General features: G+C 48.0%; 5 protein-coding genes, 2 long non-coding RNA genes and 1 other non-coding gene across 30 annotated transcripts; 4 read left to right on the forward strand and 4 right to left on the reverse strand.

Annotated features, from left to right (window-relative positions):
* Window positions 1-37,466: 37,466 nt before the first annotated feature.
* On the reverse strand, window positions 37,467-39,242 carry LOC110348383 (uncharacterized). The gene is made up of 2 exons (XR_002393588.2): window positions 38,396-39,242; window positions 37,467-37,903 (listed from the first exon to the last, which is right to left on the reverse strand). It is a non-coding gene; the product is annotated as an uncharacterized LOC110348383 (long non-coding RNA).
* A 154-nt stretch (window positions 39,243-39,396) lies between these two features.
* Foxd3 (forkhead box D3) lies at window positions 39,397-40,871 on the forward strand. Its single transcript, XM_087212833.1, has one exon. It carries the CDS (start codon window positions 39,437-39,439, stop codon window positions 40,784-40,786), a length of 1,350 nt encoding a protein of 449 aa, XP_087068959.1. The 5' UTR covers window positions 39,397-39,436; the 3' UTR covers window positions 40,787-40,871.
* Window positions 40,872-66,947: 26,076 nt separating this feature from the next.
* On the forward strand, window positions 66,948-90,076 carry Alg6 (ALG6 alpha-1,3-glucosyltransferase). 9 transcript variants are annotated; one of them, XM_021255612.2, is made up of 16 exons: window positions 66,948-67,081; window positions 68,500-68,712; window positions 72,725-72,809; window positions 74,854-74,943; window positions 75,868-75,956; window positions 77,439-77,521; window positions 78,428-78,492; window positions 81,388-81,573; window positions 82,079-82,214; window positions 83,647-83,732; window positions 84,355-84,439; window positions 86,743-86,813; window positions 87,681-87,803; window positions 88,385-88,453; window positions 88,579-88,783; window positions 89,039-90,076. In XM_021255612.2, exons 2-16 carry the CDS (start codon window positions 68,631-68,633, stop codon window positions 89,234-89,236), a joined length of 1,653 nt encoding a protein of 550 aa, XP_021111271.1. In that variant the 5' UTR covers window positions 66,948-67,081; window positions 68,500-68,630; the 3' UTR covers window positions 89,237-90,076. The 9 variants fall into 9 exon arrangements, 8 of the variants coding, with proteins under 8 accessions (XP_021111271.1, XP_012926460.1, XP_087068961.1 ...); XM_087212835.1 differs by having other exon boundaries at window positions 66,966-67,075; XM_013071006.3 differs by lacking the exon at window positions 87,681-87,803.
* Window positions 90,077-90,556: 480 nt separating this feature from the next.
* Itgb3bp (integrin subunit beta 3 binding protein) lies at window positions 90,557-146,163 on the reverse strand. Of its 6 annotated transcripts, XM_087212839.1 has the most exons (10): window positions 145,638-145,741; window positions 136,797-138,046; window positions 131,465-131,507; window positions 121,839-121,974; window positions 113,538-113,604; window positions 100,302-100,380; window positions 99,679-99,772; window positions 98,659-98,718; window positions 93,646-93,696; window positions 90,557-91,627 (listed from the first exon to the last, which is right to left on the reverse strand). In XM_087212839.1, the coding sequence occupies exons 4-10, from the start codon at window positions 121,900-121,902 to the stop codon at window positions 91,620-91,622; spliced, it is 423 nt and encodes a 140-aa protein (XP_087068965.1). In that variant the 5' UTR covers window positions 121,903-121,974; window positions 131,465-131,507; window positions 136,797-138,046; window positions 145,638-145,741; the 3' UTR covers window positions 90,557-91,619. The 6 variants fall into 6 exon arrangements, with proteins under 6 accessions (XP_087068965.1, XP_021111282.2, XP_004841581.2 ...); XM_021255623.2 differs by lacking the exons at window positions 136,797-138,046; window positions 145,638-145,741 and adding an exon at window positions 146,033-146,163; XM_004841524.4 differs by lacking the exon at window positions 136,797-138,046 and having other exon boundaries at window positions 145,638-145,800.
* On the forward strand, window positions 145,958-179,025 carry Efcab7 (EF-hand calcium binding domain 7). Of its 4 annotated transcripts, none has more exons than XM_021255605.2 (15): window positions 145,958-146,142; window positions 147,617-147,804; window positions 148,429-148,506; window positions 151,514-151,725; window positions 152,447-152,533; window positions 153,953-154,148; window positions 154,585-154,703; window positions 162,867-163,008; window positions 164,579-164,688; window positions 167,462-167,619; window positions 168,753-168,886; window positions 171,177-171,325; window positions 173,505-173,714; window positions 175,528-175,635; window positions 176,747-179,025. In XM_021255605.2, the coding sequence occupies exons 2-15, from the start codon at window positions 147,618-147,620 to the stop codon at window positions 176,819-176,821; spliced, it is 1,965 nt and encodes a 654-aa protein (XP_021111264.2). In that variant the 5' UTR covers window positions 145,958-146,142; window position 147,617; the 3' UTR covers window positions 176,822-179,025. The 4 variants fall into 4 exon arrangements, with proteins under 4 accessions (XP_021111264.2, XP_004841582.2, XP_087068960.1 ...); XM_087212834.1 differs by lacking the exon at window positions 148,429-148,506 and adding an exon at window positions 149,896-150,068 and having other exon boundaries at window positions 146,087-146,142; XM_004841525.3 differs by lacking the exon at window positions 148,429-148,506.
* Window positions 154,699-192,911, reverse strand: LOC110348453 (uncharacterized). Of its 7 annotated transcripts, none has more exons than XR_002393713.2 (5): window positions 189,244-192,911; window positions 176,369-176,591; window positions 172,599-172,692; window positions 162,196-168,238; window positions 154,699-160,437 (listed from the first exon to the last, which is right to left on the reverse strand). It is a non-coding gene; the product is annotated as an uncharacterized LOC110348453 (long non-coding RNA). The 7 variants fall into 7 exon arrangements; XR_015451900.1 differs by lacking the exon at window positions 154,699-160,437 and adding an exon at window positions 175,914-176,015 and having other exon boundaries at window positions 165,502-168,238; window positions 189,244-192,865; XR_015451902.1 differs by lacking the exon at window positions 154,699-160,437 and having other exon boundaries at window positions 165,502-166,276; window positions 168,123-168,238; window positions 189,244-192,864.
* A 45-nt stretch (window positions 192,912-192,956) lies between these two features.
* On the forward strand, window positions 192,957-241,697 carry Pgm1 (phosphoglucomutase 1). The gene is made up of 11 exons (XM_004841523.4): window positions 192,957-193,278; window positions 216,583-216,745; window positions 216,898-217,044; window positions 218,615-218,740; window positions 220,499-220,689; window positions 221,855-222,009; window positions 224,142-224,257; window positions 235,407-235,542; window positions 237,175-237,358; window positions 238,605-238,739; window positions 241,176-241,697. The coding sequence occupies exons 1-11, from the start codon at window positions 193,033-193,035 to the stop codon at window positions 241,263-241,265; spliced, it is 1,689 nt and encodes a 562-aa protein (XP_004841580.2). The 5' UTR covers window positions 192,957-193,032; the 3' UTR covers window positions 241,266-241,697.
* Window positions 213,444-213,516, reverse strand: Trnap-agg (transfer RNA proline (anticodon AGG)). The gene has a single exon. It is a non-coding gene; the product is annotated as a tRNA-Pro (tRNA).
* Window positions 241,698-243,793: the final 2,096 nt, after the last annotated feature.

Below are 243,793 nucleotides of genomic sequence, written 5' to 3' on the forward strand. Positions count from 1 at the left end.
GGAATGGGGCTTTGACTCTGAACCACATCAGGTGCATCAGACAGCAACTCTCACTTCTAGGCAGGAAACGAGGCGAACCCCTGCCTGGGATACGCTGAGCTCCCCAAGGGCTGAACGGTTCCTCCTACCTCACCACACTCACATGTCGAAGCCCCTCTGCACCCGGGTTTGGAGACAGCACAGGGAGCTAACATGCTGCTGAGGTCATGAGGCTGGGCCCTGGCCTGGAGGAATTAGTGTCCTCAGAAGGGGCGACACCGAGCATCTGCTGTCTCCACACCTGCACCCGAAAAGAGGTCTGTGGGACGCAGCGACCTGGGCTGCCTGCGGCCTGGAGGATGACTCTCCGGAACTGACTATGTTGGGGCCACTCCTGGCCCCCAGCTCCAGAGCTGTGAGGAGGTAAACGTCGCTGCGTGAGCCCCCTGAGTGTGGTGCACTGTTACTGCAGCCAAGCCACTGAGGCAGAGCTATGATCATGAAACTTCTCCGGAAATAAGGCTCTTGACTTTCATTTTGATCTGTATCCCTGTAATATAATGGCACACAGAACCACTGACAGATTGCTTAAATTTGAAGCCGTTTTTCCTAAACCTTCATTATGGCTCTCCTAGAAGCTGCTGTCTCTTTATCTTTCCTCAAACAATGGAAGTGTTGCCGTGGCAGAATCCAGTAAACAGCCTGCAATAATAATATTCAACGTCAGAGGTCTTAACTTCCCAGCACTCCGGAAGCCAAGGCAGAGGGTCACTGTGAATTTGCGGTCAGCTCAAACTACATAGTCAGACCTGTCTCAAAAAAGCAAAGTACAACCATCAGCTGCCTACAGGAGACATACCTTACCCAAGAGGAAGCTCATAGACTAAAAGCAAAGAGTAGAAAACGATGCCCCATGCAACCAGAGCCCAGAAGCAAGCAGGGGTAGCTGTCTTATCATCAGACACAGCTGACTTTCAGCCAAAATTTGTCATAAGACATAAAGATGGTCACTGCATGCTGGTGAATGGAAAAATTCAACAGGAAGGAATAAAAATCACAAATATCTATGCACTGACTGTTGGTACACAGGACAGATGGACACCAATACAGTCAGGGTGGGGGGACTTCAACCCCTCCCTCACAATTAAGGCAACCAGACAAAAATTAACAGAGAAACATCAGAGTCAAACCACACCATGGAACAAGTAGACTTAACAGATCTCTACCATATCTTCGGGCATAAAGCATGCCTAAATAACTACAAAACAATAGAAATAATTCACTGCATACTCTCAGATCATAGTGGAATAAAGCTAGAAATCAGCAGCAGGGCACCAGGGATTTAGTTCAGTGGTTCCGCTGCCTGCCTCACAAGTGCAAGGTCCCAAGTTCAGTACCAAAAACAAAAAAATCAACAGCAAAAGAAATTACACAAATACACAGAAATTAAACAATACATTAATGGATACTCAATGGGTTACAGAAATCACAGAAAAAAAAAAACAGTTTCTAGAATCAAATGACAACAGAAGCACAAATGCCAAACATCTAGGACACAAGGGAAGAAGTTCCAAGTGGGAGTTAACAGCTGTGAATGCTCACATGGAAAGGACAGAGTGATCTCAAATAAGTGACCTCATGATGCTTCTCAGGGTCCTGGAAAGACAAGAACAAGGTAAATCTTAAATTAATAGATGGTAAGAAATTATAAAAAGCAGAGCAGAAATTAATAAAAATGAGACTGAAAAATACAAAGGACCAATGAATCAAAGATTTATTTTTTTGAAAGAATAAACAATTAATTGAATCCTTAACCAAACTTACTTTAAAAAGGAAAGAAAAACCCGTACCAATGCAATTGAAAATAAAAAAGGGGAAAGCAACAAACACTGCTGAAATATAGAGGATTATAATAAACTACTTTAGAAATTTATTTTTCAATAAATTGGAGAACCTGAAAGAAATGGAGAAATTCCTGCACACATATGAATTACTAAAATTGAACCAAGAAGATATAAAACCTTTAACTAGACCACTATCAGGCAATAAAATAGAGACAATAATAAAAACCCTACCAACAAAGAGAAGCCCAGGACCTGATGGATTCACCACAGAATTCTACCAGAACTTCAGGGAATTTGGACTCTTCAAAGAAACTGAAAGGGAAGAGGTCCACCAAAGTCATTCCTGGAAGTTAGCATTGCCCTGATTCCAAAACCGAGCAAGGATTTAACAAAAAAAGAGAATGACAGGCCAATTCCCTTAATGAACATAGACGCAAAAAGCCTCAAGAAGATACTGACAAACAGAATTCAACAAATCATCAAAAAGATCAAGCATCATGACCAAGTAGGCTTCATCCCAGGGATGCAAGGATGGCTCAATCTACACAAATCAGAAAATATAACCCATACATCAACAGAACCAGGGAAAAAAACGACATGATCATCCCCATAGACTCAGAAAAACCCTCTGACAAAACTCAACATGCCATCATGAAAAAAATACTGACAACAGGGGTCGGGGATTTAGCTGAGTGGTTCTACCACCTGCCTAGAAAGCACAAGGTTTCAAGTTCAATCCCTGGTACCAAAAAACCCCACAAAAAACAAAAAACTGACAAACATAAGCATATCTCAAACTAACAAAAGCCATTTAAGCAAACCCACTGCCATTATTACACTAAATGGGGAAAAATTGAAGCTTCTCCTTTAAAATGAGGAACAAGACAAGGGTGACTGCTACCACCATTCCTTCTCAATATAGTGCTCAAAACATTAGCCAGAGGGCTGAGGATCTAGCTCAGCGGTTTTGCTGCTTGCCTGCTGCGCAAGCCCAAGAACCCAAGTTCAATCCCCAGTACCAAAAAACAAAAACAAAAACAAATAAAGTGCTTGCTAATGTAATTTGGGGCCAGGGATTTACCTCAGTGGTTCCGCTGCCTGCCTCGAAAGCGCAAGGGCCAGAGTTTGATCCCTGGTACCAAAAAAAAAAACATTAGCCAGAGCAATCAGGCAAGAGGAAGAAATAAAAGGGTTATGTATAGGAAAGTAAGAAGCCCAATTATCCTTATTCACAGGTGACACAATCCTTACACTGAAGACCCAAAAAACTCCTAGAACTATTAAATACAGCAGAGTAGCAGGATGCAAAACCAACACACAAAAATCAATACTGTTCCTGTACACCAACAATGAACCCACCAAGAAAGAAGTTGGAAAAACAATCCCATTCTCAACAGCTTTGTAAAAACCGAAATACTCAGGAATTAACCTAATCAAGGAAGTGAAGAACTTTAAATGAAAACTATACTGTTCTGAAAAAGGTTATTGAAGAAAACATTAGAAAATGGAAAGACATCCCCTACTCCTGTACAGGCAGAACTAACATGGTCAAAATGGCCATACTACCAAAAATAACATATAGATTTAATGCAATCCCCATTAAAATATCATTATCTTTTCTCTCAGAACTAGAAAAATAATTCTACAATGTATATGGAAATGGAAGTGATGGAGAAGAGCCAAAGAAATCTGGGGGAACAAGTGCAAGGCAGGAGGCATCATAATCCCAGACTTCAAGTTGCACTACAAAGCCACAATGGTAAACACAGCATGATACTCCACAAAACAGACATGTTGACCGGTGGAATGGCACACAGGATGCAGGAGCAACGCTGAGCACCTACTGCCAGCTGATTTTTGACCAAGGGTCCAATAACATACAATGGAGCAAAGACAGCCTATTTACTCAAGGGTGCTTATGCACATGCAGAAGAATGAATCTAGACCCATATCTCTCAACCTGTCCTAAAATGAAGTGGATTAAAGACTTAGACATTAAAACAGAAACACTGAATCTTCTAGAAAATAAACTGGGTAAAATTTTTGAAGACATAGGTGTAGACGAGGACTTTCTGAACAGAACCCCAATGGCACAAGAAATAATACCAAGAATCAACAAATGGGATCGCATTAAATTAAAAAGCCTCTGCAGAGCAAAAGAAACAGCCAACAGAGTGAACAGGCAGCCTATAGAATGGGAAAATGTTTTCCAGCTATTCCTCAGAGAGAAGACTAATACCTAAAATATACAAAGAACTCACAAAAATTAGACCCCCCCAAAGTAATAATAAAGAAAATGAGCAACTGAAATGAATATGATAGAAACTTCTCAGAATAAAATCTACACATGGCCAATAAGTAAATGAAAAAGTGTTCAGGATTTTTGGCTTTTAGAGAAATGCAAATCAAAACAACATTGAGATTCCATCATACTCCAGAAAGAATGGCCATCACCAAGTACTCAAAAAACTACAAATGCCAGAAGGACTGCAGGGACAAAGGAGCCCTCTGTATTGTTGGTGGAAATGTAAACCAGTGCAACCACCATGGAAATCAGTGCAGAGTCCTCAAGGAACTAAAGATACAAACTCCATTTGACTCAGCTATACTTCTGAGTATCTCCCCCAAAGAGTCAAAGACATCAGGTTACAGCACGCCATGCACACCCATGCTTATAGTAGCACAACTCACAATAACTAATCTTGGGAGCAGCCTACATGTCCATCGACAGATGAATGGATGAAGAAAATGTGGTATGGATACACAACAGAGGACCACTCAGCCATAAAGAAGCATAAACTTGAGTCATTTGTAGGAAAATAGTTCCACCTTCAGACCATTATGCTAAATGAGATAAGTCTGACACAAAAGGTTAAACACTGCATGGTTTCTCTTATATGAGAAACCCAAAGTATAAATAATTTAAAGAGCAAAAGGAAAGACAGAACTAGGAAACAGGGGAGTCTTACTTTTCTCATTGCTGGGACAAAATGCCTGACACCCAAAGTTAAAGGAGGAAAGGTTTATTCAGCTCACAGTGTGTACAGGTTTCAGCCCATAGTCGGCTGGCTCCAAGGCAGGGTGACATTGAAGAGGAGAAACAGTCCATGGTGGGCAGAAGGCAGCAAAGCAAGCAAGGGACAACCACAGCTCTTTCTATCCCTTATATCTTACCCAGACTACTTAGGGAGGATAACACTCACACCCTTAATCCCGGTGCCCTTGATCCTAGCACTGCACCATGAATTAATTCCAGCATCATGCCCTAGATCCAGCCACCTCTGAAAAAGCCCACCTATGACCACATGAGACTTTGGGGGACATCTAGACACAAGCCATAAGAGGGAAGTAGATCTTTTGCAGATGGGAAGGGGATCCAAGGATGGAGGGAGAGGGTAGAGAGGGGAAGAGAATGAGAAATAAAAAAGAACTAAGATGAGATGTACCGACTGCTTACAGTGACCGTATTCATTATGTATTGCAAATATGTACTAACAAAAAACTAAACAGTAAATAAATACCTGTCTCACAAGCATTTCTTCAGAGAATAAAAGAAGTACTGCCACGATGGATACTCATCTCAGAGGGGAAAAGAGAAAGCGTCATGCTAAATGGTTAACAAATCTCGTGGGTTTCTCTTGAGTAATAAACTGGGAACTAATTTCTTTCTTTCTTTCCTTTTTTTTTTGTACTAGAGATTAAACCCAGGGTCTCTCAGTGAGCTACATCCTCAGATCTTGTGTTTTGTTTTGTTTTGTTGTATTTGGAGACAAGATCCCACTAAGTCACTAAGTTGCCCAACCTGGGCTCCAACTTGGAATCCTTCTGCTTCAGCCTCCCAAAGTGCTGGATTTCAGGCCTGGGTCACCCAGCTACTAATTGCTTTTAAACAAAACCCATTTGTTTTCGAGGAAAGAGTTTCCCAGTTGTGCCTAACATTTCCTCCCAGGAGGAGAACCCTGGCATCTCCCCTTCCCTTACTCATCTGGCTTGGTGGTCACTTCTGTGGTGAGTGATGTGTCCCGCCTTGCCCGAGCACAGGACACAGGAAGCCTGTGCCCACACTGCAGACTTCCATGCCAGAAAGCCAGGACCCTGTGCTTCGTGAGCCTTGGGCCAGGATCCTGCTACCATGCCTGCTCGACTCCTGCAGTCTGTTCCTCACATCTCCGCAACAAGGGGACAGCCCGAGTGTCACGCTCTTCTTTGCATTTCTGGAATTACTCAGAAAGAAGAAAAGCGTGGTGTTATTTTGCATGGTCCTTCCGGAGCCCCTAGCCAGCCCGAAGGACCATCTCTTTATTTGATTATCCCCTGGCGGGGTGGAGGAGCCGGGAGAAAACACAAGCTTAACAGGGGTGGAATCATCCTCGCAACCAAAGCAGTCAGTGTTTGTTGAAGGAGAAAAAAATGGAAAGGGAAGATGTAGCATCTACACACAGCTCTAATGGAAAGCCTGTTTCTGCCATCTACATGAGAGAAATTGTGCGAGAACATTCACCCGCGTGAAAATATTAGCACTGTATGCCTGCCAAGGTCGGCAAGACCTAGTGATCTGCTGAGAAATCGCCTGCATCCTCCGGGTAGATAAAGGCTCCTTCCCAAGTGTCCAAGCTGGGGCTGCTACGCCTGAGTTATGGACGAGGTGCACATGTCTGAGCCGTATCATTTACAGCGGGCCGGGCACAGGCAGAGCGGCTCGGAAGCAGCGCGGCGCCATTCACAAAATGCATTTAAACAGCATAATTTAGCTCATTAAATCCAGTCATTTACAGTAAATCAAAATCATCACAGGAACTGCAGAGTACACAGTTGTTTGTTTGAATAGTTAAACTAGGGAAGTCAGGTGCTTTCTGAAGGTCAAGGACAGACTTGTTTCCATTTTCGGTTATAAAAAAGATACCACTGGTGTCAAAAGATAATTTAATGTCGTCTCAGAATGATGAACCCTCCTCTCTCTCTCTCTCTCTCTCTGCCAGGGTGAAATGCAACTTGCTCCTCACAAACATCTCAGCGCTGCTAACTAGAAAGGGTACGCAGATTCACAAGACCTCAGTGGGCGCCTCCTCCACATCTTTAACCGAGCGAAGCTTTACTCCTGAGCTGGCTCCCGACAGTCTCGGTGCAGCCTTCTTCCCTCTCTGTCCATGGCTTACCCCAGCTGGAAGCCCACTGTGGGTGGCACCCAGCCGGCCCCATTCACAGCACGGTGTTTGTTCATTGCAGATTCCTAGGCCTTTCGGGTATTTATTTTTATCCCTCCGGCCGGGTCACTCCCAGTCTTCACGCAGCAGGTGTTTGTTGGTGTAAACACCTCGCCCTTGGAGTGTGTTTCACATGCACACGACATCAGAATATTATACTTTTCATCATCTTAAGATAAACCAGTGCCTACAACAGGCGGGGCAGAGGGGAGAGAAGAGACCTCAGGGTTAGCGTTTGCGCTGGTGGGCCGGTGCCAGGCGTGTGGTGACCCAGCGGTATTTACACCTCCCAGGGTCCTGCTCCAAGCCTGCACCTGAGAACTCAGCCACAATCAAGGGGAGGGAAGAACTGAACTCCAGGCCGGTTGCTTTGCTTTTCAGACAGGGTCTTGCTATGCAGCCAGGCTGGCCTCGAACTCCTGTCGGTCCTCCTGCCTCAGCCTCCTGAGTGCTGGGATTACAGGACAGCGCCTCCACAGTCAGCTTTTGCCCAGCTGCTCTGAGACAGGCGCTGACCCTCTGGGCATCTCACCCAGACCCAGGGTGACTGCAGGGACACAGACTCCCCGCCTTCGAGCTGCCCTGCACCCCAAGGAGCGTGGTGAAAGCTCCAGATTGAGCTCAGTGCCCGAAGTGGGCACAGCATCCTCGGATGCCCAGAGAGGGCCTCTGCCCGCACCTGTCGGGAGCAATGCTACATAATTTTAGGGAAAAATCATTTGGTTAGCTTAGTTCTCCTGCCTACAGCCCAGCTGTGGAATTCTGAGACATAATTCCATTTTGGCCTCCAGTCACAACTGAGACCTCAATGATCCGGTGATGCTGTGATTCTCCAGTTGAAGACATCCTGGGAGGAACAAACATCTACTCAGTTTCTCATTGTTTGGGATTGTTACCATCTTGTTTACCTGGATGTACTGAACTCTCTGGAAGTCATTTGTTACATTTGTTTCTCCCGATGGACTGGGGGCTTTCTTCTTTGCTGCCCAGAGCAGCACTAATCATACCCAAAGCTGAGCTTCTTCTCAGTCTCATTTTTCTACCTTTCCTGTAACTCACCTTGAGCTGCCGTGGCTGGCAGGAGACTAGGACTTACTGCAGAGGTTCTAGTCACGTCCCCTTCCCCTGTTCCCTACACCTGAGCAGCAGCAGAGCCAGGCCCTCTGCCTGCATGGCTGGGCCTCGTGGAGCCCAGGTGGCCGTGCTCAGCACAATGCTGAGACCACCAAGCCAGAGCCAGAGCCGGAGGGATAGGCAGGGGACAGGGCTACCTCCCCTGGCTCCCACTAACCCCGCCAGGGCCCTTCTGGAAAGAGGACAGGCGGGCAAGGGAAATGCTGGACTCTTTGAAAGGAAAATAACTTTTTTTGCTACCTGGGATCAAACTCAGACTTTGAGCTTGCGAGGCAGGTGCAGTGGCACTGAGCTAAATCCCCAGCCCAGAAAATAACTTTCTAAAGGCTGCAAGTCACAGTTCCTGTCCCTGCCTATGCATGTCTGGCCTGAGGCTTCCACGTGGGGACCGAATGAGACAGAGACACAAAAACAGAGAGACAGAGAGACAGAGAGAGACAAAGGGAGACATAAAATGACACCGAGGGACATTGCGCTGTGTCCTCCAGGAACCCTGGCCACCGGCAGGCTGTGTGGCACGCATGTGTGCAGTGCACTCGGCCTCGAGCCCTCAAGGCCGTATCCCCCCACCCTGCCCATCCTGCCACCCTAGCACCTCCAGATGCCCCGACCTGGGGCCCAAGCCCACCCTTGGTAGAGATGCAGTGACCCGGCCTCTCGTGTCACAGGCACCGTGGCTCCTCCCACCCAGGAGACCCCTGGGAGGAGGAGGCTGTGGCCAAGCTGCCTGCCCTCACCAGTGTCGTGGCAAAGCGGAGCAGCTCAGTGCTACAGCCAAGTGGCACAGCTCTGAGGTGCAACTGAGCATTACAGCTCAGTGTCGCAGCTCCGGGTCATGGCTCTTGCAATTTGAAGACTCAAGAATCCAAAGGGCACTCCCAAGAGGTGGAGAAAAACCTTTATTACACAGGCGGGCTCAGAGGAGATCATACTCGTAAGTTTGAGTGCTTCACCAGAAATGGAAGCCTCCTTATATAGGGGTCCAGGGGTAGGGGGCGCATGCTCACTGAAGGGGGAGGCCCTAACAGCACTCCTGAGGGGCGGGGCTAACAACATTCCTGAGAGGGGCGGAGCCAACAGAGCACTGCCGAGGTCCCGAAGTTCAGACAGCTACAAAATGTTGGGCAGGGTGCTGCCCGGCAGCACAAATTTACATTTCTGGAACAAAATATTCTGTGGAAATAAAACATGGACGCAAGGCAAGGGCCTGGCTTACTGTGTGTATCATTGCTCTGTCACCAAGACGTCACGAGTGGCCCCGAGAGAGCACGGCCCAGGGAAACTGGCAGAGAGAGGGAAGACAGGCACGGTGACCCGGACTCGGGGTCCCCTCAGGCAGCCTCTGCTCAGCTCCCACCACACTGAGCGCAGGGCACACAGCTGAACTCGACATCACCAAGACACCAGTGTCAAGGTCCCGGGCGCGCTGTTTGCACCAAGACTTCACCAGGTCCCAAGGCCAGAGGTTGCTGGTATTCTATTCACTTTCTGGGGGAAGTGGTCAAGGCCCAGAGTGTTTACACACCCTGCCCTCTGCAGGACTGTCCCCAGAGCAATACCAGCCTAGGCCTGAGACATCCAGACTGTGTGTGTGTGTCTTCTCACCAGCACACAAAAGACAGTGCACTCAACAATCACAGGACCTGGGAGGCTGAGGTAGGAGGATCACTGCAAGTTCAAGGCCAGCCTGGGCTCCATAGCAAGATCTTGTCTCAAAAAATAAATTAAAAAGATTTTTGTGTCCAAACAGAGCCCACAGTGCAGGACTGGCCTCTGTCTGACACAGTGAGCATCCCTGAGGTCTTAGCGAGTTGTTCAAAGTAGTTATCTTCAAAGTAGATACTCAGTATGAGACACAAACCAAAAAGATTCTTGCAAAAAAAGAAACATAATAATGAAGCTTTCTTTTCAATGAACTAAGATAAACCATTAGCGGAAGTGAAACAGATGAGCATATATAATGAAATATAGTGGAAGTAGCAGAGTATGTCATTTGGGGAAGTATTTGAACTTCTCCCCACTTCCTGTTTATCTTTTTCTATTTTGCTCTTTATTTGTGTATATCTTCCCTAAGGATATCACGTGTGAGCAGTCCCATCCAGGACGATCAAATTCCGCTTCACTGAGCAAGGTTTCCCCAGGAAAACGCTGCTCTTGGCCCAAACACAAGTCACCTTCTCAGCACGAACTTCGCCTGAAGAGCGCAAGGGCTGCTCCTCTCGCCCAAGCCTCCTGCTCACCACACTGTGACCAAACTGCAGGCCCTGCAGCTCTGTTCATGGGAAAGTGAAGAGATCTGGGGGATCTGCATATATTTAAATCTATAAAGTTTTTTTTTAAAACACAAATCTTCATGCAGGTGGAAAACAGAAATAACAATTGATAGCACAGATACTCTATGTCTTCAAGTTTCCAGTTTCTTGGTTTGTTTTTGGTTTTGTTTGAGACAGGGTCCTGCTGTATAACCCAGGCTGGCCTTGAACTCATGGTGATCCTCCTGCCTCATCCTCTTGAATGCTGGGATCACAGGTGTGCACCACCACACCTGGCTCCGGGCTTCTAATTTCTAATCTTTGGTATCACAGTGGAGGACAGGATAAAAGAGGGACTGTAGAACTCTAAAGTTCTAAGTCGGAGCCCTGTCCCCTCCCCGGCCGCTGCGCAGCCTGTGCCCTTACTGCGGGTGCTCAGGGCTTCTCTCCGCTCGGTAGCGAGCTGAGGACGAGCGTCCAAGTCGGCCGCGGGTAGCCTCGTCCATCCTCGGGATGAAGGGCTGGTTCACGAGACTGACATTTGCACCCTGCCGGGCCTGGAAACATCGGTACTGTGTCTTCAGGTTCCAAGCGAGAAAACCTAGCTCAAAGCAGCGGAGTGCGAGGCGCTCGCTCCGCAGCTGGGAAGCCAGCTTCTCCCACGTGGGGACGCAGGCGCATGCACCCTCCGGCGCCTCCGCCTGGCCCTCCACCACCCGGCCGCCCTCTCCTGGCTCCCTCTGGGTCCCAGGAGCCCCTGGGCCTGCGGATTCTCGGGGACCAGGGCCACAGCCCCGGATCGGGCAGACGGTGAAATAATTCTGTTCGTGCCAATTAACAGCAAAACACCGAACAAGGAACAGGCGCTTTCAGGTATGATTATATATTATTTTAAGTGGACAATTTGACAGTATTTATTAAAAAATTCAAATACAGACTTTTTACCCCATTACCCTTCAAGAAATGGATCCGACAGATGCAATGCGTGTGTACCAATTCCCCGCGACGAAAGCATAGTTTATCTACCACCAACTACTAATAGAAAATAAATTTATCCACCAGGAAGTCACACCATCATGCCAAGCACTGACCAAAATAACAAAATACTGATACGAAAGTTTTTAAATTATGACAAATGCAAAGAGAAAAATATTATAAAAATTTTTCTGGTACTGGGGACTGAATCTAGGGGCCCTGTGCCAAGGAGATACATCCTCAGGCCTTCGTATTTTTATTTTGAGACAGGTCTCGGCGAGTTGCCCCGGCTGGCCTAGAACTCGTGATCCTCCTGCCTCAGCCTCCAGAGAGGCTGGAATTAAAGGCTTGTGCCACCACGTCCAGCAGTGCAGTTATTTTTAATGAAGTAAATCTGTATGTTCTGACATGGAAAGAAGTCTACAGTGTGTTACTAAAAGGGGGAAGCACATTACAATAAAATAAGTAAATATGGTTGTGTTTGTATGAATATATTTTTTAAAAATCTGGAAGACTATTCCAAAACTGTTTAATAATGTCCAGTCCTGGACATACTGGAGAGTCAGGATAGCAAGATATTTACTTTTCACTGTATATACCGTGAGGTATAGATTTGTTTACCTGAGAACACATTGCTTTGAAAAGCTAGCTGGGGGCTGGGGATTCAGCTCACTTGTTCCACCACCTGCCTCGCAAGCTCAAAGTCCTGAGTTCGATCCCCGGTACAAAAAAAAAAAAAAGCTAGCTGGGGCGGTGCAAAGCTGTAATCCCAACACTCTGGAAGGCTGAGGCGGGAGGACTGCAAGTTCAAGGCCAGCATGGGAAACTCAACTTAGAGAGACCCTGCCTCAAAGTCAAAAAACAGAAAGCGGCTGGGGATGCAGCTCAGTAGGAAGGCCCTGGGTTCCATCCCCAGTGCTGCAACACAAGGGGAAAGACAAGACAGTCCAAAAAATATCCTTTCCTTGATTTTGTTTTGTTCTGCATTGGGAGACTGGGTCTCACTATATACCCCTGGCTGGCCTCAAACTCGGGGAGATGCTCCTGCCTTGGCCTCCCGAGTGCTGGGATTACAGGCACCATGTCTGGCTTGGTTGTTTATTAACATGACTCACAATTCATATTTCTGTCCCTCAAGGGGGCCAAAATATTTTTGTATGTACTGAAGAAACTTACGAAAGTACTGAAAATACAAAAGTTACTGAAATTTCATTATGAAACGCCATACATTTCCAAAAGGCATATAGACTTAAGCAGCAGCACTCTGCTTTTACACTACTCTTCAAGTCACCGGCCTGCAGCAACAGGGTTGGTTACTGGCTTTGTGATGGTCAGCCAGGCCCATCCAGGACACTGCGCTGTAAATGGGCCGGCCAGGCCCCGCCATATGGCGGCCACCATTCATTATGCGATGCATATGGTGCGGCCCTGCAGGGCTGCATCCGTGCTGGCTCACGGCTCAACAGATTTATGAACTTCAGATCTGAGTGGACAAAGAAAAGTGAGGATGCATGGGTACGCTTAGGCCGACACTTCCGCACTGGGAAAGAAAAACTAAACTGAGGCAAGATTCGCCATTGACAATAAAATTCATGACAGAAAAATCATAGCAGACACCATCTGAAAAGAGACACCTATGGAGCCGAGGGTGTGGCACACGCTGGTGATCCCAGCACTCAGGAGGCTGAGGCAGGAGGACTGAGAGTTCAAGACCAGCTTGGGCTGCATTTTGAGAACACATTTTTTAAAAATGCCAATATACATATATAATCATATATATGTAGGCACACACATATATAGACACATATATGTGCTAAGATTTACTTATGGTTGAACTGTCCTGTTAAATCTGTCCCTAAAGCGTGTAATAGTCACTTCTCTAATAAGTGAGCACATATATTCTTTCAATGCTCATGGCTGTGTGGTGCAGGCCGCGCTACTATTCCTGCCCCACAGAGGAGAACTCGGGCCCCGGAGGTGGAAGTAATTTGCCCGAGTTAACTGACAGCCCTGGCTTCACGCGACCGGACCCGACCCAAATCTCTGTCCCGAGTGTGCGATGTGGAGACTCTGGTTGTCACCGTGCCCCTGTCTGTCAGGAGGAAGGAAAGGGGCTGAGGATGCAACTTCTCCTGCGTCCTGGACTCCTCGCTTCCTCTGGGCTCTCGCCCTGTGCCCTGCATGTACTAAGTGCTCAGTAAATCCTGCCCTGCAAGTGCGTCCGGCAGCTGGCGTTAGGGATCGGCTCCCCTGCATGCCTGGCTCCCAATGCCCGATCTTTTCCTAGGGTTCTGGTAGAGGGGGGCATCCTTCTTCCAGAGGTCCATCCGGGCAGGGCAGGGTGTGACCAACGTGGCCCAGGACGTGAGCACAGCTGGCCGGGGCACTGGTCTGGGAGCTCCTGACCCCCAGGGAAGAATGCGGCCAGAGGGGAGGGGTCCCGTCTGTGCTAGGAGGGAAGAAGGAGGCACTCGGGACCAGCTGGGACCTCTGATTTCCAGCACAGCTCTCCTAAACCAGGCCTGGCACCGCACACCTGTGGCCCCAGCACTAGGGAGGCCAAGGCAGGAGGATGACTAAGAGTTCAAGGCCAGCTTGGGCTACATAGTGAGACCCTGTCACGTCGCAAAAAACCCTAAAGAGTAGCTAGCTCCCCCGGGATGTGCCTTCCACATAGGTCTGTGAGGGTTTTTTTGCATAAAGCAACTTGCGGTTTACAAAGTTGGACCGCCTCTAGATTTGATCAAACACTAGGCTGTGTCCAGCTGTCCCCTCAAAGCCTCGTGTGGTCACAGCCAGGGCTTTCAGAGGTGGCTGGAGTCAAGGATGTGACGCTGGGATTGAGTCACAGTGCGAGGCTAGGACCGGGGCTGAGATGGGTACAAGGCACAGGAAGAGGGTCGCTGCTGCTTGCTTGCCTGCCGCTTGCTGCCCCTCTGCCAGGCCGCTCTGCCTTGGAGCCAGCCGACCATGGACTGAACCCTCTTCAAACCGGGAACTGAATAAACCTCTCCTCCTTAGACCTTGGGCATTCGGTATTTAGTCTCAGCAGCCAGGAAAGTAACTAAAACACCAACTTTCCACCCCTCTTTGTCTGCTGGACACATTGTTCCCAGTTTGCCTGAATTCCAAGGGTTCCAGGGCCGTTTTAACTAAATCTAGGTTCTTCCTTCCATCATCAGCATTCCAGACCTGTCCTTTCAAGAAAAGGAGTTCCCTGCTCACGTTTCTTAGCCCAGCCTCTGCCGCATCCCGAGTGAGGGACAGAAGAAGGCACTGGGCCCTGACCAAAGGCGCCTGGGCTTGGAGCTTCCTAATCCTGGCACAGGGTTTTCATTGTGAGCAGCACCTTCCTCTACCCAGTGCCGAGGCCCTGGACCCAGGGAAGGAGATCAAAGGGCCTCAGTACCCCAGGCTGCACCCCAACAAGAGCGTCTGAAAGAACCGCAGACTCATGTAAGAAAGCCAAGTACTCAGCGAAACTGGAAGGGAAACCGTGCATCCAGCACTGCCCACTGCCAGGTGCTGCCGGCCCTCGTGTTCCTCAGGGAGCAGAGGGGCTGCTCCCAACCAGCCCGCACAGTGGCTCTCCCAGTCCCTCTGTGGGCTCCGGGAGCACTGTGCGGCACAGGCCTCGGAGGGGCTTTTCCATCTAAATTCCACTGAGGAGATCCTGAACACGGTTTCTCATTTCAGCGCGGTGACGGCCACCGGGTTAATTAAATATGGCAGCGACTTCGGCGACCGCACGCAGACAGCCGGGCACCGAGCCCAGCCCCGCCCTCTCTTCTGCCGCGGCCGCACTCGCGCTCATGGATGAGCGGCCGGGCAGCAACTCGGCCTCCGTGTGCAGGGCAGGCAGCGCCGGGCCCTGAGCGATCAGTGGGGCTCCTGCTCTGAAGCAGAGAAAAACGCACAGACTCAGACTCTCCAGTAAAAGAGGTGTTTGGGGTTTCTGAGCCAGGGTCTCAATGTGAGGTCCAGGCTGGCTTTGAACTACGGCGATCCGCCTGCCTCAGCCTCCTGAGAGCTGGGATCACAGGCGTGGCCCCCACACAGCGGCCTTACCAGAGGGTATCTTTAACCCAGAGAGAAACAGTCCCAGGGGAACGGACGCCCGTGGTGACCGCAGTCCCCCGCTGGGACCTCTCCCGGGCGCTGACCGAGAGTCGCTCTGCCCCTGCGGCCTGCGCGTTTGGACGCCAAGTGCGTGGTGCGCACCGCAGTTCAATCCGCAGCCCGGGATTAAGAGCGAACGCGCGGCCTCCGCAGGGAGGCCTGGCCTTGTCTCGTGTGGGCTCCCATCGCAGTGGGTCACCCGCACCTAGCGGCTCCTCAGCGGCTGCCGGGCACAGCGGTCACCTCCGCCCCATCCAAAGGCGCACGCCTGTCATCCCAGCACTCCGGGAGGCTGAGGCAGGCGAGTGCCGTGAGTTCGAGGCCAGCCTGAACTACTAGAGAGATCCTGTCTCATGGAAACAAAATACAAATAGAATGGGGGTCACGTTGCCCAGGGCTGTTGTTAACAGGGGAAGTACTGGCTACAGGGCGTTCGCTCAGTAAATGGTAGCTGTGGTTCTCAATTATTCTTCCTCAACAGCTGCGCCCCCCCCCCCGCCGTCAGTCACAAACTCCCCCGCGTGTGCCCGCCCCGCCGTGTCCTCTGCTAGTGGGGCGAGGACTCCGCTTGGGTCCCGGCCCGGCGTGAACATCCATGCCGCCAGCCCGGCCTCGGGTGCAAACACTCTCCATGGACACGGACCCAGCGAAACTCCCTCATGCGAGGCCGTGTCTAACACGCAGGAGCTGTGCAAATAACCCCCGTTGTCATGTCTGTGTGACACACAGGAGGCAGTCGGTAAACACTCGCTGAATGAATTTACCACGGAAATACCCACGTCAGTGTTTCCAGTACTTATCCACTTGCAAAATTTACATTTAAATAAGAACATGCTGGAATAGCACACCTTTCACCTGGTCTAAGTTAGACCAGCAACTGCATAGGCAGTGCTAAGCTGCACGGAAAAACAAATACGGTTTTTACAATGTTCTCTCGGTTAAGATAACGATTCTGATGAATTTTATTACAAGTGATACCTTCTTACCACAGCAATAAATAATATATAAAATATTTATCGTGAAGAAACTATAGCCATGTATAAAACATGTAGATATGCCAAGGATGCTGTCACATTTGTGGCAAATGTTAGGTTTTTGCAAGAAAATGGACACTCTCAGCATTTAATTTAACGCAGGGGATGGCAGGCTCTCCGGCCAGACCCGAAAGGTCCTCACTTCTCACCAGAAGCCTCCAGAACATCGGTTCCAGGCTGCTGGGACATTTGGGCTTCCAGGGAGATTTCAGAGCTTCGCTTACTCAGGCTGGCTGGGGAGACTTCAAGTCTGAATTTTAATGTTTCATTATCATAATTTTTTCTGTGATAATCTGGATAGATTAAAAATTTTCCACAAAACAAATGCTTAACAAGGGAATAAACCTGAGGAATAAATCGTCAGGCAAGTCACACCCCGATCTCGTGCCTTCTGATTATGCTTATATTACAATGTCACTGCAAGACCCCGTACTGACTACAAATTTAAGCAATTAGTGATCTTATTTCTTAGGAAGAACTGCTTGCTCTCGTATATTAATACAGATCTCGCTCAATTAAAATTGCTCACACTCAGCAAAAATAATTTCTGCACTGTAATGAAATAATGAAATAATTATATGCAAGGGAGGACTTGTGATCTTTTTAATTATTCTATTCTTCATTTTTAAAAGGGCTATTTGAAAACGTACTCTTGTAATTGATTGCTATAAATCAGTCAAACTCATTCGAAGGATCATAAATATTCTAACTTTTAAAAGACAAAGAAATGCTAAATAGTCAAAGGAATACTTCAATATTCAGAAAATTTAATCTTGGGGGGAAGAGTGAGGCTGCTCTTTGGAAAATAAAAAAGTAAATTTGTTGTCCCGTGAAAAATGAAAGATCTTGAATGTCAGTAGCAGAGATGGAATTAACAAGAGCTCTTTTTATTGGTTTTTAAGGTCATTAGGCTGTGAATTCTATAATTATGGAAATCGTCCGGCCACTTCTGCGGGAAAGTTTGCGGCCGCTGCAGCTCCTCTCCCGTGGGAAAGTTAGGGCAGAACTGTGAGTGTCCCCGCAGAATTGAATTAAGCAAAGAGATTTCATTAGGGTTTATAGCCAGAAGGCATCTGCAGAAGTACAGAGCGGAAGTTATGAGGAGTCAGGGGAGGAAAGGCGATGGCTTTCCGTGACAGAGGCGACCCCACGCGTGTCCCCCTCTGCCGTCCTTGCCCTGCAGCATTTGTTGCGGAAGATTAGAAAGCAGATGTGAAATTAACCCAACTCTGAGGAACGCGTCGGAGGATTTTCATGAGCAGCTCAGGAGCGCGGTTAATGAGGAAAAGCGCTTCCAACAGCGCGAGCCCCACTGACAAGCAGGTTGTTTCCGGAGAAGTCTTGGTAACATTTCAGCTCCTCTGCCTCCTCCTTTTACTGAAGATTCTTTTTGTTTTGTTTTGTTTTTGTTTTGGTGCCGGGGAATGAACTCTGGTCCTTGGGTTTGCACAGCAGGTGGCGAAACCACTGAGCTAAATCCGTGGCCCATTACTGAAGATTCTTAAACTGGATATCTAACCTTGAAAGTACAGGTAAAACTGCTTTATATTTTCAGTATGATTATAATGAATTTAATTATTACAAAACTGTTAAGAAAAATCTGATATTAATTAACACTTTAAAGGAAATATTTCAAATAATATTTTTTTCTGGTACCGGGAATCGAACTCAGAACCCTGCATTTGCCAGGTAGGCGCAATGCCACTGAGCTAAATCCCTGACCCTTTCCTATAATATTTTCACCACTAAAGCTCCAGAAAGAAAACTTACACTTTTAAAAAATCTGTACATGCAACTATTTGAATTATAAAATTGCAAACTTGAAAAAATGAATAATCAGGCTAGTACAGTCATTAGATAAACAAAGTACTTTTATAGGTCTTGATGGTTATTTTTCTCTGAAGTATTTACGTCTTTTCTGGGTGCTGCTTTGAGACAGGGCCTCACTGTGAAGCCCAGCCTGGCCCCGCCTCCCAAGGATGCACCACGCCTGACCAAGGCTTAAAGAGTATTAGCTGTTACGATACTTTCTTTCAAATAGCAGATTTATTTTTTTCATTATTTCCTTATTTTATATCAGTTATTCGTTAGCTGGAATCATATTTACAAATATTACCTTGTTATCCAGGCATGACGATGCACACCTATAATTCCAGTACTTGGGAGGCTGAGGCAGGATGACCACTGCAAGTTCAAGGTCAGCCTGAACTACATATCAAGAACCTGTTTCTAAAAACCATTAAAAAAATTACCTTGTTCGCTTTCCTACCTTAGTAAAACTCTTCAGGTAGATTTCATTGCCCTTCAAACCAGTCACTGGGGGCCGGGGATTTAGCTCAGTGGTGCCGTGCCTGCCTGGCATGTGCAGGTCCTGAGTTTGATCCCTGGTACCACAAAAAAAAAAAAACAAAAACAAAAAACCCCCACAGACTACAAAATTAAAAGTTAAAAAAAGCTGGGTATGGTGGTGCATATTTATAATCCCAGCTCTCAGGAGGCTGAGGCAGGAGGGCCTCTCGAGTCCAAGGCCAGTTAGAGAGCTCAAGGCCAGCCTGAACTACATAGCAAAATCCTGTCTCCAAATACAAAAGAAAAAGCAGAAAGAGAAAAGACGGTTTAAAAAACAAACAGTATGAAATGTTTCAGAGACCAGCACAGGACAGAGGTACAAAAAGGGACCAGCATAACATACTCTATTCAGATTTCATATTTAGTAGCAGTGTGAGCTGGGGAACATGTGACACCCACATTGGCCTGTGCTTCGGAGGCCTGTGAAGGAAGGCAGCAGCCCCGAGCTCCGGGTCCACACTTGGGGAGCACAGTGGGCCCTGCTGTGCCCAGCACTCCGCACCCCAGCCTGACCTCAGCAACCCACCCAGCCCAGGGCCAATGCTCTGACTTTTGGGGCCTCCCCTCCCAGCTGCAGGGGTGCCAGGGAGACACGGCCTTGCCTCCGTGGGGACAGCAAGGACAGGTGGCCAGGGGAGTGGGGCGCACCTGGGACAGAGCTGGGTCCCCAAGCCAACCCTGAGCTGTGCATTAGGAGGGCCCCTCCCATCCAGTGGGTGTGTCACCCTCTGTCCTAGTGGAGCCAATGAGGCTGCAAGTTCTGGAAGTCTGTCTCCAGGCCTGGGTTTTCTCTAGCAACACCTAGGAGGCTGAGGCAGGAGGATTGCAAGTTCCAGTCCAGCCTGGGCAACTTAGCAAGTTAGCAAGACCTTGCCTCAAAAGAAAAAACAGATGTAGCTCAGTGCAAAGGCCCTGGGTTCAGTCCAAGAAAAGAAAGAAAGAAAGAAAGAGAGAGAGAGAGAGAGAAAGAAAAAAGGAGAGAGAAAGATAGAGAGAGAGAGATGTGGTGGGCATGCCTGTAATCCCAGCACTTGGGAGGCCGAAGCAGGAGGATTCCTTTAAGTTCAAGGCCAGCCTGGGTTACATAGTGAGACCTTGTCTAAAAAAAAAAAAAAAGGAGTGGGGGGGGAGGAAGAAGAGGAAGAAGAAGAAGAAGAAGAGGAAGAGGAAGAGGAAGAAGGGAAGGCAGGCAGGCAGGCAGGCAGGAAGCGCTGGTGTGATGACAGGTGTGTCCCCAAACCCGAGGCTTCCCTCCCCGCCGTGTGGAGACAGACCTGTCACCGGCCAGCGAGACCAGAAATCAAATGCTGTGAGTCCTGACAGGGTGTTAAATAGGAACCCTTGAAAGTGAATTTAATTTCCTGTGATGTTACAGATATTTATGCATCGATAGGCAAGTGCAGATTGAGTTCAGAGGTCGGCTCTGGTATTTGAAAAATAAAAGCAGGGATGAGACAAAAGGTGACAGATGCGTCCGAGGGGAGCCCGGGCCCTTAGACCAGAGTGGGGGCTCCCCTTGTCTGGGGCTCCCGCAGCAGGGATGCGGTGTGCAGGACCGAGCAGCGAGCAAATCCCACGAAGACTCGGCCACAAATTCAGAAAAAAATCCCAGCCAGATGTGGTACGCGCATTGTGATCCCAGCACTCGGGAGGCTGAGGCAGGAGGATCACTGCGAGTTCAAGGCCAGCCTGGGCTCCACAGTGAAACCCGGTCCCAAAACACAAAAGAAAACAAAAGCCATCTGGGGTTGCTGGGAAGAGCCAGGCCCCGGCTGTGGTCACCCCGTCTGCGGATGGACGCTGTCCTCGGCCTTGGTGCCGCGGGGCTGTGTAGCCCCGGCTTCCTGAGCACCCAAAGCCTGTGAAGCACTCAGCACCTAGCACCCCGGCTGGCCGAGCCCAGGCAGTGGTGCCCTCCGAGCCCTCGGCCTCTGCCCTTGCCCCTGCCCGCCCGAAGTAGAAGTGGTACTGGGCAGACTCCTCACCTGGGCAGCTGGACTCCAGGAACCATTCCACACCCCTGTTTCAGTCTCCTAATTCGCATTTGCCCACTGCTTTACTTCCTGAGCATTTTTTGCTTGTTTTGAGGCAGGGTCTCATGACGCCGCCCAGGCTGGGCTTGAACTTACAACCCTCCTGCCTCAGCCTCCCACAGTGGTGGGGTCACAGATATGCACCAGCGAGCCTAGCCCGAGGTCCCTTTCCTAAAGGTGTGCAAGTGTCTCAGGTCCCAGGACAGGTCCTCCTCAGAGAGCGCAGAGCTCCGAAGCAGGGGAGGAAGGAGGAGTGGGGCACGGCTCTCCCCTCCAGGGACAGCCCGGACGGAGCCAGGCACAGAGCAGGGCCTCCCCAAGGCACGCCGGGCCGGGTGACCCCTTGCTGCTGTGTCCTGGCTCCCGGTGGGATCTGAACCAGGCTGCGGCATGGGTTGGAAGTGAGTTCGGACCTCCCTGAAAGCCAGTGTGAGGGCATCGCTGTCATCCCAGCACTTGGGAGGCTGAGGCAGGAGGGTGCAAAATTAATGAGGCAATTTAGAGACTCGGTAAGATCCTGCCTCAAAGTCAAAAGGGGCGGGGCTGTAGCTCAGTGTGAAAGGCCTGGGTGCAACAGTCGCCAGCACCACAAATATACAGTAGTTCAATATCTAAAGAGAAACGCTTCCTGCCTTAAGGACCCCGGGTTCCTTTGTCTCGCTATGTGGTTCAGGCTGATCTTGAACTCACTGTGTTGCCCAGGCTGGCCTCAAACTCACAGCGATCCTCCTGCCTCAGCTTCCTGAGTGCTGGGATGACAGGAATGTGCCACCACCAAGCCTGGCTGCTTTCTTCTTTCTTTGGTGTTTTAATAATCTGGCTGCCAGCAGGTAGAGCCTGCACTTAACATTTGGGAGGCCCTAGGTTCAATTCCCAGCACCAAGAAAATGAGAAGAATTTTTCAATTAAATGCCTCATAAATATTTTAAGATCTTCTGTTCACAAAGAAATGACAACTTTACTTAAAACCAGTTCAAATGAGTTTCACAGAAAAGAAACGAAGAGCTGGTGGCTATCACCTGTCCTCCCAGCACTCGTAGGCTGAGGCAGGAGGCAGCCTGGGCTACATAGTGAGACTCTGCCTAAAGGAAGGAAGGAAAGAAGGGAGGGAGGGAGGAAAAAGGAAGTCCAGAGGAGAGCAGTCTGCTGGGGAGGAAGTCTGGCAGTTTTTCAGGGTTTGGGGAGACACGGGTGGGACGGCTACAGGGCCCAGGGTTTCTTCTCGAGCAATAAAACCACTCAGGAATTGACTGCGGTGAGGGCTGCCCGGATCTGGGCAGAGACCAAAACACCGGATTACACAGGGCAGGGCAAGTGCAGGTGGGCGCATCGCAGTTCCACATAGCTGCTTTTTAAAAATGAAGATAACCGGGCATAATCCCAGCACTCTGGGAGGCTGAGGCAGGAGGATCACAAGGTGGAACCCAGCCTGGGCAGCTTAGCGACTCAGAGACCCTGTCTCAAAATAAAAAATGGGAAAGGGCGGGGGATGCAGCTCGGTGCAAAGGCCTTGGGCTCCATCGCAGGGCCACACACACAGAGAAGATGACCTAGAAGTTTCTTCAGACAAAAAAGCTGAAAGAATCCATCACCAGCAGACCCGAAGCCAACAAAATGCTAGCGAATGTCCTTCCAGCAGAAGGACAACAACACCAGTTAGAAATATCGACGGGAAAGCGCGGCTGCACCATCATAAGGTATTTATCCATGTGTGGCATGATACAGTGTCATCTGAATGCAAGTGTGATAAAGATCTATGATTCCAAAGCAAACCCCAGAAGAAAGAGTTACAACTAACAGTGCTAACAAAGGAAATGAAATATAATCATAGCCGGGCACAGTGGCCCACAGCTATAATCCCAGCTACTCTGGAGGCTGAAGCAGGAAAATCACAAGTTCAAGCCCTGGCTGGACAATTTAGAGACACCCGGTCTCAAAACAAGAATTATGTAGCTCGGCAGTAAAGGGTTCCTGACTTCCATCTCCAGTTCTGGAAAGAAAGGTAACTGAAAAAGTACCCAGTCCAACAGGGCCCGGGGGAAAACTAACTGGACTAAAAGCAGATAAATCCACACTGGTAGCCAGAGTTAAATGTTCCTCTATTAAAACTGATAGAGCAACTACATAAAGACTCAGAAAAAACACTATCAGCAAAAAGTACAGTACTGTATAAACAGGGTGTGCTGTACAGAAGGACGCTGAGGCTCTACAACAAGATGTGCAGAACTGGACACACAAAAAAAGATGGGTCGTAAGTCTGAACAGCACACCTTGGTCATAAGTCCGAGCAATTGTTTTGTTTTGGGTTTTTTAGTACCTTGGTACTGGGGATAGAACTCAGGTCCTTGCGCTTGCGCAGCAGGCGGCGAAACCACTGAGCTAAATCCCCGGCCCAGTCCGAGCAGTTGTTAGGCAGGCAGGTCGCCAGGCTAGGAGCCTCTGAATTATTAATAAGCCCCCGTTTAGAGAATTCCGCAGGGTGCAGGACTCTTAGTAGTGTGCATTCTTCCAAGTCTTGCCTCAGAGGTTACCAGCTCCAGACCCAGTTTAACACCGCAAAACCTGGCTTCCATTCCCAGCCCTGAGAAACGGAAAAAGCAGCCAGGCATAGCGATGCACTCCTGTAATCCCAGCACCCTGGGAGGCTGAGGCAGGAGGATGGAGCGTTTAAGGCCAGAGTGGCATGTACCAAAACCCCCCCTCAGCCAAAAAATGTTGGATTAATTATCTGAAAGCAGAATACACTTACAGTAAGGTGTATCGCCAATGATGGTGGATATAAACCTGGCTTTCAAGATTTCCTTCCAATACTGTTGAGTTGTAGCCAATTTCTTGTCAGATCTAACTCGGTCACACAACGCTGTTTTTATTTTGTAACGGGAAGAGGACCACACATTCAATCACCACGACGACGCATACTTTGTGGAGTGGCCAAGAGGAGGTCCGGGAGGGGCGGAAGATCCTGCGTTTCCCTGAAGGCCGGCACTGGGACTGGCTTCATATGGAGATTTCCGTGCAGCAACCAACCTTGAGAATCCGCACAGGATTATAGCAGACTGAAAAGCTTCTGTCCAGCAAAAGAATCCATCAGCAGTGAAGAGACGACTCGCAGAATGGGAAAAGGTTTTGCCAGCTCCCCTCAGACAGAGGACTAACATCTAGAATATACAAAGAACTCAAATTAGAAATCCCTACAGCCCAGCGACCCCCAGCCAGGGGCCTTCCCCAAAGAGCTCCAGGCCTCAGGGACCGTGGCACTCGAACACCCGGGTTTACGGCAGCACAATTCACAGGCCCTGGAAGCAGCCTGTGTACCCATCAACAGATGACTGAATTAATGTCAATTTTTTTTTTCTTTGGTACCAGGGATCGAACTCGGGTCCTTGTGCTTGCAAGGCAGGAGACAGAACCACTGAGCTAAATCCCTGGCCCTACAGATGATTGAATTAAGAAATTGTGGGGGCCGGGGATTTAGCTCAGGGGTGCCATCGCCTGCCTCGCAAGCACAAGGTCCTGAGTTCGATCCTGGGTACAAAAAAAAGAAAGAAAGAAAAAAAGAAATTGTGGTGTGTACTGGAAATAGGAACCAAAACATCTAATAGATATTGGGAAATGGGAAGAAAAGTTTCAAATGAGAAGGGGAATGAGGGGAAAAGGGTGGAAGGGAGAAGAAAAGAAAGTGAAAATAGAAGGACAGATGGAAACAAAGCTTTTGTACCTAGGAAGGGAGGTGACTTAAGGGGAGGAGGAAGGGGAAAGGGGCGGAGGTACCGTGTAGAGGTGCAAATTCCCTACGATGAGCGAGCGAGCCTATGCATCATGTACGGCTGAAAAAAAAGTATACGGATGCCTAGAATGCGCCAATGATGTTTTGCTATTAAACAAAGAAATTGTGCCAGGGATGTAGCTCAGCAGGACAGCGCTGCCTGGCAAGTGTGAGGTCCTGAGTTTGATCCTCAGTACCAAAAAAACCCCAGACAAATTGGAGGCCTCCGTCAGAAATGGCTGCCAGACACACAAGCTTACATACCTTCTGGTGGCTCTCACTTGAGTGAGGCAAAGTGCAGCCAGAGAATGATGGAGGAGGGATGGAGGGGAGAGGGTTCTCTGCAGGGGCAAGTGGCCAAGGGAGCAGGGCAGGGGAGAGGAGGAGAGGAAGGGGAAACGCAGAATAAAGATGCGCCATGCCTGGGGGCCCAATAACCTCAGCTAATGTGAACGTGATATGCCAAAACCAAAAACCAAAGTTTCTGTGCAGTCATCTTTCCTTTGTTTGTGTCTTTGAGACAGGATCTGGCCACGAAGCCCAGGCTGGCCTTGAACTTGCAGCGATCCCCCTGCCTCAGCCTCCCAGGTGGTGGGATCACAGGTGTGCGTCACTGTGCTCGGTGTGTAGCAGTCCTTTCGAGTGTCACCTGTACACTCTGTGAGTGCTGTTTTAATTTAACTCAGCGTCGTGCTTTAGGAGGCTGAGGCAGGAGGGTCACAAGTTCAGTCCAGCTTCACAACTTAGTGACTTAGCCAGACTCTCACTCAGAGTGGAGTTTTGTTTCTTAAATTTATTTTGAGACAGGGTCTCACTAAATTACCCAGGTGGAATTTGAACTTTCTGTCCTCCTGCCTCAGCCACCCTGAGTGTTGGGATTGAAAGTGTGCACCACCACACCCAGTTGAAAAAAATCTAATGCCTTCCTTGTGCAAAGCCTGGGTCATTGTAAAGACATTTTTTAAATCATCAAATTACATACAGAACAAGCACATGGTGGATGGTATTGCTCTGATTTGAAAAGAGGTCAAAACGTATTCAAAGTGGTTTGGGGGGACTCTTGTTTTGAGAAAGCATCTTATTTAAACTTCGAGGGCCGGGGATTTAGCTCAGTGGTTGTGCTGCTTGCCTTGCAAATGGAAGGTCCTGAGTTCAATCCCCGGTACAAAAAAAAAACAAACAAAACCAATAAACTTTCGAGGAAGCCAAGACTGCCCTCCAACTCTTCCTCCTCCCTCTTGCCTCAGCCTCCTGAGAGCTGGGATCACAGGTGTGCACCCCCCCCCCAAATGGAAATAAATGCATTCTTGAAGAGGTGTTAAAATGCTAAATGGAGACACAGTAGTTAACACTTTCTAATTAATTGAATATTTCATTTTATTTGATGTGTAGTTTAAGGAAGAGCCTCTCATTATCAGTGAAGGGCCACAGTGTCTTTATTTTATCTTTTGTAAAACAGGATCTTGCTATGAGGTTCAGGCTGGCCTCGAACTCACTATGTAGCCCCAGATGGCCTAGACCTCAAGGCGATCCTCCTGCCTCAGCCTCCTGAGCGCTGGGATCACAAGCCTATGCCACGCCTGGCTCCTCCTTCAAGGGCTCCGTCTAGGAATGTCAACTGCTATCTGTGACAGAATCCAGTCTCCTCTCCATGGTCTGTGACCCTGTAGGATCAGGCCCTGTCCTCTGCCCCCCGGGCCTCCTGTCAGCAGGCCCTGTCTGTCCCCAGCTGGTGCAGAGGCCTCAGCGCCCTAACCTGGCCTCTTCCTCCCCAGTCAGGACTGCGCCACCCGGCCCGCCGTTGGCCGTTATTCTCTGTCGCAGCTCCCGCCTTCCTTCACCGTGGTCATGTGCTTTGTGCTGGGGCGCCTCTCCCAGCTGCTTCGGGAGCAGGGCCACAAGGCCGCGTTCCCTCGGGCTCTGCTGGGTCCTTGAGGAGGAAGAGCAGCAGGACGCCGTCCCCAGGGTGCTTCGGGCCCCGTGCGGGCCCAGGGTCACGGCGCCCCTGCGGGGTCGCCAAGCGGCTCCGGACGCCCGGTCTCTGCCTGGCTCCTCACAACGGGGCTCAGGATGTCACCTCCGCCTCGCGGCCGGGAAGGCAAACCCAGGCCTCCCGCTCCTCCTCTGCAAGCCCGAGATTATCATTCAGATTAGAATCCGGGTCTCCCGCCGTTTATTTGTTCTTCCTTTCCGGGCATCAATTGCTTCACTTAAGGAAACGATTCTAAGCTAACGGGTGATTTGGGGACTGTGGCCTTGGCTTGGGTGTGACCTACGTGTGGGACCCGTCGGCTGTCCCCAGCCCGGGCTCCCTGCTTCCCTCAGCGGACGCCTAGGACTGCGTGCTGCAGAGCAGAAGGGTGAATTGTGGAAAACTTCGTGAACTTCTTGCAGATAGCCACGACTGTTGAGAAAGCCAGACCCGGGCAAACATGCGATGCCGCCCGCGTTTTAGGACTGCACTCTCATCAGTGTGGCACGCAAGCGTGCCAACGCCCCGCCTGGCACACGCACACAGGACTCCCCTGCGGGAACCGACCCCTACAATACGCAGGAAGTGCACGCAGACCCACCGCCCTTCTAGAGTTCCACTGCCGCACTCCCTCGGGTGGGTTATTTATCCTTGGAGCACTTCCTTCCTGCCAGCGGCTTCCTCTCCTCTTAGAGCCAGCAGTGACAAAAGTCCCCTTTCCAGACTGGCAGGGCGGACCACGCCTCTAATCCCAGCTCTCTCTCTCTCTCACTGGGAGGCTGAGGCAGGAGGATTGCACGATTGAGCCCAGCCTGGGCAACTTAGTGACTTGGTGAGACTGCCTCAGATTAAAACCAGGAAATAAGAAGGGAAGGGCGTGGGCCGCGCTCCAGGCCTCAGGTTCAGTCCCGCGTGGGACTTTCCAGACAGAGCCATGGAGAGAGTGCATGACTGTGGCGTCACGAGGGAGCGAGGTCTAATGAAACCCGGGACTCTGGGTGATAACAATGTGTGGACACGTGGCCGCCAATTGTGACAGACGTGCCCCGGGAGCAATGTGTGTCTAACCAGGGTGCCCGGCGTGTGTGGGGACAGCGCTGCAGAACTGCTCCAGAAAGCAAAGTCTTCACAAAGATTGCCTTCCCCGGGGCGCGGTGGCACAGGCCTGTGAGCCCAGCACTCAGGAGGCTGAGGCAGGAGGATCGCTGTGAGTTCCAGGCCAGCGGGGACTACAGAGTAAGAGCCTGTCTCAGTAACAAACCAAAAAGCCTTTCTGTCTTTCAAGCCAAAAAATGCCATCTGAATATAATGTAAGGAGGCAATAAATGCTTAGGTAAGAACAGAGGGACCAGACACAGGAAGCGGGCAGCTTTCCCTGGAAGTCGGCCAGACCCGCTCGCTCCGCTCAGGGCTTCCTCAGGTCCAGGTAGGGTTTTATCAAACTGTTGGGCCTAACTCAGGAGTGAGCCGTGAAATCATTTTGAGATTGAGGCAAGGGTTTTTTTTATCTTTTGCTAGAATACGAAAAAGTCCTAAGGGCTGAAGATGTAGCTCAAAGGCCCTTGGTTAGATCCCCAGCATCAAATATAACAATAACAATAATAATAATACACACATACACGCACACAGTGTGAGTCTGGTTCCGTGAAACGTGGGTCTCATATGTACACAGTTACATGTATTTTATACAGTGGCTCCCAATAGAAAACGTATTTCTTATCCTGGGTCACGGCCACAGTTACAAATGAATACCACAGAACCTGCCGGAGCAATTGCTCCTAGGTAGACAAGTGAAAAGCTCAATATTAAAACTTATCCAAAATGGTGATCAGCTTATGGATTTTTTTAACTCTGAAAAGAGAGAAAATTATAACCAGATATATTCACTTTTAATCCAGAAAGTTTATGCTCATTAACAAGAAACTTTTTCTTAACCTCTCTGCAAGACATAAAGTGTCCTGTTCAGAAACAAAAGCACGCCGTGTCAGCTCGCCTTCAGTCTCAGTCTCAAGGCCTGGTCACCACCATCGGGGCCACAGTCGGACCCCCCAGGACTCTCCGGCCCATCCTGGTCCCTCCTGCGAAGCACAGGTGGACCTGCAGGGCGACCATCACCTCAGGAAACAAAACCAACCCGAAGGCACCACCCTGGGTAGTTGGTCAGTCCCAGCCCAGGGATTCTTGAGCCTGGGCTGAAAATTATTTGCAGCGCCTTATAAATATTACTTGAAATAGGAGCCCTTGGATCAGGGAAGTCATTTTCTTGGGATATTAATTCACATCCTTTGAGTGTTATTTATTTACATGGCTTTAAAAGCAATTAAGACATTTAGGGAACACATTAAACCACAGATTAATGGCATTTTTCTCTTGGACTATCATTCAAAGGTTTACCCCGACCCTTTCCCACTCAGGGAGATAAATGTTTCAGAACCAGAGAGGCATATTTCCTTTCTGTCTGGCTTTTTAGAATTCATTTAAGCATGCTTAGTGAAATTTCCTGTCATGTAATATTTTAGCAAGATTCCCTAAATATATACTGCTGGCAGACTGTAAATATTCCATGACAAGATTGGTAACGTGTTTTCTTCCTTAGGCAAACAATACCCCAGCCAAAATAGCCTGGACAAACAATTCCAGCGGTATGTAAATGAGATCAGCATAACAAAAGAGCAGTTATCGCTGTTTTCCTCACGCTTTTTAAATGACTGGAGTGAATATGCAGACTGGAAGCCTTGGACCCCAGGCTGCGGGGGTTCAGCTAAGCTCCCTGTTCTGCCGGAGGGATGGGGTCACCTCCCCTGAACTCCACTTTCTCCAAACAGTACCGATCTGCTCACAAAGAAAATGTTTCCCTCTTTAAAGTGCTGTATTAAAAAAAAATTTTTTTAATTCTTAAAGAGGCCCAAAGAGTTTCAGACTGATGAGCTCAAGGGAGACAGAAGATTCCTTGGGAGCTTTTGAGACAAATTTCCTATTCCTACTAAGGCCAGATTCGCATCAAAACTAAATAAATCTCCTGGTCCAAAGCAAGGCACCCAAGACCCTGGGAATAAGTCATTGAGGAGACTGCAGGTTCCTTTCCGGTCTTGACCGTGGCTTATGGTAAAATATTCTAGAGAGAAGAGGATAAAAATTAAGAGCGACTGCCACCCTCTTAGCAGCTGATTGTTGGTGGGGGTGGGTAAGAGGACCCGAGCTAACTTCGCTCCTGTTTGGCCACCTAACTGGGGCAAAATAATCAGGTCTCTAGGGCACCGGCTAGGGCATAGGCTAAGAACTGGCAGAGAAATTAGAATCTTGATTTTGGTTTATTCTGGTTATTGTTTTGGTTTTGGGGGGTTTTGTTTTGTTTTTGCTTTTGAGACAGGATCTCGCTATGTAGCCCAGGCTGGCCTCAAACTCACTGCAATCCTCCTGCCTCAGCCTCCGGAGTGCTGGGACCACCAGGTGTGCACCACCACACCCGGTTTAATCCTACAGCCCTGAGCTACTTGGTAGCTGTTTGATCAGGAGAAAGTTGCTTAATCTGATCACCAACCACAGAAGGGGGTACACAGTGCTAGCCAGGTTGTTAGGATTAAATAAAAGTGCACGCAAATAAACAGTAGCCCAAAGAAGACTGGGGTTCAGGAAGCTTTGCAGGAGGAAGGGAGGGGTGCAGAAAAGCGAAGGAGAAAGAGGTGGGGGTGGGAGAAGCAGGAGCACTGTACTTAGCAAACACAGAATCACATTGCCTTTGGGGAGTTTTTGTTTGTTTCGGCTTTTTGAGACAGGGTCTCACTATGCAGCCCAGGCTGGCTTTGAAAACACTGTGTAGCCACAGTTGGCCTCAAATTCATGGAGAGCCTTGTGCCTCAGCCTCCAGAGTGCTGGGATTACAGGTGTGCACCTCCAAGCCAAGCTTAATGATGCAACCTTTCATAGCCCCAATATCTGCTTTGCCATCCTTCACCTGAGCGCCCCTAGAAGCAACAACAGAAGCACCCGGATCTGCTGGCTGGGTTGTACTCCAAATCTCTGCCCACAACTAGTAGCTGGCTTTAAAATAAAGAAAGCGTGGCCGGGGATTTAGCTCAGTGGTTCCGCCACCTGCTTCGCAAGCGCATGGACCCGAATTCGATCCCCGGTACCAAAAATAAAAAATTTAAAAAAATAAAGAAAGTGTGTTCTTCCAGCTTTGATTAACTCAGTTCCTCGCCTACACCGCAAGAGACCCAGGTGCTCTGTTTCCCCCTTTTCCTCTGCCAGGCTCGGGCTGCCGGGGATGTCCAGAACGAGAGGGGCCGCTGTCTTCCTGACTCTGCCCAGGGAGGAGCAGTGGTCCCAGAGCCCAGCAACCCTCGCCAGTCACCAGAGCCAGAAGGGGCACCCATGGCATGGCGGGGACCCATGTCACATGGTTACGCCCTGCAGGCTGGGTCCTCCCGAACCAGAGTGGGGTTCACTTCCATCAGCGGGGTTTGGCCCGGGAGGACAGGAACCAGGAGAGTCCCGAGGGCGGAATACCACATCGGAGGCCTGGTGGTACACGCCTGTGATCCCAGCACTCAGGAGGCAGGAGGATTGCCGTGAGTTCAAAGAGGAACTCAGACTCCAACCTGAGCTACATAGTGAGTTCAAAGCCAGCCTGGACTACATAGCAAAGATGGACAGACAGACAGACACACAGACAGACGACCTTGTAGCTCCTTCCTTGCTTTTTCTCTTCTATCCCTCACTCTGTGAGTCAGCTACAATGTCACAAGGACACCCGCACCATCCCATGGACCTCAGACGCCAAGGCCTCCTGCTGACAGCTGGCAGCCGCCGAGGGCCCCTGGCCAAGCCTCGGAGGATGCTGTTCCTGAGTCGTGAGCTGGAGCCGCCCAGCTGGGCCCCTCTGAGCTCCAGGTCCACAGAGACTGCAAGGAGGACGTGGGCTTCATCCTTCATGCTCTGCCACTGGGGTCCCCTGTGATGGACGACAGTGGGGAGCAGCAGCTCCCAGCCCCACACCCCTTTTCTCCTGATGCTGTTCAGAGCAGCTCCGGAAAGCGAGAGCACGTGGGCCACTGTCCACGCCCGGACCACAGACAGCCTGGTCCCCACGCCGCGACTGTGCTGCTCTGCTGCGGGCCGGGATCCACTGGGTCGGCCCGCCCACTGCGCGGGTTCAAGTCCCGGCTGAGCCTCGCCAGCCTAGTAACATGGGAATAACCCTCCTCCCTCCAAGACCAGCACACTCGTCCACCGCGCCTTCCGCGTCCGGGTGTGCAGGTGCAGCTGTCTTGGGGGTCACAGGGTCTGCTGACTCAGTTTCCCTTCTGGAATCCCAGGTCAGTGCAAAGGGGAGGCCATGGAAGCTCCGGCCTGAGGCCCGGCAGTTAGGCACCTGCAGCCTCCAGACCCGCCGGAGAGGGCCCGCCAGGAGGCCCCGCCTCGACCGCTTCTCCTTGGAGCTCTTGGGAGGGGGGCGGGCGGGGAGCGGCTCCCCCAGAGGCTCCGCGCGGGGACCCCCGTGGGCGGAGGACCACGGGCTGGGCACGCGCGGTCACCGAAGCTGGCCGGGCCGGGGGCGAGACTCTCAGATGTTACACCCTGCGCGCGGAAGGAAACGGCAATATGTGGAGGTCTGTGGAGGTAAATGAAACAGCCCATTAAAATCACTTCGTGTGTTTCTCTTTACTCTTCAACACGTGGCTATTAGAGATTTAAGAGGGGAAGAACAGGGAGGGAAGGAAAAAGCTGTATTATGTGTGTGCACGACTCCTCCATGGTGGAATGTGTTCATTATGCGTCGCAGCACGCGCTCAGCTGAAAAGAAAAGAAATTTAAAAGTGGGTCCAGCCTGGGCGTGGTGGCCCACGCCTGTCACCCCAACACTCAGGAGGCTGAGGCAGGAGAATCACTGCGAGTTCGAGGCCAGTCTGGGCTACCTAGCAAGTGAAGAGCACCTGAGCTACAAAGTGAGACCCTGCCTGAAATAAATACATAAGTAGTTAGAGAGATAAGAGGAGAAAAGATAGAGTCTAAAGAAGGCCTGGGCTCGGGCCAGGGTATCATTCTTCGTAGCCCACGCCCTCCCCTCTGGGACTCCCGGTCACACCCCTTCCCTGTTCAGAATTCTACAGTCACCTTTGGGGTAAAATCCTAATAATCGAAGCTTCTCCATGTCTGCCTTCAAGGGCTTCTGGCTCCCACCTCCCTCACTTTATGGTGAAATGAAGCTGCTGCTCGGCTTTTCAATCAGAAACAGGGAAAGGCACTGCAAAGACACGCTCCATTCTTTAAAAATTATTTTTTGAGTGAAAAAAAACGTGTCTGTGCCAGGGCCGGGTGGAAGAGTTTCTCCGTCCTTAGTGTTGTGAGTGCCCAAGGGGAGGCGCCGGGCCCCTCGGAGAGATCAGGGCCGGGACAGCGAGGGCCTGCTCGTGGCTGGGTCAGGAGTCGCGGCCAGGCCCTGGGCTGACGGGGGTTCATCCCCAGCACAGACAGACAGACAGGGCAGGAAGTAAGCTGGGGGTCAATCACAGCGCATCTGAAATGTCTAAATAATGTGGATTTGTACCTGGGCACAGCGGTGCCTGTCTGTAATCCCAGCCGTCCGGGAGGCTGAGGCAGGAGGACCCACTTTTGAGCCCAGCCTGAGCAACCCAGTGACTTAGCGAGGCACTGTTTTCAAATTTAAAAAGGACCGAGGGTGTTGCTCAGTACAAAGACCCTGGGTTCGATCCCCAGTACTGAAAAGAAAAAGAGAAACGGAGCTTGGATTTTCTTTTGCAAACAGTGAGGCGACATCAGAGGCTTCTGCTCAGGGAGGGGCTGGGCTCAGAGGCCAGAACAAGGGACTGGAGACTGCTGCCCAGCCCTCCGCTTTGCCAGGTTAATGACACCGAGTCTCCTCGGGACCGGTACTCTTGTCCGGGGACACTGAGCGGCCCCTTTACTGTGGCTAAGCTTGGCTGCCTCAGTTTCTCCTCCCGCCCTGAAGGAGCCTTCCAAACTTTCACTTATTTATTTATTCAGGTTCTTTGAGACAGGGTCGCACTATGTAGCCCAGTTCACCACGGCCCTCCTGCCTCGGCCTCCCAAGAGCTGGGATGACAGGTGTGCGCTTCCACGTCCGGCTCATTTTTCTGACCATGCCAATCAGAGATTGAAAACACTTCCCTGGTTCTTTTCCACACTGGGCCCTGTAGCTTCCCACACGGTTGGGGTCAGCTGTCTCCTGTGACCATCTAACGCCAGGACCCTGGGACCCGGACCCGTCAGAGTGTAGCTGGGTCACACGGGTCTCACCTGTGACCTGCAGGTGCTTGACTGGTGGCCAAGAGACACAATGGCAAACAGAACAGGACTCTGTGGGCTGGGCACGAGAAACACACCTGTAATCCCAGCATTCTGGGAGGCTGAAGCAGGAGGATCAAAAGGTAGTGATCTACCTAACTGCTACACATCACTCGAGATAGCAAAAGGGCTATTCCCTTTGGGAACCTTCTTACACACCTCTTAGAGTCCTGCCTGAACAGCTAAGCAATTTAGTGAGACTTTGTCTCAAGATTAAAAAAAAATTTTAAGGGCTGGGAACAGAAGTGTGCTGGTGCACGCCTGTAATCCTAGCGCTTGGGAGGCTGAGGCAGGAGTATCACTGTGAGTTTGAGACCAGCCTGGGCTACATAGCAAGAGCCTGTCTCAGAAAAAAAGAAAAGAGAGAGAGGAGGGGGTAGTTGGGGGGTGAGGATGCAGCTCTAGCTCAGTGTGAACCAGCTGTAGCTCTGGGTTTGAGTCCCAATACCGAGCAAAACAAAACAAACCACGAAAGTCAGCAAGGCAAAGATCCCCCCTGCTTCCGTTCCCTTATGCTGGTGCCGGCCTTCAGGGAGTAGGGCAAGTCTGGGAGATACTGGGTCCTGGCCTGGGCAGCTGCCTCCCTGCCCCTCACTTCCAGGGGACCTTGCCGTCCCTCCCCGACCGTGGGCCACAGGCTCTCAGGTCTAAGGGGTCGCCCTGAGTCCAGACAGTTTCTCCCAGTCTCACTTCCCACCTCTTCCGACCCAGCTGGCCTTCAGTTTCCACCCACACTCCTGTTGCTCCCTAAAGCCAAGGATCCTTGCTGGGCATGGTAGCGCACACCTGTGATCCTAGCACGAAGGAGGCTGAGGCAGGAGGATCGTTTTGAGTTCAAGAACACCCTGGGCTACACAGTGAGACTGCCTCAATATATATAGCTCCTCTCCCCCTGAATTCAGCTGTGGAAAAATTTCTGTATTGCAGGGAGACATACAAAAAAAGAGGCTGCCAGAAATACTCATTTTGGGACCAGGGAAAAAAGTCATTTCTTTTAAAATGTAAGAAGAACTCAGATTTTCAAGCCGGGATTCACCGCCCCTGGCCATGGCCCGTGTGGGGTGAGCCTTTATTATATGGCTTGTGCGTGGCGTTTGGACCCGCTCTGGCCTTTGTGGATGCGGCGTATCCAACATGTTTCTGTGCCCTACCTCTCCCAGCCTTTTTGAGGTTTTGTCCGGTGAAGACTGGGCTGGAATCAAGAAGCCAAGGGATTATTGGGGATTTTTTGTGCTCCTGTCAGGTGTGTAGGGGAAGGAGGGAGAAGGAATTCCGGCATGACAACAAACAAAATCAACACCTTCCTCCCTTGTGGTATTGAAGATTAAGCTGAGTTACCTCCTTGAACCCTTTTTTATTTATTTTGAAACAGGGTCTCCCAGAGTCACTCAATTGTCAGGCTGGGCTTGAACCTGGGCTCCTCCTGCCTCAGCCTCCCAGACGGCTCGGATTACTATGCCCAGCTGAAAATCATAAACGTTTTGCAGGTTGAAACCGTCTTTTGCAGACTTGACATCATAAACAGGCTTGTAAGAGGCGCTCCAGGTGGCCCAGGCGCCCCAGGCCTCGCGCGAGCAGGAAAGCGCCTCTCCTCCCACCAGGGCGGACCCGAGGTGCCCGCTGCTGCCTGGCCCGGGTCCCCTAGTCCAAAGCAGCTCCGGGATGGCCTGGATTCCCGCGCACGGATTTTCCAGGCCGCCGCCGCCGAGGACCTGGCCCGGGCAGGATTCGGGGAATTCGGTGTCCGCGCGACCTCCTCGCAGGAGCGGACCGAGTTAAATATAACCGCGCGCAGGGGTGCAGCTAAAAATAAGGCAGCAGCTGGCGGCGAACAGCTCGGCCGGGAAGGGAGACGGCCCGGGCAGGAGGCCGGGGAGCGGGGGGGTGGGGGGGATCCCAGTCGGCCCGGGAACCCGTCCCGGTGCGGAGAGCCGGGCGGGGTCGGGATCCGGGCGCGCGCCCACGATTGAAACGTCTCCAAAGGGGCCCTTTCTTGGCTCCTAATACATCGATCGGCGGTGATTAAAGCATCGACGCGGCCCGAGCGTCGCCTGCGGCCCGAGACGCTGGAGCCTGACAGGGCTCCCTCGGGCCGCGCAGTGCGGACCCGGCCCGGCGCGCAGTCGCGTCCAGGCTGGCTCTGCCCGACCTTTCTCCTCGCGATGGAAAGAACAGTTTTCGAGAGAAAGGCTCGTTTTGATTGAATCTGACGTGCTGCTGCTAACTCCGTGCTAATGTGAAATAATTAACGTAATAGCCATAATTAAAAGCACGCTAACAATGCCATAAATTTATCACAATTTTACTAGCTTTCTGCCCCTAACTGCTCTCCCACCGTTAATTAAACGTGTTGCCTTTTACAGAATGGATGTTTATACATTTCCAATACAAATAAATTCGGAACCGACCCCCCCCCCCCGTTCCCGCCATCGCCGGGGCCTCGGTGCGGGCTCTGCGTGGCGCACACGGGAACAAACGAAGTCGAAGACGCAAACCCAGACGGGGACGAGGAGTTGGCCCTTCCCCGCCCGGAAGGGACGGGAGGGGAGCCGAGGCTGCGGAGTGGAAACCCCTCCCACAGGGCAGGGGTCGCCGGGTGCGCCAGGGCCCGGGCGCGCGCCCTGCCCGCTCCCAGGTGGCAGCCGCGGACCGAGGCGGAGGTCCTGGACGGGCGGCTGCGGGGAGGCGGCTCCTCCGCTGGCTCCACCCCCGCCGCCTTCCCGCGTCGTGAGAAATCTCGGGACGCGGGTTCTCCGCACAGGGCGGGTGGCCCGGTGTCGCCCGGCCTGGCTTTCAGGGAGAAGAGTGCGCGCCCGGACGGCCCGTGCCCGGTACTGGGCTCCTAGGATCCCGAGCTGCCGTCAGCGTCCAGCACCCGCCCCACCCCAGGCGCGCGCACCCAGGCTCCCCTCCCCTGAAGGCCTGGCCTCCTCCTACCTCGCAAACCGACTCCACCCTCCAGGCCTCCTGCTGCTGGGCCCCGGCGAGCCTGGAGGCGGCTCAAGCCTCAGCCAGGGTCACGCAGGTGACCGCGGGCGTCTTTCTGCGCCCTGAGCGCTGGCGACGCCGCTTTGAACGCGCCCAGCCTCCCCGGGCCCACCCCCCGCCCACCCTCATCTCAGTTCCCTCCTTCGCTTCCCCCGCTGCGCATCTTTTCCTCTCCTCCACGGCGGTGGTGGACGACTTGGCTTTCAGCGGCAGCCTCCGATTTCCCGCCCGGCGGGGCTCGCGGAGCCTGGAAGCCGGCGGCTTTCAGTCGGGCCCTTCCGCCCCCCCGGGAGGCGAGTGGGCCGCGGGAACCCGGCACGGTCCTCGGGCCGAAGCCCGGGTCTGCGCAGCCCCTCGTTCAGCTAAACGGGGCGAAAAGTCTCTGCCGGGGCGACCCGGCATCAGATGGTGACACTGATTGAACACGAGGTCGGCACAATAGCTCCCTCACCGAGGGGAAGCGTCGCTTTTCACGCTAGGAAACGTAATTAATGGTATGAATCAATTAATTTGACTTTTATTGTGTCGAAGGAGAAAAGCTCAACAAATGGAACCGGCAGCTGGGCGCTGGGCGCCACCCCGCTCCGGGGAGGCTCGGAACAGGGCGCAGACCCAGGGACCCAGGCGAGCTCGGCCGGAAGGGTTTCAAAGCGACCGGCGTGGCCGCCACCCGCACACGCACCCACACGCGTGCACGCACACACGCGGATCCTGCTAAGCGGGCCGGGCCTGCTGCGGGTGGTCACCCCAAACTAAACAAAGTTTCCAGATGTGCTAATTTCGGCTGTCTTTCCTTTTCCTTCCGACCTTCCGTGGGGCTGGCGGTTCAGGCAACCGGGACCCCTCAGCCGGGTCGGCGGGCGGCCGGCTCGGAGCTCGCGTGGGTTTCTCGGGAGGCGGTCAAGACGGGTTGGAGCCGGCGGGCCTACAAGAGGCAGCTGTGGAGATCAACTCAGACACGAGTTTGGGGCCGGGGTGACCCCGATACCGTTTGCAAACAGAAAAAGCGTGGAGGGTCGGGGACAGTCTCAAGACGTGGTCACTGCGCCCACCCTGTCCCCGCCCCAACCGGACACCGGCGGGAGGGACACCAAGGGCGGGTGCTGCTCGGGGGAACTGGAGAAAGGGCCAATCTTCGGGTCACGAAGCAGGCGGCAGGACCTCGAATTCTTATTCGGGGTGCCCGGTGGGGACAGGCTGAGAATCAGAAGCAGCGCTGTGCACTCTAATTCAGCCGTTTCCCAGCGCCTCCCTGATATCCTATGAACCCCTTCCCTGGGCCTCGGCGCCTGGCCAGCCTCCCAGGCCCACACCGCCCGCGGAGCGCTGGCCGCCACGAGCGGGAGCTTCCTCGAGGTGGGGCGAGGTCCCCAAGGCCCCCTCGCCGCGCCCCTCTGGGACCCCGGGTCTCTCTTACCGTCGCTGCCGCGCCCGAGGCTCCGGCCACGTCCCCGCCGCCTTTCCGGACGCACGTGCCCGGCCTCAGAGTTGGGTCTCGGGGTCCCCTGCGCTGACAGGAGCCGCGCCGGGGAGCAGCCAGGGGACCCCGGCTCCGCACGGCCGCCGCTCCGCCGCCCGCCGCCCCCGCCAGTGTTCGGGCCTCTCCCACGGAGCGCGACTCACCCTGCCGGGCCGCTCCGGCCCATTTCCGACTTTTTCATATGCTAAGTCGCTCAGCAACTCCAGGCTGCAGCCACCGCTGCCTTATTTATAGGCTCCCGGCTCTTTCACGTCGCTTTTATCTCTCGCGGCAACTGTTCTAATAGATTAATCGATAGCTATTTTCTGACCTGCGGGTCCCAGCTGATGCTGCGGCGGCCGCGCGGGAACCGCAGCCGTCTGGGAACCGCGGAGACGCGGCGGGGCCCGGTGGCCGAGGCGAGGGGCCCGCACCGCCCGCGCCCTTGGACGCGAAACGGTAAACACGAGGCCTTCGAGTTTGCCCCGAACCCGAGTGCTCCTCGCCATCCTCGGCCCGCCCGCGTCGGGGCGGAGAGCGGGCGTCCGACGCAGGGGGCGCAGGGTCCGAGGACGCGCTCGGCCGACGCCGCCCGCGCCCCTTTGTTGACAACCCCGCACCAACTTGAGTTCGGCCGCTTCGCGGCCGCCCTGACGTCACGCGCGGTCACGTGGCCCCGCCCCCGCCGGATCTTTAAGTAGAAAGTAATCTATCAGACCAGTCCTTAAAACGCGACTTTCCGCTACCGGGGCTCCGCGCCGACACCCCCCGGGGCGGCCCTGCCCGCGCCGCCCGAGCCGCCGCCGTTGCCCGCTCCGCGCTCCGGCGCCCCACGCGCGGCAGGCGAGCGGAGGCCGGCGGGCCGGGCCGGGTGCGGCGTCCGCGGGGCGCGATGTGGGGCCTCCGCGCGTGAGCCAACCGCGCGCCCCGCTCCGGCCCGCCCCGGCCCGCCCCCGGCCCGGCCTGGCCCCTGCCCCGCCGCCTCCCGAGCCCGGAGGGATGACCCTGTCCGGCGGCGGCGGCGCCCGCGACATGTCTGGCCAGACGGTGTTGGCGTCCGACGACGTGGACATCGATGTGGTGGGTGAGGGCGACGACGGCCTGGAGGACAAGGACAGCGACGCGGGCGGCGATAGTCCCGCGGGGCCGCCGGAGCCGCGCCTGGACGAGGCGGACGACGCGGGCCCGCGCCCCGGGCAGCCACAGCCGGGGCTCGCGCAGCCCTCGGCCGTGCCCGCTCCGAGTGCCCCGGGGGCCCCGGGCTCCGAGCCTGAGGCAGACGGCGGACGCGCGGGAGAGGACGGCGGCGCGGGCGCGGGCGCGGGCCCCGGGACAGCGGCGGCGGGGGGCGGCCTGGCGCCTGGCAAGCCCAAGAACAGCCTGGTGAAGCCGCCGTACTCGTACATCGCGCTCATCACCATGGCCATCCTGCAGAGCCCGCAGAAGAAGCTGACGTTGAGCGGCATCTGCGAGTTCATCAGCAACCGCTTCCCCTACTACCGCGAGAAGTTCCCCGCCTGGCAGAACAGCATCCGCCACAACCTGTCGCTCAACGACTGCTTCGTCAAGATCCCCCGCGAGCCGGGCAACCCGGGCAAGGGCAACTACTGGACGCTCGACCCGCAGTCCGAGGACATGTTCGACAACGGCAGTTTCCTGCGGCGCCGGAAGCGCTTCAAGCGCCACCAGCAGGAGCACCTGCGCGAGCAGACGGCGCTCATGATGCAGAGCTTCGGCGCCTACGGGCTGGCGGCCGGGCCCTACGCGCGCCCCTACGGGCTGCACCCCGCTCCCGGCGCCTACGCGCACCCGGCCGCTGTGCTGCAGTACCCGTACGCGCTCCCGCCCGTGCCCCCCGTGCTGCCGCCCGCCGTGCCGCTGCTGCCCTCGGGCGAGCTGGGCCGCAAGGCCGCGGCGTTCGGAGCGCAGCTCGGCGCCGGCCTGCAGCTGCAGCTCGGCGGGCTGGGCGCGGCGGCGGCGGCGGCGGCGGCCTCGGGCGCCACGGCGCTGGTCAAGTCGGAGCCCAGCGCGCGGCCGTCCTTCAGCATCGAGAACATCATCGGCGCGGGCCCGACGGGGGCGGGCGCGTCGGGCAGTGCAGCGGTGGCCGGGGGCGCGGGGAGCCCCGCGGGGGGCGCCGGGGCTGGATCGGCGGGGGGCGCCGCTCAGCCCTTCCTGCGGCCACCCGGGGCCGTGCAGTCCGCCGCGCTCGTGGCCGCGCACCAGCCGCTGTCGCTGAGCCGGACGACTGCCGCCATCGCGCCGCTCCTGAGCGTGCCGCTCTCCGGACAGTTCCTGCCGCCCGCTGCCTCGGCCGCCGCCGCGCAGGCCAAGTGGCCGGCGCAGTAGGGCCGCGCGCCCCGACCGGGTCGGGAGCAGGATCCCGCGCGAGCCGCGCCGCCGCCCAGCCCCGCAGCCGCGGCCTCCGTCCGGAGCGCACCGAGCCGCCTCGCCGCGCGCCCGCCGGGAGTAGCTTCCTGCACAGGTAAAACCATGCTCGAGCTTGGCCCCAAAATGCACCGACGGCGCCTGCTCTCAGTACCCTGGAGGGTGGGCAGGGGAAGGCCTTTGTACATACTTGTATAAAAATTACTGACTTTTCCTTTTGGGGTTTTTATTTTTTTAAGAAAAAAAAATTCAGTAGATTTAGAGCTCTGAACTTTCATTTTTTTTGAAGGTTCACTCTCCGCAGTTTTATCTGAGAAAAGAATGTATAAAGACATTGGGAGATTTTAAATACGAAAAAATTTTCGAAAAGGCGAAGTGTCACTATTATAAAAGTCTGTTTATATATGAATGAATCTATATGGTATTCTAAATGTTATTCCATCGTGTTGTACACAACTTTGTAAATAAATTTTTAAAATGGTCAGCCTACCGTTTTATTTAGGTGTCTGAAGTAAATGGAAAGATTTTTGAATGGAATCTGCATTAGAAAATCCAAATGATGGTCAAATAGTGACCATTTCAAACTTTGCCAATTCATAATCTGAATGTAAGGATAAGTTAATTGGAAAAAGGGCGTTTACCTAATTTAAATCGTGTATTTTCCCCTTAGCTTTCACTTAAAATCAGGATCAATCCATTAGATATAAATGACCAGACACTTCTGTAAAGCAAGCTGTCACTAAAAAAAAACCCTAAGTCTAAACAACAGTGCAGTTTTTAGAATTATTTTCCCTAATGAAAACTTCACCAGAGTTGTTGGTTATTTTAATTATCCTTTCAAAAGCAAGTAAATTCCAAACATCCCTTATTTTAGCATTTCAATCTTAGTTTTTGAAATTCTTTTTCGTCCCTCCTATGGAAGTGCTAAATAAACCCAATTGAGTGTTTAGACTTATGTGATGGCATTTTAAATTTTGCAGTGGGATGGTATCATCGTCATTAACCTGATAATACAGTTGTTTTATCTCTTCCTAATATTTTCAGATAAGTTATCTGTCTATGGGTGTGATCCCTCCACTTCAAGAAGGGATTTCTACAGGATTCCTGTAGATGTTTTCCCTCCCTCTAGCCCCAAGCCTTTCTGAAGGCCAAGGAATCTCAATTAATCCCCTTTTAAAAACAGGTGCCCACCACCCCGCCCCTCCCCGCCCCCTGCTTAGCTGGGTGAGTGCGAAATGCGAGATTTTCGGGCTGGTAGGGGTGACGTCCTCAGAGACAGTTTTAAGAGTCTATCCGAGCTGTTCCGACCTTTTCAAAGAAGTATCACGGTGGAAATGAAACGTTGACGCGGGAGGCCAGTTCCTCCTCCTATCCTCAGACCGCATCAGTTCTAATTATTTTGTAATTAATTTAGCTGTTGCAGTCACTTATGCGAAGTTGCTTTTCAAGCCAGAGCGGGAGCCGCGCGCCATGCGTCCGGCCCTGTGCTCCTCCCGCCGTGGACCCGGCTGCCCGCGCCGCCGCCCGCCCGGAGACGTCACCTCGCGGGTCCAGGCCTGCGCTCTGCGCGGTCGGCGTGGGCTCGGGTCGCTCTGGAAGCCGCTTCCTTGCGAACCCCCAGCCCGTTAGCCTTAAGTGTAAGCATCGCGTCCTGGGCGAACGTCAACCCGGCCTCGGGCTCGGGCTCGGGCTCGGGCTCGGGCTCGCGGCCTTAAGGTGACGCTAGGAGCTGAGCTGGCAGGGGCCCGGCCCGGCCCGGTGCCTCTAATCTCTTCTTACACCGAAAGCTAAACGGATCTAAATTTGTTTGTGTGTCGCAGCTATAAAAGTAACAAGTTGTTTCACAGTTGTGTCTGGCTAATCGGTTTTTACACAAACAGCAAATGGTACACGATTTGTGCAAACACGCAGAGGTTATTGCTAAATTTAGCTGGCACCGCTGGGGAAGAGAAAGGCAGGGCTTCTTGGATTCACTTTTAGCTTCAAGAAGCTGCTGATCCAAGGCTTCTAAATGACATCGGATAACAGGGCCTCATTCCATCCCTGACCCTTTGTTACTTATAAAATTACTCGCTCATATTTCCGTGCATAGCAGCCGTGCCGGCCGCGCCTGAGGCCCGAGGGACGCAGCCCCCGCACCCTGCGGGACCCGGCCCCGAGCTGCGTGTGGAGCTGGAGACCCGGCAGCTCTGCCTCACTGTGGCGGGGCTGGGGCTGGGCCGGGGCGCAGGCCCCACCACCGGGCAGCGGCTTCCTGAGGGCGAGGCCGGCTCAGGACCTGGAAGCTTCTTTTGGGTCCAGCTTTTTGAGGTGCGAGGATTGAAACAACGGGAAGGGCTGACATCCGGGTCGCAAAAACTAGCGCATAGTGGGGGGCGGAGGACCCATGTTTGGCGTCAAGGACGCGGCACCTGCGTGCAACAAAGGGCCCTGAAATCCGCCTCACCCTGAGATACCGGGCCACAGCACGAGGCCCGCTTTTTCTTCCACTTAAGAGAAATGAAAGGACGGAGGGAGATTTATTTGCAATGAAAGGAGGAAGTGGGTTGATCTTTATGGGTAGGGTTTTAGCTTTCGGCTCTCCACGAAGCTACTAAATGTTTCCACTCCTTCAGGCACCAATTCCTAGAGAATCGATCCCTTCCCGAGGCCCACGGCCCCGGGGTGGCGTTTCCGGGGGACCCCGCCGCTGTCCCGGGGGGAAGTGGCTCTGGACTGGCATTGGCGAGGGCAGGGCAGGTGCCCGCTCCCCCGCGATGGCGCGCTCGGCCTGCAGGGGGCGACGCGCAGGTGGCGACCTCCCCACGGTCCACAGGGCGCAGCCCCCAGCTCAGCCGGCCTTCCCCCAGTCCCGACCCCACACCCCGGGGCTCTGAGGCATGTAGGAGAAGCCGCCTGCCCGGCCCTTCGCCTGGAGCCTGTCCTGCGCCCTGGTGAAGCGCAGTGGGGAGGAGACACTGATGCGCGCAATTGAGTCGCGCTGGGTCACTTATTTCACACGGCTCCCAAGGTCCCGGTGAGGAGGGAGGAGGACGCGGAGGCCGTGTGCGAGGCCGGTGTTTCCCGGGTTCCGGGAGAAGCTGTCCCCAGAGAGGGGCTGAGGCCCGGGGCACCTGGCCTTCCAACCCATACTGCCGCCTTGTTTGCTTGTGTAAATCAATGTCCTTGACTCTACATAACAACGAATCTACATGCGGCCTGGGCTTCAGGATTAAGTGAGCTGGTGTCAGTGAAAAATGTTTGATAGCCAGGTGTGGTGCACGCCTGCGGTCGCAGCACTCTGAGAGGCTGAGGCAGGAGGATGGCAAGTTCCAATCCAGCCTGGGCAATTAAGTGATTTAGCGAGACTCTGTCCAAAATAAAAAATGAAAAAGAAAGAGAGAGGGAGAGAGAGAAAAGAAAGAGGTAAGGATGCAGCTCAGTATGAAGGCCCTGGGTTCAATCTCCAGTACTACCAAAAAGAAAGAGGAAAAAATAAATATTGTATACACTGTAAAATGCAGACGGCACGTGGAGAGTTGCTGCTGCTGCTGCTGCTGCTGCTTTCATGCTCCCTGGGCTGAGTCGACTCTGCCCAGCTCTGGCGTCGCCGGCTCTGGGGCGGCCCAGGTCACGTGGGCACAGGGAGCTTCTCTAGTTGGGGTCACGGGACCTGTCTGGGCGCCCAGGCCTGAAAGGGCGCAGCGGGCTCGGCCAGCTCCGCACCCGCTCGGTCCAGCGTCCTTTGCTTCCCCTCCATGCGCCCACGAGGCGGAGGGACCCATGCCGGGAGCGCAGGACGCGGCCTTTCGGGCGACTTGGAGGAAACCGGGCCCGCCCGTGGAGACCTCTCCCTTCCTCCGCGATCCAGGAGCGCGAGGAGCTCCGTGCCCACGGGGAGGCAGCCGAGCCGGACGTCAGCCAGGGCGCACAGAGAAAGCTGAAGCGTCTCCTTTTTATTTCCCGAGGTGGTGTCATTCTCTAAAGAATTAAAATTTCTAAAGAATTAAAAATTTCCCAAATTTTCTATAGAATGAAAGTAGCCCAGGGATGGCGGCACAGGCCTGTGGTCCCAGCCAGCACTCGGGAGGCTGAGGCAGGAGGATCAGGAGTTGGAGGCGGAGTTCAAGGGCAGCCTGGCTTGCATAGCGCAATCCCTTGTCCAAAAAGCCCCTTCTATTTTCCTATGAAACTTGTGCCGGCCCTGCTGTCCCCGACTCTGGCGTGGGGGGGCGCCCTTCCCCCGACGCGGATCTGGGGACCCGTCTTCCGCAGAGCCGACCCAGATGCCGCCTCGGAGGAGACCCCATGTAAGGGGCATTTCTGCGCACCGCCCGGGGCCGTGATCGTCCAGGGTTCCCGGCCGCCTGAGTTAGGGCCCCGCTCCTTTGGGGCGCAGACCCGGATGCGCAGCGACCCTGGCCGGGCACGAGGGAGCCCCCACACACACACACACGCACACGCACACCCGTCACCCGCGCGTCCCTCAGTGCGCACCGCCCGCGCCCGCCTCAGCCCACGAGGGTCTGCGCAGCCCTTGGCTCGGCGCGCTGGGACCGCGCTGGGACGCCGATGCCTTCCCCGCTCCTCTCCGCGGGTGCGGGCGAGACCCAGTGTCCCCGGAAGGACGCTCTGCCCGGGTCGCCAGGGCCCGAGCTCCGGCGCCCAAACCCACTCTGCTCTCCGCTATCGCGGTCCCCTCTGGGGCTCCCGGCCGGTGGTGGCTTCTCCTGGGCCCAGCGCAGGCTGACAAGCGCTTCTTCGGGACACTGCCCGGCAGGGGACCCGGGTCAGCCCTCACCACGCCCTTTTCGAGAATTTGAGACACTGCTTTGCAGTCCTTTTCCGCAGTCTCCTTTATTACAGATGCCTTTATAAATTAGTGAATTTTAAAACCGTTTATTAGAGATCTAAAAGTACAAGACCCTTCAGCTGTTCATAATAGAACTGGGCTCTCTGAAGGTTTTCTCTGTCACTGGGATGCAAGTTGGAAACTCCTAAATACAACCCCCTGCCCCAGCACCCGTGTCCAGCCAGCTGCCAGGGAACCCAGCACGGAAAGAAACCGCCCCAGGTGGTGCCTTTGGGTCAGGTGCTGTTCTCATCACCATAGGTGGAGGCCTTCTCCAGGACCACACAATTCAAACTCCCCGTTGTGGGACCCTCCAGTGCCCGGGCTCTTTTTCTACCCTAGGGCTGCCTTAGATTGCGGTCTTTGAAATGGTGGCTAGAATTTTGTGGGGGGTTTTCCCCTCCAACCAAACAAAAAAGATTTTTAAAAATTAAACAAATCATTTGATTTCTCTTTCATGGTTGTCCCTGGGCATACAAGTTCTCCTATGTGTCAGTCATCTGAACTACTCGTAAACTAGGAATTTGGATGTCATCTTTGAATGCTATTCACGCAAATTTCACCATTTCATAGAATAAGAAGGAAGGAAATTTCAGATTATTTGACCATTGCCTTCTAATTGGGATCAAAACAATGTGCTCTTTTGTGTTCATTTCATGTGCGCATTTCATTGTGTACATTTAATGCACTTTTTGGCAAATGTAGACCTCAGTTTGTGCGGGCTCCAGTGGCTCAGCCTCTGGCTGGCTGTTAGCTTTTTCCGTGCATTGTTCCGAAGCTCGCTGGTCTACCTGTTCTCCAACCTACCATGTTGCAAAGGTAAATATTGGCCACAGAGTCAGGTAGAATCCAGATCAGCAGGAATCAATCATGATTGCAGAGAAACAGCCTCTTTATTGATGTCAGGAATTATGGTTTTATGATCAGTCGCTCTTCCTGCTGGAGGGAATCGAATGAGACTTAATAGATTGGATTAAAAGACAAGACTAATTCCCAGCCCTATCCTGACATTGAACTTGGAAGTATCAGATAGAAGACATGTGGCCATGTAGAGACCTCTATCGAGAATTTAGCTAGAAGAGAGGGATTATAGCGTAATAACTATCATTTCATAATTTTAACTTTTTGAGTAACTGTTAAAAAATTTAGAGATTTTTTTTTAAAAAGCTTTGATTTTGCTTTTGTCTTGATTTAAGATCTCTGTCATTCCAAGGTGCCTGCCATTCACATCTCCGCAGCTTGAGGGTGTCTTTCCTCTCATGCTGTGAGCGGTAGGGGATGGATTCACCCCCTCTCCCACTACCTCCCGGCCCACAGGGGACCTAAGGGACCTCTGGGGGCACCAGGAGCAAAACCACCTTCCACTTCACCAAGCATTGTTCTAGTGCGGTCGCCTCTATCATTCTGCTGCTGTAAACCATCCTTACATTAAGTGAGATGAGGTTTGCAAATGCACTTTAATAATTATGAGAGCTAAACAATTATTTGGTCGGGGTACAAGGTGTGATCACAAAATACAATGAATATTTACATTTTTTAAAACATTTTTTTCCAGCGTGGTGGTGCACGCCTGTAATCACAGCACTAAGGAGGCTGAGGCAGGAGGATCGCTGAGAGTTCAAGGCCAGCCTGAGCTACACAGCAAAACCCTGTCTCAAAAAACAACAACAAAAAATGTATTCCAGTAAAAGACACATTGCCTTTAACCCCCCTCAAACTCCTCCCCCTCACTTTGAGCACACTCATCCCATCATCCTGGCTACTTCCTGCAGCAGCTCTGGAGTCCTCCTCTCTCCTCAGTGTCTTTAGTTGAGCTGTCCTGGCTGCTTTGATGTCCTGAATACATTCAGTGTCTCCCTCTCATGGTCATCCTGACTTTGGGGAAGAGCCGGGAGTCACATGGTGCCAGATCTGGTGAATGAGGTGGGTGAGGACACAGCAGCAGGTTTTGTTTTGTTTGGTACAGGGGATCAAGCTTAGGACCTTGTGCTTTCGAGGCAGGCAGGCAGGCGACAGCGGCACTGAGCTAAATCCCCAGCCCTACAGCATCATGTTTTTACCTGACAGAATTTGTTATAAATATTTTGAATCAATTAAGGACACAGAGGGAGCTAGGACAGCACAATTAAAGACCCTTAGGAGAGAGGACTCCAGAGCTGCTGCAGGATGTGGCCAGGATGACAGGAAGATGTGTGTTCAAAGCCAGGGGAGGATGGAGGGCTTATGGCACTACCTCTCTCACTGTACTACATTTTAGAATTTTTGTTTAAACATTACTGTATATGTTTCATTGTCCAAGTTGTTTCCTTTGCTAATGAGGGTTTATTATTTAAGCCACCAAATGATATTCTAGAAAGAGCCTGGGCTTAGAATTCGGCAGTCACAGGGTCTGGCTCTGCCCTTTCGTTCCCGTGAGCTGTGGGTGAGCCTAACCAACCACTCCACCCTCGGTTTTCTCACCTGTGAAATGGTGTCAAAACATAAACACCTGCGACACATTCACACATGGGCCTGCCCGACGGTGGGGGCTGCTGTTATGCAGTTGGGCTGATTGGATCCCGCCCTAGTTTATGGAGCGGCCTTTGTCTTTCCTCTGATACACACCAGGTTGTTGCTACATTTTGTGTTCTAAGGTGAAGTCTCCAGGTGGCTGGGCCCTGCCGTTCGAGTGCAGTATCATTTTGTGTCCTGGAAACTTAACAAATGGGAAGCAGTTTACTCTGCAGTGCAGCTTGGTAAATCGCCTCTTTGCTTTGGGGTATTTTTCAGTCTTTTAGATGAGTGGTCCCGACAGAAGTCTTCAGCAAGAATTCAGGCGTTGCGTCTCTGTTGAGCTGGGCCTGGGGACTCATTTTGACATTTTTCTGGATCCATACCAAAATCTCACTAGGAGAGGTTGCCGTCTGCCTCCACTAGGTCTGGTCAGCCCAGAACCAAATTCTGAGCTTGTAGAGACCACCTCGGTTGTTCTGCCTGGTTAATGGGAGAATATAATGCTAATAAAGATAATGACAGAAGGCAGCCAACTTGAGCTGGGTGTGTTAGTGTGTGCCTGTAATCCATGCACCCAGGAGGCTGAGGCAGGAGGATCGCCATGAGTTTGAGGCCAGTGTCAACTACATAGCTAGATCCAGTCTCAAAAAGCCAAACCAAAACAAAGCAAGCTCAGGAGCTATATGCGGTGGCACTTGCCTGTCAGCCCAGCGCTCTGAGGGTGAGGCGGGAAGATCATAAGTTCAAGCCCCACCTGGGCAACTTAGTGAGACTCTGAATTAAATTAAACAACAGAAAACACCGGAGAAATTCCTCACCCAGATATCCTGAGGTTATGGTGAACCTGCAGGTCCCTCAGCCTCAGCCTTCCCAGCCCCAGAAGTGCAGGACGCAGCCTCCTCCCCAGATGTTTGTCCACTCAGCTCAGGGCACCAGGTGGGGCCTCTGGGACGTGGTTCAGTCTCCCCCGCCTTCCCTCTGCTTGCCAATCTGCACAGCAGGCCAGACTCTGGGGAGGCCTGGGCCTGCCTCCCGCTCCCCGGGGCGATCCCTGGGCTCTGAGCCCTGTGTTCCATGCCTACCCTGCAGCTTGGTGGTCCAGGGTGTGCACTGACCGGAGTGGGTGCAGGATGGCCAGGCTGAAAAACAGGAGAGGAGTCTCCTGAGTCACTCTTGGGGGTAAAAGTAATGCCGTAATATTTGGGGATAAATAGTGTTTGTTGTTTTCTTGGCTTTTGTTTGTTTCTTTGAGGCAGGGTCTCACTATATAGCCCAGGATAGCCTCAAACTCATGGCGGTCCGCCTGCCTCAGCCTCCTGGGTGCTCAGATGATAGGCGTGCATCACTATGTTTGGTGTCGGGATGAATATTTTATTGTGGAGAATTTTAGACACAGGAAGGGAAGAGAACCTGTGCACTCACCATTCCCGCTTGAATGCTCTTGCTTGACGGCCCATTTTGTCCCTCCAAGTGCTCCTTCATTCATCCCTCCCTCCAGCTTGCTTGCCTGCTGCATCACGAAGGCTACAGCACTTGACTAAAGTCGGGATTCGAAGTGGGTTGTGGAGAGAATAGTGGGAAAGAAAGCAGGCTTTTGAAAATACCAGGATTCGTCACCTGTTGAAAGCCTCAGTTCTCCTGGAAAAAGTTTATGTCATTAACAATTTTTTTTTTGAGACAGGGTCTCTCTAAGATGCCCAAGCTGGCCTCAAGCCCTGGTCCTCCTGCCTCAGCCTCCCTGGTAGCTGGGATTACAGATGCCCTTGATACCATGCTCGGTTTAACAATTAATCTGAAACAACAGAGTCAGAATTCCCTGAGCAAAATTTTGTTTTGTTTTGCTTTCTTTGCTTTTTGAAACAGGGTCTCGCTATATAGTTCAGCTGCCCTCAAATTCACAGTGATCCTCCTACCTCAGCCTCCCAAGCTCTAGGATTACAGGGGTGTGCCACCATGCCTGGCCCCCTGAGAAAACTGTAAAGATGCAGAGCCCTGGGGAGGAGAGGGGGAAGCTAGGAAGAAATCCACCTGGGCACCCGGACTGGGCTCTTGGGTCCGGTTTCAAAGTTGGGATCAAAGCTTCCAGAGGAGGTGGGAGGGGGCAGCAGGGACCTGTGCTTCCCCAGTCCGTTTAGGTGGGGGTCAGAAAGGGCTCCCCTTGCTATATTTTTGGTATTTTCTTAATCTCATTTCTTTCTCAGACTAAACCTAGGACTTGTCATCATTGCCTCAGAAAAGAAGCCACAAGAAAGAGATAAGCACTAAAAATGAAAGAAAGAAAGAAAGAAAGAAAGAAAGAAAGAAAGAAAGAAAGAAAGAAAGAGAAAAAAAGAAAGGAAAGAAGGAAGAAAGAAGGAAAGAAAGGTCTGGTCCAAAACCAAATAAACAAAAGGCATGTTTCAAACAGTACAGTTGTTTCTGGTTTCAGAGAAGATAGAAACCCTCCAGACCATCAGGCCTGGTGGTGCACACCTGTGATCCCAGCATTCAGGAGGCTGAGGCAGGAGGATCACCGTGACTTTGAGGCCAGCCTGGACTATACAGTGAGTTCAAGACCAGCCTGAACTACAGAGCAAGACCCTGTCTCAAAAAACCAAAACCAAACAAATAAAAAGAAATGCTACAGACTGGAAGAGAGCAACCGTCCCAGGAAACCTGGGCTCCTAGTTGGGGCAGGGTGGTTTCTTGCTTACACTTGATACTTAGAAAATAATTGGTGGTGTTGTGGTTTCCTGAGGGCTCAATTCTTCATTTTACTAAGAAATGCTCTGTACGCCAACTTTTCAGTGTTCTCACAATGTCCAATGTAAATAGTTGAAACTCCCCAAATTTGGGGAGCAGTGTTTATTTGTTCACTCCCCTCATAGCCCTGGGGGTGGAGCGGGCCTGGCACCTTCGAGCTGTCCGCACCGCACACACCCTGCTCTCAGTCCTGGGAGGAACGGCTGCACTGCGGACCGAGCTGAGTACAGTTTTCAGTCGTTTTCCTTTGTGCTTTTTAACTTCAGTTTATTGCTCTGCACACTCTCCGGGGGTGAACTGCAGAAAGGTGGTTCCTAGGCAGGGAGGGCTCGGCAGGGTACTTGCCTGGCATGCTCTGGCCTGGGTTCATCCCCAAGATGACCAAAAGGGCCCCAAAATGATCTGTTTCAAAGGTGGCCATGGGGACAGCACAGGTCACACGTGTGAGGGGCTTAGACACTGCATCCTGCCCTCGGGAATGTTACCGGCTGGAAGTCATTTTGTTTTACAAATGAACCCTGACAGTTTACCCGTAATTGTGTGTGTGTGTGTGTGTGTGTGTGTGTGTGTGTGTGTGTGTGGTACTGGGGATTGGATCCAGGGCCTTCCTCTTCTCACTGAGCTCCATCCCCGGTCCTTCTTTCTTTCTTTTTTTGAGACAGGGTCTTGCTAAAGTCGCTAAGTTGCCCAGCCTGGGCTCGTACTTGCAATCCTCCTGCTTCAGCCTCTCGGAGTCCAGGGATTAATGGTGTGTGCACCACCACACCCGGCATCTCCACCTGCACTTCATCTTCATTTCACCCCGATTTGGGGGCCTTCTCTGGGCAGTCAGTGCTCCCCAAGACACTCCCGGCCCTGGAGGCCCCTGGAGCCCCACCTGGCTCGGTCTTCTCCCTACACCCTGGGGGTGCACTTAGAGGGGGCCAGGCTGGGAAAACCCCAGCCGTGGTTCTGCAGCCCCTGCCCCGTGCCTTTCGTAGAGCAAGCTACTTGCTACATGCTGTTTTATTTATTTTTATTTTTTGTGGTGAGAGGACCAAACCCAGGGCCTGCACGCTCACCCTGCATCTCTCTGCCACGGAGCCACACCCAGCCCTCAGTAACTGGCGTGGGGGGGGGGTGAGCCAGTGTCTCACTTTGCAGTTCAGGCTGGCCTTGATCTTACTATGTAGCCCAGGGTGGCCTGAACTAGCAGTGAGCCTCCTGCCTCGGCCTCTAGAGCACTGGGATGACAGGTGTGCACCACCACGCCCAGCAGTAACTTTTTTATTTTTGGTACCAGGGATCGAACTCGGGACCTTTCGATTGTGACGCAGGCAGCAGAACCACTGAGCTAAATCCCCGGCCAGGGGTAACTTTTTTGAATGAACTAACACGTCTTCACCTGGCCTCTGGAAGTTTGTGCGTAGGAAGAGGGGCCCCTTCTCTAGCCACCCTGTTTCTCCCGCCTGGCCAGCACCTGCTGTCTAGTTTTGAGTTTCGAAACCTGTTTTCCTTTGCAAATTTCTCCCCTCCACTCTCCTCCCCTCCCTTGCCTGCCCGCCTTGGAGTCCAGCGAGACGCGGGCCAGGGCTTTTTCTGCACTGGGTGGGAGAGAGACGCCTGCTTCCACCGAGGCTGCCAAGTCGGGGACAGGTCGGACCCTCGCTGCCACATCTGCCCAGGACGAGCCGAGCCGCCCGTGGCACCTGAGGCTCTGTAACACCTGGATCCGCCGGAAGATGGGCAGGAAGGTGCGGGCTGCAGGTGACCCGCGCGGGCTCGGCTCGGCAGGTGAGAGGGGAGAAGGCGAAAAGCCCACAGCGGAGACCACAGCTCGCCAGCACCGCAGCCCCAGCTGCCGGAGAGCTCGGGATGAGCGCAGCGCCCTCCGCGCGTGCCCCCAGACCTGACCGCGGGCGGGCGCCTCAGAAGCGCCTAGGACAAGAGCGGCGCTGGAGCCGGGGTGGCGCGCACGCCTGTCGTTCCCCACATGCGGGAGGCTGAGGCAGCACAATAGCTGCGAGTTCAAGGCCAGTCTGAGCTAAAAAGTGAGACTCTGTCTCAAAAAAACAAAAAAATGAAACGCAATAGAACGTCGTGTCCGTCAGAACGCGTTCGCTGCAAGGCGAATCCAGGGACAGGGACAGAAGGATTCAGAGCCTGGCTCTCCGGGGTGGACGTGGCTCTGAGCCTGGCCAGTAAAGGGCCGGGCTCTGCCTGTCTCTGTCCCGCTGTCCTCGCCGTCCTCCTCAGGCCCATCACAGGGAGGACAGAGCCACGGCCCCGAAGATGTCCCCGCCGCGATCCCCAGCCCGGGGAACTGTCCCCCTGCACGGCCGGACTCAGCGGGTGGGGACGGCCGCCTGGACGTCTGCAGGGCCCCGGCTGCGGTGCGGTCCTCGGCACCGGGGCGGAGGAGACCGAGAAAGGCCAGGAGGGGACCGGACAGAGTCCCGCCACCCTGCAGTGCTCAGAGGCCCGGCGCTGTCCTCCGTGTCTCCACGGCGTGCTCAGGCGACTCCAGTGCCAGGGCGGGGACCCTGATGCCACGTCTCATAGCTGGGGCCACGGAAGACCGTGGGACTACTACGCGCACATATCGCTCTTATTCAAGGTCCCTCCTAACTTAAACAAAAACAATGAATGCTCTTTGTAAGAAATTCAAAGGATTTTGAGAACTGGATAGGACTTTGGGATTATTTGGTATGAAACCTTTTAATTTTATGGGAGAAAACTGAGTCCATAAGGCTAAAGCATTTGGAATAAGGTAAGTCAGTGAGTAGCAATGTCAGGATTCGAACCCAGTGCTCTGGTTTCCAGCTTGCGCTTTTAATTTTATGGCAGGCTTTCCTTTCCACACAAGACAGGTGAGTGATCGCTGATTGAGAAACTCCACCACTTTCGCCCTTCTATCCCTCTAGTTTACAGGTTCTGTTTCAACCCAGCAAAGAAAAAGAAATAGTTCAGACCATTTCGAGAAGAGCAGAACAGAGCGGGGGTGTGGTGCACATGCCCGTGATCCCAACACTCAGGGAGCTGAGGCAGGAGGACCACAACTTGGAGCCCAGTCCGGGTCACTTAGTGATTTAGCAAGAAGGCCTGGCGGTGCAGCTGAGAATGAAGGTCTTGGCTCAGCCTCAGTGCCTCCGAACAAAGCGAAACCCTAAGATCTAGCTGCAGAGGAGCACGTGCTCCCAACTGAATACAGGGCGCGGGAGGTGCTGTGGGGGAAGGCGTCAGCAAGCACAAAGTGAGCGCGCCGGGAGGGCTGCAGCCATGCGGACGGGGCACACCGGGAAGACAACACCAGGACTTCTCATTTGAGACCTGGCCTCACCATGCTGCCTTGGCTGGTTCACACTTCCGGGATAGAGCAATCCTCCTGCCTCAGCCTTCCGAGTAGCCAGGACTGCAGGTGTGTGCACCACAGCCCCGGGCTATTTTTACCATTATTTGTGGCAGGAAGGAGGAAGAACCCAAAGAGCCCTGGTCTGCGTTTAGCTGGCCTGGAAGTTGCAGGAAGTCGGGGAGAGGGAAGGGGCCTCCGTGGCCTCAGTGCCAGGTGCATGGCAGCGGGGCTGTTCGGCCTCAGCGCTGAGACGCCTCCCCCTGCCGCCCCAAGGAGCCTCTTTTGCCCCAGTGGTTTCTGATTTGAAGGCCCCTTCTGTGGCCACCACGTGTGGCGATCGGAATTCCTCGGAGACTTCACTGAACAACCAAGAATCAGTTCTGGAACGCAGAGGACTCCAGACTCTGCTGGGGCCTCGTCCCCGGTGACAAGCAGTGCTCTCCAGTGGGAGTGGGGGTCGCAGGCACAGGACCGCCTGACTGCACCAGCGCCACTGGCTTCTACCTGTGTCATCCGCTGCAATGCTGAACCAGAGGTCAAGCGGCTAAGTAGACAGTGTTTATTTTTTCAGTTTTAGGAATTTTAAGCTTTTATTGTTTTGTTTGTTGTTTTTTTGGGTTTGTTTTTTTTTTCTTTTGAGGCAGGGTCTCACTATGTAGTTCAGGACGTCCTGGAACTCACTGCAATCCTCCTGCCTCAGCCACCTGAGTGCTGGGATTACAGGTATGTGCCAGCATGCCCAGCTTGGCCCACATTTTAGTAAGAATGAAGGATAAAATACCAATTTTCTTCAGTTTCAGGTTAGGCCATCAGTGACTCCTCCCCCCGCCTTGAGACCCTGGGAACAGACTGAGCGTGGGTGGGTGGCCCAGAGGAGCCCTTGGGCGCTAGTGGAGCAGAAGGTGGATTCCGTGGGATAAGAGCAAACACTATTTTCTGAGGGGCAACACATATTCTGGGGACTTTTATGAGTTATGTTTTATTCATCCTAAAATGTTTAGAGTTATGTGCTTAAAAGATACAGAGCATAGGCATTCCATCCACAGGAAGTACTTCAGTCAGTGAGTGTTCAATGTAGCAGGTAGAGATGAACTTAACACGTCTCGTAGACCGAGTGGGAACAGGTCCCTCAGCCATAAAATGCACTTAACAGTCTATTTAATAGTGGCAAGGTCCTTGGAGATGCACTATCCTTGCTAACTCGCCTTTTTCTAAGTCGCAGATGGAACATAGGTTAGTCATCGAGAGGTCCTCTTGCTAGTGTCAGTGTGACATTTTACCCATTTCAACAGCTACCAAAACTTTATTAATTCAGTGCAGGATGAGCATATGGAGAAAGGAGGGGACACAAGGTTTCAGCTGGGCCTGGTGGCCCATACCTGTCACCCCAGCACTCGGGAGGCTGAGGCAGGAGGATCACCATGAGTTCAAGGCCAGCTAGTGCGACATAGTGAGTTCAAAACCAGCCTGGACTACATAGCAAGACCCTGTCTCAAAACAAAACAACAAAGCAAAAAAACAGAAACAAGGCTTTCAAAAATTTGACCTGGATGCCCGGGGTCTTACTCAATAAAAATCTCCACGTAGGGGGTCGATCAAGTCAGCGGCAGCGAGGAAGGACCAACGAAAGGCAGAGTAACAAACCTCCCTCGGTGAGATGGGCCGGAGGGACGGTGGGTCCACCAAGGAGGGAGACAAGCGGGAACCTCGGTGAGGGCCAGGGCTCCGGGGGGAGGAGGAGCCGGGGCGGGGGGCGCCGGGCCGTGCGAGCCGAGCCGCCCTTGGGGCTCAGAGAGGGGCGCGGCCGAGCCGAACTGCGGCCCAGAGCCTGCTCCGCTCGGAGCGGCTGCTGCTCTGCTTCTCTCCGCCTCTGCCCTCCTCCCGGGAGGATGTAGGCCCTGGGCCCCACCCTGGCAATCAGCCCGGTGACAGCGAGCTCCGGGCTCCCCAAGGCCGCCGCACTAGCTCTGTGCTGATCCGCAGCAGCCTTCGCGGGGCCCTGAGAACTCGGTTTTGCTTTTTATTTCTCCTTGTCATGCACTGTCTTGGTGTAGATTTGGGTGCTGTAAAGGAAGAGAGATGCTCTCCTGCTCTGGGCCCTGTTTGAATCCAAGAAGGAATCCTGGAAAAGAAAGAGCACCCTCGGGCTACTTCTGCTTAGCTGGTAGTGAGGATTCAAACACCGTTTAGTTGAGCCGGGTGTGGAGGCTCACACCTGCGATCCTAGCACTTGGGAGGCTGAGGCAGGAGGATCGCCTTGAGACTTCCAGGCCAGTCTGGGCTACACAGTGAGACCCTGTCTCAAAACAACAACAAAAATGTTGAGTTCAGTTTCACTCTTATTCCAGGCCCCACTCCAGCCATTATAGACAATAACTTTTTATGGATTGAGTTTTTCCAAACCTGTCTTCACTGTACACCCTGGAAGGGTCGTTTTCCTTTATGCCATCAGAGCACCCAGCTTCCGCTTCATTTTCTGAGGCTCATTCCGGTGCTGCCATTACGGGACGAGTGTTCTCAGATGCACACTTCCGCTCTGGACACTACCTGCCCTCTGCTGCCGCTTGCAACCGGACCAGAACCCACTGCCCAACAGAGGGCGACACAAAAACCGGCCTGTGCTCAGCTCCCCTTCCTTCTGCGGTCTTCTAAAAGCACGGGTGAACAGAAGCAAAATACCAAGTAGGAGGAAAGCATTTGTTTTGAGCCTTACCCAATTTCTGTGGTATGGACTTGGATCCTTTGCTATAAATAAAATTACTCCACAATCTGGATGTATTTACTATCAATTTTACGAGTCGGGATCCCCCTGCTATCTGGATTTAGTAGATTTTAAAATGGAAGCCTTACCCCTTCCCTGGGGGAGACGTTTTGGTTTGAATAGTTCTTCCTGGCAGGTTGCCTCCTTTACACTTAGCCCAAATTTTCATTTTCCAGACCATTGTAGACAAGTACCTGGATGGCTGTAAGGCGATGGATGTGTGTGCCTCATGATAGAGTGTGACAATCCACTCGCTCGTGAGAGACACGGGAGATAAAGCAATAAAGTGGCCTACATGTGTCACATGGGCTTCACGATCCGCTTAAACTGACCTCGCAGCATTGCTCCTGACTGGGAACCGCAGATGTTTAGGGTTCTCCAGAATATGTCGGGCTCAATTACACCATATATCATACGTTCACATTTAAATTCAACATCCTGGGCCGAGAGAGATGTAGATTTGTGATGGTCCTGGGAGGTTTGGGGTCCATGAGCCAATGAATACATTATATTGCCAGATTAAAGGGCTCTATCTGTAAAGATATAAGCCCCAGCCCATATTTTTAAATAACTTCAGAAAACAGAGTATTAAAGTCTTATGATTTTTATAGAACTTAGACTTCTGCACCAAATTGTATCTGTGAATCGTCATAGATTTATATTTCTTCTGCCTTATTGATATCTTCTTAGACATAAGAATATGATTGTATGCTGTCAGAATTTGTCCTGGATTATGTTACAGTAACACTGCACTCTGTCAGGAATGTGTATGACTTTACAGTTCACATCAACACAACTGTTCTTCTGTGTGTGCTTATATAATGTATACAGTTGACAAATCTGTTTATGGAGGAGAATAACCTCAGCTAACATCTGAAACTAACAGGAAAAAGAATCCTAATTGCACTTTCCTGGGAGGTACATAGTATTAGTTTGCGAACTCCTTATGGACAGGGTATTTATTTAGTAAACATTTGTTAAATAAATGAGTATATTCATTTAGTGATTATAAATTAACTTCATTGGCTTCATTTAAACCTTCAAGAAATCAAAATCAAAGGCTGGGGTGTAGCTCAGTGGGAGAGCACTTGCCTACCATGTGTGAGTCCCTGGGTTTGATCCCTAGCACTGCAAAAATGTAAGTAAATAAATAAATCTATTCACAGTGGACAACAGTTCAGTTTTAGGTTGATGTCACTTTGGTGCCATCCAAATATGAGGTTAGTTTCTATTCTTTTCACCTACAAAGCTGTTATGTGATTTGAAACAAGGGTGACTCTGTGTGTGTGTGTGTGTGTGTGTATAAAAAGGAAAAAGGCTGGGTGTGCTGGTGGTGCACACCTGTAGTCTTAGCACACTGGGAGGCTGAGACTGGAGGACTGCAAGTTCGAGCCCAGCCTGGGCAGTTTAGCAACTGTCTGCTCAAATGGAGCCTGTTGCCACTCTAGTTTTAACCATCGTGGCCAGGGAGTTCTGTTTCACAGTGCCTAGTATAATTCTCAGTATCTTTCAGAACTTATCTCTGTGGGTTGTGGTGGTTACACACAACCTGAGTTAATCTCAGCTACTCGGGAGGCAGAGGCAGGAGGACCCCATGTTTGGGGCTGACCCTGGCAACTTGGAGAGAGCTTGTCTCAAAGTTAAAAAAAATGAAATAAAATAGAAAAGGGCCAGGTATGTAGCTCAGAGCTAGCGCACCTGCCTAGTGTGCATGAAGCCTGGTACCCAATGTCCCCGAGCAGAATTTCTGCCCGTGTCTTACGCACTGCTCAGCAGGGTGGGCAGTAGGAGGCAGTGGTTGTGGAGACGAGATCTGTGCACCAAAGAAGTCTGACACTTCGCATTGAAAAGGCTGCATCCCTAGCCCCCTCTTTACTTTGGAGGCAGCATCTTGCTAAATTGCCCAAGCTGAGATTGAACGTGCAGGTTTTTTGCCTCAGCCTCCCAGAGTGCTGGAGTCTCAGGTACACGGCTCAAGGGTACGTGGCTCGGCTGGGAATCTTAGATTTGAGTAACTCTGGGCTCTCGGGTTTATTGTCTGCATTGAGACCATCTTCACATTATTTTTATTTTTTAAAGAAATTTTTGATTTTCTGCTGTAGTTGTTCTTTTGAGACACATTCTCCTATGTAGTTCAGGCAGGCCTCGAGCTCACAGTGACCCTCCTGCCCCAGCCAATAGCACAATTCCGGGGCAAAAGCTTTAACTGGAAAATAAGAGATGAGGAGGGCTTCATTCTGAGAAGAGAAGCTGAGGCAATGCAGCTGTGACAAAGGTCCTGCTGCCCCAGGGAGGGAGGCGTCACAGGGTAGCCTGGGTCACAGCCAGGGAGACGGCACCTGGACACCGTGCAGTTTAGAGTGAGACAAAAGGAAAGTTCGTGGCAGAAGAGAAACCAACGCGCTGTCCCACAGACGGCCCAGGAAAGAGAAGCAGTCAGCCACTCCAGACACAGCCGCCCCTAGCAAAGGATAACTTCCATTTGTACGGGGTCTCCAAAGAATGTCACTTATTACTCATGGCTTTTTTTCCCCAGAAAGAACGGGGGTCTCTGCACAGGGTGGAATTCAGTTACTGGGCGGATGTGAGTTTGTACATGGCCCCACATGTGCTTAGGGATGTGTTTTGTCCACTCTGTGGGTGGAGATTTGACTCTGGAAATGCAGTTGAAGGTCAGTTCTCATCAGACAGTGTTATGCTTTGTATCTAGATGGCCCCCAAAGCCTCAGGTGCTTATAGGTAGGGCTTTTGAAAGGTGACTGGGTTATGGGGTATGGTACCAGATTTGCTGTTAGCAAGTGGGGTCTGGTAGAAAGAGGCAGTCGCTAGGTGTGGCCTGGAAGGGTTTATCTGCTTCCCTGACTCCTCAGTTGATCTCTTTCAACTTCCTGTCCACCATGCCATGAGCTGCTCTCCTCTGCCATGGTGCCCTGCCTTGGAGCCAGCTAACTATAGGCTGAAATCTCTACAAACTGTGAGCCCAGGGCCAGGGATTTAGCTCAGTGGCACCATGCCTGCCTCTTAAGCGCAAGGACCTGAGTTCAATCCCTGGTACCGGAAAAAACCCCAAAAAACCAAAAACCAAAACCAAAAACAAACTGTGAGCCCAAATAAATCTTTACTCCTTTAAGTTGTGGATATGGGGTATCATGTCCCAGCAAAGAAAAAAAAGTGACTAAGACCATTGTGGAACCATCTTTGCTTCCACACGTGTCATCTAGTTTGCCCACCAATCCCACCTCTCATCTCAAGGACTAGTTTTCATTGTCACTGAAGCAAGGAGCCACATTAGCTGGTGACAAAACCATGAGCCAAAATGAACCTTTCCTTCTTAAAAAAAATTTTTTTTGGTACTACTAGAGGCCTTGCCCTTGCAGGGCAGGCAGCAGAACCACTGAGCTAAATCCGTGGCCCTCTACTTTTAAGTTCATTATCCCAGGTATTTTGTCACAGGGATGGAACGACAACACACCAGCCATGTTGGGTTAGAGGCTAACCTAATGACCTCATTTAAATTTAATTCCTTCTTTAAAATACCTATCTCCTCCAGGTGTGGTGGGGCATGCCTATACTCCTAGCACTCCAGAGGCTGAGGCAGGAGGATCACTGTGAATTTGAGGCCAGCCTGGGCTACACAGAGTTCAAGGCCAGCCTGAACAACATAGTGAGACTCTATCTGAAAAAAAAAAATCCCCATCCCTATCTGCAAATAAAGTCACATTCTATGGTACAAGGGTTAGGACTTCAAACAGAAGTTTTGGGGATATAATTCAGCCTCAAATTAAGGATATGCAATTTGTACATAAAATGGTAACCAGAGAGTTTGTTTTAAAGACACAGTAGAAAGACAGGAAATTGAGGATTTGAACTCCAGTTTCCTAGCTGGTGAGAAGCAAAATGATTAGGACAGGTAGTTGGGTTCTTTCCCATTTACAGTTTCACTCCAGCCTTTCTGTAAGTGGATTAGAGATGGCTACAAATTCTTTCCAATTCTTCCCACTGAGAAGTGAAATATATTTCCCTCTCCTGGAATTGGTGCTAAGGGAGTGATTCTGTGTTGCATCCAAAGGCAAGATGAGAACAACTTTAATTTAAAGATCTTAATTGACTTGGGGCTAGGGATTTAGCTCAATGGTTCCGCCGCCTGCCTTGCAAGCACAAGGTCCCAAGTTCGATTCCCTGGTACCAAAAAAATCTTAATTGACTTTTTTTTTTTTTGGTACCAGGGATCGAACTCCGGTCCTTGCGCTTGCGAGGCAGGCAATGGAACCACTGAGCTAAATCCCTGGCCCTCTTAATTGACTTTTATTTCAGATTCTAGAATTGTGTTGCATCATAGGAACTCAGAACCATGAACCCTATAAATATTATTGAACACTCTTATAGTTGGGCAGGTAAGAGAGCTGCAACTTTTCTGCCTTTGACATTCAGCATGTTTTGTCTGGGAAGCAGGCTGCCATGTGAGAGGCTGACCTAACCTGCTGGAGAAAAGCTTTGTGGAGAGAGGAATAGAATGGTCCTTGATGTCCTAATCCCAGCTGACCTCAGCCCTGAGTGACCCAAGTCAATGCCAGTGGGACAGAAGAACCACCCAGCAGAGCTAAGCCTGGATTCCAGAGTTGCAGCATAATGAGAAAGTATAATTTCTCTGTTTATCTGCTACATTTTGGAGTATTTTGTTACACAGCAGTAGATAATTGAAGCCACCATTTACTGGCCAAACTGGCTTCAGGGATTACCATTGGTCCTCCCGTTTCTTCTTCCTTAAAAATGCAGCAACTTCTGTGAAGGATTACAAATTAAATTGGTCTTAAAGAAAATTTTCAAATAATGGGAAAATTAGGATTTTTGATGGAGTTGGGAATATATGTATGTATGAGCTGTTTTTCAGTAGAGAAAAAGGGGGAAGCTATCAAAATGTGAGAACATGTTAAAGTGAGGTTATAATAGCTATTATTCATTAATTGCATTCTTTGTGGTTGCAATATGTTCAAACCTTTACATGCATGATTTCATTTTACTCTCATTCTAAAGGAAATGGTACAGTAAAATTATTTTTTATAGATGAAGCAATTATATCATAGAGACTTTGTCAAGGTCACACAGAAAGTATAAGAATTGACATATCTAAACCTATTTGTCTCTAGATTTAGACACTACTTTTTTGTTTTTATTTTTCCCAGCACTACGGGTTGAACCCAGGGCCTTCACACTGAACTATAGCGCCAGCCCATTTATTATTTTTATTTTGAGATAGCATCTTGCTAAGTTCCTAAATTGTTCAGGATGGGCTCCAACTTGCAATCCTCCTGCTTCAGCCTCTCAAAGAGCTGGGATTATAGGCATGTGCCATGGTGCCTGGTTCCTAACTCCTTTTTGAGACAAGATCTTGCTAGGCTGCCCAGGCTGGCCTTGAACTTGTGATGCTCTTGCCTCAGCCTGCTGAGTAACTGGGATCACAGGTGTGAGCCACCACACCCCGCTGGTTCCATCAAAATACATTGACTGTGTTATTTATAAGCACTGGACATGCAGGTTTAGTGCCTGGATTGATGTTTATAAATTGCTTATGGCAAGTAGCTTTATTGCTAGAACTTAGAACACTTGGGAAATGACTACTTCTCAGAGGTGTCTTCCTGGTGTAAGTGGCTTTTGGGTTTTGAGTCTATTGCAAGATTCTACCACTTCAACTTACTGGGGATAAGTTGCTGCCTACTTGGGCCAGCCCCTGGTTCATTGGCACTGGCCTATAGTATTTTTTAATTTTTATTTTATTTTTGAGACACGGTCTCCCTTTGTGTTCAGGCTGGCCCTGAACTCACTTTGTAGCCCAGGCTGGCCTGGAACTCGTGGCGATCCTCCTGCCTCTGCCTTCTGAGTGCTGGGATTACAGGCGTGCACCACCATGCCCAGCAGGCCTATAGTATTTTTTAAGACCTTTAGGCAATCTCATCTTGGTATACCAGGAATAACTGCTTAGCACAGTTATGCCACCTTGGCTAAAGTAGTACAATCAGCAATAATAATAGCATCAAACACAGCCTAGAAAAATGAGAAACTGTGGTGACTGTTAATTTGCTACCTTCAACTGTATGAACTAGATTTGTGGTTATATAACAAAATCTGAACCAAACCAGAAAATTGTATGCAGTAAATAAGCCCTCAATATGGTGATTTTACCCTTAAGGGAGAAGATTTACAAGAGGTAGGGAGTTTTGGGGGGAACAGAAAAATAGAAGAAGAGGAAGAGATTAGAAATAAGGCTGGAAGACAAAGGAAGATCATGCAAACTTTGGGAAACTCGTTTAGAAGAGAGGAAGGAAAGAGAAGGAAGAAATAAAAATAAGAACAGAACAACAACAAAAACTAGAATAGTTTTTATGTGTCTGCATTCACATAAAAACAAGAAAACCCAAAAACCAGAATAGAGAAAAAAAAAGAAAATAAGAAAAGAATGTCCAATTTAAGGCATGTCTCTGTCACTGGTAGACAACATGGACAGAGTCCAGATGTGAGTTGATTAATCCCAGCAGGTAGTGGATAATCCCAGCAAACCGCACCTTTGGTTCCACTGAAGCTCAGGCTGGTTTCTGGCTATGAGGCTGGAACCAGATTTGTTGAGCCTGTAACAGTCCATGTGCCGCTTGCCAGCTTGAACTCAGCTCCCTGACCTCCTGCCCACTTGAATTTGGCACCCTCACCCCAACACAGGGAAGAACCACTAGATGGAGCCTGCCTGCAGCTGTTCTGAGTTCTGCGCTCAGTGGCTCCTCTCCTAGATGGCTACCGGATAGTCACCCTCTCCTGAGGGACATCTGAACCTGAATAATTCATCAGCCACTGTGGTCTGCTGCATCCACTGCTCCATTCCACTGGTGTATTTCTCCACAGAGGCCTCTGGGGTTGCTAGTAGTCATTGTGTGTCTGCAGGTTCAAGCTGCCCTTCCCACACAGTGAGTCCAGGCTCAGGGAGAAAGCACCTTCATTGAAGACTCTCTCTTTGCTCTCCCCATGGGCTTTAATTCTCGCTTCAGATCCTTCTTGCATCCCTCTTCCCTCCTTTTTCTCCTCCTCACTAAGCTATATTCCAGTTTCATGACACCAAATCTCAGAGAGGATCTTTCTCTGCTGCTCACTGCTCTGCCATCTTCTGGGAAGTCAGGGAAAGGAGTAGAACACAAGTGACACTGGTGAGCAGTCCAGCTATGAATTATAGACTTTGAGGTCCCTTAAATGATTTATTCAGTGAATGTATTGTGATCACCTAGTTTGCACTAACTACAGTACTGGGTTAGAAGCCATTCAGGCTGTGACATCAGAAGCAGAGACTAATACTCTTTCATCAGTTTAAGATATATATTTGTCACATAATTGTGAATTATGTGGTTTGCAGTCATTACTAGTTTCAATAATAGCATTTTGATGTTTGTTCTTTGTGTTACACAAAATGGTGGTGCTGCTCCTTACAAGTGACAGACCTTTAGATCAGTAAGACATGACTTGTTCTGCCAACATGACTGTTGTTTATGAGATGTGTCGTATATATAATCCTGTAATGTAGGGGGTTACTCCCTATGTTTCTAACCACTTAATATTGGGAGGCTGAGGCAGGAAGATTGCAAGCTCAAGATCAGCCTGGGCAACTTAGACCCTGTTTCAAAATAAAAAGAAAAAAATGTATCTAGTTCACCGGCTCACCCTCCTCCTGTTGGCCTTAGACAAGTGTTTATTCAAGTACAGTTGTCTATTTTCTTTCTACACTCCCTCCTCCCATTCTTCAGCAGATGGGAAGCTTTCACTTCCGGTCCCAGCTTTCTTCCTGGGCTCTGGGTTATAACTAGCACCTGAGTATCACTATGTGCTGCCTTGATATCATCATGAGCAGAACACAATGCACTATCTCTCCCTCTGAGCCGGTTAAATCCTCTCCAGGCTTCCCAAGATCTGTCAGCTCTTCTAACTCACACCTGAAGCCCCAGAAGCCATCCGTAGTTCTTCCCTCTCCCTTGTTGTACTTCTGCATAGAGTGGGCCCTTGACTTACGAGTCTTGTTTTTTTTTTTTTGGTACCGGGGATAGAACTCGGGTCCTTGTGCTTGCGAAGCAGGTGGTGAAACCACTGAGCTAAATCCCTGGCCCGACTTATGAACTCAGTCTGTTCCCAAGGGCTGGTTGTAATTCAGGCTGGTCAGTTGAAGGCTCAGGCTCCTCTACACAGCCTTCAAAGTCTCTGTCCTATGTACAGGCAGAAGTCAGTGTCCTTAGAGAGACACTGGCCCAGGATTTCTCAATTAACCCCATATAGGAAAGGATGTTGTCATGTTTCTTCCAGAACTCTTTTAAGGGTTAAATCTGTATCTGAGGCCATCTGGAAGCACAAGTGGCTGCCATTTAGGTCATAATTGAAGACTTTGTTCGTAAGTAAAAACTAAAATTCCAGTTGTAAGCCAAGTTGTATGTCAGGCCAGTCATAACTCAAGAGTCCACTGTATTTACTCTGTTAACAAGACTTGTGCATTTTCCTTCTTGCCTTGATCCCTCCTTTCCAGTTCCACCATGACCATCTCAGTCTTGTTTGTGGGATCTATCATCACTACTTTATATTTCCTCTAACACTGATTCCCTGCTAAAGGCCTTCAGGCTTTTTCTGAGTCTTTGGATTACCTCAAGCCCAGTCTTCTCCTAACTTCCGTGGAGCTTCGTGGGTACACCAATAACCTGACACTCCTTCTTCAATTCCTTGAGGGCTGGGATTTGGCCATCTTTGTCCATTTTTCCAGGCAGACAGTCACTGAAACATAATAAACTAGGATTCTAGTTCTGGAATCCACCCAGTTTGGCCCTCAGGGCAAGCAGCAACTCCAGTGGTGCAGAGGACCTTAATATTGATTATGCCCAAAGCAGGCTGTGAGGAGCTAACCCCAGAATTGGCTTGTTTATTCACTGTCTTTTTTTTTTTTTGGTACCAGGGATCGAACTTGGGACCTTGTGCTTGGGAGGCAGGCGGCAGAACCACTGAGCTAAATTCCCGGCCACAATTGGCTTGTTTACAGGAATGAGTCTGGCTGAAGCCTACGTGCAGAGGTCAGAGTAACTTGCACCCAAATTCCGTTCCCACAACTAAAACCTTCAGACTAGAAGGACAGTGTTCTAATTACAATTACAGATTATGTCTATTCTGTTCCTAATCCGAGAATGCTTTGTCTTGTCCTTCATGAGCCTTGTTTACCTGAATTTCCATAGAAACCGCACATAGCTCGCCTTTACCCCAATTGATTGCCAGTAAGTCAGTGTCTGGGTCCGCCGGGCTTCTCTTGGTTGCACCAGCACTGGCTGTCCCGGCGCCCCGCTTTCTGTCTCCTGGTTCTGTGTCCCGGTTTTATTTCTCAGGCCTGCGCCTGGGCTGGGGAGGGTGCCGAGACCTGACTGCAGGGGTCTCCAGGCTAGTGGCCTTGGGTCGGCGTGGGGGGTGGGTGGGGCACACTGGTGGCTGTGTCTGGCAGTCTCAGGTGTCTCCTCGGGGTCGCTGCTCCCTGCTCAGCTCCTGGCCCCCCCTCCCCCCGCCGCGGTGCCCGGTTGTGGACCGAGCTCTTCAGACGTGCGTCTTCAGCCTCCCTGGAGCTGTGGGTCGGGATGGCGTCGGGCAGCAGGAAAGCGGACGGCGCCCAGCCCGGAGCCCCTCACGCCTGACTGAGCCCGGGCCTGGAGAGTTCGTCCACGGAGCCAGAGCTCTCTCGGGCCTCCCGGGCCTTGGGAAGGGGCCCGAGACGAGGGCGAGCTGGCCGCGGAGTACAGGCCGAGCTGAGAGGGCCAGGACCCGCCCTGACAGGAAGGTGCCGGCCACGCAGCGTACCTGGCTTGGCCGCCAGCCTGGGCACCCGAGCACAGGGCTTTCCGCCGGGCCCGCCCACTGCCCCGCCCCTCACGCCCGACGGGCTCGCTCCCGCGCCGGGTTGCCAAGGCGGCGCGCGCGTTCGCTGAGGCCCAGGCGCGTGGGCGCCCCTCCGCGGGGGCTCCTCCGCGGGGGCCAGTGCGCAGGCGCGGTGGGCCGCTGTACATGCGGATCCCGGCGGCGGAGGCGGCGGCGGCGGCGGCGGCGGTAAGGGCCGGGCCGGGCCGGGCGGCGCGGACCTGTGGGACGGGGCCAGGCGGGCGCGGGCTCCTCTGTGACCTGAGCGGCCCCGCGGCCGACACCCGTGTCCCGCGTGGAGGCTGCGGGGACCCGGTCCGGCCGGCGACCCTGCCTCAGGATGAGAGCGGAAGCGGCTACGGCGCGTAGGCGCCCAGGCCGGGGAGGAGGAGGCGGGGAACGCGGGTCCTGCCCGGGAGCGGACTGAGGCCGAGGCCGTCACTGTGTCGCTGAGTCACGCGCTTCCCAGTGCGCGACACGGCCGCACCCGGGCCTTGCTGGATTTTGAGACAGGGCTAAGTTCCCAGGCTGGCCTCGAACTCTGCATCCTCCTGCCTCAGCCTCCCAGAGCGCTGGTTCCAGGCGTGCACCGTGCATCGCCGCGCCCACTCCAGACTCCTGTTCCGTTTAAATTGCAATGTGACACGTTGAGAACAGAACCGCGGGTTGTCACTTGTTGGGTTATCACACTGAAAAGGCATCTCTTAGCCACCACTCAAGGCAAGAAACAGCCTCCCTGGAGCCCGCGTGGTGGTGAACACCTGAAATCCCAGCAGTAGGGAGGGCGAGGCAGGAGGATCACTGAGTTAGAGGCCAGCCTGGACTACACAGGGAGACCCTGTCTCAAAAAAAAAAAAAGCATGCAGGAGGCTGAGTTTGAGCCCCATCACTGCCTAAAAGTAGAAATCAGGGAAGAGGTGATCTGTGGGAACTAAGACGGGATGGTGATGAAAAGGGATCCCCTGGGAGGTCCTTTCTGAGAGGCGTGGTATATCATCCAGGCTGTCCTCAACTCACAGCAATTCTCCTGCCTTGGCCTCCCCAGTGCTGGGATTACAGGTGTGCACCACCATGCCTGATCTTGCTACTTATTTTTAAACCCCTTCTAAGGAAAGAAAGGAAAAAGAACACATAAGGAAGTGAACAGTTGGCTTTTACTCTTTGTGTTTTCCTAAAATTTGGGCTCTGGGTGACTTTTGCAAAGCCTTATTTGCTGCGCTGTCTCCTTGCCTCCGTTGTTTTTTTTCTTCTCGGAAATACTTGTGAGGACAAACCTTTACTGTCTTTGGGCATACTGGGTCACATTTTATAGGGAGAGCTACTTTTTTTGCGTGCTGGGGATTAAAGCCAGGGCCTTCACACTTAGCAACATCCTCGGGCCTTTTTTCTTTTTAGACAAGGTTTCACTGAGTTGCACCAGCAGGGCTCAAACTTGAGACCCTCCTGCCTCAGCCTTCTAGAGTGCTGAAATTACAGGTGTTCGCCATGGCCTCCGGCTGAAGTACAGTTCCTAATTAGACGCACCCGCATTCTCCACCTTTTCCTGGGCTCCCTGGATTTGCTGTTGAGGTTTCTGCTCCGCTAAACCCTGGTATCCCTTCCTCCAGGTTCTTCTTCACAGCAAAAGCATCACGTAGAATCTCTCCAACTCCTAATTCTGGAGACAAGATACACTTCTCTGATCAAGAAAATAAGGACAGCTGCGTGGTAGAGACTTCTGCAGCGCAACCGAAGAGCTATGGAGAAATGGCACTGGCTGGCGCTGGTGGTCCTGATGGCACTAACGGTTCGGTGGGCTGTCTCTCTCCATTCCTACTCAGGTACTGAGTTTCACTGCTTCAAAAGCAGGTAAAATGCTGGGGTTGGTGCACACCTGTAATCCAGGACCAGGAGACTGCGGCCGAAGGATTGCTGCGAGCGTGAGGCCAGCCTGCCTGGAACACAGAGAGGCTCCATCTCAAACAAACAAACAAGTGTCTGGCAAGCGTGAGGCCCTGGGTTCGATTCCCAGTACCACACACACACACACACAAGCCCCCAAAAGTAGGTAAATATTCCTTTGAATTGGTGTTTTCTGTTTCTTTTGTTTTTTGGGTAACAGTTTTCTGACTGAGAAAGGAATTTCAGGCTTTATTTTTGTGGTCAAGAAAATACATTAGAAAAAGAAAAAAATATGTTTAAACAGTTAATTAAAGAAAGTGTACTTTGTGGTAGGAGAAAACAAATGTACTCTAACTGGAATCTGGCAGGCTGAGGTTGTGTCTTAGACACTGAAGAGCAGTAAGCTCACAGCTGGAGGTGGAAGTGTAGTTGCAGGCATGCTTGCGCGTGTGTGTGTAGGGTGGAGGGCGTTATCTGTAGGTTGAGAGGAAGTGACCGCTGCAGGACATGCCCGGGCCAGAGCCTGGGCTCTCGGGGCGGCCTGGGGCTGGACGGGGTGGCTTTGATCCCACCTGGCCTGGTGCGAGAGTCAGGACAGCGAGAGTGTCTGCAGCCAGATGTATTAGAGCTGGTGTGTAACTCAGTCTTCACAGATCTGAACTATCGACTACATTTTGGTTGTTGCTTTTAAACAATCTATGGGGAGTAGACAGATTCTGATTTTAGTGTTGTTTATAATTTCTTACAGAGATCCGTAATTCCTCTATGCTTGATCTGAATTGTTACCAATATCTCTAGATGTCAGAAGAATGCTTGAACTGACGAAGGCCATTTTATTTATTTATTTATTTTTTGGGTACCAGGGATTGAACTGAGGTCCTTGCCCTTATGCAGCAGGTGGTGAAACCACTGAGCTAAATCCCCTGCCCGAGGCCATTCTATTTTAATAATTAGTTGTATTGGGTGAATAGGAGGAGAAAGTCAGAGAATCAGTTTTTGTGAGATATCAAATCATTGTTAAATTATGACATTTTTTTTTTTTTTTTTTTTGGTACCGGGGATTGAACTTGAGTCCTTGCACTTGTGAGGCAGGCAGAGGAATCCCTGAGCTAAATCCCCAGCCGATTATGCCTTAATTTCTTTCAGCTGTTGCTGTTTGTGAGGATTTATTTATAAGTTCTCACCAGGCACATAGAAAAGCGAGATTTTATTATGGAAAATTTTAGCCAAGTTTTCTTCTTGTAAATGTTTACAATTTCAGTGCAAAAGCAATGTGGAATGTGTGTTGTTAGGAAAGAAAGCACTTGTCCCCGAGGTGGATGGAGGTGGATGGAGACTGAGCTTGGGCCCTGTTACACACAGCGTGTGAATGAGCTTGGGATTAATGGCGAGCTGGAGGAGTCCTCTTTGCTCTTCTGAGAGCAGCTCCCCCAGGCACCGTTGGGCTGCCTTTCTGGTTGCTTTAAGGGCACTTTTGCAGTTTTAAAAACTTACGTACTAATTTCATAGCCAGTGTCAGCTGAATTTATTGAAGTAGGTCAGACTCTGGATAAAAACTTGTTTCCCAGCCCTAAGAGAGTCATTACCCATTCTTCTATTTGTTAGGGATTGGTAATAAGTTCTTCCGTGTTGACCACACGCCCAGCGCAATTTCAGAAATCTGGATAGTTGGATTTTTTGAGGTGTAGGAAATTACTTCAGATCCTCTCTGACTTTTACTATCCCAGTGGTCCAAAACCAAAACCAAACACACAAAAAATAAAAATCAGCGCCTTCCTTCCCCTGAAAAAGCCACATTCAGTGGTTTATTTATGGAATAGAAACATACACACCCACCCACATGTACACATACACAGACATACAGACATGCGCAGTCATGTAGATACACATGGAAAATACAGTTAACTCACTGGGGAATTCTTTCTCTTTAAAAAAATATTGCAGGTTATTTTCCTTGTGTCGGAGTTAATGTTTTTGATTTTTTCATTTTAAAAAAAATTTTATTTTTTTCCATTTTTAATTTTATTGGTACGGTTTAGATTTACATAATGATCACATGCGTCATAGGGAATTTGTATCTTTACATGATATGTCTTTTTTTTTTGTACTGGGGATCGAACTCGTGATCTTGCACTTATGAGGCAGGCGTGGAACCCCTGAGCTAAATCCCTGGCCATACATGATATGTCTTGATTCCTTTTTAACCCCATTCCCCTCACCTCCCTTCATCCCCTCTTTGCTTTCCTTATTTACTAAAGACCCATTTCCATGTTTTTCTTCTTTTCTCATTTTTTTCTTTCTTCCTTCATTTCCCCCTCCCCCATCTCTAGTTCCCCTTCCTATTGAATGACTTTTTTCTTGCTTTACATTGTCTGTTATACATGTTGGTCCCTATTTACATTTTCACTTTCTTGTGTCAGAGAGACAATGGGATATTTACACGTGTGTCCAATTTATTTCACTTAAAGAGTCACTTCAAGATGCATCCATTTAGCTATGAATGTCTCAAGTTTATCCTTCTTTATGGCTGAGTAGTACTTCATTATATAGAAAAACCACATCTTTATCCGCTCATCGCTTGATGGACATTTGGGTTGTTTCCAAGATTTAGCTATTACAAACTGTGTCGCTATAAACATGGGTGCTGTTTCTGTTTTTATTTGGAGACAGTCTCACTATGCAGCCCAGGCTGGACTTGAACTCTAGGCTACCGTCCTGCCTCAGCCGAGGCCGGAATTCCAGGCACGTGCCACCACAGCGAGCTAGTTAAGCGGCTATTTAACATCCTGCATGCCCGGCAGGGTGCTTCCTTTGAACTCTAGACTAACTCCATCTTAGGAGCTGCAGTTCTCTTTGGGGCAGCGGTTAGGAAGTAGGACAGTTGTGGTACTGCAAGGACAAGTGTTAGAAGTTAGTAAGTAGTTAGCGTCAGTTCTGGAGGATTTGGGCTGGAAGCAGGCCCTCCACGCCCGGCCGCCCCCACCCCGGACTCCAGGCGGTGCTTAGGGCAGGGTGAGCCAGCAGCACCTGCAGGGTGTTTGGGCCGAGAACCAGCCCGAGTGAGCGCAGTCTCGTTACAAATTCCGGCGCGCACGGTGAGTGCAAAGTCGGGCGCACAGCCTCTGGTGTGGAGCCGGGAGGCTCTAAGTGGCTTGCTGCCGCCCGAGGGCGCTCGACTCCCGCCTGGGAAGCCGCTCCGGCTGGGGAGGGCTGTGTGGCCTGAGGAGCTGCTGTGGCCCCGCCTTAGAGCAGAGCCCCGCCCCGTGAGCCCCGAGCTGGGCACCCGGGCGATTCAGTGCAGCCGGGAGCGCGTTTCCCTGCATGTGGCTTCCACTCGGTTTGCTGATTTAACAACCTGGACCGCCGAGCCTCTCCGGGCTCTCGGGGGTCCGCAGTCCCGGCTGGTGGAGAGCGGGCGGTCCCTGCTCCCGTCAGGGTACATGCGCTGGGAAGAGCGCTGGTGACAGCGCCTCGGGTGGGGGTCAGCCGCACAGACACGGAACCGCCCGGCGCTCGCGGCGCTGTGGCAGTGGCCAGGGCTGGGCAGGGAGGCTCATTGTCCTTTCCTACAGTCCCGAATTTAAAGCCGAGCCGCAAACTGAGTTTCCATTAACTCCTCTGAAAGCGAAGCCAGTCTTGTCTGGGTGCTGTTCTTGACGGCATTTGGTCTGTAAAAGCCCCCGAGGAAATGCCCCAGGGGTCGCCCTGTTTCCTGGCCCTCCTGGGACAGACAGCTTGGCTGACAGCTGTTCCCAGGACGGGAGCATATCCCGCCTGCCTCACGGTGGCTTCTCCTTCCCGAGCTCCCTGCTTCTGAGGTGTGGGAGCTGGCGGGGGGAGATCGCAGCTCCTGGCCCCTCGTGGGCGGCTGCCTGTGATCAGGCCCCTCGGGAGGCTCAGCCTGACCCGGGCGCCCTAACCTCCTGCCTGTGTGCTCTCTTCTCGCCGCAGGTGCCGGGAAACCGCCGCTGTTCGGGGATTACGAAGCTCAGAGACACTGGCAGGAAGTCACTGTGAACTTGCCAGTGAGACAATGGTACGGCAGATGTGACTGGATTTTGTTGTTTATCACGGCCAGTTACTGTCTCGTTCTCTGAAGGGCCCTGCCTTTTAACGCTGAGCGTCCTCACCCGGACGCCTCCCCTCTGTTACCCTGGGTACTGTGTGCTCCAGCGTGCAGTAGCTGGGCTGCAAGTGCCCTTGTGGAGCTGGGAAGGGCACGGGAAGACGCCCGTGCTGTCAGGCCAGTGGAGCACTGCCCTGCACTGGGCACCTGGGGCAGCACCGACCTGGCCTCCCCAGCTTCCGCTGTGCGGCACGGAGGCTCGGGGGGCAGCATCTGTGGGACCTTCTGTTTCCAGAGCTCAGAGAGCACCATGGAACTTGGGGTGCAGTTGACACAGGGTCCTGCTGCTTAGACCAGCCTGGTGCCCTACTGAAGATCCTCCTACCTCAGCCTCCTGAGTGCTAGGATCACAGGTGTGCGCCACCAAGCCTGGTTCTGAATTTTTAATCTACTGCAAAAAACACATTAATCCAGAAGCTCTGAAGAGGATCATAGTTTTCCCTCACTCCTGTCAGAGCTTCGTCCTCAGCGTGTGTGGTTTCATGCTTGTGCTTTCTTACCATCAGTGCCTCTTTCTCATCTCCAGGGAATCACAAGGTTAAGTAAATGAAACTGGCATTTGCTTTCTAATGCAGAAAGCCAGATCAGGCTTTGTGTGTGAATGTGACCTTGGACCCCAGCGCAGCAGTCTGTGCCCAGCCACTTAGGGCCAACTGTGGCCCACGTCACGCAGTCTCGCGTCCCTTAGGTCTGACCTCGTGCTTGCCCGGGATGTGTGGCTGAGCCTGGGGCGGCGGGCCCTGGGCAGTGGCCCTGGCTGCTGTGGCTCCCAGACGCACGCTGTCAGGAGGCCGGCTGTGTCCTTGTCCCCGTTGCCCCTGGCTGGCTGCATGCCTTCCGCTTGCTATGCCCATCGCTTCTGCACACACCCACATCTCAAGGACCGATAAGAAGAGCCAGCTTCCTGGGTGTGAATGATGAATTACTTAACAGGATTGTGTTGAATGCTGACTTAATTTTTTTATGGTACTGGGGCCCGAATCTGGAGTGTGCCAGGTGACTATCCCCAGCCCTTTTGTCTTTTTTATCTTGAGGTAGGTCTCACTAAGTTGCCCAGGCTGGGCTTGAACTTGGATCCTCCTGCACCAGCCCCCTGAATGGCCAAGGGTACAGCCGTGCTCTGCCTGCTCCGTGGTCACTTTGTTAAACCCCAAGCAAGGCCTGGTGACACTGGGGAGTCAGGGCCCATGTGACAGGCTCATGAGTGACGGTGGCGGGGTATATAACAGAGTCATCCTCTGTGTCACAGTAGTTGCATGTTGTCCCTTTGCAGTTGAGCTAACTGGAGGAGCCTAGCAGTTTAGGAACATCAGGCCTAATTTTCTTCTTTCATTCACAGAAACTTGCACGGAGGAGGCTGTCATTACATGTTGGTTGAAACAGTCTTACTCAGAACCTACCTGTCCAAGCCAGTGTGGTGGTGCATGTCTGTAATCCCAGCACCCTGGGAGGCCGAGGCAGGAGGATCACAGTTCAAGCCCAGCCGGGGCAACTTGGCAACCTAGTGAGACCCTGTCTCAAAATAAGAAATAAAGAGCTGTGGACATAGCTTTGTGTGAAGGCCCTGGTTTCAGTCCCCAGAACAACACAGCAACCAAAACCAAAAACATAGAAACTGATTCATGAGCTATTTCTTTCTGTAAACCAAATCTTCATGTGTTCTTTGAAGTTGATTTCTTTGTTACATTATGGTTTTTTAAAAAAAGTCGCTTCTCTACTTTTGTAGATTATCAGATGCACACTGTCTTTTTTGTCGCATGCTTCTTGCTGTGTTAGCTGTGGGTGACGGCGGGCCTGTTTCTGGGGGAGTCCTGGCTTGTGTCTGCTGTCACGGCCTAGTTATTAGCCATTGCTGAAAGTACTACGCTTAACTTTAGTTAATTTAAATGCTGTGAGGTGCCACGTTATTCTGTGCCCCGAATACTGGTGAACGGCGTGCTCTCTCCCTTTGCAGGTATTTCAACAGCAGCGATAACGATCTGCAGTACTGGGGGCTGGACTACCCGCCGCTCACGGCGTACCACAGCCTGCTGTGCGCCTACGTGTGAGTCTGGCTTCTCTTGGTAACTGAGAGTTCACGCCTGGGCAGATGCAAAAGAGTGTTCCTCGCTGTACTGCGGTGTGGAGACTCGTGTAGCTACTGTCGCTTTGTTTATCACAAGTGGGTTTTTTGGGTACCGGGGATTTAACTCAGGACCTTGCACTTGCTGGGTAGGCGTGGCGCCACTGAGCTAAATCCCCAGCCCTATCTTAGTGGGTTTTAAGAACAGTAACTATCAGTTTGAGCTTTTATATAACTTCTCTGGAGGACATGAAATTTTGTTTTATTTTTTCATAGAAGAGTGGTTTTTATATTTTCTTTATTAATACCTACCTATACTACATTAAAATAAAAAATTTAAGCTTTAAGAAAAGAAATGCAAAACCATTGCTTCGTTTTGGTGCGGAAATGTTACCAATTGTACACAGACACGGAGAACGAGTCTGATAGGGGTTATCGAGCTTTTTCCTGGGATGACCCAGAGCAGGTGAAAGTAGAGGTCCGAATGGTGCTCACTCTGGTATCAGGTTAGACCCTGGAACTGCTGTGGTGTTTCACTTCTGACTTGAGATTGGACTGCATCGGAGTTCCTCTTCCAGCTGAAGAATATGTTATGGAAGATGAGGTTCTATTTTCATGCAAATCCCTGTATTCCAGTATTTCGTCTCAGGCTGGAGACTTTTGTCAGCAAAAATTTGAGGGACTTCTTCACAGTAGTATCTCTTGAACTCATTTTCCTTGTTTTATCATTTTAGTTTTTCTCTCTTTTTTTTTGGTGTGTGTTGAGGGGTGTCCACAGCGGCTTGGACCCGAGGCTCGTCACCCTGGAGTTAGACACCCAGGACGCTTTATTTTGAGGGCCTGTCCTCTGCGGTGCCTCCTGCTGAAGCGTGGTGGCTAAGCGAGCATTTGTGCTTTGGTTGTCAGGGCAGAGCGCATCAACCCCGCCTGGGTCGCCCTGCACACGTCTCGGGGCCACGAGAGTCAGGCGCACAAGCTCTTCATGCGCGCAACAGGTAAGAGCGTGGGAGGAAGGCTCAGGTTTGAGTTTTTGAACATTTTCGACAAGCAGATAAAAAGTACTATTCTTGTTCAGTCTTTTTTCCCTCTCTGCCTTCTTTAACTTTTTGTTGTGCTGGGGATTGAACACAGGATCTCGTGCATGCCAGGCAAGTGCTCGGCCACTGAGCTACACCCTGCCTTTTAAAATTTTTTGTTTTAACCCAGGATCTTGCTAAGTTGCCCAAACCTCAATCCTGTGATCCTCCTGCATCGGCCTCCCAAGTAGCTGGGGTTACAGCCAGGTGCCACGGTGCCCGGTTTCATTATTATTCTTAATGAGTTTGAAATTGTGTAAGTACATCAGGTGTGGTGGTGCACATCTGTGATCCCAGCGCTCTGGGAAGCTGAGGCACGAGGGCCATACGTTCCAGCCCAGCCCGGGCAACTTAGCAGCTTAGTGAGACCCTGTCTCAAATAAAAAAGGGGTGGGGATGCAGCTCATGCAGAGGCCCAAGTTCAATCCCCAGTATCACCAAAGAGGGAAAAATGTATAAGTGCACACACACATATGTAGGAACGAACATGTGTTACAAGGCCAAATATGTGCTTAAAAAGAGGAGAAAATAATTCTGGGTCCTTGTGCTTATGCTCTCCCTTCATTCCTTGCACACGCAAAGGAGAAACATTGTTTTTACCCTTGTTGGAAGCTGAGGCTCGCAGCTCATGTGAGGGCAGCCCCTGTGAGCCGAGGCTCCCCGAGCAGTCCCTGCCGCTGTCCTCTCAGTAGCCGCGGTTGTGCCTTGCGTGCTTGCTGCAGCGACGGACTCCACCAGCAGCGTCACTGGGTGAGGAGCAGGAGCCCGCGAGCCCAGAGTTTTAAACATGCTCTCCGTGACTGAGGTATCAGCACCAGCTGGTGGGCTTGCCGGCGTCCCCACGAGAGAGACGTCTCTGGCCCGTCTTGTCTCCCACCTGTGGTTCTGCAGCTCTGACAGTTCCCTCGCTTTCAGGGAGATCTCAGGCGTCTAGAGACAGAGCCCAGATCTTTCCTGCTTTTTAGACATGGTCTCACCGAGTCACCAAGTTGCCCTGGCTGAGCTCGGTCCTCCTGCCTCAGCCCTGAGGTTACAAGCGTGCACCACTGTGCCTGGCTGTGTTCTCTTTTTTTTCCTTTTTGGTACCGGGGATCGAACTCGGGTCCCTGTGGTTGCAAGACAGGCGGTGGAACCACTGAGCTAAATCCCCAGCCCTGTCTTCTCATTTTTAAGCCCAAGTCAGGACAGAGAGAGACGCTGCATACGAGCAGGGGTCTGTGATGCATGTGCAGTGTGTTAGAGGGGCTTGAGGAGAGAGCCCTGTCAGTGAGTGCCTGAGGTGAGGCATGCTGACAGCAGAGGGGCCCCGTGGAGCCCCAGTCAGGTTGGAGGAAGACAGGAGCTCCGGCTGCTGTGGATCCTGATGTGGGCATGCTCAAAGGTATTTGCTTGTCTTTTCAGTTTTAGTTGCTGATGTGGTGGTTTACATTCCTGCAGTGGTTGTGTACTGCTGCTGTTTAAAAGAAGTCTCAACTAAGAAGAAGGTGAGCTTTAAAGCAGTCAGACATTTCCTCCCCATAACTGTCCATCTGTTTGTTTGCAGTACTGGCTGTTGAACCTGGGGTCTTCATGCTGAGCTGCATCCCCAGCCCTTTTTCAAAACTTCGAGACAGAGTCTTGCTGAGTTGTCCAGGCTGGGCCCGAACTTGCAGTCCCCCTGCCTCAGCCTCCCAGAGAGCTGGGATGACAGGCCTGTGCCACCTCACCCAGCTTGTAGTGTTTCTTTTAAATCCGTGTAGTACTGATGTACCTTAAGGAAGTCAGGATTAGGGAATAGACAGAATAATGAGGAGCATTATATCTTCTGTCAGTTTTCATTTAGAAAACATCAACTTATTCTACACTAATTATTTTATTTATTTATTTTACTTTATTTATTTGTTTTGTTTTTGGTACCGGGGATTGAACTCAGGACCTTGTGCTTACAAGGCAGGCAGCGGAACCACTGAGTTAAATCCCCGGCCTACACTAATTATTTTAGAAATTACATACTGGTGAATTGCACACCATGCTGCATTTATTATTTAACTGGTAAATCTGAATTTTGGGCTGGTTTTTGAGGATCACTGAGCTGAAAAGCATTTTGAAAAGTTGCTTTTATCCTCTCTTAATCGCAGTTATCAAATATTCCTGGACCACTGTAGATAGGTTCATTTCTCTGATTTGTTTATCTGAAAGTACTTCTGAGAAATGCTCTTCAGTGATTTTCCCTTTGGCTGAAGTGCCCTGTGCTACCTCCATGCAGACTTGATTGTCTACAGTGTGCTAAACATGGGCCACGTGGACAAAAGGCCTCGCATCCCTGGGAGGCAGGGTCTTTGCCACTGTGTTCACCTGACCACATCCTCCTGGGTGGTGGCGGCTTCTCTTCACAGTGTCTTTTTTTACAGGTTGCCAATGCGCTCTGCATCCTGCTGTACCCAGGCCTTATTCTTATCGACCATGGTCATTTTCAGTATCCTTTACTGGCTGCGTAGCCTGAATTCCAGGCCAGTGTGTGTCGTCAGTGGTCACATCGCGCTTGCGAGGTGCTTGCTCGGTTGAGCTGTTGTGTTCCCCATGTTGGGAAAGAGCCTGCTCTCCAGGCTTGTGATGAGGAGAGCACAGTTTCCTAACAGCGGAGTTCCTTTGTCCCCCTCTGCTTGGCTTGGGAACAGGCAACTAGTGAGCTCTTTGGGAGTTGGAAAAGAATGCCGAGTGTGGTCACACGGTCCTGATCGTACAGAGGTGTGGCATGTCTTCTGTTATTTGTGTTTGACACTGAAGAAAAGGACAACAGTCTTAGAGTGTTTAAGACATGAAACAGCGTTTCTCTAACAGGAGTAGCTTGAAGCTTTAGGAAACTAAAACTAAATAAGTCTGTGTGGCTTTTCTGCATTTTATGATACAATAAGGAACATTGAGATAAATAAGTTTTAGAGGGTAAGTTAATAAAAATCTACATGTTTATCCAGCTTGTCTTCTGAGGTAGTAAAGGTTACAATCTCTGTCCATCTCTCTTAAAAGAAAAAAAAAATACACAGCAACATGACTGGTTAATTAACAGCTCTTCCTTTTGGTGCCAATCTCTTTTGGTTATAATAAAATTTAAAAGTACTCTATGTATCTTTAAAAAGAATTTGCAAAAGATTCTCAAATCTGTGATGGTTTTTACCACATATATTTACCTTGTTCATTTTTCCTAAGTTAGGGGACTTTTTGGGGGGGCGGATATTATTTGTAGGATCATGTCTATCTAATACATTGAAATCAAGAACAACGTCGGGCCAGGGATTTAGCTCAGTGGTGCCACCGCCTGCCTCACAAGTGCAAGGTCCCAAGTTCGATCCCCAGTGCCCCCCAAAAAAGAACAGTGTTACTTGCCAGGTTTTTAAAACCATAGCTACTTTGAGATAAGACATCCATACAGAAAACTATGAGAACATTAATGTGTGGATCAGTGAATTGGCAAACTCTGTGCCAAGAAACAGAACACTGCCAGAATCTGAAAAACTACTGTTGTGCACCTCTTTCCTCCTTTCTCACATTCTAACCTCGGCTCGGTTGCTTTCCCATCGCTGAGACACAGTACCCAACACCCACAGCCTAAAGGAGAGGTGCTTGGCTCACAGTTGTGGTGGGTTCAGTGCATGGTCCAGGGCCCCAAGGCAGGAAGGCCTGGTGGAGAGCAGGGTGGGAGGAGCCGAGGAGGGAGATGTATTCTTCCAGGCCACACCCCCAGCGATCCACCTCTAGTGACCAGGCCCCACCTCTGAAGTCAGCTATAAGACCCCATGATCGGGACTGAGGATTTAGCTCAGTGGTTCCGCGGCCTGCCTCGCAAGTGTAAGGTCTCGAGTTCTATCCGTGGTACCAAAAAACCCCACAAAAACCACCCCATGATCAATCATCTTCCAGAAGCCCCACCTCTGAACACATGGGGTGCTGGTGGAAATTTAGGCCTAAGCCACAGCAAACTGCCAGTACTCCTATAGGTCCCCACCTATACAAAAATGACAGCACAACAGGTATTTTTCTGTGTTGGGCGTTGTGGGCTTTCCATTTTGTGAGAGTTATGTAGTTGAGTATAGCTGTAGTTTGTTCTCTTTCATTCCTTACAGAATTTCATTGCACAGATAGACATAATTCTGTTAGCGGCATCTGGGTTATGTCCAGTGTTTGGACAGTTTTTTTTGGTGGTACTAGGGATTAGACCCAAGGTATAGGTATGCCAGTCTGCCACTGAGCTATGTCCTCATTATTTTAGTTTTGAGAAGGGGCTTCCTGAGTTTTACTGGCTGGCCTCAAACTTGGGATCCTGCTGCCTCAGCCTCCTGAGGAGGTGGGATTGAATATTCTTTTTTTTTTTTTTGGTACTGGGGATTGAACTCAGGACCTTGTGCTTGCGAGACAGGCACAGTGCCACTGAGCTAAATCCCCTGGCTGAGACTGAATATTCTTACAAATACCTCTTCATGCACGTGTATTTGTGATGGTTGGAGCTGTTGATTGTAGTATGTACCAGGCCTAGTTTTGGGTCACTTCCTGTCATTAGGGATGGTGTGTCAGTCAGCATTATCACAGGCAGTGGTGTGAGAGGCCCCAGGCTTCCCGTCCACACGGCTTCTATCCTTTCCTTTGGCCTTCTTTCTTTCTTGCTGCTTGCTTTGTAGCGGGACTGACTGCTACTCACACTACTGCTGCTGCTGTTATTGTTGTTGACCTTTTTGGGCCCTTACCTACTCCGGCGGTTTCTTTGCTCAAGTGAATGTGTTCTTCACGGTTGTTTTGGACGTTGGATCCACTTAGCGTGGTCTCATGTTTTGGCAGTTCTGTAAGATTCTCCTATGTCTTTGCTAATTTTCCCATTTTTTTCTTGAGCTTATTGGATGAATGTTAGCTCTTTAACCTCCACCTCAATGTCTCTTTGTCTTTTATGATTTAGAAGTTACCATCTTTACCTTTAACATGTCTATTAAATTTCATTTCCTTAAGCATGTTTTCAAGCTCTAATTAGTTGTTCCTTCCTCCTGTTTTTCTTTTGATCCTTTATTTTCTTGATTCACATTGTAAAGGAACTGTGGTGTCTGCAGTGAGTCTTTTCACCTTACTGTTGGAGCACTGTTGCATTTCTCCAGGTTTTGGTCTCTGTTATCGTAAACCGAGAAGTAGTCTGACAGAGACAAAGCTCTGTTTTAACCAGAGCTGGTTTAGCCCTCAGGATATCGGGTGCTGTTTCACTGCAGACGTGCTCTGTTGGAGGGGTCCGTGGATTCGGTTGTACTTGCCTAGGAGTGCTTTCACTGTGTGTGTATTACTCTGAAGTGTACTTTTCTGCATTACTGAGATGGCTTCCTTAACACCGACACATATATAACTCCGTGAGTCTCGGCTTTGCCCTGTGGGGTGTCCTTGGAGTGTCTTGTGACTGGGACCTGCTAGGGTCACTGGCCTTTTGTTTAGCTCTAAATTACAAACAGATGGAGCTTTACCACTCCTTGCCATTCTTTTGCTTTTTACTTGGCAAGTGTTTTCAAAAAGGCCTCAAAGGAAAGGGGTGAGTGACCTTTCAACAATTCAAAATTTACCTCAAAGCATGTATTTGGCAAACTTGTTTTTCCCTTTGCCTTTGGTGGTTTCTTAGAAATGTGTTGGCCATGAGTGAATGGGAAGAAAGCGAGGAAGTCACGTTCTGCGCCTTAAATCCTCCTGACCAGAGCAGTCTGCCGTGCCGACCTGCTGCTGCCTGGCAGGAAGGCGGACTGCTGCTCAGGGCGCTGCCCTGGGGTCCCCATCACGTCCGCAGTAGGAGGCCTTGCCCTGTAGTGCTTCTCTCCCCGCCCCGTCGCCCTAACCCTGCAGAAAAGGCCGTTAAGTGAGATGGAGGTGGGGCGGCGAAGGCCGTCTTGTCTTCCCGCAGAGGGAGAGCGAAAGCCCAGCTCCTTTGGGCTGACCCCGCCTCGGCTGTGGGCTGTGTGCTCGCTGTCCCCGTCCCGAGCCTCCTCCGGTGGTTGTGCGGGGCGCCAGCCTCCTGACTCACGGTGCACTCCCTTCCCTTCCAGGCTGGGCCTGCTGGTGAAGCTCGCGGGCACCGTGGCTGCTTCCTTCACCCTCTGCTGGCTGCCGTTCCTCTCCGGGAGGGAGCAGACTCTGCAGGTCCTGAGACGCCTCTTCCCGGTGGACCGGGGGTTATTCGAGGCATGTGGAGCCGTCCTTGTCACTGTCGTGGGCCTTCCCTCAGCTGGCCGTCCTCGCGGAGGGAGACAGGGACCGGCCACTGCGCCCCAGCGCCTGCCGCTCCCAGCCCCACGCCGAGTCTGTCTGCCAGGGAACGGCTGGCAGCACTGTCGTTTTTTGGTGTAGATTCTCGCTTCAGTCTTAGGAAAGTGGAAGTACTTTTTTTTTTTTTGGTACCGAGGCTCGAACTTGGGTGTGCTTGCAAGGCAGGCAGCGGAACCACTGAGCTAAATCCCCGGCCCCAGTCTTAGGAATGTATTTGTTAAACTGATCCTCGTGTTTGCTATAGAGCGATCTCATCACGCTGTTCCAGATATATAACCCTCAGCCACAGTGGTGTTTAATGAGAACCCTTCATTTCACTTAATGCTAGTTTAATCACTCGTTAAACTTTTATTACATGGATAATTTGATCATTTAGATTTAGTAATTAAATTAAAGAAACCATTTTTCTGAAACAAAAAGGCCTTTTAATAAAGTTAGAGACAACATATTTGTAGACCGTTTGCCTTTGAATAACATTTCTTTTCAAAGAGAATTTAAAGGGCCCATCTCTTTCTGACTTGCATGTATACATGTCTGTAGCGTGTCTCAGTGACCAGCATGAGACCTGCCAGGGCAGTGTCTTCCCGTGTCGGTCACCTGGCCCCTGCAGCAGCTCCACGAGCAGTGAGAAAGCCAGGCCAAGCCCGTCAGGGGCGCGGCAGAGCTGTCACCTGAGCCCTCTTGACCCCTCCGTTCCGTCGAGCACACGCAGACCTGGCTGTCACCCGCCTGGACCTGGCGGGGAAGGGCAGGCCAGCTGCCAGCTCTGATGCCTTAGTGCCAGCCCCACAGCCGAGAGGCAGCAGCTGTGTCGACAACGGCTGTACGAGCAGGAGCGTTGTAGTTGCTAATTTAATTTTGAAAACGATCCTAGCACAACTGCTAAGGTTTTTAAACGTCTTGATTTATGAGCAATTAGGTCTTGTCATTGCTGGTACCCAGTAGGTGACCCTAAATAAACAACTTCAGATATGTAATGAGAAAGGTCCAATGTAATGTGCCGTACGAAGCAGGGCATAGAAGGGTTCTTAGAAAAATTTCCAAAGGAATAAATTCAGTATTTAGGGATAGTGTACTGCTCTTTGAAAAATGCTCGTATGTCCTGGGACTGTCTGGGTTATGGCTGGGTGATGAACTCAGCACAGAAAAAGAAAAATGCTCAAGGAGTGTGGGGGCGCGCTTATTGCTTAAACAGCTTCATCTGCTTTGTCATGCACGTTTCACACGTCCTGAAAGCTTACTGAGAGGTCATGGCTGCATGCTTCATGGGCTGTCCTTTCTTGCAATTACACCAAAATGTAAAACCAACCAATCTCTTTTGTATTTTTTTCAACAAATCTCTTTTAAGGATAAAGTAGCCAATGTCTGGTGCAGCATCAACACCTTTGTGAAGATTAAGGACCTGCTGCCGCGTGACACCCAGATACTAATGAGGTGAGCGGGCAGGCGGCTGCTCTCAGTGTGGGGCCCTGTGCTACGGTTTTCTCTTTCCGAGTCTGCTCAGCTCGCTTTCCTGCTGCCCTGGGGTCGTGACTGGCAGTGTTGTCCAGCAAAGCGGGACAAGGTGGAGACGACTGTGTACGGTGTGTGTGCGCACACGTGTGTGAGCGTTACGCGGGATGGGCTGTGGCTGGGTGCTGGGCGGCCTCTGAGAGGTGGGGGCGAAGGTGACCCTGAGGGGCCATGCTGCAGGCCAGGGCGGGCAGAAGGTGACAGCCCAGGGCGTCCGTGGGCCCGGAGCTCTGTGCCTGGCTTACTATCCTCCTTTTGAGTGTTTGATCATGGACCTCCCTCCTTTTTGCAGCTTTTCTATGCTTGGCGTGAAATATAGAATACATAGTATTCGGTGTAGTATGCTTTACTTTTTCAGAATCACGTATAAAAGTTTGTGTATTTCATTGTATATATTAAATGTTATTTGGGCTTAAATTTAAAGTAAGTAAAATTTTAATTTGAAACAAACTGATAATGTGATCTTTACATTTTAAAAAATGTTTTAGCTGGATTTATACGTCTACAAAGCAAACGACATACTCTATTTCTGTTCCTTTTCTAGCTTTTGCCTCACGTTTTTGAGCTCGCTTCCCGCCTGTGTAAAATTAACACTCCGTCCCTCGCCCAGAGGGTTCAGACTTACTCTGGTAAGTTTCTCATCGCTTTCCATGGCTCACTCTTGCTGCAGCGGATCTCTAATCGCCCACATTTCCTTGCCCAGGACAGGGTTCTCGGGCTGGGAAGCGGCCCCACCTTATAGAGTGCTCCTGCCGGGGCTGCACGGCCCAGGCTGTGTGCGGCCCTACACCCGCGGTGGGTGTGCAGGTGCGGGGCTGGGGACATCTGGTTGCAGCCCCAGCGTGGCCTGGGCAGGCGGCTGCCGTCAGTCGGGAGCTGGCGAGGGCTGTTCATGCAGCGCAGGCTTTCTGAGCAGGCTTCTGGGTCCCACCCCGCCCCGCTTGTTTTCTGTGGTACAAAGGTTTTGTCCCTGTGCCTTGGTCTGTAAAGTGACGTTTAAAGTAGCTACTGAAGCATCGCGATGGCTTAGCTGATGAGCGCAGCACGCAGGGACTGGAAGAGGAGCACTGCGGAAGGAAGGAAAGGAAGGAAACTGCCGTGCCCGCCAGCGGAGTGGCCAGGGTGCGCCTTGGGCCACCACGCTGTCCAATGACCGTGTCCCTGAGCACACTGGGCCAGCTGCTCTTGGCTTGGCGAGGCAGAGCAGACTCTGGAAGCAGTGCGGACTGCAGGTGCACGTCAGAGGTGCCTGGGGCCCGGTGACCGCTTTAGGGCTGGAAGCCAGAAAAACGTTCTTGTTCTCCATTTCCTAATAGAAGACACTGTGTTAAAACAGTTTTGTTAGTGTCTGCTACTGGTTTGAATTCTGATTGTGTACTTCTCAGAGCTTTAGTTTATTGTTTTTGTTTTGAGTCAGGGTCTCACTATGTAGTTCAGGCTGGTCTTGAACTGTGTAGCGCAGGCTGGCCTCGAATTCAGCAATCCTCCTGCCTCAGCCTCCCGAGTGCTGGAATTACAAGTGTGTGGCACACCTGGCTCATGAGAGCTTTAAAAGCATTTGTCATTATGATGATCTCAGTGAATTTCCTTTCACTCCAGTTGGTGAATTCTCAGTATAAATGTGTGAGGGAGGTGATGCAGTCTGAGCACTGCTGTGTCTTTACAGCGAGAGGACTTGACTTGCTTTATTCAGGTACACGTTGCTGAGTGCCCTCTTGGTGCCAGCGCCTCGACAGCCCCACGTGCGGGAGTGACAGGCAGCGCTTCGGCTGCCCACTGGGGCCTCCTGTATAGTGCAGGGGAGGGAAGGTACCCTGAATCTGCCAGCAAGAACATGCGTGGAGTAGGAGGCACGGTGAAGAAACAGTGCGGGGTAGCCAGCTGGTGGGATGGGGTCAGGAACAGGACACCGTTATGCTCTGTTTATTGGGCTGGTCTTTATGAATGGGGCCCTGAACTCCTGGGCTCATGTGATCCTCCTGCCTCGGCCTCCTGAGTAGCTTGGACTACAGGCCTGACCACTGTGTCCAGTGAGGACACCTCTGTAGATTCTGAGAAGCTTCCTTGTGACGGAACATGTGAGCCCAGCAGGGAGTGACCACGTAGGAGCCAGTCACAGGGACACGGGCCCGGACTGGGTCCAGTCAGTGTGTCCTCGAGGCAGGGACTGGACCAGCCGAGAGCACAGAACTGCGAACGGGGGCTGGGCGGGCAGGACCAGGTCCACACGGTGGGTGCGCACGGCAGGCGTGCGCCACCATGGCGGGTGGAGCTGTGGGGACCCGCGGTGGGGACATGCAGGGCCCTCGGTTCTCAGCGTGGCTCACAGAGCTCACATCGCCTGCTGAACGCAGACTTCTGGAAAAGGATGGACGCGCCCAATAGCAGATGGGTTTATAAAACATGCAATAGAATTCACTGAAGTGAACATTTAAAGCGCACTGCAGTAGGTTTGTTCTGCTAGTTTTAGGTTTTGATGTTTGTCCTTCATGCTTTTTACTTTAAACTGTCAGATGCCAAGGGAGGATGAAGATAGGCATTCGCTAAGTTTATTAATGACAGAATTTTGAAGTCATGTGTGGTGGTGCGCACCTGTATTCCCCCATACTGGGAGGCTGAGACTGGACAGTCTCAATTCCGAGCCCATCCTGGGCAACTTGGCGGCTTCACAAGACCCTCCTCAATATTAAAAAATAAAAAGGGCTGGGAATGTAGCTCAGTGCAGAGGCCCTGGGTTCCACCTCCAGTACTGTAAAAATCAAATCGATTTTAAAATCTGACTAAAGTACTGTACATACCGTGTTTATATTTTACTTCTAATGAAGCTAAAGTAAATTAATTTATTTTAAAATTATTATTAATTTATTTTTAAAGTAAAATTTCCTTTAGATTCATCATGAAATTGATCTCATTTCCCCTTTTCCTTTTCAAGGTCAGCTGTGCGCTGTCATTCTTCTTATTTTCCTTCCAAGTACACGAAAAGTCCATTCTCTTAGTAGCGCTGTAAGTATAAACGTTGGGGGTGTGCCTTCATTGTCCTGTGTTCATAAATAAATTTATAATTTATGTAAAATTAATCTAACCCTAAATACAGCCACACCTTTCTTGCGTGCAATTATGACTTTACTTTATACAGTATATTTTAAACAGAAGACGGTAAGTCATGGACGACCTCTTCCTTCCTGGTTTCTCTGTGCTGAGAAGCAGGTGTGGCCTCCTTGGTGCCATTCTTTTCCTCCTCGGCTGCTGTGCAGAGGCGCTCCGGTGACCGAGACAGGCCAGGGCGCCTTGCTCGGTGAGGGTGAACTGGCCCTGAGCCGTGCACGGAGGGCCCTTGGCCGCTGCAGCCTGGGGTCTGCAGTCCGCAGTCTAGGGCTCCAGTCTCACATGCCAGGTGGAAAAGTCATTTTCAAACTCTTGCAGAGCATTTCTTTTTTTTCTTGGTACCGGGGATCAAACTCAGGTCCTTGCGCTGGCGCAGCAGGCGGCAAAACCACTGAGCTAAATCCCCGGCCCTGCGTTTCTTTTTCTTTTTTTTTTTTTAGAAAAGCACCAAGATAATAATAACAGTGGCAAAAATTATTGAACAGCTGTTGTCATTAGAAAGTTTTTGTTAAAAGTAAATACTAGCTGAGCGTGGTGGCGCACGCCTGTAATGCCATCACTGGGGAGGCTGAGGCAGGAGGATTGCCATGAGTTCAAGGCCAGCCTGAACCTCACAGCGAGACTCTGTCTCATACAAACAACAAAAATGTAAATACCAGACAGTGCTTACAGATGAGTGCTCTCAGCTGCTCGATGCCCAGTGCTACTGCCATCGACGTGGCAGAAAACACGGCAGATTCGTCACTGGCCCGGCCCCTCTGTCAGCGGCAGGTGGGACAAGGATACTGGGGCTCAGCACGCCTTCTCCTTGGGCCCTGCTGGGCTGAGGCAGTCCCGTCCGAGCTGTGACCCTCGCCCGTTGCTGTGCCTCCTCTGCTCCTCTCCGCTGTGAGTGAGGGCTCCTGCTGCCCTGGCTTGGGGCGTGGTGCGCTGTGATGGTCTCGGCCCTAACTTTAGTTTTCAGCTTAGCCCAGTAGTGCGAAAGTGGAGGATCATAAAACAGCAGTGTGAACACAACTCTCTTGGGCATGCACTTTCTGTTTCCCAGCCCCCCGATCCTTTTCTTGAGGCCGTTTGTATGGCAGGAGGAAAGTTCCATTAATGGCAGTTTTCCAGTTTCTGTGAAGAGCCGACACCTTCTCTATGTCTTGACTTAGTTTGTACAATTCCAAAAAAATGAATCAGAGCCAGGCATGGTGGCCAGCCACTTGGGAGGCTGAGGCAGGAGGCTCTGAAGTTTGAGACCAGCCTGGGCAGCTTAGTAAAAAGGGCGTGGTAAAGCGCTTGTCTGGCATGTGTGAGGTGCTGGGCCAACCCCCGGTATTGAAAAGGAAATATGAGCATCCCCAGTGGAGTCCTTCGTGGCTTGTGCCTCTAAGCTGGCCTTGCAAATGAGACGATAAGATGTGGTCGCGGGTTTCCCTAGTTACGTGCTGTAGCGTAATGCGAACCATTCCTTCTCCTCGTAGACCCGTCTGCCTAGTTCTCAATGAGGTCCCCTTTATGTCCACTTGGTTTTCCCTCGTGTCCACGTTCAGGTGAGTGGTGCCCAGTGCGGCCCGAGCGCTCGCGCGGTGCCCGGCGGCCTCACGCCCTGCCCTGCCCTGCCCTGCCCTGCCCTGTCCTGTCCTGCCCTGTCGTGTCCTGTCTGTCGTCCCCACAGCCTGCTGCCCCTGCTGCGCAAGGACGGGCTGCTGCTGCCGGCGCTGCTCACGGCTGCGGCCTTCTGCACGGCGTGCGCGGCCTTCCTCCCGCTGCGCGAGGCGGCTTCCGAGGAGGGGCTGCGGCTGCGGGCCTTCGCCGGCTCCCTGAGGCGGCGTCTGCGGCTGCCGGGCGCCGCGCTCCTTCCCCGGGCTACCTGGTGGCTGGTGAGTGGCGGGTGAGGGGCGGGCCGTGGTGAGCGAGGACGGACGGGACGAGGCTGCCGGCGCGCTCAGGGCCGGGGGGCGTCCGCTCCGTGGGTCACGGCAGCCGGCCTAGCACCAGCAGCGTCCCTGGGCCCCCGCGCCTGAGCCTGCTGCCGGGCAGTGTGGACCGCAGGCCCCCGCTGCACATCCCCTGGCGGGGCGCACCGAACCGTTCCTCACCTTCCCTCCTCTGCCTCGTGGCATCTCTCCCCTTAGTTCCTCGCCTCGGTGGCCGCTATGGTCCTTCTGACGCTCGCCACTGCCACCCTGCATCCTCCTCAGCGGCTGCCCGACTTATTTTCTGTGTTGGTGTGCTTCGTCTCCTGCTTGAACTTCCTGTTCTTCCTGGTCTACTTTAACATCATAATCATGTGGGACTCCAAAAGTGGAAGAAACCGGAAGAAAGTCAACTAGCTCTTCCAAAACAGATGCGAACTTTTGTTATGTGCAAGTGACTTTAGCGTTCTGGATCCAGTTCCCGGAAAGGAAGTGAAGCGTCATCACTGCCTACAGAATAAGTGTGTGGAGCCAGAGCACAGGGTAGTTTTATTAATGTTAACAGCTATCCAAGTGGAAAAATAAAAGGGGAATGCCCTTAATCCCAGTATTTACTTAGGGAATAGACTGTTAAAACATTGCAAATATACTGAACCTACTGGAAGTATTAAGCCCCTCTTTAAAGAAAATCACTGAGCCTGGGATCTAGCTCAGTGGTTCCGTTGCCTGCCTCGAAAGCGCAAGGTCCCAAGTTTGATCCCCGGTACAAAAAAAGAAAACATTCAGGAAATCACTAATGTTGGTGTTCACATTCATTTTCTTTGCAGTTCAGCCTGACAGTAACATGTGTTTCATTGTTTAGAAGTTATAGCTCAGGGAAGTAATCTGTGAAAATCATTATAAACTGCTTGAATTTGAATATGCCTTATTATGTATGCAGATTTACAGGCTAAACTGGTTTTTACTTCCAAGGATTCAGATTTACTTAAATCTATTTAAAACATGAGATTTCCTGAATTTCCCGTCTTAAATCTAAGTGAGGTCTTTTTAATCACCCGCGCTTTGGTTCTGAGCCTGCAGCAGCTTTGAGTCTGCCCCAGGCGGGGCTCCTTGCGGCCGGCCTCTGCCTCAGCCGCGCGGCCCTCGCTTGTCCCTCCAGGAGGCGGATGTCCATCTGGACGCTGAGGCATCACCACGTTGTGTCTCTCATCGGAGGATGTGCTCATCTCCACGGTGGAAATAAAACCATTGCTCACCGGCCTGTGTGAATCTGTGCCCTGGAAGGCAGCCGCGGGAGCGCTGAGCGCTGCAGGACTGGCACTCGGGGAGGAAGGCCCACACTGACACCCGCCCAGGGGCGCCCCTTCGGGCCTCTGCTGGGGCCGGGACCAGGATGGGAAGGGGCGGAGCCCGCGGGCAGGCCTGGGCGAGGAGCCTCGCAGCGGGACGGGAACGAGGGGCTCGCATCGGGTGGTCCGGCCAGCGGGACGGGCACAGGCCTCGCCCACGGCAGCCGCAGCATGGCGGCACCTCCGGGTGATGCGCGAGGCGGGACAGGCCGCTTGCTGACCGGACCGCGTACAGCAACTTCGGTACCTGGCACGTTACCAAGAGAACCTTAATGAAGGCGGACCAGGGCCACTAGTTCATCAGATTACTGTCTAGTACCTGTGTTACACGAATAGGTTAAAAAACATCGGAGTCTGAAATTTAATTGAAAATGAGTTACCTTCAATCTTAATTTGTTAAATTTTATTTCAGACTTTAATATAGTATTTTTCATGATACACTGAATCAAGTGACATGCTGATTTTGTCAAAATTTAAGGCAGCTACTGAGGGAGTAGCATTACCCCCTGCAGAAACTGTCAAGAAAGTACTGAATCTTTCAGCACACTCTGGTGAAGTTGTGACATTCTGTGATTCCCCGACACTGTTTCATGAGTGGCAACAGTGACCCTGATTCTATCACAGGTACTGAAGGTAACATGGAAGGGATTGGATTGTACACTCCCCATAACAAAGGTCTTGTCTTTAAATTTCTTGGCACCTGTGTAGCATAGTTTAGAAACAACTTCACTTTTTGGTCTTTTGGCAAAGTGTGAATGTACTGAAAAGTGGATTCTCCTATCTTATAAAAGGGGAAATTTTAAAACTTTGAAAATACTTTTCTCTATAAGCATAAGAAAGAACTAAAGTATAATAACAGCTCATCACTGACACAGTGGCTATGTAATAAACTTCTAAAAGTTAAAAAAAAAAATTAGCCCAGTGCAGGGGTGCACACCTGCAATCCTAGCATTTGGGAGGCTGAGGCAGGAGGATTGCCATGAGTTCAAGGGCTGCTTGGGCTGAATAATGAGTTTGAGGCCAGCCTGGACTACACAGCCAGACCCTGTCCCAACAAATAAGCAGCTGGGGCTTCCACTGGGAAAGATGGTACCGAGTTACACTGGCTGTTAGGTGGAATCTGAGTCCCAGGAAATGGAGAGTGCCATCAAAGCAGAGCTGTTCTGCACCCGTCCACACCACAACTGTGAAGCAGGCGACACGGAAGGGCAGCGGCCCCTCCCTTCTTGCTGACTTACATTAAAAGGTCAAGAAGAAATGTATTATTTACATTGAGATTACCCACTGCTGTGTGCCGAAAGTTTAAATTAGCTGCAAGAAACTTTATCTAGACCTGCAGCTGCCCGGCGCTCGGAGCTGGTATTTGCTGGCAGATTAAATACAGACATTTCTTCTGTTCCCTTAAATACGGTCAGGCGCATGCAGAAGCCGTGCCTAGCAGTGCCTTTCTCCTAAGTGCCTGTAGGATACAAAAGATGATTATTATATCACTGTGGATTCATTTCCAAATTAACATACATCTCACGCGTCACTTCAGACGTGATTTAAACACCCGTTTGGCGTGTGGTGCAGCGCCTCATGTGGACTGGCGGCCTCTCTTGCTTATTCTGAGTCCTCTAAGTGAGAGTGGCCTTCGTACACAACAGCACAGCAGCGCTGTGGCTTCCTGAGGAGATGCTGAGAAACTTGGGAACTGAATCCTCAGCACAACCCTCGGAAAACACCAGATTTACATGGTTCTGTGTCTTCTGAAGCCCTGATGGCCTTTTAGCAGGCGTTTCCTCCAACAGCTGACGAAAATTAAAAATAAATAAAAGCAGGGTTTAGGAGCAGCCCTCTCAGCGAGCTGCTCCCTCCGGGCGCCCTAGTGGTGGCAGAGGCTGCTGTCCTTGGGCCTTAGGAAACTGCAGGGGACAGAGCCTTGGTCTCTCCTCTCCTCCTGCCCAGAGGGGTGGCCCACGTGACAACCTGCTTCCGCCAAACACCTGTGCACTGTCCATTTCTGCGCGGGGCTCACTGCCTGTGCTCACAGGGCCAGAGCTGTGACAGCAGCGTAAGGCAGGGCTCAAGGAGGAGGGTGGCAGATTCTCGGCCGGCCCGAGGGGTCCCAGAGCGGACTGGGGAGCTGGTATCTGGGAAGTGCTACTCTACTCGATGAGCACACTTAAAATACGATGAGCTTTCCTAGAATCCACAGAAACAAAGCTGTTCTCAGTACCACGCTCCCTGTAAGTTCACTGAGACTATTATACACTAAAAGTGCATGTGTCTTTGTGAAATATGACTTGAAAATTATTTACGGACACCCCCAATGGAACGGTTCTCTTGGCTCTTCATGGGTCAGAATTTTATAAAGCGCTTACTGCTGCAGTGAATGAGCGTATGTGAGTGTGGCCTTGCTGAGCGGGGCTATCAGACCTGCCGTTCACAGTGACTGCGTGCGGTCGGGCAGTTGGGCGCTGGGTGAGACGTTTCCGGGATGTGACGGGGAAGCGCTCTGTGCCTCAGCCCCTCACCGACAGAAGGAATGGCCGCCTGTGCTGCAGCATGCTGGGACGACTAAGGGCATGCACGGTGTCTCTGACAGGGCTGACACGTCAGACGTGCTCAATGTTAGCCGCTGTTATCAACGATTACTTACTGCTTTTACAACAAAAAGAACATTTAATGACTGAAAATGACAGTTTTCCCCATGAGATGCTTTGCAGTATTTTGTTAGGTAAGAATGAATCACCGGAAATACCATTCCTAAAGAAATGAGTTTTCCAAATACAATGTCATTCTTTCAGTTTTTTTCTAAGAGATAGCAGGCAACATCTGGTTAGTGTCTAGGACTCCTAGCGCTGGTGCCCCCACGTCTATGCAAGGCCCGTTCCCAGGTGAACGCCGGGTTACAGGTGACTCCTGCTGCTCCCGGCTGATGTTACAATCAGCTGGCATAAACACATCACCTGATGCTGCTAAATCAATAGGAACTGTTTGAAGGAAAGATACGTAATACATAATTATTTACTTAACCAATTTAGTATGTTTCCAGGTTAACAGACCTGTGCTGTCTTGTTTGGCTGGATGTGTCCTACAGACTCATCTACTTGCCGCTCTCTATCCCGCTTTTACACCAAAGGTGTTGCATTGAGGGCCCTCTGTGTACTCGGTTAAAAACGTGCCTCTCTGTCTTTCACAGAGTGCTTTTCCTACCAGCCTCTGGCTCACCGCGCTTGTCAGGTTGCTTTGCTGTTTTTCATTTGTTTGGTTTTTGAGACAGGTTCTGGCTATGTAGTTCAAGCTGCCCTTGAACTCATGGGCAATCCTCCTGCCTCAGCTTCCCAAGTGCTGGGATGACAGGTGTGTGCCACCACACGGGGCTGCCTTGCTGTTCTGGTAAGACAGTCTGATAACATAGATAAAATGGTTCCACTTGGACAAGACACAGGGAAATTTAATACGGTTAAACTGAATAGAAAAATAAAACAGTACCTCGGTTTAAAATGGCTTCAAGGAGTCCATAGCTGTCAAGATGACATAACTCTGCATGAAAGAAGAAAAGATATTTTAAAAAAACACTTCAAAGTAACTTGTGACATTGTAAGATGCAGAATAAATACTGAATCAAACTTCACTTCTTCTCTGCACAGAATCGGGGCTGTTCTCGCCCCCACCCTGCAGCTGGCCTGGTTCAATTCCCGAGCACGTGGGAGGCCAAAGGCGGGCAGTGCCTGCCCTGTCGCTCTGCATAGCAGCCTCTCCGTGAGCCAGGCCCTCTTCCCCGAGAGCAGCCATCTTCGGCTGGTTCATTACGGCCTTCTCAGAGTTCTTATTTAATAAAACCTATCAAGACTACCATACAAAGCTCCCTACTTACGCTTTATCTTTTACCTGATCAATTTTGGTATTGCTGACACCCCTTCTTCGCCACTTGCTCATTTAAAAATTCATAGTGTGTGCGCTGTGTCTCCGGGGAAAATGTCCATAAAATTTGTCACAGCTGGCAAATGTGTATGAGGCAGCGCTCGCACATGACTAAATGCTTCACAGAAAATAAAATTTGTTTCTGTGGTAAGCAGAACTGTTTAAATGTTATTTATTTTTATGTTTCAAAGAAAATATATTGTGAAGTGCTGCATTGATTTAATACGCAGCGGTGTCTGTGTACACGCCGTGGAGGGGAATTTATGAAACCTTTGCACAACTCCTTTAATTGAATTTTCCAAATCTCTCACCACACACAAATAATCAATATCTCCTGCAGAGAAAACCAGTCAGAATTATCACCGTCTTTCTTTTCAATTCTGTTGTCATCAGCACAGACCAGTGCTGGGGTATCTGTAATGTCACCACCGAGTTATTTATGCGTCAGCACGCTACTGCCATTATGATTGAGTCCAAACGTAGTTTTAACTTTTACTTATTCAAAAAATTATCACAACCCTGGTAAAGTTATAAAATATGTAAATCGTGGAAGAAACTACTGAAAATTTAGGACTGAGGACCCGTTTGTCGCCCTTAAAGCCAGACGCACCTTCGGGGCTTCGGGGAGGTGGCGCCCGCGCCCATGCGCACGACCTCGGCCCGCAGCTCCCTCTCTGCAGAAGCACGGGGAGCCTCAGAGCAGAAAGGGATCCGATCATCGCGTCTGACCTGAGACCTCAGACTAGAAAGGGCATCGTCGTGTCTGAACTGAGACCTCAGTGCTTCTAAAACGGCAGTATCTGAAGAAAAGACACTGCTTAGGGCCTAACAGAAAGCACCAAAAGGCAGGCCATCCTGTGGGCGCAGAATTAGTTAGCTGATATGGTGACTACTTTCTCAAGACTAACTGAGGGTGAAGACAACGTATTTTTATGTTTAAAAAATACGTCAGTGGGTGGTTAGAATGAGAAGGCAGCATCAAACTATTTTATAGTCTTACGAGGGGTTTAACATTCATCCTGTAGTCTAAATTTGATAACTTTAAAATCCCATAACCAAGATGAATTTTATAGTGGAAGAACACAGTTAACGAAAACAAACAAACCGGGAACACTGTAATTATGATTTTTTAGAAAACACCAGAGCTAAAAATTCTGAAATATTTTCTATTAGAAACAGCTGAAACAATCCACTCTTTTGAACAAAGTAAAGTTCAGATGGTTATATTTCATTTAAAATATGCATACTGCAACCTACACAATTATTCTCAAAACAGATAAAATATGTTTTGGACCGAAGCTAACTGTCTAGATTTCATATCTTGCTTGGCAACTGCTCTACAGTTTGCTTACATTCTTTTCAAAAACATTTTGTTTACTGGAAGTACTAGGCATAGACGAACAATGATGGCATTTTTAAATATCTGCAGAAAAAATGAAAATGCTAAGGACTACAGAAAGCCATCTGTTGACTAAGGAATACTTGTACCAAGTTGTTCTAGAGGTTGACTGTGTAAAGCAAATAAACTCCATGCCTCCCATGTGATGACAATGTGACATTCCACAGCAGCAGCCCACTGAATGGTCCTATGTCTTCAATCCTCAGCATAACAAATTTAAAATAATTATGAAAATTCACATCCAAATCTCAGAAAAAGAACCTTTCATTTCATTATTTCCCCAATGGTCATAGAGCCAGTATTATTAAGCAGAGTGAAGTTAGGCCTAGCCCGAGGAAGGGGAGGAAGCCTTGCTTTGTCACAAACGCGATCCCGCAGCGGTCCCGCAGAGGAGACAGGAGACCGCGGGGTGTCCGTGGGTGGGGCCTGTCCTCAGGTGTGGCCTTGGCCACCAGGAAGCTTCAGGGAGCCTTTTCCCTGTTTACCGAAAAGGCCACAGTGCTATTTCACACTGTAACCTTCCCATAATAATGACTGCAAGTGACACTAAGTGAAGGGAGCTGGCACTGAAATAAAAAATAAATAGAACTGAAAGACGAATGAGGAGCCATGATAGCATAAACACTGCCACTCCTGGTGTTACCTACTTTGATTGCTCTGGGAAAACTGCAAGAGTCTGAAGGATGGGAAAAGAACCATTAAAGAATCATTATCAGCGTCATCAGCATCAGAGGGACACGCTTCTGGTGGCGAAATAAATCCAGGGCTTATTCTCATTTTCATAATTACTGAAACAAGTACAGTAATTACTGTACAGCAATTTTTCATATGATTTCTAATGTTATGAAGAACTGTAAAATGTTTAAAAATTTTAACAATTCTGGGTAATAGTATAGTAAAAGAAAAGCAGAAATATCTATAAAAAGTTGGAAGTCAAATCTCAAAATAAGGCAAACTGGTTTGAGATGTCAAAAAATAAAAACAGGGCCAGGGATTTAGCTCAGTGGTTCCACTGCCTACCCTGCAAGCGCAAGGACCCGAGTTCGATCCCCAGTACAGAAAAAAAAAAGAAAGAAAGAAATAAAAACAAAACACCAATAAGCAAAGTACTCTTAGAATGAATGGATAAGGCAGGGGATGTAGCTCAGGAGTGCAGTGCCTGCCTCACAGGTGTGAGGCCCTGGGTTCGATTTCTGGAACAACAACAACAACAAAAAGTGGATGAACAGGAAGGGGTGAAAGTTGTTAGCTTAGTACAAAAACGTGAGTGAGTGTGCACACGTGTGCTTGTACTTATGTGCTGACATCATCTTTAACAACTACAACAAACCCCAAACTCACTATACACACGTTAGGGACCAGAGAAAGAAGTGGGGCAAGCACTTGGTAAAGTCGGACCACTCCAACTCAAACTACAAAGAAAATAAGCTTGAATCTGTTCTTTAGACAGCAGTAATTTTCCAAAATTTGCTGAAAAGCTAATGCAGTTTTGAATATCTCCGAAAATAGAGCTAACGTAGTTCTTGCCAAGAAACAGAAATGGAAGATGATTAACATGTAATACATATCAATATATAACAAATACATGAAACTATATTCCTTGTGATATACTTTAAAATTCAGTTTTCATTTAAACCATGACAGGTGATCAAGCTCATTAGAAATGTAAAAACATGATCTAGTCGTACAACTTCCTGTAGGAATGAACAAAACTCAGCATTTTGGAAAATGCGCTGATGGCCCGTCAGTCCGACTAGAGCAGACCGCAGCCTTCAGGCCGATCTAACCCTGGACAGGCGGAGGCAGAGGCGTACAGAACCGCGGCGGAAGGGCAAAAGCACCCCATCTCGAATGCTAGCCGTTTTGGAAAAACTTCTTTACATTCATGGATTTGTTCTACAATTTCCTCTTCCTCATTTCTCAAAACCGTTGGTAAGGGCCGGGGATTTAGCTCAGTGGTTCCGGCGCCTGCCTCACAAGCACAAGGTTCCGAGTTCGATCCCCGGTACCAAAAAAAAAAAAAAAAAAAAAATCAAAACTATTGGTAAATGTCAACTATTTGGCGCCTAATTCTAGGGAGTTCTAGGAAACGACAAATTTAAAAACTCGAACTATTGGCACAGAACACAGAGTGCAGACATTTCTCCCCACTGGGAGATGAGCCGTGGACGTTTCGCACCCGCCCCTCCAGCCGGGTCAAGCGAGGAGAGCAGGCAGGCGACGCTGACTACGCAGTGCTGGGCGGGCTCGGGGAGGAGCGGCCGCCTTCCTCCCGCACCCGCAGCTGCCCTTACAGGCCCGGCCCGGCTCGCTGGGCTCAGAGCTGCCTGACAGGGCCACTTCCTGTACTTCAGGAAGCAGCAGCATAGCTCCGGGGTCACACTGGCCCTTGGTCGGAATCCGAGCTCCGTACCCAAGGGGTGGGCTCTCGGGCGAGTTGCTTACTTTGTGTCTTTGTTTCTCGCCTACGGTGACAATGCAAACAGCTGTCTGCGGCTCCTGCAGACACCCGCTGACCCTCGCACTGGGCATAGGGTCACTACAGGTCCCACGAGAGAGACCAAGGCGCGGGCGGCCAGCCGGGCGGACTCCGGCAGAGAGGCTGACGGCCGTGCCTGGGTCAGCAGCACCGAAACGATCGGCTCCGCAGGGCCTCGGTGTTGCTAGTTCGCGGTGCACGATGCTTTCGCTCCCTGAGGTGTGGACCTCTTTCTACCGGGAAAACTGCTCGCTTAGCTCCCCATGCCGCCAAATGCGCAGAGGCTAAGCTAGCAGTTCCTGCCGGCACCTCCTCAGTGACTGCAAAGTTTCCGAGACACTGCTTAGAAAGAAACTTTGAATGCTTTGTGCGTCCCGATCCACAATGAAAGCTGGTGTAGTAACGCACTGTGGTTATTTTTGTCTATACTCTGAAAAAGACAATTTAATAAAAAAGGCAAAACTTAAAATTATGTTAAAGATTTTAAAATGCAGTCATGGGGCCGGGGATTTAGCTCAGTGGTGCTGCCAACTGCCTCACAAGCACAGGGCCAAGTTCAATCCCCGGTACCAAAAGAAAAAAAAAATGCAGCCAAGAAGGACGTTATCTCATCAGACATAGTCTTCTGAGCTTAATGGAGATTGGTTTATTTGGTGACAGGAGACAAAAACATCTCTTTATGTAGCAAAATTCAATTCCTTACCGTTGTGAAGAAGTCCCGAAGTTTTCTTTTCAAACAGCTTTTGTTTTGTTACTTTTGTCACTGAAAGAAAAAAATCCCGTCAAGAATTAATATGCTCGGGCTGGGGATTTAGCTCAGTGGTTTCACCACCTGCCTTGAAAGTGCAAGGACCCGAGTTTGATCCCCGGTACCAAAAAAAAAAAAATAATAATAATAAAAGAATTAACATGCATGAGTAATTTCTCAGAACAATTTCATGAGAAAAAATTATTAAAAGTAACACATATCTATAGGTATCACATATAAAGTACAATGGTTTCTTAACTATTGCATTTTTTTTTTTTGTACTGGGGATCAAACTCAGAACCTTGTGCTTTCGAGGCAGGCACAGCACCACTGAGCTAAATCCCCGGCCCTTTGTTATTTTATTTTTAAAATGAGCTCTATAGCCAGATGTGGTAGTGTTCGCCTGTCATCCCAGCAGTCTGGGGATGTAACTCAGCTCGAAGGCTCTGGGTTCAGTTCACATAAAAACACACTAGCTGTCTCTAAGACATGATCTTTTCCTTCCTACCCAAAAGGCATCCTTGAAGTAACACATCCCGGCAAAGACACACAGCTTCTTACTTAAAGAAGACAGCGGTATTTCCAGCATGTGTTTTGTTTTTTTCTTTGTGGAACCGGGGATCAAACTCAGGACCTTGAACTTGCCAGGCAGGTGCTGCAGGGCTGAGCCACATCTCCGCCCCTCCAGCATGTGGTGATAATGGTGTGTATACAAAGAACTCTATCAAATTTAAATTGGAGAAAAACTAAGAGGCTTGTCTTTAAAATTACTGCCCAAGCCGGCCAAGGTGGTGCACGCCTGTGATCCCAGCACTTGGGAGGCTGAGGCAAGAGGATCGCTGTGAATTCAAGGCTAGTCTGGACTACATAGTGAGTTCAAGACCAGCCTGAATGACACAGCAAGACTCTGCCTCAAAAATAAATAAATAAATAAAATCAACTAACTACCCCTAAAACCGCATAAATTATTCTTACATAGTTCTTTGGTTTTCTTCACTTCTCTTTTTAAGAAACGTGATGTACAAGAGGTACCAATGAGATTTTCCAACTTCTTGTTGCCCTCTAAAGCCTGAAAGAAAGTAATCTGAAATGAATTAAATATGTCTCTGTAAGATTACTGACGAGAGAACACGTAATATGCTGATTCCTTCATTTGAAAAATTTAAGCTCCATGTTAGGAAGTGAACTGTGTCTGGTATGTCAACTACTGCAAGCCTTAGGATTCCTGAATGAAAATAATTTACTGATTAAAAAGATTAAACATAACCTACAAATTTACTTTCAGGTGTGAAAAAGCCAGCTATTATAGCACTAAAGTATTGTGGCTGAGCAGTATTCATATGAGCAAAGAGATCTGCAAGAACGATAAATGACACATGGGATCTGTGAACTCCTCCCAGGCCGGGGGGCTCGGGAGGGCTTCTTTCCTGTTCTCCTTCACAAATGGTAGCTCGGGGAGGAAAAGTTATGCAGAAACAATTTTAAAAAGCCAACCTGTGGCTGGGGATTTAGCTCAGTGGTTCTGCCGCCTGCCTTGCAGGCATAAGGACCTGAGTTCAATCCCTGGTACCAAAAAAAAATAATAATAATAAGCCAACCTGTACACTCCTTAAGTTCCACATTGTCTCCACGATTTCTTCCAATGATTTCTCAACTTTAGAGAATACCACCATGAATCTAGGAAGGAAAAGAGAGAAAGTGTAAGGACTCGGACGCTGCAAGTCATTTTCAGGGCTTTCATTCTACTTAAAGAGACTTCCACTCGCTTTTCTAGCCCTTTCTTCACACCTGTCCAAGTGGTAGACGATGCCTAAGCTCCCTTGTTCTTCACACAGTGCCTGTTCTCGCCTGTCCTCTGGAGTCCCACTGTCACTCCCACAGAGCCCGTGCTGGGCCCTCTCTGGGACACCCTGTCCACTTATTTGTCTTGGTCTGAGTCTGTGATGTGTCACTCTGATTTTTTAAAAATAAAAAGTTAAGTTTTTTTTTCCCCTGGTACTGGGGACCAAACTCAGGACCTTGTGCATGCTAAGCAGGTGTGGCACCACTGAGCTAAATCCCCAGCCCCAAATCAGTAAGTTTTTTTTTTTTTTTTTTGTTACCAGGGATCAAACTCGGGTCCTTATGCTTGCGGGGCAGGTGGTGGCACCACTGAGTTAAATAAATTCCCGGCCCTTTTTTATGGTACCGGGGATGGAACTAGGGACCTTGCGCTTTCGAGGCTGGCAGTGGAACCACTGAGCTAAATCCTCTGCCCCAAATCAGTAAGTTTTATGGCTTATGTATTTCATATACATAAGAGTTATAATCTTTTAAATTTGAAAATAAAAGATTTTTTTAAAACCCTAAATCCCACCTTCTGAACATATCTCCTAGATTTTATTTTTGGTACCAAGGATCGAACTCGGGACTTGTGTCTGTGGGGCAGGCAGCAGAACCACTGAGCTACATCCCGGCCCAGATCTCCTAGACTTAAAAAAATGGTAAGCTTAAGCCACGCTTTCTTTACTCATGCAACATCACACACTTGGGGGCCATGCGGTACAAACATCTGTGATTCTAGAGGCTGTGCAGCAAGCAGTCTACCTGACATAGCAAGAGAATTTGACCATTCCTTCTCGTTGCAATTTCAGTTCCTTGTCCAACTTTAAGATCCCATTACTGTATACAATAACCTGTATCAGCACAAAACAATAGAAGGCTGTGTGTGAAATTTAAAGATTTCAGTAGCCCCAAGAGGTGAACTTAAGTTTTAATAATGTGTCAGTGTGTCACCAGAGCACACATCCACACTCCCGATTTGAGAGAAATTAGAAAGGTTATCTACATGCTCCTCGGGGTCATGGCAGTGTTTCCCATTAAAATTTTGTGCTGTGTGCTTGCTTCGGCAGCACATATACTAAAGAAAAAAAAATTGTGCTGTTCACGACAAACCTGAGATCACAATTTTCACATCCAGTGGGGACAGCGTGAGGGAGCAGAGGCAAGCAAGGCCTAAGAATGCGAACAAGGCACCGAGGCTCGACAGCACGCATCCAGGGTGAAAAGCACGAGGAGTGGAGTTCCGGATCATTTTTCTTTAAAACTTTGCGGTATTTTAAAGGGTTCAATTAAAGTCGTCCATCTGAGGCCTCAGGTGCCTCACACCGGAAGCTCAGCTCCGCGGGTCCTGCGGGGATTCCTGTCCTCCACAGCCTGCAGAGCCCAGGGCTTGCGCCAGATGGGCGTGCACGGGCAGCCTGAGCTGCAGGCCCCCTCCGGCCGTCCTGCCATCCTGCCCTGCCTTAGCGAGCCGCTGCCCGCCGACCCTGGGGACGGTGGGGGCTGGGGTCGCAGGTCTGCCATCCTGGGGCCTCCGAGGGGCGCTGTCACCGGAGTGAGGCATCTGCGATACCCTGACGCTGTGCAGTGCTGCACCCCCAAAGCAAGCACCTCCTGGCAGCTGTCCCAGACAAAGCCGGTCCTGAGGAGCCATGACGGAGTGCAGTGACCGGGCGGGCTCTGCAGGTCTCGGCTGCGCTCAGCGCAAGGTGCCCTTCCCCGCAGAGGCCAGTGGGCGAGTGCACACCCCACGCTCCCCACATTTTCAAGGCCCTTTTCTCCTCCTCCTTCTTCCCAGATGAAATCAACTTCTCACGGAGTGGTTTCGTACCTGTACCTGCCACACCCGCTAAAGCCCGAGAGGGCGTGAGCCCCGGAGCGGCCCTCTCCCAGGCCTTCCCATTTCGCGCAGGGGCCTTCACAATGCTCGGTGAAAATCCGCTTGCTGGGCAAATCAGGGAAATAAGAGCTGCTATTCCACCCCAGCCAAGGCGACAATTTTTAAAAGCATTTTTAATGCCTTTGTGCCAGAAACTAGGTATTCACGGCCCACTGAGGCTTTCCATACTCCGGATGCAGTTAACTCCCCCGCACTGCGCTGTGACAGCACCGCTGCTTGCTTCCGTGTCCCTTGAGTATCGTCCTGCCTTGCCACACAGATTTATTTCTGAAAACCAACATCTCTGAAGCTATCTGCAGGCCGCATTCTCCAGTCCACTCTCGCACGAGCTGCGGTCCGTCTGGGGAGAGGCTCGCAGTACCACGGGCGGCCTCCTGCACCCCGCACGACCCGGCTGGACAGTGGCCCTGGCGCAGAGGGACGCTAGGCCGCCCAGATGCCGGTGGGCACTGCGTCCAGGCACCCTGCGCGTGCTGCAGGCGGCTCGCATCTGTACGTTTGATCACACTCTGCACACAGCCAGAGATACCGCACACAACTTGAGAAGCGAAGCACCGGAGCCCTGGTTAGTCAGTAAATCCCAGGCAACTCTTTTTTAGGAATCGGGCAGGTCCTCTAGGACGCCTTTAGAAAGAGACTGGCCCGCTTGGGCTGGCTCACTGAGAAGGTGTTCAGGAGTGGACACTTCTGTCAGGTTACCTCCGCTCAGGGCGACTCCTGCGGTCGTCAGCGCTGAGCATCTTCTATCTCTTGGGAAAGCCAGATGTCAGAAATTTAGGAGTTTTGGTGCATCTTTCCGACTTGCTTAAAAAGGTGGCACTGCGCAACCCGGAATTCCCTCATTTTCCTCAAAAAGGAAGTCCTTATCACTCTGAAGAACTGAAATTCAATTCTTCAGTCAAATAAAATCCAGGGGAGGCCCTGGATATATCCATAATTATACTTTTAGTTCCCGTAATGTTAATTATTTTGGTTTCAAACAAGTGATGTGAAACCTGACTTTTAAAACTGTCATTCTGCTCCATGAAGTGTGATAAATACAGTGAATATTTACACTAAAACTTTATTACAGTAAAAGACACTGCCACTCATCCCCTCAGAATCCTCCCCTTGTTTCCAACACATTTATGCTATCATTCTTGTCCCTTCCTGAAGCAGTTCTGAGAGCCCTGGGCCACACAGATGCCCGCACACGCATGCATGCAGACACATGTGCTCACACGCGTGTGTACACACGCAGTACGCACAATGATTCTACTCCTTTTACTTATTTTTATTTTGGTACCGGGGATCGAACTCAGGTCCTTGAACTTGCACAGCAAGCGGCGAAACCATTGAGCTAAATCCCCGGCCCCCCTTTTACTTACTTTAATGAATATTCCTTTCAGAAATTATTGAGCAAAGTAATACCCTAACCAGTCTCCATTTCCTTCATAGTAAACTTAAAGCTCTTATATTTCTACCTTATTCTGCTCTCTTAACACAATGCTTACTTTCTAAGGACACAAATCCTTAATTGATTTCATTACTAAAAATTGTTCTCCTAAGTTCTGACCTCTGAGAAACTGTATTTTTTATAACATCTTAAGACCCAAGAGTTACAGGTGGACGACCGGGATGAAACCCTCAAGTTTACCCTCGAAACACTATGACCCAGACAGAAAAAAGGGAGCAGTCTCCGGAGTTTACTGAGCTGTGTCTAAACTGACTGTTTTGGGTGATAACAGCTGGGTCTTGACAACAACCGGGCCAGGGATGTAGCTCAGGGGCATCGCACCTGGCTCCCAAGTGCAAGGTCCTGAGTTCGATCCCTGGGACCGAAAAAAAAATACAGGCTGTTAGCAGAGAAGTACTAATAGACTGAGGCAGACTGTTCAGAGAATACAGATAAAATAAGATAACAAAATACATCAAACACTTTTAAGTGGTAAGATCAGGGCATTGTATTTGTTACTTTACAAGCTATGCTTTAATTTTCAAAACTCTGGGCTAAGTATCTCAAATATATAAAAAGGCACAAAAATTACTTATCTAGGGTTATATAACTAGTTCCAGGCGTGTCTGACCCATGCTCTGACACCGTTTCACATTATCTCCAAAGGTGTGATCCACTCACTTAGCACCGCCACTGCCATTCACTTAGAATTCCTTGAGTGAAGTGCTAAAAATACACATTCCTGGGCTGTATCCACCCACTGCTCACTACCTGAGAAGATGGGAGCCAGAAATAACCATTTCCAGGTGCTTCTCCAGTATGGCAGAAGTAATTAGGTCCATTTTCTCTAAAGATTGGTCAAAATTTAAAAATCTGTGTTCAGTACAAAAACTGACACTTGTCAAAAAAACTTCACTTTGTGTTTAGGCCTGTTTATTATACTACACGTTGTAGCATGTGTTAGAACTTCATTCCTTTTAACAGTGATATTCCACTGATGAATATGTTACATTTTGTATATCTATTCATTGCTGATAAACATTTGGTTATTGTGAAATGCTGAAACTGACACAGTGTACAAATATCTGAGTCATAGTTTTCTGCTCTGAGCATGTATGCAGAAATGAAATTGGTCAGTCAATAATTCTATGTTTAAAGTTTTGGGTTTTTTTGAGACAGGGTCTCACTATGTAGATCAGGCTGGGCTTGAACTCACTGTGTAGCCCAGGATGGCCTCGAACTCAGAGTGATCCTCCTGCCTCAGCCTCCTGAGTGCTAGAATTACAGGTGTATGCTGCCACACCTGGCTTACCATTTTTGTATTCTCAATTCTATTTCATTTCTTTATGTGGCTACTCTTACACCAAAACCATACTGTTTGGTAGTTAAGTTTTGAAACTTGGTAATGTGAGTTCTCTGACTTTCTTCTTCCCTTTTAAGGCTGTTTGATGTGTTTGGAGTCTCTTGCAGCTTTATGTAAATTTGAGGATGGGCTTTTCCACTCCTGTTTCATTTTTATTTTTTTCCCCCATACCAGGAATCGAACTCAGGACCTTGTACTTGCTAGGCAGGTGTGGTGTCCAAGCTATATTCTTAAATTTTTTTTTTTTTTGGTACCAGGGATTAAACTCAGGACCTTGTACTTCCAAGGTAGACGCGGTGCTGCTGAGCTAAATCCCTGGCCCCTGGCTTTTTCATTTCTGTAAAAAAATGCTATTAAATCATACTGTACGTACTGATAGGGATTACACTGAATCTGTGCCTTGTTTTCGGTAGTAGTATTAGCACCTTAACAATGTTTTTTTTTTTGGTACTGGGGATTGAACTCGGGACCTTGCGCTTGTGAGGCAGGTGGTGGCACCACTGAGCTAAATCCCCAGCCCTATACCTTAACAGTGCTAACTCTTTTTGCCCTTGTATTCATGTCTTTCCATTTATTCTTGTTCTTTCATTTCTTTCACCATTGCTTTGTATTCTTCAGGGTGTAAGTCTTCACCAGGTATTTTATTTTCACCTAGATGCTTCTGTAAATGAAACTGCTCCCTTAATTCCCTTTTCCAGTTGTCATACAGGTGAACAGAAACAAACTGATTTTTCTGTGTTGTTCTTGCACTCTACAATATTGCTGAAACTTTATTAGCTCTACTGTCTTCTGCAAAAAAAGATCACTTTAATTCTAATTAAATTTCCCTTTCTCTCTTTCACTGGACTCTGGCTGGAATTTCCAGTGTAACGCTGAATACCAGTGTTGAAAGTGGTTGTCTTTGTCCTCCCTGGGGGGAGGCTTTCATTCTTCCACATCAAAAATTTTTAGCAGTTAAAATAAGTCTCTTTTAGGGCTGGGGATTTAGCTCAGTGGTTTTGCCGCCTGTTGCACAAGCACAAGGTCCCGAGTTTGATCCCCGGTACCAAAAAAAAAAAAGTCTCTTTTAAATACTTTCCTCTTAGTCTTTGGTGTCATATAGACTAGAATAGAAATATGTATTTATCCTAGGTTTTGAGAAAAATTCTCAATTAGCCAGGCCTGGTGGTGCATGCCTATAATCCCAGCACTCAAGAGGCTGAGGCAGGAGGATGGCCATGTATTCAAGGCCAACCTGGACTATACAGAGAGATCCTGTTTCAAAAACCCTTAAAAAACCTCAACTATATTACGCCTAGAGACCTGTATTTAAGCAGTGAATTAAGTAAATGTTCTTTTTACATGATTAGATGCTTAAAATATAATAAAGCTGGGTATGGAGGCACACACTTGGGTCCGGGGGATGACAAGATTGAGGCCAGCCTGGCAACTTACGCAGAGGATGCAAACTGGTGGCAGACTGCTTGTGGGCTACATCCCCAGTATCAACAAAAAGTTACTATTGATCTACAAGTGAATAGACCACGATGAAAAGTAAGCCCTGCACAGCGGGAAGGGTCCTGGTGCTACTGGACATGTTCTGTGGCTTGAGCGTGAAGGTGGTTCCAAGAAGTTACATGTGTGATGAAGCTGCACAGAGCTTGAGCTCACTCACACTCACACTCACACACACACACACACACACACGCAGTGAGGAAACTGATGACACGTGTGCTGTGTCAGTGCCAATTTCCTGGCTGTGAAATCTTACTATAGCTTTGAAGATGTCAGCAAGCTGGGCAAAGGCTACACATGGCCTCTGTTTCACTTCTCACAACAGCATATGAATCTACAGTTACCTGAGAGTAAAAAGTTGAAAATAATCCTTCTAGAAGGAGTCACACTGCTACTGCATTTTCAAAGCAGAGCAGGCAGGAGCAGCACATTGCCAGGGGCAGGAAAGCCAGCGGCAGTGAATCATACATATTCCCTTGCAGAACATAAAGGATAGGAAGCTGACATAAAATATTAATGTGTAGGTGTTTGTTTATAAACGGGCTTTATTGACATGCCACTAACTGCTTGCTTTCTGAAAAAAAAAATCTAGAACATGGAACTGTATTTTCCTCTTGGGAGAATTCTTACATTTAAAATTCTCCAAGTTTAAAAAAAATGAAAAAGAAAGATCAAATTCTCCAAGCTAATTGATAGGGAGTGATTTCAGAAAATATTCAGAAGTGAAAAAAAGCAAAATACAAAAGAGCCTATGTTGTGTGTTGTTACACTTTTGTGTAAGAAAAAAATAAAACTGTCTGATTTTAAAAACATGAAAAGTACATGAGGAATGAATGAATTTGGTTATCCACAAGGGTAAGCAGAAGGAATAGGGGAAGGATACTACTTCCTGGTTTATTTTTTGGGGGAGTACCAAGAATCAAACTCGGGACCTTGTGCTTGCAAGGCAGGCGGCAGCACCACTGAGCTAAATCCCCAGTCCCTCCTTTGTTTTTTTTTTGAGGGATGTATAGTTTTGACTTTTAGAACCAAATTTGTGTTCTGTATAGTAAGAAAATTAAGTCATCAAGCATGAGAAAAAAAATAGTGTACACAGAAACCAAAGAACCTATCCCAAATGAATAACTGTTAAAATGAAATAGCAAACAAGCAATTTTTGAACAAAGTAATTTGATTTTATGCCTTCAACTGAAGGACAAAAAGACCACAAACAAATGCCGAAGGCTTAGGAGGTTTGGTTTTGGCCGTGCTGCACATGTAGGAATTCTCAAACTGTTGTGTGTGTCCTGTACAGCGTGCAGACAGACTCCTGTTCTTAGGAGACGGGGTTTGTTTGAGAAGATGGAACTATGGAAAGGGAGAGGCCAAGGAGAAACCCTGCATACTACGAACCCACGAATCTAAAAACAGTAAACGTAGGGGCAGTGTTGGGAGCAGACTTGAGCAGCCACTGTCAGGTGCTGAGCTGCTGGTGAGGCCTGGTCCCAAGGTGTCCCCAGAAGTGGGCACTGATTACAGAGGGAGGGTGGCCAGTGCTGCAGCAGACAGCACCTAGGCGAGCCACTGAAGCGCACTAGTACCAGCACAAGGGTACCCTGATGTACGACGCAGCGGGCACAACACACCCGGGGATACATGAGACACCAAGCTGCGGGAGGACAGAGAGAAAACAGCTCGCACTATTTAAAGATAGCCCCATCACAGAGGGCCACAAGGCCGAGGCTTCCAGGTGAAAGAAAAGCAGCGATGCTGCATGTGACCCTGGACTGAACCCTGCGCCAGAGGGCCAAGGGTAATGTGGGCTCTGCCGAGAAGCTGAATGAAGCAACAGCAGCTGCTGGTAGCCAGGTTAAATCTCCTGATTTTAGCTATCTCTATTACCCTCCCGTAAGAGTATTTCTGCCCTTAGAAAATACACACTGAAGGATCTAATGATAAAAGGCACTGGGTAGGACTTCTCAAATGTTTAGAAAGAACAGGGGTTCATGTGTCTACAAACGTGTGACAGTCAGGGAAAGTACATGTGGCAAATGGTAAAAATCGATGAATCTGGGCAAAGAAAGGGTTCGCAAGTCCTCTGTAATATTCTTGTAGAATTTCTATAAATTTGAAATTATTCAGAAATCTAAAGTTTAAAAAATGTCTGTGAAGCTGGATGTGGCGGTGCACATCTGTCATGCCAGCACTCAGGAGGCTGAGGCAGGAGGATTGCTGAGAGTTAGAGGCCAGCCTGGGCTACACAGTGAGCTCAATGACAGCCTAAACTGCATAGTGAGACCCTGTCTCACACACACGCGCGCACACACACACACACACATACACAGTCTCTGAGCTGTTATCAGCTTACATCTGTAGACAGCTGGCAGTGGGAAATCTTGTCTCCAATCATGAGGTTCCTTTTCTCTACACACTCTGCTTAATAAAAGAGCATTTTTAAAAGCCTCAAGATTTGGGCTTAAATAAACAAAAGCAGGTACTTATAAAAATAATTGAGGAATGTTTCTATTTTTCTTTTTTTTTTTTGGTACCGGGAACTGAACTCAGGACCTTGTGCTTTCGAGGCAGGTGCCAGAACCACTGAGCTAAATTCCCAGCCCTGTTTCTATTTAATTTGTATTTTTACTGCATTTAACATTTTTATCAAAGTAAGAATTTTTAAAACAATAAAGAGATTCAATTTTTTAATGAACCTTACAATAGGAATTCCAAAAGAATTAAGAAAGTTAAAGCCAAGTATGCTGGTGCACAGCTGTAATACCGGCACTCAGGAGGCTGAGGCAGGAGGATTGCCAAGCGTTGGAGGCCAGTCTGGGCTACATAGTGAATTCAGGACCAACGTGCATTGTGAGACCCTGTCTTAAAAAACCAAAAAGTAAAGTCATACACCCAGTAGTCACTGATTATTTTCACAGGAAGTAATTTTGCTGAAAAATAATTTTTTAAGGAAAAAAAATCTTTCATTTGGACTGTAAGTAACCTGCTGCAAACAAAATGCATTATGCAGTGTGGTAATTTCCTTTTCTGACCCTGCTGCTGGCCACAGAAGTTCAGCTTTGATTTCTTCCTTTTCTGTTACATGTATATGTTCACAATTTTGTAAAAAAGAGGCTAGGTTAATAATTTATTAGAGGGCCGGGGATTTAGCTCAGTGGTTCTGCCTCCTGCCTTGAAAGCACAAGGTCCTGAGTTCAATCCCCAGTACCAAAAATAAATAAATAAATAAATAAACACATACATACATACATACATACATACATACATACATACATACATACATACATAAATAAATATGTTTTGGGGCCGGGGATTTAGCTCAGTGGTTTCATCGCCTGCTGTGAAAGCGCAAGGACCCAAGTTCGATCCCCGTTACCCCCCTCCAAAAAAAATTTATTAGAAATTTACTCAGTATTTTCTTATTTCTCTTTCTGGAATTTAGTTAATTTTATCACTAGGCAACAAGAAGTGTTGTGAATAATTAACTTTCAAAAATAAATTTATTTTGAAACTCGTTCTCATCGTGTTTATTTTCATCATAAACATTTACTGAGCTCTCCTCCCAGAAAATAGTAAACTATTCCGATGGCCCAAAACGTGAGTGGAAAGCGCCCTGCTCCGAGCTGGGTCTGGTCGGGTCCTGCGCAGCTCTGGCCAGCGGACCCGACTGTCCAGCGCCATTCGACGCTCCATGCCCTAAGCCAGGCTGCAGCGCATTCGCATTCTTGTTCCCCATAACTGGGTCACAGAGGATCTGGGATCCTAAGCTGAGGCCGGTGTCACAGGCCGAAGGAAGCCGCAGCGGCAGAGCAGCGACGGGAGAGGAGGCGGAGGGCCGGTGAGGAGGGAGCCCTCGGGCCGGACAGTGCGCTGTTCCCGGGACCCCTCAGGATTAATTTAAGCCGGGTCTCCACGGGGCGGCGCGGCCTGGACAAGCGCTGGGGCCGCGGGCTCTGGCGTCCACAGGCCCGAGCCCAGGGACGTGCGGAGGGCCACCGCCGGGCCTGCGCCTGGGCCTGGGAAGCCGCCCAGCCGCGCAGCGACCCTGTACTGAGGCGCAAGGCTGCCGACCGGTTCCCTCCGCGGGTGCGAGCGGCGGCTTCTCCCCCGCCGCTAGGGTCTCCTGCCCATGCCGACGGGGCGGCTGCCGCCACGCCTCGCTCAGAGGCCTCCCGGGGAAGCGCGGCTCTGCTCTTCCGCTCCCCAAGCCCGAGGAGTCGCCAAGCAGCGGCAGCAGTCGGGAACAGGCCTGGTCAGGTGCCCGCCACTGAGCGGTAGCGTCCGGGGCGGAGGGCCAGGGAGAGGCCGCATCGCCAGAATGGGTAAGGGGCGCTGTTCAAGTTTCTTTTTATGAAAGCCAGCCTCACAATAGTCCAGTTCCTCAGTTTCTTCTTTTACGGTTGTACTTTGCCACTGCAAAGTACATTTTCTTCTAACAATTTTATTCTTTCTACCTTTCGCATTCAGGCCTACAATCCATCCCGAATTGATTTCTGTGTGCAGTATGAGGTAAAGGTCCAAATCCAATTTTCCCTGTACTATTAGTCCAGTGACAGTGCTATCTTTTATGCAAGATACCAGTTACTTAGGCAGGAGTACCTGTAATGTGGAGAAAGGAGCATACACAGCCAACCCAGCTGAATAAAATGTCCTTTCTACTGTACTCCCTTAATTCCAAGGCTTGTACTACTGAACACTGTGTGTGTGTGTGCACGTGTGTGCGTGTGCACGTGTGTGCGGTGCTGGAGACTGAACGCAGGGCCTCACACACTAGGCGCCTCCTCCGCCCTGCTGAAAGCGTCTTTGCCTGAAGAGGACACTACCGAAATGACTGGGAGCAGGCGTGTACCAGGCAGGCTCTCCCGATCCGATGGCACTGCGGTTCAGGACTGGGTTCTCCTGCACGAACCGGCTGGTACTGGTTCACCCTTCGTGCCTACTGCGGCGCAGGGGCTTCCGCAAAGTGCACAGTCGGACCAGACACCCCGAGCCGTGAAGCAGCACTCGCTCCTTTTGTCATGCCTCTCTTAAGAACACGATATTTTGCACAAAAAAAGAAGTTAGATTATTGCCAAAATAACGAATCTAGTTAAATGTATGTCAAGCTTAATTCTGGAGTTTAAAAATGTAAGCCTTTAGATTGGTTTTCCAAAATAATAAATCTAAAGAAAAGGGAAAAAGAATGTTACTATGCTAAAAATGGCTCTTTGACAAGGACTAGGTAATTTTACAAAAATGGAAAAAATAAACGCATAATTTTATAGATTTAAAAATACTTCCACTCACACTTAATTTCAGCACCAAGTCACAGACTGATGCATATAAATAACTGAGGTCTTCAGAAACAAATCCTGAGAGAAATAAACAAATACAGACAAACCCTGCCTGATCTCACAAAGGTCCTTGCTCCTCCCCGTGCTTGGAAGCAAATCGCCGTGGAACTACTGCGTGTCCAAAAACCGGAACGCTGTGCAAGCTGATGGGTCCGGCAAAAAGCAAAACGGAAACTACAGAAAGTAAGAGAGTAGCACAGCTCCCAGGAGGAAACCCGCAGGTTTGCTTGCTTACATGGCACTGCTTTGGCCTAAAAACCTTTCCCCTTTCATGACGCCACTTACTTCTGAGGGTTACATTTTACAGACGGTATCAGAAACCAACGGTTTAGCAGGCGTCTGTTTCCCAATCCAAGATTCTCTGTGATTCATAACTGCTACTCGCTGTCGGCATTACTAGACAATTTGAATTTTTCACTATGGGATATGTTGCCTATCAAAAAAAAAACTAAGTAAGTTAAACAAAAAAACTGCTTTCCCTTTAACGCATGGTTGAAATCAGTTTCACTGGGAAAATGGGAGCTTTGCTTAGAGGAAGGCGAGGAATACAGGAGACAGATCTGTAAAGGTAAGAACAACCGGGAGAGGGTGGCTGGGGAAGAGACACCTAAAAGCAGCAGAGGAGTCAGGCCGGATGCAGCAGCTGCCACGCAGCGAGGCTTCCCCGAGACGCCCGCCCCGCACCAGGGCGCTTTTAACAGCTTCAACCAGACCACCGCAGAGCAGCACCACAGCTCAGTTCCACTAGGAAAAGACTTGCAATCTGGCCTGGTTAGAACCACAAATCTTAATACAGCATGTGCAGAAAGTGCACCTGGGTCCACACGAAAGGTGTAGACAACGGGGTGAAGCGGGATCCACTCCCAGGTTGAGAGGGGCGTCTTCATGCACAGGAACCCCCACTGGAGCTCAGAGCAGGAGCCTCACGTTTCCACGTGAGCCCGGCACATGGAGAGACACCGAGCCCGGTGAACCCACACAGAACCGCCCGGAAAACCGCCCAGCGCTGCCGTGGACCCTCAGGGAGGCAGGAGCACCGGTCCAGGACACTCGGGGCAGCTGCTGGACGTCGGGCTCCGCCCAGGCCCCCCATGGCTATGCACACCATTCCGGCAGACAGCGCCAGACTTCGCCCTCTATGCCCTCCCTAGCCCAGGTGCTAAGATTAAGGCATCACCATCACCATCACCCACGCGCCGCAACAGCCCAAGGGGGTGCTTTGCTTCTTTAAGAAAGAAGACTCTCGCTCAGGCATTAACTTCTACAGGTAAATGATCTCCCTCTCCTTCCATGCCTTTTTTTCTGGTGGTCCTGGGGATCGAACCCAGGGAGCTCAGGGCTCCACCCCTGGACCTTTTTAGTTTATTTTTGAGACAAGATCTCACTAAGCTGCCAAGGATGACCTCAAGCTTTCTATCCTCACTATCATTTTAATAAACCCAGGCAGGCCTTTTCTTGCAAAGCAGGTGTATACACCTCCAAACACAAACTTACTCATCGTCTTTTGGTGGGCATTCCTTTCTTTCTGCCAAACTGAGGTGATCCAACTTTTTTCTCTTTCCTGTGTGTGCAATAAAGAAAAGAACATGAGATTAAGACAGAATTTGTCAAATTTAAGTAAAATGTAAACTGTCAAATTCATATAGAAAATAGAAGGGTGGACAGACAAAAAAGAGGTGGGAAATTACCCTATTGTGGTTCTCCAGTCCTGTTCTTGTCACCTGGTGATGCCAGGTCCCTGGAATGCATGCCCTGTGCGACTGAGGGTCCGACTGCCCCTCCCTGCTGCAGGAGCCTGGTGCTCAGGGCTTGGCGCACTGCTGGTAACCCAAAGCCCCTCTCCGAGAGGAGGAGCAGCGCTCCTGGCACGTGCAGGCCGCATCCCTTTTCCAGTTGTTACCACAATGCTCAGCGCGCTGACTCCTGTCCAGCTGTCACGGGTAACTCCACAGTCACACGGGCACAATGCACAACCCTGAGGATGTGCCCAGTGGCGGGGCTGTGGGATCAGGCGGTAGTTCTGTTTTCAACTTTAAGTGTTACTTAGTAAATCCTTGGAAAGATTTTTTTTTTTGGTAGCATAGACTGAACTCCTGTCTTTGCACTTGCAGAGCAGGCAGCAGAACTAGAAAGATCTTTACACAGGTTGAGCATCCCTAATCTGAAACTCCGAAATCCAAAATGCTCCAAAATCTGAAACTGAGTGTAGACTTTTCAGCTTTTAAGGATGTTCAACTGGTAAGATCTATGCAAATATCCCCAAATCCAAAAAACTCTGGAACACATCTAGTCCTAAGCATTTCAGATGAGAGGTCTGAAATCTGTAAAATATATAATTTGTTAAAAGAATTTATTAGTAAAATGTTATGCAGTTACCGAGGGCCACAGCTCATCTAATCGTTCCCGAGTTACATGTGTTAACAGAAGCACAAGCGAAGACCCGGGAGGAAACTGAGCCACGATCCCTTAGGCGGAGAAGTTAAAGCTCCACAGAGCAGGATGCCCACAGGATTCGGCGGTCACAAGAGCGGCTGCTCTCTGAGCGGACGCCTTAGTGCTTGCTCCAGGTGCTCCACAGAGCTCCCCATGCAGCATGACTGTAAAGGCGTCTGAGGTACAGGGAGCAGGACTCAGGACGCGGATCAGCAAATGCCAGATCTCCAATGTCAGGCACGTGCTGGCTCGGGACCAATGTTTACTGGGTAAACAAGCAACGGAACGAATAACCCAAACTCTCTACTGCTGAAGAAAACCAGTCCAGAGGAATAACTTTGTAAAATGTGTAAGTGGTGACACCTCTCGTCCTCACATTACATATTTTTATGTCATACAGTTCCTCTGTTCAAGAGTTGCCACTGAAATTACTATGCACTCATTGTTACTATTTTACTAAAAACTCCTTACTGCAATGTACCATGAAAAACTCTAGCCCTCACTCTCCAACAGAAACATAATGTGAGCCATTTATGTAATTTTAAATTTTCTAGTAGTGAAATTTTAAAAAGCAAAACCACTGAAATAAATTTTAATATTTTATTTAACCCTGTATAGCTAAGAACTTAATTTAACATCAATCAACATAAGTAAGGGCTGGGGATGCAGCTCAGTGGCACGACACCTGCCTGGCAAGCACAAGGTCCTGAGTTCATCCCTTGTACCAGAAAAAAATTACTCTAGAAGTAACATCAATCAATATAAAATTAGTAATGAAACAATTTAAGTGTTTTCCACATTAAGCCTCTGAAATCTGGTGCATATTTCGTATATTTCAATTCAGACCAGTTACTTTCCAAATGCTAAATAGTCACATATACTGGGTGAAGGAACTCTAGATCAGTGATGGCAAACCTTTTAGAGCTTTCAGTAATCACCAACTGCTGCTGCGCCACGCACTGTAGAGGTTCGCCAACACTGGTCTAGACAATGCTGCAGGAGGATCCAATACTTCCAGATGAAAAGAAAATACAGATAATCTGATGACCATTTTTTCAACTGTAATTTAGTGACATACTAAGAATTATTGCCCAGGATAGACTTTCTAATGCTGGTTTACATTTCTTCCTCCATAGTTTTTGTTCCATTACTCTGCCCTGCTCTCCTAACTAGGAGAAAAGCTTATTTAAAGTGTATGTTCAGGTGGCATGGTGGCGCATGCCTGGAATACCAGCATTCTGGGAGGCTGAGGCAGGAGGATCAGAAGTTTGAGCCCAGCCCAGGCAATGTAAGTGACATAGCAAGACTTGTCTCAAAATATAAATGGGCTGGGAGTATACAGTACAAGGCAAACTCATTGCAAAGGCTCTGAGTTCAATATCCAATACCACAAAAAAGTGTATTTTCTATCCACTGAGTGAACTAAATATAATTCCACTAAGTGAACTAAATCAGAAATTAACAATAACATCCCTCATGATTACTTTACACTTAGATGTTCCCTTAAAAAAAAAATCCTGTCATAACTAGATTATTACCTCCAAACATGTTTCAATGGCAAAAGAGAAAAACTTATGGTTTAAAAATTTTGCTAAAGTATTAGTTTTTCTCTTTTTTGTTAACTTTTCATTATTTGACTAGTCTGTATCCTTAAATTCCAAACAGAAAAAATGAATGTGGTTAAAAGTTTATTTAGCAAATGATGTAAGAAAAGAGTAACAATATGACTTCAGAGAGCTTTGGAAGAAATAATTTATTAAAATCTGTCTCTAAAAAAAAACCTAGCTAAAAAATATATGCCTTGTAGAAAACTATAAGAGACCCATGTTACGCATTAAACTTTTATATCAGAAAATCTTTGCCTGAATTTTGTACTGTGCTGTCTGTATTCAGTAAAGATCCAAAAATTAAATGTTAAAATTACTTTGCTCCTTTAACTTGTAATTCACTTTCACATTTCAGAACCAGCAGTTAGTAATGGTAGAGAAGAAACAGTATAGAATGTGTTTCTCCTGGAACTCTCACCAGGTGTTTAATGCCTTCCTAAACATATTCTTGTAAAAGAATTAGTCATACATATATCTCACTTTGCAATGTGTGGATCAATAACATTAATCAGTAACATTAATCTCATTATAAGTCCTCATAAGAAGGACTATGTTTTTAAATGCTTTTCAGCTGCTAAAGAGGAATTTTAATATCTCTTGGCAGAACATGTGGGTCAGTTATCAGAGACCACCGAGTAGTATGTCAGTAAAAATTTTCTAGTTAAATTACTTTATTTAGGGCCATGTGTGGTGGCACACACCTGTGATCTCAGCACTCAGGAGGCTGAGGCAGGAGGATCCCTGTGAGTTCAAGGCCAGCCTGAGCTACATAGCGAGGCCCAGTTTCCAAAAAAAATTTACTTTCTTTCATTTAATTCTCCTTAAAAATGATTACCATATCCTAAAGGGCTTCAGTGTCTACATGCATTTTTCTTGCTGGGTTACATATATAAGTTAACAGATAGTTGTGTGTTTGATTCTCTGAAAGTGCAGTTTCATAACACCCACAAACGCAGCCTCACAGGATCTTGGCCTCTTTCAGCACTGTATCTGAAGTTTCTGGCTAGGAGCAGGGACCCCTTTCCCTAACTCATGAGGAGAGTTTTCAGCAGGGCCCAAGGCATGGAGGTGTAGTTAATTAATGACCATGAGACCACCCTGGCTGACCCACAGGACCTGTTAGGGTCAGGCACATGTGACAGCCAATCGCAGTTGCTCTGAGCAGTCCCTCTCAGTCCATGTCCCAGATGAGCAACAGGCACTGGTGGGTAGGAGGCCTGTCCAAGCCCAGACAGCTGCAGAGGGGCAGTCAGGACAGAAGCGCAGCCGATGACTGCAATGACTGCTCTTCACAGTGATGCGGGGCCTGCTTGTTCATATATTACTGTGTCAGCCAGAAGTTCAAACTTGGCTAGGATGGTGTACTGTGTTCTGGTAGATGCAACATTACTTCTCAGCTGGCAAACACCACAGGCACTACTTTGGTCTCAAATGAAAGGCTAAGAGTCAAGGAAAACCTTGACCCACACAGCTTCGAGGGATTTGTCTTGGGTGGTCCCACACAAGTTCCTAACAGTTTTCTAAGAGTTACTTGGAGGTCAAATTGGGGCCTGCAGACTAAAAGGTGAATAGGATCCTGGCATAATTCTGCTCTTCTTTTAATTAACAAAATTAATATTATTAAATGGGAGTAGAGGGTGATGAACTTTAGAGGTTTAATTCATGAAAAATAAGAATTTTAATATTCTATTTCTATTCAAAATTAAAATACCATGAAGTTCCATGGGAAGAAATGTAACAATCTTACATATTACCTATATTATTCAACAAAAAGCTACCAATAAGAAAGGCAGAACTGCTTTTTATCTACTAAAATATTAATATTTGAGAAACAACAAAAATGTAAGATCTACAGTGTTTCATTCAAATTAGGACACTTTAGGAAGCATTTAGTGTACATACTGTATTTCAAATGAATAAAATAGCATGAAACAGTAGTTCCACACACACTTCTGTTCTTTCTCCCACTTGGAAAAAAAATTAGTCTTGCCAGAGATTTACCATTTTATCAGACTTTCAAAAAACCAGTTTTTTATTTCTTTGCTTTTAGTATTTATTTATTTTTGTGGGGGGGGGGTACCGGGGATCGAACTCAGGACCTTGCACTTAGAAGGCAGGCGCTGGAATCACTGAGCTAAATCCCTGGCCCAGCTTTTATTTATTTTGGATTTGATAATTTCTTTCTTTTTTGTTTTGGTACCAAGGATCGAACTCAGGACCTTGCGCTTACAAGGCAGGTGGCAAACACCACTGAGCTAAATTCCCGGTCCTCAACTGCTACATTTTTTAAAAAGCTAATATTCATTGTTTTCTTTTCCTGTTCCTGTTCAATTGTCCTATGTCTTTTCTTAGTCTACATAATAATGGTATTAGTAAAAATAGTCAACATATATACGGAACACCTGCTATCTGAAAGGTGACTGTTCTGAGTGCTTTTGTGTATTAAATCATTTAATATGCCCAAGAATTCTGAGGTAGACATTACTATTTCCCCTCTTTTATAAGTAAACAAAAACAATTAAAAATTGATATATATCCCATCATTTGCCTAAAAACAGAAAGACCTTTAAACACATTAAATTCAACCTGTCCCCTGCCTATCTTCCATGTTGGTATGGTCTGTGATTTGACTTGAACCCTCAAGTTGTTTGATTTTTGCTCACAGTCAGCAAAATGTGTGATTAGGCTTTTGTTATTAGCTTTGCAGCTGGATCTGCTAACTTACTTTTCGCCACCCCTCTTTGCCTTTCATCCCTTGTGTGGGTTCGGTCTGCTTCCTGAAAAGCTGTATCCTTCAGGGGTGCTTGTGGCGAGGGTTTGTCATCGGAACCCTCACCGACACTCGGAGATCACTGCTCATCCTCACTTCTTGAATAAAAATCCAACTGCGTTTCTAAGTCCATGTTGTTATTCCATTTTCTGAGGGAATCTACTGCTACCGATGAGAAACACACGCTAAGCCTGTCATTCCTTTGTACAGAATGTCTTTTCTCTGGTGCCTTTAACACATTCATTTTCATGTTCTGCAGGTTCGCTATGACATGTCTCGGTGTGCATTTGTTTTCATTTATCCTGGCCCGACTAAGTTTGCTACTTCAATCTGGAAATGTCCCTCCTTCCTTAACTGTGACAACCTGACATTCCCGATCTCAAAAGGCTGCCTCTGCTCCGTGGCGCTCCTGCTGGACAGACGCCGGAGCTGCTCACGCCTGCTGGCTCTGGCTGCTCTCTGCTGTCTACACATCTCCATCTCCACACTCCACTGCACCCCACTGCCCAGGGAATGAGTGCGAGTATTTGACTATGCAAACTTCTTTACCCTCCTTTCTTCATCAATACTCAACACGTCTGAAGTGTTCTTGGTAGTAAAGGGAAAGAAAATTTTACCCTTCCTTTTCTCTAAAATGCACAAGTTTAGAAAAATTTGCTAAGAGAGAGGGCAGCAATATATTATATATAAACACACACAAAACATCACACGCACGCACACACACACACACACACACACACACACTAACATCTAGCTCTTAAATGTATAAACTGAGGAAGTAGAACATATCCCTCCCTTTGGGGCCAGTTAGATTATAGGGAAATACAGAAGCAGATTTTCCTCCTTTTGTCATCACAAATGGGGTCTGTCCATACCTCCGAGGTTCAATTGTGCGCAGAAAGCACAGATCACTGTAGGAGGAAGACAGTCCTAAGGGGAAAGTGCTGCAGAGCACTGTCCCAGGCCGGAAGTGGCTCAGTGCCATTGAGGTCAGCAGGAAGCAAGGGCACCTCGAGCCACAGGGTAAGGAATGTGCAATCAGTAGTAGAAAAGGAGGCAGATACATGTGGCTTTAAAAGTCATAATAAGCGGCCAGGGATTTAGCTCAGTGGTTCTGCCGCCTGCCTCACAAGCGCAAGGTCCTGAGTTCGATCCCCAGTACCCACCCCCCAAAAAAGGTCCCAATGGGGGTTCTAGATTTTATCTTGAGTATAATGGGAAGTGAGTAGCAACTAACACACCCTTGTAAATGTTATTTAAATTTTATGTTATATTTTAAATAGTTTTTTTTTTTGGTACCGGGGATCAAACTTGGGTCCTTGCGCCTGTACAGCAGGCGGTGAAACCATTGAGCTAAATCCCTGGTTTAAATAGTATTTTTTTTTCCCCATTAAGTTTAAATAGTATTTTGAAAGGGGAATTGTTCATGGAGGTTGTGACCTCAGTTGGAACTTAGAGTATGACCTCCCAAGTCATATTTATCTGGAACTCACATTACTGCATAAGAAGAGTAACCCTTCATTTTAAACATATGTAAAAGATGACCAGTGAAATGCTTACAAATGATGCAATTTAGTTTAGGATCCTTGTCAACACTGTCCTGTTTTGAGACTCCTAGACATGGACATACATGTGATGGAGGACACAAAATATGCAAGTGCAGTCTAATGAACAGCCAGAGTGAATTGGCTCCAGGTAATTGGCATGGAGGCCAAGAGAGAGAATACCACCAACCCCTCAGAGCCCTTGCTGCCTGACTTTTTAAGAAAGAGCTTACTTAGTACTATAATCTGTGATAATTACCCACTTAAATGTCAACCGAAATCATATGACCAATCTTTTTATGGGCAAAAGGAATGTTCCCTTAAGTCCATATTTAATTTCAATATGGAAACTGAGTACATATCAACTTAAAAATCTATTCACATTTTGGTTGAAAGACATGCAATCTCTATGCCATTAATTTTTAATTAAAGAAGATATTTCAGGTATTTAAAATATAGAACTCCAGAACTTGAGGAAAATACATATTTTTATAAATTTTTGTGAAAGCAAACCTAATGGTAATAGCTTTAAGATAAAAGCATTTGATAAAGTAAAATCAAAGATTTCACAAGGTCTCATTTTGTGTCGATTTAACAACTCAGGTAACATGAAGAGACTTCTTTGTTTTTGTATTCATTCTAGTATACGCTTAGCACTCGATGAGTGAGAAGCAATAAGATGAATTAGGCTAATTACAGCTTATCTAAAATACCCTTTTATTAAATGCGAGCCTGTTTAAGGTTTTCTATTATAGAAACTGACGTGTTACTGATTCATGACCTTGGTCAATATAAAAAACTAAATCTATGAAATTGAGATCTATACTTTTAAATAAATATTTTAGCAATAAGCTACCAGACAGCAACAAATACATATCGTCAAAATTAATCTTTTAAAGTAAAAATAAAGATTTCACATTAAGCTTTTCTCTATAAAAAATTCTTCAAACCTTTTGCAAATGCTTTTGAAATAGATGAAAAAGGGAATGAAATGGAATGAACAAAGGCAAAATATAAAGATATACACTCAATGTGGATAAAACTAAGAGGACAACATGGATAGAATAACATTTGAGGCATCACTCTACACTGTACGCAGCAGTGCTTGAGTTATGTGCCCTTTAATTTATGCACATGATGGATAGCTGGGCAGGGTGGATCCGTGACCATTATAATTGATAGTAGCTGAAGGCAGTAGGCCATAATTTCTGTTTAATGGAAGGAGAGTAAGGGAACAAAGTCTGCAGCAGCATGTTAAAATAAGTGCCTGAAAGTTTACATTTCTATACAAAGTAATAACTACATTCTAGCCTTTTCTATGTTAAATTCTTTAAGAGACAAATCAGCTGCAGCAAGATCCATATATTACTAAATCAAAATCCTGATTTAAGCAATCACTAAAAAAAATCTTACTATAAGTGGAAGAGAATGTTCAACTAACCATTTGATGGTCTATTTCTGTGCTTCTGTTTTTTAGAGCTCGTGGGAGAAGAAAACGGGCTCATCTGACGAGTTCCAGTTGTTGGAGAGTAAGATGTAATACTTCTCTTCCTTGTGATTTTGGAAGGACCAAATGACTGGAAAGAAGTAATAATTTGAAACAGAAATATGTTTAGCTATGTATCTTTGAAAATACCTTTAAACACTCAGCAAAATTCAGACCAATACTGATTTCCTTACCTTTCCTTCTCAGGTTTCAAATATACTCAATCACCACCTTCAGAATGAACACTGTTCCTTCAAATTGGGCGCACATCTCAGGTCTCTACAGTAACTAAGGCATCGCAGCTTGATGTTTAGGACGTTTTAGCCTGAACGGGTTACTACCTTCTGAGATGATAGTCCCCAAGGCTTAGAGACGACCAGCTCTCACAACCAGATCCTTAACTTTAGTTTCAGATTAACTCGAAATATGATTATGCGGCCCAGCCAGGAAACGCTCTGGGGCACTGATTACTAAGGGCCACATGGAAGCCTAGGAGGACCCGAGCTGTCCTCACCCTTCACCATAGTTCTCTGATGCAGCAACCTTAACAATAACCAGGACAATGTGCAAGCCATGGAGCCTGGAGCTGAGGGCCCTGAGCTCACTCCCTAAGCCACACAGTTCTCTGCAGCCTTCTGTGCTATTGTCCTGAGGTCTGTGCCACCGCCTCCTGCAGATAACACACTCCGGTAACTTTTTACATTGCTGTTTGCCCATTAGAATTTGCTTCTGAAAGTAGTATGACTTTTCTCATCTTTGTACCCTTAGAGGACTAAAAAGTGTTTAAGGAACGGATGTTTTAAAAGGGACGGTTCAGTAAACTTTGCCATATCGCTCTGCACAAATGCACTCATTTGTACGCTGTTCACCCATCCAGTACTCACTGGCACATCGGCTTCAGTCACCAGACCATGGACAACAGTGGAATCCCAGACATCCTGCGGTCTCAGCTTATAAAGTTCTGTTCCTTTTCTTCCCCACAAGCCCTACTTTTCCTTAGTTTAGGTCTCTATTCACGATCTCCTTTCTCCAAACATCCATCATCACATTACTCATTGTCTGCTCTCCCAAATGCTCCTTAAAGTTGCTTTCCATAATGATTACTGATCACTAATGAACTGCTGACTAATGCACAGAAAGAAATCCAACAAATTACTGCAGCCTGCAGAAATGAGGTCTTATGTTAGCATATGTGCTACAGAAATTCAGAAAGAGTGAAAATCAAAGTGGACTCACAGAAGGATTCTTGTGAGAGGGAAGGCTAAGGCCTAGGCAAAGCATAAATACAAAAGGCACGATGGGCCAGGGATTTAGATCAGTGGTTCCGCCACCTGCCTTGTAAGCGCAAGGTCCCAAGTCCGATCCCCAGTACAAAAAAAAAAAAAAAAAAGGCATGAAAACACTAAATCCAGAGGCAAAACAGACACAGGATTAATTTGAGGGACACAGGAACAATATGGAGGCTCATATGTTGCCAACACCGCAGAACTAAACTTTGGCTTGGGTGTCTGAAATAATTCTCTGTGGTCAACTATCTCTTACTGTTAAGACATCCATGGTAAAAACAGTGACTGTCGCCCTTTTTCAGTAATCTTGGTATTAGTTACAGAATTTATAATATCAAACAAATTTTTATAGCTAAGATTTTAGATGACAAATTTTTTTTGTTTTGGAGAAAACACATTTCTTTCCTTACATATACACAGTAGCCACAATGTAACTGGAATCTTGAAAAAAAATAAAAGTATAACACCAAGTTATAACTCTAAAGCAATCTTTCTCACAGGGTGAAAGGGTTTAAGTCTCTATCAGGTGGGTACTGTGACCTCTCCATCTTGAATTTTCACCTGTTTATATGCATTCAGTCACAAACTATGACATTTATCCAATCCCTATTCTACTTTTCCAAGAATTTATTGCCCAGAACTATTTCACTGTGTATTTACAAGAAATGAAAGTCACTACCCTAATGTACACTGATGTCAATGTTTTCCTATTTTCACCAAAAAAATTATTTTATCCAATTGCCAAATGTCGAAACATTACAACTGCAGATAATAATTTCTCCTTGAAAACAATTTTCTAGCCTTCAGAAAATAGTGTGTATGTGTGCTCACTTTAAAAATACAGAGTCTTGGGCCGGGGATTTAGCTCAGCGGTTTTGCCCCCTGCTGTGCAGGCGCAAGGACCCAAGTTCAATCCCTGGTACCAAAATAAATAAATAAACAAACAAACAAACAAACAGAGTCTTTTTCGGTCCTTCTGTTGGTTAAAATTAAAAAATGTGTTTACAACTTCTGTATGAAGGGAAAACTGAAAATCCACCTTTCCCTACTCTCCCACTAAATGTTCTTCAGCAAATGAGGCATTTTTATTTGTTTGCCCTCCAGACATACACTAAGGTGCAATCTCACTTCCCTAAGCTTCCCTTCCCTCTGGCTCCTCATCCCTGACAACACTTGAGAGGGAGCCTCGACTCAACCCAGGAGCTTCACTTGCCGTCCTCTACACTTTACAGGACTCAGCTTACTTGTCAGTCTCCCAGGAAAGGAAGCGCTAAGAAGCCTGTGACCAAGGAAGACGAAGCTACTGAGAGCCGTGCCCTTTCTACTCAGCAATGATGAGCATCCTTACCAGACCCGTAAGAAAAGCGAGAAAGAAACACCGAGCGGCACAGACCTGGCTAGAAAAGGGAAAGGAAACAGGATGCCAATAAATGCAGGGAGACATGCCTTGACCACTTGCATAATAATTCACAGGTGCCTCTAACATGTACTGACTCCTTAAGAGATGTTTGATGCCACCACTAAACCTAAAAAATTCTGCGTTGTAGTCAGTCTACGATCAGCCCAAATGCCACTGTTCTTGTAAAGTGGTCAGACCTTGCACATTAGCAAAACTAAAATTTGAGCATTGATTTTTTCCGCCTTAGAAAAAAATCAATGCTCTCTCTATTATTTCAAATAGAAACGACATTCTCCTTCAATATCCTTCACGAATTGTAGCTTGCCTTGTCACCTTGTTTAGAACATATTCTACCAAGGAAGTGCCTGCATTTCATTGATTCTTTACGTACTATAAACAGTCCAGAAAGTACTAACTAAGGGCTCTTTTGTGGATGAAGTATGGGTACAAAAAATCTGCTGTTATGGTGAACTACTAGCCTATGCTGTCACTGAAATATTTAAAACACACGTACTATAGGTATTTGGATGATCAGAATTGAAAGGGCAGCTAAAGAGAGGTTAATTCTGAATAACCTTATGCTGGTTAATTAGGTGACTGGGACATCTCACTTAAGACTAATTATGGAATTCTTATTAGAAAACTAAACAGCAACTGTGTTAGGCACTTTTCACATTCTGGGTCTAGGGCAATGATGCCGAACCTTTCAGAGACGAGTGCCCAAACTGCAACCCCAAACCCCTTTATTTATCACAAAGCGACAACACTGCAATTAAACCTGAACACTGAGGTTTTTGTTTAGAAAAAACAACTCATACATTAACATCTTTTGTCTTAAAAAAAACCCAACAAATAACACATGTGCTATAGGTTCACGACCACCAGTCTAGGGTTACTGGAAGAGTAAAGATACCTACCAACTAACTTATTCTACAGACATGGGGTTTTCTTGCTTTTTTTTTTTTTTTGGTACCAGGAATCAAACTCAGGACCTTGAGCTTGCAAGACAGCCAGCAGAACCACTGAGCTAAATGCCCAGCCCCTTTTCTTGCTATTTTTATGGCAGCTATGGAGGACAAATCACTTTGCATTTATCTCAGTGATCTTACAGGAACAGCAGGGAAAGAATATGGCCAATGTATTAAATCTGTGGCAATAGAAACATTCTATTTCTTGACTAAGTATGTGATACACAAAATTATACATCTGCTAAAACCACTCAAGATCTGTGAATTTAATAACATGTATATTTTAAATTCTTTCTCATTAAGTTTACTGATATATTTTAGGTATACAGTACAGTTACATTCATCATTGGGATCTTGTACCTTTCCATAATGCATCTTGGTTCTTATTTTTTCCCCATTCCCTGCCCTCCCTTCACCCTCTCCACCCTTCTCTATTTACAGAGACTTTGTTTCCATTTTTTCCTTTTCTCATATTTTTTTCTTTCCCCTTTCCTTTCCCCTTCCCCTCCCACTTCCCCTACTCCTTTAGACCTTTTCTTCCTATTTCAATTATCAATTATACATTTCGATCCTTATTTACACTTCCAGTTTTTCACACCAGATATCTTAAATTTTTAACAGAATAAATGAAACTTGGGCTAAAATCTTTTATACATTTGTTTTCTATTTGTGCCCATATTCTATAATTTCAGATAGTAAATATTAATGGTCAAGTTTGCACTTGCCAAGAAGACTCCTGTAAGCAAGAAGTTTTATGAGATTTTTCCATGGCTGTTTGCCAGCATGCTTTCAAATAACCTTTTATTTTTCAGAGTATGAATTCCATCCTGATTTATTTTTCTTTACTCTTCTGAAGTGTAATTTACATAAGATAAAGGCACAGAGCTTGCCATGCTTCGAGCCCCATCCACTCTGCGCTGCGGCCACACCGAGGGCGGGCGGCCCCGTCCCGGCAACCCCTTCCTGCCTCCGGTAACCACGCACACTGCCGCCTGGCGCCGAACTTCAAGCAGCCACAAATACAACTTCTGCGCCCGGTTTCGTCTGCTTAACGTGTTCCGGAGATGACTTATGATACTGTATCGGTAGTGCACTGTTTCATTATTGAGTGTGTTCCTTTGTTGCAATGTACATTACCAGAATTTGCTTTGCCACTTTCTTCTTTATGGACATGGAGGTTGCTTTTCCAGTGTTGGACTACTGTGAATTAAGTTGATAAACATTCTTGTACACGTATTTTTGTGCACATACGCTACTCCTCACTGGGGTATCTAGGAACAGAATTATTACAGTAGGGTACAGGATGGAGAGAGGCTTAACTCTTTATATATATATATATGTTTTTTTTTTTTTTAATTTTATTTTTTTTGGTACCGGGGTTGAACTCGGGTCCTTAGCTTGCGAGGCAGGCGGTAGAACCACTGAGCTAAATCCCTGGCCCAATATATATATATTTTATATACATATTTAAATATATTTTCATATATATATGGTTAAAGAATTCTTTAAAATGTTTTTATCACTCAAAAACCCCATCAGTGTGAGTTTGAATTGTTCTGTTTTCACCAACATTCAGTGTTTTTGTTTGCTTTAGCCGTGTTAGTGGGTGTTAAAAAACAAAACTAAATACTTTGAATTCATTAGCTATTCTAGTCAGCGGAAATAGTATTTGTTTGATTTTAATTCCTGTTTCTGATGATTAATGACACTGAACATTTTTTCATGTGCTAACTTCCCATTTATGTATTTTCTTTTGTGAAATACCTGTTCGTTTTTGCACTTTTATTGGATTATTTTTATTCTCATTTATATATTCAGGACACCACTTTTGTCAGATATATGTGTTATAAATATTTTCTTCTCTACCCATGGCTCACCTATTAATTTTCTTAATGATCTCTTTTTATGAGCAGAAAATTTAAAAAAACAAATTTTTTTTTTGGTACCAGGGATCAAACTTGGGAAGAAAATTTAAATTTTGATGAAGTATAATTTATCAACTTTTATGGTTGGGATTTTTTTGTCTGAAAAATTTTTGACCACTCTAAGGTGAAAAGAGTTTCATGAGTTTCTTCTGCTTTCTTCCAGAAGCTTTAGGCTTTGAGACTACAATTATTCTTGGATGGATGATTAAATACGAAATGAGATATGAAGTAAATGAATTTTGTATATGAAGTGAACTTAATGTTCTCCATGTGGACACCACTTACTATTTTTTTCTCCTATTGAACTGATCCAATGTTTCATAAAGTTAAGTAACTGTTAAAGATAATATAAACCAACACTAGTACTAAAAATCAAATTTTCCACAGAGAATGGAGATTCAGGTGGCATCTAACACATTCCCAGCTGATGGCACTGCCCCATGTCGCCCAGTGCAATGGGACATTGTGCAAGAACACTGGTGGGCCAAGCTGCCAGCAGCAAGACACGTGGACGACAGTGTTAAACAGCTGTACGCAAAGGTGCACAGCTGTAGCACGCGGGTAGAGCACTGGATGCGAGCCAGCTTCCGGGCCCCTGCGAGGGCTTGCTGCTCCCCGGCCATGCTATCATGGGCAACCCTCAGTTCCCTCACTTCCCAAGCAAAGAGTGGAGAACGTGGGATGGGGTAGACAGGACAGCTGGCGGGGCCGTGGTCCTGGGGAAGATCCATGGCATCATGTGCTCTGCCTCTGCTCTCTGCTGGGGGAAGAAGAGAAGGCAAAAATTCCAGCTATGCTATTTCCCACACAGGTGAGGGCTTCTGTGGAAAATATCCCTGAAACCTGCACTCCAAGGCCCTAGCTCTGGAAAGTGCCCTGGTTAAGGCAGTGAAGCTGTCTTCCTTCCAGGAAGGGTAATAATAGTGTTTCCTATGTTGGCATGAGAAGACTGACATGAAACCAGACTGATGGACCCGGCCCTCGAGCAACTCCACTCTGCCGGGAGGAGGTTGCTCAGTAGATGAGGGCAGCCTGCCTGTGTCCTCATGACCCCCTCAGGACAGCGAGCTGGGGACTGTTCCCAGCACTGGGTGTGAGGACAGACAAGGGCTGGCTGGGACAACTGCAGATCTGCGACTCCTAAGTTTACATCCACTTCACTCCAGGCTGTTAGGTAAGAATTTACTCATCTGCTCCTTTGGATAACTGTTCCTCACTTCTCCTTTTCAGGAGGCCAAAAGTATTAACATATGCAAATGAAAATCCTGAGCATTTTAACTTTTTCTTAATATAAATATTTTAGTTTTATGTATTTCAATGTATTAAGATATTTTGTATATTCTAATATATTTAATGTATTTCCTGATATATTTAATTCCTGTACTGTGTCCTCAGGTGAAGCAGCTCCACGTCCACATAGCAGCAGTACTTTTGTTATCGCTTTATCACCAGAAACGACTTGGAGCACACAGTGTATTAAACTACCTCATGATGCCAGTGAGAGGTGGCTTTTCTATGAGTGTCCTTCATGAAACTCTTCCTGCTGGACGACAATTTATGGGAGATAATTTATGGACTGGGTCACCTGGCTCCATGACTTGATCTGCTTCTCCCAGAAGCTTGGAAATGGGCACAAAGAGGAAGATGGTGCAGAAAGGGCTGAGCCTGGGCTAGGAGAAGGCCCTGAAGAAGTAGGCAGGGTTAGGTTAAGGTTGTCTACACATGTGATGAAGGATTCCTATTCCAGACACCTAATTCTGGAGTACAGGAGTTGCTTCATATGCCAGATCCGTCCTTCACTGAGCATATGCTAGGCCTATCATGCAGCATGTATGCGCACGTGTGTGTGTGTGTGTGAAATCTGAGTTGATAACTGCAGGTTTCCAGAACTGGAGTGGAAGGTAAGGGAAGTACCATACCCTACAGCAAATCAACCATCAAATAAACACCCCCAGGAGTAGGGCTCCTGAAGCGTCCCTCTGTGGCACCCAGAAATGGATGTAACAATAAGAACTGAAGTCCTACCCTTCTACGTATCTGGCTTTTGGCTCCTACAAGAGCCCACTAATGAATGTTTTCTGTGGTATATGGAGCCAGCGTCCTGTTCTGCCAGTGTGACTATAACAGCACAACAGCTAAAGAGAAATGGGGCTTCATGTCCACCTTGTAAGATGCACATGTACATCATGGTGTTGAGACAGGACAGGTGCAACAACAGAATGCACTGAGGGACATGCGTCTGATCCTGGGAGAGACCACAGAAGGGAGGATGAACATATTCGGGTCACTCAGGGACTTCTATATAGGTACAAAAAGTTTACATCAAAGTGGTCACAAGACTGATGAACAGGAGATGCACAAATGAACTCCGTGTTTACCCTTAGAAATCCTGGTGAGAGCATTTCAGACTTCAGATTAGTAATGCACAGCCTGTACTGACCTTGTGGGAAATAAAAGGGCTCATAAAGAGATGCTATGAATGAGTCCACACTAACAAATTGGTCTAGGTGAAATGAACAGATTCCCAGAAACACACGACCTATTAAGACTGAATCACGGAGAACTGTAAAATAGGAATAGATCAATATCAAGAAAAGAAATTGAGTAAACATGGAAGCTAATTGGTTTAAAGGTCCAGACCTGGGCCAATGAAACAATGTATTTTTATAAACCAGGATATTATTTGTGGCGCTGGCCACCTTGACACAGCCTCATCTGAAGAAAAAATGGACAGAACACCTGTCATGCAGACAATTGTGCGGCATGAAGGGAATGGATTCTGAAATGGTCATTCCTTTCTTCTCAAATAATGTTGCCATTTCCCAGAGAACAGCTTTGGGGCAGGAAAGAATTGTATTTCATTTCAAGCTGGACTACTCATCTACCAAAATACCATTCGGACCAAAGAAACAGATGCAGAATTACAGTCACAGCTGCATTCTGCAGAGAACAAGTTGGATAATGGTACTCTAAATTGCTAATTACACTGTTAATGATGTTTTTACTGTCATTGCAGTGTTTTGCCACCTTTGTATAAAAAATTTTTAAAAGCATCTAGGAAGTTTTTAAAAATGGTAAATTTCTGTTTTGTTAAATACCAGTGAGTCTTCCAAAGAGAAATTCCACATAAAATCCATTTCTTGAAATGGCATTCTCATATGGGATTTTATAGGAGCCTCTTTTATTATGAGCTATTTGTTTTCATTTACTTTCTCACCAATTTACTTGCATTTAAGATTACAGAGATCATTAAGTATGTCAGTATTAATGTTTACATGTGGATCCATAGTTGGTGTGAAAAGATAATAAACTAACATATGTCATGACACTGACTAAATTTACCAAAAGTAATAGCAACAGTACAATTTTATTTTTATTGTGATAACCCTGGCGAAATTTATGACAACGTTAGTACTCTGTTTTCAATCCATGCCAACAAAGCTGAGGGAGAAAATTACATTTTTAATATGAAAATGTAACTAATGTTTTGATTTCACTTTAGATTACAGTTTGCAGATTACAGCACTGCCACTATTCCACATTGCTCCTTGTACACTGAAGAGATAGATTACTTTTCTCTACACACAAATTCCTACTAAATAATTTTAAGGGTTCTGAGTAATTGGCTTTTTAAGTGAACACCTAAAGCTGGCCAAAACCTTACACACATTAGATTTATAAAAATATTTTATATGCAGAAAATGTGCCAATCACAACTATCTCACATTTGTTTTGTTTTGTTTTGTTTTGTTTTGTTTGAGACAGGGTCTTGCTATGTATGTATTTCAGGCTATCCTCGAACTCACTATGCAGCCCAGTCTGGCCTCGAATTTGAGGTGATCCTTCTGCCTCAGCCTTCTGAGTTCTGGGACTACAGATGTACACCACCATGCCCAGATACTCATACTGTTTTTTTGACAATTTTTATATTTAGCCAGGTAAATTAACAATTTAAAATTAAAAACACAATCTCGCAATCACAAATTTTTGAGCAAATACTTACATTTTCTTCTAACTGATCATCCAATTTCAGTGACCTTTTAACACTGCAAATAAAATATATAAGGAAATCTTAGATTTGATATGATTTAACTAGGCAAACACTTAAAGGTAAGAAACATAAACACTGTAAGTTACTTTTGCCAAGTCACTTTTATATTATTTATTAAAGTAGAACACCATATATGAAACAATTATTCAAGATGACTGGTTTAATAGCTTATTTCAATATGGAATCATAATTAAATATTTGAATGGATCAGTTCTTTACATGTGTTTTTTTTTTACATAGACTACCAAACAACTTAAACATTAAAGTCATAAAGTATCTTGGTAAAAAAATTAGTACATTTATCTGCTTTAAAATACCACTAATAAAAAATGTAAGAGCAAATTATACATAAGAGCAAATTAATTTGCATACTCTCAATGGAAATGTTGAGAATACACTATTTGCAAAACAGTGCAGTAGGTGCTAAAGGTGTGAGCAAGGTGAAAGGAGTTTTGCACATTATTCTAGCACGGAACATGATTCAGTGCAGCCAGTCTACGACTTCACCGAGGAACAGATGCTCTATGTCTTTATAAGTCCCCAATTCACAAGAAACTATTTTTTGTTTCCTTCACTAAACTGATTCAGGAACATGCCAGGCTCTCAGTGTGCAAAATCTGTTCTGCTAAACTGGATGCCCAGCTGTTGGTGACAATGCTTAGAAAGGAAAGCTGAATATTTATAATACTTTATTTCGTACAGCTGTCTTCTAAAGAGCAGTCATCAACATTTTATTGAATGCATACTAAATGCTCAAAGGAAAAAAGGTCAGTATAAATTAAAGCTAGTTTTCCCAGTGACAAATGCAGCACTAAAGTACTTTCTTGATCTCTGAGAAACAGAAATTATTAAAGTAGTAGAGAATTAGAGCACTACGCAAAAGGTTGCATTTCCTAGGTTGTGTTACAGGACAACCCCAAAATTTGTATAGATCTTAGAAAATGATTACCTCCAAATAACTACTGACTTATAAACATACAGGAATGAGACAAAAATGCAAGAGTTGTCAACCTATGAAAATTACTGGGCAGTAAATATTAAATAAAAAATTAACCCCTCTAAAAAGGGCTTAATTTTGCTATCACATGTACATTAGCCAATTGTATTATTTCTTGAGATTAAATTGGTTTAAATAATTATTTGTATCTTTTGGAAGTCCATTTAAAATCAATTTAATGTAAATTCTTAATGGAACAAGAGGAGAACAGAGGGATGAACAAATAAAAATGGCAGATAATTTTTAAAAGTAAAATATTTCTGTTAAGCCTTGGAACATATATTGCCTTATTTAGGTATGTGAAGTGTTCTGGTTATGACATTTCAAAAGCAGAAACAAACACTAAAGTCACATAGTACAGAATTTCTTTTTGTTTTAAAATGCCAATAAGATGCGGCATCTAAAAGATGTCTTTTTAGACAGATACAGAGCCCACCCTGGTATTAACTATTTATAGCAGTATTGCTTGATCACCATTGGTTAATTCTTAGAGAAAGTAACTCTGTGTCTGGATTTGAAAGCTTTCTAGCTTAGGTCCTAGGTGGACGTAAGAAGCCCAAGGAACTATGTAAAAGTATAAGAAAGTGCACTGAGTTACAATAGGCTGCCATCCCCATGTTATACTTGGTGAGGACCTAAACGCATGATTCACTGAGGGTAATGGAGCGCTCAGATAGTTCAGGTCTGATCACCAGGTGCTGGTGATATTTCTAAGTATCTGAGGACACTTAATAGGCAAGACTAAAAGAAATCTATGAAATACTTAGTTCAGCTGATGGGGAAAAGGGTTTGTGCACCTTGCCTACTGTTGCGTATTTTGAGAAAGGGAAACAGATCTCAGGTCTTATGCATTTTAAATCTTTGTTGAATGGAGGGGGCATTGAAGAACAGGTAAAGAAGAATAAACCTACTAGAGAATTTATGATTGTTCATTCTTACCACTCAGAGCTGAACCCACTATCAAGGTATCCATCATTAGCTAAGTACCCACTACACACAAAGGGCTCCTTTATCTATAAACAAAATGTAACCCAAGAATGAGGTGATGTTGAGTTCAGCAGGATGATGTTAATAGGAAAGAAAAGAAAGGATGGATGAAAGATATAAAGGTCTAAGAACAGGCAAAATTTGACTAGGTATCAGTCAGATAAACATTTTTTCTAAACTTTATTTGCTACCAGTATCATGTAACAATTAAAGATGAGAGATTTCTGGTATTTCTATAAATGCCAGGTAAAGTTTTAAGTAGTTCTTGTGGTTACTATCTTAGTTTAAACAAATGGGCACATTAAAAATGAGCAAAAGACTTGAACACGCATTTCTTCAAAGATGCATTAACTAAGTGTCAAGCAACATGAAAAGATGGTCACCATCCCTGATCAAGGAAATGCAAATCAGAACCATAGGAGCTACCATTTCTCATCCATTGGAAAGACTAAAAAAATGGAAATGAAAATAACAAGGGCTGATGAGGATATGGAGAAGCTGGAGCCCTTATTCACTGCCAACGGGATGCAAAATGATGCTGCCGCTGGGAAAAACATGATGGCAGCTCTCCAAATAATTCCACACAGAATTACCACACGATCCAGCAATTCCACTCCCCAAAGCATTGAAAGCCGACAGGAACAAATGTTAGCACACCAATGTTCATGGCAGCACCGTGTGTAAGCAACCAAGAGTCCCTGGTAGATGAATAAGCAAAGCGCGGTACACATGTACAAGGAACACTGTTCGGCCTTGGCAAGGAGGGAAATCTGACAGGTACTATGACGAAGAGGAACCTCGATGATATCACCCTAAACAAAGCAAGCCAGTCACAAAGGGGAAATACTGCATGCTTTCACTCCTAAGAACAATCAGACTGAGAAACAGAAAACACAATGGAGGTTGCCAGGGGCAAGAAGGAGGGAGGAACAGAAAATGACTGTTTAATGAGTGGTTTTGGTTTTGAGAGATGAAACAAGGTTTGAAGACAGAGGGTGATAGCTGCCTGCTGAACAGTGTGAACACGCCTCCTCAGGGTGATCTACCTCTGTAGGTAACCCCGCTTCCAACTTCCCCCAATTTCCATCCATGCCCACGATCTAAATACTACATTCCATTTTTAGGTATACTACGTTTAGCTTCACTAGGCTCAAAATTCTGCTTGCTACCAGAATTATTGCTGTTGGATTTTTTTTAAAGATATAAAAAATATGACATGCAATTTTATATCGAGAGTAACCATACAGAATTAACGGTATTATTCCTGAAGACTAGCCTCTATTTTATTTCACTTTCTACATGGCAGTACCCTGAGTAGGATTCTCTAGAATGCTTCTAACACCGGCAATATTAAAGAAATTATTCTAAGGGAGGAAAGCTTATCATTTGATTCCTAACCAAGAGCCAGGACTGATACCTTAGAAACTAACAAAATTATATAATTTGAGTCCTTTTTTATACAACTTTTAAGACACTAGCTTAAACACAATTCTGAATGACAGAGCTGAAGGCAGGAGTAGGGAGTGAAGAATAAACTTAGCACAGCAGATAAGACCCAGGGAGCTTTGATGATATGCCAAATTCTTCCCTAAGGTTGGGCAAATCACATAATCTCTCTAAGCATCCGAAGAGTCGATAGTAATACTGGCCTGTAAAGTAGTAAGAAATATCTGAGTAGAAGATAAAAATACCGCTTAGTATTTCAGAGCTTCCATTTAGTCCTCGCTATAATGGGCATAATAATATTGCCAGCTCCCAACTTCACATGAGTGTTTAGAGGATTACTGGGCATGCTCACGAGATGCTTAGAAATCCTTTGATGAAAGGTAATGGCCAAATTCACGTCCCATGTGACTCTTTAAATGTAAACCGAGATATCTGAAATGATTTATTTTCCATTGCATGTATGGGAGTGAGCAAACATGGGAGACTCTTCTATATCCTTTCTGCGTTCTTTTCATTCAAGCCCATCCTCCTTGGTGTTCAAAATTTCTAGTGATCACATATAAAAAATGTCTACCAAAGCCTGGGTGAACAGGAAATGCCAACCGAGCACAGGCAGAAGGATGGCCACTGTGTGCATCCTGGTGTCCTCATGGCAAAACCCCTCAGAAGTGAGTAGCTTTTGGGCAAAATGTGTATGACATCAAAATCTTCCTTATCAAAAGATAAATTATCAGCCACAGGATCTGTTCAGATGGGATACTTGGGAAAAAAACCCCAGATAGAAATAGATGGAGGTGAGACACTCTTTGCGTTGAATAAAATTAAAATGAAGACCCGACCATTTCACTAAAAGGGGCCTCCCAAATATGAGATAAATCATTCACTATTACCTTCTCCCGGAAATTTATAATGTGCATATGTCTACATATATTACACATACCTATAAATACATGAGTATGTCTCAAAGTCTCTATTAAAAGGACTCAACAGGTCTACCAAAATTAAAACATGGCGATAGGTAATGTTTTATGCATTTTTCTGTATGAATGATGTATTTCACAATGCAAAAATACCATAAACTAACACTGATATTAGTGTCAGTGCTAACTCTGAGACTCTGACACAATCACCTCGTTTCTCCAACACCTGTTCACACGAAGGATCCTTCCACTCTCAACAGCATCTGTGTGACCTCCTTGTTAAACTTTTTATGTTAAAATAATCTGTGTATTTTCCCTCCCTAGATTAAGATATTTGTATCATTAACAACTTGTATGTTAACTGACAGATTCTGAGTTCTAAAATGCTTGTTGATCCTTCTCCCATTAAAATTAAAACTACAAGAATAGCATTTGTTCATATTTGGTTCTCCAAAGCCTGGCAGTGATTGTCATATTATATAAATTAATAATTTAATAAAATCGATTTTTGTTGTTGTTGTTTTTTTGGTACTGTGGATGGAACTTGGACCTTGCGCTTGCAAGGCACATGGCGGAACCACTGAGCTAAATCCCCAGTCCTGTATTTATTTTTTTAGCTAAAACAAATCAATCATGAAGAATTAAATATTTAGCTCCTCCAATTTTCTACAATGCCCCAAATGTGTGTACTTAAATAACTGTTTTGACATTCCCAGGTGAGACTTTTTTTAAAAAGTTACACATCAACCACATTTAAGGTAAAGACAGGTCCTGGGGGGCCGGGGATTTAGCTCAGTGGTTCTGGCGCCTGCCTCGAAAGCGCAAGGTCCTGGGTTCAATCCCCGATACCAAAAAAAAAAAAAAGACAGGCCCTGAAAGGATAACATATTAACATTCTTATCTCTAAGGCGTCCCTTGTTGATTTATGTCTTACCAGTCCTAGAAAAGAGATCAGAGCCACAGTCTCTTCAAATATTGCCTCTTGCCCATCTTGCCTTTTAAAGTCTAAAACAATTGGAAAAAATTAACTTTGGATATTTTCAAATCACTGTTCATGTCGCTGAACTCCTTTTTCACATCATTCTTCTCTCTGCTGCATTTTGGGCAATTTCTTCAGGCCTTCCCATTCTGTAATTCCTCCTCCAGTTGCATCTAACCTACTATTTAATTCACCCATTAATTATTTTCTTCAACACTGGGATGAACCCAGGGCCTTCGCACTGAGCTACACACCCTCAGCCACTTTCAGTTTTGGGACACGGTCTTGCCAAGGTGCCCAGGCTAGGCTCACACTTGCCACCTTCCTGCTTCAGTCTCCCAGACTGCTGAGATTACAGCCTGGACCCTGCACTCGGCTTATACGACACTTCAAAAAGTTTCCAGAGTAAGAATTCTTACCCTTTATCCAGATCTACCACGCATTGGCCCTTTTCCCATTTTCTGTATCATTCTCTCAACACACATACATAGAAATCGTTTATGCAGATTTTTTCTGAACCACTGGAAAAGACATAGTACACCCTTACTGTAAACATTTTCATGTTTTGTCTAAACCCAAAAATACTTATATAACCAAAAAATTTAAAGTTTACCATTGATACAGCATTATCTATATATTCAAATTCTATTTCCTGTCCTAATAATATCCTTTATAGTCAGTATATCTCTAAGTCAGGATCCTGTCCCAGATCACTCAATACATGTAGTTATTTCATCTCTTTAGTCTCTCCTAACCTAAAATGATTCCTCATACTTCGATTTCTTTGATCTTAACCTTCTTTTTTTTGGTACTGGGAATCAAACTCAGGGCCTCGAGCTTGCCCGGCAGGTGTTGCGCCACTGAGCTACATTCCTGGTTGATCTTAACTTTCTTTTAAAGGTGTGACCATTTTTTTTTTTTTTTTTTTTGGTACCGGGGATTGAACTCGCATCCTTGCACTTGCGAAGCAGGTGGCGGAAACCGCTGAGCTAAATCCCGGGCCATGGTGTAACCATTTTTTAAATTTTAATTTTAGTAGAATATCTTCATTTAGTGTTTATTTCCTATGATCAGGTTATGCCTTTTTGGCATTAATGATAATGAAGTGATTTTTGTATCCCTTTGAGAGTGTAACTTGAGACACAGCATGTTGAGGTACAGCAGTATCAGCAACAGGAATCTTGATCAAGATGTTTTCCAGCTCTCTGCAATACATATGAAATTTTATGAAGAGCCACTGATGATTTCCAATGCTATCATCCCTTTTTTATTTATTAGCTTCCTACTTAAAAGAGCTTTTTCTCCTTTTATTCATCTGCATCACTACAGGATCATGGATTTTTATTTTTGCCAATAGCTTTAAGCCATTCCTGTCATTACTTATTCTGATGTTTAACTATCCTAAATTTGGCAACAGGACCATCAGCCCTCCACACTGGCTCCTGTTTACTTTATGAACCCATAACTCTGAGCAATTTTTTACTTTTCACCACACAAAAAAATTACTCTCTGCATAGTGTTGGAGTCAGCTTTTTCTCTAGTGAGAACTGGTTTTTAAGGGACAATGGCATTTAGAAATCAAAATCTGGGCACAGCATGTGTTCACGGCTACTTAAATCATTCCTTATGGGCCTCTCAGTGGACTGAGCTGAAGTGTATGCGCAGGCTCACACACTTCTATCTCTAATATCTATTTTAAGATATACATGATTTCATATTGATACTTTTAGTTCCAAGTTAATACTGTGAAATTCCTCTATCCAAAAGTGAGAAATCTGGCTCCCACCACCTGCAATATCTACTCATTTGCTCAAGCAATCACATCAGGGCTGGGGATTTAGCTCAGTGGCGCCGCGCCTGCCTCATGGGCGCAAGGTCCTGAGTTCGATCCCTGGTGGGGGTGGGGACAGACAGTTTCAGAAGTACTAGCACATACCACAGTGGGGGGAAAGTCTCTCAATATTTGCCTAGCACGTTTTATGTAAAATTCATATACAGTGAGGAGTTGTAAGTAAAAAAGTTTTATATTTAACTTGATTTCCAATATTCACTATTACTTATAGATTCAGATTTCTATCTGGTGTCCTTAGCCCAAAGAGCTTCTGTCAGTATTTCTTCTTGGCAGGTCTGCTTGTGATATACTCTTAAGATTTTGTTTATTTAAATCCATCTTCATTTTTGAAGGACAGTTCTCTGTATACAGAATTTGGGGGTGGCAGGTTTTCGTTTCTCTTTTAGCAGTTTAAAGTTTTATTCTGTTCTACCCTACCTTTGTTTTTGATGTTTCATTTGAATACCTTCTGTCCCATGTAAAATATCAATTTTCTATGGCTGCTTTCAGGTTTGTTCATTTTTAGTTTTCATCAGGTTAATTCCAGGATGTTAAAGTGTACATATGTATATTACACATAGGTACTTACTTTTAACCTCGACTGGAGTTTACTGAGCTCCTTGGACTTGTAATTTTGTTTTCAGCAAAACTGGGAAATTTATGAGCCATTATTTAAATACTTTTGCTTCATTCCCTTCTCTGGTTTCTAGGTCTCAACAGATTAGACCACTTGAACTCGCACAATGAGGCAGCAAGAGTCTGTTTTTCTTTTTATTCCTTCATTTAGATCAATTCTATTGTTGTCTTCAATTTCACTGAACTTTTCTTCTGCCAGGAAGTTTATACAGTGAATATTTTCACTCTAGATGTACTATACTTTTCAAATACAAAATTTCTATCACTTGTTTTCATTTCTTTCACTAGTTTCTACTTCTGAAACTCCAGGTATGCTTTCACTGTGACTTTTTTCATCAAGTCCTTTAACACATAAGTCTTTTTTTTTTTTTTTGGTACTGGGGATCAAACTTGGGTCTTTGTGCTTGTGCATCAGGTGAAAACCACTGAGCTACATCCCCGGCCCAACACATAAGTCTTAAAGCCTGCTGATTCTAGACTTTCTGGGATCTAAGGGTCAACTTTAGCCATTGTTTTCTCAACAATAGCTCCCATTTTGTTGTTCTGTATTTTACTGCACGCTGGACACTGTGGACCAATATGACACAGACTGTGAGTTGTATTATCTCATTCTGAAGTGTTTTGTCTTGGCCTACACTAAACTTGACTAAATTCACTCTAAACACTCTTTCCTGTGATGGGCAGCAGCTGACATCGTTGCTTTCTGGCTACTGACTCCTGCCAGGGTTTATGGAGTTCCCTGATCCATGCACAGCCCAGAAATCCACCCAAGATGTAGGCAGTCTGGGGTTCTCTCTTCACTAAATTTCTCCTTATTCTGCAGCAAGTCTCAGAATTCAACTCTATTCTCTGATTCTTCAAGCCAGTACGGTAAAGGAGCTTTCTGGTGGGCTCTAGCCATCCTGCCCAGCACAGGCGGCCAGCAGGCTGACCGACAAACACACCAGCTTTGCCCACCCATTTGCTTCTTTCAGGCATCAGCAACTCTACAATTTCCGTGCTGCTTAAGGCTGCTCTCTAGTACATCAAGAGGTTTTAAGTATTTGTCCAGAGTTTAAAGTTGTTATCTATAGAAGATTTAGTCCAATACATGACACAGAACTCCATTCAGTGTTTTTAACAATAACTTTTGTTTCTAAATTGTCTAACAGCCAGGTATGGTGGCTTACATCTGTAATCTCAGCTGGACTGGGAGGCTGAGGCAGGAGGATTGCCACGAATTCAAGCCCAGCCTGGGCTACACAATCAAAGGCCAGCCTAAACTATGTGAGACCCTGACCCAAAAGACAAAATAAACAATGATTTAGTAATTCCAGTTTAAAATCTGCCAGAGGGCCAGATGTGGTGGTTCATGCCTGTAATCCCAGCACTCTGGGGACTGAGGCAGGAGTATTATAAATCTGAGCCCAGCCCACTCAATTTAGTGATTAGCAAGACTGTTTCAACTGAAAAATAAAAAAGGGCTGAGCACGTAGCTGTGTGTAGAGGCTGTGGGTTCAATTCCCAATACTGCCAAAATAAATAAATAAATAAATTTATTTTAAATATTTTGATTGATATTTCTGATTTGTTGTTTCTTTAAATGTTATTACAATTATTTCATATGTATTCCTTATAAATCCACTTTGTAAAATCCTTGGAATCTAAATCTGTTGGTTAGTTTGCAGTACGAATTTCACCTGTGATAGTTACCTGTCTAGACTGGTTATCTGTGATCCTGTGATCTTTTGGTGATTTTAACTATGGAAAAAAGAAGGGCCTAAACTGAGGCTGCTGTCCCAAAGGAGGTCATTTACCCATTATCCCAGCTTAACCGCTAAGTCTGAAGTGTAACTCCCCCGCCTCCAGCCAGTGTCAAGTGCAACATGAATATACGTCTCTTGTGTATCGGTGTGTATTCTAAAAATCCCACCTTTTACCTATACTTACTCCTTACAGTTTGATTTCAGGTCACAATTTTTAGTTTATCCCTTGACATTTCATTTCTTAAGAATCTCACAATGCAACATGAAATGTGATTTATCGAGACTCTTGTTGTTTTGAATGGAGACTTTCAAAGATTCCAGTCTGTATATTAGGGAAGTTTCTTATGTCATTATGAAAGGGTATATTATACTTTATTGCATATTACTAACTTGTATGAGCTGGAAAGAATTATATTTAAATTTCTTATTTCTCATGGTAAGTACTAAGAATGCTTTCAGCCTATTTATTTATTTATTTTTTAAGAGTAAGAAATTTTATTGAAGAGAGACAGCTCCTGAGAGAGACAGGAGGGGACCCAGAAAGTGCACTGCCCAGTTACCAACCTCTTTAACAAATGCAGGATACTTTTAAGTAAAAGAAATTACATAACTCTGAATATCTGCCACTATTCAAGGACATTTATTAAATGGCTTTTACTTGGCTTGGCACATCACTTCACTGACCTCTGTTTCTTTATAAGCAATCCACAAAATAAAAATTATTGCACTTGGTACCGGCACCAGCATGACTACCAACTCAAGTAGGTGCAACAGAATAGGTTATCAGATCCAGAATGTGCTTATAATCATTTTCTTTATTATGGAAAAAAAGCACCTTTTAAAGTTCTCTCAGAAAACTCTGACTTTTATAAATACATCGGCAGAATGGAGCCCACTCTGAGAAATACTGTCACAAACAGTTTTCTCCAACACTAAAGCTATTCCAATATTCTAACTTTATACTTCAGTCACAGTTTGGAAGAGAATTAAGTTAATTCTAAACAGAAATTCAGTGTCCTCGGCTGAACCAGGATGATGATGGACATTAATTAGAAAGATGCGGCAAATGGTACCTACCAGGAAGCTTCACACAAGAACTCAGGGGAGGAGAAAAAAAGCACTAGAAAGGGATATTTACATCAAACACTACTGTACGTGATTTTATTATTACATAAATATAAAATGGAGCCCGGGGATTTAGCTCAGTGGTTCTGCCACCTGCCTTGAAAGCGCAAGGACCCGAGTTTGATCCCCGGTAACAACAACAAAAAAAGAACATGCAATATAAAATGGAACTGTTCAGCTGGTTGACAGAACCAAGAGTCAAGCCTTGGCTTCCCATATCCCAAAGTCTATGATTGTCCCACTTTCAATGTAAACAACGCTGCCGTTTCAGCCTGGGAAGGGAAGTGATACTCCCTCTAGACTGTAACGTACACAAGACAGGGGTACGTTTCCAAGGGAAGACTGACCCTAAAAGACCAGGAGCAGCCTTGTTCTAATTTGCCTGTTTTCACAGCTCCAAGACAGCAACCGAAAACAAACAGAAGGTGGAGAAAAACTATACTTATCGCGAGCTAAAGATATGTAATCTCCAAATCCTTATTTAATCCTTTAAGTTGTAAGTCATGCATATTAAAGTATTAATGCTAAGAAGTGCAAATTACAAAACCTAAGAAAAAAGGACCCCAAACTCACCACACGATTTAAGAACTCGGTCATTACCAGTGTGGTGGAGCACACACACTTTCCTGCTCCTTCTCTATCACACCTGCTACCCCAAAAGGCACCCAGAAACTGAGTTTTTGTCATTTCCCCGCCCTTCTCCGTAATGATTTTGTCACATACATACAGAAATAACCCCAAATAATAGCTTCTTTTTCTTGTCCTGAAGCCTTATAAAGACAATATACTATATGTGGTCTCCACAAATTGGTTCTTTCACTCATGTTTTTAAGATACATCCACCCACTCTTGCCATTGGACATTAGCTCTTTCCCATTTATTTGAAATTAATTTAGGCATCTATACTTCCACAATTACTGATTACAATGTTGTTCAAGTTGCAAAGAAATTAGAAAGATAGAAATCACCCCTTGCCATAGGTTATTCTACACTTAGCTTGCAAGTTCATACCAAAAGCCATTATCTCAACATCATTTTATAAAGGATTCTACCTCCACATGTAACTTGTCAACATGACTACTATACCATCTCCTTATGAGCTCACAGCTCACCACATTTAAAAATAAAGTTTACTGAAAGTAATGGAGCTCCTCTGCTAAAATGTTACTACGCTTCATGCATTATTAAACTGTTAATTTGCTTTCCAATCACTTTGTAAATATCAACTTAGCAAAACCCCTATATGGGATACATGAGATGTCAATTTGAATACTGTGTATTTGTCAGAATACAGTTAATACAGTTGTCAAGAAGTGTTAGTTTTAATAGTTTTTTGGGTCCCCATTTCTGTAACAGAACAGGAACATAGGTTAAGAAATATCACCACTTGTTACTCAAATAAACATCAGCTTGTTTTCATTATATTCCTATTTAGGAATTTTTGGTTACATTATCTTTGCAGCTTTGTATATGTGATAACTGAGTAATTTTTCTAATGCAACAACAGGGAAACAAGACTTTTTAGTTAATTCTGAGGAATGAAAAACCCTCCTCAATAATCTATAGCTTTTAAAGGTAAAGGTAAAACGTGCATTTATTGGCATCTATGTGTAAGACACCATATTAGGTCCCTGGTTCCTTTACCCAAACAGATAACAGCCCCTTTCCCCTAATGGCCCATTTTAGGGATCAATGAGAAAATGTGGATAAATTGCTAAACACAATACCCTAGACCATAAAGACTCAAATATAGGTTATCATTTTTGCACATCTTTTCATGTGCATGTCAACTCCTATTTAACACACGTATGTTCCTTGTTTTATTTTGCATCTTACTCAACCCTTAAAAGACTGAAGGAATACGTTACTCTAAAGGGGAGGGCCTAAGACCACCTGAGGAAAAGGTGCCACCAGAGAATACACCTGTTAGGCACCCTGTCAGAAGCCATTCTACATAATTTTTTGGGAAAAAATCATTTCACAATTAAATTATGATTAGGGCTGTCTGGGGCCTCAATGGTCCCGTGATGCTGTGACGCTCAAGGGCAAGCTTGCACCAGCTGAAGACACCCTGGTTCTTTTGAAAATCGAGTAGTAAAAAAGAGAAAGGTCTCACCTGGGGACGGACAGATTCCTTATCAGCTTAACTCATCCCACCTACTGCAGTAAGAGCTTTGTTCACCTCACCGTCCTCATCAGCATGAGCTCCTCATCGACCTAAACTCCTCCTCATCATAGGATTATTGCCAACGTCTGAGACATCTGATACTCCCTCCAATTGTAAGATCCTCGTGATTTTAGGATTGTCGCCACCCTGAATCATCTGATACTTCCTATGAATGCAATAAATAGTGGCAAGCTCAGAGTGTCTTTGTCTTTCTTTGCCTGCTCACTCGGAGGCACTGATCTCCTCACCCACCAGGTACTTTGAAACTACACAAGTCTCTACTGTCTTTCTTTCTTTAGCCCCTGGTCCTCTTTCTAGGCAGTCAAAGGATTGATTACCCTCCCATAACCCCTCATTTTTCTTCAGTGATTTTTTAAAAAGTTTCTACAGAGTAGCCAACTGTGTTTTATTTGCCTCTGAGATGGAAGAAGACTAAATATCTAGCAAAATGACTATCCCATCATCGTCATTCTCAAGCAGATTACTGGGGTTAGATAGGAATTTAAAGATCATCCACAATAAACATTACTTTTTTTTTTTTTTTTAAAGAAAACTGAGTCAGTGAGTCTTTAGTGGAATCTAGGTACTGAGACCCAGTATGAAATCGCTCACGAGCGTCTTTGAATTTAACCAAGGCACACAGAACTTTACAAGTTATATAGACATGTTTTGAAATGCTCGGTCCCCACCTCTCCATATTCACCTTGAATTATTTCATGGTGGACATCACCTGCAGTCTACCGCCTACATAATCTGTCACAATAGAATTAAGATGTGCTATGTACGTGCACCAAGTCCTCACGATGAAGGTAACCACTATGTACTGCAAACAGATACTGATAAAAAATTAGAAAAAATTTGGATCAAATGAAGCGACATACCAAGTACGGTCCGATCACTGAATTACTTATGCTAACTTAATGAGATTTTCTGTCAAGCTATTCCTGATTTGGAATTACATCATACATAGAATTTACATCTTTACTGCTTTATTTGGCATACCTATGTAGAAAACTATTTTTAAAATCGGATTTCACTATATACAATAAAATTGATTAGAGCAAATTATAAAATAAGAATTAAGAAACATAAAAATACTCAGGGGAAAAAAATCCTAGAGGCTCTGGGCTCAGCCCCGTTTTGGAACAGAGGGCTCGGGGGAGGCAGGGGTGGAGCTACAGGCTGAAAAAACCGGGAAAACTAAAAAGGCTTCTGGGCCAACTCCTGTATCCGCTGTTCTTGCTCGCAGAGGGACCCTCAAAACGGCACTGCATGGGGAAGGAGATACCTACGGCATCGCGGGTTCGGGAGGCGCCACCGCTGCTAAAGGAAGGGCGCTTGGGCGCTTCTTCCGCTCCCCAAGCAACAAACAGCCCGGGACGAGGGGGGAAGACACCGGGACCGGAAACGCGCGGGCCAGGACGACGCGTCACACCTCTCGCTGCCCGCCGGAAACACGCTCCGCTGGACGAAGAGGCCGGGATGTGTGTCCGGACAGAGGCGTGGAGCGAGTCGAGGCCCAGAACCGCATTCTTTGCCTGCCGGACGCAGCACATGGCCTTCTCTCACTATTTTTTGGCCATAGAAGCCCCGGACAGAGGAGCAACAGAACCACGTGCGTCCGCTCTGAACCAGCGGTTCCCTAGGTTTCTAGCCGGAGCGTTTGGGAAGATGCTCCGCATCTTACCTCCGGGGGCTGGGAGGCGCGGTTGCCATGGTAACTAGCCGACGGCGGACGTCAGCCCGGCGGCGGGGAGACCGGAGAAGCCGAGCCGCGCGTCCTCGCTGGTGACCCGGGTGAGGCAGCTCGATGACTCGGCCTTCTCACTCGCGCTTTCCTCCCGTGCGGCTTCCTCTTCCCGCGCGCTGCTCTTGCTCCTCTCTGCTCTCGGCGTCGTCCCCACGGGACACCGAAATGCTTTTCCTGCCCCGCGGTCCAGGCCCGGGAGGCCGCGTCTCCCCGGCCCGGGACCTGTGGGTCGCCGGCCACTGGCTCGCTGGAGTTTGAATAAAGGAGCTGTCCGAGCCGGAAGGGTCCAGTTCTGTATTTATTTAAGCGCCACTCTCGTCTTTCTTCCCAGAAAGAGAAAGATCGAATTCTGGAACATTTCCGCCGTGGGATTTCCACGGGAAAGAGTCATCCCGTTTGGAAAGAATATTCGAAGGGGATGTAGCAGTATTTAGATGTTGAAATTGCTTGTTGCAGAGGGAACATTCATTCTTCTGTATTGGAACAGGCTTCCCCCACACATTCGCGAGGAGATGCGCGCACACATATGTGTTTAAAACGGTGGTGCTTAATTATAGTGATTCGATTTGCAGACTGTGACACCACATCCCCACGGGCTCCTTCGAAGTCTGGCGTAATATGAAGGTGTCAGGCAGCCGGCCTGTGTATTATAAATGGGGTACTTCATCCATGATAAGCGCTTATTATCTTTCTTTCCCAAGTGTAAAAGACCTATATAATTCAAGAAGGTACCAGTGATTTAGGCCTCCCGAGTAAGAATCCAATGAGTCCTGAAGGGGACCCTACCTGTGTCATCTTATTGTTGAACTTGAAATATTCAATTTATTAGGTTGGAATGTATTTTTATCAGTCAAAGCTGGATAAAGTATGTTGGGAGCTGTTAGATCACCGGCACAATCCAGTACCGCATAGAAGCCATTGTTCAAAAAACCTTCCTGCACAATAACAAGGAAGAAACTGAAATTCACCACCTCTCAGTGCTTGTTATTAGCACTATTGTGACCTCTTTGTCCCTCAATTTGTTAATCTGTAAAATGGACAAAAGGTACCTGACCACTGTACTAGGGATTGAACAAGGTGTAGGACAGTTCATTATGCTCTTAGGAGCAGAAGTGCTGTGTAAACCCAAAATAAGACTATTAATAGAAGAACACAGTAAAGCCACAATGGTAATCCTAAAAGTAGAATTTTAAAAGTTCAGTTATTTGAAATACTAAATCTAGATATTAGTGAAGTGGTTTGGTTGATCTTGCTGTGGAGGGCAGGTGCCAACTGCCAATTCCTTTAAAGATTCTCATTATTATAGAGTTTCCCACTGTCCACAGTTTATTTCCCACTTATGACATGTCAGGCAGGGTCCTATCTGCTTCACACCTATTAACTGATTTCCTCTTGAGGACCCTAGAAGTCATCTGGTTTTCATGTCTTCATTCCCACCCCCATTTGAAAGGCATGGTGACATTTGCATTTTAGGTGACCAACAGAGGCACTAAACCAAATCTTTCAATTATTTTCTAATAGAATGACCACCAGTCCAGCAAGTAATGTCGCTTTTGCCAGTCAGAAATCATTGCCTTCAGAGAACCTTCGAAGAAAGAAACTTCCACTAACTGAAGAGGAGGTATTTTACATGAATTGCAGAGCTGCCTACTTAACTGTCTTCAAAAGCAGCTTAGAAAACATTATTTCTAAAGATCAACTTTACCTAGGTAATTTTTTAATTTAAATATTTTACTTTTTTGTTGAAAGATTGAAAATAAAATTATATTGTTGAGGGCCGGGGATTTAGGTCAGTGGTTTTGCTGCCTGCTGCTCAAGCGCAAGGACCCGAGTTTGATCCCCGGTACCAAAAAAACCAAAAAATTTTATTGTTGAATAATCCCACTTTCATAGTTATGCTCAGCAATAGCTATAAGCTATTATGCTGTTTTATATAGTTATATATTCTAGGAACTTCAAAATAAAATGTTCAGTACTTGTACAGTCTAGGTGGGTATATTTAAAGCTTTCATCAATTTACTAATTGTTAAAATATTTTTTAAATTCTCGCTGTGGTTCTTTAGGATTATAGTTACAGAATTAAACCACTTTTGGCATCTGAATCACTAGTCTGGATTTTGACCTGTACTGAGGAAAATTTACAGAATACATAAAGAATGGGGTCAAATGATGGTAGAAGGAACATAGTGGGAAATAGGTGAAATTTTAAAGAGAATTAAGAGTTCAGTGTTTGTTTTTTTTCTCTTATTGCTTCTCTCCATTATCATATTTTCAAATTCTTCTGGCTGCAAATGTTCCTGAATTACTGAGTTTGTTCCCTTTCGGGGCTTCAGATGATGTGGAGGTCATTAGTCACCGGAGAGAAGTGACAGCACCGGATTGCATGGTCTGTTTGTGTCCACATCATCAAGGTCCGTCTTGTTGGGAGTAGAGAAATGGAGTTATTTCACCGGCTTTAGAAGTAGTTTCCCTAAACCAAAACTAATTTATTCTGTAGCCAGGTCTTTGTGTGCAGTAAGATCTCTATTTGAGGAAATCCATTTTGGGGAAGATGATAATTGAAAAGATTAAAATGTATTTGATAGACATAGTAAAAAGCATTATTTGTAAAATAGTTGAAACACAAATGACTGAAGTAATTTTTAAAATTGTGTTTAATTTCACTTTAGTTTACATATAGTTTTGTTTGCAGTGCTGGGGATCAAACCCAAGGCCTCGCACATTCTAGGCGAGCCCTCTGCCACTGAGCTACACCCCCAACCCACATAATAGTAAAATTAGTAAATGTTTAATTTTGAAAATATTAGTGTTTAAAAATGTTAATTGTTATAGGGAGAAACCCAGTTAATTTAAATTCTAGTTTGCTGCTATTCCTAGAATGTCTGAGTTTTTTCTTTTTTGTTTTGAAATAGGCCGAGATAATGAATCTGCTAAGTTTAAAAGCTTAACATGCCCTCCACTGCTATAGTGTTTGGTTTGTGGAATCAATAAGTCTGTATTAATAAGGTGCTAACAGTCTTAGAAATTATCCTGAAAGATAACAATGCAGTGTTTGTCTTTTCCGTGTTATATACTCTTTGGGTTTTATAGTGGAATATTCCTTCTGGCATTATAGTAATTGATTTCAGATAATCTAGTTTTTAAGAAGTAATGCAAATCAGTGATGTCTCTTTCTTACCACTGTCTTCCATCGATGACCTTCTGCTGCTTAGGCGCTAGAACTTTACAGCTCTTTATTTATCAATTCATAAATAATACAGGTATTCTGTGCAAGCGGAAGGACCGGAGTTCGATCCCCGGTACCAAATAATAATAATAATAATAATAATAATAATAATACAAGTATTAGAGACTCATGTTAAAGTTTAAAGTAAACCTTGGCGAAAGGTCAGTATGTTAGGGTCAACTTTTGGATATCTACACTTACGTAATGTTTTCACTATCATCAGACTTAATAATGAACTAATTCTCAACCTTGAGACTTAAAAAGTTAGTGATAAGTAGATTATATCAATTTCTTAGAAATGGGGATGTCTACTTACTATGTATTTTGGCATAATTTTTATTGTTGCTGAAGATAGCAGCAAGTGTACATGGAGCTGCCACTACTAGAAAAGCAGTCATGCGCCTGTTTTCCTAATGCTGAGTAGAAAGTATCACTTTCTTTCCTATAGATTTTTTTGACTTTCAACTTATAACTTCATTTAAGTTCTGTTTCTGTTCCCCATGTTTAAAGGATGGGTGCTGGCTGGACACGTAACCCTAAAGCACCTTTGCCGTTTCTCTGACTGTATTAATAGATGAATTATGGAATCATCTGTTCGTGTGCTACCAGTACTTTGCTGTTAGGGCACCATGGGAATCAGGGATTTTGTCTCCATCCAAAATAAACCTGTGGAAATAAAAGTTCAATTATATCCAATGCTACAGATTTCCGCAGAGTTTTTACACATAAAAGGAACATGTGATTGCTGTAAGTACAACTTCTGTTAGCTCCAGAGTTGGCCTCTAGATTATTTTCTTATTGCTCTGTGCCAGAGTTTATATTAAACAGTAACTTTGCCCCAGCAAAATTTGGAGAATCAGGAAATTCCTTTGTCTCTGAACTTCTAAAGTAGCATTGTCCATAAGTCAAGGCTGCAGGTAGCAATCTTACACTTCAGAGGTAGACTGTTTACGTTACAGAACTTCTTTGTAACTGAAAAGCTTGTATCTCTGAAAAAAAATCACCCTATATATGCCTGTGTACAGTGCATGTTCACTACAACTGACTAGTTTCTATTTTCTTGAGGATATTTCTTTGAATTGTTTTGTATTTATTAGTCCTTATTGGATCAAATTGTACAGCAGACATATTGTCATTTTGAGTGCTGGTTCTTGATGTGCAGATCTTGTGAGTTCTCATCTGAGGTAGTTGGAATTGCCCAGTATAAAGTTTTATAATTAAAGTTGGTAGCTAAAGAAATATATCTTATATTTTAGCAAAGTTACAACTCAACTTTCTAATTCCTAAGTGCTTAGGAGACTTATCATTAATTCATTTTATATAGAATTGTGCCTTACTATGCAGAAGTTTATTTGCAAATTACCAAGGTACATATACTCAACTGTACAAAGATATACATATATGTGTAAAATGGTTTAAAACTGTTATATATTTTTTTGGTACTGGGGATTGAACTCCGGACCTTGCGCTTGCGAGGCAGGCTACAGAACCACTGAGCTAAATCCCTGGCCCTAAAACTATTATTATATTTAAGTGTGATACGAAGTATGCAAATATACACAGCCTTTGTCATATTGTAATTATTTCATAGCTAGAAAGACATGATTAAAAATGAAAAGTATTTTATCCACTACATCTCTTTGATAGTCTTCTCTCAAAACATGTTGACATTCTTGATTTTTAGCGGAGCCATAACTGCAAGCAGATGTATGAGGCACTGGAAACATGACTCACAAAAGCCAACCTAGCAATGATGAGCATGTTAGCTATCATGCCCTTGGCGACCTTAAAATGACTTCTTCACTTCATTAAAATATTTGTTGAGCAATAAAACATAATGATTTATGTCCTTAAAACAATTAAATGGATGTTTTTAATCTTTTTTTCTCTAAAAGTGCTTAAGTAAGTCTGATATTAACAGTTCAACCATGTAGTTTGAGAACCAAACTGTCAGGAAAGGAAAAATTTATTTAATTTGAGCATTAATAAATTGAGACTCTTTAGCTGGTGGCACAAATATTTTGTTGTTAAAAGTCAGGCATACATTGATGTAACTTGATAGTCAATCAGAGCTAATGTATTGTTATGTATGAAGTTTGCTTAATATCATAATAGATAATGATCTAAAGAAAAAGTGCACTTAAACACCAATTCCAGGTGTAACAATAACAAATACTTGTTTTATTGGGCAGCTCTTCAGCATGCAGGAAGAAATCCATCCCAAAAAACTATTAATAAGTATTGGACTCCTCAAACTGCCAAACTGAATTTTGATGATTTTTGTGTAATTTTAAGGAAGGAAAAACCTACTTCAAAAGCAGAACTGCTAAAATCATTTAAGCAGTTAGATGTAAATGATGACGGCTGTATTTCACACACTGACCTTTATAAATTTCTAGCAAAGGTAAGATCTGTGAAACTCTTTTGTAATGTGCAGATTTGCAGAACAACTTGGAGTTGAGCTTTGGCTAGTAAAGTTCACTTAAAACTAATTACTTCATTGCCACGCATGGTAGTGCAGTCCTGCAATCCCAGCACTCAGGAGGCTGAAGCAGGAGGATTGCTGTGAGTTTGAGGCCAGCCTGGGCTACATAGCAAGACCCTGTCTCAAAGAAATAAACAAAAGCATTACTTCACTGACAGATGAAGCTACATCTAGATCCTTCTGGATGACAGGTGCTGTTTTCAGCAGAAGATAAATCTCAGACTGAGCCCATGTTGCAGTCCCTTGTGCTCCCATGCAGTTCCTTCCTACCTAGAACTCTGTAAATCAGATACAGGTCCATGTGTGACAAGAGGGAAAAAAGCAAAACATAAAAGCCTTTAGAAATCCACTGTGTTTCTTGGTACAATATTAGAAAATACCATTACTCTAAATTCAGTAACAGTTATGATTCTATGATATACAATTGATAAAATTTAGTGAACTGAAACTTGGCACATTTTCACAAAATTTAATCAAATTGTGTTTTCAGTCTTGTCTAACAGTGTCATTATTGCTTGAGATAGTGCTTATTCTGACTGGTCATGAAGCCACATGTTCCAGGTTACTTGTAGAAGAGTTTAGAATGTATTTTCATTATCCCAATTAATAACAAAGTGGTGATCATTTTGTTTTATTTCAGAGAGGTGAGAAGATGACTCCAGAAGAAGTCAATAGTATAATAAATTTGCCTGATGTAAATGCTGGTGGCAAATTTGACTACATTAAGGTACGTAATACGCATATTATTTAGGGAAATTATTTATATTTTAGTTTTCACTCAGCTTTCTTAAGGTATAATTGACAAAATATATAAAATATTATATATAAAAATATATTTGTATACCACACATGTAATGAAAAGATAAGTACATACATACATTGTAAAATGATTAAATCAAGCTCATCAACATTAGAAATGTTTTAGGTTTTTGCCCCCTAGGGGTGAAACCCCAGGCTTCACGAATACCAAGCACATATCCCAGGAGCTATACCCCACGCCCTTAGAAAAGTCTTTTTAAAACTTAAAGCACGAGGAGTGAGGATTTAGCTCAGTGGCACAGCGCCTGCCTCTCAAGTGCAAGGTCCTGAGTTCGATCCCTGGTACCAAAAACAAAAAAAAATTAAAGCACTTTTTCTGGTAAACATTGGCAGTGACATAGATACTGCTGTGTTTTCATTGTACTTGAAATTCTTGACAGTTCCAAAATTGCAATACGGTGACTACATTTAAAATAATACAGATGGAGCATCCCTACCCCAGATACCAAAATCTGAGACTTTTGAGTGTGGACATTGGATTCTACATCTGAGCTGGGTGTGTGGCACGGGTCTGTTACCCCATCCACTGAAGCTGGAGGCCAGCCTGCGCTACTTGAAATTTAGAAAAAGTGATTCAGAATTTTTGAAAAGAAAAGGGCTGAAAGGTAGCTCAGCACTGGAGCACTTGCCTAGTGCAACCTGGGGCCCTGGGTTCAATCCTCAGTGCTTCAAGGAAAGAAAAAGACAAAAGGAAGGAAAACCCCACACTGCGGCCTCCTGATGGGGCTTCCAGTCAACGCAGGCACACTAAAATACCATACAAAACTGCCCTCAGGCTATGTGTAAAGGTGTCTGTGAAGCATAGGTGAGATTCTTGTTTGGGCTTGGGTTCCACTCCCAAAATTACTCACTATGGATATGCAAACACTCCAAATCTCTGATAAAAATCCAAAACAATTTTGGTTCCAACATTTTAGATAAGAGCTATTCAGCCTTATGACCAAGTTAAAATGCATATGTGCGCACACACAGACATGCAAGCAACATAGACATTCTCAGAAATGTACCCTTCCCAGGGTGGCAAAATCATAAAATTATTTAGAACAAACGCAAGTCAGCACGTCTTGTAAAAAAAATGATTCACTTCTCCTTGTACAGCATTTTATTTTCTCTCCGAGTATGACCTCCTCACTGAATCACGGCTGCTTCTCACCAGGTCACTCGAGGCCAGCCGGTCTGATTCGGGAAAATAAAACAACCCAGTTCAACAAGAAATATATTCCATCTGTCAGTCTACCCCTCCCCTCCTAATGGCATTTGCCTTCTCTGCCTCCCAAATGTATGATTGAATGTTTCACCCACCGGACTCCTTTTTTATTTCCTGTAGTTTTGTAAATTATATATGATGACCAGCGGGCAGTGTCTCAAGACTGCACTAGAAAAGCTAGAGGCTGACAGTAAACTGAGGTGTCAACAGTTTGGAAGCCACATGGAAGAGTTCTCCGAGAGGGACTCGCCGTCAGTACCAAAACTGTCACCTGGAATCAGAAGGCAGAGTGATCAGGGAGCATTCTCTAATAAAGGTATTTACTCTCCAAACTGAATTTCTTCATCAAGAATGAAGGGTCATTACTCAGATGAAATTTTCCTTCCATCCTTGCTTAGTGATAAATGAAAATCCAACTTTCATGAGCTTCAATTTCTAGACTCTCTTAGCTGTAAAAACTCTACTGAAGTAAAATTTTATTATGGGACTTGACTTAGCTATGCTCATTATATTTTATTAAAACTAAAACTTCAGACTAAAGGACGACATATTGAAATAAGGAATCTTAGTAGCCCATAAATTGGGGACCACTAAAACCTGATAAATATAAAACTTTTAACCTTACTTCAATAGGAAGAACCAAGAGAGTGACATTATTACAGTGGTCCTTTTATACTACACTGTGTTTAGAAGCAAACACCTGCCGACAACTTTTCCGAATGTGGAGACCAAATCACTATTATGTTTCACAGGTGACAACAGGGCTTCTTTACTGTCAACAGCGAGAAAGTTTAAAGCATCCGTTTCCTGCACAATTTCCATGGCTGCTAACAGTAACCACAACTCAAAGTTAACTGAGCCAAACCTAAAGGTAAAGTATTTTAAATTAGCAGAGATAACTTTTCTGAAAAAAATTGATATTGCATTTATTAACAACTATTTTGTGTGAACAATGAGCCATTGAAATTGTGAAGTAATTCTTTAAGGTTCTTCCTGTGGAACACAGCATTTCTACACTTAAGCCAGTCGCAACTTTTTTTTTGGTACTGGGAATTGAACTCAGGGACTCGTGGCTTGCCAGGCAGGTGCTGTGCCACTGAGCTACGTCTCCGGCCCTGTAACATTTTAAAATAAAAGTCAGAAGAAGAATGTCGTCATAAGTTCTTTAGTTTGGAAATGGTAACTCCCGAATATTTGAACTTGATGAGTAGATTATTTAATTATGTAACAGACACTTTCCATAGGTGTTTCTGGTAAATAAATCATTCATTCAATATCAATTCCTGGGAGAGAAAGACAACAAAGTCACTTTGCTAAGTCAATATTTGTAGAGTGCTAATATTGATCTTCTTCCTTTGTTTTCCCTTTTTAGACACAACCTTTACCAGTTTTCTTTCAACAGAAAATAATAGCTACAGAAATATAAAACATTAACTGGAAACTGCTAGGATACATTAAAAATATGCACCTGGAGACCACAGTAAGGGTGGGTGGTTATGACCACACACTGTAACTGCTGCTAGAAAACTGAACTGATTGTTCCCCAGAGCTACATTTCCGTTTCAAATAACAACTCTGTATTTGTTATTGAACTCTGAAGTCCCTTATATCTTTAAGTTGCTAGACAGTGACATTTGTTCTATATTAAAATTTTAAAACATTATCTCCAAGGAATTTTGTTCAGACTGTTTAGGAATCTGTACACCCTAAGCAATTTGGTGTGCACGCCCAGCATGTTCACACAATATTTAGTGTTGCAGCAGTATTTTCCACAAATGGAAACTTTTTGTATTTTGCAACTAAGTTAAATGCTAATAACATTGGCTTAAATAATTATTGGTGATTGGATTCAAGAATATAAATAAATATAATTTTACTCAGGAGAGGCATAAATTTTAATATAGATTTTATCAAATCATAATGAGTCTTTTTCTCTGTGCCATTGAGACCATACCAATAAAATTCATTTAATTTCAGATAATTACCGAGCAGGTAATGTATGCTAGCCATTTCACTTAGTGTAAAATATGAACCTTGAATTAAAACATAGAAATTTTCATTGGTTATTGACATATAGCAAGGTGGTATGGCATAGTATTTCATTTATTCAACAAATATTTATTGATTGAAGTACTGTGTGCCAAGCATTGTTCTAGGTATTGATGAAAACGTTGGGTACAGACTTGAGCTCGAGCCCTAGCTTTGTTCCTTAATAACTGTGCCAACTTGGGGAAGTTAATCAGCAGCCCTTCTGGATCTCAGTTTCTTTACCTATAAGTTGGGAATAATGACATTAGTGTGTTTTGGAAAGATTTAAATCTTAATATATGTAAAATATTTAGTATGGTAGCATGGGACATAAAGTATTCACTGTAATAAAATATTGGCTTGTTAGTATTGTTGTAGACCTAAGAAATGAGGGTAGGTCTTTGGGTGATAATGGCATTGTGAAAGTGTAGCTTACGAAAAGCTCCTAGTATTGTGCATGGAGAGAGAGAATGGGAGACTGATGCAGTGTCCAGATGGGGAGGCAAGAGGCTTAGTCCCAGTTGTGCTGAGGTTGTAGGGACGGGCAGATCTGGTGGGAATCTGGTGAGAATGAGTCTTTCGGCCATAGTCGTCACGAACAGGGAAGATGCTGGTGCTGGGAATTAGGTGGAAGGTACCAAGAAGATCTGATGATTAAAACTGAAGTTAGCATATCGATAACTTTTTAATTCTGTGATTTTCATATAAAACTTACTATCTTTTGTAATACTTGTTAGCTCCATATGTCTTACCCTTTTTTGTCCTGTTTCTGATCTTTATGTTTCCCACTGTTTACCGTTGGGTATTTCTTGGATGAGCTGAGCTGAAATGACTTTTTTTAGAAGTCCAGGGTCCTTTTGTTATTCAGTGGGATTCATTTCTTTGTTTTCACTTTACTCTGAAGTAATTTTGTTTAATTTCATAAATGTTATACCTTTCTGAGGTTTATAGCCACTCTGAGAAGCATTTGGTTATACAAATATTGAATAAATTACTAAAAAGATAGTTATACTAATTTTCTTCAAATACTTTAAATCTATTTTAAACAAATTTGGGTACTTCAGTTTCAGGTGGAATGAAGAAGTACAGAATTGGGACAGAGAAGGAGAGATTTTAGAAATTTGGAAATTGTTGGAATATGGTCCTGTCCTGTCCTTTCCTTTCATTTTTCTCCTGAGAGTTAGAGTTAGGGTGCCAAGTAGTCTTCCTGCCTCGGCCTCTTTAGTAGCTGGGACTATAGGAGTGCACCATCACACCCAGCAGCCAGAGTTTAAAACATAAATCCAGGGCCAGGGATTTAGCTCAGTGGTTCCGTCGCCTGCCTCCCAAGCTCAAGGACCTGAGTTCGATCCCTGGTACAAAAAACAAAACAAAACAAAAAAACCCCTATAAATCCACACAGTTTCATATAGGACTTGAGTTACAGGAAGAAAATAGGAACTTTACAGTGACTATACATATATTACTTTCCACTGGACATCATTAGGTACTGTATTACTGGGTTTTTAAAAATCTTGGATTTGATGCGTGTGCATAGGTTCTATAAATGTTCAAGGAATGTCAGGAATTTTCCTTTGAGAGGAATAGCTTCAGCTTCCTTGCTAAAGCAAATCATGACTGAAATTAGAGTAGGCTCCAAGCCACACATATATGTTCACACATGTGTATTGTACCTTAAAAGCACACACAGCACATACATGTTATTCCGCCTATTAATGTTATGAACATCTATATACATACATTGTGCAGCATATATGCAACACCTGTGTGTAACCTATGTTATATGGTACATGCATACCATATACATGTGTGGTACACATATATTTTATAGATATCTATATGATAATATAAACTTTCCATCTCAAAATGATTCACTGTTAATTTTTATAAAAGCTTCAAGTAGTTTCTCTTTCAAAATGTTGACCAACCTGTTTAAGAGACAATCCATGTCAATTTTTCCCTTCGTAAATTATCTATTTAACTTTTTATTTTAAAAATATTATTTAGCAACAAAAAGTTCAGTAACTATCTTTACTTATCTACTTGTCTTAACATACTGAAAGCAAATAGCTTTCTAGTAAGTGACACAGAATATCTTTATAAAAAAACAATGGCAAATTCATCTTCTGACTAAAGCTGTCAGATCTATTGCTTACTAATCCTACTCCACCTCATGTTTTATTAATAACACAGAATTTGTATGTCAGATTAAATCCTGTTCATTACTGTGATCCAAGAATAATGCAACTTAACTAATACATTTGCTTTGATAGCTGTTTTCTGCTTTACTATTTTTAATTTGTGCTTTCAATCCTTCTTTATATATTACAAATGATAGTAAAATTTCTGTATGACAAATAAATGAAGTAGCAGTTGTTTGCGCGTCTATGAATTACTGTACATGAATTGGTAGAACATAGCACCACCTCATGCCCTGCATAAGAATTACAAGCTATTATTTTATTTCTGCTTTGTTGTCAAAATACTCTTATCATGCATGGAATTCCTTACTTTATCATTCTAAAATTTTTTAAAAACTCCTTCCATTTTTCTTATAATATTCAAATTGTCAACTTAATCTATAATCCTTTCAAATTCATTTATGTAAATGAGCCAGCCAACTTATCAGTACTTTTTTCTTCTAATTCATAACATTTTAGTCTAGATCCAAGAGAAAAATCTTGGTATGATTAAAAGTCTATGTGTTTTAAAGAAAATATTAAGTTGCAAAAGCATTGTGTGCTTGGTAACTCGCAGATCTTAAGAAAGCAAATGTTTCATTTTAAAGAGTGGAGCTATAAATTCTCCTAGTCCTGTTATTCACTGTTCAAAATAACCTAATTATCTTACTTGTATAATAACTACTGCTCTACCATCTTCCAGCCTTATTAATCTATGTGTAATGTGCTGTTTAGTTCAGCCTTTCCACAGAAACTTGCACGTTCCCTTCTATTGTAGCATTGTTTTCAAAATTGAAACTTAGGAGGATCTCTAATAACAATGTTTAACCTCTCCCTAGCTAGATTTTATAATAAAACTGTCTCCTATCAGCCTATGGCATTGACTGCAAAAGTACTGACATCTATGGAAAAATTCTTCCATTTTTGAGTTTCCCAAATGATACAAATTATGTTCCATATCAATATACAAGCAAACTGCTTTATTTTTTTACAATTTCACTGAAACTAGTCCAAACTCATGATTGCAATACAAGTACAAGAAATGTAGCAGCTACTAAAATCTATATTTTTAAGAAAACCAAATAACTAAATTTATCTTAACACTTAAATTTATAGTTAATTTAGAATGATAATGCTTCATTATACTTTATTATAGTAATATCATAAATATGAAATTTCTTTTAAAAACTGGCTTTAAAAAATTCAAAGGACTGCCTGCCTCGCAAATGTAAGGTCCCAAGTTCGATCTCTGGTACCAAAAAAAAAAAAAAAAAAATTCAAAGATTTTTAAATGTGGAAGAGAACAGAACTTACAGCTGGCAGACTAGAAAATAAGGAGACCTAAACTGAGCATGGTGGTGCATGCCTGTAATCCCAGCACTCAGAAGGCTGAGGCAGGAGGATCGCTGCAAGTTTAAGGCCAGCCTGGGCTACATGGTGAGCTCAAGGCCATCCTGGAATACATAGCAAGACCCTAACTCAAAAACAAAACAAAACAAAACAAAGAAAGTAGGGAGCCCTCGGTTCCTGCTCCCGTTCTGGCGTCAGTGAGAGCTGTGACATTGTGCCTAGCACTTTGTTTTTCAGACTTTTCGTATCCATCAAAAAGGAAATATGCACTAGATTGCTTTTTTGGCTCCTCCTACTTTTTTTTTGGTCCTGGAGATCGAACTCAGGACCTTGTGCTTGCAAGGCAGGCGGTGGAACCACTGAGCTTAAATCCCCAGCCCCTCCTTCTACTTTTAATACAGGTTGAACATTGCTGGTCCCAAAACCCCGAATCTTAAATGTTCCAAAATCTGAAACTTTTTGCTTGCCAGCATTACACTACAAGCAGAAATGTTCACACCCGAGCCTGTGTGATGGTCACAGTGTAAATGCAAGGTTCACCGAGCCCACTGTGCAAAACCATACGATGTACACCTCTAAAGTGCATGTGAAGCACAGGGAACCCGTGCTCAGACTTGGGTCCTGTCTCTAAGATGTTCAGCACATATAGTAGATATTCTAAAACCTGAAACACTCCCAAACCCAGAACACTTCCAGGCCCTAAAATTTCAGATAAGGAATGATCAACCTGTATTTTGTAACTCACCATTATCCTTTACCATTCCAGATAGGTAAGTAGAAAAAAAATATGTTCATAAAACTCCATCGGATGATCTTACAATCAAATTGATTAAAAGGAAAAAGTTTAATGATAGAATCATAGTTTGAACTGTCTCAAAGCACGACTGCCTGAATGCCGTGCACCTCTCCGTTGCTGTCCTTAGCGGTTCCTGTGGTCAGGACAGCCGGTGCTGAGGCCAGCTGGTGGCCCCTGAGGCCAGCCTCTATTGGGCGCGTGGTCCTGGCAGATGTCGGGGAGGATGCTTCGGCCTTCAACCAAGTTTGAACCTTATCGAGTTAGGGAACAATAAAATTTTTCTGTTTGGTATCCTGGTGAAAAAGCCTTAGACTCTAGACATACTATTTCTACAAACACCTTGTTTTTGTTTTTGGGGGGCCTTGGGGATCAAACTCAGGGCCTTGCACATTCCAGGCAAGCACATTACCACTGAGCTACGTCCCTGGCCCACGAAAAACTCCTTGTAAAACCGAGTCTGTGTAACTTTCAGTACCCGGTTTTCTCTGGTTATTAAAGTGACTAATTTATATCTATCCCATATTGCCTCATAGGGAAGTTGTATTTAAGAGGGTTAATCCCAGTTTTTTAAGGTTACATTTTAATTTCTCACAATCTTTTATCTTCCGAAGTTGCATGTGATAATGAATGACTGGAAGCTTGAATAGTGGTTCAACAAGAATGATAAAACCTTTAAAAGTTTAGATCCAGTTTAAGAAGAAATCTCTAAAGAAAAGATAGCGAAGGATGGTGGTGCATGCCTGTAATCCCAGCACTCAAGAGGCTGAGGCAAGAGGATTGCCATGAGTTTAAGGCCAGCCTGGACTACACAGTGAGATCCTGTCTCAAAAATAAAAAAAAATAAAAAAAATTAAAACTTAAAAATAAAAATAAAAAAACATGAAAAGCTTACACAAGTTGAGAAATCATTAAAAGTAAGATAAATGGAGACAATACATTCATCAAAGCATACAAAGAGGGTGGGTGATATCTAAAATAGTCAAAAGGATTTATTAAAATATGTAAGAAAATACCAAGGCTTTAACACAGTATAAAATAAGAGATGATTTGGCAGTTCACACAAAAGGAAACAAAAATCGCAGGCCCATGGCAAATGGTCAATCTTAACAAATGGTAGTCAGAGAAATTCAAAGCAGTACAAAAATTGCTACAATAATAGTTTTTACTGTCAAGTACTTGGGATATATAAAAATGTGTAGAATACTGTATATACTGAATGTTTTATATATCCACATCTTAATCCAGAAATCATCCCCTACCAATGCTGTACTGGAGAACTGAAACCAGGGCCTTTACACTGAACTACATCCTCAGCCCCCTCCCCTGTATTTTTTTTAATTTTGAGACAAGATCTCACTAAGTTGCCAGGTTATCCAGGCAAATCCCAGAGTGCTGGGATTTTAGGCATATCCTGCTATGCCTGGCTCTAACTTTGTTCTTTTTCAACAGCAAAATATTATAGATATAAGATTAAATTTTTAAAATGAAACATAAAATGGTATTAGAATGCAGAAAAAATAGGGTCTTCTATAAGGTCAATATTAAAAAGGATTACAAAAATCAGTAGGGTAGTAGAGTTATAGGGATTCTTTTCTATTTCAAATTTCTAATTTTAAATGTATCAAGTATTAAAATGATTATGACTTAATAGAAAAATGATATGCAAGTATATGTTAGGGTAATTTAGCTTTAAAAATTACATGTAAGTCTTTTTATAATGCGTGAAAAATATTTGTGATGTTCTTATAGAACTAATGTACAGTCAGTCCCTTGGGTAGTTTTCAATATTAAAGCTTTGGTCTTAATATCAAATATGTAAATGTTCTTACAGATAATTGTTCAGAATCTTTCTTTGTAAAGTCACTTCACAGCCTCATTAATGCTCTACTTTCGGAGGTTACTAGGGATAGAACAGAAATATGCCTCACATTTCGGGCAGGCAAGCCTACTAATGACACAGTGAAAAACATTTTTGTACACATTTGTGGTAACAGCACAGTTTCTCTTACGTTCGGTGAAGAATCTTCTACTTTCTCCCCAGGGCGCTGTTTGCAGATTTTACTTGATTTTAGTTCTCAGATCGGACGTCGACATATGGACCCCGACCCGGAGAAGGGATCTGGCTAGACTGAGAAGAGTAGTTCTTTCCCCACACTGACCTTTTCTATTTATCAGCGTGTTTCTGTAGCTTTGGAACTTTTATTCAGTATTCTTCTGGTTCCCGAGACGGCAAACAACTCCCCTGGGTGTCTTGTGCTTTATCTCCGTGCCCAGTCTTCCTGCTTTTTCTTCTGGTTCCTTCCCTCCCTGGCCTTCACTCGCCCAGGTTGCAAAGCAGCATAGTCCCTCCTGTGCTTCACTCTTCCTTGATCCCCGTTACGCATTTCCTTGACTCTTCGCTGCTCTTCGCGGTGAAGCCTCACGGGAGCCACTGGTTTCCATCCGTGCTGGGCCCCAGGCAGCCCCAGGCTCCAGTGCTCTGCGCTTGCACCTCTGCCTTGTAACTGAGGCGTCACTGCTGTGTTCAGTTGATTATTCTCTCACCTCCTGCCTTGCACTTTCCCGGAGGGCGAGGACTACTTGGCATTGCTTTCGTCCCCACCTTGCCTTCTCCTCGCTAGCATGCGTGCTGGAAACAGTCAGCAAACACCGTCCGAGAGCCCCGTTTGCTTCCTCTCAGGACTGGCGGTGTGCACAGTCGAGAGGCTGTTTCTTCCTGGAGGAGGACGGCGAGGTCGTGAGTCACCAGTACAGGACGCACCTGGCCCGCAGCTCCGCGGTTTACCTGACCATCAAGCCGCTGAGCCTGAGTCAAGTGGAAGGCAAGTTTCAATTTCAGTTTTCAAATAGCATTTTGCACTCCCTTTGAAAATACATGTGTGAGTGTTTAACCATTCCAGTTAGTGAGGAAAATAATCTACCCAAATAAGAAACATACGGATGTGCTTCTGCACATTTATATATTGACTGTGTTATCAGATACACAAAGCAAGTCGCATGCTTTCCATGTATGTTTAAAATTTAAAGCATGTTTCATTCAAAGCAAAAACAAAATGCTTTGTTTGCTAATTATCTTGGCTTTTTCCATTTATCTGTTTTTAAAATTAATTTATCTAAGAGAAGCTCTACAGGAACATACTTTAGGATGTGAAACTGCAAGTACATTTTAATATCTTCAAAGTCCATTTCTGTGCTGAGACAATCTTTATTAATAATCTTTGCATTCGTGGTAATGTGCTTTTTTAGATAAAAGTTAATACCTCCCTACTGTCTTGAATGCCTAGTACGTCGTTTTTAATCAGTGAAAGATGTCTATAATGGTCCTTTCCTAGGTAGCCTTTTAATGTTGGTTGTCCTAAATCAATCTTTACTTTTTCTCTTATAATGTTTATGTATAAACATTTTCTTGACAGAGGATTCTCTCTCACTCCCTAAAGTAGAGATTCTGAAAATTTTCACAGCATATCTAGTAGGATACTTTGAGTATTTGGTGGTTGATGCTCTTAAATAGGAACTACAGTAGTCACTTTTCAGAGAAAAAGGAAGCAGGATAACTGTGCAAATACAGTGTTAATTCTCTGTATTCTTATGAATAGGATTCCTTTGTTCATTTATCAGGCATTTAGCAGACAGTCTTAAAAACCCGAGGTCAATTTAGTCCTCAATGCAGGCATTTTGGATGTATCTGGAGCACCAGAAAGTGGACTTAGGTTTCCATGGGGGAAAGTTGATAATAATCATCCTCAAGAGTGTGTTAGTTAGAAAGTCACGGTGCCATAGGAAAACAGGGAGAGGGGGCTGTGAGTGCCAGGAGAGGTGGGCTGCTGCTCAGTGGGGTCTGGGATGCAGTTCACTAAGCAGGCGGCAGCCTCAGACTGGAGAGGGCGTGTTGGTTACCACCCTGCAGAACAGCCGCCCCGCACACATACAAGCCTTAAAGCTCCAAGCTGCCGGAGCTGAGCCGAGCAGGGTGGCTGCTGTGTGTAGAACTGGGTCGCTGGGCTGGCGCTGGGGTCAGAGCCCCATTCAGATTAGAGGCCCTCGGGAGGCGGGGACCCGGGCTTCCTCCGGACACCTCAGCGTCTCTTCTCTTCTGGAAGGGCTGTTTCCCTGGATTTCAGGCAGTTTAGTTGCTCTGAAACTTCAGCTTTTGATGAGTTCATTGTAAGATGTAAGAGTTTTAGAAAGTAAGCAGGAAGAGAATCTTCCTCAGGCAGTCGTTGTGTGTTGTGTATGGCTTATTACAAATATCAAGACGTTTATATAGAAAAACAGGGTGTGTATTTCTTTAAAAAAATCAAGGGAGAAAAAAACACTAACTTTTCTTCAAATAGTAAAGAGAATGTAGTAATTGCTTCTTTTAAGGTATTTGGGCTTTTTGTTTGTTTATAGGAAAACTATCCCGTTGGTTATCAGTTGATACTGCCTTATATATTCTTAAGGAAAATGAGAATCAAGCAAATCTACAGCTCATATGTTGCACCGAACTACGAAACAGAGAAGTATATTCATTTTCTAATATTTAATTTTAAAGTACAGCATGAACTCAGATGGAGTTCCCCAAACCAGAGTAGGGGAAGATAACTATTTTTCTCTTTTCTAACTCTTATTCTTCTGAAGCTGTAAGTAGTACTTAAATCTGTAGATCTTATGTATGTTTTATTAGTTGTGAAAGACTTCCTTGCTTGCTGGAATCCACTAAGGACAGGATTGGTTGCAGCCTTGGCGTCAGTACCTAGCAGCTGTCTGACCCTGTGTTCCACTTTCCTCACCTCCGAAGGCCCTGCTACCTCACACAGGAGGTGAAAGGACTGACGTCTGCTGATCCCCTCTGCACACAAGCAGTTCTAGACTTTGGAAAAGTTACTGTAGATGTCTGTCTTACACTTCTACTGCTAAACAGAAAAACATCAAGGTTACTAGCCTCAGGCTTGGCTCACCCATAGGGTTCAAAAATAGACTGATATGAAAAAATGCTTTTAAATGTTTTTTGTTTGTTTGTTTTTTGAGGCAGGATCTCCCTTTGTAGTTCAGGCTGGCCTTGAACTCAGTATGTAGCCCATGCTGGCCTCGAACTCACAGTGATCCTCCTGCCTCACCCTCCTGAGTGCTGGGATTACAGGTGTGTGCCACCACACCCAGCGTGCTTTTAAATGTTTTTATATGTTCCCCTTGGGTTTGTTCTGGTCCTTTCTAATTATACATTTACTCAGAGGCCAAATATTTGAAGCAGATACATAAATGTGGCTGTTTATTTTATGAGGACTATAAAATACACCTAGTACAAAACAACTGAAATAATACTATCCAAGGGCTTCTGCAATGTCATATTTAATAAGGGCCAGGGACAGACAAACATTTCCTGGATGGAAGGTTGTATAAAAGTCTTTATTCTAGGCTTCCTGATAGACAAGGGTAGTTATAGGCACGAAATGAACAGAATGGCAGACGTTAATGCTGTGACTAAACTCTTCTCATTGACAGCAAAGTTAGTGGCATAAAGCAGTATATACAACAATAGCTTTCAACATTTTGTTTTAGGTAAAATTACTTTTCTCATGAGATTGAATGTATGAAAAAAAGTACAGAGCAAAGCTTAAAAAAAGTTTAAGACTGGGCCAGGGATTTAGCTCAGCGGTTTTGCCGCCTGCTGCGCAAGTGCAAGGACCCGAGTTTGATCCCCGATACCCAAAGGAAAAAAAATAGTTTAAGACTATTTGCCTCTGCTCTCTAGGTTTCTGTTTGCCTGTTAATATGTCACATTTACAAAGGATTTTTTTCTTTGTATTTTTAGTTTCACAATTATTTTCTTTAAGAAGAATTTTGTGCCCATGGAAACTTTTCCTTTGCCGTCCCCAGAGCAATTCAAGGCTGTGGGTGGGGAACCAGGAGGCTCACAAGACGATGCACACTAGGAGTCCAGGGTCTGTGGCACACTCCGATGTCTTGGTGCATCTGGCCAGACTAGAAGACAGTGGTTTCCAGGGGATGGAGTGGGTGCCCGTGTCGCCTTTGGAATGACCTTCAGTTCTGTTGGATTGCCTCATTGTCAGAGTAGGATACAGTGACTTCAGGATGATTAGGGTTCCCCTGACGGATAAAGGGAACAGGTATTCCAATGAGCAACTTGAGTCTGTTCAGGAATTTCCGTGATGACTTGAGGTGCACCCAGGTTTTGAAAGTAAATTTTGGACACAATATACGACAGAGTTCCCTCAAGCTAGTCCGAGCAGAAGGACAAACAGCTGTTTAGCTATCAGATCCAACTAGAAGATAAGTTGACTTAATATATTTGACAGATGGCCCCTTGTTTTTATATGAATCGTTTGGGCTCCAGCAAGCTCCTAGGAGCTACATAGAGGGTTACCACTTGCTTTCTTTATAGAAGAGGAGAACAAAATGTTTTCCTATACAAATGTTCTCATACTCACTCAAGTATCTAACACTATAGAAAGCAGACATTCATGTAAGTCAGGTTCACCTGGGATTCTGCATCTTACTTTTATTATATAAAAATAATAAAATTTCAATGCACATAATTGGAGTCTTAGAAATAGGTTTAATTCATACAGATAATGAACTCTTAAAAAGTAGATTTTTTTCCTGTAATACTGCAACTTTTTTTTCATTTCTTTTTATTAGCCCATGTTTGCATCACATAATGATCAGATGCATCACAGAGAATTTATACGTGTACATAACACATCTTAGTTCTTTTTTTGTGCCATTCCCCTCCCCTTAAAAATACACTTAATTTTTACTTTGTGTCATTGAAATCTGAGTTACAAATAATATATTTATATTTCAATCAGTCAAAAACTGTAACCTGCAATATTATTAACTTGGAATATTATTACTTTTCCTTAAGGACCATCACAAATATTTTTGAAGATTATTGGGAAAGATTTAGAACATACATCACTTCTTTCTTACTACAGTTTTAGGCAGGTTTTTTTCATTCTGTTTTGTTTTTCTGTGGTACAGGCACCCAGGGCCTTTGCACTGAACTACATTATTGGATATATATATATATATATATATATATATATATATATATATATATACACACACACACATATATATAATGAACTACATCTAGTGGTCTTAGACTGGGGTTACCATTAAGAAAAAGGATTTGAAGACTATAAAAGATTGGTAGAACTATAATAAATTGGTGAATAATGATTTTATGAATCATTTATAATGCTTCCCTTTCAGAAGAATGAAAGTATGACTCATGGCTGTTTTTGTTTTGTTTGATTCTTTTGAGGAAAGGTGTTTGGCTGGACTGGTGAACTAGGGCCTGGAGTTTACTGGTTAATTCCTTCCACGACTGGCTGTAGGCTGAGGAAAGAAAGAAAGCCAGTAACGGAAGAAGCCCAACTTGTCTACAGAGATGGCACTGGGCAATTATTTCTTACAGAGGAGTTTCGGTAGGTTTCGGTATGCGCGTTAGCACCATCTCAGCCACCTGGATGTTTGTCCTTCTGTGGCCAGCGCCCACTCTACCCTCACGTGGCCAGTGTCAGCGGGGATGAACCTGGAAGACGCTGTGCCAGGAAGAGGGAGGCAGCTCAGAGACAGACATGCCCGGCCTCACTCTGGTGTAGAAACATAAAAAGTTGAAGTTACAGATGCAGAGTAGCACGGCAGCCACCGGAGCCTGGGTGAGGATGGCGGCTGCGGAGATGTTAGCGAAAGACAGCAAGTTCACTTAGGCAGGGGTAGGTTCCAGGTGTCTGTGTATGACGCGGTGACTGTGGCTCATGCAGTGTCCTGTAAACGTGAAAGTCACTGAAGAGGACTGGACTTTCAGTGTTCCCACCACAAAGATAAGTCCGTGAGATATGCATATATCATGTAGCTGTGTACATCCATCAGAACATCACGTTGTACCCCACAGATGTACACCTATGTAGTTAAAAAACTCACTCACCGGGCATCTGAAAGTGACCTTCACACGGCTCAAGGCCCCTCACCCACTTCTGGGTTGCACACACTTGGCGAGTCAGCTGCAGTCAGCGTCTATGATTTCCCAACTCCAGCCCCTGCCTAGAGAAACAGACCTTGCTGGTGCACACTGGATTTGGCTAACTGTTAAATAGGAAATCCAGCCAGGTGTGCTGGTGCACGCCTGTCATCCCAGCACTTGGGAGGCTGAGGCAGGAGAATCACTGTGAGTTCGAGGCCAGCCTGGACTACATAGTGAGTTCAAGGCCAGCGTGAACTAATAGACCCTGACACAAACAGCAGAAACACACTGAAATCCAAAGCTCCTGTGCCCTAGATATACACACAGGAAGACCCAGCTGCAGGCACAGAGAAAGAAGAAAGCAGATTGGAGACAGGGAGGGGGACCAGCACTATTCCCTGAGCTCCTACTGAGTTGAGAGACTACAGTTGCTTAGAAGCTCATGTATTTAATACTAGACTGAGCAGAACTGTCTTTGGATGCATAATAGTTCACAACAATTGCTTAATGGTGTAATACTATAGCCTTTGAGATCTGTCACCTTCAGTCCAGCTGTCTGAAAGACAAGAAGTGGTTTTGTTTTTGTAACTTTAGGGCGGCTCTATCAGATATATTCGAAGTGATTGACTTGGACGGAAACGGCCTTCTAAGCCTTGAAGAGTACAATTTTTTTGAGCTGAGAACAAGTGGTGAGAAGTGTGACGAGGACGCGTGGGCTCTCTGCAGAGGTGGGCGCTTCTCCTTCTCCTTGTGGGTGTGGGGGGATGTGTGGGCTTGGTTTATTCCTCGCAAGGAAGAAGCCAGCCTTCTCCATGAGTGTGATTATAGTATTTAGGACAGTTGAAGAGTAGCAGCATTGTTTGTAAGATCCCAGAAACGTAAACATTTATTTTCCTGAAACAATTTTCCTTTGTATTATTTTCAAGTGGTGCAATACTCAAGTTCAGAGGAAATAGGAATTACTTAATCCTTTGGGACTTAAAAGAAAAACTGCCTGGCTCTTGACACCACTGGGCCAGAAGAGGGCTGCAGAGGGTTTCCCTAAAAAAATCAAAAGGATTCTAGGAAATTGCTTATAATCTCAACACTGCAGAGGCTGAGGCAGGAGGATTGCGCGAATCCAAGGGCACCCTGGGCTCCACAGCGATGTAACCCTTTCATCTCACACAGCCTCTGCTGCTCACTTCTTTGGCGCAGTGTCTGACCAGATCTTCTGCCCACTTGCCTGGGGATTTATTTTTTCCTGTCGCACTGTAAGAGCTCTTTGTGTACTCTGAATACAAGACGTTCAGCAGACTCCCTGTCAGCAGGAGTGTTTTCAGCTCTCCACAGCATCTTTCCCAGAGCCATTTCTAGTTTCGGAGAAGTCCCACTTGGCTTTTCTGTCATGGGTTACAGCTTTAGTTTGTGTGTTTCTGATGCATCACCAAAGCCAGGGTTGCCTAGGTTATCTCTGATGTTATCCTCTGAAAGTTTTGTCATGTTGCGTTTTGTACCCGAGCCTCTGGCCCCTTCTGGGTTGATCCAGTGAAAGGCGAGAGGCCTGGGTCTGCTCTGCAGTGGGTGTGGTTCGTCCAGCACCAGCCTTGGGAGGACAGACCCTGCGCAGTCACTTCTGGACCTTGATCTGCCTGTCGGGTTTTCAGCAACACCCACTCTCCATACTCTGGCTGCACAGAACGTCCCAGATAAGGCGTTAATGAGCTTTAAAAATTAATGGGCATTGAGAACCTCAGGTTCTAAAAGTCAGTTAGTGATGCTATTCTCTGTAGTACAGTATCCAGACATGTTTTTCTTTAGCAACTTCTTTGCGTCACACAAATACGATTTTTCACCTGACTTTACTACATAGTAGCCCCAGCCTTTATTTTAGGGGCTACCATTTCTCTCTATGATCTGGCTTAATCTAAATACATATTTTTCCTTATAAAGGTTGTCGGTCACTCCCTCCCTAAACATTTTACACTGTTCCACCTGCCTCGCCAGTGCAAGGACCTGAGTTCGATCCTCGGGACCAAAACAAAACAAAAGAAAGAAACAAACAAAAAACATTTTACACTGTTAATCAGTCAGCCAGTTTCACACAAGTATGTCTTCGCTGCTTCTCTCATGATAATGCACAAAAGAGAGATTCTGTCTTCAGAACATCCACTTCCCCTGCTGAGCATGTGAGATGGGGCTTGGGAAACAAAATCCTTGTTATAGGACACTTATCAAAATGTAACCCCAAAAAGGCTGTTTACTGTCTATAAACATTTCAATACAGATATACAAGTAGGACATAGGAGACAGACATGTTATACACAGATTTAGGAATTATTAGATACAGTATTTCTGGACTTAGTTTTACTCACAAATAATGTTAAATGGGGGTACTTTGACTCAAATAAGGAAAATAGGGTTCCCTATTATTTAACAGTCTTCCAAGGACCAAGGGACAGTTTGGTTAGAATTGGAGGAGTCAGGCACACAGTGGTCTCCTTAAGTCTGGCACTATCTCTGTCTCCCTTTTGGAAACTCAGAAGTTTGGGGGATATAATATCAAATTCATCAAGGTTCTGCCAGGTTCAAGGGGCAAATATATAAAAAACATTTTAGTATTGGAAATATCAGTATAAGTTCTAAATAAGTACATGGGTTGAAATTTTCCCAGAAAAAATATAATTTCTTCTAATTTTGGAATGTACTTGCACTATTTATAACTTCAGAATTTGTTGAAAAAAAATTTTTTTAGGGGCCGGGGATTTAGCTCAGTGGTTTCACTGCCTGCTGCGCAAGCACAAGGACCCGAGTTTGATCCCTGGTACCAAAAAAAAAAATAACTTTTTTTAAAGGATTTGTTGAAAAACCTCAGGTATACGGAAAGAGGCCGTGGAGCTGTACTTTCCGCGGGCTGACACGCAGATCTCCAGCCTCCTTAGAGACAAGCATGCGGCAAATTCGGTACCATCGACATTTTTATCACACGTCTGAATTTCTAAATTATCTAAAAAAAGAAACTTTGGGTTGTTTTAACAGAGCATTTTGAGACAAAGAAGAATGAACTAACAAGACAGGGGTTCATGGACTTGAATCTAATGGAAGCCAGAGACCTGGAAGGGGACCCACGTGACCTCTGGGTGACGCTGCACTCCATGGGCTACGACGCAGCTCTGGAGCTGACAGAGGTTGTGCGTGTGTATGCGCGTGGTGCGTGTGATACGAAGTTCAGCTGCAGACCTGGGTCTTCTGCACTGATATTCTCTCTCTCCTCCCTCTCCCTCCCCCTCCCTCCCCCTCCCCCTCCCTCTCCCTCCCCCTCCCTTCCCCTTCCCCTCCCCCTCCCTCCCTCTCCCCCTCCCTTCCCCTTCCCCTCCCTCCCTCCCTCTCCCCTCCCCCTCCCTTCCCCTTCCCCTCCCCCTCCCTCCCTCTCCCTCTCCCCTCCCCCTCTCCCTCTCCCTCCCCCCATTAGTGATGAGAATTAAACTCACAGCCTTTTGCCTAAACTTTTCTAGTATCCACAGTGCTTTACCACTGAGCTGCACCCTCAGCCCTGCCATCTGTCTTTAAAGGGTAACTTAATGCTGTCAGAGTTTGGAATAACTAATATGTTTCAGAGGCTGCAGATGTAGCTCAGTAGTAGTGCTTGCCAAGCATGCACAAGCCCTGGGTTTAATCCCCAGCACCAGAAAATAGACTGTGTTGCTCTTCTATTAAATTAACTTCATTTTTTCTCTTTTATTCTCCAAAAGAACAACTACTGATATGTGTGAATGTATTCACTTATTCAGCAAATGGTTATTGCATACCTACTATGTGAAAGAGGCACTGAAGGCACAATGGGGAATGTCTCAGTTACTTCGTCCTTGCTGAGACAAAATACCGGACACCCAAAGTTAAAGGAGGAGAGGTCTATTTTATCTCACAGTTTGTGGAGGTTTCCGTCCATAGTCGGCTGGCTCCCAGGCAGGGCGGTGTGGCAGAGGAGACACAGTCTAGGCAAGGGAGGCAGAAGGCAGCAAAGCAGCAAGCAGCAGGAGCAGCCTCCTCACCTCTTTATCCCTTCCAGGCTACACAATTTCGGTTGGTGCCACCCACCCCCAGGGTGGGGCTTCCTATTATCCTAACCCAGAACCATGCCAAACCAATCAGTGGACTGATTTAGTAAACTAAATCACCGTTATCCCAACATCACACACCCTAGATCCAGCCACCTGCGAAAACCCCCACCTATGACTTCATGGGAGACCTCTAGACACAGCCGTAAGGAATGAACAGCTCAAAGACTTGCCCTCGTCCAGGATATATTCCATGAAGGAGAACGATTCCTAAATGGAAAATCAGTACCATCATTTCCGGTGTCTTGAAAGAAGCAAGGCCGAAGCGGAAGCCAAGGCTGAGGAGGGGCAGGGAGGGTGGGGAGCAGAGCAGACCCTGTGTGGAGGCGGATGGGAGCCTTACCATGGAGAACCGGTGTGGACGACAGCACTGCGCACGCGCAAAGTCCTCTCGGGCGAAAGCTTCCTTTGCTCCAAGGTCCTCGGGTTCAGTGTAGCTGGAACCGAGCAGAGGGAGACGGGGTGGAGAGAGCAGGGCCACTGCGTGCGCCCACGGGAAAGCCTGCTAAGGACTGGAGGGAGACTGCAAAATTCGCTTCCAATTGCAGAAAATAATTTTAGATACCAGATCTGTTATGTGTTTTTAGACGGTTTCAATTGTGAGTTTGATTTCTACATTAAATTCCTTCCAGGGCACTACAGTGTATCCATGCATTAAGTTTCAGTTGCAAAAATAATTTCTTTAGATCTCTTGATGAGTTCTTTTTGTAGCCTTTAAGTTAGAGAAGGAAATGAACAAATTCGTTAAGACTGAACCCAATGGAGGATGCTGTGGTTTAGAGGAAGCATTGCTGATTGGCGAGAGGGTGTGGTTTTCTTTCTTCTCTGAACATGATCATTTCATATGCCCCCAAAAAGTCAGTCTCCGGGCCGGGGATGTAGCTCAGTGGTTCCGGCGCCTGCCTCGAAAGCGCACGGTCTCCAGTTCAATCCCCGGTACCAAAAAAAAAAAAAAGTCTTTTGCTTTTTATTACTCAATTCATAATACTAAAATTTTCCTCTAACGGTGTATCAAAACAACAACTACAAGGTTTAGTGCACCTTCTTAAATGGCATGGTGAACATATCAAGAATAAACTAAGGGCTGGGATTTAGCTCAGTGGTTTCGCCGTCTGCTGCGCAAGCGCAAGAACCCGAGTTCGATCCCCGGTACCAAAAAGAAAAAAAGAAAAAGAATAAACTAAATGATTTATTTTGAACTCCAGCAGAAGGCTGAAGCAAGGTTTCCTTTTTCGCCCGTGGGTGGCAGGCATGTCCGTTTGTCATAGATCTCTATGCAGAAAGGTGCGAGCCGAGAACGAAGGCTGTCAGGATGGAGGCGAGCAGTGGGCAGCTTGAGAAGGCCACTTGTCAGTCTGTCCTCCGCCAGGGCGAAGCCAAGGCCATGGCCGGCTGTGAGGACATCATCATCCACACCCGTAGTTGTGGCTTCCGGATCACATCAGTCATTGAAAATAAGGTATCAGTTCTGAAGCGGCTCTGACTATTTGGCTATCAAGTTTACTAACTTGCCCTTTCTTTCTCGATTTTTACATAGTAATTAAATATACCATCATGTTAATGATCTTTATACGGAATAATTATTCTCCCTATTTCTAAATCAAACTGGGCGTGATGATTCTTGTATGATTTTTAAAGGCTTCAGATTATACTTTTCCTGTTAATATACGAAAAATGTTTGAAGATCAGGGAAGATGCCGTATAATCTGGGTACAAAGTGTTTTGTGTGGTGTGCACACAGTAGGGGCCACCGGAAAGCGTAAAACATGGTCTCAGCTTTCAAGGAATTCATGGGCTGGTTGGAAAGACAAATCTAATGCTCTCCAGAGAGACCAGAGAACAATTAGATGGCACAGAGTGAGGCCCGAGCAGGAGCTGTGTTCGGTGGGTATCTCTGGCAGCAGGTGTCAGTGTGGCTTTGCGATGGGGCAGCGGTCTGTGGTGTGGGGTTTGGGCCAGAGCCCACCTCTAGAAGCAACGTGCCCGGGAAGGGGAACCCAGGAGGGTCAGGAGGAAGTGTGGGCCCAGAGAGCAGCTGCTTTGCAGACAGTCTCTCCGCCGAGTACCTGCGGTGCTTGGCGCTGGTAGAGTGGATGTGCTCTGAAAAGCAGGGGAGGAGCTGGGCCTCCCGCAGATGCTGTGGTCCGCGGGTGGTGACTGTGGTCTTGCAATGGCTCCGGCCTTGCGGGTGGAGCCCAAGCTGCGCCTGTTGCCGTCTCTGCCCTCTGTGTCTTCCAAGGATTGGAAGGGTGGAGGGAATCACTGCCTTACCCCAGCCTCTCCGCTCTGCTGCTGCCTCCCACTTCACAGCTCTACCTCCTTTAACTCAAGCAAAGTCAGGAAACGTCCCTCAGCAAATGTGGTCATGCTACTCACATTCCAGGCTCAGCCGCCCCCTGAGGTGAGAGCCATCCCTGCTCTCCACACAGGAAGTGGAAGTGGAGGGAGGCGCGGTAACTTGCAGAAGGTGGCACTGCTAAGAGTGGAAGAATGGAGAAGCAAATCCAGATGGCCTAGCATTCTCTGCCCCTTGGTGGTCAGCGGGGATGATGGCGGGCTCCTTAGGGGCGTGTCTGACGCTCCCATTTCCCCTGTTCATCGCCTTCATCCTGCTCCTCCGGCTTCCTGTCCAGCCTGCGGGCCGTGATTAACATCTCAGGGTCACTTCTTCTACCTCATCCTCCTGGGAGCCCAGTCTGAGCTAGTGTCAGACCTCTGTGTTTGCCCAGATCCTTCTCCATGCTTCCATCACAAGATGCTGTGAAGTGTTTCCTAGCTGTCACTTTATTTGTCTTTCTCCCCTAGACTGCCCACCAGCCTGTTGGGGTCAGGAATGATGTGTTCTGTCCCAGTGTCTCTAGAGCCTGGAACATGCCTGACATATGGTTAACGTTGACTAAAGCTCTGCTTACTGAGGGAGGGAAGGGGGAGTAACCGTTCAGTGGGGTTTGCAGCCTGTGAGTTGGACGGTGGTACTGATGAACAGGAGACAGAAACAGGTTATTGCTGTAGTATGCCAAGCACAAGATGATGTGGTGCTAGTGTTCCTGATGGTGTGTGGATGAAGAGTAGAGGTGAATCCACAACACATTTAAAAGAGGAAGTTTACAGAACTGTTGACAGAATGAGAATGAGTGACAAAAACTCAGGGACGTGAAGCTGAGAGGAATCTCTTAGTCCATATGAGTAACACAGTTTCAGGGCTTATTCTGAGGTGTATGTCTTGTTTTATTGAGGAAAGTTCTACTAACTTCTGAAATGTTCTTTTACAGTCAGATAATAAGGCGATTATTCATGTCAACAATGAGCTGAGTCAGAACTGCGTCAACAACAGAGGACCTAACATATTTGCAGTAGAAGTGGCACCGCACTCTACCATGGTAATGCACCAGTTCCTGATGAAAGCCCTGTCTTTCTTGTGTCTCTTTGGAAAGAAATTTTTTTCTAGTAATGTTACGACTAACCATGTAGATCGAGCCAGGCGTAGTAGCACAGGCCTCTGATCCCAGCACTCAGGAGCCCAAGGCAGGAGGAGCACAGTGAGTTCAAGGCCAGCCTGGACTGGACTACATAGTAAGACCCTGTCTCAGAACAAACGAAACAAAACCATGAGGCTAGGAAAGGGAGTGGGCAATTAGTTTAAGTGTGATGCTCATACCCGTGTCAGTCTCCACCGGGACCCAGAGGCTCTGGTTCTGATCCAGCTCCATCGCCCTGGTTGAGTGACCGTGGGAAAGTCGCTTCACCCCCGCCCAGGCCCCTTAAAGGTAGGACAAGGAGAGCATTAGAAGTGTGGACACTACACAGGGTTACGTAGAGATAAAACAGAGTGACGTACGTGAAAGCACTTTTGAACACCATGTAGAGAGATACAAAGTAGGATTAATAGTAATAGGATTTTAATAACTCAAAATCTTTTTGTCTACATTATTCATGTTTTGAGATCACGTGATCACGTGTTTTAGGGAAACAACTGAGTCCAGAGCCAGAAGCAGCTGTAGCTCTGGAGCTTGAAGAAACTCTGGTTTCTGATTTAGCCCCAAATTCAGAGGCAGGGACAGAGCTGGGGGCTCCTGGGGTTTGGGAAGGGACAGGTTAGCCGTCCACACTCACCTTTCTTCCTCCAGACTGTCTTTAGCCCTAACTTGCTCTCAGATGATCAGAGGAGAGGGAGAGGTTCTCTTTTATGTTCGTCCAAGGAAGATTTCTGGAAGTGCTGCAGGCTTGGTAGGAAAGGACGCTCCCTGAAGTCTCCGCCCACACTGCTGAGGCTCACACCCGGGGCGGGGTTCAGCCAGGTGTGCTGTCACACCTCGATCTCGGCTCTCTGTCCCTGCTGAGGCAAGGACCATAGGGTTTGATCAGCACAGGTGCATTCCACCATAACTGGCTTCACAAGCATATGTTTTATACAAGGGCTAGAAGTGTCTCCTGACAACTGACCAGTAATGACATAAAAGAAAAGTAAAAGCTTTCTGTTTTTATATGCAGGTTTGTCAACATGTAATGCCTCTGAATGAACGACAAGAATGGACGCATCATTGTGTTTATTCCCTCATATCTTAACTAATTCCCTGAGGAGCTATCAGGCTAAGAAGTAGTATTGTAGATTTGCTGTTACTTATTTATTATGTATTATTCAATTTAACTGGTATACCTTTTTAATAATTAATTTATATGCATTTACATTTACATGTCATATATCTTAGGTATATGATACGTAATATGTATGATACATACTTTTATACGATGAAAGTATGTTTTTGGGTTTTTTTGGTACTGGGGATCGAACTCGGGTCCTTGCACTTGCGCAGCAGGCAGCAAAACCACTGAGCTAAATCCTGGGCCACGATGAAAGTATAATGTTTTTAATGTGTGCTCTTATTAATTTAGTGGGAAACTTAAAGCACATTTTGTTTATGATACTAAGTCAAAAGAAAATTATAAATAAGCCTTTTAAAAGTAATATTCAATGAACTCTTCAAAATCCTATATGCTTTTGTTTTATTTTAACTCATAAAAAACTTAAAAGAGGACCAGGGACTTAGCTCAGTGGCAACACACCTGCCTTGCAAGCACAAGGTCCTAAGTTCAACCCCAGGTACAAAAACGAAAAAACTTAAAAGAAAATATAACTATAAAAATAGCCATTTAATTTTCCAATCATAAAAGTTTAACACAAAATTTAAAGAAATTAGTTTCTATATAATGAAGCCAAAACCTAATGATGATAGTAGAAACATTTTGTAAATTTTTGTTTGTTTACTGCGGACTGCTTTTACTTAACTGTGTTTTGAAATAATGGGAATTAAATCTACATAACATTAAATGAAACAGAATATGGCATGAAAAATAATATTAAGCAATTAGGAACCATGTATCAGTAACAGAAGAGTGGACAATAAATGTCACCATCTGAAATATGAATACTGTATGGCAGATATTATTTTTGTACCCAATACAAGATGGCACATAGTTTAAATGTCATTTGGATTTGGGGCCCTTGATTTAGATTTCTGTAAACTGGGTTGCCATTATCTAGCGGTTAGAACTCTTTAGATAATATATCTTAAAAAGTAGTAGTGAAATATGAACACACTAACTGCCAAATTCTTTATAAATCCAAAAGATGTGGCCATGTATTCTGTTTTACCAGGTACTGAGTTATGGGAAATCGTCTATGATGGTAAAAACATACAACAAAGTTATGTCTGTCCCACATCATAAAGGACTTTGTATAATTTGGTGACAGTGGACGTGGACTGGTGTCACTGGGACACAGGGACTCGGGGAGAATATGACAAGCACGGGAGTCTTGCCCGTCTGCCCATGGCTCCTTAGATCATCTGAGCCGCTCCTTTTCTTCCCATTGCTCATGAGCTCGACAGTGTCATTTCTGTTAGTTGAAAAGACAGAGGTATTTTGTTTCAAGTTGAACTTTCTTCCAAGAAAATGAAGACCCACAGGGCTGTGTCTGCGTGGTGGAGCATTTGCCTGGCTCCAACAGGACCCAGCTTTGAGCCCCAGCACCGCTAGGTGAATAAATAAAGTGTATAAAGTAAGAATATGAAAAATAGAAAGCTGAAGCATCCAGCTTAGTAGAAAAAGGCCCTGCTGCCCCGGACCTCTCCTGTGCCCTGGCTTCCATCCCTGCCTGTTCCCGCAGTGTCCCCACGCTCTCTGTCCTCTGGCGCTGGTTGCTTCCCACTGTTGCTGTGCACGTGGCTGCTCTGTCACTTTCTTGGCTCCTGTCTGTGTTTGCAGTTAATTCAAACAGTAGCTGTTCCCTCCCAGGTCGTCAGTAGCACCCTGTTCCGCTGCACTTTGAGAGTCGGGCCTTGTCCCCAGTGTGGGACTCTCGCTCTTTCTGGGACACCGTATTCTTCAGATTTGCTTCTTGCTGCTGACCGTTCCCTTGTAGGTTTCCCTGCACCCGTACTTCTGTAGCCCCGCCCCCAGCCCTTTGCAAGCACCGCTTCCTTCTCGCAGATAAAAGTGTTCTTCCTTCTGTCTTCTCTCCTGGCTCTGTGAATGTCACTTTTGCAAGACTTCCTTCTGGGTCACTCGCACAGCCAAGACTGGCCGTGGCCCTGGCGCCTGCTCGCTCAGCGCCCAGCAGCAGCGCCCAGCAGGCCTCTTGAAGATCGCCTTCCTTATTCACCTGCACCTGGCCGAGCTTCACAGCTGTGACTGCTGTGACCCCGGTAGGCCTCATATGGTATTGTATGGATGTTAGAAAGACAGTTGAATAAAATGAGCAGAAACTTAAACTCACATGTGGTATGAATTTCCTATCGTTCTTCAGACTGTTTATAAATTAAAAATCAGAAGCATAAGAAAAAAAGTCTCATTACTATTCAATTCCATTAATCAGGACTTTATTTTTCATTTCATTAAAAGATTAAAACATAACATGTTTAACAGATTAAAATACAACAGAATTAATTTTTTACTGATAAATAGGCAGTTTTAAATAGAGAATTATCAACATTATCACTGTAATACCTGTAACTGTAAAATTCTGATTCTTATATTTTGAAACTAGTTTAAATGTTATCAAATACACTCATAAGCAAATCTTAAATTACTGTATTAAATCACTTTATTGATTTTCTATTATATTGCAGTAGAGCTATTTTCTTAAAAAGCCAGTTGCCTTTTTAGATCTGTTTTTGGTGTAGGTTAAATACAGAGCAGAAACTTAATACACCATACTAAACATATTTTGGGTGTAATCCAGGAAAATGGAAATGTACTGTATTTCTGATTTTGGCCACCAGAGGGTGAGCATATTATTTTCTTCATTGAAGAGAGAGGTTGATAATATTCCTCAGCACTGTGTTAAGTCCTTTATGATTTCTAAGACTGCTTTTAGTGATTTGCTTTCTGCAAACCCAGACATATGTACCTCTTCTTGTCAGGGAATTATAAAAACAATTTCTAAATTGTCCTCTTAAAAAGTACTGACTTTTACTCCCTCATGAATGCACAAGTACAGGGAGATATACACATGGCCCTGCTGGCTTTACATGGTATGAAAAGCCTATCTTTACTCTTGAACCTGCTCAGTCATTTCTAGGGAAAAGTGAACTACATAATGATTTGAGGAAAAACACAGCAAGTAGGGGAAATGATTTAAAGGAAGTGGGTGGGATTCATATAAAGAGATAATTTGGGCCTAGGGATGGCCAGTAGTTGTTGAAAATCTAGGGAGTACAGGACTTTGGTTGCTTTGAAGAGTTTGCACCTGTTAGCTGCAGCTAGCACTGTCTAAGGAAGTGCAAACGAGGTATACTTCATTCTTGTGACTCATTCACAAGCTGCTTATATTTGTATTTGACCAAAGTAAGTTTGTACATTAACAGTAGGTATTCTGCTGGGTTTTTTTACATATTTCTGAAAACACATGTGAATGTTACAGATAAAGCCCCAATGTTGTATAAAGGGATTAGATTATGGTTCCATTTCTCAGATATTAAAGAAAACATATTTTCTTTCAGACACAGTTGAGACATATCCAGAATTTTATAAATAGCCCAGATTTTATTCTCTTCTTTACAATCGAATTGGAGATCAACCCAGTTAAACTTGAAGACTAGCTCAAGGTCAGGCATCTCACTGAGGCTAAGGCTGGCTATAATGAAATGCAGTACCAGCTACAGAACGGCAGCATTGGAAGCTTCCTGGCAGTTTCAGATACGAGTATCAGCATTACTGAAAAGTACATTTCTCTGTGCCCTTTAGACATCTATTACAAAAATTATATTTAGCTTTTGAAAAAAATTATTTTCTTCCAAGCAGAGAAGTTAAAACATGAGGAATAGAATAGACTGGATAGTAGTTCACAAGGACATACAATTAGCAAGGATTGATCACACATTGCATTAGTTATAATACAGAAGAAGTGTGAATGATGCCTGTTCTCAAGAAAAGAAAGAGTTGAGGCAATGAGTTACATGTGAGCCGATTGGGGAATAACATTAATCTTAAGTTAGTAGACACTGGTGATTACACATTCAGCTAGTGATGATATGGCAACAGGGCGGGAGAAGCTTGCCCAGTTTAGGAGCTGTAAGGGTAGAGGAGAATCTTGGAAGAATGAAGAAGTATAATTTGAAGCTAGTGCTTTGATTTCTGTCATGCAATATTTTTTTTTAAATAACAAAACTGGGCACATTTTCATGGCATATAGGAAATGAGGCATAGGTTTTAAAATACTGAGAAGTACTACACTAAAATATTAGAGTGAAAAATGGAAACAAAGTCTATGTAAATAGGGAAAGGTGGAGGGATGAAGGTCACACAGGTAATGGGGAAAAAGTAAGAACCAAGATACATCATGTACAGGTACAAGCACCCAGTGATAAATGTAAACATTGTATAACTAAAATGTACCAATAAAAGAATTTTTAAAAAATATTAGAGTGGTTCCATAGAGTGAGTCAGGACATAGAAAATGCTCTGGAAGAGTAAGGGTCAAGAAGGAGCTAGAATTTAACTGACCTTGAAAGGGTAGGAGAGACTTAGAATGAGGATGAAATTTCAGGCATTTTCTCCTACGTTCATTTTCCCTGGAGGGCCCTGTTATTGCATTAATGTCACAGGCAATAGGTCATTAATCGTGTCCCCACCAGCTGCCTCTCTCTGCAGAGCGTGGCTTCAGGTGCCGCTGACAGAGGTGAGCAAGCCAGACGCTGCGCTGCCCTCATTACCCGGGCCTCGGCAAAGACAGATTGGGAACCGGTACTGCAGGCTGTACCTCTCACATGCATTTTTAAAATGCCTCATCCTTCATGAAACCTTTAATCCATCCCCAGCCCAGAAGAAACTCTTCTACACCCTGAGCTTCTATTTTAAAACCAATACCTTTTATTCCTGTGGGATTTTTCTTTCAGATGTAAAATATTATGAATTTGATCCTTTTGGGGGGGATTTCGTGGTTCTATTAATTTAACACACGTGCAGATCCATACAGCACCAGCACTTCCAGGACACAGAACAGGGCTATCACCAGAAACTCCTGGTGCTTCCTGTTGTAGGTTCATTCTGTCTACAACACACACACACACACACTCACACACACACACTCACTCACACCTAGCTCCTGGACCTTCATCACTATGTGCGTTACTCTGGCCGATGTGCTGAGTGACTCGGAACGCTACTGGTTTTGAGAAGTGTTCAGAACCAGAGAAGGCTCTGCAACAGGTCCAGGCTGCTGTGCAGGCTGCTGTGCCCCTGGGCCATGTGATCCAGCAGATCCGATGGTACTTGAGGTGGCAGTGGCAGGTAGGGATGCTGTTCGGAGGCTCTGGCGGCTCCTGAATGTGAATTGTAGTGGAGGCCTTTAGGCTCTGCCATCATCTGCAGACAACAGCCCTCCCTTTGAAAAAAGCTGCTGGCCTGCTACTGGGCCTTGGTGGAAACTGAATGCTTGACCATGGGACACCAGGTTACCATGCAACCTGAGTTGCCCATCATGAGCTGGGCATTTTCTGATCCATGAGTCATAAGGTTGGACATGCACAGCAAGTCTGTCATTAAATGGAAACGGTATATATGTAACTGGGCCAGGGCAGGTCCAGAGGGCACAAGTAAGTTACATGAAGAAGTGGCCCAGATGCCCATGGCTCCTATTCCTGCTATATTGCCTTCTGTTTCCCAGCATGCACCTGTGGCCTCACGGGATGCACCATATGACCAGCAGTCAGAGGAAGAGGAGGTGAGGGCCTGGTTTACAGATGGTTCTGCATGTTATGCAGGCACCATCTGCAAGTGGACACGGCAGCACTATAGCCTCTGTCCAGGACATCCCTGCAGCACAGTGGTGAAGGGAAATCTTCACACTGGGCAGAACTTTGGGCAGTGCACTGGGTAGTATATTTTGTCTGGAAGAAAAAAATGGCCAGATGTGTGGCAGTATTCAGATTGATCAGCTGTAGCCAATGGTCTGGCCAGATGGTCAGGGGGCTTAGAAGGAACATGACTGGAGAATTAGTGGCAAAGACATTAGGAGAAGAGGTATGTGGATAGACCTCTCCATATGGGCCAAGGATGTGAAGACACTTGTATCCCATGTACATGCTCACCAACAGATGACCTCAGCAGAAGAGGGCATTATAATAAAGTGGATAGGATGGCCCATTCTGCAGATAGCAGCCAACGTCTTTCCTCAGCCACCACTGTCACTGCCCAATGGCCCCATGAACAGAGTGGCTGCGGTGCCAGGAATGGAGGTTATGCACGGGCTCAGCAACACGGACTACACTTACCAAGGATGACGGCTGCAGCCGCTGCTGAATTCCTGACCTGCTAGTAGCAGAGACCAACACAGAGTCCCTGGTATGGTGCCGTTCCCCAGGATGATCAGCCTGCAGCTTGGGGGCAAGCTGATTACACGGCACTGCTTCCATCACCGAGAGGGCAGCGCTTTGTCTTTACCAGAAAAGACACACTCTGTTCATGGCTTTGCCTTCCCTACACATAGTGATTCTGCCAGAACGTCTATGCATACACTAATGAAATGCCTCTCCAACATCACAGAATTATACACAGCATTGCCTCTGACCAAGGGATATATTTTATGGCCAAAGAAGTGAGACAGTAGGCTCATGCTCACGGAATTCACCGATCTTATCATGTTCCTCATCACCCAGAAGCAGCTGGGTTGATAGAATGGTGGAATGGCCTCTTGTAAATAGAATTACAGGATCAGCTAGGTGGCCATAGTTTGCAGGTCTGGGGCAAGGTTCTCCAGAAGGCTGTGTATGTTCTGAATCACCATTGTCCACTATATGGCACAGCGTCTCCTATACCCAGGATTCATGGGTCCGAGAATCTACGAGTGGAAGTGGAAATGGTATCATTCACCATTACCCCCAGCAGCTCAAAAGCAAGATGTTTGCTTCCTGTTCTGGTGACCTTATGCTCTGCTGGCCTAGACATCTTAGTTCCAGAGCAGGGACAGCCTGTACCAGGGAGCACAACAATGATTCTTTTGAACTAGAAGCTAAGACTGCTCCCTGGTAATTTTGGGCTCCTCGTGTCTCTGAGTCAAGGTAAACATGGAGTTATGTTGTTACCAGGGTGATTGATTCAGACTACCAAGGGGAAGTTGGACTACTACTCTACAGTGGAGGTAAGGAGTACTTGGACTGCAAGAGATCCCTAAGGATATCTCCTAGTGTTACCACGTCCTGTTATTAAGGAAACTACAACAACCCAACCCAGGCAGGTAACAAATGGCACAGAATCTTCAGGAATGAAGGTGTGAGTCACCCTGCCAGGTAAAGGGCTGCGGTCTGGTGAGGTGCCTCTGAAGGGCAAGGGATTGCAGAATGGGTAGCAGAAGCAGGCTGTTATCAATACCAGCTATGACCATGTGACCAGTTACAGAAACACCGACCATAATTCTCATGCGCCTTTCTCTCCTGTTTTGTTAATGTGCTTGTGCATATATATACACACATATATTTAATAGCTATTTTTTTCTTTGTAATGTAATATTGACTTAATATCAGTACTTAAGTACTGTTCCTAAAGTTACAGAATGTCAGGAGAAGAGTAAGCATCACCCAAAGAAAGCTTTGCCTTCTATTCGGGGAGGGAATTAGTGTTTCCATTTGTGTGCAGGATAGTTGTACTGTGTTAGGCATAATTATGAGCTTGCCAGTGTATTCGGCGACTAAACATGGCTTAAGGAGACGCATCTGGCTGTTGAGTTGACAAGGGATGGACTATGATAATTAATCGTAAGATGTCGACTTGAATAAGAACCATCAAGCAGATCAGTAAAGCTCTGAGTGTGTCTGTGGATGACTGGCGTGTAGGCCGGAAAATGAGGGAAGAAGACCCACGCCGGATACAGGTGGCACCAACCAACAGGCTTGTGCCCTGATGGAATGAAAAGGGAAAAAAGGACTTTGGTATTCATTACTTCAGCCATCCAATACAGACTAGCACTGGTGACTGGATAGTGAGCGTCCAGGCCTTCGACCTTCAACTGCCCCTGAATCATCCAGCTCTCCAGCACACAGCCTGCCTTGTGGACTCTCCTGCCACTGATCCTCTACGCCTACCTAATAAATCTTTCTGCATAGTTACACATCTTTTCCATTGAGTCTGTTCCTCTAAGAATACTAATAACACTGTAGTTGTCTGGTTCTGAAAATCTCATGTAAGTGGGGCCATGCAGTATGTAACATATTAATTCACTTAACATAATGATTTAAGATTCACCCAAGCTGTATGTATCAGTAGTTGGTTCTCTTTATTGCTCAGTAGTATTTTATTATTCGGTTGTTTCACCATTTGTTTACTCGTTCATCTGCTGGTTGTTTCTCATTTTTGACAGATACTGATGGAGCTGTGATAAACATTAAGTACAGATTTTTACGTAGACATGTAGTAGATGCCCAAGATGGGATTGCTGGGTCACGTGGTAAATGTGTTTGACCTTTTCAGAAACTGCCGAGGTGTTCCAGAGTGGCTGCACCACTTTGCACTTGGGAGGTTCTAGAGGAGGCGCCTGTCTTCTTGCCTCTTCTCAGTTGGTGGCTGCGACACTCCTTGGTTGGTGACCACCGCACTAAGCCTGTCCCATACCCTGACTGCCTTCTTCACATCAGACTACACCCTGGCTCCTCTCTTCCCAGGACATTCAGGTTGCGTTTGGGGCCCAAGCGGATCACGCAGGCAATCACGCATCCCTGACCCTTCGTGTGGTTCTGTCTGCAAGTCAGGTTTGCCAGGTCCGGTAACAGTCGCGGGTTCTGGGGACCAGACAGGGGTCTCTTTTGGGGTCCATTATTTAATTTACCACAGCATTTAGCAAGAAATCAGGAATACTGATGAAATGGATAACGAAGACATTCATTATCTCTTGAAAAATGTTCCTTACAATCTGTATTTTTAAAAATCTTATCTTTTGCCATCTAAAATATTAATATTTGCATATCAAATATTCATATAAATTAATTCAGACTGATATCCTTTGTAGAAGATTCCAAAAATGAATTCTACAGAAGAAGTCCAATCCATCATATATCAATTCTTTTCACATTGTAGCCTCATGAATAACCACTTGGCACTGAAGCACGAGTTCAGAAGCGATGACTTTTCTGGCACAGGAACAAACTCAATTTCAGAATCATGGTCTCCAAACAGGCACTGACTTTTATTTACATGACAGTTTGAAACACCTGAGTAGCTTACAGATACACATAGCGAATGGTTTGACAGTTCTTCTGTTGGTAGGAATGAGTCCCTTTAGCAAATTTCAATAGACCACAATTTCATGTCATAAATTCTGGAGGATTACATGGTGTAGGCCTTACAAACAGGCTAAAATGACATTTGCAACATTTCAGCATTAACTCAGGTTTATATGAAATCATCAGTTAGTTATTTTCCAGCTACAAGTTCCTGAGAATTCTTCTAGGAGATTATCTACGCTAAGGCTGTTAGAGTTCTCTGGGATTAAAAGACTGCCTTTCTAGCCTGGTAGGGCTGGGGTGTGGGGGCCATTAGGTCTTAAACTGGAGAGAACCCCAATGTTATCAATACAGGTGATTCTGCCACTATTAAACACCACCAGATAAGCACACACAAATGTGGAGCTGTGTTTTGTTTTTAACAGTAGTGTGATTGTGCTTTTATTGTACTCCATAGGAGTGCCTTCTCGGGCTGGTATACCTGTCATTAAGGAATTACTTTTCAGTTTTTCTTGTTTTGATAGTCACTTTCTGTATGAGTCAGGTAACTAATAAATGCCACTGGATAACCCCATTTCATGTTTTCATTATAAATTCCACATACATCTCTTCATTGTAAATTTTATATGCATACTATTTCTTGTCGTTGCAGTTATCAAAGATTGATGACTACGGTGAACACCTTTCTTTAAGCCATTACAATTGGAAGGCAAGTGATGATTTGTGAAGAATGAAAGTGAAGCTTCTATAATGAATACTGTCCTAGGAAATGTGATTTGACCAAGTATCATACATTATCTAGCCAGGATCTAACCCAGCTCCCGTCTATCTACATTTGTATGCATGGGCCGAGAGATTAAGAATTGCTTGTTCCTTGACTGAGAAAGTAACCAAAGTCCTGGTTACTTCACTTTAGGCCTGCTCCTAAGGGGCATGTTAGGAATTGTCCCAAGAATTAGATTTTCCTTGCCTCTGAATGTAATCTAGCATTCAGAGTTAAGGGAGTTTTTTGGTATCGGAGATCGAACTTGGGTCCTTGTGCTTGCACAGCAGGGGACAAAACCACTGAGCTAAAGTGGATGCACATTGAGGCGATACTCTTAAGTGAAATAAATAGGACACACATGTGTAAATACCGAATAGTTTCTCTGGTGTGAGAAACTGAAAGTGTAAATAAGGACTAAATGTATAATAGGTCATTTGAAATAGGAAGAAAAGGGGCAAAGGCGAAGGAAGTGGGAGGGCTAGGGGAAAGGATAGAAGGGAATGGGATTAATATGAGAAAATGGAAAAATAGGAACAAAATCTTTGTAAATAGGGAGGGCTGGAGGGGTTGAAGGGAGGGCTGGGCAAGGGTGAAAAATAAGAACCAAGAGAGACTATGTAAAGGTGCAAATTTCCAATGATGAATGTCATTATATTCTATACCTAAAATGTACCAATGATTAGAATGAATAATCGATAATGTAAAATAGGAAGAAAAGGTCCAAAGGGGTAGGGGTAGTGGGAGGGGCAGGGGAAAGGAAAGAAGGGAAAGGAAAAAATGATGAGAAATGGAAAAAATGGAAATAAAGTCTTTGTAAATAGGGAAGGGTGGAGGGGGTGAAGGGAGGGCTAGGAATGGGGAAAAAATAAGAACCAAGATGCATCATGTAAAGGTACAATTCCCAATGAGAAATGTAATTGTGTTGTATACCTACAATGTACCAATAAAAGAATTTAATACAAAAACAAAACAGAACAAAAAAACCACTGAGCTAAATCCCCAGCCCCAGAGTTAACGTTTTTAATGCATAGCGTTAGAAGAAACACACCCAGCTCTTCTTGCTGGGTCAATGATTCTAAATATCTTTCAAAGTCAGAAAAGCCTCCAGTTCCTGGCCTTTAGGCCTCGGGTTTCTTAGCACCTGGTGCTGGGCCTTTGCTTTTTCCTGCACTCTGTATTTTTTCCTTTGGGGGAGCTCATCCACGCTGGTGTCTTCAGATGCGGTCTGCATGCTGGGGAGTTATAAATTTGGATCCCTTGACCACGGCTGTCCCCTAATCTGTAGGTGCGTATACCCAACACGGCTATTCTGAATCCCCTCTTGATGTCTGGAGGACACTTCAAGCTTTATAGACCCCAAACTGAAATCACGGTCCCAGATGTCACCTCCCAGCTCCATACTTGCAGCATTCCGGTCCCTGGTTTCCAGGTTTCCAGAAGACGCTGCTTTTCACATGCCCTGCACACCTCACCCTGTCATGCTGACACTGCTTTCTGGAAGCATCTCAAGCCTGCTCACTCAGGCTGTTTCCATTGTGCCCAGCCTAGTGCGAGGCACTGCAGTCTTCGACCTGGCCACCTGGTTTTGCTTCGGCCACTATGTGATTTCTGGAAAGTGCTGGTATGATCACGGTATTGCTCTGCTTGAACTCTTCTGGCAGAGGACAAGGATGAACCGCGAAGACGTTATGCTAACTGAAATTAGCCCGACACAAAGGACAAATATATGACCCCACTATGTGAGAGTAAAACAGTCAAATTCATGAAGGCAGGATGAACAGTGGTTTCCTGGAAGAGGGGGAAACGGGGAGTTGTTCAGTGGCTGCAGAGGTTCAGTGTGGGACGCTGAAAACATTCTAGAGAGGCTGAGGTGTAGCCCGGGTGGGAACTGTGTTTGGGGTGAGGGAGGCCTGGGTTCAACTTCCAGCACCACAAAATCATCATCATCATCATCATCATCATCATCATCATCTAGAGACGGACGGTGAGAATGGCTTCATGACACAGTGAGCAGACGTACTGAAGGCACACTTAATTGGTTAGAAATTATGTATTTTAGGCTGTGTATGTGTTGCCACCATTTAAAAAATGCCCTCTCAATTGCTTGTTACTGTTATGATAAAGAGCCCAATACTTTTTTTTTCCCCTGTGGTACTGGGGATCGAACTCAGGACCTTGCACTTTTGAGGCAGGAGCGGTGCCACTGAACTAAATAACTGGCCTTCCCGATACTTCTTTTACATGTACTTGTTTTTAAAAATTTTATCGCACATTTTGCAGGTCATAATGATGACATCTGTCATGGGAAGCTGGGGCATGGACATAGCATCTTACTTCTCTTCACTTCCTCCTCCAGAGACCCCAGGAGTTGACAGCATCCAGTTAGGCCTGTATGACCAGGCTGCCCACTCTACTCCTCAGTTTCCGTGCTGGTTACACTGGCTGCCTTGCCGGTTCTTGGTGAGTTAAATTCCTTCTCACGCCAAACCTCCCCCCTCCAGTTCCCTCACCTGGGACAAATGGGTTTTTTCTCTTCACTTTGCCAATGACAACTTCCTTCTTCCCCTCAGTGTACACATCACTTCCACTGTGGTGTCATCCCTGACTCCCTCTGGTGATGGATCCTCTTATTTACACCCAGACAGTGCCTACGAGGAGTGACCAAGAATAAAGAATCGATTACAGTGAGAGGCACTGTGCCCAGACCTGCCTTACTTCTATGACACTTACCCCACCCTTCTTGCCACTTTCTGCAGCAGTTCTGGAAGTCTTCTTTCCTGAGTCTTTATGAGGTGTGATCAAAAATACAGTGAACACTTCTGCTGAGGGCCACGTAACAGGAAGGCAGCTTGTAAAAACATGACGCTGTGTCTTCCTCCACCTTATTCACTGGGTCTGGCACCTGCAACTTCTGGCTCTTCCCCAGTCAGAACGAACATGAAAGGTCAATGTTTTGAATTAATTCCATGACAGAGCAACAAAAGACAGTTTTCAGTCATCTTTTCTTTTTCTGGTTCTGGGGATCGAACTCAGGACAGATTTCATTTATAGTGACTGCCTCATAGAGCGTATCTGCACAGCACCTACCATGTCAACGTGCAGTGCAGAAACATACCAGCATGGTGCCTGGGACAGCACTGCAAGAAGCAAGAGTAGAATCCACAGGTTAGCAACGGACTCTGGTCTGGGACTGAGGAAAGGGAATGGCATGGCTGTGTCTAGATGTCTCCCCAGAGCCTCAGGCAGTCACAGGTGGGCTTTTCTACAGGTGCTGGATCCAGAGTGTATGACGCTGGGACTAATTCACAGTGCAGTGCTGAGCTCCCGGGCACCTGGGTTATGGGTGTGAGTGCTACCAACCCTAAGAAGCCTGAATAAGACAGAAAGGACAGAAAGAAAGAGCAGTGGTCCTGGCCATGTGGCTCAAAAGTCAACTGATTTATAAAAAGGAAAAGAGTTTTTAAAAATGTTCAAAAATGCCAGCTAAAAAAGTAGAGCTAAAATGCCTTAGGCTGTACTTGATGGGAGAGTCTGGGACCTCAGAAGACCAGAAGGCTGATACACATGCTGGCAGTAAAGACTGGGCTCAGGAGGTTTCTGCTGAGAAAAAGGACGGCATGGCTGTTGGACCCCAGATGATGTGTGTTATGGCTTGGAATAAAGTTTGTCTGAATTTTGCTCATGTCCGGAGACTTCACCTGAGACTGAAATTAAGGGTACCAAACTAATCTGGAAGAAAAAAATTTCAAGGTAGTCTAATGTTGAGGCTGTGGCATGGCTACTGTTGGGGCCTTTTAGTCAAATTTATATTGAGAATCAAGAGCAAAGAGCCCAACAAAATGATTTAAAATGTCTTGAGTTTTGCCAAAAAGGAAGCTCCAGTAAGGCTGTAGACTACAAAGGTAGAGCAGAGATCTTGATCGCTGAGAAGGAACAGGAGAAAAAAGATGGCCTAAGAGACATCACACAAAACAACAGAACTTCACCCTTTCACAAAATGCAAGACTTTGCTTTGAGAAGAGAGCCCCAGAGCTCTCTTCTACATTGTTCTACAATGGCGGCAGCCTAGGGAAGTCGTTCCTTGGGATTTGATTCACAGACTCTGGACCCTGACAGCCAAGAGAGAAGGAAGCCCAGCTATTGCTTCAGCTGGCAGCAGACCTTGGTGTCATCCACGTGGTGCTGGTTTTAGGTGCATGCAGAATGCAAGAGCTGTGGAGTCAGGAAGCTTCCACCCAGATTTCAGAAGGCCTAGGAGGCCAGGCAGTGTGCCCAAGTGGGCAATGTGTGAAGCTGTGAATGCAAAGCTGAAGGTGCAGTAGGGACCCCAGAAGTTTAAAAAAGCCAGAAACATAGATTGCCTAAAGAAAACTACAAGGAGAGAACAGAGCCAGCCTGAGAGAGAAGCCAGGAGAGCTACTACAACTACTGGCAGTGCTGAGGGGGCAGAGCCCCAGACACTGCCTCCAGAGAGCTGGGTTGCAGGAAGTGGAACTGCAGGGTTTAATGTTGGCCCTGCTGGATTTTGGTCTTGTTTTTTTTCCCAGTCCTTGCTAGTCTCCTGTTTATAACTTCTTTTGTTGTTTCTTGGTACTGGGGATTGAACTCAGGTCCTTGTGCTTGTGCAGTAGGCGGCGAAACCACTGGGCTAAATCCCCAGCCCCGTTTATAACTTTTAAAATAAAAATGTCTACCTTGCGCTTTTAACTGTTTAAAGTGTTTAACTCTCTTTTCACTTGTACAGGGGTTTGCAGCAAAGAGTTTGCCTTAAATCTCAAGAGACTCTGGACTTAAACTTTTCAGCAATGCTAAAACTCTTAAGATTTCAGCAACTCTTAGGGATAGACTAAATACCTTTTATATAAAAAATATATGAGTCTTTAGCAGACCAGGGGTGTAATGTTATGGCTTATGTCTAGATCTCCCCTCAAAGCCTCATGCAGTCATAGGTGGGGCTTTTTCAGGGGTGGCTGGATCTAGAGCGTGAGGCTGGAATGATTTATGGTGCAATGCTAGGATCGAGGGCGCTAGGATTAAGGGTGTGAGTGCTACCCACCCTAAGCAGCCCGGGTAAGCTTTAAGGGACAGAAAGATCGTCCCTTGCTTGCTTTGCTTTCTGCCTGCCATAATGTTTATCCTCTCCAAAGCCTGTCAGCCACGCCACCCTGGCTTGGAGCCAGCTATGTATTGAAACCTCTACACACTGTGAGCTAAAAAACCCCTTTTCTCCCTTAATTTTGGGTGTCAGATATTTTGTCATGGCAACAAAGAAAGCAACTAAGACAGGGAGCTAATATTCCAGGCGCCTCTGCTTCAGGTCCGTGAGGCGAACTCCCATCACCAGACTAGGAGGAGCTCCTGTGGCCAGCAGCTAAGCGTCCCGGGCAATTCCGTGTGTCCGTGATGAAGCAACTGACGCCCAAGACCCCGCCGATTCTTGCAGAAGTCCTTTAAGAGAGGCTTTACGTTCATTTCATGGTCAAGAAATGGGTGCCCAAGGACGTTAAGTCCCCCAAGATCGCACCATCTTAACAAATGTTATTCCACCCTGCGGAAACACATTTCCCAAGCAGAGGAGACAGATGCCAAATCCAGCGAGATGCTAAACCTAATGGCAGCGGATTTCTCCTTTTCCCTACTTAGTGGTCGACTTTGCTGGCTGTTGCTGGAGGAAGCCTTGGCCCACCCGCCCCTGGGTCGTCCCTGAGCTCCCACTGTGGGCACAGCGCCTGGCCCACCTATCCACCCTCGAGGCCGGGCTCCAGGGCCGTGCCGTCAGACTCAGGCCCCAGCGGCCTCCTGCCTGCCCCTGGCCGACTTTCAGTTTTGTAAGCATAAAATCGGAAAAGGAGAAACCCGCTTTCAGGGCTGGCAACTCCGCGTCCGCGAACCCCGTTCTGTGTCCCGTGCCCGGCCTCGCCTCAGCCCAGCGGCGGCGCGCTCGTCCCGGGCCCTCGGAGGCTGCGCGCGAGCCCGGGGCTCCTCTCCGGCGCGGACGCCCGGCTCTGGCGGCAGACGAGTCACGCGGTCCGGCGAAGGCGCACGGCCGCCCGGAACAGGTCCCCGGAAGGCAGTGCTCACGGCACACCGCGCACAGCCTGCCGGAAACCGGGCCGCGCGGTCCAGCCCCGCGCGGCCCGGGCCGGGATTGGGCGCCTCGCCGCTCGCCCACATTGGTCCGCGAGGGGCCGCGGCGGCTCCGCCCCTGGGCGGCCGCTGGTCCCGCGCCCTGCGTCTTTAAGGCCGAGGCCGCGCGCCCGCCGAGCCCCGATCGTCCCGGCCCGCGCGGCGCCGCCACCATGGCGCGGGTGGTGACAGTGCAAACCCAGGCTTACCCCGACCAGCGGCCCGGCACCAGCGGGCTGCGGAAGCGCGTGCAGGTGTTCCGGAGCCGCGCGCACTACGCCGAGAACTTCATCCAGAGCATCCTGGCCACCGTGGAGCCGGCGCTGCGGCCCGAGGCCACGCTGGTGGTGGGCGGCGACGGCCGCTTCTACATGGCCGAGGCGATCCAGCTCATCGCGCGCATCGCCGCGGCCAACGGGGTGAGGACGCGGGCGGGCGGCCACTCCCGCGCGGTGCAGTGCAACGCGATCGCGACCCGAGCTGCTCGCCGCGCCCCCGGGGCCGGCACGGCCTGCCCCCCCGCCGGGTCCCCGCGCCGCCTCGGCCCCACACGTGCAGCTCTGGTGTGCCCGCCCGGGGAAAGGTCACGGCTGGCGCCTGCTGCTCCCGGCGCCCGGCTGGCTCGGGGCCCGCCCCTCTCGGCTCGCTGCATGCCAGGGCACAGGTCCCAAGGGCGCGGCCCGAGGGCCCCGAAGCTGGACCCGAGTCCGAGTCCTTGTGAAATCGGAAACAAACCCAAGGGGCCCTTGCGCAAGCGGCCGAGCGCGGGGGCCTGGAAACGAGTGCAACACTCGGCTCCGCCCCCGGCCAGTCGGCGTTAACCGGCCTAAAGGGTCAGGTCCTGCAGAGGCGAAGTCAAAGAGGCTTTTGGTAAATCGGAAAAACGAAAATGTGGATTTGTAAAATTGATAAATGGGGGCTGCTGAGTCCCTCACTTGCTCTTAGAAAACATTTTCTAAGGAGTTCTTCTAAAGAGTGGGTTTTCTTTATATTTTAAAAGTAAGGCTGAGTGGTACCCAACTCTTCTGGCACCCTTTCTCTTCAGCGGCGTTTTTATTCAGCAGGCAGGCGGATGATCAGCGGAGTGGTGCCCCGGGTCTCCTGGCAGCCCTGAAGGGCAGATGCTGTTTTGGGCACTGCCCCATGGCCGGTGAAGGGCACGATTTTACTGCTGGGCTGGTGTAGTTGGGGGGTGCAGACCTTGCCCAGCAGGGGCCAGGCCCTAGGTTCCATCCCCAGCACAAAAATAAACCAGTCATTTCCAGGAACTGCAATGGCAGCCCTGAGAAGCCAGCCCAGACCTGTCGATCCCAAGAACGGAGCAGCTTCTGAGAGTGGAAGGACCCTGAACCCAACACTGTCTCCTGGTCCCTAGAATCTAAACTGGGCCCAGCATCAGTGACGGGAGTTTGGATTTGTTTTCTTGATATGCCTGTGTTTTCGGACAACTGCGGGTTTCCATGAGAGAAGAACAAACAATAGGTGGGTCCCAGTGGACCCCGCTTCTGTGACCGCTGAACCTGCCCTCCATGCAGTCGCTCAGTAGATACCGCTGACGTCACTTCCTGTGGTGTAGGCTCTGTAGTGTGACTGTGAACAGAGGGACCGTTCACACACGAGACTTGTCCTGCAGGAGCTCCCAGCATAGTGGGTGTCTCGGGGTCCAGAGGGAAATCTGTGTACTTGGAGGAGAGAGAGTGGAAAGGAAGGAGTTACGTAGTTAAGACTGCAGCAGGTGCTCCTGTGGCTGCTCACCCTGTAGCTGCTGCCCCCTCCGGACTCAGAGTCCATGTCTCCTCCCCAGCTCTTGCAGACTGGCGGCTGCCGCCTCCGCCCCTCCAATGGCAGTGCTCCTGCCAAGGTTGCTAAACCCTGGGGCACTCTTAAGCCTTACTCTAACCTTTCTCCTGCACTTCGCAACGCAGACTTTGTGCTGTTGACTGATCTCACTCCCTTGCCCCATGGGCTCCTGATCCTGCTCACCTGCTTCTGGTTCCTTTGTGGATTGCGTGCTGATCTCGCCCTTCTGTCCTCAGCTTACCGTCAGACTGTTTTCGTGCTTGCTGCCCTCCTGGGGTTGGAATTAGCTGCTCCTTCTCTTCGGTGTGATCTCTCGAGGTGGCACATTCCCGACACCCCCCTTTCGCTCCTCTGCCTGAGTGCTTTCCATGGTTATGGTGGACAGGTGACATTGTCTGTCCACATCTCAGGCTCCACCCGGGACTGAGCTGCTGGGCCTTGTCCCTGATACCCTGCAGGATGGGGGCCCGTGCCAGGACCCCTGCAGACACCAAATTCCTTGAATGCTCGAGCCCCTCCTGAGCCACTGGTCGTGTTTACACGTAACCACACACCCTCCAGGACATGCTGTGTGTCTCATGATTCGCCATACAGTATAAATGCTCCGCAAGTGCTCCTTAGATGTTATTTGAATTATTCTTTATTGTTCTTGTTACTCTTGTTACTTTTTCTGGATGTTTTCAGCCTGTGGTTGGTTGAATCCACGGGTTTGGAAGCTGAGTCACCTTGTAGTCCAGGATCTAACTGGGCACCACTATGGAGTTGACGGCCCATGAGTGCAGTCTCGCCAAACACTCATCGTGTGCTTGCTTTGTGTCTGAGCCTGTGCCTGGGATGCAAAGTATTCCTGCATCAGGAAAGGTGGCCGAGAGGGCAGGTAAAAGGATAGCTGATGGCCCGGCCTGTGCTGGTGTGACCAGGTGGGGAGGCCCAGAGAGGGCCGTCCGTCCATCCTTCCATCCATCTGTCTGTCTGTGGGGGGCAAGTGAGTTTGGGGCTCACAGAGGGAAGGTGTAGAACCGCGTCTCGGGACCAGCGGGAGTCCCCACTGCAAATGGGTCAGGCTCTTCTCTCCGGCCAGTTGTTTAACTTCTGCTCTGTTTTCCTTCATCCCTGAGGGTTGGGATGACATGACAGTATGGGCTGGGCCAGAGAGTCTGCTAGGGGGGCTTGGAAACACTGAAAAGCACCCACCCCCATCCCTGGAAGCTGTTGCGGTGACAGAGGAGTGAGGAGAGAGCTGGTCGGGCAAGATGGACCTTTAGCCTGATAGACATCAGCACTGTCTCCCCTCCCAGGCACCCTCAGTGGCCAATGCAGGGTCCCCCGGCGGTCAGAACTCGTTGGGTGCATGCCACAGAATGTACTGGATTGCAGGGGGAAGGAACTTGTTGGCCTGAGCTACTGGAAAGTGGGAGGGCGAGGAGCAGACTTCTTGCTTCACAGGGCCGGGGGCCAGTGGGGCTCTGTGAGCCCCATGACTGGCAGGGAGCCGGGAGCTCAGAGTCTGATGTAGTGAGCGTGCGGATGTTTGAAGGACCGTTTATCCCTCTCCTGATCAAGGTAAAGTAGATGCCCGCAGAGCAGCAGAGGTGTCATCAGTTCCCAAAGGTTCTTTATTTTTTTTTTGGTGCTGGGATCAAACTCAGGACCTTGTGCTTTCGAGGCAGGCGGGCACCACTGAGCTAAATTCCCAACCTGTGCTCTTCAACTAGACTTTGTGAACCTGTGGATCCCTTTGGAGTACTCTTAAGTGAATAAAATAAAATACAGAAGAGTACGATGAAATAGATTGTGTAGAAATACAATTATTAAAGTATTACAAAACCCAAGTTGTGACGGAGCAAGACATGTGTGTCCTTTTTCTTGCTGTATGAAATGACAGATGCTATGGGGGTCAGGTGCCCCCGACTTCAGCACCGCGACGCAGGTGGGAGAGGTGCCCACCCTGAGACGTCCGTCCATTTCTGCTGATGAACAAGTTCTAGGTAGGAGTAGCAACAGTGCCGTACTTCGCTGCCTGGAAATGATAAATTCCAGTAGAGGTTGGGGAAAAGGAAGACGTTCTGTTGTTCACATCCCAGGATCCTTTGAATTCTACCAGACCCCTTAGGAAGTGGGGAGCGTGGCTGAAGCATCCTGGCTTAAGAGCCCTGTGCTGACCAGTGACCCCCTCAAAGTGGGTGCTTCACCAGAGTGGGCCTCAGACACAGGGCCTGAAAACATTCTCAGACCACCCCAGGGGGCTTTGAGACCCCTGCCTCACAGTGGAGGAACTGTCCTTTTAAAATTTATTTTGAGACAGGCTCTAACTCTGTAGCCCAGGCTGGCCTTGGACTCACAAATGCACTAAAGACTTAAAAGCATTCTCCCTGTTCAAACTAAATCTTCTTTTTGGTAAAGAGGACTGATAGGGAGGAGAGCCTGGTGCATCCCTACTGGGTTCCTACGATGTGATGTTCTCGGTGCTAGGGGCTCAGCAGAGAATGGACAGGGTCTGCTCGTGGTGCTCAGGGGCTGAAGCTGAGGGAGACAGGTGGTAAATGCAACTGTCAGGTGACAACAGATGCTTGGAAGAAAAATCAAAAGTGTGAACATGTTAGGTGGGCTGCTCTTTTCTGTGCAGTTGTTGGGAAAGCTTGCAAGAGCAAAGCAGGGGAAGGAGAGACCTGGGGAATGGGAGGGAGGGAACACAGCTCACCATGTAACAGGGTACCGTGGGGCTCCAGGTAAACAGGTGGTGTAACTTCATTGCATGAAGGGCCCCAGGGTACCATGAAGCTTAGCAGATAGTGTAACACAAGTTCACTTTCCTGTAGATTTGTGTCAGGATGTTAAAAGGCATGATCAGCACTGATCAGGACTTAGAGAAAGCCTTTCTCACCTGCTCTGATGGGTCTACTTGTGGGTCTCAAATTAAACGATAGAAGACAGATTAGCAGCGTAGGCCGCTGTGGAGGCTCACGGAGAAATGACTCGAGGGCTTTGCAGTGTAGGCTTAGTCATCGTAATAAGCATCATCATTTTAAGATTCTTATATGATAGTCTGCACATTGTATAATTATATATAATATAATTATGTAACCTTTTAGTATATAATCTCACCTATTGTATAATTTTAAGGTTATGTAATATATATTACCCAGTGCGGAAGATTGTTGTATTTTAGATTAGATGAAATCACTGTGTAACTAACTAAGATTAAGGTAATGGCGCTGGGAGGCAAGAAGAGTGCTCGGTGGAAAACAGGACTTTAGGAACAGCCAGTGGGCACTCAGGCCAGGAGGCAGCTGGGGCGGCAGTTCCGAGACAGTGACTGCTTAGGTACGGGCCAAGAGCCGCCCCTGGGTCATGAGACCCCCAGAGGGCACTGGTGGCTGTTGAGCTCTCAGGGGACGTTGTGCTGCTACGACAGATGAGGGGCTGGGCAGAGCCTGCTCTCAAGCTTCAGCTTGAAATAATTTTGATGCCTCAGTACTGTATTCTAGGCCCCTTCAGACAGTGGAAGGTTTTGAGGGGAGTTTTGGGGGTTGGGGGTCAAGCCCAGGCCTCACAGATGCCAGGTGAGCACTCTGCCCCTGGCCGTGGCCAGCTGGCCCTGCGAGGGACTGGAGCAGGTGAGTGTGTGGATCCACTGTGTCTACGCGCCTGTTCCGGCTCTGACGCTGAAGCCGTGTTCACAGCTGCGTGCTCCTGTGCAGCGGGGCTGCTGAGAGGAAAGCCAGTCCTGATCTGGGCTCCGGAGGGAGGGCAGGCAGGGACATTAGAAAACGTTCTCTCCCGGCACCAAGGGGAAACCACAAAGGAGCAGCCCTGCGGGACCCTGAAATGAGAAGACTGTGCCTTGCCCTGGGCTGTGACATAGGCGTAACAGGGGTGCTGCTGGTTGCTCAGTCACGGGAGAAAGACCACCCGCTTGGCTGTGAGTCCTGGCTTTCAAACGGAAACATTTTCTTTCATTTTCCTCTGCTTGAGTGCTATGCGTGTTATCCAGCTTATGCATGTCCCGTGGGCTAGAAGCTTGGTTCCTGGTGTGGGGACATTAGGAGGCTGGACCTGGTGGGCTTCCTGTGTCGCCAACGGTCTTTGCTCTTCCACACATTCCCAGCATGATGTGGTCTGCTGTGAGGGAACGCAGCTAAGGAGCCTTAAGCTTGGACCTTAAGGCTTCAAACTATGAGCTGAATGAACCTCTTTTCTTCATACTGTATCCAGCTTCAAGTGTTTCCTTATATTAATGGAACACAACACTCAGCTCCCGAGTGTGTGTCTGAAGAGATGAAATTCAATAGATGACAGGCAGTCAACTTCTCCAACCAGTGGTGGCATTGGAACTGGGCCTTTGGTCTTCTGATATTTCATCCAGTTGATCTTTTCCATAAATATCTCCAAGCAGGTCAATCTAGGGGTTGTTACAATATCTTATATGTTTAGGAGACCAGGTTGGCCAAGTTAACTGGGACTGTCTGAGCTTCTCATGTTCAGATGAGGCTGGGGTTTGCAGTTTGCAAGAAGACCCCAAATGGAGCAGTTTTGGGAAACACTGCACCCGTGTGGACTCGAATGACCCGTACAAGAACCTCCCAGGTCTAAGTTCGGTTTCCTCCTTTGAGACTGCTGTGGTGGCAGCGGGAGGCTGAGCCCTGCTGGCCTGTAGAGCTGAGCCACCACAGCTTACTTTGGCAACTACGCCTGGACTTGTGTTTGCCGCTTCGAGCCGATTGATTCAGCACGAGTGGCCTTGTCCTCTTCCTCCCAGGTCACAGGTGGTGGAGTTACGGGTTAAGGAGCAGAGGTCCCTCTGACCACGGACCCGACCCCTCTGTGTACTCAGGCATTCTCCCAGCCTGCACTGCACAGAGTGGATGGAAATGGCCACTTGGTCGTGTGAGGCCAGTGGGTTTGGCCAGCACCCGATAGGAGCCATCTTGGGGCCCAGCTAGCATATGGGGCTTAAAGCGAGTTCTTGGTGGAACTCTGCTGCCCCCGGGGAGGCCAGAGGACAAGGCCGGCCAGCTGCGCCTGCCTGCAGCTGAAGGCTGGAAGGTCTGGGCTGGGGACCCAGTGGGGCCCAGTTGGTGCTGCTGTGGGAGGATGAGGCAGGCTGAGCAAGGGAGCAGGAGGTGTCCACTAAGCCCAGCCCTGCAGGAGACACAAGAAGGAGCAGGCTCTAGGCGGGAGCAGAGGCAGCGTGTGTGGGAGAGGAAGGTCGGAGGTCCCCTGCCCACCCAGCCTCGTTTCATACTCTGAGGAAGTGAGTGCACTAAAAGCACGCTCTCCGTGGCTTATGTCTCACAGGACGCCCTCCTGCTCAGATTCCCCCCTCTCCACAGCAAGCCTTTCAGGTGCCCCAGGTCGCTAAGTCAGAAAGGAGACTCCCAGCTGGCTGTCCCAGGACCTTGAGAGGCTGCAGCAGAGGGGCTGGGTGCAGCCTCTCGGGTGCGGTGGAGAGTGCAGCCAGCCCAGGCCCTGTCTGAGCAGACGTGGGCTTTCCCAGCAGGGAAGTGTGCAGGCCTTGCTGTTTGCGTTGAAGACACCTTTTCCCTACTGGATCGCATTGAATCCAGCTCTGGAGTCACAGTGTAAAAGAGGCAGGGTCCACATCAGGGACGCCCAGTTTCTTCCTTCGATGCCCCATAAAAAGGAAAACTTGGCCTGTGGACCACAATCCCAGAACCAGCCGGCCTCCCTGGTCAATGAGAGCAGTCAGTACGCGGCCACACGGTGCAGATGGAATCACACGTCCCCATGGGGTGGTGCCGGAGTCACAGTGGACCGTGGCACTTAGGAGAGGCCAAGTCATCCTTAGACTCGAACACAGTGTCACCGTGGAGGTGAGCCACCCTGCATGACCGTGGAGGTTACCTATAGTTAGATCTGTATGGGAGAAATGCTCGCAGGCTACGACTGCACGGCGGACTCCACTGAAATCAGTGTTAAGTTTCCCCGGCGAGTGTGGTTCTCCCTTTGTAGCCCAGTTCCGGCAGCTCTGGAAGGTGGCACTCACATAGGTGCCTCCCTACGTGAACCTGGCGAACACCTCAGAACCTGTGTTTCAAGCCCGGTACTTTGTGCAGTTGTGTGGCTTGAGCTGTTGCAGCAGAGACTCAAAACCAAGACCAAAGAAACACCATAGTGGTTGGGTGTGCAGGCCGGCTGGGGTGAGGGGTCTGCAGTGTGGGGGCCCAGCCTCCTGCCTGTGGCTTTGCCATCCTGACAGGGCGGAGCTCACCCGCTGGTCACGATGGCTCCTTGCCCCACTTGGTGTTTCAGATGGTGGGCTGGGAAGGATGGGTGTGTTAGCAGCTTTCCACCATTGAAGCAAATGCCTGGGGCAAATCAACTTAAAAAGAGGAAAGGTTTGTGCTGCTTTGCTTGGTGGGCAATCACCCCATAGCTTTGTTACAGGGGTCAGTAGCTCATGGTGGGAGTGTGCAGCAGAGGAGACCCAAGTGTGAAAGAGGTCGAGGAAGGCCAGTGCCCACCACCTGAAAACTTCCACTGGGCCTCTTCAGGGCTCTGCCACCTCCCAGCCACTGATGGGTGTGACCAAGCCTGCACACGGGCCACGGAGCACACAAGTCACAATCACCCCGGGAAAGAGCTTTTGCCCCTTGCGGTCTGGAAATTGCTCCCCTCCCCTACTGGTGATCCGCTGAGACCTGTCACACAGGCCACACTTGTCTGCAAGAAGGGTTGGAAGATGTAGTTTCTATTGGAAGACATGTGGCCAGCTAAAAACGGGTGGCTCTGTTGCTTTAAGAGAGGGCAGGAAAATTCACACTCCCTGCCCATCATTCCCTTTGGCCAAGGGAGACCACACCCACTGTTCTTCCCATCCATGAGATGGGGGAGGCACTAACCTCCTGGTCCCATCTCCTTTGCCTGTGGCTCCTCGGGGCCCAGCGTCCAATCTGTTTAAAGGCACATGATCCACCCCTCCCTCCTCACTGTGTAACCACGGAAGCCCTAGGGCTTCCAAATACACATGACTGTTGGAATTTAAAAATTTTTGCAGTAAAATTCACATTGCCAGGAATCCCCCTCAAATTACTTCCCTTCACTTCAAACACCCATTGTTCTTGCCACTTTCTGCAGCACTTCTGGAATCCTCTTTCCAGAGTGTCTTTATGGATGTGATCAGAAATACAGTGACTGCTGGTGCCAGGTGCCATCCCATGGAAAGGCTGGCTCATAAAAATACAATGCTGTGTCCTCATCCACTGTTTTAGTTATTTTTTCCTGTTGGTGAGACAAAATACCTGACATCCAAGGTAAAGGGGAAAAGTTTATTTGGCTCACAGTGTGTAGAGGTTGCAGTCCATAATCGGCTGGCTTCAAGGCAGGGCAGCCTGGCAGAGGGCATCGCAGAGGAGAAACAGTCCATGGCAGGCAGCAAAGTAGTGAAGCAGCAAGAAGCAACAAGCCTCCTTCCATCCCTTATATCTTATCCAGGCTGCCTGCCCTTAAGGGGGGCAGCACCCACACCCAGGGAGGGCCTCCCTTAATCCTACTCAGAACTGTGCCAAACCAAGCTAACCTAGTAACTACCACACACCCTCAATCTCATTCTTTAGCTCCAGCCGCCTCTGGAAAGGCCCCACCTATGACCGCATGAGGCTTTGGGGGCATCTAGACCAGCCATGACACCCACCGGATCTGGTGCTGCGTGACTTCCAGGTCTTCCCCAAAGTCTATGTGCTTATGTGTGGCTGCTGTCTCTTGGGGTGCAGACAGCTGTGATAACAGCTGCAGTGCCACTAATCCCAGGCCAGGGTCAAAGAAGACTTCGCTCAGTCATCAGCCCGGGCTCCCTGTCCTGTGCGGGACAGTGCAGCAACACGCATGCTCTGAATGGTGCCACCGCTGGCCTCGAGCTCCGGGTTTGGTGGCCCGGCCATCTGCCTTCCTTCCGAGCTGTCAGAAGTGGCGACTTTGCCATGACATAAACACTAGAGTGATGCCACCTAGATGAGGTTCGGTTTACATTTCTGGCTCTTCCTAGGAGCTCAGATGTAGATTTGGCTGCTCTGACAGTTCCAAGGTGTGGTACTTAACACAAAGTTCCTAGTAGTGAAACTGTTTTGTCATAGGCTGGGTGTGGACAGTCCAGGGCTGGCGTGTGGCTCCCCTGCGGAGAGAGACCTGTGCGTCCTTTCTTTTGCTTGCCTGCCCTCCCTCTGGTGTTGCCCTTATCTGTGTGGCCCGAGGTGGCAGATCACCACCACACCTCCACCTACCAACAGGAAGGGGAGAGAGCAGGAGGGAAGATGCTGTTTCTCAGAGTCCACACATATCACGGTCACTCGTGTCCCACTGACCAGAACTTCACCAGGGCCACCTCCAGCAGCAAGGGAAGCTGGGAAATACCCACGTGACTCGGGTGTTGTGCATCGTGCTAAGCTCTGGTTGCTCGTCAAGCTAAATGAAGGGGAAGCTGATTTGAAGAACAACTCAGTTCAGAATATCACTAAGAATTTCCTCCAAACTGGGTGAAATCCCTCAGTCATTTCCAAGTGGCGGAATTACAGAAAGAAGAGAACTGAGCTGTACGTAGCTCATGAGTTTTCGGAGAGACTGCGGCTGTCAGTTATCCCAGCCACCCCCTTGGGAAAGGAGCCAAGGCTAAACGTTCCCGTGGGAGACTTAATATTAACTGCTTTGTTGAGGTAGAATTCACATCCCACAAAACTCACCCACTTAGTGTACAGTTCAGTATTATTTTTGGTGGGGGGCAGAGCAGGATGTTGTCGGGGCAATATTCAGAGTTGAGTGATTGTCACCACCATCTGATTTTAGACTTCGTAGTCCATGGCCCTCTGAAGCCCCATGCATTAGCAGTCAGCCTCTGGCCTCCCTGACTCCTGCTTTAAGCAAACATTACTCTACCTAGGTCTCTGATAATTCACATGGGTGGGTTTTTCATGGGCCGCATGCCCAGCTTGTGTTGGGAAAGTTACTTTACAAGCCCAGGAGCATGGGAAACAGAGGCAAAGAGTGTTTGTCCAGAGCAGTGAGATGAGTGTGGATTTGTCTGCTTCTCATCACTAACAATGTCCTGAGATGCCACAGCCAATGAAATGGTGGGTTTGGCTCACGGTGTTTGGGGTTCCACTGCATGATCATGCAGACCCACTGCTCTTGGGCCTGTGGCAGGGTGGCACATCATGGCGGGGACACGGGCCAGGCAAAGCCACTTGTGTCCCAAGTGAGGGAATGTCCTGGTCACTTTTCCCTCGCAGAGACACAATACCTGGCACCCGGAACTTAAAGGAGGAGAGGTTTACGTGGGCTCACAGTTTCAGTCCATGGTCTGTGGCTCCAGGCAGGGTCGGCGTGGTGGAGGGACCTGGCAGAGGCCAGCTGCTCACCCCATGGGGGCCAGGAAGCAGAGGGGGACAGGTGGAGGCGGGGCGGGAGAACCAGCCTTCCAGGTCAGGCCCCTCCACCCGCTCTCCCAGTGGGCTCTCTCCCAGCCACACGGCAGCTGTGAGTTGCTGGTGGACTCGCCCAGTCATCTTCCAGAAGCCCCTCTGAACACAGGCCTCGAGGGAACCTTCTAGAGCCCACCCATGACAGGGAGCAAAGAGAAGAGCCGCCCAGCCTCATCCTCTCTGAGGCCACAGTGCTGGTGAGCGAAGGGCCCTCCCACCGCTCCTGCTCTCCCAGGTTCCCTGTAGCTCCACCCTGGGGACCATGCCTTCATCACGGGCTCCTGGGGCAGGACATTCCTGACCAGAGGACAGCAGTGCCGCTCTTCCATGAGTGCCCCCCGCGCTTTGGAGACAGAGTGGAAGACGTCCTCATGGTCACAGCGCCTCCTGCTGAAGGGGGACAAGTGAAGAACAGACGTCCCCCGCAGGCCTTACAAGAGCCAGCACTCAAGGACCGAGACAGGATTGTGTGAGCCTGGGGCCAGCTGGGCGCGGGCGTGTGCACGTGTGTGCACGCGTGTGGCAGGGACAGGGTGGCAGCAGTGGTGTGCAGGAAATGTCATCAGCCTCCCTATCCAGAGCAGACCAGGACAGAGAGAAGAGAAGAGGGGTTTCACAAGAGAAGGGAAGGATTTCTCAGAGAAGAGCTCTTCGCTCCCGGGTGTAACAGGCAGGTTGCTTTCTCTACCGACACATCTGCACGCACATCTGGTTAGTCCCAGACCCCGAATCACCCCAAGGACTGGACGCTCACCCGGCGATGTGTCCCTCGCCCAGAGCATTTTGGGAAGCATCTCTCCACCTGAAGTTGTATGGGTCACCTAGGGAAACCAGCCCCATTATTTTGTAGTCGTGCCTCACCTGAAATGCCGTAACAAGGTCTGATCGCCACTTCATTCATGAGACAGAGCTGCGGGGACTCGTGGGTCTGTCTGTGGATCCCAGCCGCGCTCCGCACCGGGCACTGTGGGAAGCGGCCGGGGGCCGGAGGTGAGCGGGACAAAGCCCTTGCCTTGGGAGGCCACAGAGGAGGCAGCGCGGCCCTGGGCACCAGGGCCGGGAGCACGTGCCAGGGCCTCACTTTCCCGTGCCTGCCGCAGGCCCCTCCAGCCCAGGCCTGGGACAGCAGATTCCCTTCTCAGTTTCTGGGGACCGGGAGTCCGCACTGAGGTGTTCGCACCCATGTTCGCGGGTGTGTCCTTCCTTGCTGCTTTCTGGCTGTGGCGGCTCCAGTGGGCTTTGGCTCATGTCTCTCCTTGTGAACCTCATGGCCTTCTGTTTCTTATAAGAACACTCACCCTCGGATTCAGGGACCACCTCATCTCAGTGTCCTTAACTTAGTTAAAGACTGCAAGGTCACAAGGACGAGATCTGGGAGAATATAGCCTTGGTGGTAGGAGCGGCCACCCTTTCACCTCCGAGAGGAGGGTGTCGGTGACCAAATACCTGAGAATAGGGACAGGAGCGAGGGAAGCTTTGTGTGGCTAACGGCTTCAGAGGCTTCCGCTGGAACCTGAGGTCCCCGTCAGAGCCAGACTTGTACTCGGGCTGACTGAGCTCAGTACGACTGGTAGAATGGATACTGTGAGCAGCACTTGGTTAAATTACATAGGGAGAAAGGAAGGAAGGAAGGGAGGGAGGAAGAAGGGAGGGAGGAAGGGAGGGAGGAAGAAGGGAGGGAGGAAGGGAGGGAGGCCTTGAGTGCATCTGTGTTGTTTTAGACGCTGAGCTTTGGGCCCTGTGCACGCTCCTTCCCTCTCACTGCAACTGCACACGGAACGCATAGAACCCCGGAGTGGGCTCTGTGGATCCCTGTGCTCGGGAAATCACTGACGCCTGGCTGAGGCTGAGCGCAGGAGGGGAGACCGCTTCCTTGTGTCCTGTGACCCTGGCATGGGGGACATGGATGGCTCATCCCATGCTCCAGTCACCCCACATTTGTGCCCACCTGCTGCTTGCCCAGCCCCAGGCCAGGGGTCCCCAGGCTTGGTCCCCACCCTGCAGGGGAGTTGTCTGTGTGCCGAGCCCACCCTGGGGTTTCCTCGATAGGACCAGGCGCTGTGGGCACAGAAAAGCCTCCTGGGCTGGGCTCAGGGCTCAGGGCTCAGGGTCACCTAGGTGTCGCTGCGGAGGGCTCGGCTGGCCGCACGGCGGACTTGCCTTTATTTTCAGTGCCAAGGTCCTGTTGTGTTCATGTCCCAGGGCTGCGACAGAACCGCCCTCCTGGGCTCACCCCACTGCTCTCCCCTCTCCCTCTGGCCATGCTGCTTCCGGGGCTCCAGGGGAGGACGGGCCCTGCCCTGCCAGGCCCTCCGTGGTGGCACACGACTTCCGTTTCTGCCTCTGCCTCCCTGTGTGTCCCCGCTCAAATCCCCCTCTCCTTAGAGACCACAGCTGTAGGTCAGGGCTGCCAGGCTTGGCGGGGCCTCCTGACTCCGTTCCGTCTGTGAAGGTCCCGGGGTCCCACCCAGCTCTGCCTCCCGAGCTCTGTGCCCCCGCTTTGCAGGTGGGAAAGCGACCTCAAGAGTGCTCACAGTCACCGAGGCACTAAAGCGCGTCAGGGTGGCATTCAAACCTCGCTTTTGCCATGCTGGGTTCCCTGGGGCAGACGTTTTAGAAGGAGTCCTTGGAGCCCCAGCCCGGAGGCTCCCAGATCTCATGTCAGGCCCCACTTCTTCCTGTCCCCCAGCTTTGCAGTCGCTTGTGTCCCAGGGCAACTTCCGGGGGCTGCCTGCTGGGACTTCCCACCCCTACCTGCTTTTCCTTTTTTATTTTTTAATTTTAATTTTTATTTGTATTTTTTTGGTACCGGGGATCGAACTTGGGTCCTTCTGCTTGCGAGGCAGGCGGCAGAACCACTGAGCTAAATCCCCGGCCCCTGGTTTACCTTTTTAAGAAAAAACTATGGATCCTTTTTTCTGTAGTTTTCCACTTAGTACTTTTTGGGCCACAATTGACCGTGGGTAACTGAAATCACAGGAAACGAGACCGAGGTGTTTGCAGAGTGAGTATTGCACCGTTGCTTTTCACAACGAGGGGAGCTCAGCGCGGTGGCTGGGGTTGGGGCTCAAACCCCACGTCCAGGATTTACCAGCCGTGTGAGGCCGGGCCGGGCCGGGCCAGAGCCGCTGTCTCCAGTTGCTGTGCAGATCCGTGAGCTAAAGCTCAGAGCCCTTCCGAGATCGCCCACGGAACCGCCAGGGCAGTCACCGTCCCTGCGCGACAGCAGCTCAGGTCCCAGAGGCTGGGGCAGAAGTGGCCCTCGGTGTGGCCACCGCCTGTGGCTTCCTCCGCAGCCGCATGTCCCCGGACTGGCCAGCTGAGAACTGAAGAGACCGGCACCTTTCCTCTCTTCTTGAAAGCCCAGGATCCCTGCCACGTTTTTGTGTTTTTGTGGTTTTTTTGGTACCGGGGATCGAACTCGGGTCCTTGCGTTTGCCAGGCAGGCTGCAGAACCACTGAGCTAAATCCCTGGCCCTGCCACGTTTTAAGGACGTGGTGGAGGGCAGCCACTGCCTGCCAGAAAACACAAGGGGCGCGGTTCCCTCTGCAGCCGGGGGAAGGGCACCCCGGTCCTGTCCGCCCGCCCCGGGACCCTGCCTGCCATTCCACTTCCTGCCACGAGAGGGCCACGAGCCACCACGAATGATTTGACAGTGAAGCCGGTCTTTATCTGGACCTTCTCCCTTTTATTAAAAAAATCAGTTCTGGGGGCCGGGATTTAGCTCAGTGGTTCTGCCGCCTGCCTTGCAAGCGCAAGGACCCAAGTTTGATCCGCGGTACCAAAAACTAATCAATTCAGATAATTTTACGTATCTGTGGGTACGGATGACGTCAGATACACGTATGTAGTGGTCAGATTCCCTTCTCCGTCAGCGCTGGTCCTTTCTTTGTGGGAGAAGCCTTGGACTTGGCATCTTAGTGCTCAGCGCCCGCGAGCGCAGGATGTGGGGATTCTTCCGTGCTCGCCACATGAACGTCCCTAAGGCGTTTGAACGACAGTGTCCTTCAGAATCCTCCAAAGAGGAAGTGAAAGAGTCACAGGAAGATTTTGATGAATCACGTACATTGCTGCTTTTATTGGTCACGTAGCAGATCGTCATTTCCGACGAGACGGGCTTCGCGGGCCCGGGTCACCTCAGAAAGGGGTTGCTGAGCTCTGCCTGTCCCTAGGCCGGAGGTGGGACCGAGGCTTCCGCGCCTGGCTTCTGAAGGACATTGCTGTGATTTCTGGACCCACCCGACTCCCCTTCCACACGGAAGGTCTCCCAGAGGAGGAGGGGGCTTCTCTGCCCCTCTGCTCGTTTGCCCACTTGGGGGGACACTGAGGAATGAGGGTGGCAGCGAGTCACCTGCCAGACTCAGACTCCAGTGGGCAGCAGGAGGACCAGGGCTAGGACAGGCGGGCGCCCTCTGAATGTTTCAAATTGATAAATCAAATGTTTTTTAAAAAATTCTTTCCTAACAAGCAAAATGCGAAGTGTTCAGGTTGTTCTTGCATAAGCTGACGATGCTGGTGGCAGGGGTTGCGTAGGATGTGCTGAGGCAGCCCTGCCTGTAGCTCTATATCTGCGGCTTCTGGCTTGTTCTGTTGTTAGTTTTGAGGCAGGATCTCACAGTGCAGCCCACGCTGGCCTCAAACTAGAGATACTCCTGCCTCAGCCTGCTGTGTGCTGGCATTACAGGCGTGCACCACCACGCCCGGCTTATCTACAGATCTTGCATGGGCAGAATCAACCAACCTCAGGTTGAAAATACTCGAGAAGATTATGTCTGTACTGAACGTATGCACTGTTTTCCTGTGATTCCACCCTGAGCCACCTCGGTAACACTGTCTGTCTATGCAGTACTTACGCTGTGTTAGGGTCATCAGTAACTGAGGTGCTCTAAGTTGTGTGACAGTGTGTGTGTGTGTTCTATGATGCCATCTTACAGGCAGGATGCAGCAGCTGCTCCCCAGGAGCCAATCCGACTACAGCAGCAAGGACCAAGGGAGCTGCTGCAGCCTCCTTTTCATACTCAAGAAAACAGAAGCACAGAGAGGTTGAGTGACCGTGCGAGGTCACCCCACAGTGGCTGGTGGTGCCCTGTCCAGCCTGTCAGCCTGACAGGAGCGCCATTCCTCCGGATACCGCTGACTGCATCGAGTGACTTCCACTTACAGCACCTCCCGAGCTTCCTTGAATCTTCTGCTCGTACTTACAGTTTTGCTAAAATCCTTTTACCCCCTTGAGCTTAAAAATCTCAATTCTGAACAAATTACTCAGCCGCATTATAAACTGCAACCACATGCCTGGTTGTTAGATAAGTGAACATCTCAAATTTCTTAAGTGTGCTTAAAATACCAAATGCACCTTGATTTCCCCTCAGCTTGCTCCAGAAATATCAACACAGGCTGGGTATCCCCAATCCAAAGATCCAGAATGCTCCAAAGTGTAAAACGTCTTGAGCACAAACATCATCCCACACGTGGAGAATCCACACCTGACCTTATGTCACGGGTCACAGTCAAAATACAGACACATTGGGTCCGGGATTTAGCTCAGTGGTTCTGCCATCTGCTTTGAAAGCGCAAGGTCCCAAGTTCGATCCCTAGCACCAAAAAAAAAAAAAATACAGACACACTGAAAACATCACGTGAGGTTACCGCCAGCTATGCTGAAAGGTGCAATGCGGTGTCAGTGCAGTGCATTTTATCTAGACTTGGGGTCCGTCCCCAGGACGGCTCATTGTGTACAGAATTCCAGGATCCGGCAGTCTGAAATCCAAAAACACTTCTGGCCCCAAGTGTTTCAGATGAGGGAGTCGGCCTGTGCCTCCAGTTTGACTGACTACAGTCCGTGTGCTCTGGACACACGGGGTCATCTCTGAACTTTGCTCTAGAGGGTCCTATGTTTCTGAATGTCCCCTTATAAAACCGCCCTTCTCTCATGTGCGCTGTGGGGGTGACCTTTCCGTAGAACTGGGGTGACAGGTTGGCTGGGTGAGGCGCACGTGGGTGGGGGGTCCGTGCCTGAGCTCCCTCGTGTCCCTCTTGGTCCCTTTCCCTTCTGCAAATATCTGTCCCCCTGTCTCCTAGGCTGTCTTTTATTTTGCTGTTTATTTGCATTTTGGGGTTCTCCTATAGGAACGGTCCTGTCCCCAGGGTTCCCTGGCACCTGGGCGGGGTCCCCTGTCTATCAGCTCCCGAGGCCTGTCCGGGCCTGGCAGGGCAGACTCCAGAACACAGGGTGAGCTCGCCTGGGGCGGGGGTGTCCCTGAGCCCAGGCCAGGCTCTTCAGGTAAGGGTCGAGTCACTTTTCCCTGGAACCTTGACCCCCACCCGAGCGTGACCGGCCCTGGTCACTTTTAAAGCGTGTTTCGAACACTCAGAGCTTCAGAGCTGCTCCTTAACTGGCAGCTGTGCCGAGCAGTGACAGAGGGTGCAGGCGTACCCGGACGAGAGGGTGAAGAAGATCCCAGCGACCAGACGGGATTGGATATTGAATTTATTCAGCTAAGATAGCATCAGATATTTGGGGTTCTTCAAATGCAAAAGGCAAACTGCCTCACTGAAAATGCCTTCTTAAAAGTCAAGTCTATTTAAAACTGAGAAAAAATTTTAAATTAATGTTGTGTTCATCTTATTTTCCTAAAAACTCGGTCCAACCTTATGCACTCAGAAAAGTGTGTTTCCCCTTTTCTGCTCATAGTTTTCAAGGATTCGGTGCATTTCATCCCCACTGCAGCATTCATTTGAGAGAATGACCAACTATTGGCTGTCCAAGGCATATTTATTACATAAGCTTCCAGTGCATAGCAAGTCACATATGTTAGCTATTCGGGTCTTTTGGTTTGTTTTCATAGTGGTGGCGTTTGAACCCAGGGCCTTAGCACCGACCAATCCCCAGCCAGTTCTCACATTTCCCTTTGAGCCAGGGCCCTGCTAAGTCAACGGGCTGCCGGTGCTGGGCTCAAACTCGTGATCTGCCTCACGGAGCTGGGATTGCAGGCAGCAGCGCCTCACCTGCTTTTCACCACGCTTGGTTTTCAGGGGTGTTTGCCGGCCTCTTTTTCCGGAACCGAATACTGTTCTGTTAAGTAGTGAATAAATGCGTTCTGCTGGATGGTCCTTTCGCCGCTCTGCGGTCCCTTGTGGGAGGTGAAAACCCCTCCGATGCAGGCAGAGACACAGGAATTGGTGTCGTCGCTGCCGGCCCTGCACTTGAGGCTCCTTGAAAGCCGCCCCGGCCTCAGCCTGGTCTCCCTTCCGCCGGCGTCCGGCTTCGGTGAACGCAGGGTGCGCTCGCCGGGAGACAAACCACAAACCGGGGCCGCGCTGTGGGCTGGCGGCTCAGGCTGCCGCACTGGTGCTGGAAGGCGCGGGCGGCCCCTCCTGGGCGCTGCTGCCGCGGGCCTGTGTCCGGGACGTGCGGTGGAGCAGGGAGCGGGAACGCGGGGTGCACAGGCCCTGTCTGCCCAGCCCCTGTCTGCCCGTGCGTTTCCCAGTCTGTCCTGACTCTTCCGGAAGATGCTGGCTTTGAGAACATGAAAGTCAGCCCTGCAGCCAACTGTGCTGGGTGTTTGTTTTCAGTCTGTTTTATTGCCGTGCCGGGGATGGGTGTTTGCAAAAACCCAATTAAAAAGAAAAAACAAACCAACCCATGAACCCAAAGTACAAGTGTTTGTAGCTTCTGTCGGTTTTAGGTGAGGTTTCCTTGATACCCAGTTTCAGAATCTGAATGCCTTCCATGTAGAAGTTGCTGATAAAGCACTCAAATATGAAATTATTATGAAGCACACACATTTTTAAGATAAAGTGTGACATGCCTTAAATTTCTTCTTTGAGGAGAGTTGCACAGGGAATGGTATTAAGATGCTTTCAATTTTTGGAAAGGGACGAAGGGGACATTATTTCTCTGCCTATATCTGGCTGTGCGAGGGATCCGGTGCCCTGTGCCCTCGGCTGTGATGGATTTGGCTCCATTTCATTTCTGTGCGGGGCTGAAGGATGCGAAGAGGTGCTGGGAATGTGTAATTCAGGCCAGCCCCCCAGGCTTCCTCACATCGGCTGTCTGGAGCTATGCTGAATAATACATCCAGGTGACAATAATTGACTAAATACCGGAACCGTTATTTGTTAGTGCTTTGGCTGCCCGAGTGGTATTTTCGTCCTTTCAAGGACATTCCTTATTAAAGATAGCATCGCACTGAAAGCAGTTGTGCTGGCCAGGCAGGTTCCTTAAAATGCTCAGCGGGCTGATGGAGCACTTTAATCTGGTGAAGCCTGTGAGATGCTTTCTCCTTTTTCTGATGTGTCCTACGTTCTAGTTATTTTAACACTGCCTTGGTTGTAGTCAGGACTGCAGGCGGGAACTCTGAAGGGAGGATGATTTTGCAAAAGTCAATGCCCCTTCCTTTGCTGATGTCCAATTCACGGAGGACCTCCAAGGCTAATGAACTAAATGGAGACCATTTCATTTTCCTCCGCTAATGCACTTCAGCCCGGAGCACTTGTGGTGTATGGACTGTAATTAGCCTTTATTAGAAGTTTCTCTAGCTGTGACCCCAGCTACTTGATGGAGTGTCAGAAGGATCACAAGTTCAAGACCAGCCTGGGTAACTCAGTGAGATGCTGTCTTAAAACAAACACTAATAATCGAGGCTGGGAGAGGCTCAGTGGGAGAGCACCGCCTAGCATGCCCGAGGCCCCTGCTTGAACCACAATGCGACACACAGAGAAAAAGGAGGTGCTTTCTGCTCTGCAGAAGCGTAGAAGTTCCACAGGAAATTTAATGCATGAAGTAAGACATTGGGCCACTCACAGCATGGGTGTCACACTCTGTCCCCAGAGCACAGAACTTAGTGGAAAGTTAGAGGCGAGAGCAGAACCATGACTTGAAGGGCAAAGGCAAGGGCTCAGCTCTTTACGGGCACAGGAGAACCCACGCCTGTTCTCGACAGGAGGCGGCTGGACACAGGGCTCCCCGCTGCACCTGCTGTGCGCATGGGCTGCAGTCACAGCCCCAGGTGGTTCCAGGTTCTGCATCCCAGAAAGGGGGCTGTGGGAGGGCAGGGAAGGAGCTGAGGTGCTGGGCTGGGCTGGGTCAGGAGGGGGCACACACGGCACCAGGCTTGGCATTCTGGCCTCGCCTGGGATCCAGCTAGGGCCCTCTTGAGCTCTGAGATGGTGTGTTGTCTTCACCTTGTCCTCTGCCGCCGGACTTTGTCGGCCCCCTGGACAGGGGCTTCCTGTTAGGTCCTCACTCCTGTGCCCCTGCCTTCATTCCCCGGAACCTCCTCCTCCTTTCTGTGAATTTGCCTACACCAAGTTCCTCATGTTGGCAGAATCATCTAATACTTTTCCTTTTTTGTGGGACTGGCGATTGAACCCAGGGCCTCATGCTTCCTAGGCAAGCACTCTACCATTGAGCTACCTCCACAGCCTCAGCCCTTATTATTTTTTATTTTGAGACAGGGTCTCACTAAGTTGTCCAAGCAGGTCTCGGATTTGGGATCCTCCTGCTTCAGCCTCCTGAATAGCTGGAATTAACCATGGTGCCTGGCCAATATTTGTCCTTTTTGTTATTTCATTAGCATAAGGTTTTCAAGGCTCATCCTATGAAATCAGAATGGATTAGGATTCAGTTCCCTTCTTTCTGAGTTCTGAAAGGAGTACTCATCCCATACACCTCCTTCCAGTCATACCTGTGTCCATAGAGAGCAATGTCAACTTTGAATACAGTGACTGTTTTGGTTTGTTTTGTTTGTACCAGGGATCGAACTCAGGTCCTTGCGCTTACGAGGCAGGCGTCGGAACCACTGAGCTAAATCCCCAGCCCAGTGACTGGTTTTTAAAAACAATGAATTGTAGTAGAAACATCTCAGCTGTTTTGAAGTGTGCAGTTGTGTTACTCATACTCACACAGTTGTGCAACAGATCTGCAGGACTCTCTCATTTTGCCAAGCTGAAACTCCACCCTGGGGAGCTGCAACTCCCCACTGCTCCCTCCCTGAGCCCTGGCCACCCCTCCCTGACATTGCTCTGCTTTTCAGCTACTTTAGATGCTTCGTGCAAGTGGAACCATACAGCACTTGTCTCTCTGTGCAGTGTTCTCTGCCTTTGCCCATGTCACAGCACATACCAGGGTCTTTTTTTCATCTGCTTTATGTCTCCTCCTTCACTTTCCCACTCGGTCACTCTGTAACACCCTCCAATCTGATCTCCTCCTTTTTAAAGGCCAAGTAATAATCCCTTTTGTGCACTTGCAGTGTTTGTTTTAACTGTTCTCTGGTGAAGGGCATTTGGGTTGTTTCCATCCTTGAATCATTGTGAGCAAGACTGCCTGGAATGGGGGTGTACGTGTGTCTGCTGGGTCCTGCTTCTGGGTTTTTGGGGGATGACCTCGGCGCTGGGTTTCTGGATCAGGTGGCCCAGGGAGAGTGAGAAGAGGAAGCCAGACAGTCGTGCTCAGAAAGAGCCCAGCGTGCTGAGCAGGTGGGTGGCTCGGCCTCAAGGAGCAGGGTGTGTCCAGGTGGGAGAGAGGCGGGAGGCCAGAGGGAAGCAGGTAAAGGGCAGAGCCGCTGCGCCATCCCTGGGGGTCACGGAGGGCTGTGGGGAGCACAGTGCTCCGGCTGAGCGTGCCCTTCCTGGGCTGAGGGGCGCGCCGTGTGCACCCTGCCTGCTCTCGGTTCCCTCCTCCTCTCCCAGCTTGGTCCCCAGCCCTGACCCTGTGCCTGCAGGCCTGGCTGGGAGGACTGGCCGAGTCAGAGCTGACCCGGGGCGTGGTCTCAGCTGGACCCCACATCCGTGCAGAAGCCACGGAGATGGTGGCGGCTGGGTGTGCGCATGGTGCAGCCCAGCCCCGGCTGCCCTCCGGTTCTCCCAGCCCTGTCCCCGCAGTGTGGACTGCGGAGGTCGCAGTGCTGTCCCTGGCGATGCCTGACACCATGGCCTTTTCATCTCCCCAGCCCGTCCGTCAGCATGTGTTAGGGTGGGTGTCAGGTGGGCGAGGAATGAGGAGGGTCAGGGTCTCGAGCCTCGACCTCAGTGTCTCCAGCTGTGTAATGGGCTCAGGAGGAGTGGAGGTGAAAAGGGACTGAAAGTGGCCGGGTGCAGGCAGCTCAGGGACAGCCGAGGGCATCGCTTCCGCATTGCCTGGGGCTCCTTTCGTCCACAGGGATCCAGCCTGCAGTCCCTGCTCCTGGGGGCAGGACGCACGGCCCTCAGGGCAGCTGCAGCAGAGCTGTTCAGAGATACAGCCGAGAGCCCAGCGCGGGTGGATGAGGATGAACCAGCCATTTCCAGGCGGTGTGGGCTGTACTCTAAGGCTGCAGAGCTTTCCGGGACCTGCAAGGGGTGGCAAAGCTGAGAGCCCCGGAAACAGTTCCCCAAGGAAGCCGGCTGTCTCACTGGCATTTTCCCCATCAGAAGCCCCCCCATCACCCACAGTTATCTTGGGTGGGACCAACAGAAACAACAAATGGAAAGTCTGAAAAATATTCCTGCCCACTCTTCTCCCGGGAGGGGATGGGGGAAAACACACAGTCCCCATCTTACCAGCCTTTTTATTTTTTTAGTTTTTTGAGACAGGGTCTCGCTGTGTAGTTCAGGCTGGCCTTGAGCTCACCATGTAGCCCAGGCTGGCCCCAAACTCATGGCGATCCTCTTGCCTCAGCCTCTGAGTGCTGGGGTGACAAGTGTGAGCCACCACGCCCAGCTATGTCTTTTTAATATGGCATTCCCGTGTTCCCATCATTACCACATGTCAGAGGAATGGGCAAAGCTTGTCCAACTTGGGTCACGTTGAAGCAAATGTAAATCATTGTCATTTTAGCAAAGGGAGAGTGAGAGGCAGGCTGAGTCCTTCCGCGGGAGGTGTAGGAAACTGGGTTAGGAGTGCAGGAAAAGCCCCAGCCGTGGCCTCGTCCTGGGGACCCAGTGTCACCCCTGTGTTGCTGTCTTGGGCCCAGGAAGTAACCAGGTATCCCTGACCTGAGGAGGAAATCCACGACACAGGAAGTGCAGGCTTGGCTGGAGAGAGACGCGTGCAAGATGCGCTTTAGACTGGTCTTGAGATAAAGTTTGCCCTTCTTCCTTTTTAAGAATTTGACTTTGCAGAAGCCTTCTCTTTGGGTAGAATCCCTTGAACTAACGCTCTCCTTATGGATTGAAGGGGTCATTGGGTTGAATAAACACGTGTGTCTTCTCACGGTCTTTGACTGTATCCAAATTATGAACCAGATCTGCAGAAGCCCCGTTAGGAGGCTGCTGTTTTCCTGCCAGCCCTCTGCAGTGCCCAGGCCACACACCTCCCCTCCACGGTGGGCTGCACGGAGGTCAGAAGGACGGGCTCAGCTCCAATGCGATTCTGGCTCAGGCCACGGGGAGACGTCCATGGGGCGATGTCCACGGAGCACGCATGCTGGTGCTGTGCTGTGGCTCTGGGCTCTGGGCTCAGGTCTGGGTGGCTTCCCAGGTGTGAGAGTGTCCCGGATCCCTCCTCCTAGATCGGGCGCCTGGTAATTGGGCAGAACGGGATCCTCTCCACCCCAGCCGTGTCCTGCATCATCAGAAAAATCAAAGCCATCGGTGGGATCATCCTGACAGCCAGCCACAACCCAGGCGGGCCCAACGGTGACTTCGGGATCAAGTTCAACACTGCGAATGGAGGTGAGGTTGCGCTCGCTCACTTCCAGCTGGATTAGCCAGTGCCTGGGGTTCATCCTCTGTGGGAAGGGGCCAAGGCTTCCGTTTGCTGGGCTCTGGGCTCTCCACTGTCCCATGGGAGCTGCAGTGACCACTCTCTGCTGCCTGGTCCCCAGGTCCTGCTCCCGAGGCAATCACAGACAGGATCTTCCAGATCAGCAGGACCATCGAGGAGTACGTGATCTGCCCTGACCTGAAGGTGGACCTGAGCGTGCTGGGGAAGCAGCAGTTCGACCTGGAGAACAAGTTCAAGCCCTTCACAGGCACGGCTGCGCCTCCTCCTCCTCTGCACCCATTTCCAGCTCAAGAACTTTCTGTCCGAGGTCTTGCCACAGTGGGCTCCGCATGTCCCAGTCCACCCGCAGGCCTGGAATGGGGCGTGGGAGCCCTGAGGCCTGGGTTCCCGTGCCCTCCTTGCCCCTGATAGGCTGGCGGCATGCTGCCCCATTTCCAGTGCTCCCTTTGCTCTCTGGAACCAAGGGCCTCACCCATCAGACTGCAGAGTCCAGGCCGGGCCACCCGCATGGATGCTTAGGTCACCCCATGGCCGTGGCTGCGGTTCCGTGCACAGTGACACAGTGCTGGGGCGGGGGCGCAGCCGACTCAGCCACACGGGCAGCAAGGGGGAGGCGAACAAGCAGGACTGAGACTCAGGCACGGTGCTCCAGCTCGGCCGTCCCCCCTGCCCGGTACTGGGTCAGCCAGTCAGACCTTTGTCCGGGCCTGGCTGGACCTCTTAGCTGAGGGTTTGCTGCTGGACGCCTGGCGCTGGTACCGATGCACTGAGGGTCTGTGTGTGAATGAGTTGGAGGGACGCTGGGGCCATGTCTGGGCCTTGCCCTGGGGCCCCGTTCCTCTGGACTGAACCTCGCTTGTGCCCAGGGTGAGCTGATAGCGCTGTCCCCCCGGAGCGGCCGGCACTTCCTTCCTTCAGTGCAGCCAGAAGGCTCCAGGGTTCCGGAAACACCAGTGGAGACTGCAGCAAGCTCTTCCTGTCTTAGAAGTGTGGGAACCCCTGAAAGTCCAGTAAATAACAAGACAATAGCAATGCTGAATTGTTATGGTTTGTTTTATTCTGTGAGCAGCACATACAAAAAGTGGCTCATTAAGGACATTTTGTTTTTGTTTTTGTTTTGTTTTTTTGGTGCCGGGGATCAAACTCAGGTCCTTGCACTTGCGAGGCAGGTGACAGAACCACTGAGCTAAATCCCCAGCCCCAAGGACATTTTGTTTTTGAGCTGGACATGGTTTGTACCTGTAGTCCCGCTAACTTGGGAGGCTGATGCAGGAAGACTCCTTAAACTCATAAGTTCAAGGCCAGCCTAGGCAATACAGTGAAACCTGGTCTTATCTAAAAAAAAAAAGCTTTTTAAAAATCTGCTTTATACTGTTGTCTTTCTTTTTTTTGAGACAGGGTCCCACTATGCAGTTCAGGCTGTCTCTGAACTCACTGTGTAGCCCAGTTTGTCCTCAAACTCTCAGTGATCCTCCTGCCTCAGCCTCCTGAGTGCTGGGATTACAGGCGTGTGCCACCATGCCCGGCAGTGTGGCAAAAGGGAGTGTTTATACAACCTCAAGAAAAATCCCATGCTCTGGCGGGGCGAGCAAGTTCCCAGCCTTTCAGACCTTGGGGTTCCTCATCTGTAGAATGGGACTAACAGCATTTGCCTCTGAGGAAATGGTTGGTATTCAGATGTCACTCAGAGTCCTGTCCCCTTGAGCTGCCTTGTAACTGTCCTTTTAATGCAGGTTCATGGCCGTAGACTTGTCGGAGAGTACGGTGCCTCTGCACGTGCTGGGTCCCTCACTTCTTCGTGTTGCTTGTCCTTGCAGTGGAAATCGTGGACTCGGTGGAGGACTATGCCACCATGCTGAGGAAGATCTTCGACTTCAGTGCACTGAAGGAGCTGCTGTCTGGCCCAAACCACCTGAAGATCCGCATAGATGCCATGCACGGAGGTGCGGACTTGCTTCTCCTCAGGGCCCTCTCAGAGGCAGGAGCTGCTCTCTGCCTGGGTCTTGCTGTGTTCACAGCTCTCCCCTCAGCTCCATGGCTGAACAGTCGCGTGGCAGCCGCTCTGGAGCAGCGACCAGGGATAAAGTAGAATGGAGGTACCCGTGCAGCAGGGTGCACTCGGGGCAAGCTAGTGGGAGGGCAGTGTGTGCAGGAGACGTCAGGGTCTGGGTACAGGCCGTGGTTGTGTGCCTCTCCTGTCCCTCAGAAGCCCCGCCTTCTCCCTGGGAATTTCTGTGGGCCAGCAGCCCCTGGGCCCACACCCCGATCACTGCCCCTGCGTGCTCCTTCCCTTACAGGAGGGTGAAGCCAGCTGGGACGAAGTCCACGGACAACAGCATGCGTAGCCCCTCTCCACCCTGGGGACTGTGTGACAGGAAGTAGGGCAGCTGGCAAGACCCTGAGCCAGAACCTGGGCTTTCCTCCCTGCAGGGCGCAAGAGCTCCTGAGCACCAGTGTGTCTGTCCGTTTTGTAGTAACTTAGGGTTTTAGACCCTGAGTGTGCACACATTTGCCTGCGTGACTGGAGGAGACTTTCCGTCCATGTCTGAGCCCCTGTGGTGATGCTCTGCTAGCCTCCTGTCATGCTGCCATCTCAGTGAGAAGGAAGCTCCTCCCTGGGTGCTCAAGTCCCCACCCCGGAACCTGTCTCCTTCCTTGTTCCCCGCCACGGAGCCCCTCACAAGCACGCCTGAGGGTGGCTTCCCTCACAGACGGCGGTGTCTGTGGACGCAGGGCAGTGCAGCGAGGCCAGGTGGACTTCCCAGTGTCTCTGTGGGGTGTGGAAGAGGGGTGTGACTAGGGCCATTGAGAAAGGTTTCCTTCAAGGAGGGGCAGCCACGGCTGTTCCCCAGGGGCAGTGGCTGTGGTGGAAGTGCAAAATGTCACACTGCGGGTGAGAAGCCCGATCCGGCTCGGGATGGGGCCTGTGAGGGGCCCCGGGCAGAGGAAGCCGCCAGGAAGTAGCTTCCTTCTTGGGCCTTCCAGGTCCTTCGGAGGCCTCCCTGTCTGTGTCCTGACCGCCCTGCCGCTGTCACCCCCTTCTGTGGTGTCAGGAGCTGTGGAAACGTGGCCCTAGAGGAGACACCTTCTGCCCGTCCCTTCCCCTGTGTGGCGCGTTTCCGGCCTGGCGCCTTCCTTGACCTTCTGAGCGCTGTGGAGACCAGTGTGCTTGGAGACTCCGCACAACACTGTCAACGCGCAGCCAGTGTCCCTTTGTCTGCTGGCTGCTCCTCCTGCCTGTATGTCTAGCTTGACAGAGGAGGAAGGCAAGAGCGAGCTCTGGGTCTGCCACCCTCAGTCGCGCCCCCGCTTCTCGTCTGTGCCCTGGAGTGGAGCACGACAGGAGCATTCATCGGGCACGCGCCGGGTTCTCCTCAGCCGTCACACCTGTGACCAGGCCGCCCTGTGTCAGCCCTGCTGGGTGGTCCCTGTGATTGCCCTCACTGCAGACGGGGAGACCGAGGCAGAGAGACTCAGCCTTCCCCAGGACCGTGCGGCCGGACTGGCGAGTCTGTCCCAAGCCCAGGCTCTCGAGTGCGTCCCTTTGCGGCTCTGTCCTCCGAGAGCCGGGCTCTGTCCAGACCTGCCTGTCCGCCTTCTCCCCGGGGAGCCACGTCCCACCAGCCCGGTGCCTGTGCACCCCCCACTCGGAGGGGAGCCGCGTCACTCCCTGATTCTCGCGCTCTCTGTGCTTTGGGCAGTTGTGGGGCCGTACGTGCGGAAGATCCTCTGTGAGGAGCTGGGCGCCCCGGCCGAGTCGGCAGTGCACTGCGTCCCTCTGGAGGACTTCGGCGGCCACCACCCAGACCCCAACCTCACCTACGCGGCCGACCTGGTGGAGACCATGAAGTCAGGGGAGCACGATTTCGGGGCTGCCTTTGACGGAGACGGGGTGGGTATGGGCACATGCAGTGGGTGCTGGTGTGTGGGCAAGGGCTGCTTCCGCCAGGCCCTGGGAGCCCGGTGTGTGACCGCCGTGGGTTGGAGGGGTCGGACTGCACTGTCAGAGGCCCCTGCACCACAGTGGGAGCCCCGCAGCGCCCTGGTGCTTGTCTTCATGAGTGGCAGGGCTGTTCGGTCCCAGGTTCGACCTGTGATGGCGCCTTGTGGGCCGACCTTGGGACTCCCGAGCAGGACAGCCTTCTGTCTTCAACCAACAGCTGGCAGATTATTTAACCCCTGAAAAGCGTGTGGTGGTACACGCCTCTAATCCCAGCACTCAGGAAGCTGAGACAGGACGGTCACTATGAATTCAAGACCAGACTGGATTGTAGAGAGAGAACCTGTCTCCAAAACCCAAACCGAAACAATGCATGTGTACGTGTGTGTGTGTGTGTGTGTGTGTGTACACACGCACCTATTCATTCACGTTAGCTGAATGATGAAATTCTAATTTGAGGGCCATATGAAGACTGTTGAAACATTTCATTTTTCCTCTGCAGTTAAAATCTCTATGAACGAATGGTTTTGTGTATGTGGTGACCATGTAAGGCGAGGAAGAGGTGTGTTTGGGTCCGGTTTGTAGCCCTCCTCGGTCTCTAGCAGAGTCGGGTTCTGTACACATTTCAAAGTGGAAAACTTATTTCTGTTGGTGCAATTCTTTTCCAGTCTAGAAGTCAGTGCACCCTGAAAAACACCCTTGCCTGTATCAGAACTCGGGGAATTGCAGGGCTTGCGGCAGACCCAGTTTGCCACCTGTCCTCCCCGCAGGTGTGGGCCGTGTCTGGCTCCTGCCAAACGGAGAGAGCGGCACCGCATGAGGGGATGGGATGTGGGAGCCTTTCCTCCAAGAAATCCTCCGTGGTTCCCTGGGGGCCCCGCCCCCTCCCGCGTCCCCTCTGCTCTGGGAAAGGTGCGGGCAGCGGCTGCTCGGGGCAGCAGAGGGTTTGCACCTTCATGAGAACAGTCCGCCCTCGGGCACGGAGGGGCCTTGGGCCTGGTGCCCTGCAGATTCAGAGAAAGGAAACCCGGGCCTAAAGCGGGGTGGATGACGTGAGCTGTGGACTCTGCCCCGGGTGGCCGTTGTCTGCTCACCGGGCTTCCTCTGGTCCCCCCAGGACCGCAACATGATCCTGGGCAAGCACGGCTTCTTCGTGAACCCCTCGGACTCCGTGGCCGTCATCGCTGCGAACATCTTCAGCATTCCGTACTTCCAGCAGACCGGCGTCCGTGGCTTTGCGCGCAGCATGCCCACGAGCGGTGCCCTGGACAGGTGCGTGTCCCGGCCAGCCTGGCCCTCGGAGCCCTTCGCGTGCGTGGCCCAGCGTGCCAGGTGTTTCCTGCTGGGAGCAGGCTCGGAACCCGGTGCCCCTCCGAGAAGCCTCACGCCCGCACTTCTTCCACCCCAGCCTTTCCATGCCCTCTCAGGTTGCCTGGCAGGGCCCTGCGCTTCTGCAGAGAGGGGGCTGTGGCTCAGCACCCTGCAGGCTGCCTGGCATTGTGGGCCCAGTGCACAAGACGCGCACATGCACACAGATCCCTTAGCAAGTGAACGAGTATTGGATGCTGTGAATGAATGAGTGCACCCCTTCCCCTGGCAGTGGCGAGGACGGGAGGAGCTTGAAGGGCCTTTGCCTTCCACAGGGCAGTCTGCTCGGGCACTGTCAGCACTGTGGCCCTACCTTTGCCCCAAGTCTAAACGGAAAGCTCAGTTGATAAAAGAGAAAAAATACTGCGTTCCGTTTTTATGCATAGAAACCAGTGAGGATGAACAGCTGAGATCTCAGCTTGGCGTGTATGTGTGTCTATTTGTGAAAGACCCCTTTGCTGTAGGTGGCTTAGGAGCTCACATCTGAGACAGCAGAAAAACAAAAAGTAATACATAATGAATGAGGGCCGGGGAAAGTATCATTAGGACATGTCAGGAACCCAGGGAAGTTTTGCTGAATGGAGAGAGAGAGACAGAGAGAGAGAGAGAGAGACAGAACAGAGAAAGAAAGAAAAGGAAGGAAGGAAGGGAGAGAGAGAGAGATGGAAAGCTCATGATGTGGAGGAGTGGACAGCTTGTGTCCATAGTCTGCCTCACACGTAACCCTTCCTGGGTGGACCTCATCCTGGACCCAAATGCTTTGCATGTTCTAAGTCACGATTCTCAGCCGGCCCCAGAGGTGAGCACTCTTCAGCCCCTGTGTCCCAGTGGAAGACAAGGGACACAGGGACGAGTGGGCGGGAGCCTGGATCTGAGCGGAGCCTTGGCCCCACCCTGCCCGCGCACCTGTGCCAGCTGCAGAGCTGGTGCTAACAAGGAAGCGGTGAATGACCTCCAGGGCCTGGCAATGCAGATGGTGCTTTGTACGTTCCCCATCTCACGACCGTCAGGAGTCCTGACTTAAGTCGGGGGAGTCAGCAGGCGAGGCTGAGACCCCAGCACTGGCTCAGAGCCGCTGCTTCTGGACCTCGCCCGGCCTGAGAGCTGGCTTGTGGCCGCTCCGTGCCAGCCGTCAGGCTCTGGGGCCACCTGGGAGCAGCCTAATCCTGACATTTGGAAGGCTGAGAGCTCACCTGAGCACCTCACTGCCCAGAGGAGAGTTCACTGTGCTGTCAGTTTTAGAAATTCTTGGTTTGGTTTTCCTCCAGTGTTAGACTCCGAACCTGAGTTGGTTTGCTGGGAGTGAGGCAGGCAGATCTCACTCGCCGAGGGTGAGACTTAGCAGGTAATTATCCCTGTACACAGGAGAAGGGATTGTTTTAAAGTGAAAGGTTTCACTTGTATTGTTCAGTTGTTTGCTTTTGGTGCTGGGGATGGAACCCAGGGCCTTGCACATGCTAAGCTGAGCTCTACCGCTGAGCTGCAGCCTCGGCCCCACACAGAGGCTTTAAGTAACCTGAGGCCTAGAGAGGAGGGAAGAGGACACGGGCCCTGAGACCAGAGCAAGTGGCACTGTGTGGATGGAGACCCCAGCCAGCCGGCACTGTGCCTGTGGGCTCCTGAGGAGAAGAGAGAGGCGTGGCCCAGGAGAACTGCCATGCGACCCTGTCCACACGCCGTGTGTGTGACTGCGTGTCACGACAGCGTTCTTTTGCTCTTCACAGAAGGTTGTAGGTGAGGCTGTGCAGAAGAAGGGGCTCACCCAGCCCCGAAACAGCCCACACATTTTACTGCTGCCCCTGCTCCTGAAATACTAGACTGCCATCTGAAATCGTGCTTTCTGCTTCCACTCCTCCCCCTTCCCCTGAAGGCGCACAGAATAGCTCATTGTGCCCCGATTTTCTCTTGCTTTTCCACCGCTCTCAGAATTGTGCAGACCTCTGAGCTCTGCTAAATTGGACCCTTGATTGCAATAACAGCCATTCTTTTCTGTCACGGTCCTGTTGTGATGTGACTTTGATTTCATGCCTCTGAAGGGTGGCGAACGCTACAAAGATCGCTTTGTATGAGACCCCGACGGGCTGGAAGTTCTTTGGGAACTTGATGGATGCCAGCAAACTGTCCCTGTGCGGGGAGGAGAGCTTCGGGACTGGTGAGTTGTACCCTGGGCTGGATTTTCTTTCCCACAACTGCCACCTCCAGCGAAAAGGGAGACTGCTGAGATAGCCCCAAAATAGCAGGGGCTGCCGCGTCCTAAATCCAAACAGTTTATTTATAACCACCCTGATGAGGTGTACACTTTCGAAAAGCAGCGGCACATGAGCCAGGAGGACTCGTTTTACTTTCTGAGGAGACAGGAAGCTGGGGGCCTCCCTGGCAGAAGAGCCATTGAGTCTGTGGGGATTAAACAGAGCAATAAACATATTTTTCTTCTTTCGGTGGCCAAGGAAACCTTCATAAATGTTTTCATTTCTGGGAAGAAATACAGAGGCGTGAGCCAAGTTTTTGTTTTTTATTTAAGAAGAGGTTTAGCACAGCATTAAATCTTTCTCTTTCCTAGGCCCAAGTTTGCTAGAGCAGTGAACTTTGATTTCTCAAGGTGAAATGGAGGTGCTGTTAGCAGAGAGCTAAGTGGGTGGGTGATCGGGGAAGGAAATACAAGTCCTTGTGGGTAAGGCGTCCGTGTGCACTGCAGGGCGTGTGTGCTCTGGGGTGAATCAGCACCTTAAACCTCGCCTCTGGACTGTCCGAATATTGATGTGACCCCCTGTCTCCCCTTCCTACCCACATCAATCTCTCTCCTGTTATTATTGTCGTTGTTATTACTACTACTACTACTTATTTTTGCAGCACTGTGGATTGAACCCAAGGCTTTCACACTGAGCTACATCCCTAGCCCATTTAAAAAACTTTTCACTTTGAGACAGTGTCTTGTTAAGTCAGAAGGTTGTCCAGCCTGGGCTTGAACTTGCAGTCCTCCTACCTTGGCCTCCCAGAGTGCTGGGCTGGCCAGCATGTGCCACCTCACCCAGCATTTTCCAAGCGTCTATTCAGGCATGTGGCCCTTTCCCACGTGCTGGTCTCTAGGCAAACTGGAAGGTACTTACGTGGCTGTGTCTTCTCTCTGCCCAGCATCTGGAAGTATCCCACAGACACCCTCTAGCAAATACAGACAACCAAAACCGAGCATTCTCTCAGCCTTGCAGCTAAGTTGCAATTCAAGCTAAGTTAAATAGCACAAAATCTGATTTCTTTTCCTTTCCTACAAATCCAGAGCCAGGTGAGTGGTAAGAGCCAGCAGATTTGAGGCAAGTATTTACAGAGTCTCAGCGCGCTAGTGTCACTGGGAGGGTGGCAGCACTCCTGGCAATTCATTGACTTGGTAGAACTGGAAGGCAGTAAGAGCAACGTATTAGGCTTGAACAAAGTCCACAAAGGACGCAGATGATCTCCCCGTGTTCTGGGTCTTTAATCAGAGGACACAGGACCCCAGCCAGACCTTTTCTAGTTCACCAAGTAGATGGTGCCATGTCAGTCCATGCGACACTACGCGAGTGCCCAGTGAACCTTCAGGGGCTTCTCGGGAAATCCCCCCAATGTTTTCCTGCCCAGGCTTGCCATCACTCATTCTTATGGATAAAGATGCCATGTCTAAGCCTTTGCTTTCCTGTCCCCTGGACCTGTGTGTCACCACTGAGCCCAGAGAAGAAAAGTCTAGAACCAGCTTTCCCAGGGTGTGGGTGTGTGGAGGAATACTAATTCCACAAGCAAGTCCTGGGGTCAACAAAGATTGGGAAACTTGGAATGCACCTCCCTGTCTTGGTTGTTTGCAGTGGCACTAACATTTGAAGGTTCTAGAACACTCTGGAACCTGACAGGAGCATTCTGGAAGGAATCCTAACAGTATGGCTTTGCCCAGAATTTCTTTGCCCAGCACGTTTTTCTCTTTTGTCATTGTTGGTGGTACGTTTGGTAACATCTTGGCCTGTAGACCCCTGTGTGGGGTGTTGGGTGAGGCGGCCCAGTGCCCAGAGCCAGGCAGGCCCCTGTGTGACCGGCTGAGGACAGGCTCGGAAATGGACAGCAGGGGCTGCTCTGCTTCCACAGTGGCCTTTAGCCCTCTCAGGTCCTATGTGTCCAGGCTGCCCGGCCTTAGTTCCCCTGTCCTTTCTTCACTTGTCATAGCCTGCAGGCCCAGTGTCAGGTTCTGGACACTTCTGAGGTCAGCCCTGCTCCTCTCGGAAGGCCACACTCTGAGCTGAGCCCTGACCTCCCAGAGCAACCCCGGCCGGGAGGAGCAAGTGAAGTGAGTGTTTCCAGAGAGCTGGACACCATACCTTCCTTCATCAGCTTTTAGCACGTTTTATAGTACTTTTTAGCCCACATCTATTTGTGGATTTAATTGACCCTTAATGTTTTTACCCATGAGCATTTGTCAAGAAAATTCCTCTCTGTTATGTTTGTGGGATTGATTTCTTTAAATGAAAGTGCCAGACTTTGGACTGTTCCTTGTCAAAGTCTGATCTTGTTTACTAACCTGTTCAGCAAATGACTAGTGCCTGCCGTGGCTCTGTCTTATCTTCCCTTCTATCTTTTATACCCTGAGAGAGACTGCATTGTGAGGCCAATGCACACGTTCTCTCTCTCCCTTTGAAAAAAGGAAAATTGTTAAGAGAAACAGTTTGTTAAAGATGAACAAATTGTTAAACATAGCTGAATGTAACGGCACAGGCCTGAAATCCCAGCACTCTGGGAGGCTAAGGCAGGATGATCGCAAATTCAAGCTCAGGTCAGACAACATAGTGACTTCGCCAAGACCCTGTCTCACAATTTGAAAAAAAGAATTGTTAAAATTGTGCAACCCAGGGCCAGGGATTTAGCTCAGTGGTTCTGCTGCCTGCTTTGCAAGCACAAGGTCCCGAGTTTGATCCCCAATACCAAAAAAAAAAAAAATTGTGCAACCCAGGCTACATGGCCCTGGGCCTCCAGTGCTGAGACCGTGTGCGGCTGAGCCTATTTAACTGGACTCCTGTCCCTTTCACAGTATTTATTTCTGTATTTTTCCAAATGGAAGCAAAGATACTGTCTCAGAAGAGCTCCCTGACCTTCCCGCGTGGGCCAAGGCCCAGCTGCTGGTTCTCCAGCCGCCACTGCCCTGGTCTTTCTTGAACTCGCTGCAGCTGTGATTTTATAATTACTTAAAGTGATTTGATGCTTGTCTGCTGGCTCCACTCACTGTAACTCACTAAGGACAGGGCCATCACCTGTCTTAACCTCTCTTGAATCCCAAGAGTGTCCCATGGAGTCCAGGGTGGGACAGGTCTGAGGAAATGCTTCTTGAATGAGTGACCGAGCACACTCATCCCTGGCGCCGTCCATCTGGACAAACAGGTTCCTGCTGTTAGAAAGAGCTTTAAAAGTCATTTGATATGGTTTCCCATATGAGGCTGTATCTGTAAGTGACCGGTCACTGTGTCCGTGGAGAATCCTTGCCTCACCGGTCAAAGGAGAGGATTCAACCCCACTCCCTGTCCAGAGTCCAGGTTCAGGCACCCAGGGTCTTCGTGGGGAGAAACGAGCTTCTAGGAAAGGAAGGAAGTTTGCTGGCTGAGAGGCACATGGAGCTCAGTGTTCGCTCACCAAGGCAGAGCGACCACTGCGCAGCACCTAGAGAACAAGCTGAGGCGCCCTGTGACTCACATCCCCAAGCTGCACGGGGCCCATCGAGGAGGGGAAGCGGCAGCTTTCTTGTGGGATTAGCATGACCACCAGGCTGGGACCTGTCCTCAGACACCAGCCTGATACAGGTGGTGTTTTCTGTGATGAGAACCAAGTGGGGAGCAGAGCAAGGCAGCACGGCCCTGTCATTTTGGCTGATCTCTCGGGGCCTTGCTGCTTTTGCTCCCGACTGTGGACAGTGACCCACATGTTTGTCCGGAGTGGCGAAGGACAGGGTGTCAGTTCTGTCCCACCATGGGCTTTTGGGGAAACTGAAGCTGCTGAATAATACAGAATGTCACTACTTTACTTTTGCAACTCTTCAGGAAAATGAGGAGCTTGGGATACAAAGATGGGAAGCCCAGCTGGAGAAGAGCTTGCTGTCAAGCCTGGTAACTCAGAGACACGCTGATAAGCTATGATCTGTTCAGTGGAGAAGCCAGCAGTGTTTTTTCCTTGTCCATCTTTAAAAGTGACAGTGCGTCGTAAGGGAGTGGTGGCTTTTAGAATGTTTTAGTGCTCTGCAAATGTCTTTCCATTTTAATTTCCCATGAAAAGTCCACCATGTCTGTACCTCTTTGCATCAGTTCATTCCTCAAGTGCTTCTTAAGTGTCCACTGTGCCCCGGAGGCCAGGTCTGGCTCTGGGCAGCCAGAGCAATGAGGAAGATGTCCCCTTGGAGGGCTGCGAGATTTTCTGTCTAGGCCAGGAAGTGCCACCTTGGTGAGATAAAGGCAGTGATGCTCCAGTGTGTGCAAGCTCTGTGGTCGGGCTGCCCACCCTGCGTCTGGGGTGCAGGGGTCAGATTTTCTGTCTGGATAACTGCCCATTCTGGCTCTCATAGCTGCAGACACTTTCCCTGCAGGCTCAGCTCCCAGGACGATCACCCCAAGTCTGCAGATCCCCCAGCAGGACACCCCAGTAGAGCTAAATACAGCTAACCCTAAATACAGCTAACTCCATTAAACCAGTCCCCACCCGTCATCTCCTGTTGTGAGGCAGGGATGGGTCTTGCTGGTCTTGGGCCTGGGAACCTGCTGGCCCGGTGCCCATGTGTCTTGTGCAGTGTCAGGGTTCCTGCCCGGCAGGCGCTTCCTCCCCGCTCCTGGGTGCCCATGGGAAGGAAGCTTGTTTCCAGGGTGTCACAGGGGGCACTGGGTGCAGACCCTGGGGTCCTGAGGCTGAGGCTGGGTGGTGGAAGGCAGGCAGAGCAGTGGACGTTCTGGGGCAGCCCCTCTCTGAGGACCAGGAGCCGCCGGGCATGGCATGAGGTTTAGGGTGCAGAGAGTACAGGGGTTTGAGGCTGGCATCCCAGGCAGGGCTGAGTTGAAGCAGTCACAGGAGCGCTTGGCCTGGTGAGTGGCAGAGAGGACAGCACATTCAGGGTTGTGGAGGAGAGGTAGAGATGGAGAGACAGCAGGCAGACCTTGGCAGACCCCGAGGGCAGACGAGGCCCAGGTAGTGCTGCCCATGCTGCTGCTTGCAACCTAATCCCTGAACCGTTAGCCCTGGCTCGCTCTGCAGGGCTTGACATTTTTCTTGGCCAAGGCCTGGAGCATGCCCTGACTGAGCAGGGTTGTGTGGATCATGAGGCTCTGACCAGGCTGAAGTGGAGGGACAGGTGTGCAAAGGTGCTGAGGAGACAGCATCCCTGGTGCCATCGGCCCTGAGCTGGAGCAAGAACGAAGAGTCCATGGCCAAGTGAGCACCACCTTCATCCCCACTGGAGCCAATGTGGCTGGCAGTGTTCACCCTAAAAGGCAAAATGCAATGATAGGAGTTGTGCATGCTCATCAGAGGAGGAAAACTGTTCCCACTGCCCAGAGGGAAACGCATGTCGGATTATGTGCTTCCATTTTCTTCCTCAAGATGCACAAAGAACATGTTACTTTTCTCTAAAAATCAAAAAAAATTTGTCTTTATTCATAGTAGTATTATGTATGTCTGTAGTACTTAGCAGTTTACAAAATACTTCCACTTGCTTTGTTGCAGTAGATTTTTGCAGTCGTGTGCTAGGTTAGCATTATTCCCATTTTGCAGGTGATAGAACTCAGAAAAGAGGCTTGGAGAAGTTAAGTGGCCAAATTAAACAGTTTACAGGTAACACAGCCTCAAATTCAGGCTTTCTGTTCCGTGAGTATGAAGCATTTTCTAGGTGATCAAGTTATGAGACACGAGTATGTACGTACCGATACCCCAAGATTAATGTAAATATTATGTATTGCAAACATACACCAGTCCCTTGGTCACTTTCCCATCTCTGGGACCCAACACCCACATAAGGGAAGAGGGGCTCACTTTGGCACAGTGTTAGTCACGGCTGACTGGCTCCAAGGCTGTCTGGCGTGATGAATGACAAGCTCCTCCTGTCATGGTGACCAGGAAGCAGAGAGAGGGGGGAGCTGGGGAGAGGAATACACTCCTCCAGGCCACAGCGCAGCAACCACCTCCACCCAGGGCTCCCTTCTAACTGCACATTCAGTTATGAATCCTCCCATGAATGAACCCACTGATGAGTACAGCACCCTATGTTCCAATCACCATCCCAAAATATGAGCTGTTTGGGAACATTTTTGATACAAACTAGAACATTCTACCCCTGGCCCCCAAAGGACTCATGTCCCTCTCATTTAGTTCATCTCTGTCACCTAAGTTTTAATGGTTTCAGCAGTGCAGAAACATCCAATTCCAAAGACTCCTCTGAGACTCAAGGCAAACTCTTAGCTGTGAACCCATGTAAAACTCAAAAAAGAAAGTCAAACACATCTAATAAATAATGAGACAGGGTAAATATTCCCATTCCAAAAGGGAGAAATAGGGGCATAGAAAGGAATGGGACAAAGTAAGACCGAAACCCAGTAGGTCAGACATTAAGTCCCATAGCTCTGTCCTGGGCCTAGGTAAGATGTGTGCTCCAAAGGGTGTGGGTGGCCCTGTCTCTGCACCATTGCTGGCTGCAGCCCTCATGGCTTCTCTCCTGGGTGGCTCTGCTCACTGCACCTTTCTTCAGCAGACGTTCCCTGTTCCTGGCATCTCCAACTTCCTCAGGTCTCCACTGGACTTACAGCTTCACTCTCACAGCTTTGCACACTGCCTTCCCAGGGACATACTGCCTAGCCTTCCAAGCTGTTCTCTGGAATCTGGGTAGGAACTTCCATGACCCCACAACCCTTATATTTCTCATGCTCAAAAAACCAGCACCATGTGAATGATGCCAAGGTCCGCCATCAGCTGGAATAGTAGGGAGGCCCCCTTGGACCATGGCTGAAGTAGCCTCTGAGTGCTGTGAAATAAATCTCAGGGAACTAATTCCCTAGGTTGCCCTTCTTGAAGAGGAGGCCCAGGGGCTTACTTTTCAAATGAAAGCATTACAGTTTTTACCCTTGAACCTGCAAAGGGTAGGGTCTTGATGATTCCTGAGATGCCCTCAAGGCACCTTTCCTATTATCCTGATGCAAAGTATTTGGCTTATTTTTAATGCTAATCTTTTCAGCAACCAAGCTCTTCTTGCCTCCAACTTTACAACTGCTTCCTTTCCAGCCAGCAGCAAAATTTTTCAAAATAAACAACTCTGCTTTTTGGACCTGATAAAACTGTAAATCTGCCTAAAAGAAGTCAGCAATACATATGCCACAGCCTGAATGTTAGGTTTCACTGATATTTCCTCTGGAAGATTAATTCACCCATCACCCTTAATCTTAGTTTCCTGCAGAGTTTCAAGACATGAGCAAAATGTAGACAAATTTTCTGCCAGAACATAACACACATGCATGGCCTCAAGTCCAACTACCAATGGAGTTCTTGTTCCTAATTGAAGCCTCCTGTGCTTGCTTCAGCAGCACATATACTAACTGAAGCTTCCTGAGCATGGCCTTTACTGTCTGCATTCCTATCACCTTCTGGTCTTCTGAGCTCTGACCAGAATCTCCCATCAAACTCAGCTTATAGCATGCTATAGTTTCTCTAGCTGGCATCTCCAAACCTTTTCAGACTCCGCCCTCAAGTAAGTTCCAAAGGGTTCTAAACTACATGGTCAGGTAGAGTCACAGTTAACAGCCCTACTCCTGACACCATTTCTGTCTTGGTCATGTTCTCATTACTGAAACGAAATACTCAATGCCTGAAACTTAAAGAGGGGAGAGGTTTCTTTTGGCCCATGGTTTCAGTGCATGGTTGGCTGGCTCCAAGGCAGAAATAGCATGGTGGAAGGGCCTGGCAAAGGAAAAGATGCTCAACTCATGGCAGTAAGGAAGCAGAGAGAAGGGAAGAGCAGGGGAGGGAGTACGACCTAGAAGGGTGTACTCCCAGTGACCCTCGTCTTTTGAGCAGGCCCCACCTCATAACAGCACATTCAGCTCTGTGTCCCCATGACCCACTCTCCTTCCCTGAGCCCAACATCTGAACACATAAGGCTTTCGGGGGTCATTACAGATCTAAACCATGACGGGGAGCAAAGAAAAAAGGGACTGGCAAGGAGGGTGGGATAAGTGTGTTTTAAGCAAGAGGCTTAGTGGCAATGTGTCTTTACTGTAAAAAATTCTTTTTGATTTAAATATTCACTTTATTTTCAGTCACACCTCACATAACATTAGATGTGTGATGTAATTGTCTCCAAGTAACTTGTCTGAGTTGGGCGTGATTTTTAGATTTTATTTTCATTTCTGCATAAAAGAAAAAACCAAGTCCCTTACTTAGGGTGGAAACATTACCTTCATGCTTTCAGTCTGGTAAAAAAAAGAAAATAGAAAAAAGTTTGGGGGCAGTATGGGAATTGACTTCAGGGTGGCAACACCTGCTCAGCAGTGCTGTGCCACTTAGCTGTGTGCCAACTCTTTTAATTTAATTTTGTTTGTTTATGTATTTATTTATTTATTTTGGGACTGGGGGTTGAACTCAGGACCTTGTGCTTTCCAGGCAGGCAGTGGCAACACTGAGCTAAATCCCCAGCCCATCTTTTAATTTTATTTTGAGACAGGGTCTTGTTAAATTGTCCAGGCTGGCTTCTAAATTACGATCCTCCTGCTTCAGCCTTCCTAGTACCTGGGATTACAGGCTAGGCCAAGCCTGGCTAACAAAACAATGTGCAATTTTAATAAATTAGTAAAAAATTTCAAAGTAAGACAATTCCAGTGGAGCACAGACAAATAATTCCAATCTGTACACTTGTGCTGTGAATCCCCAATATACTGGGGAGGTGGCTAGAAATCTGCTCTTCAGGATGAACTGTTGGCAAAACATATCAACTAACTTTTTGTTCTTTAAAATAGCAGTAAAACAAGGTCCTGAGTTCGATCCCCAGTACCAAAAAATAAAAAATAAAATAAAATAGCAGTAAAGGCCAATAAAAATCTGTAGATTAATAAAATTGAGTAAGCATTCCGTAATGTGTTATATATAGCACTAAAAATAGGCCTACTCTCTAGTTTTACCAGCATCCAGTTTTGAGGCCTGTCAATTCTAAGAATTGTATCACATTGTAGAGAATAATTTGTGAAAGAACAAATGCTATATTCTTATAAATCAAAAATGGGGAGAAAATGTTGGAGTAGGTGAACTAATAATTTGATTCATTCATGCATGCACAGTTAGTTACCTGCTGCATTCCACAGCATTGCCAGTCCTCAGACTGTTACAAAGGTGAATGACAGATGCCTCTAAGACGTGCAGTGGGGAAAACAATGATGGGCTGAAGGAAGATGGCACCGCCGCAGACACTGTGTGCAGGAAAAGACAGGAGTTCCTGCCTGCCTCGTGGAGCTGGGTACTGCCTCTGAGGGGACATTTGAGCTGGGTCTAAAAGGATGAGGAGGAGGAAAGAGACCACGAGCCTGCTGTGTGGGCAGCATGGTGCTGGAAGCTCTGACAGCCCTAGGAAGAATAAGATCCACTGGGCAAGAAGACACCTGCAGTATTCCAGATAAAGCAGTATGCACGCACGATTACAGAGGGATTGTGGAGTCCTGTCTAGAAGTCAGAAAACAGTTCAAGACAGTCTTCTTTCGTTCTTAGAGTAAGAAGTACAGGCTGAGAATGAGAGTTCTGTCCCCATCGGGCTCTTGGAAAAGGCCATGCATGTCAGCACATCCAGAAGTGGCAATTTCCTAGTTCTGGTGAAGGTCTTAGCAAGATGCACGTGTGTGTGTCACAGTTTGTTTGGCCAGAGGAAAGTGTCCCAGAGGGGGAGTTGCTGGCTACATCAGTAGGCTTACTTTCAAGGCTTTGGCACTTTTGGGCAAGTTGTTTTCCAGAAGGATTTCTGCTGTACACACTCCTGGCCCTACACACTCCTGGTCGTACACACTCCTGCCCGTACACACTCCTGCCCGTACACACTCCTGTCGGTACACACTCCTGCCCGTACACACTCCTGGCCGTACACACTCCTGCCCGTACACACTCCTGGCCGTACACACTCCTGGCTGTACACACTCCTGCCCGTACACACTCCTGTCGGTACACACTCCTGCCCATACACACTCCTGCCCGTACACACTCCTGGCCGTACACACTCCTGTCGGTACACACTCCTGCCCGTACACACTCCTGGCCGTACACACTCCTGCCCGTACACACTCCTGCCGGTACACACTCCTGCCCATACACACTCCTGTTGGTACACACTCCCAGCCACATCGAGTTGGAGGCCCTTCTCCCTAAGAAATCTCTGGTACTAGGTTTTACAATTTTAAAATCTGTGGCTATTTGTCAAGCAAGCAGCAGCGTCTCACTGTGGTTTTAACTTTAATTTGTCTTCTTAAAAATAATTGCAGCTTTCTATTATGTTAATTCACTGCCTGTACTTAATTTTTGGTGAATTGCTTTGTTACACCCTTGACCAGTTTTCCTATTGAGGTTTTGCTTTTCTCTTATTAAAACATGTGAAATTTTCCTTAATTGAGTATATTAAACATCTGCCTTAGAATTGTGAATGTGCTGGAGCTAAAAGTATGTCAGTGGTCTTTTAATTTTATCTGAAGTAATATTGCTGTACAGATATGGAGATTTTACATTAATACATCAGTTCTTTCATTTTATGGACAGTGAATTTGCATATATTTATCACTCCCCAGATACAAGAAATATTTTTATGTCATATAGTATTTAAAGGTTTGCTCTCTTCATATTTAAATGTTTGATTCCTTTGAATTTCTCTTTGGTGTGGTTTTTTGGTAGGGAGGAAAACTGACATTTTTCCAGACGGTTAAGCTGGTTATCCAAACACTATCTAAACATTAGTCCACCCTTTCCCTGCGTCCTTGAGTGAGCCCTCCCCCTACCTCAGGTCTCTTCTGTGCTTGGGTTTGTTCCCTGAAGCTGCCAGGCTATTTTAGTTACTGAAAATTTAAAATGGCTGTGTTTTTCTGCTGTCTGTTTAAGGTTTGTTAGTTTTTCACACACCAGTACTTCATAATTGGTATCTCGAGGTGTGGCCCGTTGTCCTACTGACATTTTTATTGGCATTTGCATCTCCGACTCTCTGGGAAGCAGGGCTTTCTGACCAGCACTGCTCCGCAGAGGCTGCCTGTGGGACTCAGTCCACCAGGGAGAAGCCGTGCTTCTCAGGGTGCTCGCTGTGCCCGCAGGTTCCGACCACATCCGGGAGAAAGACGGGCTGTGGGCCGTCCTCGCCTGGCTGTCCATCCTGGCCGCCCGCAAGCAGAGCGTGGAGGACATTCTCAAGGGTCACTGGCAGAAGCACGGCCGCAACTTCTTCACCAGGTAGGTGCTGGGCCTGCCAGGGTGGGCAGAGAGGGTCCCCACAGCCTTTTTCCTGCGACTCCGCTCACCCAGCTTGTGCCGACTGCGGACTTCAGAAATAATTCAGTGAGGGCAGAGTTGAAGCCGGCTTTGATGTCAGCCATCGAGACTAAAGATTTACCCAACGTAACCAAGGGAAGAAATGCTTTTAAACATGTTTAACTGCACCCACTGGGTGGAAGTGATAAAGTATTGGATCTGAATTCAGAAAAAATGGCTTTGAATTTTATTTCTGCCCCTTACTAAATTGGCAAATTAGTAAATTGGCAAATCATCAAACCTCTCTTCATGCTGTTTTTCTCAACTGTAGAAATGAAAATAATGGTCCAGTATTGAGAGGTTTAAATGAAATAGGGATCTGAGAGTGTTTTGTGAGTGCTGGAGCACTAACTACGTAAAACAGGCACCCAAAGGCCAGGTACTTATCAATACTCCATTCATTGATTCCTCAAATATTTACCTACTTCCCCCCAGGTACTGAGGACTCCACAGTGAACACGGTGTTTGAACACTTAGTAACCTTCTCTACCGTGTGTTCCTCCATGTTTAAGAAGCTCTGAATTTTAGGGTCCTGGGGCCCTGGGGTGTACCCCAGTGGTAGAGAATGTGCTTAGCTTGCCCAAGGCCCTGGGTTCCATCCCTGGCACCATAGATTTTTTTTTTTTTTACTAGCAGTGTTTCTACTAATTCCAATTTGCTATTCTCCCAATCAGTGCAAATATTTTCTTGGACCTCAGTATTCCAGTTATGAAAAGGAGATAAGAAAAAGGATATTAGTATGCATCTGTAAGAAGTGCGTGGATATAATTTTTCTGGATTTCAGTTGATTTTCCTTTGAAATGGATGAGTTAGACTAGTTTTGTTTTGTTTTTGGTACTGGGCATCGAACTTAGGACCTTGCGCTTGCCAGGCAGGCATGGCGCCACTGAGCTACATCCCCGGCTGGACTAGTTTTTTAATTGTTGTTGTGGTATTGGGAATTGAACCCAGGGCCTTCGCTCTGAGCTCCATCCCCAGCCATTTTTGTTTTGTTTTATTTTATTTTTTATTTTGAGTCTGGGTTTCACTAAGTTGCCCAGGCTGTGCTCGAACTTGTGATCCTCCTGTCTCAGTTTCCCAGAGTGATGGGATTTAGATAATTTTTTAAAATGCATCCCATAGTTAATAAACCACTATAACTAACCCCTTAACCTGCTAAGAAAGCAGACGAGAACAAGTCTCGAAGGTACAATCATGGCCCTGGATTTCACTGTTGGTTTTCTCCATGGTCCACCACGCTCTGTGGCCAGGGTGACCCCAGGGCCTTGGGACCAGAGTCCACCACCACTGAAGGGAAGATGGCATCTTGGGCTGGGCCTGGTGGGGACGGAGTTCTGATGGTCACCGCTCCACTCCTCGGGCTGTGGTGACCCCACCCTAGACAGTGTCCTCGAGCGCTGCTGAGCCTCTGAGGGTTTTGTTCTGTGGAGAAGCCGCAGTTCGGCTCATTCGGAGGACTTCGCCCCTTCCCCAGGCCCCCCACTGCCTCTGCCCCGGTGACCCCGGGGAAAGGCCAAGCTGGTGTCAAGACGGGGCCACCTCTACGACTTCCAGGTACGACTACGAGGAGGTGGATGCAGAGGCGGCGAGCAAGATGATGCAGGACCTGGAGGCCCTGATGCTGGACCGCTCCTTTGTGGGGAAGCAGTTCTCGGCCAACGACAAAGTCTACACGGTGGAGAAAGCGGACAACTTTGAGTACAGCGACCCGGTGGACGGAAGCGTTTCCAAGAATCAGGTAGGAACAGATGTGCGTGGGAGAGGCCCCAGGCACCACCGCCAGAGCCTGGGGCGTGTCCCCCCTGTGCCCCTTTCCTGGAAGCTGTCTCTGCCGCCTCTTGGGGGCTTCTCACCCGCACCTGTGGGGAGTGGTATGTGCCCTGGCATGGTGCGGTCCCCTGCCCTCTTTCTGGGTCCTTGCCTACACCCCAGAGCACACTCACACCCCAAGGGAGCCGGGAATCCAAACAGGAGAGCTGTGTGTGGACTTAGATATAGCTTCCCTCTTCCCCTCCAGGCTGCCGAGAAGGCTCCATGTGAGTGGTGCTGTCACACACGTTTCTTTCACGTGCTTAGATTCTGAATAAGAGTTTAAATAAGGCAATCCTTAGCCCAGTGTGGAGGTGCACACCTGTAATCACAGCACCCCTAAGGCCGAGGCAGGAGGATCGATACAAGTTGGAGGCCAGCCTGTACCACAGTTTAAGCCCAGCCCAAACTACATATTAAGACTCTGTTTAAAAATAAAAGGCCATTCTGGACTTAGAAATGTTGACTGCTCATATCTGCAACCCAGTGGACTCAGTGGCATGCTGCACTCAGGATTCCATCCTGAGAACCTGGACCAGCCCAGGGGCTGGGACGACCAGGGGTCCTTCGCTGTGTGCTGGGTACCAAGGGCAGCAGGGTGGTCACCAGCACTCAGCCCCAGGTCACCTTGGCCTGTCACAGAGTGGGCTCGACTCTGGGAATCAGAAGGGGCAATGAGGGAGGCAGCCCAGCCTGCATGGGCCGCGTTGATATGCTGGGCATCGGCCGGTGGCGCCATGGGCCCTGCATCTGGGTTCAGGGCCTCCTGCAGGTGAGGAGTCTTGCTTCGCCCTTCCCCACACCGCCTGGACCTCTGCTGCTCTGTCTCCTTGCCCTGCCTGTGTCCCCTCCTGAGCTGGCCGTCACATCTGCATCTGGCAGCTTTACTTGCTTACTGAGCTAGCTTCACACAGGGATGGTGGCCCATGGGTCCTGGGGAGCAGGGATGGAGGTGCTGTGTCCCCCGGCTTCCCTAGGCCGGTCTCCCCCCTCGTCCTGGAGTCAGCTGGGCCAATCGCCGCAGCAGACTCATGAGGCCCAGTTGCTGTATTCCAGGGTCAAGTCCTCCCATTGACAAGTACAGAGGAAGCGAGGTCCCCCTTGGGCCTCTTATAGCTGCCAAGCATCCCTCCCTTCCAGCACGCAGCAGGAAAACCCTCTGCTGTCTTCCACAGGGCTTGAGGCTTCTCTTTGCAGACGGCTCCCGCATCATCTTCCGGCTGAGCGGCACTGGGAGTGCGGGGGCCACCATCCGCCTGTACATCGACAGCTACGAGAAGGACATCTCAAAGATCTACCAGGACCCTCAGGTGACGCTGCAACGGAGGGCAGGAGCGAGGGGTCTTTCTCAGGGTCCACCAGGCCCCTCTGCTGCCCTCTGTCCCTTGCAGCATGTCACACTGGCAGACGTAGGTTCTAACAGTTGTCACCGCCTCTGCCACCACCGTCAGCATCCACGTGGTCTGAGCACTGTGTGACCAGCCCCGTGCTACTGTAATGTGCACCCATGATTCTCACATGAGGGAGGTGTTCAATCACATATTCTCCCTGCTCCAGACCGGGAAACTGAGGCACAGAGAGTCCTTGGAGTTGCATGCTAGTGAACGGTAGATTCAGGGCACCTGGTCTTCGAATCCCCCCCATCTGCTGTCCCTCCTGTCACAATCCTGTGCTGCTGCCCATGGTGGCTCCGCACTGGCAGAGCACACACTGCTTCTAGGTGGGGCAGCAGCAGTTTCCTCGTCAGTGAGAAACAGAACTGCCACGGGATCCAGCGAGCCCTGGCCTGATGTTTACCAGAGGGACTGAGCCCAGCCCCTAGACACCTGTGCCTCCACGCCCCTGGTGGCACTGTTCTCAGTAGGAAAGATGGGGAGCCAACCTGAGTGCCCATCACGGAGGGTGGGTCAGACATATATAATCACAGCCAGATCATGAGAAGTGATGCCATCCTAACAAGGAAGGAAGGCCCACTGTTGTGACAAGAGGGCGAACCTTCTGCTCAGTGAAACAGCCAGGCATAGCAAGATGCCTTCTGCATGGTGTCCTTTATATGTGGAAGCCATAGACATGGAGCAGAGGGAGCCACGAGCTGGGGCCGGCTGGGCTGCAGGAGTCCTTGAGATCCAAGGGACCACGCAGTGCCCATCACTAACCGTGCCACACGCTCGGCTCCTGAGAGAAGAGCATCAATGGCCAGCGTCAAACACAGCCGACTCTGAGGGGGAGGCTGACGTGCTCCTTAGCTTGACTGTTGTGGATCGGTTTGCTGTGTGCCTGTATTTCAGAGCACCAGGTTTTATACCTTAAATATAAAGTTTTTATTAAAAATTAAAGTCGACAGCCATGCTATTTTTACACAAAGTCATTTTTTCTTCCAACACATTTTTTTTTTTTTTTTTTTTTTTGGTACCGGGGATCAAACTCGGGTCCTTGCACTTGTGCAGCAGGCAGCAAAACCACTGAGCTAAATCCCCGGCCTTCCAATACCTATTTAAAATCCTATAAAATTCATTTGGAATTTTATTTGACATGGTGGATCTGAGCCTAGGTTTGTGATTAGAGAGCTCTTACTTTAAATCCTGTTCCTGCCACTTAATAACCGTGTGTCTCTGGCTAAGTCATCTTATTTTTATGAGTCTTGGCTTCCTTGTTTCCAAGATGGCAGGATAATAACGTCCTAGAATTCCAGGGACGGAGGGAAACCATCCCTGTAAAAAGCTTAAACATGGTGCCAGGCACAGGGGTTTAACACTAAAAGAGAAGCTCTTAGAATTAAAAAATTTTACCATCTCATCCATGGTAAGTGTAACTGTGTGTATTTACACTGTTCAAGAGATCTTCAGAACTTTTTCATTTTGTAAGACTGAAACTTAAAACCAGGCGTGGTTGTCCACACCTGTAATTCCAGCTACTTGGGAGGCTGAGGCAGGAGGATCAGGAGTCTGAGGCCAGCTGGGGCCTCATAGTAAGACGCCAAGAAACAAACTAAACTGAAACTTGATAACCCTTGAGCAATATGCTCCATTTCCCCCTCCTGGATCCCTGCCAACTACCATTCCATTTTCCACATCTCTGACAATAGATGCTTCCTGTAAGTGGGAAAGTGGCTTTCCTTACAAACGGAGGCAGGAGAATGCTTTGCTCTCCCACCTTCCCAGCAGCCAGGCTTGGGCTACCATAGTCTGGGCTCCCCTACAGTGTACATTGAGGCCATGGGGTCTGCATACCAGCCCTTGGGGTAGCAGAGGAGGAAACGGGAAACTGTTTAGTTCTCTTTTTACCCTCAAGACAAAAGCTCAGCGCAGGGCAGAGAGAAAGAACCAAAGCCCCCAGGAGAGCGTGGCACCAAGGGCCCAGGCCAGGGCAAGCAACAGCGGAAGGGCCCTGCTCCTGCCCTTGGGTCTCTCTCCTCGTCTGTAAAGTGAAAGCAGTGAAACTACCAGCTCCATAGGTGTTTCCATTTCAAACTCTTTAGAATTTTCATCTTTCGAGTGCCTGTTTGTGGTTGTAACCATCGCGCTCCTGGGGGAGTTGGTCCCGTGCACACCACATCTCCATTCTCTTTCCATCCCAGTCCCCTCCCCGCTCCATTTGCAAAAGATTTAAAATTCTTTATTGAAGCAGCAGATTTCTCCTCTGCATTTCGAGCGACCTCTGGGCGCTGAGTAAGCAGACCCTGGGACTTGGGGCCCGAGGGAGGCCACAGAGGTGGCGGTGCTGAGCTCCCTCTCCGTGTCCTGCAGGTCATGCTGGCCCCGCTGATCACCATTGCTCTCAAGGTGTCTGGGCTGAGGGAGAGGACGGGCCGCACGGAGCCCACTGTCATCACCTAGGCGACAGGCAGCTGCTGCACACCCCGCCAGGCCCCCTCCTCCCCCCATGAGAGTGAGGACGCCAGCCAAGCGGACTGCCGGGCTCCCCGGGATCTGATTTCTCCGCGTCCCAGTTGTTGGTCCCCATCTGCCAGGCCCTGCCCCTCAAGATGCCCTCAGGACGGTGCGAGAGACGGTGCTTGTTCCTGTGCCACTTCCCGTTCTGGGCTCCTGCTCCTGCGTCCGCCGCAGTGTCAGGAGGAGGCAGGGGTCAGCCCGGTGACCCCGCTGCCCTGCCCACTGCCTACCCACGGCCCCAGAGCAGCGATTCCGGCGCCTCCTCCCCTGTTTTCCTCCGAGCGAGACGTACTTGTTTCAGATTTCTGCCTTGTTCTCCACAGGCCCCATTTGCACAGGTGTTCTGGGGTAATAAAGCAGGAGAAGCTACTGCGACCATGCTCCTTTTCTTTTTTCTTAATACAAAGAAGGATTTCAGGGAGAAGCAGATTTTGTTTGCTTGTCTCAGAATCCATGGGTGTTGTGTTTGTTCCAGTGTCCGAGCTAGAAAATGAGACCGTCTGTGTGTGGGATTGAAAGCCCTTCGATTCGGGAACCAGAACTCAGAGTCGGAGCAGGGTCAGCGGAGCCCTGGGCCCTCCTGCTGTTCACCGTCAGCTGGACACGGTTAGCTGGAGCGGGGGGAAGGGGGTCTTCGGAAGGTCTTGCTGTGCAGGATGCCTGGCCTGCCGGCGGGCAGGAGCAGAGCGGTGGGCCCGAGAGCCGCGTCTCCGGTCTCCGGGCGGGAATCCCCAGCCCTGGCGTCTCACTCTTCTCAGGGCACTTGTGTCCTGTGCACAGGTGCGCCTGGGCGTTCAGACCACAGACTGAGAGGGGCCCTGGGGCCGGTCCCTTCTGTAAGACAGGGTGAGGACACCCCCACTTTCTGGCAGTGAGGATGGGCGTGGTGCTGTCCACCTGCAGCCCAGTGCTCCTGGTGGTGCTAAGAAGGGGCCTCCAGCCCTTGGAGATGACGCCCCTCACTGGCCTGCCCAGGTCCCGCCCCTGGGGAAGGGCAGCCCCGAGCTTCCCCATCCGCTTGGGCTTCTGAGCGCCTCCCTGCAGAGGGGGCAGCGGTGCCAAGGTCACGTGTCACCTGTTGAGGGCCTGTGTGTGTCAGGCATGGCAGTCAGCCTGGCGCGGTTGTCCTGCTGCCCTGTCCATGCGAGGGGCCAGGGAGGAGACGGGGTCAGGGGGCTGACTCTGAAGCTTCTACATCCCCTTCCCTGACACTTGCGCCATCCCACTCTGGAAAGCAGAGGTCACCGGCCCGCAGCTGCTCCTGTGCTCCACCAGGACCTGTGCCCAGGCCCTGCCACCCTCCTTCTCTGGCCCAGCCACGGTGCCCCCACCGGGGCCCAGCCCTGCTGGCTCCTGGCATCTCCCAAGTTTCCTCAGCAGCCGACTGGAGCCTGTGGCTTCTGGTCTGGGAGCTGCCTCCTTCCGCTGCCCCACGGCCCTATCCCCTCCTTGGTGGCTGTGTCGCGTCCCTTCGCACCGTGCACTTCCCCTTCCTCCTGCTGCCCTGGGGCTCTCAGGATCTCAGTCCTCCTCCAGAACTTCACTGGGTGAACGCAGCCGCCAGGCTCTCGGCGGAGCGCTTGTTGTTGCTGGTGCCTCTAACCGGGGGACAACTGTCCTAGTTTTACCAGGGACAGATGACCGGGTGGAGGCTCTCCAGGAACTCATTCATGAAGCTGTAGGGGCTGAGAAAGCACCCAGGGAGAGGGACGTCATGATGGCGCTGCCTGTAGTCTCAGCTGGGGGGAGGCTGAGGCAGGAGGGTGTCTTGAGCCCAGAAGTTTGGGGCCAGCTTGGCCAACATAACAGGGCCTCATCTCCAAAAAATGTTTTTTATTTTTAAATTTTATCTCCCATTGCTACAAAAATTAATTGGGGGTGCAGCTGAGGAAGAGGTCTATGGAATACAAAAGGGGGTTGGTTCCCTTTCTTCAGTAAGGAGAATTACTTGCTGCTGCAGGGCAGGAAGCAAGGGTCCAGAGGCTCAGGCTCCTCTTGGTTCCTCCTGTGGAGCGGGACTGTCCAGAAGCAGGCGTGTCACCACAGAGAAGGGCCGTCAGGGTCTCTGGAGCAGGCTCGCGTCCACCTGTCTGCCCGCCCTGCAGGAGCTCGTCTGGGACTGGACCTCAGCCCCTGCAGCTCCCCAGGCGGCGGGCGGCAGTGAGGGTCAGCGGGCAGCGGTAAAAGGGCAGCGGTGACGCGGGGTGGGGGTGAGCTGCCCCTCCCCTGCAGGACTCCTGGGAGTCACCGCCCAGGCTGCCCAGCTCCCCTCAGCACTCCCTTTCTCCAGCATCAGAAGCGCCCTGTGCCCGGCTGTTTCCTGCTGTCAGGAGAGTCATGTGGCATGACAAAGGAGAAGCTGACCACCCCTCACCCCGAGGGCGCTGGGGTCTTGTCCGATTAGTTGCTGCTGTGCTGCACAAAGAGCCTGCAGGCACCAGTGGGGCAGGGAGGGATCTGGCTGGGACCGT

The sequence above is a fragment of the Heterocephalus glaber genome, unplaced genomic scaffold (assembly GCF_053883595.1).
Source record: "Heterocephalus glaber isolate CG9 unplaced genomic scaffold, H.glaber_assembly_v1.0 deba00001442, whole genome shotgun sequence".
Classification (NCBI taxonomy): Eukaryota; Metazoa; Chordata; class Mammalia; order Rodentia; family Bathyergidae; genus Heterocephalus; species Heterocephalus glaber.

Bases quoted from the DNA above. Each gene is read 5' to 3' on its own strand.
- Foxd3 (XM_087212833.1), top strand. From the start codon at position 39,437: ATGACCCTGTCCGGCGGCGGCGGCGCCCGCGACATGTCTGGCCAGACG.
- Efcab7 (XM_021255605.2), top strand. From the start codon at position 147,618: ATGACCACCAGTCCAGCAAGTAATGTCGCTTTTGCCAGTCAGAAATCA. The intron at 164,689-167,461 runs GTATATTCATTT...TTTTGAGGAAAG, and splicing joins CCGAACTACGAAACAGAGAA to GTGTTTGGCTGGACTGGTGA. The intron at 168,887-171,176 runs GTGGGCGCTTCT...TTGTTTTAACAG, and splicing joins CGCGTGGGCTCTCTGCAGAG to AGCATTTTGAGACAAAGAAG.
- Itgb3bp (XM_087212837.1), bottom strand. From the start codon at position 145,901: ATGTGCTGCGTCCGGCAGGCAAAGAATGCGGTTCTGGGCCTCGACTCG. The intron at 99,773-100,301 runs GTTGGCTTATTA...ACTTTCTTTCAG, and splicing joins GGAACTTAAGGAGTGTACAG to GCTTTAGAGGGCAACAAGAA. The intron at 93,697-98,658 runs GTAAGGAATTGA...TCTTTCATGCAG, and splicing joins TTCGGGACTTCTTCACAACG to AGTTATGTCATCTTGACAGC.
- Alg6 (XM_021255611.2), top strand. From the start codon at position 68,746: ATGCTGGGGTTGGTGCACACCTGTAATCCAGGACCAGGAGACTGCGGC. The intron at 74,944-75,867 runs GTGAGTCTGGCT...TTTGGTTGTCAG, and splicing joins AGCCTGCTGTGCGCCTACGT to GGCAGAGCGCATCAACCCCG. The intron at 83,733-84,354 runs GTGAGCGGGCAG...TTCCTTTTCTAG, and splicing joins GACACCCAGATACTAATGAG to CTTTTGCCTCACGTTTTTGA.
- Pgm1 (XM_004841523.4), top strand. From the start codon at position 193,033: ATGGCGCGGGTGGTGACAGTGCAAACCCAGGCTTACCCCGACCAGCGG. The intron at 218,741-220,498 runs GTGCGGACTTGC...TGCTTTGGGCAG, and splicing joins CATAGATGCCATGCACGGAG to TTGTGGGGCCGTACGTGCGG. The intron at 235,543-237,174 runs GTAGGTGCTGGG...TACGACTTCCAG, and splicing joins GGCCGCAACTTCTTCACCAG to GTACGACTACGAGGAGGTGG.